Genomic DNA, 288,358 nt, shown 5'->3' on the forward strand with positions numbered 1-288,358 from the left:
TCCACCCAACCCTACCCTTAATTGTTTGCAAATAGGATCCTGGCTACAAGGACTAGAATTGCATACAGAACTGAAGAGCGGTTCAATTCCTTCCTGTGTGAATTCTAAAGAACTGCACATTTCTGAGAATATCCTACTGGGAAAAATACCCTAGAAAATCCTAAGCTAAAAAAATACTCAGTCTTTACAGATTTAGACGACGTTTAGGGTGGCACAAAGAAACTGGAGAGATGCTGGCAATAAAACACCCTTCCCATGGTCTCCCACAAAGAACAAGTGCCATATGCTAAAACTAGTAATAGATGAACCACAAGACATGGAAAAAGTCATGGGAATTAAAACCAAGCATTTAGGCCTTTTAAATGGAGGTCTCTTTGAGCTGTCTAGCATGTGTGGGCCTCTCTACTGGTGGAACATAATAGAAGTCTACTGTACCAAAGGGCAGGTTACAGGCTGTAGTGCTGTGTTGCAACATCCAAATCCTTTTATGAACCTAGACCTGTGTGTGTATGTGGTGATTAGATGCTGATCTTGATGGTGGGAGGAAAGGTAGGGAGTTTAGATACTACTATGATAGAAACAATAAGTAGTAGCCACCAGTCCTTTTTGGTTCCAATGGAAGTAAATGGTTTAACCATTTATAACTTTCTTAACTAAAGCAAGGGTGTAGGTTGTAGCCGTGTTGATCTAAGGACATAGGCAGACAAGGTTTTGTGGGTGAATCTGAAATCTTTTATTAGACCAACTTAAGCAAGCTTTCTTAACTAAAGCCAGTGCATCATTTTTCTTCTGAGCATTTGAGAGCAGTGCAGATCTAGAACATTGTTTTAAGACCAGTGGAGCAGTAGGGACTGGAAGACATCTATTATGCTGAAATGAATGGTTAGCTGAAGTGCTGTGGGAGAATGCCAACATGTTTTCTAGTATTGAAAGGTGGGGAAAAGAACAAAACTTACTCTGCCATAGTCTCCAAAAGCATGGCCAAGAGGGAAAAAAAGCCACGGGCAGTTTCCATAAAAAGGGGAGGAATCTTCTGCCTTATTGCAACAGAAGTATAAGCCCTAAACCTCTGATTGTTAAGTGAAGTTCTCTGGCTAAATTAACTGTTAGCATGGCTAATTAATCAGTAGTACATTTGATTTACTAATAAGGAGCAGTGTGTTGCAGTTTGGCTTGCTTGGGTTTGATTGAAGAACCTGGTTTTTGGTAACTCAAGAAAATATGGCAGCATTTGTAAACAACCTGTGTTTGGTTCAGAAACAAACCCATGCTGGAACACATAAAAAACCTAAATGCTGACCCTCCTGGTTTAAAAGGCAGGATTGTTTACTGTTACGCACAGCCACCTGTTGTCACATATGTGCCAGCACAAGCCAGATATGCGGTAAGCTAACACAGGCAATTTAACTCAAAAGGGTTTGGGTGAGAACAACTGAGTCATCCCATTTACCAGAGGAAGTGTGGTGTTCTGTTTGAAAGCGCAGACCCAGGAGCTCTGGGTGCTTTTCTTGGCTCTGCAACAGCTTTGTGAGTGTGATCCTGGGCACATCACTCTACATTTCTGAGCCCTGAGACATCTATAAAACAGAATGCAGGACAGGGTAGGGAGGGTGGAGTTTTGAAGTTTATAAAGCTCTTTGCTACCAAAAGCATTACAGGTTTGTTTTTGTAGAGAAAATAAGTACAGTCACCTCCATGACAAAGAGGTTGAAGTTCAGCCAAAGGCAGAAGGTTAGCAGAAGACCTGAGGGTTTAAACACACTGTACTGGGTTGGTCAGTTCAACTTCAACCTGAGGACCAATGCACTGAAAAATGTTAGGAATAGGAGGGGAGGAGGAAGGAGAATAAAAGCAGTCAAGGCAGGACTGATTACTTTGGAAAGTAGTGCAATACAGGTACTTTCACTAGTAAATTTCTCTCCAAATCTGGAATAGTCCAGGGAGAGAGGGAGTCATGACTCCTGGATTACCTTTGCAAGCAGTTATTGGTATAGTATTTCTACCAATAAATACTTTGTTTCAGTAAAGAGGCCAAAAATGCATAGCTATCTGTCACCCCTTACCGACAACCCCCCTGAAACTGGATTGAGACACCATTCTAAACAAAGGACTTCTGTCTCCAGGGCCACCAGTTTGCTGCTTTCCCAATGTACTTCAGTCCCTTGATCAACCAGTAACAGAGGAAGAGTAACACAGGGCTGCACTAAATCTGGAGACTATTGGCATCCTCTGAAAGTCAGAACCAAATGGAAAGGTGCTGTGCTGTGAAACAAAAGGTCTTACACATTTTTTGGGAAGTTGATAGTCAGGTTAAGTCAACCTGAAGGCTTTTAGTCAGCTTCCTTGGGCTGTGACAGATTAGGTTGCTGATTAGATACAATATATATTAAAAAAAACCAAAAGTAATACAAACATGAAGGAGATTTCTGAGATTTTTTATAAGCACACAAAGTTTACACCATTTCTTCAAATTAATCTTCTGCGTTCACCACACATGTATTTACAGTATCCCAATTTTAACTTGCCTGAGACATGTCATGTCTTGTGCATTTGGAAATGGTTTCTGTGACAAGCATTTATGTTATACATTTATAAACATTGCTGCATACTTTATTGTCTCTAATTTTCTTCTTTTTTCTGGTTTGTGTGCATTTGACAAATGCAAAATGCTGGGGCACCAGAGCATAAACTGAACTTCTAAGGTTCTTAGTATCCGTGACACGCATAGATGGCAATAGTCCAGCACTTGTAAACACGTTGCCTATCAAAAAACTAGATAAATAAATGCATTAAATAATATCCAAGAGACATTTAAGGTACCTGGCTTCACCTTTCACCTAGGGAGAGTAAAGGCCCAGTGCTCACTCTCAAGACTCCTTCCAGGAGACCAGGAAGACTGAGAGGAGCTTGTTGGACAAGTTCTTCTCTGCCTGGGTCTGGTTCTACAACCCATCCCTACCTTGAGAGTCCCTTACTCACAGGAGCAGTACCACTGAACTTGCTTGAATAAAGTGAGTAAAGGTTACCTAACCAAGCTATCTGTGGGCTTTAATTTCTTTTAAAATAGATTTAGCATGGAGCAAACGCTGCTTTTTAGGCACACTGGCTGTTGTTAAGACAATGACAGTTTGCCCCAGTGACAGTTTGGGGCAGGGATGGAAGGAAATACAGATAAAATATTTCCTGGTGAGCGTGCCATAGAATGGTGCACCCTGTTTCCATCACTGCACCTGGCCTGCTGCACAGGCTGATATGGATTGTATGTGGCGACATCTTTAAAGCACAGCATTCCCCGGAGTGCACTCAAGTAGTAGGCCCTGCAGTCCCTGCTTGTGTCCTCTGCCCGGATACCCCATACAAAGGCCAGGAACAGCCTTGTATGTAAAACCTTCCCTGGAATGTTCCTCACAGAGGAGCTTTTCCTAGCAAGGTTGTGAGGGTTGGATCCAGATTTGGATCTCAACATGAATTTCCCAGAATTCACAGGCAATTGGATTTGGGGTTCTCATGCTGCCTGTTAAAAACGGAAATCCAAAATGCTCCCCATGCCCCCTTTCACCTCTCCCCCCTCCAACCCTCTTCATATGCAGAAGGAATATTTTGGAGAAGGATCTGGATTTCTTGTTTGGGGCCTGCACTTGCTGTTCATCTCCAAGAAGCTACACTACTCAGATTCAGTCTGTGGTTCAGAGGAGTGAAGTGAGGAAGTAATAGAAGCAAGCTTGAACAGACTTCAGCAAATTGGTTGCCTCAAGTGCCAGCTCTTATAGTTTAATGCCCATCCTGCAATGGTTAGAGTTTTTCCTGAAGCCACAGCATAAGGAATCACGTGATTTACATGAGGACTGCCGCTTTCATTTGAAAAAAAATAAAAGCTTGAGTCCATCTGGCTGCAGAGGACAGCTTGAACATGTGGCTGCTAGTGATTCAGAAACCAGAGGCATAGAACATGTTTGAATCTCATGATCCTGGGGAGTTTGGGGTGCCCAGGTGTCAGTGGAGTAATCACAAGGTCCTGATCCTCCACACCCACTAGCACGGGCCACTGGTGCATCCCGAGTCTTGGAGGGCACCAGATTGCCAACTGGGGTGGGGTGGGTCCCCCAGCGGCCGATTGCCAAGCCAGCGCTGAAATCAGAAGTGCACTTCCAGTTCGGCAGCTGGTGCTTCCAGGGGGGGCACAGCCAATCTCAGGGGGTGCACATGCACCTGCGTGCACCCCCTATGCATTGCCAATGCAGAGGACGACAAGCCTGTATTATGGGGACATGAATAAGGATTGCAGAGCTCCTTCAGGGGAAACAGTTTACATCACACACAATGACTGCATGGGTTGTTTTTTTCCTTCCCCTTACCTTCCACTCCACACAGTGCAGCAGAGGACTTTTTTGGCATGCCCATGCATCTGTTGCTCATGATCCTAAGGATCCAGTAGCTGGAGCCACATGAACTGCTGACAGGCACTGCACGAGTACCTGGCTGCTGAATCTTTGCAGCACCCACTGTGCAGGCTCTTCCCAGCTCTTCCAATTCTGCCCTGCAACACATCTGCTATTCTAGGTTCAAGCCTGGTCCCATGTGAGCCACCAGCCAGTTGTGCAGAACTGTTAGAAATGTGCTAGCACAGCAGGACAAGTTAGGATCTGCCAGATGCTCCATTATCTGTTGAAACAACTTCCTCTGTTGCTATGGTACATTTAACCAGCGGTAGCTTTGGGTTGCAATTCTTTTTCTGGATCAGTTTTGCGATGGGAGCGGCCAAGCTATCGTTTTGCACTTTGCCACAGCCTGCGGTTAAAGCAGATTCCCCAAAGTGGTTAGAGCACATGGAAGTTATGGGTGAACTGTGATATTGTGCCTTTATTGCAAAAGGACTGGGCTGTACAGTGCAAAGGCTAACGCACGTGCAGATATTCTGTCAGCTCAGGCTTAGAGAGGTGGAGTGGTGTCTACGCCCTTTAGGGAGGACATGAGGCAAAGCACTATTCTACTTTAATAACAGGGCACCCCTTTCATCCTAGATGTGTAGCCCATCTACAAACAAAGCAATGACTCAGAAATAAAAGCCACATTTATTTTCTTACTTTAGGCACTCATTGGTAATGACGGGAAGAAAGAAATCTAGATATCGTTCCTTGTCAAAGAAAACAATGGGCTTTTTAACCCGCATTTTACATCACTCCCATTTCCAAGGATGTTTGGCCTCCCGCTGGAGATCTACAGTGCTGTAGGGGAGGTGGAAGAGGGCTCCCTGGTTCTTTAACACAAGAGCAAGAGTACAGGGAGAAATGGGGTGAGATGTACCAGGTGTGACAAAAACCATGTGTCCTTTTGAGCAGGTTTCTAACTTCAGAAAGCATGAGGGAATGGAAAAGGCCCTAGCCTAGAGAAAATCCTCTTCACCTCAGGAGAGCTTCTCCAGGGGAGGACTGGGGTGTCTTAAATGAGGACAGCTGCTCTTTGCAAGTTGTTGGTACTTGAGAAAAAGCCTCCTGGTCTCAAATTTAAACAAAGATGCCCTGTAAAAAAGAAGATCTCTAGTAACTTCCTATAGATTAAGGGCAAAAGAGACACCTCTGACCTCCTGCATAACCAGTGTTTATTGTGCTAAACACACTACTTTTGACTGAACTAAAGCAACACTCTTTTTTTGCAAGACCTCTAGTCTTCACTTGAAGATTTCAACTGCTAGAAGTCTTCCTCAGTAAGCTGTTGCTGCCTTCACACCATTCTTCTTGCTGTCTTAGGAGCACTGAGAGCAGTGGTCCACAAAGTCTTTGCTCTGGGACAACCTGGCAGAGCTCATGTGCATCTTGTTTTTCTTGTAGCTTGGTTGTGCAGAGTCAAGGTGATGCAACAGCAGAGGCATGAATGAAAGGGCTGAGGTTTGCCCTTGGCAATAACTAACATTCTTCCCTATTACCACAGAGGAACCCAAGCATGTTTGAACTACACACCTCTCCATGTTTCTTGAGGCCTGTAGAAACAAGGCACGACAATTTTATTTAACTGCTTCGTAAAAAACAGAAGCTGTGGGTCACAGAGAACAAACTGTTTACAAAAGCTGGTCATAAATGGAGCTCCTGAAGGCACGGGTCAGGATTATGGATGGTGGCTTAGAAGCCTCCCCCTTGCTCAGCCCTGTCCTTGCTGCAACTCCCCCTACTCTGAGGGAGTGAACAGTCTGCCTCCTTTTAGTCTCTTTTTCATATGCTGTGGCCCTACTAGCCCTTCCTCCTTTCCATATTGCTTTTGAAATAGGTGGAAAGCAAGTCTCAGCTTCAGTCTGCTAGGTATATTATTGGCCTCTGGCTCTGCATGGACCTGAAAAAAGAAACATGCACCCTCCTCTCCCTGCCCCAGGACAATGTGCCGGGGAGAGTTTCCCTCTAAGTAAGGGCAAGACCACGTCCAAACAAAGCCACGAGCCTACATCTGCAAGGCCTGGCTTTCCAAGCCACTTGAACCCAGCCTCCACTCGAGTATGTGCATCATTGTACAGATGCAGCTGCCTGCACATGTGCTTCTGACACTAGCACCTGAATAACCAATGAATAGGAGCACGCACTTACATGCACATGAGAACTCCTTGTGCACAGTTCACAAATGCAACATATTCCCTATGCAGTGTGGAGGTTCACAGCCCATGGAAGAACACCTGAGGCTCCATTCTTAAGCTTCTGTTTTGACATTATCAAGGGTCTACTTGGTAATGAGCAGGGACCCTGCTTTTCTCCAATTTAAAGAACACCCAATTTTCAGATAAAAAAGTAACCCCAAATCCACATTTTTTCTATGATTTAAATGAAACACCACTAATATATAGATAGACATATAGTGGTGTTTCATTTTAAATCACAGAAAAATGTGGATTTGGGGTTACAGACAACCCCTGCTTAATGCAGTTTTGGTTAGCGCTATTTCACTATAGCGCTTATTTAAAATCGATACCAGATTTCACCAAGTGTTCAGCCAGTTTTGCTATAGCTCTCAGTGGACTCTGTGAGAAGGCGGTGGGGCAGACAGGAAGAAGCAGCGGTGGCAGCGAGTGGGAGGGTGGGCATGAGCACGGGGGGGAGGGGGGGGAGTGGTGGTGGCAAATGCGGGGTCCACGCCTGGGGCCAGGGCAGGGCCAATGGGGGCTTGCACCCAGGGCGGGGCAGTAGGAGCAGCTGTGCCCAGGACCATGCCAGCAGGGGCCCACGACCAGAGCGGGGCAGCAGAAGCGCCAGTGCCTGGGCTGGCGTGTAGGGCTGGGGCAGGCAGGGGTGGGGAGAGGCAGCAGTGGTAAGAAGCAGGGGGGTGGGGAAACATGAGCACAGGGCCTGGGCTAGCAGGGCCCAGGGTAGGGCAGCAGCACGGGTCTGGACTGGCATGTGGGGCTGGAGAGGCGGCGGCAGCGAGGAGCAGTGGCAACCAATTATTTACATTCTATTTACGTTCATTCCTAGGAGGCGATGGGTTTTGCTTAGTGCAGTTCCACTTAACGCTCGTTTTTTCTGGAACCAAGTAAGAGCACTAAGCGGGGATTGCCTGTACTTTTTCTTTTTTTTTAACCGAAAATTGTGTCATAACCAAATGAGTTGAGGGCCCCTGTCACAATAGAACTGCCCTGAATAACTGCAGTTACTTTCATATTTGGTCACGTTCCGCCTCGTTAGTTATTCCTACCTAGCAGTCTGTTATTGGCCACTCCAGACATATAAAAGTTCATGCAGCTTCCGCGCAAGTCGAAGACCTCTGAGCACACGGCAGAGTAACTACGGAGAACTCTGTAGTGCGATCAAGGAAACTTGGCGGACTGATCACCCACCAATATCTCCCCATCACCGGGTCCTCCTGACGTACCCTTGTTATGCTGCAGGTTCCTTTTCATTCATAAATTCGTTAACTCGTAACTCGTTTTGCTATCTGTGACAACGCAAGCAAGCTACCTCGAGGCCTGCGCTGCCATTCCACGTGGCATAAGTAAAAGCAATCTTTTAAAACCAATAAGCTGTCTCACCTCTCCATCGCCGGCCTGCCTGATGTCCCATTAAATTAGCAATCCTCTGGTCGGCTCCGGCCACCCGAGACAAATTGGACTTTTATTTTTTTTTTAAATCAGAGAAAACCAGGATCCCTGGTAATGAGATGAGTTATATGTTTTTTTCCTTCTACTCCTTCAAATTTTGGAGGCTCCTGTGAGGCTCTAGCTTGAGAGCATACAAAACCAATGAGAAGGACTATGCTTTGCCATTACACCACTTTCATTTCCTGAATGGGAGACATTGCATTTTGAGCATAAACTCCTAATCAGACAGACTTTTCCATGGACTGTTTAGCTGAAGGAAAGGTATCCTGAGCAGAGGACCCTCAGGCACTGCTTAGTTCTACAAAGCCCAAGGTACTGAATATCAAATTTGTGCGCCAAGCTCTATTTTTCTAGGCACTTTTTTTTTTTTTTTTTTTTTTTTGAGGCAGAGGGCTGCAATAGGCAGATCCCCTACTTTGGAAAGTTACAAGAAACAAAATTGCACCCATTTTAACTCAGAGCTGGTCTTTAAAATGATGTAGGTAAACCATTGCAAAAGCTGCCTGGACACTTCCTAATCAAACTAAGCTATGGTTAGCACATCCACACATGAAATGAATGGGATGCGATAAACTCCAGCACATAGGTGCCGACTTTTATTTTTGCCCGGGGAGGGACCCCGATATGATGGACACATGGAAAAAGTTTTACATATTTCAGGTGACAGCCCTCTTGCCAAGAGGGGCCAGGGCCAGGGCCAGGGCCAGGGCCAGGGCCAGCCCCCCCCCCCCCCCATGTACTTGGCTCCTCTGCTCTGGCACATATCACACCAGAGTTTATTGCTCCCTGGTCCCATACTTACACATGCACCTGGGACCACAGCATGCTGGGCCAGGTTGGATTAGTCCCAACTAACAGGGCACCTGGGGGTCCAGCTTGCCAGCCTGGGGTGCTCCAACCTGGCTCAAAGTGCTGCGGAGGGGCTGGCTGAGGCACAAGGGTACAAGCCTAAATTTAATCTATTTTAATTTTAGGCTAAACAAAAAAGGGTCCATCTTAAAATGCCAAACAAATGCCCAGTAGCTTTTAGCACTGGTTTACAAAGTGGTTTATATCAAATCAGTACATTTTTTCTCTTTTTGAAGAGACCTAGTAGTGATACTGGGATAACTTGGATTAACTTTTTTTATTTTCTCTCTTTTTTTTTCTTCTTCTTTTTCCCCTTTCTTTTTAGAAGTTTTAAAATTTTGGGCCCAAGATTTTAAAGAGGGACTAATGATTGTATATGCTTAACTTGACACTCCATAAGGGATCCAATCTGTTTTCAGAATGTAAGTGCTGCAGTTTCACAAATAATAGTGTCTCTGTTATGTCATTAGCAACACTGCAAATCACTAGTCATCATAGTCTTGGCTTCCATGGCATAAGTATACACAGAAGCTTATTAGACATGTAAATCAAGCTCTTACAGCTAGGTCAGAGAATACCTTCCACAGAACTGATCTGGTACGTCAGGGCACAAGGAAAGGAGCAACTGATCCAAGCAAAAACAGTGACCTTTATACATAGTCTGGAAAATTAAATTTTTCATGATTAAGCCCCTGCTACCATATAAAACTAGAAGGGATCTCCTGGGTCACAGAGTACAGTCTCCTACTGGATGACATAGTGTCTACAGTAATCCCGCCTAAACTTATCATGACTTCACAATGCCTGACTTATCTCCGTCTCCATTTAGCTGATGCACCTTATTATGAAAGACTGCACAGAAAACAAATTTATGAGTATGTAGCTTTATGTTAAATGAGAAGCCGATACATTTGCATTAATTTGGTCTGAAGGAATGTACTGACAAGGTGGTGCTCGATTTTAATCAGTGTACTTTTCTCTCCAGCACAGTACATCTGGCATTTACCAGCCTCAGGTGGAGTCTTCCAAGCTTTTTGTGCTATATAGCTCAAACGGAGAAGGCTTACAGACCATTCTTTTCCTTTTCAGTGAAAAGTGGGGGTAGGAGGGGAACATAGGTCAGGAGCAGATTGCAGAAGGCATTAAAATAAGACTATTTCCAAAGGAAAGCTCTTTGCCAACTGCAATATACAGTTATGTTACTGGTAGGTCCTAGATTACAGAGTAGGTCAGTATTTAACCTTTCAATGCTTTTAGCTTGAATTCAAATTCAAAATTCAGACTTTAGGGAAAAGGTGAGCTTGAACAAAACATAATATAATTTCAAAAGGTGTAGTACTTGGACAGTGTACCGGTCATGGTTTAGGGTCAAGCTGAGTTTTCATGAAGAAACTACATATAATTATGGGACCATATTGGGAAGATACAGAACAACATATCAGTGGGTGCATCAGTATTGAGAATTGGAGTAAAATGGAGTTAGATGAGCTGGTAAAGCTTTTGCTGATGTTGCTATTCTGCTCTAGTTAGCTTATGCCTAAACACAGCAGGATTTAAAAGCCAGGCATTTCCCTACGTGATGACAACCTTAATTATTCACACATTGCCCTCGTGTTAGGAAAAGGTGATGTGCATCTCCTGGGCCCTCTGTTGCTAAATAAGTATTTCAACTTTTCTTTTTGAAATAAAACCCTCCTCCCATTTCATTTGAAACTAGAAGGAGGGAACATTATAAAAATTGCAAAGTACAATTGACAAAACATGCTTAAGTTTTACGTGTAACAATGCACATTGTCACCACAGCCAAGAGGCGAAGGGCACTGACAGATGTGCAGCTGCCATTGTAATGCATGGTGCTTCAAAGGAAGCACCATGAGTTACAGCAACCCCCCCCTCCCCCCGACCCAACAGATCCCCACTGCCCCAACTCAGCCTGCACTGGAGCTCAGCCACCTCACAGCTGTGTGGGATCCCCAGTCTACCTGCCCCCACCTCCAGCATGGGCTGGGCAAACCCTGGACCAAGCTCCCTCCCTTCCCTTCCCTCATATTCTGAAGACAGCACCAGGGGCTGGGCTGATGCTCCTGGCACAAACTAACAGAAGTTAAACGAAGGTGCTCCATTTTTGAAGCGCCTTCATTTGAACCCTTGGGTAATGAGGGTTTGTTCGTCATGCAATAGGGCATTTTTAAAGCACTCTACTACATCTGTGCACTTCTGTCAGGGCATGGCTATAGAGTGCTTTCAGGGGGACAATCACAAGACAAAACATCACTTTTGTCAGCACCCATAATGATCAGGACCCTCTGATGAACAAGATTTGAGCATCAGTCTTGCCTACAGGCTAGTTTAAGCAGTTTTCCAATCAGCATGCTGCCTTCTGCTAATCCCTTTCAAAGCCATCTAACTGTTCATGTGTTGTACAGGCAAGTCAAGCCACTTAACCCAGGTTGTAGATTCCGCTATGCAGGCAGCACATTTAAATGTTACAAACACAACTCTTTTGCAGCTAGCCCTACAATGACTTGCCTTTACTGCACAGAGTACCTTTTTCTGCGTATGCTGTAGTGAAAAAAATATCCTGTGCATACAACCATACTTACAGCAGGTATATACAACAATTATTTTATTGATAACAGATCACATATGAACTTTGAGAAAAGAGTGAATATTAAAACATACCCAGCTCTAAAGTCTATTTTCTTTAGTAGAAAAATGTGAGCAACAGATAGAAAAAACTATATACACAGTATATTATATCAATCACACAGTTCATTCATTTAGGATATGTACTGTGGCACTGTACATGTGGTTCTATAAAACACACGCCATCTAAACAAACTGCTTTGAAAATGTTCCATAATGTTATCAGAATATAACATTTGATTATTGCAAAGAAAAATTCATAATGAACTATTCAAACTTATGCCATTTTCACATTAAAACCATTTACAGGTACCAAGTCATATGGCTGATCTTGCATTATACACGTTGGTATGGCATATAAATTTGTATTTTCACATGCTTCACTTAGAGACAAAATTAGGATTTGTTTCAGTTCTTACAGCCTATGACCTAGCTGAGAATAGTTTCTTGGTACTGTTCAGTACATGGAAATGTGTGGTCTTGTAATCAATATTTCTGTATAGAAGAATGAACAGTACAGTATTTCCATATAGTCCATCTTGCACATTCTGAAAGTGAAATGACACTTAAGCATAGAGTCCAGGATCAAATGCATCTGTTCCAGGATTGAACGCATTTTCCTAAAAAAAAACCAACTTCTTAATAAGCCGCCTTCTTCAACAGTGCTCGTTTTAAGTTGAACATTAGAGGTTTTTAGACAACTTCTTACCACAGAGGCTTTAAAAAGGGTGTAATCCCGGTAGTCTGAAACAAGATGTTTGTCCCACTGCATCTGAAGAGATCAGAAGGCAGAACAACACTTAAAAACTTGATATAGCATACTGAAAGATTCAGGTACCACTTAACTGCTGTCGAATTTTACAACATGCCTGGGAGGCAGGTTAAATGTATTTATATCCATTATCAAGGTGGAAAGACACACAAAAAGACTGCCGAAAACCAGAGTGGTAGACTTGATACTGCTATTCAGGAGTCCCTGGCACTTGCTCCTGCACCCAGTCTGAGATTAGGCATGGTACCTTTTGTAAAAGGTAACTTTTAAATTGCTGGAATTAAAGTTTATCTGCAGATTTTGCAGGCAAGCAGCTTACTGTACAAATTCCAGGACAATCTCCAAAGTTCAGCAGCCTCCCAACACTTAGTAGAAAGGTAAAGATACAGAATTTGCTATTTTAAGTCTCACTTAGCAACATGACAGTTGAGCTATTCCCACTTTGCTTAGCCAGCTGCAGTACAGTCTGAAACTGGAGGCACTGCACATCAACAAGGGCCCCATGTTTTAGTAGGATCTCAACTGTTTTCGCATGCCCACCTCTTGCTGCCAGGTGAAGAGCTGTCAACCCTTCTTCATCAGAATCATTTATGTTTCCTAAGCTGACAAGCTCCTCTACTACTTCAGAGTGTCCATTTTCAGCAGCAAGGTGTAGTGCTGCTCTGTTTGCAGGGCCTTTGGCCAGAACATTAGCCTTTTCATCTATCAGCAGTCTAGTTGTGGCTAGATGTCCACTGCGGGCTGCTAAATGAAATGCAGTATATCCTTCTGCTGTAACAGCCTCAATTTCTGCACCACGATTGAGAAGCAGCCTGGAAGTGCTGGTATGGCCCGTTTCAGCAGCTACATGGAGAGCAGTTTGCAGAAGCGTGTTCTGGATGTTAACATCTGACTGCAGTTCGATAAGAATGCGGGCCACTCTGTAGTGCCCTCTTTGAGCTGCCAGGTGCAGGGGAGTCCTTCCGTCCACTGTCTGTGCATTCACATCTGCATCTGAATGTTTTGCCAAAAGCTTGACAATGGAGAGATGACCTTGCCAAGCAGCATAGTGCAATGGCAACCAGCCATCCTTTCCCTTGATATCTACATTCACACCTCTTCTCAAGAGGATACGCACTATGTTTTCTTGGCCATGCTGGCAGGCTATGTGAATGGGGGCTCTGCCTTCAAAATCTACTTCATTCGGCAGGGCATTCTTATCAAGCAGCATTCTGGTGCTGAAGTCATCCCCGTTCTGTGCTGCAAAGTGAAGAGCTGTCCACTGATCCTCATCTTTGGCATTCACATTGATTTTCCTTGCCAGAATAAGCTCCACGATGCTTCGAACCTTCTTCTCTATAGCCACGTGCAGGGGGGTAGACCCTTTCTTATTGGTGAGATTAGGGTTAGCATTATAAAGGAGCAGCCACTTGACACACTCTTCTTGACCTGCCTCAACAGCCAAGTGCAAGAGGCTGGAGTTTCCATCTAAAACAAGATCAACATCTTGAGGCTGGAGAATCTTCATTAGCTTGCCTGTGTCTCCAGCTAGAATTGCCTCAGCCAATTTTCTCTTTTGAATATCTGTCGTGTCAATATCTGGATGGAGAAAGACAGTATAAAAATCCTGTTAGAGCCAAGAACTATATTTACTATACTTAGGTGTTTCAGTTATTAATACAGAGGTGCAATTTTCCCTTCAATTAACACTTATGCTTTAAACCTCACTTCCCTATAGTATGTGGCTGACAGTTTAAAAATCAGACTTGAAAAATGTTGTTCCTAGCTTCTCCCTCGTGAAAACAGGAATGGAAGCATGGTGGGATAATAAAATGCAGCCTCTGATCTTCCCCTGATGCTGCAATGAACATCACTTCATTTAATCCAATACTGAAATACCAATCTTGGTAGCACCAAGTAGAAGTGGGAGGCTACTAACCATTAACCACAAAAATAAAACTCAGATTTTCAGAAACAGTGCTTACAGTTGGGTTCTTAAACACCCCAAAAAGATTAATTTAAGCTGGAACAGGTACAGTAAGGGGCTACAAGGATGTTTAGTAGGGCTGTGTGAAGCTTCAGTTGCTGATTCAATTGGGCAGAGATTCAGCCCAATTTGGAGGCCGAATCTCCAAATCCGAATAGAATCAGGAGACCCTTTAATCTCTCCGAATAGAATCAGAACCCTCTGAATTGATTCAGAGAGATTCAGAAAAATTCAGAGTTTCAGACATAGATACAGCTTTAAATGTTTTTTCTACGTACCTCAAGGTACCAGGTGGCTTGTGAATGCTGAGGCGGATTGAGTGTCACAAGGAAGCGTGGGGGGCCTTCAGTGCGCTTGGCGGCAGACCCGGAACTAGACCAGAAGCACTTCCAGTATACTTCCAGGTCTGCCACCAAGCATGTGGGGGGGCCGCCGTGCTCCTGTGGGACACTCCATCTGTCCCAGCATCACAGCATTCACAAGCCACGCTTGGTACCTCAAGATATGCAGAAAAAACGTTTAAAGCTGTGTCTACGGCCAAATTGCTGATTCTTGGAATCAGCATTGAATATTTGGATTTGGCTGAACTGAATTGAGACAGTGATCCGAATCAACGAATCGAATCGCTGTCCCTCAATTCAGGCCAAATCTGAATCCAAACTGAATACGGCCCGTTTTGCACACCCCTAATGTTTAGGAGAGTGGAAAACTTACTTAATGGCTGGAGACTGACTTGCTTATTTTGCAAAACAAAGGCTGGCACGGGATACAGTTACAAATTTGTGAGGTCAATGTCAGAAATATTGTTCTTTAACTTAAATAAAAGAACAATGCTGGCACAAGATCTAGATACAAACAATGCAGGCTACAAACTGGTCACAAAAACTCAGACTGGAAGAGTAAAGTTTTGGTCTTCTAAATGAAACAGTTGAAAGCAATTAAAGTTCCTTGACAAGACAGAAGGGACAGTATGACAGGATAGAGGCACTGCTGCCAAAATAAATCAAGAGTGGTATGTAGAACTGAATTTAATATCATGAGGAAGGGTTGAAATCTCCATCTCCATGAAGACGGGCTTCTGCTGGTCATCTGTAGTGGCCAGGAAGAATTTTCCTCTTTCCCCACTAAGAATGCATTATTGAAAACAGAAGCTAAACACCAGCATTCACATTAGGACCACCGCCTTCCTTTGAAGCACTGGACATTGACCACAGCCAGGGTACGGGAGTGCATCTCCTCATGCAATTAGGATCAAACCAACTGCCAGGTGTGGGGTCACCAAGAAATTTTTCCTTTGCCAAATCTGATTTGGGAGACTTTTTTATTGCCTTTTGTAGGAGGCAGCCATGGTCTGTTTCCTGTCACTGTAGTAGTAAAAGAGTTGGTGGTACCCTTGCTCTTTACCTGCAGCTTTTAGGTTTCTGAAAAAGGGTGCAATAGGAACTGGAAGGGATGTAGATGTTCTTGTGGAATCTCTCCATCAAAGTTCCTTCTGAATACAGGGAGTGGACTTTAGGGTCTGGGAGGCCTTTCCTGGTGTCACTTGATTTTATTTTCCAATGATAAGTAATAACCCCAAATCTATTAAATTCTATTTAAGTACCCAAATGTAGGCATCTATTTTAGAAAATGGTCACCTTTGTTTCAAAGTTCCATGCTGCTTTCCAATTTCAGATTTAGGATTTCCCAAGCATTTAGGTGAATAAAATAACAGTGCTAAGACTATGACAGAGCTGGTGCAAGGACTTGGGGACTGATTTGTAAAACAGTATTCCCCAACCTTTCTCCATGAATACAGTTGCCAAGGCTCACCATTTCCAGAGTTCTCTCTCTCGAAGGACAAAGACAGGGAACCTCGAGATGAAAAGGCCGAATCCACAGAAGAAACTCCTGAAAGTCTCTTGTCACTGGAAGCAAGTTTGGACTCAGAAGAGCTACGGCTCAGCTCCTCAGGGCCTTCAACTGTCTGTGAAATCCCCGAATCCAGCTGGGACAACAATTCCGAGAGGCTGTAATCCTTAGCTGACACTGGAGCGGATGCTCGTTTCGCCTGGGATACCGCATGCCTTCCCTTAAAAAACAACCACACACTGACTTTTGAAACGTTTGGCTCCCCATTTGGGGGTGGGAGAAGGGGGAGGACTAGCAGAATGAAATCCAGATTTAAGCTCTATGCTTAAATAATAATAATAATTTAAAAAAAGATTGTACCCGGAAGAGGACAGATACAGGAATGCAGTATGTGTAGGAAGCTCTCAATTCAGTTGCTTCCTCCCTTCCTGTCACTTTTAATATCAGACCTTTCCCACTTCAGGGAGTTCACTCTCACAACCTGGACCTCCTCAGCACCTACTGTGTTTTGGTTGCTGTAACCACCTGTTCTCTGTCCTGCATGACACAGACTGCAGGAAAGGCCAACACAGAGAAGATACCCACTGAGAGTTTTTCTTTCCTATGGCCTTCTAACATCTTTCTGAAGCAATTCTAGTATTTGCTTCTCCCCTATTCCAACTCCATCACATTCAGAGTTTTTAGCCTTCACTGCAGTGCATAATTTTGCCCTTTCCAAACCAACCCACCCTTCCTTACTTCTAATCATAGAAACACCTAACTCCAAACCCCCGTGGCTGTTCTCTCCCCATAGCAATTGTTTGAAAATAAAATTTGAAATACACTCATTGAAAAACACTTTTGCCTGAAAGAGTGCTGAGACAACAGCTTGGAAGAGTGATTAGTAATTACAATAGGGTATGTAAATCAAGAGATCCTTGTACATAAAGGATTTATGCATAAAGAATTTCCCTTGTGCATGCAAGGGAAAAGTAAATTACCTCTGAACGTAGTTCTCGGGAACGTTTGGTGTCCAGGTCCTGGGTTACAGTTTCCTTTGTTTCATCTTCTGGTTTTTCATACAAGTCCTCTGTTTCTGAAGTGATTTCTTTAAAGATGCAAAAAAGCCTTTTAATAGCAGTTTGAAATTAACATAGCATCATAACAGCAGGAGCAGAGATGAGGTTTTATTCTACCCAAAGAACACACACATCCTGAGATCTTTTCCATGTTGTCCACCATCAGATATTCTGTCCCCTCCTGTGTAGATGTGAGAGCATAACTAAGCCTTCATAGACACAAAATCATGTATTTGTCTGAATGCCAATGACCAACTATGGACACCCTTTTGCAAGAAAGTGAAATAGGTCAAACAAGATGCTGGACCCCAAGCCAACAAGATGGATGATGGTAACAAGTTTGTCACTACTGCTTGATCAGATTTAAGTATGACTAAGAGATGGAATACTCCTTGGCTTCAGTTATCCAGTCCCCTATAGCACAGGTAGGTGCATGTGTGTGGAAGGGTGGGGAAAGGAGGAAAATTAATTCACTCATTCAAACAATTAGCATTAAACAATCTGAGGACAGTTATGATATTTTTTTGTGCATCTACTATTTGGAGCACTTTCATATTTTGTTTTGGATAAGCTGAAGACTAAGATCAGGGTTGTGTCATTACTGCCAGAAAGATGAATCAGTTGTATTAAAAAAAACCAAACACAAAACAATCTCTTTGTTGAACAGCAGCATGCAACAGGAAAGCAGGGTGTCCAACACTCCCCTTCACCATGCCAAATCCCGCCTTGGCCAGGATGTTTTTTCGGAAGTGAACCTACTCGCACTCTTCCTAGACAACACATCTGGGGATTAGCCAGTTCAGTACAGCTCTGACTTCTAAAATGTTTACATGACATTTTATCGTGGTCAGACTTGCCTCCATATAATCCCTTCCTCCACATGTGAATATTGCTTTATAGCTTCTTTACTACACAACATACTATTTTCTCACTATTGCCTGTGAGATTTAACCCAGGTATTAATATAGTCCTGAGCAATGAAGTGACTCACAAGAGAAATGGGCAGTTGGATTACCAGAAAATCTTACCTTGAAATGTTGGCCGCTTACTAGGATCATCTTGCCAACACTTTTGCATCAGTCTAATCAAGTTATTACATGAGCGAGGTCTGGATTTGGAAATGGAAGGTAGTTCTGGGCGGTGGCCTTGAACTACTTTGACCATAATATGCAAGATGTTATTTTCTTCTGCAGATTAAAAGGATATAAATGGACACATCTTAATAAAATGACAGAATTAAAAATTTTCTTTTCTTTAGTACAAGTTTAATTTATTCACTGGAAATTTGGCTTCCATGCCATTGTAAGTTCTAGAACAAAATTTTTTGACCTTGGGGTAGTGAACCAGTGGAGTGGGTTGCCTACAGAAGCAGGACAATTTCCATCATTAGAAGATTTTAAGAACAAGCTAGATCTGCCAGGAATGGCTTAGGTATAGTTGATCTTGTGTTACAGCCAAGGGATGGATTAGATCTCCTGAGATCCCTTGCAGCCCTGTTTTCTATGATTCTCCAGGTTTGGAACATATTTCTAACACAGTATGAAAAACGTATATTATAACTTCAGGAATGGCAAAAAAAACTAACGTCGCTGGGTATTTTATATAACACCAGTTAAATGTCAGGGGATAAGGGCACTTTACAAAACTTGAGTTGGAGAGAAATACAGCTCTGGGTTACTGTTGCTGGGACTCTTATCTGTTCCTCACACTGGGTCCATCTATACACGCATTAATGCACCATTGCTACAGCACATTAAGTTTAATACCCCTAATATGAGGTACTAACTAAATGAGTAGTAACCAGCGCTACTGTTCAGTAGCAAAGGTGCATGGTCTTTTTGTGAAGATTAATGCACAGTAGAATAATTCTACTGCATATTAGTGTGGCTTTTGCTCCAACATGCTAATGCACAATAGAACTAGTCTACTGCGCATTAGGCATCTCATGTAGACATGCCCACAGTCTACATAAAATTTTTATATAAGCAAAAGCAGTGCTAGAGAATAGCCATAGAACAACAAACTCGAGAGCCGTGGTAACAAAGGGGGACAGGATCTTGCACTTCATAAAAACAGATGCTTGGTGGAGAGTAAATTACATAAGATGATTTTTTTTAGACATTTGAGGGGAAAGCCATGAGTAAGCTGATCTTATTTATAATGTAGTACATTCATCATGTGCTAGACAGACAACTTCTTAAAAACAGATCTACATCCAAGGTCTACAACTGCAGAGAGGCTTTTTAGTATACAGTTTCTGCAGATACAGTTTGACAGGTGGCTCTGCAGTTTGCCATTTTTTAGGGGCTACCAGAGGATGCATTTTGAATTCTCACTGAGCTATGCAATGACTTTAGATAGGCATGGAAAACTTGCATCAATGCCAAATCCTCCATAGATAGGGGATAGTTAACAGTCTTATAGGTTACATTTCCAAAATATGCAAAGATATGGGACTACTTTCGAAGCATGCCTGAAATATATGAAGTCCAAACTATAATAAAAGGGCCCACCAGCACACATACTCTAGAAACTGAGAAGGCAGAAGTTTCCCGGGACAATCACTTTTGAGTATGGGTAATGCACCTGGAAGTGGGTTTAAGAATTATGTTTTTGTTGCACACATCCAAAATCTGAACCTTTTGAATAAAACCACATTGGCTTACCTGCAAAAGGCTTCTTTTGTGTGAGGACTCCCCAAACCACGATGGAAAAACTGTCAAAAAACAACATGTGCATCTTTAAATAAAGATTTTAAAAGAAAACACCTCCCCCACAAAAAATATCAATCAAAACTATTGAAAATAAACCAAGATGCAAATCATTGAAGTAGAGTACAGGTAATAGGCAAATAACTATATATAATGAGATGGTTTTGGGCCTAGCCTATGGATACACGTTTTAATAGCAGTTAATGTGAACACAGGTTTTACAGGAAGGTATTTAACTGTTCATACAGAATGTTAGAATTGTTTTAATTGAAAACTCAGTCACTAACTCAGAGTACAGCATGGAATTATTGGACAAATTTTGTAAAATTCAAAAATCAAAACAGAAGTCAGCTCACAGTTTAGTCTCATTTGTTTAGAGCTTAATAATTTTCCTAATAAGAGTAAACAGAAGCTGGTAATAAAAGATGAAATCCAGGCACCAGTGGAGTCAGTGGCAAAATGCTCACTCACTTGTAATAAGCTCAAGATATGGCTTTGACAGAAAGTCTAAAAAGCATATAGAAAGGCACTCCAAGTCTTGTTCCTTTAAAAAAAATAAAAAAAAATAAGTGCAATTAAAGAAACCTGTTAAATCACAGGTTCTAAAGGGGTTTCCACAAAACCTAAAATAATAAAGGTGTTAGATCCTGTGTTTTTAGTAATCTTGACTTATAATGATACACATTCATGTAAAATGTGCAATTTGTTAACAATACTACCCAAAAGGAAAAGAATCTTAAAAATAAGTAAAGTACCAAAGCTTCAATTCTGCACAGGCTTCATTTAAATTGGAGCACATTCATAAGGCTGTCTGTATCAAGGCCTAGACCACTCTCCCCACCATTCTCTTTGAAATTGAACAAGACACCAAAGAGCTAACCTCTACCATTCTGTATCCTTTAAATAAGCTTTCAGATCTATGCACAGATGACTGACCTGTACACATCGTGTTTGGTGTCAAAGCATCGGTTCTTCTCCTTTATACGCTCTGGAGGCAGATATGCTATAGTGCCACATAAACCATCTACGCTGAGATCATGGGAATGTGAGAGGCCATTGCATTTTGCTAGTCCAAAATCAGAAATCTGCAGGAGTAGAACACAAACATGCCCAACAATGAGATTCCCGATTATTTTACCTAAAAAAGCTAATCTCTCCTCCCCTCTCTTTCAACTACAGTATGAGTTTTCTTGTCACAGCCTTTAAATTAAAGCAAATTGCCATTTGGAAATACTCTGCTAGTAAAACCTCTAAAAACAATGATGCGGGAGAGTTATATTTTTTCTTTTCTAGGTAGGCTATTAAAAAAGCTAGTAGTTGCTTCATGAAGATGAAATGAAACTTATTAACTCAAAAAAGAGACACAATTAGCATGTATTTATGACATGTTGGGACAATTTTACATGATTAGCCACATTTGGACAATGCAGTCCGCATATTAATGCAACGGTCACCCTTTTCCCCTTCAAGTAGTAACCAACTGGAAAGCGTTCTGCATGCTTCAGAGTCCTGTTTCTCAGCTTGGAGCAAGCAAGCTAAGTCACAAAAGCTGTGCGGAGAATGCAGACACCCCTCCCTCCCCCACAAAAACCCTCTACGCCTTATCACATATAGTACAAATTCCAGTAACCACGTCTCTATGGGTCAAACATTAATGGCATCTGGAGACAGGCAAGAAACATTAAAAATAGCAGGGAACTCTTTTTGGCAACCAACGCATACAGCAAGTTGGTGCAGCAATGCAGTGAATCCAGCCGAAAGGAACAAAAACAAGTGATGGCAAGTTCTCTTTTAAAAGGAAACGCCTCCAGTTTAATCTGAAGTGTCAAACAAATATGCTTTTATTTGCCCTCTAAGGCACAGCACATTCAGAAAGCAAACACACAGAGAGAAACCATGTTTCTTGTGGTACTTTAATATTTTCCCAGCTGTTCTAGAAAGCTCAAAAATGTAGGTCCCCACTGTTTTTAGGTAGACACACTACAAGGTGAGCCCCACATCTTCTCTAAGCATCATTCTGATCCCCTTCCTCGACCAAATCTGTGGCTCTGCTTTCTGATCCCTGCTCCAATGCTGTGATCCCTGTTCCCTCCCTGATCTGCCACATGCCACATACATGGAGCCTGTGCCACTTATGGCACACGTGCCATGAGTTGACCACCCCTGTTCTAAAATATGGAGGACAGGGAACAGGAGGAGATTTTAAGAGACCCTAAGTGATTTTCATTGGTGCTTTGGAAACATTTTGTCCACCTACACAATATCCCCCTTCATGCAAAAGGCACCACATCTTCTGGTGACTCTTTCATCTAGCACCTTTTGTTCTTTGTAGCATCTCCCCTGGAAAAAGTTTCAGGTGTACGTCAAATCAATAGGTCATATTATATTTATAAAAATTCTTTGTGATTCTGACTTTACAGCAGGTTTTATGGTTTCTCCCCAGTAAAAGTCTCAGAAGTCTAACAAAGTCTTTTAGACTTTAAACAGAAATTTCCTTCTGGACACAAGGAATCAAACAGACACTCTCACTCCAAAACTGTCTGGAGGCATCGTTGCTAGAGTGAACAACTGCCATCATAATCCACCAGAAGATCTAGCACAGCAGTGGAGTGTTCCAGGAAGGCAAGAAGAATCGCAGGATTCGGAGATGCTCAGTGCTTCCGAGCATGCTAGCAAAATAAATACACCCTCAATTCTTCTTTAAAGCAATCCAGCTATCGCAAGTCTGAACAGAACACCCTTGGCAGAGCTCTGGTATTGGGTGACATATTGAAAAGTAGTTAACTGTTCATGTCTGAAGTGAGCTATATGGCAGATAAGCATTTTAAATGCTGTAAAAGCAGAGGTGTAAAACTCATCCGGACTCATGGACTAGATAAGCCCTGCAGACCAGCCCCAAGCAGCAGAGCCAGCACACAGGGCTGGGCTGGTGCATGCACTTCATGCAGTGCATGCCCTAGAAAAGCCCCATGTCATATATGGTGCACGCCAACCCCCATCCAGCGCTGGAGCATGGAGCTGGCATGGGATACATGCAACACCCATCCCGGACTGGCCTTATGCACTGGATCCAGTACGCAGGGCTGGTCTGTGAGCCCAATCTGGACCAGCCCCGAGGCCAGCAGTGTGCTCCCCGGACCAGCCCCCTGTGCTGAGTACATCACCCACAGTGCCGGGTCTAGTTCGGCACACTGCATGTAGTGTGCCCCAGACTGGCTCCATGAATAGTATGCAGTGCAGGGGACCAGAGCCAGTGCATGCCCCATGCAGCGTTTAGGGGTGGTCCAAGACTGGCAAGCCAGATTGTAAAGCTCCACAGACCAGATCTGGCCCATAGGCATATCTTTGACACCCTGCTGTAAAGTAATGAACTGGCTAAACAAGTGAAAGACTTTGTATCATTTAGTTTTAGTTCAGTTAAAGGGGAAAATACAAAACAGCACTCATGCATGAACTTCAGTGCTCAGAAGAGGAGCTTGCTAAAAAAGGCGATGCTTCACCCTTTCTGTACAGATCCTTAGGACAGCTAAGGCAGAGGGAGTGACTCAAAAATCTACAAGCAAGATTATTCTTTGAACTTACAAAAGCAAAGAAACAGCCAACACTGGAACAGGACAGTGTACTCTGGTGCATGTGTTGTAAACACACTGGCATACCTTACAGAGACAATACAGAAGATCAGATGTGTGTGGACTAAGAAGGGAATTTAACTGCAAAGTTGCCTGGTGTGTGCCAACATATCACATATGGCACTGAAAATTAAGGTACTGTACTTAAGCAGTATATTCTGGAGTGAGCTTTTTTCAGGTTCAAATCAAACCTTCAAAGTAAATCAGACTATTTTGTTTAATAATAGGAGTCATACAAGTGGGAAAATGTAGCCCTTTAAAGCTTTTTGACTTTTATTAACTGTTTCCACACACATTTTGTAATCTAGCATTTGTTTTGTACACATTGAGGCAAGTTTGCGTGTGTTCTTAGAAAGGATCTCTTCTAAATAACAAATGCACAGAGACATTTGAAGACTCTCAAAAGTATTTGCAGATTGTGTCATTGTTAGAGGAATTCTTATTCCTCCTAAGTTATTTCACCAGGCTTTCATCCCCAAGTGATTCATAAGAAGTCCATAACATAAGCACAGGTAAAATGTAGCTACAACTGAAGCAGAGAGGATAGCTTCCTGCATAGTGAGAGGTGATGATGTGAGAAAAACAAACAAACAAACAAACAAACAAAAAACCATGGCCCAGTTCCTGTATGGAGGCCCAGGATTCTTTTTATTTAGATGGCTAATAAGATCTTGGCTTTTAAGTTTCATGTCGGAAGAGCTATATGAACCATTATGCATACAGTATTTATAAATGCTGTTTTGCACCAATAGAACAACAGCATTTACTCCTGAAGTTGAGAGCATCACATTATTTCTTTCCACCCAGGATTCGATTTCTTCACAGACCTTAGACAGAATTTCTTTGCTGCTTCATCTTGCAGATACTTCCATGCCAATGACCAGTACGTAGTGAGCTCATTTGTAGGGTTCAGCATCTCAGCTCGGTCACGCACAACTTCAAAATCTACTGTCACAAGGACGTGTCGAAGACAGCAGTCCCCAAGAAAAGTAAGATGTGTGGCATATTCATTTTCGTCTACTCATTGCATTTGCCCATAAAGCTCTTTTTGCTCCCAGCTACTTCAGACCCCAGCACTAAGTCTGCAAAGTAACAACCAGCTTTAACTGTGTTTCTCTGCAGTCATATGCTACACAAAGCACACTGGGGATTGAGAGCACAAAATGCTCTCCAACTGAACTTGTGCATTACTTTTCTGTGAACAATACTGAAGGGCATCTAGGCACCAGTTAGGTTCACTGCATCAGTCAGGCACAGGGTGCATAAGAAGTTTGTTTTTTTCAGTTACATAATACAAGCAGACAAGATTAATTATTAATTTGTGCTGGCATGTTTGGTGTTTCTGTCACTGGCAGATGTTGTCACATACCTGGGCAGGTGGAACACTGCCATGTTGTTCTTTGTTGACTCTTTGGAAATGAAAAGGTATTTTTAAAATCCTGTACTGTATTGTAAGGGTGTGGTGAGCTGCAGTTTGGAAGTAAGAAAACTCCAAAGTTCATCCTTTTGAATTTCTTGGTAGTGTCATACTTGACAGAGTTGAAGCAAACTGCTACATCAACTAGCATAGTCTGAAAGTGTTAAAAATTGCTGGCTTAGCCTTTGAGGACACAAGATGGAAAATTTCTGGGGGAAATTAAACAAAACGTTTATTCAAAGATGGTGTTAGAACTCCCTTTTACGTTTTTCCTTCATATTCCTTCTAAAGACTAGTAGCACCATCATTTTAAACAAACACGATTAGGAGCAAGTTAGGCAATATAATAATGTAAGGGCCTCTGTTTTTTCAAGAGTCAGTTGCAATTGTCTGTAATGTTACAGAGAAGCACAGATTGGATAAAACTGGTCAGTTACAGCTCAAACAGTGAATGACACTAGCTCCTCCCAAGATGCACTACTGCACCAAGATGTTAGAAACACAGATTTTATAGAAGGGACTCATATTTACAATTCCCCTTTCTAAAAAGGTGATTTTTAAGTAACATACCTTGAAATATTAAATATTAACAATGGAACAGAAAAATGTTCACGTTTAATAGACCCTAGAAAGAGTGACCATGCCCAAAGTAAACAAAGAGAAAATGGGTCTAACTTCTTTCAGTCCTAATGAAATACTCATAGTAGTAATTTTAAGACAAAAATTGCTTTCAAACCAACTGTGTTCTTCTAAAGTTCTAACCTGCATTTGTCAGTGATAAAAAGCAAAACTGAGTTGAAGGGGGAGCTTAGGGCAATGAATGTACTGCTGTTAGTCTTATTTGAAACCCTTTGTAAAGGGTTCTGGGAGAGTTTTGTTTTTTTACAAAATCGGCAGGTTATAATGGCTGAATCACAACTACCAATTAGGATAGGAAGGAGAATCCAGAAACAGATTGGAAACAGAAGCAGAATGTAACAAAATGAAATTAGCCTGGAAAAATACAAACTAATAATACAGGGAAAAGTGATCTGAAACACGGATATGTCATGGGAAGAGAACTCTTTAGAGATAGTGGCTGCCAACAAGTTAGACATGGGTATTGCAGCACATGAGGCTAGCTGGCTTCATGGAAGATGAAAAATGAAAATTACCAGAAAGCAGCTTGCAATTTATTGGGAAATCAGAGAGAAGCTTAAAACAGCTAATTGCATGTAGTTCAATTAATGGAGGAACTGTGAGAAACAGTCTATAAATATTTGAAGGATGCAAATAAGAGAGATTGGAGGATTATTTTAGTGGGTACAAGCCGGCAGAACTGGGATCAACGAGTTGACATTAAGAAAAGGATAGTGCAGATTGATACCCAATGACAAAGCCCATGCAAACAAGAAATTGTCTTCTAAAGGAAGTTACAACAAGACTTTCATCTGAAAGTGAACCAATGCCATTAAGAAAAAGTCGTGGGAGTAATCTTGTGATTGCAGAGAACAGGGTTAACAGAACTATTATGCCTTTCCAACTATCTCCGTTGACACTATTTAGAGAAGTAGCATAAATTGTAAAAATGCTTAGCAAGGACTTAACAAATTTTGACAGTAAAAAGGTGACAAGACATCACCTTGATGTGTCTGAAATATGTACATTTATTCCCTGTAGTTATCACCACCCTTTTAATGATTCCCCTCCCCACAAATAATAAAAAAAAAAAAAAATCAGCAAAACTATTGCGTAAATGCCCAAGAGACAACTTTGTGGAATGGAGGCAGAAGCTTGATGACTAATGCAACAGCATTGCCATGTAGTTACTATCATCACCAGCTGGAATTTTCAAAGTAAATCTTATGCTTGTTAAAAAGAGAAGGATGCATTTGCATTTTAAGTGGTGGTGGGACACAGCAGCACTTCCAACTCACTCTGCTTAGAAGCTGCTTGCTTTATGGCTCCAGGGCAAATACTTGGTAGAGAACCTCCCCTCCACTGAGATGTTAGTCCACTGTTCTTCAGCCTGTTCACTTATTTTCAGATTCCATTAGGAGCAGGTCACCTGCTAATTAAACTGCCATTTAAAAGTAAGAACATGCGACTCACAAGCTTTTGGCAATCAAAAATATAGACCAAATGAAGCTGCAGGATCTGAGGTTCAATAATGGGTTTGGCTCAACATGAAAGGGAGCTTTGAGGCCATATTTTTAGAGTAAAGGAACTCCAAAAAAAACATGCCCCCCCTTCACCCCATGCGTGCAGAGATGCATCACCATGTATTGGCACTGCAAATGCCTGGAAGATGCAACATTTAGCCCTTTTATGTCCCATTACAGAAGGGTGTGATCTAACTGCCCCCAAAGGCCTTGGGAGCTGGCCAGGGTATTCAGTGTGCCAATTCACTGAGCAGGAACAAAAGTATATTAGGAACATCAAACCCTGACCACAGTGAAAAGTGCAGTCTTCACACATGCCTCCCTTCTCATTCCATCACCACCCAAAATATATGCCAATACCAATTTACCATACAGCCTCTTAGTAGCCTTAGACAGCAAGAAAAATATAAATAGGGATAGAATCAAGCTGTATGAGGGAAAGCTGAAGGAACCGGGTACATGTGGTGGGGAGGGGGGATGGGAGAGAGGACACATGATGGCAGTTTTCAAATATTTGAAGACTGCAATAAACAACATGGAGAAAAACTGTTCTCCCTTGCCAGGGAGGATGGGGTATGAGACAATGGGCTTAGAACTATAGCAACACAGATTAAAATCTCAAGAAAATCTTCATAACTGGAAGAGCAGCAGGACAATGGATGAAGCTGCCCAAGGAAGCTGTAGAACCTCTTTCATTAAGGGTTTTTAAAGAAGAGCCTGGAACAGCATTCATCTGGCACAGTATAGGGCATAGGCGACATGTAGGGAGGGACACAGGGGGGCACGTGCCCCCCCCGAGATTGGCCCTCACCAGCCAGAGAGTGAGGGCGCCAAGTGAAGCGCCGTCTGATGCCCCCCTGAGATTGACACCAGCCGATGAGCAGCCGATCACCGACCCTGTAAGCGCCAGCAGCAAAACCGGAAGTGCTGGCGACCACCACCCCAGTCGGGAATCAGCCACTGGTGCCCCCCACCCAGATTCTGGAGGCACCAGTCGCCCATGGTTTAGGGACAGGATATTTTGCATCTGTATGGAGTGTTGCAACCCCTGTACATCCCGTCCAACTCTTTGTATGCTGTGAACCTCCAGGCAAACCAAAAATTTGGAATTAAAAAAAATAATTAAGTTATGCAAAAATAAATTATCAAATCAATTCTTAACAATAACCACCAAGCATTTTGTAGGCACAAGGCACACTTTGAATAGCAGAAATTGTCACTTTCACAACACCATCAAGCCACTATACTGCAATCTGTTTTTCATAAGGAAAATCCCCCCCACCAGAGAGCCAACAAGTTGCTTAGCTATAATAGAGATCTGAACTCTTGCTTCAAGTTTGATTTACCTAAAAATAAGTCTGTTATAATTCTGACTCTCCAGCCACTAGGAGTTCTCCCCTGCCCTGAATTTAAACAAATCTGATAATTCTGTTGTAAACAGAATTCAAGCCTGGCTTCTTGTAGCACAGCAGTATGATTTTCAGAAGACCAGAATTACCACAACTCTCCTGGAAAGTTACTGATGACTATGAGAAGTTCTCATCACTTAGAACCTAAACAAAAAAAGTCATCCCAGCTCACTGCTCACATTCCAGGCATACACATTAGGCTCTCCCGGTATTAGGAACAAAACGCAGCTATGCACACGCTTGTCTGCCTTGTAGTTCTTCTCTCCAAGAGTTGTGCTCAACCCAGAACAAAGCAATTCAGGAGCTGATGGATTAGAATAAGCTATTTAGTTCTGGAGGGGGATAGATGAGCACTTAAATATTTCTTACACATCACCCAATAACCACCAGTAAGCCAACCAGTTCATTGACTTCTGCAGATCAGACTTTGAGAGTTTTATCATGAGCTTCAACATTGCCAGGATCAGGCCCAGAAGTTATATAACAAACATAAACCACACGTGCCAAATAAAAGAAAAGCTCACATTTTTACAGAGTGGATGAAATAGCTAGGAAGACTTCCACAAAAGAACAACATTTTAGTTTGTGTCACACTGAGCTCAAGAAGAATTTTTTTTTTTTTTTAAACTACGGAGCCCATGAAAACCTCTAAACATGAACTTCTTTGGATGTGGGTGGCAAGAAGAGATTTATTGTTTCAGAGCATCAACTTCCAACCAAGCCCAGGGAGAAAATTAGTTCTCTACAAGCCTGAGTTAATTTTTACCTCATATTCTAGCTTCAAGCCCACGAGCATGGACTAGAGTACGGGTAGGCAATGGTTTTTTCAGCACTCCGGTCAAAAAAACCACCACATCTATCTTGGAAGGTGCAGGAGTGCCGGTATGCCAGAAAAACAAAACGAGGGCAGGGGATACATTTCAGGATGCACTATATATTAGCATAGTTAATAATCATAAATGTTGCCCTGCTGCCCTCCCCCGGGCCCTCTGGAGTGCAGCGTGTGACCCAGAGTGGCATTGCACAGAGGAGCCACACAGATAAGCTGCCTGCCGCTGCAATCTCTGCACTGCCCTGGCCACACTTCCCCTGTGTGCACAGGGGCAGCAGCACATGGTTGTGCCCCCACCTGCAGGGGAAGTGTGGCCAGGGCAGCGGGGAGCTCAGTGCAGCAGACGGCTTTTGTACGCCTCCCTACCGTGCCCCGCCATGCCGGGTTCCACATGCTGCTCTGCAGAAGTGGCAGGGGAGGGCAGCACAGTGGGAAGCATCACCAGCACTTGCTGCTTCCCAGAGCCCGGGGCGCAGCTGGGTCCAGGGCGGGGAGTCAGGAGCTCTTTGCAGCCTCCTGGCTGCAGCTGGCCTAGGCTCTGGTGTAGCAAGGCTTCCAGCCGCCTTCTGGGAGCAGCCCAGGCTCCAGGGCTGGTAGTAGCTGCCCAGGCTGGCAGTGGCATGCTAAGCAAAATGGCCTCGTGTGCCATGTTTGGCACGCGTGCCGCAGGTTGCCGACCCCTGGACTAGAGTACATGAAGAGTAACAGGATCCCAAATGGAAAACCTGCTAAACATGTGCTGGGAAAGGTTTTGGAATCTGAACTAAGAGGTCCACATTCCACATCCCTCTTCCCTCCATCTGCTCTTATCCTGCTTCTCCCCCAATTTCTGCCACTCCCTGCCAAATCACAGGAAATAGAGATTTGACAGACTCTCCCTCAGACTTCAAGAACAGAGTTTTTTTGTTGAATCAGCCTTTAGAGGCTGATTTTCTCTCTTTCTACTTCAAAGCAAGATGTTAAGTATTGTGGAGTTGGCTAGATACAATTAAGTGAGAGGAAGAAGGTTACTCACTGAAGCCAAAAGACAAGCTCATTTTGCAAATGTGTAGGTAAGCATTTATTTTGAATGCTGAAATCATGGTTGTGCCTTCGCGTTAAGCTTGTTCACCCGCCTTGAACTCGAGTAATGCAAAAAATTCCCAGTGACAGAAACAGGTCCTAACAGTTGCATGAATCCCAAGACATACCTTGACGTGATAGTGGGCATCAAGCAGAATGTTTGCTGGCTTGAGATCCAGATGGAGCAGTGGCGGTGACATGCAGTGCAGGAAGTTCATACCCACAGCCGTCTCATGGATGATTCGGAAGCGCAGTTCCCATGGCAGTGGTTCTGAGGCCAGAAGCTTTTCCAGTGATCCTGTCTCCATATATTCCATAACCAAGCCAACTGGTTCCTTACAGATGCCATAAACAGGAAGGATATAGCGAAATTTTGCCATTTCCATCTTCTTTGCTTCTTCCAGCAGCTCCATCCGCTCCCTAGGCCAAAGAGAATAACGTTATCAAAGGCATGGGCTATTCCTACCCACAAACATGACATTTACTTTAACACAGGGCAATCCAACTTCCAAGCCACTGGGAACTTCACAGGCTTCCCTGCTACCCAGCATAGCAGGCACCTCCTGCTGGGCTGGATTCCATGGGCACCCCCACATTGTGCCAAGACCGTAGGCCATGCTGTGCTGCCTTGATCCTAGGAGTGGGAGCATGAAAGAGAAGCTGAAGGAGAGAGGGAGAGCCTGAAGACCCCTGTGGCAGTAGCACCTAGACCTCAAGTCCAGGGCCTTTGCATTAACTCCTCGCTGGCTGCATGTGGCCTGTGGGCCACCAACCTGGGAGTCATGCTCTAACAATTAGCCTACAGTACTAAGTGATACATTTCAGAATCTCCACTTGGAGATCAGTACTTATCCAATCTCTGCAGCTAGCATTAAATTCATTTGTTCATTCTGTTCTTGCTTTAACAAAACAATTTTAAACACAGATTTACCTCTGCTAGCTCCCCAGGCTACAAATGCTAACTTTTTGCGATTCACAAGACAAAAGTTAAACAGAAGCAAATTTAGACAGCATTGCTCCAATTGCCTTGCTACGCACAGGTCCCCAAAGTCATCTGGGGAACTGGAACTAATCTGAAAAAACACTCCCATAGAGAAGGAACAGATTCCAGTTATAAATTACATGGACACATTATAAGCTCTTTTCCACCATGGACTATGCTCAGTTAGTTCACCGAGATAGACCCAACTCAGGCAGCACTGAAAAACAAAGCAAAACAAAACTTAAAACACAACTAAATGCCTATATTGTGTTTCCAGAATAATCCCAAGTAAGGAGATCAATAAATTATTTACAAGTCATGTGGAAGCCTGATCTGTGAGGTGCTAAGTACTGGCCTGTAAGAAATTAGGATTTTCCTTGACTCCCAGATCAAGACCCTGATTGCTTACAGTAGGAGAGGACAACAGTGCCCTCACTTAACAATAATCAAATCGAATAATTCATATTTGTTTATTTGGAGTCAACACTAAATTGGAAGGAAAAAGTCTCCCATGGCTGCCTACAAGTATAGAAAAGCAGTCAATCCTGGGGGAAGGATAATAATTTGATCCAAAAAAAAGATTAATAAAAGTAAGACAGCATACTATACAGATTTCACTCATGGGTAAGAACAAATCAGTAAGTCTCTGACCAGTAAAACAAAGAAGTATGGAAGTCAGAACCACATGCTCCGAGAACATTATTTTACAAAGACCCTTATAACATCTACAACAAAATTCTACCAGCTCTACTAACTGCTATCTTGTTCATCACATTTGTCAGCAAGGTCCAACAGTTTAAAAAATAAAAATAAAAAACAAACAAACCAAGGGCCAATGCCAACATGGTGGTTCACTAATTTAAGCACGGACTTGAATAGAACAATATGCCAATTCACACCAAAGGAACTACCCTAAGTGTATTTAAAGCAGCATTAAAAAGAGTGAATCTCATACCTTTATTCAGCTGCTGTTCTGAAAGATTAAGGGTCAGATTCTACTCTACTGATTAGATATCTAAGTGTGATTCAGCCCTGCCTGAATCTGTGGAAAACAAAAAACCATTAACTCAAGAAGGAAGTGGGTCCTCCATCATCATTAGTTTTTGTGATTTAAGAATAAGATGAAAGCGCTTTACAAAAAAAAAAAAACAACTGTGAAGTGAAGTTCTTTAGTAGCTCTAAATCCTGTTTTAGTTTTACTATGCTGGGGCTGAGCTGAAAATCCAAGGAGCTAGACTTCTCTGGCTAGTGCTACTGCACAATGACTAATTCAATGTTGCAGAATTCAGAAGCCAGTTGAATTGAGCAAGATCTCCTACAGCAAAATTTTAAATTCAGCACTCATAGATCTAGCACAGAAAAATGAAAAACATTCTTCCTGGGAGATGAACAGCTATATTCTGAAGACAATTTAGTACATCAGAAGGACAGGTCAACCACTCTTAAACATGCCCAAGGTATTTATTGTTACATTGTTATAAAGCATCATGTAGGCAAAAATAAAAAATAAAAAAGTGATGTTGACACTGCAGTATGTCTCAACAAGGTTGGTGAGTCTAGGATTTGACTAAATTATCAAATTATAATTCTTTTTAAACTATTTCCAGTACAAATGAGTGCTCATGATCACAGCTTTAAAAATCCAGATTACATGGATTGTAGAATACAAAACTCAAAACAGATGATCTCCGACCACAAAATTAGATACGGTCAATGATTCCAATAAACAAATTTTAAATGCCAGCCACCAATCTTCAAACCAGGATTTAGATATTACAACTTTTCTTTTGATTTAAAACTTGGTTCAAATGCTTTTCCCATGTAAAGGGACTGGAAAGAATTCCCTGCAGTCCCAGTGGAAAAGGTAAGTGATTCAACATTAGTCAGTCAAAGAGAAGAATGGAATCAGTAAGAACCCTGATTTACCAATCCGGTGCAGTGAGTGAAATGAGTGAATCACATTTACCAGGAAGAAGAAAAACAACTTCATAGCCAAGGAGTCTAGTTCTTGTAAAGACTTATCTGAAGAATTCTCCACACCCCCCCCCCCCTCAAAAGGAGGGGGGAGGAAAAAAGTGTTTCTTTGTGAGGAAGAGGAAGGAGAAGGCAGTGGGGGAGGGACCTTTTCTCTACTCTCCAGGTTGGCTCCTGTTGCTACTGCTTACAGCAATTTTCCTCTGAAATAATTGCCTTTGTAGACAAGCACCCCGGTTGGTCTTTGGCATGCTAGAAGGGAGTGCCCATGAATAGAAAAACCAACTCCTTGCCCCCAAGCCACATGCATAGCCAGCATAATTCACCAGCCTTCATCTGGCTTTGGAGACAGGCACAAGATCTGTCTGAATACTATGGGGCAGAGTTAGTAAGAACCCAACAATTACTGAAACATGCACACTAGAGCCACGGTTTGAGCTATGGGGTTCCTTGGTTAACAGAGGAGTGAGAAAGTATACCAAGTTCATAAAGGTCAAAGACACAGGATAGAAAACTAACACTAAGCTGCAAAAGAGAGAGGGAAGAGGACAATAGATAGGCCACCTTCAACGACTGAATTAACACACTATGTGAAGGGCTTCTCTCTAGTTAACTGGGACCTTTGACATTCCTTAAAGTGGTATTTGATCTGCTTAACTGTCTTTTTCTAAGATAGTTGATCTCTCCGATCCAACATGGTCCCATTCTTCCAGTTTCTCTGAGGAGAGAATGGCATCCCCATTCCTTGCTCCTCTCCAGGAGAGTAGCAGAAGCCAACTCCTATCACAACATAGGCTCACACTCAAAAAAACCTCAAAAGCCAACTGTCCTATGTACCAGCCATGTCACAAGACAAAGAAAGAAGCTTCAGAGACTGACAGTCCACTGTTCTGTTTATATACAGAGATCTCTATACATCTTATACAAACTATATGGTCAATCCGATAAAAAGATATGACCTAGAAAACACAAAAACCACTTGCTTCTCACATAGTTCCTGGACCAACACTCCAACCCGACTAAAATGATCATTGCAATTTTGCATCCATTTCTCTTTAATGCTCCTTGAAAGGAGAGATCTAAAAAAAAAGTTAGTAATTATTTTGCATGCTGATCTAGAGAGAAATTGGAAAAATTAAAGATCCCAACTGGTTAACTCTACACCAACTACACATCAGCCAACTACATAGTAGAACAGTTGGGGTGCTTTCATACTAGACGAGACCCACTTATTTGGGACCCCACCCTCCAAACTTTGCAGCAAGGAATACAAGTTACCTCATCAGAGCAAACCGGTCCTTTGCTGCCCAGTGATTCAACAGCAGAATATTCAGAAGCAACTTTTCTCATATCTGCACTTTGTATATTAACCCTTTGCCCTGCGTCATGCAAAAACACCCACTGCTGAAATAGGTCTTTTTCCTCTACCTGCTTAAAGGTTTCTATATAGATTTTCAACAAGGGAACAGTCTGAAAGGTTTGGACATGTAGAATATGTTGCATTAGTGTCCTCAGCAAGGAGGACAAACAAGATAATGCAGTTGGGTTAGTGCATGTGTTTGGGGTAAAAAGCATCCCCTTATTTAGGCTAATGCTGTTCAGTGTCACGTACAGCAGTAGACATAAAGGTCTCAGACGTCACAGGTTCAATGCTGTGTTGTAACCGCATCCCCTGGGCTGCCAGGTGAACATTAGTCAATCTCTGGATGTGTGAATGGAAACTAAAGGGATACCATCATTCACCTTTAAGATCCAAACAGCACAATACTTCTTAATTACCCATGTGCAGTTTCCCAAAGAAGGGGGCGAATTTTATTTTCCCCAAAAATCACCACAGCTACCAACAGCTTCAAAAACAAGCCTGTTCCAATGGATGACCTTTTCATTCCCATTAAAAGGTGTTTGTTATATTTGCATTCATTTCTAAGTACACAAAGACATCTTAGCTTTCTCCCAAGGATCTCTCAAAGTCCACAGAGCCAGAATTCTAGCCATAAGGCTAAAAGAACTTGTTTAATCCACCGTTCCCCCTTCAGGCCACCCTATTCTGCTTTCGTTTGGCCCGTATACACTTCTGAAGTTTTTGCTTGGGCTTCCATCAATTATCACATCTTTGCAGAAATGGAATGGCATTTGGCTCAGTCCTCCTTTCACTTGGGACTGTCTAGCTCAACAGTTAAAGAAAACTACCTAAGTACCTCCCCAGAGACAGAAGTACAAGAGAGACCCATTACAGTCCACTGCTACACAGCCAAGTTTTAGTTTGGTACCAAGCTAGTGAAAAGTATTCTACATTTCTGATGTTAACCTGGAATTTTTAATACCAACTATTACTAAAATAATCTGAGAAATAGATTGGCTCAGTTAAAAGGTTGCTAAACTGTGGATTATTCCAACTAATTCAAGATAGTACTCAATCTGTGAATTGAAGAGATAGTGGCTAGGTGCAGACATTAAAAAAGCTGGAGGCAGAATCAGTCTAAGTTAGAGTTGTCCTTAAGCAAGGTAGGTTAGATCAGTAGCAAACAAGACACACATTCACCCTTTGGTGGGGGGAGCAAATCTAAGTCTAGGCTCTGCCATTTTTAAACTAGTCTGTGCGACGAACTTCTGTTCTGGGTACAGACTGGTTTCTGATTACTTATACCAGTAAAAGAATAACATTTGTACCTGGCCAGCATTATATTTTTTTGCCTCCCTTCACATTTTTAACAGTGCAACAGCTTTAAAAAGCCAGGGAGGGAGGGGAAACAAACATCCCTTTATGGCAGAATTAGCAACCAAAGTATGGTAAGGTAATTACAGAGACAGCAAACTTATACATTTATAACAGCCTTTTTCAAAGCCCAAGGCGAACAATGTATGGTTATAATTTCTTTAAAAAAAAAAAAAAAAACTGCAATGCAAAAGTAGTTTAAAAATTAAGGCATTGCCTTGCAGCAGCTGAGACAAAGCCTTACAGCAGAGAATCTGAAAATGAAACTCAAATGATTTTCTCTGTACAATGACAAAAACAGTATAAATGGCCTAAAAAAAGGACTGGATTTTCAAAACCAGCTTTCAATCAACTTTGAAAGTCTCAGTGAACATAGTTATTGTTCACAGCCTTCTTTCAAGTTCACAGTGTTCCTTTAACATTGATTTCAAAGCCTTTAAAAGTTATCCCTTTCAATGGATAAAAGATGCTGTTAAACTGGAATAAAGAAAAACTCATGCAAAATTAAGAACTTGCTTCCCAACATCAAACTGGGAGACAATTTAATTTAAACGGTAGATTCTAAAATTTAAGATGTATTTGCATATAAAAGTAAGAATATTTGAATAGTGAATTCTGCCCAATTTCCTAACTGGGAACAAAGTAGTAACTCAAATAAACAGAAGTACCAACTCTTTAGAGTTTCTCCACAATTAAAAAGTTAACTCAGATTAAGGTAGATTTCAAATTTAAGGAGCAACAGCTAACCTAGAAGGGGAGGGGGGACCCAACCAACCAAATCAAACACTGAAAGCAAGAGAGGTTTAGAGAGTTGTTTTCACTTCAACTGAAAACACTTAATTGTTTGACTGGACCTCATTACGGATTAGGACAGAAATGTACTCTCTTTGAAGTTTACCCTCTTTAATAGGTTGGGGATTTCGCTCTCCTTTTGAAAGCAAGGTTAATCCAATAAAAGTTACTATCTACAACATTTTGCCCTTTTGTATGTTGTTCGCTATTTATTGACCCAAGATGATTATCGTGTGTAGATCATGTTAACCCCACCCTTTGAGCAGTGGATTTTGTAATTCACCTACACTATTTAAAAATATTGGTCTTGCAGACAAGAAAGCCAGCTGTCCCATGCACACTTCAGGCACATTTACACTACAAATGGGAACTTAAGCACATTAGGAAACTACAAGCCATACTAATGGACATCCCCAGCATAATAGTTTTGCGGCATAGGGCAGGCTATTGAAAATGATTATTTTCAATCCTGGGCCCAACCAGTCTCTCCTGTGGCAGGAAGCCTTTTTAGAGAGAGCATTTTCCCTGTTTCTAGGTAAATCACAAAGCCTGTCCCAGAACTGGCAGAATGCCCAGAGATCAATGAAGTCATAAAATGATGAGCCTCACCCAGTATAAGCCCTGCCCACCTCCTGTGCCCTGCCTCAACACAGATCCCAGCTTGCAGTCTTCTCTGCTTCCTGAGAAAGGGAAGATCATACTCTACACATCTGTCACAAGAGAAGTGATTCTTACATAGTGGGCCACTACCACACATAGAACTTGATTACACTGTACATTGATTGCCTTGTTACAGCCTACCACTGCTAAGAACAATACATCCCACCTAAATGCCCCAAACCATATTACAACCATGCCATTGACTACTTTGCATGAGGAGGAGAGGCAACAAACACACACACAGAGGATTTTTTTTAAACAATCTTGACAAAAGAAAACAAGGTTCATCCATTTCTCATACACTCTGCCTGTCTTCTCCTGCATAGGAAAGATCCTCCTCTTCTCTTTGCTCAGGGCAAATGGCCCCTGGCAGATGTTACACTTAAGGTGTAATTAATGGCTAAACCCCCCAACCCGCATCTTAAGTACACATGTTTATGTAATTAATGGTGTGGAAAAACAGGGAATAATGCACAAGTTATTACACAAATATGTTGTTACACAAAAGCAGATACTTTGTAATAACTTTGTGGCTGGTTCCCATTGTGCCTTTAATTGAATGTATGTCCAGGCCATCCACTGATTTGGGAAGCTCCTTACCTCAGGGGTGCATCAGAGCCCCCAACTCCAATACAGCCCTGAGGCTGGGAGCAGCAATCTACTGACTGGCTTGTTACTTTCTGGTGCAGGGGGAGCCCAGGCTCATGATCCCAGGCTCCCCCTTGTACTGGCAATATGGTACGATTGGGATCTGATCCCTGATCCCATAGCTACACCATGCATGTGTAGTATGGCAGGAGGCATGATTGCTAGGATCATGGATCTGGTCCCATCACACTTTTAACCAAACATCTGCCCAGGGCCTAAAAGTGGGGTCATTACAGTCAAACCATTTTAAGCAGAGTTAAGGCTTAACAGCAGCTCTGACACAGATGTACTTAGCAGCTGGTAGTTACACCAAGAAACACCAGAAATATCCCAGACACACTGGGAAATAAGGCACCTTGTCATAGGCAGCTATCTATCCCTACGACAAGGCTTTGTCTTTAAGTATATTTCTATCCTACCCTTCCATCAACATGATCAGTTCTTACAGGACAGGCAGGACAAGCATCTCTATCTATCATCCTGGTCCTTCTTCATTTGGTACTTGCCATTCATAGTGCAAAGTACTTTCAGTTCAGTGCTGCCTTTTCTGATCTAATGGGTAAAATATGTAGCACTGCTGTAGAGCTCCCAATATCCCTAACTTGCCTCAGTGGCAAAGCAACACAGCTGGCACTTCCTAGAGACTGGCCAGGTCTTCCCTTAAGTGCAACAAGGGCCACATCTACTTACGGAACATTTAATTGTCAGTATGTGTTCACTGAGCTTAATCACTATCCATCTAAGTTGCTGGGTTACAACATAGGCCTTGACCACCAGAGTCAACAGGTTAAAGCCTAGCTTTGTGTTGTTTAAAATAACAGTGCTAACTTCCAACTCTGGGTTGTCATTTTGTTTAATTGTTTAAAACTAGGTCACAATAGCAGGGCACAAATATAATCCAGTTTGGCCACAGTGATGTTTAAAGCAATGCTTAACCACGGGTATTCCATACAGCTCTTTATCCTAAATAGGGGGAGGTGGCATATCTGTTCTTCCCCCAGAACTAAAGGAAGAATCACATAGGGTCCTGCTAATTCACCTTTTAGTTCACTTTTAAATTGCATGCTCTACCTGCCAAGGCACAAGTCTCACATAGCAAACAGTTTCCTGATACAGAACAGAAGTCCTTGCTACTCACAAGAGCTCTGCAAAAGCTACTGTACTTGGCCTTAAACTGGAAGGTGACCATTCTCAGACCTGTATTTGTGTACAGAAGTGCTCTGTGCACATTTTACAGCAATGTAATTTACAGTAGTTTTTTACAGCACTACAAAGTTACAGTGCTCTCAAACATGGCAAAAGTGCAGTGTTGGTGGGACGAGGGGTGCTCTGAGCCTCCCTGCATTTCCCAGACCAGGAGGCTCTGCAGCCTCCTGGGGCTTCTCCACTGGTCAATTTGACCAGCATCTAAAAGTTATTTAAAGCGCTGTGGGTTGCTAAAGTGCGGTGAAATCCAGCACTTCAAATTTAATATCACATTTAACAAGGGTTAATTTAAAATGCCATATACATTTTAAAGTTCTATAAAGCTGTGCACTTCTGTTAAATCAGGGCATTAAAGTACTTTAAATGGCAAATAAAGCAACTTCTGCACACACAAGACATTTCTGCAGTGCTAAGGATCCAGAGCTGCCCTTCATTCTCAGGAAAGTCAGTGGCTTCAGGAAGAATTTTAAGTCAGGAGGTACAGGACTTGGTCTCTAGCACACAATAAGAAGAGCATGCTAAGCATTCTGCACAGATAAGGTGCAATCAGTTAGCAATGTCTGTGAACCTTGTATCTTACTGCTAAGACCCACAAGTGCGTGGGCACATTTGAAATGCTTTTAAAATAAAGATAAAGGGACAAAGTCCATTCTTTCTGTGATTCCAGTCAGGGAGCGAAAGGAAGTCTCCTGTGGATGCTGAAGTATACAGCATGTAGGATAGTTCAGAAAGCCCCAAAAGAAATGGACATTACCAAATTATGTCAGCTAATTTCACTCCTCTACTATCTCAGAAATCTCTGTAGTTTTAAGGGGACTTTTAATCCCCCAATACAGAAGAACCTTGCTAATCAGCAATAAGCTGCTCATGAGGTCAGGCATTAATGCAAACAAAATTTCAGCTTCCATTTTTTAAAAAAAGTTTCCAGTTCTCATGCCCCCCAAAGAGCTTAACAAATATGACCCAAGCATAAACTAAGGAATCAAAGACCAGAAGGCAAATAAAGAAAGCTCCAATTTTCTTAGTCTCATAATTTTCAAATCAGTTTTTTTATTACTATTTTTAAGGGGTAGGGAATGTCCTGGTATGATTCTGAAACACACAGGGCTGTTTCATTGGGGCAAACCACTAGCAAGTCCTCTCCAGTGTAGCTGTCAACAATAAGGAGGTCCTAGTAATGAGACTTTTCACTTACCAATTCACGCCACATTGAAATTAAAAAAGTATACAATCAATCACTTTCCAAACAGCATTTTCACATGCAGCTACCAACATTTACAAGACAGACTAATAATCAGAGGGCTCACTTTGTGACTTTTTGGAAAGCGGTGAACACCTAACCCTGAAAACACCTCCCGCCCCCAAAAAATACTGAGATGTTTGCCAGCCTCCAAAAGAATGAACATTAACTCGGTGTTACTCATGCATTCAAATGAAAAAGTGAACTCTCACTCACAAAAGCTTCTCTATTTCAGCATCTTTAGTTCAGCTAGTTGAGTGCATCTCTACCCTGCCTTCATACATTTAACAGCCCAAGGACTGCAGAATTTCATCAACAGCCTTTTTACTCCTTGTAGTACTTTAGCTTTTTGGTGGGATTAAAAAAAATGACAAAACACAGAAACCTTTTCCTAGGAACCAGACAAGGGTATTTTTAGAATCTGTCCAAATTTCAACAATCAAAATCTGAACAAGTGTAAACTGCTAGCAAATGCCACCTGAGAGCAAGGCCCCCACACACACATACAGGATTTGGTCTTCAGGTCCCTTCAGACAGAGCTGTTGAAAGAGCCCTCCTACTAAACAAAAGCCATCACCTTCTTCCAAGGCAGAGGTGTGTGTGTGCATGTGTATACACATACACAATTCTTCACAAAGATACATAAAGCATGTGTGCATACATGCGCATAATAGTTACATGTATGTATGTGTGTATTATGTGCATGCATATATACACACACACAAATAGTGCACACCACCACATGCGCATGTTTATACAAATGCATGCACATACATGTGTGTCTCCTGTGAATACACACACACACACACACTTATATCTCCATCTCCAGTGAATATAAATAATATAGGGGGGGCGGGATATATATAATATACACTGGTTGAAAATTGCTGTGTGTACATACAGGTATAGATACATACACATGTATATGCATGCGAGTATAATAGCATTGTGTGTGTATATACATATATATTTATACACATACACACACGTATGTGATGTGTATGTGTATGAATCTGTGAAATTGTACGGTGTATGTACATAGATCACAGAGAAGTAAGACTGGAAGAGACCTCAAGAGATTATCTACTCCACCTGGGGATCAAGCCTGCCACCTTGGTGATATATATAGATATAGTGATCTATAGATATATACACACACACACATACCACAAGACACATACATGTATTTATACGCACATACACATTGCAAATCGTGTGCACGTACATACATACAGATAGAGCTGTGCATACACACACCGACACTGTGATTCCCAACCAGGGGTGCCCCGAGGAGACCTTGAGAGAGCGCCTTTCAGGGATGCCACACAACACACACACATACTGACACGTGTGTACATGTGTGTCCCCCCCCCAGGGGGGCAGGCGCCCGAGTTGCTCCCAGCCAGCCCCCCGGCCCCGCGCACCTTTCGTCCACGTGCAGGCTGGGCGAGCACTTAATGGCGAGCCAAGTCCTCCAGTGCACGTGGCGCACCTTGTACACCTGGCCGAAGCCGCCCGAGCCGACCTTCTCCCAGGCCGCCAGCTCGCCCGCCTCGAAGGTCTTGAGCAGCCCCATACCCCACGCCGCGCTGCTCGCCTGCTCCATGGCCGGCGCGCCCGGCCACCGGCCCTGCCCTACCCCGTCTGCGCCGCGCCGAGCCCCGCGCCCGGCCCAGGTGACTCAGGTGCGGGCGCGGCCCGGCCAATGGCAGCGCTCCCCCGCTGCGCCGCCTCAGCTCCCGCTCCCGCCTCCCGCGCGAGGGCCCCCAGCCCCGGCCGGTGCCAGCCGCCGCCCTCCCCTCGCTGCCCGGCCCCACACAGCCGGGAGCAGCGCCCCCCTGGCACGCCTGCTGCACACCTCTGCCGTGCAGCGTCCCACACCACCGTCTGCCAGGCCATCAAAAAATAGTAATAATAACAACAACAACCCAATCAGGACATCGTCTCAACTCAGCCTTGCCTTTCACTATTGCTGCTTTTTTCCGCCTTACAAAATCATAGAAAAATCATAGAAAGTGAAGGTTGGAAGGGACCTCAGGAGGTGACCTAGCCCAACCCCCTGCTCAAAGCAGGACCATCCCCAACTAGATCATCCCAGCCAAGGCTTGGTCTACCTGGGTCTTAACAACTTCCAAAGATGGAGAGTCCACCACCTCTCTGGGTAACCTGTGCCAGTGCTTTACTGCCCTCCTGGTGAGAAAATTCTTCCCAATATCTAACCTAAACTTCCCTTGCTGCAACTTGTTTTTTTCCAATGGCAAATCCAATGCTCCATCTCAAATGGCAGCTTCTAAACAAAATCTGCCTTTAGGCGGGGAGGGGGGAGATTTGTGATGGTCCAGGAAGAAAGCAAGAAGGAGTGTTTATTTATTTAAATTGACTTTTTATTTATATTATTTATTTATATGTTATCTATTTGGACCAACTGGACAGTTATCCCCTTGATATCAACAGGACTATTCCTTTTTAAAATTGAGCAAGTCACTCTGCAGCAAACAAAACAGATTTCTTTGCCTACAGTTTACACCTTGAGTTATTCAGCACTTAAAATATGTTAGCACACTTGATTTCACCCTTCCTGCTGCATGTTTTAGTGAAGGCAGCTGGTCAAGTTAACTTGTATTTATCGTCAATCTCTAGAAAAATGGGTATTTTTTCTAGCTTTTGGGCATTGACACAATGCTGAAATGTTTGGACTCCAGCTGTTGCAAGGGACAGCTCTCTTTCAGAATGTTACGGCCAGAAAGGACCACTATGAACGATGATCTGCAGTGGTACAAAGCACTCTCACTGGTGTCTATTTCTGTGATTTTTTTTGCTACTTTGTGATCTGCTACTTCTCTTAAATCCCCAGGTCCTGGAGTCAGGTGTTTACAGAACAACCTCAGCTTTCATTTGAAAGAAATAAGGTTCTGGAGGAAAGTTAGAAAAATGTGATCTCAAAACAAACCAAAAACAGAGGACATGAAAACCCCAACGTTTTAAAATCTTTTTATTTTTAAAACAATCTCATTATATGAGAGACATGAGTCTATAATTCTTTGCACCCTTCCTGCAATTCCTGCAACCTTTACTCAGTCTGAGTTTGGGATCTGTCTGAGTAAGAACTAAGGGCTAGATCTACAAAAGGACCAAGGAGCTGACTATATCACAAGCTCTCTGCCACTACTCCTGTTAGCCTGCAGCTGCCCCCACAGGGAATTCACCAGATCACCTACACACCTACACAATTTCTGGCAGCTCCACGGCAGCTATACGACCTAGGCCCACAGTGCATCCTAAGACATGATGGGCACAGACAGAAGTTATGTTTGTCATGTGATCAGCCCCTTGAAAGTGCTACACAGCTGTGCCTTAACAGAAGTACACAGCTACAGAGCACTTTAAAAGTCCCAAAATTTTGCAACAAATTCAAATGAAGGCACTCCAAAGTGGGGTGCCTTCATTAATTTCTGTCTGCTCTGGCAGCTGGGCTGATGCAGCCCCACCCGTGATGCTGTCTGCACACTGGGAGGGGGTTAAAAAGGATGAGAGAAGCTCTGGTTGGGCTCTGCCCAGCCTGTGCTGGAGTGGGGGTCAGTGACTACCACCCCCACTCCAGCACAGGCTGGACAAACCCAAGCCTGAGCTCCCTTCCCTCCCATGGTGTAGACAGCACTAGAGTTGGGAGTGGGGAGGCAGGGCTACAGGAAAGAAGCTGCAGACATGTAACTCCTCATAGCTGGATTGGTTCCAAAGCGGCCCACCCTCCTGACCCAACAGTGAACGTCTGTTGGGTCAGGGAGGGTCAGTCTAATGCATGGAGCTTTCTGTGAAGTACCATGAGTTAGACCAGGGAACTGTTAGCAACCCAGTTGCTAAAGGGGCTACAGCAGCTGGCAGAAAGCATAGTTGCCTCTGCACATACTTTCTATATCCGTCAGCTTCCAGGTGGCAACAGAAGTCTTCTGTGACTCATTGGGCTGGTGTTACTCTACCACAGGAAAACAAGGCTCTACCATCACAGAGAAGCAAGGAGTGTGGACACATTCACAGCTTTCTGGCTGAACTCTATGAGCAGATAAGCTTTTAGCCAGCCTGTGTAATCAGACAATCTTATTAATGTTTGTCTAACTTTGCTTCTCACTTCCTTTCTGTTGTTCATTGCACTAACTCTTTGTTCCCTCTTGGTTTGGGCCCCTGTCTGCAATCAGATCAGCACAGATGAACTTATGTATCCTTGCATAGGCGCCAACTCCATAGGTGCTGTGGGGCTCGAGCACCTGCTGAAAAAAATTAGTGGGTACTCAGCACCCATGGAGTCACAATTGCAGACATTTAAAAAACCCCCAAAAAACAGCACGCTTTACTGAAAGAAGCAGCGCATTACTTCAACTGGGCTCTGCAGTGTCTGTAAAGACTGGGCGCTTCAGTGGGCCTTTTGGGTGTGTCACAACCCAAAGGTGTGATTTTTGTTTTTGTGTGTGCTTTGGCACCACTGAATTATTTTCCCGCCGTTTGAAGCTTTCTTTGCAGGGTGCATTTCTTCTTTGCAGCATAGAAATGCACGTTGCAAGGAGTTCCCGCCATTTGTATTTAAATTCAAGCCCCATTATTGGTTGTTTTTAAATTATTCCCACGTGGCGGCTAGCGATTGGCTTGCTAGCCATATAAGAGGCTTGAGTGGTTTCTGCCCAAGTTGGAGGACTCCACGAACATCAGGAGGAGGAGACTTCACGTCTCGTGAAGATCTCTAAGCGCTGCGGAGCCTATTGGACCCAGCGTGAATATCAAGAAGGCAACAGGGGTCTGATCAGCCTCTCGCCTCTCCCCGTCGCCGAGCACAATCCTCGACGTATCCCTCTTCCCTGCGCGCAAACAAGGATCCACGGAGCCTCGACAACTCTGTGAGAGTGAGAGTTTTGTCCGAGTCCTCAAACGGGGATTTAAGCGGAGCTTTACCTGGGAAACTGTCCAGCCTACACCGCGACCATCTACAGTGTAAGTAAACAATCTTGAATCAACCACTAAGCGTCTGTGCCTAATTCTAGCGTGTCGCCTGCTTTCTTTGACCCAGCGTGTCCGGGCTGCTGGCCACAGCCCGTGGCGTGAAAAAAGGGCCCCGGATTGCTCCCAGCCCGCACATGGCGACGAGGATGGGATCAGGAGAAAGCACGCTAGAGCTAGAATTAGTTAAGAACTGCCCTTGGCGTGGTGAAAAACGCCAAGTGAAAAGTTTTATGGAGCTGGAGGCGCATATCGCTTACCACCAGGCGGGTGGAACGGGTGAGAGATGTATCAGCAGACGTCTTTCGCTGAAGGGAGAAGAGGGACCTTCCGAGGACGGAGCCCCGAGAGAGAGGGAAGTGTATCTGCACCCTGCGGCATTTGGGTGTATGATGAGCAACGAGTGGGTCCTGTTTAGGCCCCTCGATACTGTGTCCCTCGCTAGAGTCAACCTGGTGGGCGCAGTGAACCCGACCTTCACCCGGGAGTGTGCCCGTTGCCTACGATATGCTCGGGAGAGTGAAGAACCCGTGCCAATCGGCTGGTTCTCCCCTTTCATGGTGGCGTCTAGATTAAGGGGTCGCAAGCTTCCATCCGAGCTCCGCGAAGATCTAGAGACGGAGGAACGCGCCACAGATGAGAGGGTGGCCCTACAGTACGACAAGGGGGGATAGTTAAGTGCAACTTTCCGTACAATAACTGATTTAATGAACAAAAATTTAAGTTTAAAGGCCCAGCTGCGTATGGCTGTTCAGGCGGTCAAAGAAGCAGCTGAGAGAAGGGATCCTGAAACGCCAGTCCAAGATGGCGCCGAGCAAGAGGGAGACCGCGTGGAAGAACCGGAAAAGAAAGGTGGAGCTTCGGAGGAACCCGCGAGAGTTCGGTCAGCCCATTGACGCAGCGTCATCTCCGGCAACCCCGCCCAGCAACACAGTGCCGCCTCTGACAACCGTGCCTTCTTGCTGACGGAAGGGAGAATCGAGTGGAGAAGTGCATCCGCCCCTCCTGCCTGAAGCAGTAACAGCAGCAGTAACTCCTACAGCAGCAGTTCAGCCTACAACAATGACTAACCGAATTGTTACTGCCTACTATGCTCGCACCAGAACTGAACTACAGGATTTATGTAGAAAATCAAGAATCCATCCTGAAGAAACTCTGGCTGTATGGTTGGGACGTTTGGTCGTGGAACTTGGATCCGACTTGCTGAACCAGGAAGAAGCAAGCTTCTTGGTCAGACAATCTTCGTGGAGTAGAGGACATGTCACTGACATCGACATGATAGTGGTCAACGTTCACTGGCCTATTCCACTGCCAGTGCTTGTTGCAGGACTGATCGGTCAAAAAGCCTACGTATGGCATGACAGACGGCCAGAATATACCTGCGCAGAGCAACTCATGCTAGCGATCATCGGAGTCTCGTACTGTGCCTGGAACCCCAGAGCATGTGCGCTGGGACTGACATCACTCCAGCGAATAAGACCATGGCCTCATCGTCATCTACGAGACCCTGGAACCGTTCCAGTAACCGTTCACAGCCTAGATAGTTGTCTTGAGGTTTATGGGCGAAAGAACATCATCGTCCTCCGGATTCTGCTCAACCCAATGGTGAACCAACCCGTAAGCAACCTCCTTCGTCAGTTGTCACAACTGCGTATCCTGATGGAGCCAAGATTATCTAGTGATCGGGACTGTCGACACCCGACCGAGATTCAAGGCATGAAACATCATGAATTCGACCTTCCATCACTGCCACAGAGAACACCAGAAGAGCGATACATGTTTGGATTTCTCCTACAGCGTTCTGGACTCAATAAGCGGCAACTTCGGATTTTAGGGGACGCAGGCCAATGGCAACTGGTCTATGAGTTACGTTTCCGTTACCTAGAAGAGTTAGACGACGGCTCCTCAATGATTTCATCTAATTGAGTGTATAAGAAAGGATAGTTTAGAGTAGCAACCACTTGTACCATATAGAAATAACAGTAAAGTTCCATGAATATGTTGAGATGCGTTAACTTTTTTTTTTTTTGAGAGTTTTTGTTTACAGATCCAGAATTCAAAGTGCGTGGTGAAGAGAAGCCCCGAGAAGGATAACATCACCGAAAAGTGAGGGCCTGACGCGTGACTTCGCCATAATGCCCACTGAATCCCTGATCGTGCAGTTTTTGTTATGAATCTGATTATGTGTGTGTATTTGTGTTGGTTATTGTTTGGTTCAATCCCTGAAGGACGAACTTTTCATGTTGATAAATGTTGTGTTTGTTTGTTTTGTTTGGTGACTCGTGATAAAACTCTTGATCACTCGAATAATGAGCGTGCAGCATAATTCAGCTGTGCCTTCAGCAAGGGGGGATGTCACAACCCAAAGGTGTGATTTTTGTTTTTGTGTGTGCTTTGGCACCATTGAATTATTTTCCTGCCGTTTGAAGCTTTCTTTGCAGGGTGCATTTCTTCTTTGCAGCATAGAAATGCACGTTGCAAGGAGTTCCCACCATTTGTATTTAAATTCGAGCCCCATTATTGGTTGTTTTTAAATTATTCCCACGTGGCGGCTAGCAATTGGCTTGCTAGCCGTATAAGAGGCTTGAGTGGTTTCCGCCCAAGTTGGAGGACTCCACGAACATCAGGAGGAGGAGACTTCACGTCTCGTGAAGATCTCTAAGCGCTGCGGAGCCTATTGGACCCAGCGTGAATATCAAGAAGGCAACAGGGGTCTGATCAGCCTCTCGCCTCTCCCCGTCGCCGAGCGCAATCCTCGACATATCCCTCTTCCCTGCGCGCAAACAAGGATCCACGGAGCCTCGACAACTCTGTGAGAGTGAGAGTTTTGTCCGAGTCCTCAAACGGGGATTTAAGCGGAGCTTTACCTGGGAAACTGTCCAGCCTACACCGCGACCATCTACAGTGTAAGTAAACAATCTTGAATCAACCACTAAGCGTCTGTGCCTAATTCTAGCGTGTCGCCTGCTTTCTCCGACCCAGTGTGTCCGGGCTGCTGGCCACAGCCCGCGGTCCGAAAAAAGGGCCCCGGATCACTCTCAGCCCACACAGGGTGCTTTTAGCTAAAAGTTGATTCAATCAGCTATTAGATTAAATTGCCAAAAAAGCCCCATGAAAGCGCCCAGTCTTTACAGACATTGCAGAGCCAGGTTGAAGTAATGCACTTCTTCTTCTGGAGCTCGGCATGGGAATGCACTGAGTTAAAAGTAAAGCTCTGTTTTCTGGAGTTTATTTTTAATCTGCAAGCACCCACTGGCAAAAAACAAAGTTGGCACCTATATATCCTTGCAGAGAAGTAAGCAGAATTAGGGCCTTAAATTGTAAAATCTCAGGGAAGGAAGTGCAGTACCTCACCTCAAGTGGGGTCCTTTGGGATTTATTCTAACAACAATGATAATAATAATTTACTTCACAGCTACGTTTGAGACAGTCGTAAAAACTAAGTTCAGAAAAAATGAGTGGACTGGAAAATCCATCCAGATGTATTTAATTGAGAATGGCATAATACAGAAAAAAGAACAATAAAAATGGCATAATCTAGTAGTGCAGGATCAAAGTCTAAAAAAACAACTGTATAAAATGAGGCCAACCCCTTCTGGGACCAGGTGCCTACTAGCAATGCTTCTGATAAAACATGATTAGACCTAACTGGGTTCTGTCTGACCAGCACTGACAAAAGAGATTTATGCTAAGGCAGGGATAGGCAACCCCCAGCACAGGTGCCAGAGTGTGGCACTCGAAGGCATTTTGCTCGGCATACACGCCTCAGGGCAGATGGCAGGGAAGGGACAGGGCTGCACTGCCTCAGCAAGGATTGGCTTCCCCACCATCCGCCCCCAACATGCCAACAATTTACAAGTCGAGGTTGCGGGTGTTTTTGGCACGCTGCCCAAAAACATTGAGGACCCCTGTGCTAAGAACTGTGTTAAAACTGACTGCATAGGCAGTAATGTGACTTCTGCTGCCCTTTCTGGTCAAGGAAACAATGCTAGAACCCACATAGCATTCTACTAAACCCAATGGAACCAAAGCCCCAGATCAATGGTGCCCAACCTTTTTGCCCTGTGGGCTGGGTGGATGGTGCCAGATCTGGGTGGATGGTGCAGGGCAGATCTGGCTGATGGGTCCAGTCTGGCTGTGGGGGGTGTTGTGTAGCCTGACCTTGATCCATCTGCCTGGGGCAGGGGCAGTGTGCAGCAGCCCCAATCCAAATGTGCTGGGATGGCGGGGGAGCCCTGTGAGTAGTTATGCCAGAATAGGAGGTGCCTTGATGCTCAGGAGGCCTTCTCCCTGGTTGGGCCTCACTCCAGGTCGTAAAACGGGGCATACAAAGTGGCTTGCTCATGGGATATTTCCCCTCAACCTGCTCATCATGCCATGATCTTACATAAGAAGGAGGGTCCTAGGATGTTACTGGCAGCCCTCGTGGGCGTGCACGTGTTATGGATGTTCCTGGAGCTCCTCCTTCCCTTCACCCTGTCCATATGCCAACTGAGGCCTGAGCTGTGTTGATAATTCTGCCCTCAGGCCACAAAGGGCCAGTGCCTCAGATACACTTCTGAGTTCAGAGATGCCTGGGCTTGGATTAATTCAGGACCACTAAATTTACTGCTGCCATGGCTTAATGTGCTTATTCACTAATCACACTTCAACAATCAATTCATTCATGGGTTCTCTTAAAGCAACAGAGTCCATAATTAATTCATGGGTGTCCAACTCAAGTCCCAGCCCCCAATTAATTCAAGGGCTTTCAAAATCAAGGCTTCAATTAATTTACACTGTTCAACTCAAATCACACGCCATTAATCAATTCATGGCAGAGTCCTTATGCAAGTGGTTCTTACAACAATGAGGACTACCCCTTTAAGAAAAAAACTGGAAACCAAAATAACAGTCTCTTCACCATGCCCAGCTCTTGGACCACAATAACTGCCACACTCACATGTCCCTCTCTCTGGGCCTGGGTACTGGGATTCAAGAGGAGTCTTCCTCGGAGCAATTCTGTGTCACTGGGTGGCTGGAAATCCCTCCAGATTTCCAGGCTGGGATCTGGCTAAGCTCCTTACCGGGTCCAGCGTGACAGGGTCTGTTGCAGCTGTGGCATTCTGCCCTCCTGCTCTGCATGGCCCTGCTCCAGGTACAGGCCTTTGACATCACTCCCTGAGTGATGCCCTAACCACAGTGAATAGATGCTTATAAAGCGCCGCTGTGGTGTCACTCGCCACTCCACTTCCTTTGGCTCCACACCTGCTGGTAAGAATTGACCATTTCCTGTCCTTCCCAGGCATTTAGCCGAACTCTGGTGGCTTGCTATACCTCCCGAGGTCCTTCCACGCCAAGAAAAATACATGTCCCACATGTCCCCAGCCCCAAATCTGGATGTACAGGGCAGGGTAGTGGCAGAATGGTCCCAATCCGGACACATGGTTGGGAAGGAGGTGGGAAGCAGCCTGAGCCCGATCCTAATCTGGACATGCCTGTAAGGGGTGGGGGCATGCAACACTCAAGGGCACAGAGATTTATGCATATGCTTAACTCCAGAATTCTACTGAAGTCAGTGCACAAAGTTCAGCATGTATGAAGAACAAAGTCTGAGTTGCAAAGTGTACTGAGCTCAGTATCAAGTTCTAATCATTCAACATTATACCACAAAAGTTTGCTATTTAAACTGATACCTCTCTAATTACTAAGTTCCAATTACAAAAGGGTTATTCTTGAGGAAGATGCATCAGAATGGGTATACAGAGCTGGTCGTAAGACCTGAAATGTATATTTAACTTGCACAAACAGAACTTATTCAGCAAGTTATCCTAAATTCCACTAATCTGGATAAGCCTCATTTATTTTCATAAGGACAAATGGATTCTGAAAAGTTACTTTGTTAAAAAAAATTGCAGGGGTTAATGCAGAAAAACGTAGTCCTTTCATTCAGTTCCATTATCTCCTATTTGTAACATTTCCAATTACATCAGAAAAAAAGATTGTATATTGCACTTTGACATTTTTCTCTTGGAACAACTTCCCTTTAATACTTATTCAGTACACATGGAATAAAATAGCCTGAAATTGATGATTTATAGCTATCTTTAAAGGAGCTATGATGTTTGGTTGCCATATTACATAAGAAAGCAACAGGTTTGAAATAACCTAATCTCTTTATAGTCCTATCCAATATGTTGTTAAAACAGGTTGACATTTTCAAAGGTAGGCACTGATTCTGAGTTCCCAACTTGTCACATGTTGAGCCTTATTTTCACAAATGCACCCACTTCTTTGATTTAGGGTCTCAGTCCTGCAAACTTTTATGTATGCGATTAAGATTCAACACATTGAATAGTCTCATTAAATTGAAGTCAGCTACAATTCTAATTAAGATGCTCACTGTGTGTTAAGCAACATGTGCAAATTTTTTGTAGGTTCAGGGGCTTAAGTTAATGGACACTCTGCATGCTCATCAGCACCCCAAAAAATCAAGTTCATGATGTATCAGATTTGAGCACCAAGAAACTGAGACATTAGTTCAGAAATCTTTATATGAGAAGCAGGATGTGTTTGGCAATATTTTGTATTGGACCAACTGTAGAGTTGTGAGAGATGTCAGGCAAGCCTTTAGGCACAAAGGACCAGTCACCTCAGGTGAAATTTTTTCAAGATATTACCAAACACGTCCTGCTTCTTGCATATTTCCTGACCCATCGTGGCTACAACACAGAAGGCCTGTATAGGCATATTTCTGAAGGTTGTTATTGTATTATCTGCACAAATCAAAATGTTAATTAATTTGATTTTAAACCTTCCTGTGAAGTTGGGAAATCTTTTAAAAGTGGAGGAACTCTTCCGCGGTCTCTTCCATCCTACCAGTGACCGGACGAGGAAGACGGCAGGAGAACTGCATCCGAGAGACCAACTGGCGGCTTCGGCAGTGGTGTCTCGAGGCAGGCTTCGGCTTCCTGGACCATGACCCGCACATCACGACGAGGGACATGCTCAGCTGGGATGGGCTTCACCTGTCCCCCAAAGGTAAGCGTGTGTTTTCTTCTAGGTTGGCGGATCTCCTCCGGCGGGCTTTAAACTAGGCTCGTCGGGGGGAGGGGAGTACGAGGGCAGGGGAAGCTGTGGACCACCAAACCATGTGGCACCCACAAGGACAGCCCAGCCTGAAGAAGGAGAACATTGGGAACCTGAAAGCCATGGGGAGGCCAGCACAACAGAACAGGTAAGGAACAAGAAGGTAAGAAACAATGGGCCCCATGGGACTGGGAGCGGGGGGGCAGCAAAGGCGCCAGTCGCAGGGCTCAAGTGCCTATATACTAATGCTAGGAGCATGGGGAACAAGCAGGATGAACTAGCGCTCCTGCTTGCACTAAACACCTATGACTTAGTGGGGCTAACAGAGACCTGGTGGGATTCATCCCATGACTGGGCGGTACATATTGAGGGCTATAGATTGTACAGAAAGGACAGGTCGGGGAAGAAAGGGGGGGGGGTTGCACTTTATGTCAGTGAGCAATATACATCAACCCTCATCAAGACAGAATCCGAGGCTGAGGAAGTAGAAGGATTGTGGGTTAGGCTACATGGGGGGCAAGGAGAAAGGGATTTGGTGGTAGGGGTCTGCTACAGACCCCCACATCAAGGGGAAGAAATAGATGCGGGGCTCCTGAGGCAACTCTCGGAGACCATAAAAGCTAAAGAGGCGGTAGTCATGGGGGACCTAAACTACCCGGACATCTGCTGGGAGACGCAGACAGCAAGGTCCCATCGCTCATGCAGGTTTCTAACTTGTGTACAGGACCTCCACCTGACACAGGAGGTGTATGGTCCCACTAGGGGGAATGCCATACTGGATCTGGTATTGGCAACGGGAGATGACATGATAGGGGACCTCCAAATCGGTAGCTATCTGGGAGACAGTGATCACCTTATGATAGAATTCAACATAAGACGGCGAGTGGGTAAGGTAACTAGTAGGGTGAAAGTGCTAGACTTTAGGAAAGCTGATCTCATTGCACTCAGGCGATTAGTCAAGGAAGCACTGCAGAGTAGGAGTTTTGATGGGATGGGTGCCCAAGAAGGGTGGCTGTGCCTAAAGGAAACAATCCTTTGGGCACAAAGCAAGACGATCCCCGAGCGAGGCAAAAGAGGGAAAGGGGCCAGGAGGCCTCCATGGCTGACCAGAGAAATCCAGGGCAGCCTAAGGGCCAAAAGGGGAGCACATAAAAAGTGGAAACAGGGTGAGATCACTAAAGATGAATATACCTCCTCTGCTCGTGCTTGTAGGGAGGCAGTTAGGCGGGCCAAAGCTACCATGGAGCTGAGGATGGCAACCCAAGTAAAGGACAACAAGAAATTGTTTTTTAGATATATTGGGAGTAAAAGGAAGGCCCAGGGAGGAATAGGACCCCTGCTAAATGGGCAGAAGCAATTGGTGACAGATAGACGGGACAAGGCTGAACTCCTCAACGAGTTCTTTGCCTCAGTGTTCCTAAGCGAGGGGCACGACAAGTCTCTCACTGGGGTTGTAGAGAGGCAGCAGCAAGGCGCCAGACTTCCATGCGTAGATCCTGAGGTGGTGCAGAGTCATTTGGAAGAACTGGATGCCTTTAAGTCGGCAGGCCCGGATGGGCTCCATCCGAGGGTGCTGAAGGCACTGGCCGACATCATTGCAGAGCCACTGGCGGGAATATTCGAATGCTCGTGGCGCACGGGCCAAGTCCCGGAGGACTGGAAAAGGGCTAACGTGGTCCCCATTTTCAAAAAGGGGAGGAAGGAGGACCCGGGCAACTATAGGCCGGTCAGTCTCACCTCCATCCTTGGTAAAGTATTTGAAAAAATTATCAAGGCTCACATTTGTGAGAGCCCGGCAGGGCAAATTATGCTGAGGGGAAACCAGCCTGGGTTTGTGGCGGGCAGATCGTGCCTGACCAACCTAGTCTCTTTCTATGACCAGGTTACGAAACGCCTGGACACAGGAGGAGGGGTGGATGTCGTATACCTGGACTTCAGGAAGGCCTTCGATATGGTATCCCACCCCATACTGGTGAACAAATTAAGAGGCTGTGATGTGGATGACTGCACAGTCCGGTGGGTGGCGAATTGGCTAGAGGGTCGCACCCAAAGAGTCGTGGTAGATGGGTCGGTCTCGACCTGGAAGGGTGTGGGCAGTGGGGTCCCGCAGGGTTCGGTCCTTGGACCGATACTCTTTAATGTCTTCATCAGCGACTTGGACGTGGGAGTGAAATGTACTCTGTCCAAGTTTGCAGATGACACAAAGCTATGGGGAGAAGTGGACACGCCGGAGGGCAGGGAACAGCTGCAGGCAGACCTGGATAGGCTGGACAAGTGGGCAGAAAACAACAGGATGCAGTTCAACAAGGAGAAATGCAAAGTGCTGCACCTAGGGAGGAAAAATGTCCAGCACACCTACAGCCTAGGGAATGACCTGCTGGGTGGCACGGAGGTGGAAAGGGATCTTGGAGTCCTAGTGGACTCCAAGTTGAACATGAGTCGGCAGTGTGACGAAGCCATCAGAAAAGCCAATGGCACTTTATCGTGCATCAGCAGATGCATGACGAATAGGTCCAAGGAGGTGATACTTCCCCTCTATCGGGCGTTGGTCAGACCGCAGTTGGAGTACTGCGTGCAATTCTGGGCGCCACACTTCAAGAAGGATGCGGATAACCTGGAGAGGGTACAGTGAAGGGCAACTCGTATGGTCAAGGGCCTGCAGACCAAGCCCTACGAGGAGAGACTAGAGAAACTGGACCTTTTCAGCCTCCGCAAGAGAAGGTTGAGAGGCGACCTTGTGGCTGCCTATAAGTTCATCACGGGGGCACAGAAGGGAATTGGTGAGGATTTATTCACCAAGGCGCCCCCGGGGGTTACAAGAAACAATGGCCACAAGCTAGCAGAGAGCAGATTTAGACTGGACATTAGGAAGAACTTCTTCACAGTTCGAGTGGCCAAGGTCTGGAACGGGCTCCCAAGGGAGGTGGTGCTCTCCCCTACCCTGGGGGTCTTCAAGAGGAGGTTAGACGAGTATCTAGCTGGGGTCATTTAGACCCAGCACTCTTTCCTGCTTATGCAGGGGGTCGGACTTGATGATCTATTGAGGTCCCTTCCGACCCTAACATCTATGAATCTATGAATCTATGAACTGAGGCTCAGAACAATTTGCTCCAGGTCACCTAGGAAGCCTGTCCCAGAGATAGGAATAGAGAATACTCCTGACTCACATTCTTGTACTTGAATCACTAACCTATCCTTTCCAGCGCAAAAATGACAGCTTTGCAGCCTAATGCCCTGGTAGTTTATTAAAATGACTACTGTGGCACTAAGATAACATGAGCCACCAAAGGGAGAGCTCATAAAAATATCTCCACTACTGTGAAATACTGTAATACTTTAACACAGAGAAGGGATGTGACCTACAGTTCTGAACAAGATCAGCATTATAAAAAGGAAACAAATAGTCCAATTCCTCACACCCCCCACCCCAGGTGACCTGTCTACAGCTGACATTTTGTAGTAAGGGAGTAAATGTTGCTATGCTTCATAAAAAGTTAAAAGCAGCCTTCACACTCTGTTCATCAAATTTTACAGAATTACATTGAAATTCCTGTATTAGAAGCATTATAAATAATGCTCCAAAAGCAAAGGAATGTCAGAATTAGTGCCCTGAATGAGATCCAGATCCTGTGGAAAAAAATAATACAGGATCTTAACATTAAAGACTACATAATACTCCATATGCAAAAGGGAGACAAGTTAAGGTCAGCACCTCTTAGTTTGTGAGTGCTTTGGAGCCTTAATAGCTGTAATTTTTTTAAATGTCCTTTCCTATTTTTTAAAAACAAATTGAATGAATTTTACTGTCATATGGAACCGTGACCCCAGCACTGCTTATCAGCAAACTGGATTCATAGAACAAGTCTCTCAGATGAGCTGGTTAACAGTGGTGGGTTTTTATCTTTTAGGTGGATCAGCCCTAAATGAAGATATGTTTTACCAGGGATTTCACACCTACCAGTATTTACTAACAGCATTAGAAATCCAGGTCTTAGAGCTGAGTAGTGAGTACACACTAGTGGCTATCAAAAATATTCTTCTGTCCTCATTTCCCTCTTACCTTGTCCCTGTCCTCCCCACCCAGCTTCTTTCTTCCTGTCACCCTCTCTTCATTAAAAATTCTCATCTTGGTATTCCCTTCCCAGGCTTATTTTGCTTCCCCTGCACCTCAAAAAAGAAAGAAAAACTTTGCTCCTTCTTATTCTTCAGCATTCTACTCCAGCTCTTTCCTGTGCCTCCATCCTCCTCCACCACCAAAGCAGGTCTTGAGAACACAGGAGAAATCCTTTTCCTATTCTTGGTTTTGGGGCCAGGCAGGCACCAAAAACAGCAACCTCAGCCATCAGAAGCAGCTGCAAGGCAAGTTCTACAAAGCTCTGTGGCCTTGACATGAAGCATGGTTCAGTACTGATAGCATCTGCAGAACCTCTAGCTGTCAAAGGCCCCTCGGAAATTAATTTAAATGTGTGATAGGAGCTGAAGAATTTTATCCCGGATCCCCCAAATCATGCATCTTGCCATACCAGGTTATCAAGATCCAGCATGACACATCAGGACACATGATTTTTGAGATCTGGGATAAAATTTCTCAGATCCATCACATGCAGGGATCTCTAAAACCATGCCCTCATTGAAGACTGATACCTGCATACTGGCCAGCGTGGCTTTAAACTTGTCCAAGGATGCCAGCATTGGAGATTGGCTCCCTGGCATTAGGTTCCCCATGAGCCAGAAAATGTAAACTGGTTAGCAGGCAGCCCAGCACCAGAGGCTGGCTCCTGTGTTGAGCTTTCCAGGTGCTCTTTAGTGTGTCATATGCTTAAATTAGAGCATGATTGCCATTTTATAGCATGATACATTGGTTGAATGTGTGGCAAGTTACAATATATTGTGGGATTTACACTTTATGCAATAAATGAAATGTCTGCCAGGAATCAAACTCTAACATATCTCCCTTCAGTACGTGTGAACTGTGATTTTTAAGAGGCTGGATTACCAGGATTTGGCTGGAGTGGTGAGGTTTTCACAGGGATGGCAAAAGGTGCACAAGATTGATCCTCTGCCAAATTTAAAGCACAGAAGTGTTACAGGTTCTTAATGGAACAGCTGTAAGCATTTCATAATATGAACAACATGTATTTTTCCATTCCAGGAACAGTTGAATCATTTTTGCTAATACCTTTCCCCCCACAAAAAAATTAGCCCGAGGCAGACACCTGGCATGGGAACCATCAGCCAGAATAATTAACAACTGGCAAAGTTATAAACAACTAAAATCAGGATCTTATAATGGAAAGTCTTAGGCAACCTTAATTATATGTGACACTACCTGCTCCACCTATAATAATAAGATCTTTAGATGGAGGGGGGAAGGGACACTATAAAGTATAAAATGTGAATAAATAAGAATAATGCTAAAATAAGGGTAAATATCTTTTTAAAGAGCTGTCTATATAGTGTTAGGAAAAAGCACATTTTAAAAATATTTATTGCCTCAACTCTTTAAGCACAAATACCTACTTTTTATGACCTCCTCAAGCTCAGACTTGCTGTGCTTCCTGTCAGGCATAATCACTTTTTATGGTACATTTCCTCCTGCTGCTAGGTGAGCTGTAGGACATCATCTGATTTCACTATCAAAGGTACTCTTTGTAATGTTTGTCAGCTAGTACTGCAAGACTGGTGAGCTCTCTCTCCAATCCTATTCCACTGAAGTCTGTGAAAGTCAATGAAGTGGCTTCTTAAACTTAAATGGAGCTACACCAAAGTACATTTCCTGAGGATCTGACTACTGGACTGTGTCCAAATGAGCGTGGACATTTGGCTCCCCAGGGACAACTAGCGGCAGTGTACCTTGTGCTGCCGGTAGTTGTTCCCAGGAAACACCTGTGTCACGCACCCTCTGGAGTGCGGCAGGTTACCCCGGGTGGGTTGGGGAAGGCTAAGACAAGCACTGGGCTGGCCCCAGCAGCCTTACCTGGGGCCCTGGGGGCCTCCTGGGGCTGCAACAGCAGCGATCCTGCTGCTTGGAGCCTGGCTGGCCAGCTCCTGTTTTGAGCAGCACACTCTACCCCCGTGTGCACCACTCTGCTTTTTTTTTTGCACAGGTTTTTTAACCCCTGGATATCCCTTGCAGAGCAGAAAACAGCTGAATGTGTGGTATGTGGTGCCACATACCACACAGCTGCACTCGTCTGGACGTGGCCCAGGAGAACAGAAGCAAGATCAAGTGAATCATGTCTACCTCATACCTGATGTATTTAAATAAAGAAGCTGTTTCAAATTGGGTCTCTTGTAAAGCCTGATTTTATATTTCTTTTTTTTAAAAAAAGTATTTACTCACTAAGCATTAGCTTGCTAAAATAAATGAGATTATTTGTTTAGGACAGTGCTTTTCAACCTTTTTAGACTCAAGCCACCCCTCAATAGACTCGAGATACCTCCTTGGAAAATGTCAGTTCTTAAGTTTTAACTCAATTTTTGACTACAGAAAAATAATAGAGCATTTCTTCAGTTGAAAAGAACTCAGTCCACAGCAAGTCAGAGTGGTTTGAACACTATGGATTCCTATTTGAAATCTCTGGGTTTATCTTGTGAATCATGCTTGCACATCTAACAGTGCTAACACTGAGTGGCACCCTGCATCACTACTGAAAGCATCTCAAGGCACTCCAGGGTATCACGGAGTGCCCTGGTTGAGAATCACTGGCTTAGGATATACACACATTTCACAATACACTGTGTGCATCTACACGTGTGCTTTATTGTGGAGTAGACTAATTAACTCCACAGTAAAGCGTCATAGTCTACATATGCACCGGTATTAAAGCATGGTAAACTAATTAACTCCTCCGTAAGGTGCTATGGCGGAGTAAGTAACTGCAATGAAACACACGTGTAGACAGTGACAGGGCTGGATGAGGAACAAGGGTGCTAAAGCACCTGCTGGCTGCCTGCTGGTTAGCCACATGGCTCCACAGGTTCTTCACCCTTGTGTCCCAGCCAGCCCCTCCACTGTCTGATGCCGCCACTCAGAGCCTAGAGCTGACTCCCCATGCCACCTGCCATTCCAGGGCAGCTCTGCGCTGGCTCAAAGTGCTGTTGTCCTGGGCACGTGTAGATGCCATGCCCAGGAGCAGTGTACTCCAACTCAAAGTGCTATGGAGTTTATCACGTTGCATCAATTGCACATGTAGGTGTACCCGCTGTGTGACACAGAGCTAATAGCAAGATTTGAGTTACTACCAGCATTCCCTTACACCCTCTACAGACAATTAAGTGACATGGCAGTCTCATTATTCACTCTAAACAACACCCACTTCAAGAAGAAAACACCTTCAAAATAAGGTTAAAGATTAAACTGGAGCCAGTTACAAAAACAAGAGCAATTCCTAGGGAATTACTCTTCAGTTATTTTGAGACTGGCTGATCAGCACAAAAGCAGTGCTGTCTGGAATAAGACAACAGCTGGGAAATCCTAAATAAAACCATTTTTTGCTGAAGGACTTCTTTTTAGAACAGATGAACATTCCAATTAGTTCTGCAAATTCAATGATCCTGGGCCCTAATCCTGCAAGTGACTTTCTGCAAAGGATCCCGCATCCCAAGTAAAGTCAATGGATTTCAGTGTATGCACTGGGGTCTGCCTACAAAGGAATGTCCTGCAGGGTAGTGGGGTAGAGACTCCTAGTGGTAATTATAGAGGAAACAGGTATAAATCCTCATAGCTAGGTTGCCTAATACTTTCCATTATAAAAGATTCTTTTCTCTGAGAAACATTAGCACCTGTTGTTTGCAGCTTTTGATATTCAGCCTGGAAAAAATCCCTCAGGCTATAAAAGTGCCTCTTCTTTACTTAGGCAGGTAAGGTTCTATGTTCGTAAACCAACAAGGCTATAACCAACACCCCCTCCTCTTTACTCAGAGATATTCCAGACTTCAGTGTGTTGTGAAGTATTAAAAATCATGATTTCCTTTCTCTCCCTCCCTTGCCAAAATATTCTAGAGCAGCAGTCATCAACACTTCCCAGCAGTGGGCCTGAATGATCCAGCTCAGGTCCCAGGAAACCAGCACTGGGACCTGGCTACTACCAACACCACTGCTTCTCCCTGTTACTTGCCTCTCCCTGGCCACCAAATTTCCTCCTTGTGGGAACACGGCCAACAACCCCACTGCTGGACTGGTCCAACCCCCTTCCCCCCAGCTTAGCAGACTAGATCCAATGGCTCTGAGCCATAGATTGCTGACCCCTGTTCTAGACCAGCTGATCCAGTCTGCCATGCCAGAGCAGCAGCAGATGTTGCATCGGGCATGGCAGACTGGATCAGCTGGTCTGAGAGTTACTAAAGCAAGTTGTAGGTGCGAGGGCCAGGCAGGGCTTTTTCCTCAGAAAATCCTTTTCACACACTTACCTATCCCCTTTCATGAATTTCCAAGACAGACACAAAGCATGGCCCCAGTGACCTAATCATCCCCACCCTCTTTAGACTTCCACACAGAGCGAGCAGGGACTTCCCCTACTCTCTGGATGGAAGGGTACAAAGCCAGGATATGCCCCCCATAATCGTTCCTGGACTCAACACATATCCCTATTATCTTAGCCCCTTTTGAAGGAAGCACATGGATCAGCCACTCCCTGGCATTTCATAATTTTTAAGTGTTTGATTTTTCCACCTAACCAACATCCTTTTAATTTAGTTCTTGCTTGTAATATATAATTAAATATAAAAAAATATGTTAATACAATGTACAGGGTGGGATTTAAATTTCACAGATGCCAAGAAAATTATGGTTAATGTGCCTCCAAGTTTCTCAAATCTCTGCACCTGATATATGTCCAGCATAATGTAAGACTCAAGCAGGATTTTTTTTTGAGAAAAAAATCTAAAAAAAAAAAAAAAAAGGGGGGGGGGGGCATTCTTCTGTTTTTCACAGAAGGATTCCTCCCCCCCCCCCCCCCCCCCAAGGCCATGGCTTTCAATCAAAATGAACATTTTATAGGAGCATTTTTGGTTTGAGTTATATTTTTTTTTTTTGAGTAAAATAACGTTCAAAATCCATAAATGATTCTATATTTTGTAAACACCTATTTGGAAGTACAATATCCTGTAGCAGGTAAAACACTTTGATCATAAGGAACTAATTCACTTATGACTGGAAAGGGAACAAAGAAGGGCGGTTTACTGTGAAATTTCTTCCCAATAAAGCTTTTCCAGAATCCCTCTTTTGCTGTCTTTGGGTATGCAACAAGTTCTCTTTTTTTTAAATGGATATTTTGGGCCATGCTTGGGCTTTTACTCTTGTTACTTCCTTCTTACAGTTTGGGACTGAGAAACTGCAAATTGGATAATTTAATAGGGATCAAATTTATGCTTCTACAGGGAGTGTGATCATGTTCCATTTTTGAGAACTCTCTGAGCCTCTCTACATGGGGAAATTTGCAGGCAATAAACTAGGCAGGGTATGAATTTACAGCATGCTAACTACTGAATGCAACCTTTCTATGTACTCAGTAAAAACGGCTTTCAAGATGGAGTGAGCCATGCCAAGCAGAACTGCTCTAATTGCACATTAAGAGATTAGCATGCAGTGACTCGTGCACTATACATTCACACTTTAGCTTATGAAATATTACTTTTCTCGTGTACATTTTTGCTGGAGAGTGCATTTTTTCTATACGTTTTAAAAGATTTTTTTTTTAATTGCATGGTTGTCTCATTATTGTTATCTTTGCAAGTTAATAAAATAAATAAATAAATATTATAAAATAAATAAAATAAATAATGCCAGTATCTTAGCCTTTAATTGAACAGGTTGTAATAACCAGGCATATGTGGGATTATTTCTGAAAGCATACTAGTGGGCACATTTAACTAATTACACAGTCACTATACTTCTAATACCCAAATGATTATTGTGAAATGCTTTAAAATGTCTCAACAATTAATACTACATAGAACAAAGTTTGGTTTAATGATTTTTTTGTACTACTCTATTTCTAAACTATTATTGAATTGTAAACAGCTATAAACAATAATCTTTTAACAAAACACTATAGCTTAACATCAAATTAAGAAAATACACTAGTATATATCTTAAATCACTAACTACAAGCAAAGTAACTTGTGAAAACATGACACTATATATAGCACATTTATGTAAATAATAAATACAAAGATTAGTCTAATAAAAAACAGTAAGATACATTAGTGAGCAGCTTAGTTTGTCTAATGTACTGGCTTAGCTTTGTCTCCCAGGGATATAGTCATTCATCTTCTAAATGCAAATGTGTGTGCACGCATGCACACACACACACTATATCATACAGATTATGAAATCCCATTTTTTTTTGTTCAAAGTTACTCATCTGAGTATGACACATATATCATATATCTCCATGCTTATAATAAATGTTTCTGCTATACTGTATGTTAAGGTAAAATAATTCAGTATGAAAAGACCTAAATAAGCATAACATTGTGTGACAAGGGATAACAGAACACTCTTAATAAATCTCTTATTTAGTTAAAATAATTAACTTTTCTTAAATGAGTACTAAAGTCCTATGGTAACTCCAAAAATAAAGCCAGTTTCCCCACCCCTAAACAGTAATCTGAATTCCCAAGCACAGTGCAATTTCAAATAAATTTTCAGTAATGCTCAAAGATGTTGTTCCATCAAGCTCAACAGGAGTAACAGACTCTTCGGAAGTCAGGGAAGCAGTCTGAAGTTCAGAATAGACTGACTTCTTTATAGAGGTTTCTGTTTCTACAATGACATTTTCCGCAGTATTATGTGGCCAGGGCTGACACCTTGTGAGAGGTACTTCTATTGATGAACTGCCTCTTCTGTAAGAGGCATCTCTCTCTCTTTTAACATTATTATGATCTAATGAAGATGACGTGTTGTTCACAAGACCCTGATCTAAACCTGCAACAGTATTATAAACTCCTACATTCAGCTTCAAATATCCATCATCCACGTCTCTGTATCTAAAGAAATAAAATTAAAAGTAATGAAAATAAATGCTAATGTATACAAACAAAATTTACAGTATAAGATGCAAATAACATCTAATTAAATGGTTTAAACATTGAAGGTTAGCATTTAAAGATGAATCATAAAAAGCAACTTAAAATGGTAGTTAAAATATATTAAAATATATAACAAATGCAATGGCTGCCTACACACATACTCAGAGGCGTTTTGGGGGGGGATGTTGGGGCATTTTAATTTGAATGGTTTCCAGCAGCCGTTCTAATTAAAATGCTGCCACATCACATGTAATAAGTCCCCGCATGTTTAAAAACAGCTGAGAGACACTAGCTACACCTCCTTCCGTGAAGTTTAGTTAAGGTGCCCCACAGACATTTTTAAACACTCTGGGGCTTATTACATGTGAAATTGCGGTGCTGCTGCAGCTTTCTAATCAGAGTACATGGGAGCATTTGTATAGGCAGCCAATGATACTATACTTGAAATGTGCACAAGAAGTGATGTATACAAATATTACACGTTATTACAAAAGCTTCCCATTCTCTAAATTAAGAACCTGAACTTCTCTGCAGGTGCCCATGGGTATTTTTATTTTGGCCATCCTTGTCCTTACAGATGTAACTTATACTTTCAAACAGATACTTTTTGTGGTCTGTGTCTACATGAGGGATTCTGCCAACATAATTATGTTTAAGGGTGTAATTTTTCATCACTACATAGTGATGCCAGCAAAACCTTTTCTGACTAAGACTAAATTAAGTCTACAACAATCATCAGTTAGCTAACTGTACCCAGAACAAGAAAAATTTTCACTTTTTGCTTTTTGGTAAGAATAAATTGATAACGTACCTGAAGTGAGAAGGACAGCTGAGTTTATGTGTTTTGCAAAGGTGGAGGGTTAATGTGTAACACCAAGAAAAACACTTCTGGCAGATGTGACATTTGTATTTTTGAGTGCCATTCTGAGGGGAAGAAGGTGTAAGAGTTGATAATCAAGGCTGATGATAAATATATAAATAAAGATTAAACTGTACCATATATTACTCTAAATGGAAAAAAGTAAAATTATTTTAACTGCACATTTTATTTCTATAAACCTTACAATGTCTTCTCTAAGTATACATTTCTGATAGGCGATCTCCAGTAAATACTGCTGCTCTCTGAACAGCCTAGTTATACTCAGACTTTAAAGGCAGGCAGGTCTCTGGCTTCTACTGAAACAACTGGAGCTTACACAAGCAAGAAATGGAAAACATGCTGGATTACAATACAACAACTACCATAACTCAGAAAAATCCAAGTGTGTACACCTAATCTAGACAATGAAAATGTTTATAGGTACATATAAGGCAGATATCTGCACATATGCATTCAAGCCTCCTGAATGTTTGTGCACTTAAACGCCTGAATTGCACACACATTTTGGATATCTCCAAGTGTAAATGACTTATGTGCGACTGTACATACTACATTTTGAAAAACTGATTTTTACCATCTCTTAAAAGATATTTCAGTCTACCCACCACATGTGCTCTCTTGTAATGGTGTCTTAAAGTCTGTAAAGTCCGGGCAGTAAAAATGCATCCTTCCATGTCACAGCTGTAGGCATCTGACTCATGGTGTGTTTCAACATGTTTCTGCAGATCATATGCATTCTTAGAACTGTGAAACATTGAGATTAAACAAATTATATTTAGGGTTAAAAACAACAGAAGGGGGAGAGGTTGAAGCTCAGGCCTGGGAGCCATGAAATCTTGAGCTCTTTTCTTGGCTCCAACAAGGAAAAGTAAAGAACTTGCGCCAATCATTATCCTCTCCACTTAATTTTTTCCCTTTGTGAAATGTGGATAATTCTGCCAACATTCCCATGATTGTGATTTGCAGCTCATCTTTTCACTTTCTTTGTACACATATAGCCATATTCAAATCCAGTTGAAATGTGTAAGCAGATCTTGTGGCAGGAGGACAACTCAGAAGAGGAGCTTGCAACTCCCATAAAATATCCAGTAACCATTGTCAATGGTAAAGCCCATAGTTGGAGAGCTACCCAATTTAAGAAAAAACATTAATACTAAGCATGACTTGAATATACCAGTGATGAGTTTTCTGATAGTTTGCACAGTCCTGCCTTGAAAACTCACCTTTTAACATTAAGAAGAAAAGCATCGATCCTATTGGCACCACAAATTAAGGAAGTGCCTATAAAAGTATGTATTCCAAGAGGGTAGGGTCTTGGTCTATTTAATTTCTAAAAGGATGGCTATTTTAAGGTTTGAAAGTTTCCTATTGTGGGTGTCTCTTACACTGAACACTAAATTCTTTTCAGACTTCTGCTGATGAGATAAGGCCTTGTACAGACATTCAATTTCCTCTAGGAGAGTTGCTGCTCCCCCACGGGAAACCATTAGTGTACAGATGTTCAGGCTTTTTCTCCCAAAGTAAAAATGGCCACTCCAAGAGAAAAACAACCTGAGAACAACCAGGGCTAAATCACTCCCTCTAGAGTTTCTCCTGGGAGAAGAAATGCCTGTACATGCTGTGGCTTAGAGGATCCTTCCTCCCCTCCTAGGGAGACACTGTGTTGCTCACTGGACTCCACTGCTCCAGTGCAGAGCAAAACACATCCCCTTCAAAATCACTACATTGTACTGCAGTCTGAGTCAGCTAATCAGGGCTGCCCTGTGTACTTCTGCAATTTGCTGCCAGGCCAACTAAGGGATGCTGCCAGGCCAACTAAGGGAGCCTGCTGAGCATGCTGAGATGTTGCACAGGGCACCTCTATGGCTGCACAGTTTCAACACTGCAAGCTCTCCACTCTCTTCAGGGCCTCACTCAGTATTTGCATGTCTGTATACATAGCTCTGGTTGTTTCTTTGCCAAAACAAACCCGGGAAAATTCTGGGTGAATGTGTAGATGCAGTCTAGGACCCTCATATCTTCTTACCTGCTTTCACAGTGATCACAATGGAAAGGGCATTCATCGCAGTGTCGGAATCTGATGTGCACTTTCACAGAGGAAACGCTGGTACATACCAGGTCACAAAGTGGACAAGTAACGTAGGTGACTGAAGAAGTAATTATACTTTTAGTTGTATGTCATGCCTTTGCCAAAACCCTAAAGATCTGCACAATACGATAAAACATTTAAAAAGCCACTCTCAGTCAAGTTAACAAAACAAATTTGTAGTATGATGCACAAAAGGAAAAGAGGACTATGACAGAGTAAGTCGGGGGGGGGGGGGGGGGGGGGGAACGACACCCTTGCCTTGGATTTAAGTACCAGCCCAAGGCAGGCAGCTACTGTTCCAGTCCTGGCTCAGGAGCTGGAAATTATACTTGCCCCAGGCTGGGATGGTTGATGCAGCTGGAGGAACACAGAGAAGACAACATAGTGTTGTGGGGGGAGGTGCAGGGGAAACAGTGCAGTACGAGGCAGCTTAAAGGTAGGTTTGTTTATACCCTTAGTTTTATTAAACTAATAAAAATAATTTTAAAGTACTATTAACACGATTTTAATTGAATTTCAATTTCCATCCAAAGGAAGTTTGATACAAATTGCAAGAAATAATCATTTAATAAACAGAAAATTTCAGTACCCATTTTCTAACATAATAAAACATAAGAATTAAGAACATGAATTACATATATGATAAGCTGTATAATTGCTTAAATGTGGATATAATGTATTCTGCCAGCTGGCACAACAGGCAAAATTTAATACAAAAGCTCTCTTTAGTCACAAATCACCACACTGTAATGGTTACCACCCAATGGGACAACCTTTGTTTTGGGAAATAACTAAAAATACAAATGAGTTAAATTAAAAGTGTCTCGGTACTTTAAATTACTCATTTAAATCAATATATTTTAGCAAAATTAAACCACAGAAAAGCACTCACAGAGTACGCCTACACTGCACAATTTACCCCCATAATCAGCACTCTGTGGTTAGCTAGCCCAAGGATGTGTGTTTTCACAGCAAAACCATACTGACATACTGCACACTTATTGCTGTTCTACACATAATGTGTGCTTGAGTGAATTCTCACAATTCTCTCTGCTAAGAAGCTCTAGGATTTGTTTCCAGACAACTGAATCAATTGTAAAATAACTTGTCTGTACCTCAAGAGCACTGAAAGACTAACAGCAGTTTGTGTCCTCGCTACAAAGTGTGTATCCTGTATCTGAAACTGAAATACACCTTGAGCTTTAATCCATATCAGAAACCATGCAAGCAAACATGGATCAAAGCATAAATAATAGGGGTATGCAAAACAGGCCATATTCATTTTGGATTTGGTCCAAATCAGGGAACAGCGATTCGATTAATTGATTTGGATCAGTGTCCCAATTCGATTCAGCTGAATCCAAATCTGAAGATTCGATGCAGATTCAGAGAATCAGTGACTAAGCCATAGACACAGCTTTAAATGTTTTTTCTACATACCTCGAGGTATTAGGCACAGCTCGTGAACATTGAGACGGTGGGACAGATGGAGCGTCCCACAGGAATGCGGGAGGAGCGGGGGATTTCACCGCTGAATGTGTGGGAGACCTCCCCCACCCCCCCAAGTCTCCCTGGCTCAAAGATCTGCTTCAGGGGAACCCCGGGTACCCCCCAGAACCAGGAGACACCAGTCGTCTCCCACACTCCTGTGGGATGCTCCATCCACACTGGCATCTCAGCATTCACGAGTCGCCTGGTGCCTTGAGGTATGTGGGGGAAAAAATTTAAAGCTGCGTCTATGTCTGAATCGTTGAATCTTTCTGAATTGATATGGAGGGTTCTGATTCAATTCAGAGAGATTAAAGGGACTCTTGATTCGATTCAGATATTTGACCACCAAACTTGGCTGAATCTCCGCTAAATTGAATCAGTAACCAAAGCTTTGCACAGCCCTCATAAATTAGTGCATCTTGACTATTTTGTGTATAGTTGGTAGGGGAACTGAGCAAAAATATATGTAGGAGGAGCACAGATTAAATGAGTAGGTATAAACTGTAAACATACCCCAAGTGTATTATAAACTGTCCACATTGGCTCATGAAAAACAGGTATTTCAGACTATATCATGATGGAGAAAAGGTCTAAAACTCAAGTTTTGGGTCTAATAGGAATAAGAAGGGAAGGAAAAACACCTCAAATGGATGATGTGACAGGTAGATTTCAGTTCCTCCACAGCTGAACACAGTTGCCTTGATTCTCTATACTAATTCTTTCAGATGGCATATGTAAAAATATCTAAAATTGTTCCATATCATATAGTGGAAAATCTGTTTTATTTTATAAGCTCTGACTCACCATGTCCCCTCCTATGATCTCGCAGTAACCTCTCATTTGCAAAGTGTTTGTTACAGTTCTGACAAGCAAATATTTGTTCTGAAATATAAGCACATGAATTAGTGATCAAACAGATTTTAACTGCGATGTTTTTAAAACAAATGTTTTAGAGCTGTCAACTTAATAGTTAAACTAATACAGGAATGAGTAAAATTTAATATTCTTTTGTATTATGAATATTTTTCTGATATTTATGCTGATTGTAGAATTTTCTTTAGCAATAAGTTAATTTCATCCCTAATAAAATGTCGATCTAATCAGAAACATTAATAATCTGAAACCTGCTAAATTTTTGCCATTGTACCACTTATCTGAATAAGGTTACCATAATACCTGAGCACTTTCCAAGTATTTAAAAATTGAAAGAACAATATTTTTCCTGAGCTGGAGGAAAACTATCCCAATTGGTTTACAGGTTTTTGAGAAAGAGGATGTCCTGAAAGTTTTTCATTTTATTTTGAAAGCAGTTAGCTCAATAAGCATTGCAATGACTTGTAGAAGCGAGTTCCACAATCTAAATCCTGCTCCATTAAATGTTGTCTCCTGTACTTGAGAGCTTTTGTCATTCATGTACTATTTCTGACGTCTAAGGCCCAAACACTTTGGGCACAGACAGAAGTTACATTTATCACACAATGAGCCCCCTGAAAGCACTCTATAACTGTACCGTGACACACACACATGGCTGCAAAGTGTTTTTAAAGTGGCCAATCATGCAAAAAATTAACCCTCCTCAGATGAGGGATCGGATGAAGTCATTCCACTTTAGAGCACCTTAAGGAACTTGTGTTCTCTAGGGTTAATTTGTGACATGATCAGGGAGCTGAGGGAGAGAGGTGGCTTCTCTGTTGCAGATAGGCTCCTTGAGCTCCTGCAGGGAGGTTCAATCCCACCCACCCTGACCCAATAGGTGAACGCCTGTTGGAGCGGGGGGAACCGCTCTAACTCATGGCATTTTAAGTAAAGGGACTAGTAAAGCCTTATTTTTACTATGTAATGGCATAGCAGTGAGATGGATATGCACTATGTTCAAACATGGATTTGTGAGCATTCTCTCTCTTTAGCTTATTTTCTAATTCGACAGTTAAGTGTGGGCATCGCTATTCAGCCAAAAGTGCTTCCATGCTAAACATGTGAAAATAAATGTGTGTGTATAATACAAAAATAAATATATGTGTATAATACTATAAACCAGCCCCAATGAAAATTCTTTCAATTAAAAAACCCAAAATAATAGATCAAATTCACTTACTATCCTTTGAAACCTGCCACTTGACATGATCAAAAAACTTGGTGTTATTGGAGAACATTCCTCCACAAGAAGGACAGGCCACAACTCTTTCTTGAGTGTGGGTTCTTAAGTGATCCCTTAACTTGTGCTTTCCTTTAAATATTCCTAAACAGTCTAAAAACAGAATAGTTTTTAGTATTTTATTCTCTTCATGAGTACAAACAGGGAAAATGCTATTATACACTAATACTCTAGCACAGGGGTTTTCAACCTTTTTTAAGTATACCCCTCCTGGATACACTTCTGGCAGAGCGGGGAGGGTGGGGACAGGTGGATGCGGAGCGCGGGGGAATTGCACATGGCAGCAGCATGGGGTGGTGAATGGCAGCAGCAGTTGCTGAATGCAAGCTCCTGCAGCTAGAACCAGAATACCTGGTTCTAGTCATTGGTGGAGGAGCTAATTAAATGGATCCTTTAGAGGGGTATCTGGAGTACACACACATACTGAGCAATGCTGAGCTCTGGGATCACCATGGCTTGAAATGCTGTTGACTCTGGTGGAGCCCAGCCCAATGAACTATAGGGCAAATCATGAACCTTTTGGCTTTGGGCTAACATATAGTTTGTACTATATCTAAATAGGTATAAAAGTATTGCTTAAATGTGTGTTTACTAACTTGCAGCAGTTTCAAAAAAGGTGAAATGCATCAATTGTGGATGAACTAAGTCTATGGGTATTATTTTCACATTACTACAACTATGTTTATTTCAATGTGAGTGTTTTCAAATTTGCCCCTCACTTCCATGTACTCAGGGAGAACAGGTCCTGATGTTAAGGAAGAAGGAGGCAGAGAAGAGGCCACAGGGGGAAGACGTTGGAGGAGATGGAGGGCAAAGGAACTAATTGAACCCACTGATTTATTTTCCCTGTTGTAGCAGTGGGAGCAGGACTAATTCAAGGCAAACCTCCAATAATTAGATTCTAGATCTGGAAAACGATAATGAATTTATAAATTTTCCATATACAGAATCAAATTATTGGTGGGCTGTCTTATACTCAAGGGTCATCTTCTATTTGAGTAAATATGGTATCTGAGATTGCTGGGGAAAGGTTCATTGCAGTTATATTCCTGTGCTTCATGGAACACTAGGCATATGTTATAGTGAAAGTGAAATGATTAGGACAAAATATAATATTTAGTATTTTATACCTTTCCAATGACAACAAACAGCATTCTTGTTACTGGGAACGGTTTCTTTTTCAGTACAGTAGGTATGCATGGCAACATGATGATAAAACTACTCTGGATTACTGAAGGTAACCTGAAAACAAAATGGAACTATGATAATGACTCAATGTTGGCAAAAAGTCAAATGACAGGAACATATGCAATAAAAAAGTAACTTTTGGAAAGCAAACAGAGAAGCTAATTATTGCAGTGAACATTTGGGAGAAATAACTCACTCCACAGAGAGAGGGGGTCATTAGCTATTATGGAAAAATGAAACACACTCGAGTTAATTCTACATATATGAAATCCTGAGTAAGACCCCTTTATATACCAGCAGATACAGTCAATTTTAACCTAGTTACTCCCAACTCCTTCTTTTGATAGACCCCTTTACTCTTCATGGTGCTGCAAACAGAAGCTGCATCACAGCACATTCTGGAAAAACTGTCTCCATCTTTTTTACCTTCTCTACACTTATTTTCCTTACATTTATCTGTGTATTTTTCTTATTTTCTTTTTTATTTATATTTTTTGCTCCCCGCAACTGTCCTCCCACTTACCCGAAAATTCTTAGTATAGGTTAGTTAGAGTGTAAATGGGTGGCATGTTGTATCTCATTGTCAGTAACTTTGAGGGATCAAAAGGCTTCTCTGTGTGGCCCCAGGTGTGTCTACACGTGTTTTAATGCACAGAACTATGTTACTGTGCATTAAAGCATCATGTAAAAATCTGTGACATTATGCTAATACACAGTAAAATAGTCTACTGTGCGTTAAGCATCACTAAAAAATGTGCAAATGCACTACTGTGCATTAGCACAACCTAATGCGCATTAATGCATGTGTAGACATGCCCATCCACATGAAAGTTAAAGCAAATTCACTAAAGGTGTTAAACTACAGTGATCTAAAAGCTAAAGCCATTTTACTCCAGAATGAAAGTGCCCACATGGGAGTTTAACATACAGAGAAGTTTCTGTGAAAAATAAACTAAGGTCTGAAGTTACAGCTTATCTGCTGTAACTGCCCATATGCACATCTTATCCTACATAGTTTACATCATTTTTACTGAGGGGTAAGCTACCTCGCATTAACTGCATGATGCATAGCTATGGGAACACATTTGCAATGAAGATAGGAAAAAAGAAGCTTGCTAGCTTCTATGTATCCTACCCCATATTTCTAAAGTAGTCTGGACTGATTACCAAGTTGGGAAACACTGTTTTCAAATTCATAACACGTTACGGACTAAAACGAACATGGATAAATATTCTAAACATATCCATTTTAGTCCAAAAGGTATTATTAATTTGAAAACAGTGTTTCCCAACTTGGTAATCAGTCCGGACTAGTTCAGAAAGATGGGGTAGGATATGTTTCTCTTACTTAGGTGTGGATAATACTAAACAGAATACTTTCTCTTAATAAGTGAGAGAAACATATTCAAGTAGAAAAAAAATACATGAACACCCATAAAAATACTCCCCCATCAGAACAAGTCTTAAAAATATTAAGCGCTTCTTTTTACATGCTCTACACAAGAGACCTTGGTTACTGGCCTAAAAAAAGTTCTCTTTTATTTAATTGATCTACCTCTTTCAAATAAAAAGGGTCTTGCAACATGTAAGATCAGTTTTTGCCAGTGTACATATACTAAAAAAATAGGTGTATGTGTATCATTTTCTTTTTAAACAATTTCAGAAAGGTAATCCCTTATGTTAGAGCTGAACGGAAATTATGCGTGCAGATGAAACTGGACAACCAATTAAAACATATGATAGAACACTTTTATGTCGATTTGGGGCATTACTTTGACAGCCCTGGTTTAGAATAAATCTGACTACTTTCAATTTGTAGGATATATTCTTTAAACATAGGAAAAACATTGCTTTAGTCAGAAAAGGTCCAACAAAAAGAATACTAGGATTTCATAGACATTAGGGTTGGAAGGAACCTTGCAAGATCATCAGATCCAGCCCCCAGCCCAAGGGGCAGGAAAAATAAAATAAATAAATCACATGGGGTTTAAGACAAAAGGGGTTGCCTTAAGGGTTTAAGACAAAATTGATTTAAAATAAACAAGTTGTAGGTGTTGTAGTAAACTGTTTTTTCATACACTTTGACAGATGATAGAAGGCATTGTTAAAAGTAAACCGTAAAAAATTGAGCAGTGGGATTTCTGTAATTTTCAAAAGATGGTGGAGGAAAGATTACAGTGGAATTAGAGGGGAGGAACAAAATAACATTAGCACATGCTTCACTTACGTCACACTGCTCCCAATGGCAAATAAACACCTCTGAAATCTTTGGTATCTGATTCTGGTTATGGATATTCTGGGAACATACTGGCAAATCTTGATGTGAGGACTTAAGCTGAGAACCTAAGAATTTCAACTTGGTGTGGTAACCATGAAAATTTACATGAGTTACCAGTTCCCTGGGACCTGCAGCCAAAAATTCACAACTTCTCCACCAACACTGGTACTGCTCTAAACATAAGAAAGAAATAATAGTTCACTGAATGCTGTATAGTAGCTGGGACTGTGCGCAACAAAGTCATAATGCATAATAATTGCATGTATTTTTGGTAATGATTTAGTGACTTCTAAGTCTATCTAGAACAGTGAATAAGTGCTATACGCAAATAATGAAATATCTAAATTATTTAAATCTAAAAATTTTGCATTCTCTTAAAACTCAGACAATTCTAGTATAATAAAGTTTTAGCGAGTGAAAGTTCCCCCAAAAAGACAGATCTGGGGGAACTTCCATTTGCTAAAGTTTTGGTATACTAGAATTGTCTGAGTTTGCCTACAGTGCTAGAAAATGTCCATCCTATTTAATAGTTCCCCAGTGCTAAACATGTTACTGAGTGGTATAATGTTATATCATAATAATGTTCGGAAGCTTGGGTCTTAAACCCTGAATATACAATAAATGACTTGCCCTCAAAATCTTGTATTTTCAACTTAGCAAAACAAGAGACCTATATTCACTACAGCCACCGACCTTTTTACAGCCAAGTGAAGTTTTAAGCATCCAATTCTTCTGAGCTATATCTGAGTAATTAATAACTAGCACAATACAGATTATTCAAATATCCTGGGCACAACAAATACATTTGGAAATGCCAAGGGAAATCCCAAGTATTTAACAGCAAAAAAAAAGGATTGTCTGTTTCAGGTTTTTGGTCTGGACACTGAGGGCATTTTTACACATGCAAGTGCCGCAAAGTGCCCGGTGCTGCATCACTTACAGTTGTATAAGCAGTAAAATGCGTGTCAGCATGCCTAAAATGGTGACGGCATGCTTTTGAACTAAAACACACAGAAGGCGTTTTAGTTCAAAAGTGCACTGCTGCCATGTGCACTGATGTGCATTTTGCCAATTATACAACTGCAAGTGCCGTGAGTATCAGCTTGTGTGTGGAACAGACTTGGTTAATCAAGTCTATTACAGCGTGCCAATTCTCCGGCATGTCTGGGCACGTAAATGTATGTGTATAAAATGCCCTGATTGTTGAATGGTTCCTGACTTGATAGGGCAAAACTTGAAGTCAAAAGGATAGAATGAAAATAGACAACAGATACTTTTTGTGAATGCTAATGTGGTATCATTAATTCATAGCTATTCACAACATTAGTCTATTCCTCCTGCCTGTCCTAATTTCAGCCAGTTTTCAGATTTCTGAAATTTGTAAAGGATTCCATACGGGTGTGAAAATCTGCCCACACAGGTCCAATTTCAGAATAATGATCCATGCAATATACAAAAATATGTAATAAAACTTCTCCATCAGGGTAGTGAAGGGCTCATTTCATTGTGCCGAGTTTTCCTTTTCCTTTAAATAAACTTAGTCTAGTATCTATACCAGCAATCAAAATCGTGGTATTAGTGTTTGGAAGAAAGGTTAGGATTCATAAGATCCACAATAGTTATATTAAACATCTAGTAAATTAGTGCTACTTATCACCGACCGAGACTACTTACATTTTTCAGTGGTATCAGACTCTGAATTTTTCTTGCAAGTTATAGCACCAAAAACTAAATACTGTTTGTTTAGCCACAGAATTTAGAAAGCTTGCTCTCTTGCCACGTGTGCTCTGCATTGATTCCTTCAAACTCCATCTTAAATTTATAAATCTTAAATAGGGTTACCATATTTCCAGTTCCAAAAAACAGGACACCTGTCAGGACGACACCTCACTACCAACCCACAGAATCCTGGCCCTGCCAGTGCCCCTCACTCCCAACCTGTAGCCCCCTGTCCCTGCTGCTGGCCCTCACTCCCAATACACAGACCCCTGGTCCTGCTGGTACCCCTCATTCCCAATCCACAGTCCCTCGCCTCTCCCTGGGCCATGCTAATGCCCTTCACTCAACCCACAGCCCCCGGGCACTGCCAGGGCCCTGCACTCTCAACCCACAGGCCCCCACCTCCCTTGTGCCCCTCAGTCCCAAGACACAGCCCCTTGAGCCTTGCCGGTGCTGCTCCCAACCTGCAGCCCCCTGTTCCCCCCAGACCTGCCAGAAGGGGCCCCTGTCCCAACTGGTCCAGAGCGCAGTGACTCCAACTCATGCAGGCAGTGGCAGAGCAAGTCCAGCACAGGATGAATGAAAGAAGGGACACCTGTGGTAAACCCCACCTCCTCTCCCCCGGGCTGGGGCTCCAACGCCATGCCAGGGGACCCAGCCACACACCCCTCCGCCCGGGCAACATGTCCTGGCCACTCTGCCCCTGCAAGCATGGACTCAGGCCCCTGTGTTGCTGACCCAGCCATGGAGCAGCCTGATGGTCTCAAAGGACCTGCCCTACCACCTTCCACTTCCAGACTGGAGGAGCACGTGCCTTCCTCCCTGCACTGCCACAGCCCTGGCACCCAGTTTCCCACAGCGTCGGCAGGCACCTGCCCCCCCCCAATGCCTCCCCCACAACTCACCCACCCCCTGGACAGTCCCCGAGCTCTGGCCCTTCAATCCCCACTCCCCATAGACTTACCAGCATCCAGCTGCTCTCACCACCCTGCCTGGCTGCATGCCGGCCACATGTGCACACACACATGCACATGGTGCCCCGTTGCCTCTAATCGCCCACCCCTTGCTCCCAACAGTGGAGCAGAGCAAAATCCTGGTCACTTGTTCAGATTTAAAAAAAAATGCCTGGATGGAGATCAGAGGACCCAAGAAGAGGACATGCCAGGAAAACTGGACCTATGGTAACCCTACTTAATATACGAACTCCAGAACACTACATTTTATTAATGTTTTTCTTTGAGACTCCTAATTTAAATAGTTTAATCCAAGGTGGCTCAAGAAAAAACTTCAAGTTAAAACTTTTAATTCATGGCCAGACCTATTTTATTTCTATTTTAGTATTATATCCACATGAAAATAAAAGAAAATACAGTATAATCAGATGCAACAAAAAATGTCTCAATGCTGCAGTTGACTACACCGATCTTTCTGATTTCAGCTTATCTGCTCATCACCCTCCAGATCAGAACCATAGAGTACAAAATCCTCAAAATATTAATATTGTCTGTAAAGTGACTTGAGACATTATTACCTGCTCTTTCTAATTGTAGATATTTACTCAAGTGCTCTGCAATGTGGCTAAAAAGTTCCTCCATACCTTTTCCTACAAAGAGACATCCTTGCCATTCACATGGTAAGAGGAGTTTGGAGTTCTTCAGCTCATTTCCGGGGGCCATTGCTTAAAATCCATATTAGTGCAGAATTATACGTCTTATATTTGCATGTCCGTATCTTATAAAAGCAACTGTCGTGTAAGTTAGTTCGCAAACAATAAGTACTTGAACATTTTAATAAGTGGGCTGGGGGAGGGCAATATGTTTCCAAATTGAACATGTCACCTTGTGAATGCATAAGCCTTGGGGTTTACAGACACTGTAGTTTTAATGGCACTGGCATAATTAGAGCAGTATAACCACCTGTACATCTAAATCAAGGGTGCTCAATCGCTGGCCCATGGGCCAAATCTGGCTCACTGGGTTGGAAAACTTGGCAGCAGGGGGTATTAGACTTGCGCAGCCAGCACCAGCCTTACCCAGGTCATTGCAATGAAAGGGGAATCAGGGCTGGGCCCAAAACCCACTTGTCTAGATCAGGATGGGTTGCTCCCAAGTCCTGTGTCCGGACCCCACAATGTGCCAGGATCAAGTCTGCTCCCCCACTCTCCACCCACGTCTGACTGGGGGCCGCTCTGCCACGCCCCCGTCTGACAGACGGATGAGTCAGATCAGGCCCATCCCCCGCAGAGACCTGGCACCGCCCAGCCAGCCCCGGGGGTAAAATGGTTGGGCACCCCTGGTCCCGGAGTAAATCAACGTATAAAGCTTGCTGCGTCGCCCAGGTGGGACCAACCCAGCGCTTCTCAACCTCAGCCGACTCGGGGCCCCTCAGCAAGTGCCAGCTCTTCCTTCTCACTCCTGGTTTAGCTTTTTTTTGACTACGCAAACTCTCCAGAGCAGCCCTCCCGGTGCCAAGCCCTCAGACAGGCCGCAGCGGGTTTTAAGCATGCAGACTCCCACTGGCCTTGGCGCCCCGAGCAGGCGCGGCTCCCCGCAGCACCCCGGCTAAGAGCCGCCGGGCCTGCAGGGGGAGGGGCGCACCCCCCTCCAGTCTATGAAGGCGACCTCACCGCGGGGTGACAGCCCTCCGCCAACCGGCGCCAAGCCCCGCCCCCCGAGCAGCGGCGACGTAAGGAGCCAGTCGGGTAGCTGCCAAGCGCGAGACCAGAGCGCCTCCCGTCCCCACCCCCGATTACGTCACGCGCCAACAGGCGTCAGGGCACAGCCGCGAATGGGCGGGGTTGAAGCGGCGGAGGGCGCCTATGCACGCCGACCTCCGCCGCTTCCTCACGCAGCCTGGGGTCGGGGCTAAAACCTCCCCGCACCGCGCGAGGGCGGGGCCAGACGGCTTGGCCTGCCTCACCACCCACGTGCTGTTGCCTGCTGAGGCAGGGCTCGGGCACGTGGCTGAGCGGAGCAGTGTTGCTTCTCAGTCCCCGCTTTCTGCAGGGTGTTCTGGCTGTACTGCACCTGCAAGCACAGCCCTGGTGCCACCAAAGGGCTTCCGTTCCCCTGCTGCATGCTGCCCCTAGGGTTAGCAGGCACCAGCCCCTAGGTTGGTCGTCATAGAGGACAGTCCAGTTGTCCTCTGTCGATACGAAACCGGACGCCTTGTCAAGAGAAAAATAGAGGACATAAAGGTGTTGGGTTTCGTATCGATGAAGGACAGAGGAGCAGAAAAGTGGGTATCCTCTACGATGGCCACCCTACCTACCTGCCTCACACTCCAACCCCTACACACACACCCACACCCTCCTCACCACAATGCCCAAGCCCTGGCCCTCCAATCCCCATACCTATATGCTTACCTGCCAGGGCTGCTCCCACTGCCCTGCTTGGCTGCCTTCCCACAGGCTCCCCCAACCCCAAGCAGCTCCCCGCTAGGGCAAGCCAGGGAAAATGTGCATGTTGAGCAGAGCAAAATCCAGGATGTTTGTTGATATTTAAAAAAAAACCAAATGCCCAGATGGAAATGAGAGGACCCCAAAAGAGGATGTGTTCAGAAAAACCTGGACATATGATAACCCTAAGCAAGGCACCAGCCCCTGGCCCTGACCAGGAGCAGGGCCCTCCTGGGGGCTTGGCTGCAGCAAGGGCCGGCCTGCCATGGCTGGGCAGGGCAGTGCCACCCCCAGCGGTGCATCTGGGCCAAAGGTGGGGCCATTAAGTGAAGCCAGAGAAATAGTGCTTCTGCCCACCCTTTGCCAAGGCAGGCACAGCTCTGCACCCCTATGTTGTGTGTGAGGGGAGCAGGAGAGGACAAACGGTGCCAGGGTCAGCTCCGAGAGAGCCTGGCCCTGAGGCAGCTGCTGCCAGAGCAGAGCAAACTCTGCTCTGGCAGTGGCAGCAGTTGCCCAGGCAGATAAGCCTCCTCCCTATGTCCCACTCACTCCACAGCGAACCTTCACGTGTCCCCTTTGCTGTGTTTCTCCTGCACTCAATGAGCTCTTTATGCCCCTGAGCACTTGTGTAAGGCTTTGCAGTGCAGAGGTGTCAGATGCTGACATAAAGGTGTCATTCAGTGGGCAGGCACTTACTGTGTCTCCATGCAGCTGGGCTAATTTAGGAATGAATGCCCCCTCCTGCCTGGGACCAAATTGCTCAGGGATGGCACATGTGATACAGACTACCTGCACATTCACTATGGCAGGAAGAGGATAGTGCAACTGTTCTGCATTGAATTCATTTTGCCTTTCCAGATCTTTACTCCGCCTGTTTTCATGTGTGCTTGGATTTCCCTCCCTCTCCCCCCCAATCAAATACACTATTTTATGGAACAAAAGAGTGGGGAAATGACAGAAGTCACTTAGGTATTAATGCTTTTCCCATTATTATGTGCTTTATAATTATGTTCAAGACAATCTAAAATTCTCATAACATCCAAAGGAATTGTTTATTTCTGACGGATAATGTTTTGGCTGTCAAAGCCAGCGTTCTAAACCAGGGGTGGTCAACCTGTGGGACACATGCCACAAGTGGTCCTGGTAGCCTGCATGTGGCACATGGCAAATTGGGCGGGGGGGGGCAGAACGGACAACAGGACAGGCAGCATAGTGGCATTTAGGGAAGGAAGCACAAAACAGAGCATCAGATTGGGTAGGGGAAAGGGATCAGTGGCACTCATTTAAAGGTGCATTAACAAGCTTTTGTTAACACAAATTAAATCTAATACCTCCAGGCACGTACACACATGCAGGGATGCTGCTCCGACACACTGTAAATCCAGCTTAATCGAGTCTGCTGGAGTGCAGAAATTAACATGATGCAGCAGCCTCCAATGTCACGAACTAAACCTCATGTGACTCTCGGGTGCTTTTAATTACTACAGCTTGCTAATTAAAGTGCTCCTCCCCCCACGACCTCTGGGAGCACAGCTATAAACACCCTCCATTGTGAGGTAATAGGAAAATGCACATTAACCTCAGTGCACATTAACTTAATCGCACAGGGCATTTATAGACGTGCTCTGGGAGACCTGAGGGGAGTGGGCACTTTAATTAGCTAGCCGTGCTAATTAAAAGCACCTGAGTGTCATGTGTATCAGCATGTGTTTTGAACTACAGATCATTAGACAAGCTTTAGTTCAAAGTGCCCTGCCACCATTTTTTGGTGTGGGGACACTGATACACGTGACACTGGAGGTTGCTGGAGCACCTTAATTACTGTGCTCCACTAGACTCAATTAATCAAGTCTGCTCAGACGCACTGGATCTACAGCGCCTTGGACCAGCATCCCTGCGTGTGTGTATGTGTCTGTGGTTTTTAAGTGATGCTTAATGTGCATGATTTATTTTAAAGTGCATTAACTAAATAGCAGGTTTTTTAGTGATGCTTTAATGCATATTAAAACAGGCTGATGTGCATTAAAGCACATGTAGACAGGCCTAGGGAGGGTATGGGGCCTCTTTGTGGTATACCTGCTAAAAAGTTTGGCCCCCCACTGCTCTAAACTGTCACGGTGTTATTGCTACTTTTGATTGGCATCACACTGATATTGCAGGGCACTCTCTTCTGGGCACTGTGCATTTCATTAACTATCCAGATAAACATGAGCCGGCTTTTGCTAATTTAAAAGGATGGTACAAAATGGCACATCCCAAACTAGCTAGAGAACTAGCTAGCCACATTCTCCTGGTTTTTAATTTCCTATTGTCTTCACTAGTCTGAGCAAAGGCTTCAGCTGCTAACCCATTGTGGGGAGCTTGAAACTGGCAGGAGTGTCCAGCAGACAAGGGATGCATCCATCCTGTCATTCAGACAATCTAGTATATGCACTTCATTTAATTATATGTACATGATACATATTTTCATACTATTACTCTTCTATGTAATTGTTCAGCTACCAAGATGCTGGATGGGTGGTTATCCATTCACAGTCTTAAGAATGGACACAACCTCCTGTTACCTGACTGAGTACACAGGGCCATCTCTCTTGCAGTTACCCCTAACCACAGACAGCCTGGGGGCCTATTATAAAATACCCCGGCTTGGCTCTTGGCCAGAGATAGGTGGGAAGTAAAGTTTGCTGTAATCAGCTTTCCCCGAGACACAGATGAGTTTTCTACCAGCTCAGTCTCTAACATAAGCAAGGATCCTAACCTTTCTGGAGTCCAGACTCTTCCCTTTCCTGCCACTGGAATAAGCAAAAACAACCAACCAACCAAAAAAAGATGGACACTTGCAGTCCTCCTTTTCTTTTTTCATGCTTACTTACTTTCTTTCCAATCTAAGTTACTTGACATTGCTTCCTTGGGGCATGTCCAATACTTGGTAATCTTGTATTTATACTCATGTTATTATGCTCAATGGTAGCAATGAAAATGCAGCTTTTGTGGTAGTCTTGTGCTAGTTCCAACTGAATTCCTTTAAAACACATTTTAAATGGCAACACTCTTTCAGATCAGCCCTTTCAACGCTTGTGCGTGTCTTTAAAGTTCAGGAGGTGTGTAAGTGTTTGAAAGATCTGTGTCTATTTGCAGTAATGTGGCAAGTACATGGTGATAGTTAGGTGCACAGCAAGGCAGAATGTACAATTATCAAACATGACTGGAATTCCTAGGATGTTACAAACACTGGTTGGACACAGCTATTCTGTGCTCAGTTCAGATTAATAGTTAGATCATGGTTCATTTTAATAAAATACTTGCACTTAACTCATGTGCTTTTCTAGTTTGGCTTACTAACCCCACTGAACAAAAAGGGAGTGGTAAAGGAGAAGGTAATGCATATGGTTTGGAAAGAGAATAATAGCTGTCCATTTGCCAACCAGAAATGTTTTTAGGAATGACTGGATTCCTCAACCACACTAACAATGAGTACCGTATGACTGGGTAAGACTTTTCTCCCTGGAGCACATTATATATCTCTTTGTAAATGAAGATGTGCACCTGTTTCAACCATTTTTCCCATGTAAATAACCACACAAATTCTGGCTTGAGGGGGAGAAAAATTAGTGTGTGTTGAGTTCTGCGTGTCTTCCATGGGAGAAAACAGTGAACAAAAGGAAGGAAAGTAAATGAAGGTAAGATGCATTTGCCCTCAGGGCAAGTTCCTCATTCTTCCCTGTGATTATACCAGTTAAGTAATTTTAACTTGCATGTGTTCAAAGGGACTCAGATCTATTATTGATTCCACTGTCTTCTCCACAGACAGCTTCTGATCTTGCCTGAATAAGGCCTGCAGGTTCAGGGCAAAAATTGGCTAAAATTTGACTTTTCCCCCACACAGCACTAAAACAAGATAAATCTGTTAACATAAACCACCTCACATAGTTTTATTTACTCTGAAAATTAACTTTTTACACTACTGGACAAACTAGGCCCTCAGACACAAGCAGTCCTTTTGTATCAGTCAAATAGGCATTAATTCCTTTGACAGGTCAGAATAGGGTTGGTCCTAAATCTTTAGGTGTGGAGTTAAAAGAGGAAAAACAAAAACCCTCCTTTTTTTTAGACTGTCCACAAAAACATTCAACAGCTCTGGAGCAAGTTGTTCTATGATCTCTCCCAGAAAATTATATGCAGATCTGCTTTATTCCATTATCACTGTAACACCTCAAAAATTGGTCTCTACATGACTACACATATTATTCACATGGAAAATTTTTATCAGTATAATTGCATATACTGAACTAAGCATATAATAAAAATATCACTCCTTCCTGGTAGCACAGCAATAGCTTTTCCAGGAAAGTGTGTTTGAAAAATGATAATCTGCCTAAGACATGGTATTGTCAAGCCAATGTTACTATGACAGCCCAACAGAAAGGGGTGCTGTCCTGTGACGGGCCCTAACTGTTGCTTATGCCAGTAATGTATCATTTTGTTGATTTACCTCTTGTTATCTTTAGGTTATTTTTATTAAAACAAGAAACACTGGCATCAAATCTATAACAGCAGTTTCTGGATAAAGTAATAACATTTGCAAAGATGTACAAGTTATAGAAGCAGCATCCACCTTATATGTCTTCATTTGGGCATAAGACATACCAGTTTAAGCATTTCCATGCCAATGTAATTGCATCCTGGTATTCAGAGGTAAGTTACTGACCGTGTGCCTCCTTTAAAAAAAAAATTATTGGATTGATCAATACTCGCTAACAGGTTCTCTCTCAAAATGTATGAGTGCTTCTTCTCAGGACTTGTGTCTGTATTTGCCTTAAAGTACTCACCCCCCAATTAGCATGTACCCTGCTGAAAAGTATCATTGGTATTTGCTCTTTCTGTGTCCAAACATATTTTTACTCCATCATCAGAATGAGGTCAGCAAAGATACCGTTCCATTCATTATAACAAGGTCTGTATTCACATAAAAAAGGCAAAAACAATGAAAAATTCATGCAGTACACGACTTAAAAAATTAAACCACTCTTTCAAATGCTAACTTTAAGTATGAAGAGTAAGTCACCTGTTTTAGATATTACGGCTAGGTACAGACATTCAAAAATCCCAAAGTGGAATTGATCTAAGTTCCACGGTTTTCTGTGAACAGTGTTGTTTAGACAAGTAGCAGACAGAACGCATATTTGCCCTTTGGTTGGTCGGGGCGGGGGGTAAATCGTGCACTGTGTTCTACGATGTTTAAACCAGGCTACACATGATAAACTTCTGTTCTGTTATGGATACAGACTGGTCTTGTGTGCCAAATTTCTGTTCTTTTACAGGTATATACCGGTTTCTGATAACTTACATCGGTAAAAGCATAATGTTTGTACCTGACCCACATTTTCAAATTCAAAGTGATCTGTAGTTTCCCCAACAAAACATATAAACAAAGGTCATTGATAAAGACAATGGATTTAACCTACCGCAATGCAGATTAGGCTAAGTGTCAGAAAAATTTTCTTAACTACAGGAACAGTGGTTGCCTATACAAATGCAGAGGCTGCTCCAATGCATTGTAACTACAAAACATTGGAGCAGACTCTATTAAACTTCTGGGCGTTCATAGATGTGCTCCAGGAGGTGGGGGGTGCTTTAATTATAGCAGTTCTAAGAGCCGCTCTAATTAAAGTGTCCCTGCCTCCGGAGCACATGTATAAATGCCCAGTAGGACCAAGCTGCTTAAACATGGTGTAGAATCTCCTCAGCAGGATAGACATTCGTCTAAGATATTTTAGGAACAGTGGATCCTTCCCTCAAGGAATAGAGGACTAAGTTCCTTCTAACCCAGTGATTTTAGGAACAGTGGATCCTTCCCTCAAGGAATAGGTGACTAAGTTCCTTCTAACCCAGTGATTCTATAATTTAAAATAGCTGATATTATGACTCGCACAAACCCTATTTCCTTGCATATTTTAAAGGTAAGGGGTAGTGTAGTTTCTAAGCCTAGTCCCAAGAGTTAACAAAAGCTATCTTTTGTCACGTACACACAACCCCAACATGGCTTCCCATGGCTTGCCTAGATTAGGAAAATTGCAGTCATTTAACCACATCACAGTAGTGAAGCTTATGCAGCCCTTGCAATGTAGACAGAGAACAATATTTGCGGCATGTTAACATGATATTTTGCACCAGTACATCACATCTATGGTGGAAGTTTCCTGTGCTGTACTTTATGCTGACAAACCCCAAGAGATGGCAACCATCAATCTCTCTGGAACATGGTGTATACGTGAAAGGTCACCCAGACCTTCAATGCATATGTCTAGGCAGAAGTATGGAGGAGTGGAGGCTGCCCAGACTTTCCACCCCACCTTTAGGCCACTGAGACAGAATCTAAAGGCCAGACCAAGTCCAGATATTTGGTGCCTCCATGACTGTAGTTGTATAAGCGTCTGAGAATCTAACCTAGGTCTCCTGCACAGCAGACGAGGATTCTACCACTGAACCATAGGGGACTCCATACAAGCCCTGACTAGCTAACTTAATTGAATGGTCAGGTGCAAGTCATTTGGTTGGGTAGTCTCTTTCCATGCAGCAATAAAACACAGTTAAAGTAGGACCTCACTGACTGCCTTTTTTCCACCTTTGCTACATTTCCTTTTTCTTTCACACAGGTTCAGCCAATGCATTGAGCAACTAGAGAGAAGGGATGTAGCAAATTATTAGTTAGAATAAGTGCAGTGATCTCATCAATGCTATATAAACATAAGATAAATGCTAAAATCTCAGTGAGAAACTACATTTACATTTTTCATAGCTGCACAGAAAAGGAAATTTTATTATTGAAAAGAAAAAAAAATCACTAAATGCAAATATACCAAAACTACTGCTTCTAAACTGCACTTCATAGAATCTATATTGGGTGCATCTACACATGGGCTTAATGCAACACAATAAACTCTGGAGCACTTTGAGCCACAGTACACTGCTCCCAGTGAAGCATTTATACATGTGCCCGGGACAGCAGCACTTTTGAGTCAAAGCAGGGCAGACCTGGGCTGGCAGCTGGCTTGGGAGGTCAGACCCGGGCCCCAGGTAGTGGCATTGGGCAGTGGAAGGCTGAATGGGGTGTGAGAGTGCCCAACGTGCAGAACTATGACTAGGCCGCAGGCAGGGGCCTGGCCCCCTGCCTGCCATAGCTAACTGGGCATAATTTTTGCCTGTGGTCCCTGCCTACACAAGTGTTTGATTGCAATTATTTACTCTGCTGTCAGACACTGTTCCCGACAGTACTATCCTACAGTGGAGTTAATTAGTTTACTGTGCCCCAATACCACTGCATGTGTATAGACTGTGACGCTTTACTGTGGAGCTAATTATTCAACTCCGCAGTAAAGTGCACGTGTAAGTGCAACCATTGTATATAAGTGGTTGGCACTGATATTTGGTGGGTTTGTTTTTTTCAGTTCTAATAGTTTTCAGGATGGAAAATTCAGGCATCGTTAAATACACGCGCACACACCCCACTTTCCTCCCGTTTATTATATTGCAAATGGGAAAACAAGTCTCTGAAAGTGAACTAATTTACCCAAGTGTTAACTCCAAATAATTTCTGGAACAGTAAAACGTCCAGAAACTTGATTGTTTAGACAACTGAAAAAGTTGTATGTAGGTTTCTGCATAAAATATACACTTTCCATATGGAGTGGGCTCAAAAAATTTAATATTAGACAGTAATGGCACTTGATACATTATGTGTTCCTGAGAGAAATCACAGACCATCACTGAGGACTTAGCCTCTTGTTCTTCCAGCTTCTTTACAACAGTGATATTGCAATGATTTTTTTTCAAATTATACCCTGAATTTTGTGCAATATATTTTTTGGCTGTACCCTGTAACTGTATTTTGTTGATTAAATAATCTTTCTGTCTTTAACACAATTTCTGTGCTACTTGAATGCAAAATCCTATTATGTATTCAAAACCAAAAAAGAACTACACCACCCTTAGAAAGGTAGTTTGCGTCTAGCTACTCCTTTGCTTTAGAATCCAGGTACCCTAAACAGCTTTCAATTAGATAAAAGGTTTGTCGAGAAGCCATCACACATGCAAGGAACAACACTGCTATTATGTTGGCTCAAAATAATTCTAGGTTTGCTGCTAATGAACTGATACACAAATCCACAAATCATTATTGGGAAAATGTCATAACTACAGTAAATAATCTAAAAGCTAGTAATGAACTGGCAAACACAACATAGCTGAAACAGATCTCAGCTGCATTGTACATCCCTCACCATTTGAAAGAAGTGCAGTATAATTTTGGCATTCATTTGAATGAGAACTTACTTCGTCTAAAAATGTAGGTTTTAAGAAGCTCTCCTGCTATGCAAAGATAAGCATAGGCAAAGCAGAAATTGCTCATATAAACAGATGCTTCTAGTGGTTCAAATTAACAAAGAAAAAAAATTGACAAAAGTTAAAAGGCAGACCAATCGGGGGGAATTCCCCAACTGCAGGAGACACAAAGGAAAATGACTAGGAAGCTATCGCTAGCTCTCTAAATTAGGCTCAACCTGAAAACTACCCACCCCAGCTTCTTCAGATAGATTGTTTCACAGGATTGCATGTTGCTCATTGCCTAGGATCCCTTTTTTCCCTAGGAAGTTTAGTTAAACTAAGACCAACAGATGCTCAAATACCAGTGACGGCTGCACTAAAGAATGCCAGAGTCACTTTTAAAGTTGTGACGATCTAAAAATTAAGCTTATATTCATTCTGGCAGAAAAAGATCCTTCTCATCCCCATACATGCAAACTTCCTAAATTTTTTTGACTTTTATTCTATTCAAAATGTCCTGATCAAGGAGCTTCCACATTTATGCCATCTTGCTGCAAAGTGCCCTTTAAATATTGTAGGGTGGGAGGAGGGCTATCAAAGGACTAAACAAAGACATTCCTTGTGATACAACTACAATAGAACAATTGACAATGAACCATTCATTATGGGAGTCTATATACATGGGGGGGGAAGAGTGTTGTAATTAGAGTGGCTGCTGGACAGCTGCTCTCATTAAAATGCTGCAGCATCATGTGTTTTTAGTGTCCCATGTTTTAAAATGGCTGCAGGGATGCTTTAAACTAAAGCTCGTTTGTCAAGTTTTAGTTGAAGTGCCCCCACTGCCAGTTTGAAATGCAGATGCTGAATACATGACACTGCAGCACGCTGGAACGTTCAAATTAGAACACTCCAGCAGACTTGATGAATCAATTAGAATGCCTTGGAGCACGTTTATAGGCACATGTATTAAAGAAGGGGTAGCCAGGCGTGCCACGGGTGGTGTGGGCAGCATCTGCATGTGACATGAAGCAGACTGGGGAGAGAACAGGCAGTACAATGGCAGATATGGAAGGGAGCAGAAAGCAGAGCGGATCAAGCAAGGAGCACAGGACAGGAATCATAGAGAAGTAGGGCTCCAGAGGTCATCATTTCAGACCAGCCCCACCCCGCACAAGGCAGGATCATCCCTATCCAAACCATCCCATACAAACCATAATTTAAACTCTACATAAGACTACCATCATCCTTGACCTAACACCCCAACCTGTGACAGGCAAAGCAAGGGAGAAGAAAGCAGAGCAGCACGCTGGGTAACAAAATACAGGGCAGGGAGCAGATTGGGGAGGAGAAAGGGTTCAATCAAAGCAGTACTTTGGGAGAGTGCAGGACTAATTTGTAGCCTGCCTTCCAAAAAGGTTGCCCCCAACTATTTTAAATTATCATAGTTGAAAATTGCTGATCAGTCTAGATCGGTGGTGCTCAAAGTATAGCCCATGGGCTGGATCTGGACTGTGGAGGGGAGTCATCTGGTCCATGTGGTCCCTGTGGGTCCGGAAATTAGGCAGCAGGGGAGAAGTGGCAGTATTAACTGCCACATTTCTGGGAGCCCCATGGCACCATTGCACATCACTCTCTGTTGCTAAATTTGTGGACCCACGAGGAGCCTCAAAGGCTGGATAACAGCCTTGCATGCATCCACTGGTCACCACATGGGGCCTGTCTGTGACCGGACCCAACACACAGGACCAGTCCATACACCGGAAAGGTTGTGCAACATTGGTCTAGAAAAATGGCTTGAAGTGCCCATGCTGCTAGTTTATCTCTAGCCTATAGATGGATACTAGATAACTTGGTGGTAGAATTTAGGAAGGGGAAGAATCATAAGGTTCAAGGTTTTGAGAGAGAATTAAAATGAAAGATTTCCTTCTTGGGTCACTACTACTGTTTGACCTCCTGCATTAAACAGTCATCATATTATTGCGTCTGTTAAAACTTACTCCTAATGTGATCTATCACATTATGAATGTTTTAACTGATGCCATATGAAGCAGCTGTAGTCATTCTGTAGCAAAGGCAAAAACTCTTCCCCTACTTATAAGCAGTTTTCAACACTGTCTACTAAAAGTTCCTCAATGAAAGTCATTTCCTTCAAATTTTACATGTAGCGTTACCAAGCACACAGCATTTCTATGCAAGTATGAATCATTAACCATTTTTGGCTCATTTTTGGCTTACAACACCTCTATATTAGTCTAATTTTATTGACCTTGCTGCAAGAAGCACCTTTTAATACCATTTTGCATTTTACTTGTCTGCCTATGTCTTTAGACAAACACAGCTACAACCTATACCTTTAATACCATTTTGGCATAGAATGAAGAGCAAGGTTAAAATGAAAGTGTAGAAATACAACCAAACATCCCTCACTAGGCTGATTCTGAAAGGCGGGGGGGGGGGGGGGGGGGTGGTATCTTCAGGATAGGCGAATGGTAAAAAGCTAAAAGGGAAAGGGAGCTAGGAGTGGACATGGAGAGACAGGGACCAGAGACAGAAGGGCACCATGAAGCCATGCTTCCCATTGTCAGAGGAGTGCCCAGACTTTCCATGCAAAGAAGGCAAGGAATCCCATGAGAGTGTTCACAGATATGCATAGTGGATTTTGAGAGAGAGCAGCAGATGAAGGATGGCAAGGCAGGGTAAGTTTTCCACATGAATAAATGCCTTTCCTTCTTTTCCACTGTGACCTTCCTTATGTGGCCCATATGTCCCAGGCACATAAAATGAAAGCTCTGAAGGAAAGGAGCACTGTTTTGTTGGTCCTCCAAATCTGTCTCTTCAGGGGTCTCCACATCCTGCAAATATCATCCATCCACCCTACTTCAGCTTTTAGTGCTTACTAAAACAGAAAAACAAGCATGATCTTCAAATGACAAATACAGAGTGAGCCTGTTAATCCACAAAATAATTCTACCTCAAAAAACCTTCAAAATATAGAAATCTGGTAACAAAAAGCCTATTGAAGTCATGATTATTTATGATGCAAAAAGCACCCATGCCCCTAGTCTGCTAGAATTTGTACAAACTTAGAATGAGACACAAATTAAAACTCATTCCATATATTCCCTTTGCTTATTGCCGTCTAAAAATCACACCACCCATCTAGACAGGCTTCAGTTTGGATAAACACACAAAGTTAAGAGCATATTACTAGAATTAAAAAAAAAATTCCATGACAAGAGATCTACCTTTGCTATGTTAAAGCTATGTTAAAGCTCTACCATGTATAACATTATTACCTTTTCTTTTTGTTTTTTAAAGCTGTACAAAGGTAACAACCATTGCAGGTAGTTGTAATGGTTAACAAGGTCTCGCACATTAAGACACCTGATATGAACTTATTCCATAATCCCATGTTTCTTCTTGTTAACATGCCTTCTGCCCATGTTTCAGAGATAAAAATAAATAGTTCCAGTCAACAACACACACCTGCAGAAAATTTAAGAGTTCTGACATATGTTAACTTACCCTTGGACACGGTTAGTTGAAATCTTTACCTCCAATTAAACAGAGTATTTCTTCTGTATATACAGAATACTTTGTTTTTATTTCAGAACACAGCAAGGGTGCATAGTTTAGATTGAACAAAGAAATGGAATTTGTCAGGAGTGATAATAATTGAAGGAAGAATACATGGTATGACTTTTATTTGGTTGGTTCTAGAGGTACAACCGTCTTCGTGGTATGTTTTTTACCACGGTATGCCAAGCAGGTTAAGGCCTCAGTCCTGGTTAAGGCCCCTGGACAGCATAAGGACCAAGTAATGATGAGTGAAGTGACTGCATCCCTTTACTGTTTGTTTCTAGACATTCGTATTTTGAGGTGTTTGTTTTTGTAGAATTATTCTTTGGGAGTTATAATACATTCGCCTGGGGTTAAATGGATCCTGTTGATACATGCTTTTAATTTTAACTCATTCCTAATCAATGTTTATGAACTGAACATTTTAATCAAGATATTAGGCACAGATGAGCCTTTCATTAACACCAGTCTATTTGCATTGATCAACTGCTTTATTGTCCGTCTTATCATATTGGAGCGCCTCTGTCTGTAGCAATCATTGTAAAGGAATCTGTTCTTCATCCACTGATGGTTTGGAAGATACTACATAACTTTTGTTATTTCAGTGACAAAGAGCAACTTTTAGCATTTGTTGCTCTTTGCCAACAACAATGCTGCTTTCTTTATATGGGAGATGATCTTCATCTTGACATACAACAATCCAGACTGCTCAGTAGCATAAGGAAATGCAAAAGTTACAATTTACCAGGTAGTGAATATTTACCAGGTAGTATCAGCTATGATAAATGGCTGAAGCAATCCTTAATTTCCCCCTATAGCCAGGCAGGGCTTGTCTATTATCCACAGGCTCAAGCTGCCTCCTTGTGGCAGAGTATCACATATGCCAGACATTGCACTTTGACTTTTTTGTATCCACACATAACCAGTGTGTGGTGATGGGTTCTGGAAGTTTTACAAGCAGACTTCACACACCAGTTCTGTGTTGCAGAAGAACAAAGGGAGAAAATGAAACAAAACAAAACAAAAAAGGACCAAAATCATAGCAGGGTCCTTAATACATAAACATTCACCAAGAACACACATGAAAGTACAAAGGCTAAATATATATATATATATATATATATATATATATACATACACACATATACACATATATATATATTTATATGTAAAAATTACTCTCTCAAATGTTTATTACACAATGAAAGACTAATTGGTAAATTCACATCTTGAACATGATCAAAGGGGACTGATCATTTCTTTTTCAAGCCTGTTAGGGCCTTGTTACATAGTAATTTTGGGCAGCTCCTAGAGCTCTTAACCCCTGCACACATTAACACCTTATATGGTTTTAAGCAGTTGTTATGTGGCTCAAAGTTATGCCACTGCAGGGCAGGATTATCTCTGATCTGTACCACCCAGCTCCTGTTCCATTAAGGTGTGGCCAGTTCTCGTAGATGTGCCGCCCAAGCCGAAATCCTCCACTATCCCAGGATCTCTCATACCCCTGCCAATAAAGCAGGGATAGAAGCCTGTCCTGGCTCACTAGCCCCCTAGTGGTAACTCACAGCTACAGCTCCTAGTCCTACCCCTGCCTCTACTTGCAAGTCAAAGCTGCGCGGGTGGGGGACAATCAGAGATGATTTCTAGACTAAGGATATGATTGCTCCACACTCCAAGCTAGCACTAACACCAGTCAATATTTGTGTGGTTCACAGCATAAGGTATAACAAGGCCCCTAGCTAAAAGCCATATTAAAGCAGCTTTGAAAAAAATTACATAAAATTTCACAACATGGTTTCAGTTCATTGCTGGTTTGCTTCAGACTTATCTTTACTAGAAGACTGTAAAAGTCTCCTTAACATTTGATTGGCTATTTGATTCAAGTAACACTGACACTGTTGTTAAAGGCCAAGGATTTTCCATCACCAGAATGGAAATACTTTGTGAAATTAAGGTACATTTTCTTCCACATCATACCTTCCCCCTAACCCAGCCCCAAACCCCACCTACTTTATCAAATGCTCTGGTACATACATGATTTAAAGAAGAATAAAACAAGACAATTATCACTTTGTTCATTCATGTCTTAACATTACAGTCTCTACAAGGTGACTACCAGTGAATCCCAGCACACTGTCAATATCATCTCCATACCCTCCAGACTGGAAAGAAATGTATGTTTTATGGCTGAAGGGGTTTTGTAAGCTTTAGAGTCACGTTAGCCATTTGTGATTTCTCCACATTTTTGTGTCAGGTCCATTGTGATGCTCCTGCTGAATCCAGAAGCATTACTACATTAAACATACCATCACAATGGAGTGCAGAATTTAGGGCAAGACTCACTGCAATGTTTAGAAAATGTGCAGGGATCTCAGGACTCGATTGCTGCAAGGGTGCTCTGCCAATTTTAGTTTACATTTCATTGTATAAACATTTCCCCACTTCTATTTGGTATCCACAGAAGAATTCTGTTAAAAGTTCCCCAGAGATTTTGCTTGCTCTCCCAGTCCTATTCATTTCCAAGTATAAATTAGTAGCTGTACATCTGTTGCTGCTGTTCTGTTTGAACTTGCTGTTGTCCTGACTGCTGTTGTGTTTGCTGTGACTGGGGCTGCAGGACATCAGACTGAGGTACTGCCCTCCACGTCAAGGGATGCTGCTCTGTTATCTGGTTCCCTAGAGGAGCAATGGAGTTCACCAGGGTGGTTAAGTTTATAAAATGGGCCACAGACTGAGGATTGGCTGCCTCTGTCTGTGGCTGGATTTGAATATCGTTTTGGCGATTGTGAAGCATGGCAGAACCACTGACAGTATCAAATGTCACAGTAAGAATTGAATTGTCAAGCTGTAACTGTCGTTCAGGTGCAGTCAGGTGGCCAACAGCCACTGGTTGAAGGTTTGTAAACTGGGTTCCAGCTGCTGTGGTAATGGGAGTGACAGTGATATTTGTCAACCCAACAGAGCTGGAAGGGGCTGTGACGGTTGGGTCGCCAAGGGTCACCACCACCTAAGGAAGAAAAACAGAAAATAAAACCTAACCCTTATGATTTCAGACTATCTGTAAAATAACTAGCAACAGGAAGGACTGGGTGGATGCTGCCCATTTTGATGCTTTTACTGCTAATTATAGAGGGAGATCTGACTGCTGCTACAAATGGAAGATGGCAACGAAAAAGACAGACATATAATATTCAAAAAGGTTTCCTTAATTAATTTCAAGTTTGCAGTTCCAACAAATTGGTGGCATGCAGCAGACTAAGTAGTGGCAGCAGAGGGGAGGGATTAAACAGACTCTTCATTCTTCTGAACTTTCTATACTTCTTTTTATTGCAGTTTCCTACCATCATCTTTAAATGCTCAGCTCAGGCACGTTTGTCAGGATTCCAGGAGCCCAGACGCGTGGAGCAATGTCTCCAGTCTATAAGCTTTCCAGTGGAACTCACCTGCTGAATGCTTTGTACAGCTGAGTTGGTCTCATCTCCAACGTTCCCTGCAAATTCTGCTTCTTTTTCTGTGTATTCACTGAAGGCAGGGTCCTCAGGCACTTGTGTTTCCTCCTCTTCGCCTGCTTTTTGCTTTCGCTTTGGGCCACGTTTAGGAGCTTTCATATGCTGCTTACCTTCTGGTAACTCTCCCTGTTCCAGGGCTAGCTCTGGCTGCAGGTATAGAGAGTTTTCAGCATGACAAAAAAGCCCTTGCTCAAGTAGTTTAGCTATGCAAAGATCTGAATGAGAGACTATCCCCAAATGCAGGTTTACTGTCTACCCTCAGATGAAGACATCAATATATTAAAAAGGCCAGATTTGAAAGAATGGTCTCACAACCTAGAATTAACTGTTATACAGCACTACTCACACTAAACAGCCTAGTATTGCCTTTGTTTTAGGCATGGGATTTGGTTTCTATTAGAATTCCTCTTTCTTCCTGCCCTGACTTTTACATTCATTCTGCATTTGTTTTTCACTCTTGTCCACTCCCTCCCTGAGTATTCTCTTTTGCTCTCTCCTTTGCCACTCCATTTTTTGGATTCTATAATATTTATCTCCACAGCCTCTCTGTTCGCTTATCACCAATGTAAGGCTTTTAGGGCAGGTCCTTTGTTTCTAATCCTCCATGCAGACAACCAAAATGCAGTGAAATGAATAACTGATAAATAATAACACTTGGTGAACTCTGCCTACTTCTGCTCCATTTTCACCTGGATTTCTTTCCTGATCTTTTTTTCCCCCAAGCCTCTCTACACAAAGCACAAACTAATTTTAGAGATGCTAGACACTACCCTTAGAATAACATACAACATTTAAAACTGGACTTCCAAGCCTATTACTCCAGTTTCAGGAAAAAAAGTTTTTTCCAGCTTGTTATAATCATGCTTGTGAGCAAATGCCAAACAACCAAAGTGTGTACAGGATCCTGAATCCAAACCACTGTGCTGGTGAGAATATTCATATTTTGGAGTTTTTAAGCAACAATGGTAAGTCCTAAACATCAATGGGAAAAAAACTGGTACAAGATGAGGCTGCAGAGCTACAGAAGATTCAGGATTCTGCTGTCGTTAGTTTACCTGAACAATTCCAATAGAGGAGGCATCAATAGTGGTAGTTTCTGGGAGCTGCTCTAAATCATCAATTCGAACCGAAAGGACCTAGCAATGAACAGAGAACACCAAATAAGTTACAGCTAGAGAAGCGCACAAACAGTGGCAGTGTTGCATTAATGAGAAGTCACAGGACAAGAACATACAGCTGAACATGTTAATTGGTGCAGTTTACTGATTTAAAGGATTTAACGCATAGCATTAATAATTTTGTGGCATTCTTTCCTTTCTTGTTAAAAGCCCAGCAGTTAAGCCATAACTTTTTTTTTTTGGTAATCAAATCACTGGCATCAAGCTCTTTGGGGAAAGCATAATGTAAATAAACGTAACATGCCACAGGACCAGAGCAACTATGCAGTTTGAAATTAAGCTTAAACAGAAGAGCAGCAATAGCACCATTTTCTTCCCACTCCCTAGACAGATCAGCATTCACTAAAACTAATATATTTTAGGGATAACAAACTACTGTTTACCTGTCCTGTGGCCTCAAGAAGCAACAAAAATTACAGTGTTCCTGAGCCATAAATCTCTTAAAGTGTGTTGTGGTTCACTGTATACAACAGGAGTTATAAATCTGTTTACTGAAGAATGGAAACCACTGGCTGTTCATACTGCAAGAACTTTATTACTCAGGTTTGTTTTTAATGCAAAAGATTAAAACGTTGTACCATTTATTTAGTTTCTCAGCCTAGAGAACAGTTAGGAGTTTGAGGCAAGGCCATAACAATGACAGGCTATTTGTAAATGTGACCAATAATGGAAAGGTTAAGGAAGCAGGCCAATTTTTAATACAGACTGAAGAAGTTCTGAAGGCAAACTTGATGGCTGTCAACAAATACATAAAAGGGATGCCATGAACAGAATAAAAATATCTACTCTGGACACGAGTGAATGAACACTCTCTGTCCCCAATAAATATGGATTTAAGATTTAGCAGAAATAGTTTTAAAACTAGGAAAGAAGGAATTTAGCCTTTAGAAATCAGCAGAAAATGGTAAGTATAAAAATAGTCAAACAACAGAACCAAGCGACATGTTGGTTTAGATCAGTGGTGCTCAAGCTTTTGGCCCCATGTGCCAGATGAGTGACACGCATTGGTGTGCAGGCCATATTGAGCCTGGCATGCCAGGATCAGGCTGTGGGGCCCAGCATTGTCTCTGCATGCTGGGATCAAGCCCCAGAAGCCTGGCATTGCCTTCTCCTGAACCTCCAGACTGGGCTAGGGCCCTGTAGCCCAGCACTGCCCCCTTCTAACCCTCCACATGCCTGGATTGGACCCTGGCTCTGCCCTCACTCAGCCCCACACACTGGGATCAGGTGCCTGATCCAGCACACAGGGCCCACGGATCTGGAAATTTGGCAGCAGGGGAGTGGTGCCACCGCTCTCCCATCACCACATTTTCAGACCAGTGCGGAGCACAAGGGCTGGATGACATGGCGTGGTGCGCCAGATCTGTTCCCCAAACTGGAGGTTAAGCACTCTGGTATAAATTAAGGATAGTTTAAATGAGAATCAGAGCTGCCAAAACAGAAAAAAGATGAACTATATGGCATACCTGAAGTAACAAGGTAGCCAAATAAATATATAATAGGCAATAATTTGTATGCTATGTTACCCACCTCTGGGTGTTTGCGCCTCATGTGTCGGCTCATTGAAGCTCTTGTAGAAACCTTTGTCCCACAAAGCTGACAACTCTGAGCTTCTACCTTATCATGAGTTAGTTGGATGTGTTTCTGAAGCATGTAATCAGTGACATATTTCTTATCACAGACTGAGCATGTCCACTGTTTCCCTACTGACAGCAAACGAAAAACACCATTAGTATCTAGCTCTCAAAGTGAATACTGTAAAGCTGATTTCCAGTATTTCAGAAACTAGGTCAGTTCCTTTAATAACATAGTGAAAAAGCTAATCCAGTACACCAAGGACAGACTGGCAAATTGTTGTCTTTGAAACTATTATTGGAGAAGATTTACCTGTATGAATCAGTTTATGAGTCTCCATTGTGTTTCTTTCGCTAAATGTTTTCCCACAAAGCTCACACATGAAATCTTTGATCCCTGCATGAAAAGAGAATATTTAATCAGAACAATAACAATTAAAAGTATTGGGACAAGTGGGAATCTTTACTAAAACAAATCATTCTCACTGGTCATTTTTATTCCCCAGTTGTGCCACTGTTTGCAAAAGCACTGCAGGAAATACAACCTGTGAAGAAGTGCCCTGAGTAAGATTTAGCATTGCAGATTAAAGTTCAAAACTTAATTCAAGACAAAAAGAGTACTCAACACTTATCCTATAGTCAGTGGTCCATTTAGAAAGAAAAAAAAATCACACAGCATGAGGCCAAGGTGTTCCTACTTTTGGAAACCTAGTATCCATATTCCTTTAAACTGTGCTCTTTATGGTCTCACTGCTTTGAGTAGAATTCTTCCTGAAATGTCCAAATAAAGTTTTAAACCGCCCCCGCCCCATTTAGCTAATTCAGTAAAACATCCACAAGATAATGGGTCCTTGGAGAAGCTCTCACCTGTGTGCCTTTTGTAGTGCTTTAGCATATTGACTTTCTGTGCAAATTTCCGATGGCATTCCTTGCATTCGTATTCTTTAATCCCCTTGTGGAGCTTCATGTGATGACGTAGAGCATGTTTTGTCTTCATTCCTGTGAGAGAGAAAGATCTTGCTAAAGGCCTGATACAAAAATAAGGCCACATTCTCCACATGTATCCCTCCTCCAATGGGCAGCAAGACAACTCGGGACAAGCATGTTTCAAGATGGTCCCCGTTTGGTCTCTAGTAGAATGTATCACCAAATGCTTGTTTTTAATAATTTAGCTAGAGGTACACTTTTATGGGTACTTTTGTTTCAAATTCTCCACAAAACCAATGGAAATCATTTGAACAGATATTCAAGTTTGCTCAAGTTATAAAGAAACATACATGTATTCCAATTTAATAATTATAGCAATAATTATGCTTATTAATTTTAATAAGTGTACTTATTCTAATTGCTAACACTGAAAAATCACCCTAGAATGTAAGTTAAGCTGTGATCTTTTTGGCTCTTTCTTGATCTGAAAGTGGGATGGGGACAAACACTCCTCAAATAGCAGAATGACAGATACAAATCTTTAAAAATCAGACTGAAGACCAAAGAACTGAGGAACAGAAAATTAAGGGAGAGCTTATGTGCCCCTTTATCCTGAGCAAAGTGTTCAAAGTGCAGGACTCCTTCCCCCTTGAGTATCTCCTATCTCAGCATTCAGTTTTGGTGTATTCTTTATTATGATAAAAGGACATGCATGAAGTCTCAGAGAAATGGAAAAAAAGGGAATGGTTATACCTTTACCACATTCTGCACACAGGTATTCTCGGATGTTATCATGGACTCTCATATGCTCTTTTAACATGTCCTTTCTGGCAAATGATTTACCACACTGCTCACAGGCATGGCTTTTTACACCTTAAATAAAAAAAAAACCCCATCAATATAAAACAAGATCTCTGGTGGAAAATATATGTATTCCTAAAAGCTGACAAATCTCTGGCAATAGATTCACTGCGGAATAACCCAACTACTGAACAGCTTTTTGTATATATACTGTGTCCCAAAATGAATTATGAGATATAGGCAAGGGAGGTAAGATAGGTTTTTATAAGATCCAAAGCAAGAATGAGGCCAAAATATACAAGTAAACTGTACAGCAGGCTCTGACAATAAACTGTAAGTAATACTTTTTTATCAATAATGCTGAGATTTTTTTTTAAGTACAGAAGAGTGGTTTTGAGGGAAAGGAGTAGAAGAAGTAGGAGGATGAAGATAAAGAGTTAGAATAAGCCCAAAGAAATTTTTAAAAAGCAAGGACCGTATTTGAACTGGATCCAGAAATGAGAAATGGGGACGGAATAAAGTGGATTACGGATGACATAATGCAAGAAATCGGCTATGGCATTCTGCTTGTGCTGGAAAAAGGAACTGGCACTTTGGGACATCAGCATGGATAGAAGAAACTGCAGTTCTCCAGGTGACAAAGAAATGAAGGCACGGATGAAGATTTCAGTAGTGATGGACTACAAAGTCAATATTTTACTGGATAAAGACTTTATTATAACATCAGGGCTCTGCTATTATTTACTTTCTTCAAAACTGTTTGGTGGAGAAAACTGGCTTGCCATGAAGCATAAATGTTGCAATGTTAATAAAGGGTTTTTTTTGTAATTGTATTTATTAATTAATCGAACTAATCAAATAACAGATTTGACATATAAAGATATACCCATTTCTCCTAAAAATATATATGAAGACATTTATCTTCCACCAACAGTGCTCCCTTAACCCAAGTCAATGTCCACAAGCATCTTGCATTGTGTTCTTCTCTTCGTTTCAGTTTCTGACAGTTCCTTTATATTTCCATTAACATTAAGCCTTCATGTTTTTATTATATAATAATTCACACCCTCTTTTCCCCTAGAACGCTACATAATACAAATGTCATTATCTTCTGCTCATCTGATTTTAAATTTATTCAAAATTCGTTCTTAAGTGCTAGCTCACAGATCCCTCTACTTTTCTTCAGTATTCAAAACAGTTTCTTACATTTTCTGGTTTACATGCCAGAGATATTTCTTTTTCTTTTTTCTTTAAGCAAATTCCAAAAATGCCTATCCAATTTCCAAGTATCTTTTTCTTCTCTCCTACAAAATACTGATTTGATAGGACAACTTTTCCATTATAAAACTTCCCAATCTTTTTTAAACTAGGCAGCTATTTTAGGGGTGTCACTTCTCTTCCAAGTTTTTGCAATGTTGATTCTTTCAGCCACTAGAAGATAAGTGATCAATTCCTTAGGACTTTTACATGTAACTTTATGTTGTTCTGTCAGGATGAATCAATAGGAACACTAAGGAGTTATCCGAGTGTAGGCATTCTTTCCTCATTATACCTCCATCCTTCTTCCAGAACAGTTTCATTCTAGGACACATCCACCATAGGTGGAAGAATCTTCACAAATAACTGCACTCCCTACAACATTTTCCTGCTCCTGTACCAAAAATGTTTAATTGTAAGTGGGGTGAGGTAGATTTCATAGATGTTAGGACTGGAAGGGACCTTGCAAAATCATCAGGTCCAGCCCCCTGCCCAAAAGGCAGGAAGTCAGCCAGGGTCAGATGACCCCAGCAAGGTGAGCATCCAAATGTTTCTTGAACTTATCCAGAGTAGGTAATTGCACCACTTCTGGGGAAGTCTATTCCAGACTCTGGAGACTTGGACAGTATAGAAGTTTTTCCTTATGTCCAGTCTAAAATGGTTTTCCAGCAGTTTGTGACCGTTAGACCTTGTCATCCCTTGGGGTGCCCTGGTGAACAGATATTCTCCAACCCCTTATGTACTTATAAGCTGCCACCAAGTACCCCCCGAGTCTTCTCTTTTCCAGGCTGAAGAGTCCCATGCCTCTCAGCCTCTCCTCATAAGGCCTGCACTCTTGACCTCTAATGATGTGCATGGCTCTCCTCTGGACTCTCTCAAGCTTCTCCATGTCCTTTCTAAAGTGTGAAGCCCAGAATTGGATGCTATTACTGATATAGGATTTTAAAATAATTTTCTTCTATTATTGTGCAGATGGATCTGAGGACCATTGTTGCAAATGGTCTCTCATTCTTCAATACTAATTTCTGATCCAATGTCATTAACCCACTTTGTCATAAACAGAGTTTTTTCTTTTGTATGACTATTTAAAATTACTTTATATAATACAGACAATATGGGTTTCATAGGTGTGACCAATTTTTTTTCAGTTCTGTCAGATTTATACTGAGTTTTACACAGTACCATAGTAAGGAGGGGGCGGTGAGCAGGGCGACTGCCTCAGGTGCTGAAGCGAAGGGGTGCCAACAGGCACTGTCCAGCCAGGGCGGGGAATGGGGTGGAGCTGTAAGTGGCTCATTTTGGGGGGAGGGGAGAGAGGGGGGAGACGGGGGAAGAGTGGCTCCCGCCACTGCACGCACTCCCAGGCAAGCATGGGGCGTGGGGAGTGCCCCCTGGATCTGTGCACAAGGTGAGGGCGGGCTGCCACTGCAGGCTTGCCTCAGGTGCCAAATTTCCTTGCTATGGTACTGGTTTTACCTTTCTTTGGGAATGTGTTGAAAAGTCTCTCAATTGCAGGTATTGGAAAAATGGGATTTTAATGTCACCTGCAGTACACTACATTTTGTCAAAAGCTCCATTTCCTTTGAATGATTGTCCAGAATCTTTTATTCCCATGTGTTCCCAAATGTTAACGCTTCCTAATAAATTACTAGGATTAAATTCTATATTGTTATGTACAGGTGCTAAAGGTGATGGATATGAACTTAATTTTATATGTTATCCCAGGTTATCATTGTTGTCATAAAGGGGAGATTATATATTGAATGGGCCTGCAATATTTATTTAGTCATGGTAATATAGTAAGCTTGACTGTTGGACAGTATGTTCCCTCTATCTTTACCCAGTGCTTACTGTGAATCAGTTTAGGGGGTAGTTCTTACTGTGGGCTATCATACATATTTTTTTCCTGACAAGAAAAGGTAGGGATTCTGAAAGCTAAATGGACAGGATTTTTTTTTTTATATTAATAATTTACAAGGGAAAAAAGAAAACAGAATTTTTACCTGTGTGAATAAGCTTATGTCGTTCCAAATTCCCTATGCTATTAAATATCCTTCCACAAATTTCACATGGATGGATATATCTGAAAAAAACAAAAAAATAAAACAATATTTACATTCTCTTTTGACAGGCCTACGGTCTTCTGCAATCTCAATCTGTACCTGTAAATTGTCTGAAGAGACTTACTAGAAAACTTCCTTGGGGGGGAAAAAAAGAAGCATAAACCACATCAAAAGTTAAGCACAGCCAGCTAGTACCATGCCTTCACTCTTACATTTATTAGATTAAAATTCTTTACTTTATAAATCCAGGACTTTAGTCTTTCCTTTTGTTTCCTACTATAAATGAGGATGTAATTGTACAGTCATGAATGAAACAAATAGTTCCAATGGCACCACTCACATAATGACAAGGAGACAATATGAGCCCAAACAATGTCAATGAATACTGTATTTAAATCAAAAAGAAATTAAGGGATGAATTTTTTCCTGGTATATTAAAGCTGCACAAATAAAGTTTTGGGTATTCCAATACTTCTTTCTCTCCTTCCTACTAATGCCATTACCAAATGCTAATACTTGAAACAGCCACTGTAATCTCAAAAAGTAGTCTTCACATATGATTAGTTAAACATATCTTACTTTTGCACATTGGGATCAGGCAGGTTCTCTCGATGAATGACCATGTGAGCATGGTAAGTTGCCTTCAAAGCAAATCGTCGATTACAGATACTACAGCCATAGCCTTTCTCTTTGTGAACATCCATTATGTGTTTCAGGTACTCCTTCCCTCTGCCAAAGGTTAACTGTGGAATTGAACAATAGTGAATACATGGGGGGGGGGGGGGGAATCTCAGAAAAAAGGTGACTAGTTAGCTCGCTATTGAGATCAACAGCACAAATAGCCAATAATCAGCAATTCTGCACACATGGAAGTAGGTACCTGTAACAGGGACCCCTAGCCCTGTTACTAGAAGGCAGATCCACCCCTTTAAGGCCAGGACTTTCTGGGCACAGAATGCTGGTAAGGAAGGGGTTAAAGGCTGAATGTGGCCCGCTAGTCAGCTGACTGGAAGGGGCAGGCCAGGACTATAAAAACCCTGGGGAGAGTACAGTCAGTCTTGCCAGCCAAAGGGGAAGGAGTGCAACCTAGAGCTCTATAAGAGGCTTGGTAAGCAGTTGAAAGGCTGGAAGAAGGGACTACAGAAGCCCTGAGAGATGGCAGCCACCCTAGAAACCTACAGTGAGGAGCTGAAGCATGAACCCAGTGTAAATGTAAGCTGGTATGTGGCTTTCTTTGATTTTTTTTTTTTTTTTTTTTTTTTTAGTGGCTGTTATTGCCCGTAGACAGCACTGTCCATATTTCTTTTGGTTATTGACTACCCAGTGGTTTGGGTGAGGTTATCAGGGGAAGGAGGAGGCCTCATTGTGGGGAGCCTGGTGCCAGCAAAGGTGTGACTTTTGGGGGTGCATATACCTTGGTGCCAGTGGGGGTGCAGGATTTTGGGGTGCACTGACCCAGTGCCTGAAAGCACAATCTTAAAAGACCAGGAAGGTCTGGTGCACCTGCAGTGCAAGTTTATTTTGGTTTTTGTTTGTTTGGGGTTTTTTTGTTTTGTGGAACTAAGCAAGTCTGTCCCCTGGCCTTGTGCTACTCTAGCTATAGGGCTGGTAGCTAGACCTCTAGGCCAGGGAGACCAGACTCCAGATTAAAGCAGGAAAGAGGGATAGAGTCTCAGAGTCCAACCCTGTTTGGTGGGTTTAAATGGGGAGGTCTAGCTAGAGAAAGACCAGGTCAAGGCCTGTGGAGGCAAAAGACCCCAACATATGAAACATAATTGGCAGTCTCCCACTTTCAAGAACCAACATATTAATTTTCATCAAGATGTGACGGGAGAATAAAGAGCGGGACACAAGAAACCTTAGAGGGGACTCCAAGGGTGCCCCACATAGGGCATGGATAACAGGGAAGATGGTGCTGGGGAAAGCAACCTGTTACAGTACCCAATTCCTGATATTAAACAGGCCTATGAAGGACAACCAAAATTAGCTTTTCACTTAAACTTCTTTGAAATGGTAGCTCAGGCTGTTGCTTCCTTGTTGGTGGTACCACAGAGCCATAGGAGAGGTAAAGAAGTGCTGCACACCACTCTGTTAGGAGGCCTTGAGTTATTTGAGATGGGATGACTAGAGAGCTACAGCTAACCTCAGTTTGCTGTCAGTGAAAGATTCTTGTAGCTGGAGAGCATCTTTTACACTCATCTTTTCACTCTCTAAGGGGAAGAGGGAAGGATAAACAGAAAATGTTTCTTAATAAAGGGATTATTATTTTGCTACAATTTACTTTTGTGGTGCTCTCCCATAGACATTCAAGAGGGCAACATTTTCAGCCAGAAAGAGCCTTTTTAGGCTGTGGATGCATCCTGGCTGCCTTTAAAGAGGGAGCTGCTGCTTGGGAGCACATATCGGCTGTTACATGTCTACATAATCCTGCAGTGATACAAAATGAGCCTAGTTGCCTGAAAGTTGACCTGAATGAAACAGTGTTAGGGATGGAGTGATTTTTTTTTTTTTTTTTTTTACCACATAATATTACAGGATCTTTCAGAGGTAAGAGTTGAATTACAGCAGCTTGTATCCGCTTGACAGCGATGCAGTTGTTAGTCTGTCTAAACCCCTAACATTGCCAACATGTGTCTTCCACTGCTGTGACCTCCAACACTATTCATGGATTGTTCCATTTGCACAACTGCAGTTATGCTCCATCACTACAGTTCACAGGTAACTTCTTAACATGAATTCTGTTTTTATTTGCAAACACAAATAATTACATTAACTACCCATAAATGTATGTGGCATAGGCAATCAGAGTTACTCAGAACACAGCTTCAGGTGTTGCAGTTTCCAGTTGTTGTTTAAACAACTGGATTCAAATGAGGCAGGAAGTTTAAATGCAAGGTCAAACGTTTGTAATCACAGATATTAGACTAGCATCTAGAAGCACCAGTTAAGGCTAAAGCCCAATTTTGCTAAGTACCATGAACATGCAAGTAAAGAAATGGCTGCTGTCCAAAAGACCTTAAAGTCTAAACAGAAAAGGCATGCAAGGGCTAAGAGAATTATCCCTATTTTACAGGCGAGGAATTGGGGTTCTTAGCTCCATAAAGGGACTAAATTCACAATTCATGGATATCTGGCTCCCAGAACATAATACACACCACTAAATTTGACACCTAACATCTCCATACTGTGCATGGAATTAATTATGTAAGGAATGGGCATCCCAATAGTCAACAAGCTATAAGGGGAATGATTGTAAGAAATGCTGATAACAAGAGTTGTGCTTGAAATCCTAGCTTTCTCCAGAGTCTAGGCATCTATGAGACTGAGATTCACAAGCTAACCTTTCTGCAGCTATGCACTTAATTTGTCCACTAGCCTACTGTCTCTCTCTCTTTTTTTTTTTTTTTTTTTTTAAACGGTGGTGGCACCCACTGCTTATAGATTAGTTTAGAGCAGTGGTTTTCAACCTGTGGTCCGCAGACCATGTTTAAGGGGTCCACAGAAGATGAATATGATCAGTCATAAATACATATGTGATTACCCACACTTGCAATTTAAAGGGGCCTCCCACATCCATTCAAAAATTTCTAGGGGTCCACAAATGAAAAAAAGTTGAAAACCACTTGTCTAGAGGCTAGAGCAATCACCAAGTAAGAGGGAACCTAGGTTTAATGTCTGAGGCCTTTCAAACACGCATTTCACGCTTCTGAGGAGTGTCCACACTACCAGATGTTCTCCACCCTTCTTGGCAAAGCCAGTACTCTTAGACTATTGATATACTTGGCATTACATTGTAAACAGATAAAATACACATGGGGTGCATCTACACCTGTGTTTTACTGCAGACCAAAATACTGGCCCCCCCTTTGTTAACTCAACATTTTTAAAATTCTGCTCAGCATATTTTTTCTTTTTAAAAGACAAATAAAGAAATAAGCACACATTAGTTTGAAAGGAGTATTTAAATCTACCTGGCACCTTTTGCAGCTATACTTGTGAGGCTCAGAATCTGCACTTTCATCAGAGTTGTCGTCATTTTCCTCTGAAGAGATTCCAATTTTACCGATGAACTCTTCCCTCTGGTGGTCATCCATTAATGCAATGTCCTGTTTTAAGGTAGGGAAGGAGACTCTATTTTACTAAATCTAATAGCTTTTTCAGAGCTTAATATATCCTTTGCCCTTGTATACAAATTTGTTTCATAACCAGCTATAATAACATAATATAAAATACTTCTGCATCCAATACAATCCCTGTAAAGTCAAAATTCCCCAGTTCATGATAAGACATGCTTATTAAGTGACAGCTGTGCATATATATATAAAAGAAATTACTATTAGTATCAACAAGAGTTAAACTGGCTCACAGTTAAAATTGTACATCATTTTAATGGCATCACTGAACAACACAGCACCTTTCAAGCTCATATTAGATCAAAGAAATTGCATTCTTTCAAGTGGCTTAGTGAAACTTAATTGCACTAACAGGTGGGTCAAACAAATAAAACATTTCCCCACAAGGATATTTATTATTTTAGGAATTCTCACACATGGTACCCAAGAGACTATTTCAGGAACCTCCCTCATCTCATTCACAGTTACTTAACTGCCATATAACAACTGTGGCAATAGCTTTCTTGAGGAGGCAAGATTAAGCGCATATTCAGTGTATTTTTCCAGATGCCTCTTTAATGTAGATAACAGCACAAAACCGAAGGAAGAGCAGCAGCAGTTGACCAACTAGCTCTTTGCACACCAACAGGAGGTACTCTGTGGATTAGTACAAGAATGTCTATACTAACTAATACTCACTCTATATAGCACCTTTTACACTTTTGAAAGCTGTAGTCCCTGTGATGTAGGCAAGCTTTTTTTGCTTCAGATGAGTAAAATGAGGGACTGTGGGTTAAGTGGCATGTCAAAGTTCTTGCAAGGTATGTCTATATTAGAGGTCAGCAGCACTTTTGGGGCAGGGTGCCAAAACACCTGCAACCTTGACTTGTAAGATGGTGGGGGAGCCATGAGAAGTCAATCCTTCTTGTGGCAGTGCAGCCCCAGTCCCTTCTCTACCATCCACCTGAGAAGCACATGCCAAGCAAAACCTCTTTGCACACCACTTTCTGGCAACTGTGCTGGGGGTTGCTTACCTATGGTCTATAGTGCAGTCCCAGAAGCAACTGCAGGGCACTGCAAGCATACCTGAGCTAGTTTAATAGTCCAGCTGCTGCAATGCAGCATGGAGCTAAGAAGCAAGGTAAATTAGATTATGCTGATACCACAAGTTACACTGTTACCTGTACCCAAGCCAGCTAGCTTAAAACTAGCAGGGACATCCAACAACACTGCAGTCACTTCCATAAGTGCACTGCAGACCTGCAGCGTGTCAGTGGCCAATCTAGATTTGAACTAAGGCATCCTCCTGACTTCCAGGGGGACGGAGGGAGGCAGGGCTCTGTAACCATACATTTATTTATTTATTTATTTATTTATTTATTTATTTTTCTAACAATTAGATGGCACTCCCCACTCCATGTAATCTACCCTTTGATACTTAAAGGGATGGCCTCTTTGATTCTCCTGCTTCAGTTCCCTCCCCCAGCATAAGAATCACAGAAAATTTAGGGTTGGAAGGGAGCTCAGGAAGTCATCTAGTCCAACCCCCTGCTCAAAGCAGGACTAACCTGAACTATATCATCCCACCCAAAGTTTGTCTAGCTGTGTCTTAAAGCCCCAAGCATGGAGATTCCACAAACTCTCTGCAGATACACATGGTTAAATGCAGTTTTGCATGAAGGTGTGCTGCAAAGGCTTCAATTTAAAGGGAAAGCCCCTTCAATCAATCAATGCACTGTTTGAGATTCCAAAGGGAAATTTTGGCTTGGATCCAGAACGCATACCAGCTCCCACCATAAACACAAATGCACCTACCCTCTTACCCTTCTAGAACAGGTTTCCAATAACATGCAATATAGCTTATGTTCTTTATCAAAATATTAACAACCTACCTTAAAATGAACATGAATATGGTCTCTAAGCACGTCTACCCTGAAAAATTTACGTCCACAGATTTCACAGGTATACTTCTTGTCTCCATGTGTCAGAAGGTGTTTATTCATATTGCTCCTACATGAAAAGACCTAGAATGGAAGAAAACATAGAAGGAATTTTTCACATCTAAAGGAACACTGGAGCTATTCTTGATTTATTTTGCAGTTGGCAAAGGGCATATTTAATACTGCTTTCCTACAGATACTGCTTCTGGGCTGGGTGACATGTATGTCTGTATTCAACAGCAGAGTTCTCATTATCTAGTCAATACTGGACTGATGCAAAATTCTATTAACACTACAAAATATGCATATATAGGTACCCAAAGCATTCACAGATATTTTTGCTTACCAGGTGAAACAGAATGATATAGACTATGTTAGGAGAAATAAGGGAGGGCTCTTCTGTCTGTTACTGACTCTTAAGTAGAGTTGGAGTTAACAAAAAATAAAATGACTATTAACTTGAAGTGATCTCTTACACACAAACTCTGATTCAGCTGGTCTATAACAGTGGTTCTCAACATTTTTAGTCAAGGCACCCCCAAATAGACTCAAGGGAACCCTAGGAAAATGCCAATTTTTAGCTTTTACTTTTTTATTTTCCTGTAGTCAAAAACAAGCAATTTTGCAATTGCAAACAACTCAAAAATAACACAACAGGTCAGAATGTTTTTAACATTATGGATTCCTATTTGAAATATCTGGGCCTGTGAATCATGTGCATATACACCCAACAGTGACATTGTACAGTGCCCCACAACACCCACGAAAGGATCTCTGGCACCCCAGGGTGCAGCAGCACCCTGCTTAAGAATTACTGGTCTATACATTTATCTCTACCCTGCCTTCTGTCTGACTCCAGTCTAACATAGCCAACTACTATATTTACTTGAATCCAAGATAAGGTCCGTTTTCCACCCCCCCGCCCGCCATTCAGCATGGAGGTAGAAAAGCCTTATCCTGGATTCAAGTACAAGAGCCAGAGATCAGAAGCCAGGGTCACAGCTGTTCCTGCTGCTGCTGCCTGGCTGGAGCCAAGATGGATTACACAGTGGGGGAGAATGGGGAGTGTGAGGGAGACTATGTGGTGCAGGGAGGGAGCAAAGAGGTGCACATGGGGCAGACCCCGCAGTGTGAGTGGATGGGGAGGGGTTGGACCTGAGAGGAGGAAGGGGGAGACTACAGCAGCAGGGAAGCTGCAGTGTCTATGACTCCAGCTCTGACCCAGGGCAGAGGCCTGGGCCAAAGCAAGAGCTGCTGCTCCTGCTGTTCCTGACTAGTTGGGGTCAGGGCTACCACGTGATCTGTGCCCTACGCTGGAGCCAGAGCTACTGCATATAGTAAATTTAACTTAATCCAGACTAAGAGAGGTAATGGACAGACAGACATCTCTGCAGAATTAGAGTTCATGATACTTGTCCATCAGGCTTTGTTTAACACAACTTTAAATGCTCAGTAAAACCAGCTACAGAGGCTGTGCTGGAATCCCATACCTGCCACTGATAGATTTTTGGTACTTGAATGCAAAGCTTCACTGCATGCACTGGCAAAGAAGCCTACCTTTCCACACACTGGGCATCCTGATGGTTCCTTCTTGTAGCGGACCAGGTTCTCTGTGCTGTGCTCAAAATCTTCTCTTTTCACGCGCCTCACCCCTTAATGGAACAGTCCCCATCAAAAAAAATACAAATAAAATAAACCATGGTTTCCAGTCTAAACTGTATGACACTTTGACTAAACACTATGCAGAACAGTGATACACAGAAGTGGTGCTGTCTGCATGATTTGGACTCCTAATGAAAGGATCAGTGCTTACTTACAATGGTGAGAGGTGGCTTAAAAGTACAAGAGATTTGTTGAAGATACATTTCGTTTTCCTATTGGTTGCTGTGCCAAATAAGTACTCAAAATTAGGATTTCCTAGGCCTGTAAACACTGGGAACTTTGTAGGAGAGGAACAGGAGATGGATCAGTCTGGACAGGTCCTGCATAAATTCTCTGCCTTGACATGCACTCTGTCACTGTGAGAGAGAAAGAAAGGATACTGGGCTACAGGGACCTTCACCTGACTCGGCATGGCATTTTTCATGTTCTTGCCATACCAAATGCCTATTGTAAAAACTCCTCCAACCAATCAAAGGCCCACTGGGAGCTGCTAGTGCTCAGCAACCCAATAGTTGGCCTCTTCATGTTCAGTGAGGATACCTATTACCCCTGAAGCAACTTTCAAGAGGAAAATAAGGGCTCTTGCTTCTATACCCAAGGAGAGAAGAGGTTCTATGACAGTGTCTCTGAACCCTCTGTCATCAACACACAAAGTGGGGGATGAGGCTATTGGCATGGAGAACAGAACTATGCCCAATTCCATGGTGGGGCTAGGACCCCAGACTACCTTAACCATGTCCTGTTCTAAATTACTAATAGTACCATCCCCAAAATGCAGAGCATTAAGAGGCAGAAATTTTGTTGCATATTTTTTTTTTTTTTTTAATCTTTTCTCTGTGGCTGTCAGCTTCAAGGATTAATGGCCTAATTTTCTAAATGTGCTGAACACCTGCTGTTCCTGTGGACTTCAATGGAGATTTGGGGTTCTCAGTTCTTATGGTCTTATTTTCTGACCTGGAATCAAGCATGAAGTGTTCATCTGTTGTGTTGGTCTTAAAACCATTTGTATTCTTCCAAATGGATTTGTACTTAGTTGCTGTTGTCTTATTCACAATGGAAAACAGCAGCTCATTGAACAAACTTTCCAGGTGCCACAGACATTTCAAAAGGCCCATAGATTTTTAAGGCCAGAAGAGGTCATTATGATCACCTAAGGCTGACACAGAATCACAAAAAACTAGGGTTGGAAGGGACCTCAGGAGGTCATCTAGTCCAACTCTCTGCTAAAAGCAGGACCACCCCCGCCCCAGCCAGATCATTCCAGCCAGGCTTTGTCAAGTTTCATAGTAGCTAGGGTCAGGAGGGACCTGAACAGATCATCTAGCCTGACCCCCTGCCACAGGCAGGAATGAATGCTGGGTTCACAAGACCCCAGACAGGTGATCGTCCAACCTTCTCTTGGATATGCCCAAGGTAGGGGCGAGGACCACTTCCCTGGGAAGTTGGTTCCAGATTTTGGCCACCCTAACTGTAAAATATTGCCTTCTGATCTCCAACCTAAACATATTCTCTATCAGCTTATGACCATTGTTCCTCATCACCCCAGGTGGTGCTGGGGAGAAAAGAGCTCTGCCTATTTGCTGTTGATCCCCCTTGATGAGCTTGTAGGCAGCCACCAGGTTCCCCCTCAGCCTCCTCTTGCTAAGACTGAACAGGTTTAGGTCCTTCAGTCTCTCCTCGTAGGGCCTGTCCTGCTGCCCTCTCACCAAGCGGGTGGCCCTCCTCTGAACCCTCTCTAGGCTGGCCACATCCCTTTTGAAGTGTGGCGTCCAGTACTGGATTCAGTACTCCAACTGCGGCCTGACCAAAGTTGCATAGAGGGGGAGTATCGCCTCTCTGGACCGGCTGGAGATGCACCTTTGGATGCATGACAAGGTATGGCTGGCCTTGCTGGCTGCGGTTTGGCATTGGCGGCTCATGTTCATCTTGGAGTCAGTAATGACTCCAAGATCCCTTTCCGCCTCTGTGCTTTCAAGAAGGGAACTCCCCAGCCTGTACGTATGCTGTGGATTCCTTCTCCCAAGGTGCAGCACCCTGCATTTGTCATGTTGAACCACATCCTATTCTCGTCTGCTCACTTTTGTAGTCTGTCTAAAGCTAGTTGCAGCCTCTCTCTCCCTTCAAGTGTGCCCACCTCACCCCACATATTAGTATTATGTTAAGTCAGGCCTTAAAAAGCTTTAAGAATGGAGATACCATCACCTCTCTAGGTAAACCTGTTCCAGTGCTTCACTACCCTCCCAGAAAGAAAGTTTTCCCTAATATTTAATCTAAACTTCCCTTACTGCAACTTGAGACCACTGCTCCTTCTGATGTCTGCCACCACTGAAAACAAACTAGCTCCATCCTCTTTGGAACCAGCCTTCAGGTAGTTAAAGGCTGCTATTGAATCCTGCTCTCAACTCCCCCCCCTCTCTTTTGCAGACTAAAGATAAGTCTGCTGTCCCAGTTCCCTCATACTCTCCTTGCAAGTCATATGCCCCAGCCTCCTAACCATTTTCATTGCCCTCTACTGGACTCTCTCCAACTGTCCACATCCTTTCTGTAGCGGGGAACCCAGAACTGGACACAGTACTCCAGATGTGGCCTCACCAATACAGAATAGAGTGGAATAACTGCTTCCTTCAATCTGCTGGCACACACCTACTAATGCAGCCCAGAATGCTGTTAGCCTTCGTGGCAGCAGAGGCACGCTGTTGACTCATATTCAGCTTACTGTCCACTGTAACCCCCAGGTCCTTTTCTGCAAAGCTGCTGCTTAGCCACTTGGTCCCAAGTCTGTAGCGATGCATGGGATTCTTCTGTCCTAAGTGCAGGACGTTGCACTTATCCTTATTGAACCGCATGAGATTTCTTTTGGCCCAATCCTCCAATTTCTCAAAGTCACTGAATCCTATCCCTATCCTCTAGCACATGTACTACTCCCCACAGCTTGGTGTCATTTGCAAACTTGCTGAGGGTGCAATCCATCCCATCTTCCAGATGGTTACTAAGGATATTGAACAAAACTGGCCCTCAGACCACCCCCTGGGTCACTCCACTTGATACGAGCTGCTAACTAGATAGTGATCCACTGATTGCTTTGAGTCCAACAATCCAGCCAGCTCTCTATCCACCTTACAGTCCATTCACCCAACCCATACTTCCTCAGCTTGCTTGCAAGAAATCTGTGGGACTCTGTATCAAAAGCCCTGCTAAAGTCAAGGTATATCATGTTCACTACTTTCCCTGCATCCACAGAGCCGGTCATCTCGTTATAGAAGGCAATCAGGTTGGTCAGGCATGACTTGCCCTTAGTGAATCCATGCTGTTTTTTGATCACCTTCTTCTCCTCCCAAGTACTTAGAAATGGATTCCTTAAGGACCTGCTCCATGATTTTTCCAGGGACTGAAGTGAGGCTGACTGGTCTGTAGTTCCCTGGTTCGCCCTCCTTCTCTTTCTTGAAGACTGACACTATTTTTGCACTTTTCCAACGATCCACAGCCTCCCACAATAGCCATAAGTTTTCAAAGATAATGGCCAGCAGCTCTGCAATTACATAGGCCAACTCCCCTAAGCAACCTTGGCTGCACTGCATCCAGCCCCACGGACTTGTAGACATCCAGCTTTTCTAAACAGTCCCTGATGGCTGCTCACCTTCTCCCCAAGCTGTGCTGCCCGGTCCAGTAGCCTAGGAGCTGACACTGCCTGTGAAGACCGAGGTAAAAAAGGCATTGTGTACTTCAGCCTTTTCATCATCTGTCACTAAGCTGCCTACCCCATTCAGTAAGAGGCCCACACTTTCTGACTTCTCTCTTGTTGTTAACATACTTATAAAAACTAGGGCTGTGCGAAGCTTTGGTCACTGATTTGATTTGGCCCGATTCGGTGGCCGAATCTCCAAATCCAAATTGAATCAGGAGGCCCTTTAAACCTTCTGAATAGAATTGGAACCCTTCGAATCAATTTGGAGAGATTCAATGATTTGGACATAGACACAGCTTTGAATGTTTTTTCTATATCACCTCAAGGTACCAGATGGCTTGTAAATGGTGAGATCGTGACAGATGGAACATCCCATGGGAGCGCAGGGGGGAGGGTCCCCAGTGCACTTGGCGGTGGACCCAGGAGCGGACCAGAACTACTTCCAGTCCAGTTCCGGGTCTGCTGAGGAGCACGTGGGGGACACACCCACTAGCTTGGGGGGGAGGGGCATCCAGGGTCACAGGGCCAGGGAGGAGCGGGGGGGCACCTGCGAGCTCAGTGGCAGATCCGGAAGCAGACCAGAAGTACTTCCGGTCTACTTCTGGGTTTGCCACCGAGTACGCATGGGGGCCCCCCTGGTTCCTGTGGGACGCTCCATCCACCCCACCACTGCAGCGTTTACAACCCGTGCCTGGTACCTCGATGTATGTAGAAAAAACATTTAAAACTGTGTCTATGGCTGAATCGCTGATTCTCCGAATCAGCATCAAATCTTCAGATTCGGCCAAATCAAATTGAGACAGCGATCTGAATCAACAAATTGAATGTGTTCCCGATTTGGGCCGAATCCAAATCAAATACGGCCCATTTCACACACCCCTAATAGAAACCCTTCTCGTTACCCTTCATGTCTGTGCGGGGGGCTCGGTGGGGTCCTGTGGGGGGTGGGGCCTGGTGGTCCCCTTGCCTGTCCCTCCTGTGCTCGACTTGGGGCCCTGGAGGAGCAGGTGAGGGAGCTCCAGGCTGAGGGGGATCAGGGATGCAGAGGATGAAATTGATGCCTATCTCTGTTCTCTGCAGGCCCGGTCGCCCACTGTACAGCCCCCACAGGAGACGCGTCCAACGCAGGAGCGGCAGAAGGTGTCCAGATCCAGAGCTGCTCGGCCTAGAGTGGTGGAAGCTCCCCAGGTACACCTGGGGAACAGGTTTGAGGCCCTGGCAGCTGTGACAGAGAAAGACAGAGCAAATGCCTCTGGTGGGGACGATGCCACTCCCCACACGACATGGAATGGGCAGAGAACGAACACCAGCAGGAAGAAAAGCCGGGTCCTCGTCATTGGTGACTCCATCCTAAGAGGCCGGCAGATGAGACCTTCCAGTCCTGACCCCATGACACGGGAGGTCTGCTTCATGCCTGGGGCTCGGGTTCGGGACATCACTGAGAGGATCCTGGTCTACAACCAACCTGCAGACCAGTACCCCATGGATGTCATCCACGTGGGAACAAATGACGCGGCCAGGGGCAACCCAAACCACATTATGAAGGACTTTGAGGCTCTGGGGGCCAAGCTTAAGGAGACGGGGGCACAGGTGGTATTCTCCTCTCTTCTTCCGGTGAGTAGGTGGGGACGGCGACATGAGGCCTGCATTGGCAAGGTCAACCAGTGCTTACGGAGTTGATGCTGCCAGGCAGGCCTTGGGTTCCTAGATAATGACCCATGCTTTTGGGCGAGGGACTTGCTGGGGCAGGATGGGCTTCACCTCTCTCCTAAAGGCAAGCGTGTCTTCTCTTCCAGGTTGGCTGATCTCGTATGGTGAACTTTAAACTAGCCTTGCCAGGGGCGGGGGCCACAAGAAGACATAGAGACACCACCCAAGTAAGACAGGTGACACATGCAAGGAGTGCCCAGGTAGTCTTCCTAATCGGGGGGTGGCATGCGCAGCTATGCAAGGTCTTAAATGCCTATATACCAATGCTTACAGTATGGGGAACAAACTGGAGGAACTCGCCCTCAGAATAGCCAGTTCAAACCCAGACATAGTAGGGCTTACAGAAACGTGGTGGGATTCATCCCACAACTGGGCAGTTAGCATTAGGGGCTATAGTCTCTACAAGCGGGATGGAGAAAGGAGGAAGGGAGGGGGTGTGGCGCTCTATGTCAGAGCAATACACGTCCTTTGCCAGCAAAATGGGGTCAGAGGAGGGGCAAGCTGAAGTGCTCTGGGTCAAGATACAAGGGGGTCGTGGGGAGAGGGATTTAACGGTGGGGGTCTACTACAGACCCCCCAACCAAGGGGAGGAGCTGGACCGGGAATTTTTGGGCCAGCTTGCAGAGGCACTTAAGGCAAGGGATGTAGTTGTCATGGGCGATCTAAATTACCCAGACACCTGCTGGGAGGAGCAGTCAGCCAGGTCGGACCGTTCCAGGAGGTTCCTGGCCGAGATACAAGACCTCCACTTAACCCAGGAGGTGCACAGTCCCACCAGAGGAAATGCCCTGTTGGACCTGGTCCTAGCCACAGGCGATGATCTGGTAAGGGGGCTCCAGGTCCTTGACCACCTGGGTGATAGCGATCATCGCTTGCTGGAATTCATCATCCAGCACAGGGTAACAAGGGCCTGCAGCAAGGCGGTAGCCCTAGACTTCAAGAGGGCCAACTTCAAAGAGTTGAGGAGATTGGTGGGAGAGGTGCTGGGATTCTCGAGGGCAGGGGAACTCAGTGCCCAAGATGAGTGGTCGTTCCTTAAGGAGACGATACTTAGGGCCCAAGGGGTGACGATCCCAACAAGAAGCAAGGGGGGCAAGAGTGCCCAAAAGCCCCCCTGGCTCACCAAGGACGTCTGGGAATGCCTGGTTGCCAAAAAGACGGCGTACACCTGGTGGAAGGGGAGGGCTATCTCCAAAGAGGAGTATACTTCCACTGCTCGGGCCTGTAGGGGGGCTGTTAGGAAAGCTAAGGAGGATATAGAGCTAGGACTAGCGTCCAAGATCAAAGATGATAAAAAGTCCTTTTTCAAATATATAAGGAGGATGAAAAAGGCACCAGGAAACGTGGGGCCCTTGCAAGACACGCTGGGCAATCTGCTGGTTGTGCCAGAGAAGAAGGCAGACCTCTTTAACAAATTCATCATCTCCATTTTGTTGTGCAGGGACCGGGACTCCCCCACTGTGATTCAAGACTGACTCGAGGGGAACACCTCCAGACCCAAGGTTGAGGAGGACCCGGTTAGAGTGCTTCTGGAGGGGCTGGACGTGTTCAAATCAGCAGGTCCAGGTGCGCTCCACTCCAGGGTGTTGAGGGAGCTAGCAGGGGTTATTGCAGGGCCCTTGGCATGGCTTTACGAGTGCTCGTGGTGCTTGGGCCAGGTGCCAGATGATTGGAAGATGGCCAATGTGGTCCCCATCTTTAAAAAAGGGAGGAGGGAGGACCTGGGCAACTATAGGCCCATCAGTCTTACCTCAGTCCTGGGGAAACTCTTTGAGAAGATCATAAAAGAGCACATCTGTGATGGGCCAGCAACAGGGATGATGCTCAAGGGCAACCAGCACGGTTTCATTAGGGGCAGGTCATGTCAAACCAGCCTGACTGCCTTTTACGATCAGGTCACAAAAGCATTGGATGCAGGTGTCGCCATGGATGTAATCTTTCTGGACTTCAGCAAGGCCTTTGACACTGTTGACCACCCCATCCTCATTAAAAAACTAGGTGACTGTGGCATTGATGCCTACACGGTCAAATGGATTGCAAAGTGGCTGAAGGGTCGTACTCAGAGGGTGGTGGTGGACAGATCATATTCAACCTGGGGGGAAGTGGGCAGCGGTGTCCCCCAAGGCTCGGTCCTTGGGCCCACACCGTTCAATATCTTTATCAGCGATTTGGACGACAAGGTGAAAAGCAACCTGTTTAAATTTGCTGATGATACCAAAATTTGGGGTGAGGTGGGCACACTAGTAGGGAGGGAAAGACTGCAGCAAGACCTGGATAGGTTGCAAGGGTGGGCTAACAAAAACAGGATCTGTTTCAATAGTGACAAGTGCAGGGCGCTGCACTTGGGCATTAGTAACCAGCAGCACACTTATAAGATGGGAAACTCCCTTCTTGAGAGCACAGAGGCAGAAAGGGATCTTGGAGTCATTATTGGTGAACATGGGCCAACAGTGCGAGGTCACGGTCGGCAGGGCTAACCGGACCTTATCATGCATCCACAGGTGCATCTCAAGTAGGGCCAAGGAGGTGATCCTCCCCCTCTACGTGACACTGGTCAGGCCGCAGCTGGAGTACTGTGTCCAGTTCTGGGCACCTCACTTCAAGAGGGATGTGGACAACATTGAGAGGGTCCAGAGGAGGGCCACCCGCATGATCCGGGGACAGCAGGGCAGACCCTACAATGAGAGGCTACGGGACCTAAACCTGTTCAGCTTTCGCAAGAGAAGGCTGAGGGGGGACCTGGTGACCATCTATAAACTCACTAGGGGGGACCAGATGGGTTTGGGAGAGACCTTGTTTCCCCTAGCGCCCCCTGGGATAACAAGGAATAACAGCCACAAGTTGTTGGAGAGTAGGTTTAGATTAGACATCCGTAGGAACTACTTCACAGTTAGGGCGGCTAGGATCTGGAACCAACTTCCAAGGGAAGTGGTGCTGGCTCCTACCCTGGGGGTCTTTAAGAAGCGGCTCGATGCCTACCTGGCTGGGGTCATTTGAGCCCAGTTTTCCTCCTGCCCAAGCAGGGGGTCGGACTTGAAGATCTACAAGGTCCCTTCCGACCCTACTTCTATGATTCTATGTCCCTTGACAATCATAACTCCAATTACACTTCGGCCTTCCTAATTTCATCCCTGCGTGCTCAAGCAATATTCTTATACTCCTCCCTAGCCATCTGTCCAGGTTTCCACTTCTTGTAAGCTTCCTTTTTGTGTTTAAGTTCACTGAAGAGTTCGCTGCTAAACCAAGCTGGTTGCCTGCCATATTTGCTATTCTTCCTACACATCAAGAGTTTGTTCCTGCACCCTCAGTTAAGTTTCTTTAAAATACAATCTATGTAATGCATCCTATGTAACAGACCACAATATTTTCATCTGAAAACTAAAGAATTGAATGTAGCCATTCATAGCTAGAGTACAGAATCTCTCTCTTTTTCTTTTTTTAAAAGGTCTTCAAATATGATCTCAGTACTCAAAGGGATGAAGTAGTTACTTCCACGATTCACTACACTTGGGATACAGGCAGACAGATAATTATACTGTTCTAAAAGGATGTGGGTGACATAGCGCTTATCAGCAAACCTCTTGAAACTATTTTGTCTGTCTACCCCTATCTGAGAGTAAGTAAAACTAAACCATGGTTGTTTAACCCCCTTTCATTAAGGGGTAAAGCTGTCTCAGTTCAAAGTTCCACTTGCCGTGGGACAGGAATGAACAAACAAAATGGCTGAAATGCGGTAAGCTCCTATGTCCCTTTTAAAAAGGGCATAACTATTGTGTGCCTATATCCTTATTTGTTAGCAACTGGTTACACCAGCTACATAAGATTAAGTTGATTTTGAGACAAAAGCTAATATCCAGAGGAGAGTGAGGCACAAGCACTGACTAAGCCTTCCTTAGTCAAGTAACTCTACCAGGGTGGTGGGTGGCTTTATCCTGAGTATACTTACCTTCCAAGTGTCTCCGCTGATGATCCAACATGACATCTTTACGGTAGAACATTTTATTGCAGATTTCACATGAAAATTTCTTATCCCCATGCTTCTTCTTGTGTTTTGAGAGGTTACTGTTCGTAGAAAAGAATCTGAAACACATCTCACACTGGAACGTCTTGTCGTCTGTTGGCAAAGCAAAGAAAGCAATCCTTCTCAGATGAAAACATCAGAAAAGAAGTCACTTCTACAATTAGGTGTAGAATTGCTCTTTCCAGGCTACACCTATGCCATTTTTCTAGTACTTCTGAAGGTGCTGTTCTTGAGCCCGTACCTGCCTACCCACTCCAGTTCTGCACATGCCACACCTGAAAAACAAGGCAGTGAAGCCACTCTGGCAGCATTACCCACCACTGCTGACAAGGGCACTGAAAATAGAGTAGCAGTTGGGGGTAGAGTGGCTTGGGGCAGGGAACAATTTCACTACTGTAGTATTGGGTTTGGAACAAGCATATCAGGAGCAGGACATGCTTGAGAACAGCATCCCTAGGACACTGTTTAGATATATCTATAATCAGTGCATTTTTGGATCAAGGAGAATGCAGGCAAGAAACAGGCTGCTAGTTGTAAGATGATCTTGTAAGTTTTTCTTTCTACTAAAAAATAAAACTACCAGCCCACCTGACATCACAAAGTCAGGTCTCCCCCTAAGAACCAATGGAAGGCAGCTCTACTGAAATCCCCTTCTCTTATCGCATAAAAGGCAAGAATTCACAAAACCACTCCAAAGAGAAACAAACAGTAAATCTTTAAGGTAACTTGAACACTGATTCTGGTAGGGTAAGCTTTTCATGTGAAGCCTCATTTCTACTACCTGAAATATATAACCATTCTGCCTAGAGTGGGTCCTGCCTTTCCCCAAAACAATGTTCTATTTGGAAGCGAAAGAAGAACTGCTGCATCTGAACAGAAGCACACCAAGTCCAGCATTTGGTTAAGGGCAGATGACAGGACCAGAAGCCTCAATTGAAGGTACAAAGCCCTTATAACAAATTTTATATCTTCATGGCAAGTTTATGCCTAATCCAGTAGTTGAGGAAGTATAAAGGAGTATGACATTTTCACTAGGGCAAGAGAGCAAAAAGAATTAAGTCTTTTAAGAGTAGCTTCAAAATTGATGTTAGTTTTGGAAATAAACAACCTTGTATTGCTTCCATTTGATGAAGGCAGATTTCCGGGCTGCAGCTGGGACAGCAGGGGCATTGAGGCCAGAGAGAAAAAGTGGCAATGCAGATGCTGCTTCCAGCTGCCTGGATCCAGCATAGCTCCACACTGATCACTGTACTATAGAATTAAATTAATTTTGCTCTGCAGTAAAAGTGGAGCAGATATATGACACATCAGCTTATACCAGTGTAAGTTAGGCCACCCTGGGGTAAAGATTCCCCTCAAAAAATGAAGAGCAATTATACAGTGGTGTAAAGTATACTAACATAGGCCACATACAAATATTCAGTTAGTAGATATTGTTCAGAATTTCAGATGTTTAGAATTTTTCTCCCAGAGTAAAAATGGCTATTCAAGGAAAAAATAACCTGCGATCAACCAGGGTTAAATCACTCTTAAGAGAGTTTCTTCTCAGAGTGAATGCCTGTACACATTCTCTTCTGAGAGAGACTACAGCACAGAGTATAGCTCCAGCATCCCAGGGTGCTCTGCTCCCCACTTCTCCCCATGAGAAAGTATGTTGCTTGATGAACTCTGCTTCTGCATGCAAGAAGGGAACGAAACATGCCCCCTTCATGACCCCTATAATGTGCTGCAGGGAGACTGAGCAGTCTGGGTCGGTCAGTCAGGGCTGCCCTGTGTACTCCTCCCATTCTGTCTCCAGGCAGACATAGAGCCTGCAGAGTATGTAGAGATGTGCATAGGGTCCCCCTGATTGTGCAGTCAGCCCTGCAAACTCTGCTCTTTGGGGGCTCACCATTCACACATCTTTGGGTAAGTTTTTCTGTCAGGAGAACAACTCTGGGAGAATTCTCCAAGATTATTTGAATGTATGTATGCAGCCATAATGGTATGTGTCCAGTCCCCTAGTCAATTGCTCCCTGCCACCTGGTGGCCAAATTCTGTAACAGTATCTACTGTAGGCAGACCAGGTTGGCGGAGCTAATTGTTCATCCACTCCTTACTACGGATTAAATTAATTACACTAAAATCAGGGATATGTTACTAGCTGGGTATCTGAACTCCTAATGCTTAGTTTTAGAAAAAGTAAATTGGAAGTTGTGACCGGATACTTGAGAGAGAGCTGTTTCCTTATGAAACAGTATTTCAGGCAAGTTGTTTATTTTAATCTTTTGTGCTGTGATAACATGATAAATATTAAGCCCAAGAGACTACCTTTCCCTCCTGGTTGCTACGGTGATGCACTATAGGACATACCCCTGAAAGAGCTAAGATTAGATAACTTTGAGGGTAAGTGGTTCTTATCACCTGTTCTGCAATTGTGGAATTCCAATGCACTCTCTATCCGAAAGGCCTTTTCACACGTAGCACACTTGAATCTGTACTCACTGTCAACCTGAGAATTGCCAATGTTTAAGAGAGGAAGAGAAAAAAAACAAGTCATTTCACAATGGAGAAAGAGAAAATCTGCAAAGAAATCCAGATGGCTTTTCAATACTTTCAGTCTTCTGATTTTATTCAAATGGGAATTTTTTTCCCTTTCAAAACATTAAAAAACCATCTCAATGGAGGATTCTTATTTCTGAACCCTGTGCAAAAAAGCCCCATTGTTCTTACTGATTGATAAAAAGAGACGTTAGGTGTGTGTGGTTAGCAATCTCTGGCTGTTTTCAAGCTTATATGGAGGTATTTGATTTAGGAAAAAATCAAGACGTCACCAAACTCATCATCAGGCTCCAACAACATTCTTGGCATCAGATGCCAACACTTGGAATACTTGGCATTGGATGCAAAGCCCTCTGAAGTCAATAGAAAGACTCTTGGGCTGCTTGCAGATGTTAAAACAAACAAACAAACAAACAAATGCGCTTTACAGAAGATGCAGTGCACTACTTCAATCCAGCTCCGCAGCATCTGTATAGATGGAGCACTTTAGCAGGGCTTTTTGGCTCTTAGCTAAAGCTGATTCAATCAGCTATTAGATAAAAGCACCAAAAAAGCCCCACTAAAGCACCTATCACGATGTCAGGCGAGCCAAGTCCAACTAATGTGCTGCCTCTTTTGGGCATGCACTAGGCTCGGCATGAGAGTGCATGGAGTTTTAAAGTAAAGTAAAGCGCTAGTTTTTTGGGTTTTTTATTTTTTTTAACATCTGCAAGCAGCCTTGGTGCTCTCAGTGTTTTATTATATTATCTGTATTGCATTAGCACTAAGACACCCTGGTCAAGGATTGGGGCTCCACTGCAAGCGTGTACATACTCAAACACACGTGTGTGTATGTACACACATACATATGTCTTTTATAGATTTAGATTACAATAGGGTAGAAGTGGTTTTACTTCTGTTATGTTGCTATCCACGCATGTATGTATGCATGTTTATGTACACGTGTGGAAGCCTGATATAACAGTAGGACAGTTTCTGTTGTAATCTAAATCTACAAAAGACAGAGACAGAAATGGGACTGGTGGGCAAGACAATAGTGAAAGAATTCTATTTGGTGTAAGCAGCAGTCAGAGCTTACCTCTGGATACAGCCCTCAGCCTAGAGCTATCTCCAGTTCAGTGACCCTCTTTCCTGCAGATTCTTGCATGTTAGGCAACCACTCTGCACACAGCTGAACCACACTCCCCAAATAGCATCCTACATTTCTTCATACATTTCCACCCTTACTCATGAAAAATCAGCTAGTCATTTCCACTCACTTCATTCCTGCTGTGTTTGTATGAAACATGCTGCTTCAAGCTCTCTTTACGGCTGAATAGTTTGGCACATTCTTCACATTTAAACAGTTTGTCACCTAAGGGATCAATCAATATAGAACAGAGTCAGAGGCTGATGTAATCAACTCCACATGGAACACCTAAAAAAAAAAATTGTGAGATGGCAAGCTAACAGCTTAGCTATCAGACACAACAGGAGCCTGTAACAATTAAAAGGACTCACTGATTTTAAGAACAAGAGGAATCATTATGATCAGTTAGCATGACTTCTTGCATGTAACTTTAACCACCTTTAAAGAATTTTTAGCTAGCCATGTTAATAACTTGAAGTCAGGCAGAAGGTAAGGGAGGGTGGCACCACAAGAGTAACTGGTTTAGATATGAGCTTTTACAGAGAACAACCTACTTCATCAGATGTATGAATGAGCAGTCCATTCATGGTCCAAGTTGCCACACTACCCTACTGTGTGCCTAAAAATTATTGCATTTAACTCAATAGCCTTTGAATTAACCACAGCACCTCTCCAGGGAGAGAGAAGCAATCTTTAAAGACTGATCACATTGTCTCACTGTTAAAAATTTGCAAGCTTATTTCTAGCTGGAACTTATCTACTTGGACTTCAAACCAGTGTCTTATGATGCTTTTGTCAACTTGATTCAAAAAGCCATTAAGTAATTACTAAGAGAACTGATCAAAGTTAGCAGTATCTAAGATTCTCTCAAGCCCTGACACTGAATGGAGATGCTATCTGATGGCAGAGAGATGCATGCAAACCCACCGTGAGAGCGGATGTGTCTGCTGAGGTTGCTGCTGTTCTGGAAGACCTTACTGCAGATGCTGCACTGGTACACTCGCTTGTGATCCCCAAGTTGCTTCATCAACTTGCGCCGTATTCCATGTCTACTGGAGAGAATTAAACTTCTTTTGAGGGACATGGTGTTTTGGTGATGAGTAAACCTACTGGATTAGAGAAAGAAAGGCAGGGACTGAAAGGTATCCCACAGAGGAAAAGAAAGTGTGCTAGAAGATGGCAAAAACTTAGTCTTATGCTCAGCCTCTAGGGGGAAGTCAGAGCCTGGCTATTGTGCTCAGGGGTGACTCCTCCCAGCCATGTATAGAAAGCAGTCAAGGCTGCCTGAAAAGCATTTAGTCCAGTCATCCTCAGCCAGAAAAATAAAATGTGTCTAACTTGAATCAAAGATTAGATCTCCAGTGCTCTCAAATGAAGACAAAGGAATTTCTCTCATTATCCCTTAAAATCACTTTTCACTTCAAAAGCTTTGCAATTTTCATGTGAAAAGCATATAAAAGCAGCATGTAGAGAACCATCTAGCAATACCATTCTGCTTCTTTTTCTAACTGCTGTTTGTGACAAGTTTTTGAATCCTACTTTTATATGGCTATGTACTTGCTGGGGGCTTCAATTTATGTTACTAACTGTAATCTTGAAATAGAAATCAATCAAACACACCCACAGATCTTTCAGGCAGCTATTTTCACTCAGACAAAATATCTTTTACAAGAAATACATGCAATTACCATATTTACTCAATTACAAGATGAGGTCCCCCCACCACTTAACATAGAGGAAAAACTCCTTATCTTACAATTGAGTATGAGGCAGGCAGCTGCTATGGCTCTGGCCCCATCCCTGGGTCAGAGCCACAGCCCCAGCTGCTGCTTGCACCCCCCCCACTGCTGCCTGTTCCGTAGCCCCTACCGTTCCTCCCCTGCAGCCTCCGTGCCTCCCCCACCCCCTTCTTTGCTCTGGTGCTTGCAGGTTCTAGCTCTGCTGCAGCCTAGAGCTTGGTGCATGGTCCAGCCCTGTAGCAGCAGTGCCAGCTCTATGCAGTGCTACGGAGCAGAGCTGGAGCTACGCTCCATGCTCCAAGGCTGCAGTGGAGACAGAGCCTGCTGGTGCCGAGACAAAGGTAAGGAAGAGGTTGATGGGCAGGTAGAGGAGAGTGGGGGATGGGATGGGTATGACAGGGGCAGGGACCCAAGGCTGCAGGGTGGCAGAAGCAGCACAAAGAGGAGGAAGTTGGGGGGGAAGAGGAAAGTGGGGGGCAGGGGCATGAGAGGCAGAAGTGGTACAGTGAGGGTAAGCTGGGGGGGAGGGGGAAGGGTAGGAGCCTGCAGCTGCAGAGGGCAGGCACAAAGGGAGGTAAAGGGGGGTGAGGACAGGACAGGACAGGAGGCAAGATGCATGCCTGCCTCACCACCTGCCCTACCACGTACTTCCCCACTGCTTTCCTCTACTGCCTGCTCCATTACTACCCCACTCATCGCCTGTCCCTGCCACTGTCTATGGCAGTAAGGGGGATAAATTTAAGATGATCTTCCAATAATTAGATTCTATACATGGAAAATTCTAACAAAGATATAATTTTTCCATGAATAGAATCTAATTATTGGGGGGGGGTTCATTTATATCTGGGTAAATACAGGAATCAAATTCCTGAGATTCTGCAAACTCCACAGGTATCCTCTCCTTGCCCCCTTCATGCTAGATGAGACAGGAGTGGTTGACAAGTTCTACTAGCAGCAGGACTGCCCAACATGTTTGGGAGAAATTGTAGCATGTTGGAACTTTTATTACTGTCACTCTGGGAGTAATATTAAAAACTGTGCAGCTGTGCCTGAATTTCATAAATCACTTTGTATAACATGATGAAGACACAGTTCTATTGCAGTACACTCTGCAAGGGAAACTCATATTACCAGCACCCCACCACTAACTTATAACGCTTCCAGCCTGCACGAATCTCCCACTGTGGCATACAGGAGCACAAGCTCCATTAGCAGCTGCTCCACCACCAGCAGTCTGTACATCCACACATGGAGCTGAGTGATGAAGAAGACTTTGACAGAACCCACTTTACCACGGATCCCATTAATAAAAAAGAGAGTCAGAGTTGGGCCAGGTTCTGATTGCTCCAAATTAATCCCTCAGCCAATACCCTCCCGCAAGAAAAACTACAACGGTGTTGTAGAGATGACCTGAGGAAAGGTTTCACTGCTATAAGACGCTGCATCCCTTGTGACTTACTTTGTTACTGAACTAATATTATTTGTGGTGCTTGGCATCTTTCCTAAAACCAGTTCCATAATCCTTTCTTCGGCTGCAGAGGGAATGGCTACCTCATCGGGTGGAATCTCTGTTATAATTTCAGCCACACGATCCACTGTGAACACATTAAACACAAAAATACAGAATTTCTGTGGAGGGCTTTAAATGCATACAGGCACAAATGCAATTAAACTCAGAATATACGTTTTCTGAGATGGAACGAAGCCTTATACTTTCTTTATATCCTTTTGTTCTAGAAATACACTGAACCAGAGTTTCCATTCTTGGCATCTAACTGAAATCAAAATAGGCAGGTAATTTAAAAGTATGAATTAAAACAAAGATAAATAATGAGATATGGCTGCTGAACTGGGTTCCAAGACCAAGAAAATAGGGCTGTGTAAAGCTTCAGTTGCTGATTTGATTTGGTGGGGGTTTGGCCCGATTTGGTGGCCGAATCTCTGAATCCGAATCGAATCAGGAGACCCTTTAATCTCTCTGAATTGAACTGGAACCCTCCGAATGGATTCAGAGAGATTCGGAAAGATGTGACGATTCAGACAGACACAGCTTTAAATGTTTTTTCTACATACCTCAAGGTACCAAGTGGCTCATGAATGCTGAGATGGTGGGGAGGATGGATGCCACAGGAGTGCAGGGGAGTCCCCAGCATGCTTGGCAGCAAACCTAGAAGTGGACCAGAAGCACTTCCAGTCCACTTCCAGGTCCGCCTATCTATTTCTGCCTAGTAACTCCAAGATAGAGGTTGACTTACCATCCCTGAAATTTGAGGTTCTCTCCTTTTCAAACCTCCTTTGCTTTTACCCTATTGAATGTAATTGTGCTTGTTATACATGATTGTCCAACATATTTTTCAGGTCAAGCTCTTGGTCTCAATGGTATCTTGGGAACAAACAAATTTTATATCTGTACAGTAACAGTGCAAAAGAGGAAGGCACAAGCTGCTTCTGCTCAGTCAGATTTGCAAACCAATGGTCCAATGGATCCCATGCTAAAGGAAGGCTCCTATCTCAGTCTCAGGAAAACATGCGTTGAGATAAGGTCTTGAAAGAAGTCCCTCCAGATAAGAAAGCTTAAAGGAACAGCCAGGAAGGAGGGAATATATTGGGGACAGAAAGTGTCCTTTCCCTTTCTAGCTAGCACAAAGAAGGACAGGACTCTGTCACTCACTCTTCTGGGTTACCTTAAACTTTTTTGTATTTTCTGCTTATTAATAAAACTAGACCTGAAGAAAAGGACATAATACATAAGAAAACCTGAAAAACTGAGCTTTGTCTACCTCATCTGGTGAATCTGCCCAAAAACTTGCATGCAGATGCTATGATGTTTATTACTGAGGCATTAATCTTAGAAAAGACACTGTCATTACAGGAGATAATTTTCAAAGGTTACCTACATAAACTAAAAACCACCTACCCCAAATCTAGGCACTGGATTTGCAAGCCTTTTTATATTAAGACACAACCAATAAGACAGAAGCCGATCTGGCAGCTACTTGTATAAGCCTCACCTGTCTCATTTGCAGGGTCTTTGTCTTCAACAACAACAAGAGGTGTTTCTGTTTTTGCTGTTTTGGACTTCCTTCCCCTTCGCGGCTTCCTCCTCGTATCTAAGTTGGGGCTGGCCCCTTCACTGATTACAGGCTGATCTGCAGCAGGAGCCTCTACAACCTTTTCTGGAACTCCTTCACTTTGGCTAGTCTGGGGGACTCCTTTCGCTTCCTCCAAGTGACTCAACAGATGCTCTGCAAGGGTGAGAGGAGAAACAGGGTCGTGACTGAAACACATGGATAGCTAAGCCACTAAAGCAGAGGCAGGCAATTATCTTGGCTGGAGAGCTGCTTAAAGTTTGGTGAGCCTGAGAGCCACATAGGTAGCCCCACCCCTTGGCAGTTGCCCTGCCTGCTGGTTGTCATCTTGGGACTGGAAATCTCCCCCCCATTCCCTGACCTTTGCCACCATAAATCCCTCCCCTTGCTCTCTGGAAATGCTCCTTTGGGGTGGGGAGGGGGGTGGCCATCTTAGAACGAGAAAAAAAAACCAAATCATACATTAAAAATCAAACACCTACTATAACTGATTTTATTACAAAAAATATTTTCATCATGATTTGTGTTTGCATAGTGTATATAGAGATGATTGCACAATAACTCAAAGATAAAGTCTTAGTCTTGTATATTGTATGGGGGTGTGTGTATGGTGGGGTGTGGGGAGTGTGCAGGGGGTGTGGCTGTGTGTGGGGAGGCAATAGGGCATGTTGGGGCAGTGTGTGTGTGTGTATGTGGGGAGGCTGCAGGGGCACGGTTTGGGTGTGTGGAGTTTGCTGCGTGTGAGGGAGGGGGTGGCGACTCCCCCCATGCTCCTGCCATGATGCTTAGCCCCCCCCACAGGCAGCAGCAGCAGCAGGCAGGGCCGCTCAGTGCTGGCACCCAGTGGCACGTGGCTTCAGCTAGCACTGCACACAGGGGCAAGGAGAGCAGTCCAGTTGGGCCACCTTTATCACTGGGGCTCCCCACTGTGCATGCACAGCACCTGCTCTTGCACGCCACTGGAAGGAAGCTCCAAGTGCTGGAGCTGCCTGCCTTCACCGCTCCCTGCCATGCAGGCCCTGGGACTCCATGGGGAAGCAGAGGGAAGGGCTCCCCTCTACTTCCGGTGGAGTCCTGGGACCTGCATAACACAGAACAGCAAAGGCAACCAGCTCCAGCACATGGAGCTTCCCTCTGGTGGCGTGCGAGTGCAGAAGCTGCACGTGGGTGGCAGGGAGACCCAGTGATAGAGGCAGCTTGGCCAAGCTGCAGTCCTAGCCCTCCATGTGCAGTGCTGGCTGGAGCCATGTGCTGCCACGTGCCAGCACTGGGCATAAGCACCTCAAGCACCCCAGCTCTATGCTGCTGCCAACCCCAGCCCCACACTCCTGCCCAGCTCTGCAGCTCCCCGCTATCCCCACCACTTCCCTACCCATTACCCAGAGCAAGTAGGACACCAGGGAAGCCAAGCAGGTCTCCCAGGAGCTGCAGCAGTGGCAGCACAGCCTTCCCCAGAAGCTGTGTGCTGGCTGGTCTGGGCCCTTCTGCCCATGACCGCAGGAGTGAGGCACAAGAGGGTATGTTGGGGGGTGGGGGGGGGGTGTATATGAGGGAACCTCACTCCCACCCTTATAGACGGAAGGGCTGGGTGGGGTATAATTATTTGTTGGTTGCCACAAGCTGGATGAAAGTACCTGGCAGGCCAGATTTGGCTTGCGGTCTGTATTTTGCCCACCCCTACATAAAAGCCTATCGTTAGGTTAACTGAACCCTGCCAAGTTCAAGTATTTCATGGGCAGTGAAAAACACCCAACATATATATGAACATTTCATTTACAATGGAGGACTTACCACTGACCTAGACTGAAATATACAAAAGGCTGTATTTATTTGGACAAGTTTATAGATTAGCAATAAAGGGTACAGTGTTCAGAGGTGCCTAAGTGATTTAACAACTTAAGCTGTTCTTCAATGATGACTTAAGAGGCCTGAGAGAATGTCTATACCACTCCCCTAGCATACCACTCTCAAGCAAGAACCAGCATCCACAACCAGAAATGAGATGGTATGGACACACTGAGGACATCTCCTGCCTTTGCTCAAGAACTCACTGGAAACTGAGAACTCAGGAGTGGCAGTGGCGGGCATGCCCAGCATGGCTGCACCGCCTCATTTCTAGGTTTGGCATGTGCAAAGCATGGTATGCTCAAAAAGAGTTTGCCCAGGAGTATAGGGGAAATGGTGTGGACATATCTGAATTCCCATTGGAAACCAGTAAGAATTAGTCTCCTACATCTTTTAATCTCTTAACAGAAACCTTATTCAATACCTATAAAACACAACATAAGAAAATGACATGTTTCAGTACCCTATAACAATGCCTTTGTGCTGCTATAACCGAATTGATGACAATACGGAGCATCCCTAAATCTGCACCCTCTTTTATATGTAACTCCATTTATTCTGATGTTAATATTCATCTGCCATCTACTAGACAATTTTTCTTTCTAGATACAATATCATAACATTTGATCAGACAGAAGCCTGCACTCATCATCAGTTGCAACCTTAGTTTTACTCTTTCTTAGGATCTTAAACAACAACAAGCAAACAAATCATAACACCCTATAACTTATGGCACAGCAAAACCACCACCCTGATTATAAAATGTCTTGCTTTGAAAGGATGGAACTGCCCAAACATTTTCTGGGTGTTCTGAACAGGAATTCCAAATTTCCCTCATACCTGTCAGCAGCTGAGGTTCCTGGAAAATGGAGGAACACACTTTACACGTCCACTGGTTAGACTCCAGTTCAGGAGGCCCAATGCCCTCTGGCGTACTCGCTACATCACAAAAAGAAAAAAATTACAAACATTTTAAATATAAACATAGCCCACTGCTCAGCAGCTCAGAGGGATTTACAATAATGTTTACCCTGCTATGAAGCTTTAGAACAACTTGTTTCATTGATTAAACAAGGAATAAGACTGACCCAAGGAAACAGCTGCTGCAATCTCACCAGTCTGGTAGAGTTTAAGATAATATCCAAGTAGGTGTTTTTACGTAAGAAGCATCAGAAGATGTTTATGCTCGAGACTAACACAGAATTCACTGGAAGGCCAATAGATCATTTTAAGAACTAAAACAGGAATGGAATTAAAAAAGAAAGGAAAGGAGATTTCAATCTTCCTAATATCTCACTTGAGCTTGAGGTAGATTTTCCCTTTCTTCTTTCTAAATTAAGTAACAATCAAAGGTAATTTTCAAAGAATATTTGGTATGACCAATCTTGACCGCCTTAAGAAATCAGACTTACTCATTCTGGGCAAACTGGGAATATGGACTGAACAAAATGTTTTCACAAAAGGGAATGTGAAGGGGAGTGAAAAAGCCCCTACACTTATTTGAACAGCTTAATGAACTGGATATTTTGCCAAGTCTAATATTATAAAAGTGTGATGGGCTGGCTGGCAGTAACTTAGCTCAGGGGTTTTGAAAGGGCAAAAGATGATTGGAGGACTTGGGATTCCCTTTCCTCACCAATCAGGCCCCAGAGACTCACCCTCCATGTCCCCTGATTGGCCCCTTGGGTCACCTGGAGGGGGATAAAAGGGGCAGTGCAGCTGACTCAGGGAAGACCAGCAAGGGACCACAAGGAAGGAGATTCAAAGAACTGGCAAAGAGCTGGGCCAGCAGGGCGGGAGCAGTTGTCCCAGAAGCACCTGAAGGAGTCGGTCGGACTTGCACGCAGCACTTGGACTCTCAGCAGCACAGCATGCGGCCGGCAGGAGAGCCTCCCCGCTGGGCTCCAGGATCCCCTACGAGAGCGTACGGCCAGCAGGAGAGGCTCCCCACTGGGCTCGAGGACCCCTATGAGAGGCTGTGGCCAGCAGGAGAGGCTCCCCAGCTCCAGCAACAATCTGAGTAGTGACCTGAGAGGTTCCCAGCTCTGCTTCCAGCTCCTCCAATAGGAAGCCAGGCAGCTTGACGTCAGGCAGGGGCTCCGGGAAAGTCAAGACCCCTAGCAGCTTAGCCCAGGACCAGCACTGGTGGCTGTGTGGTAGAGTTTCTGCCTACCACATGGGAGATCTAAGTTCAAGTCCCAACTGGGGTGAGTGGGTTAACAGGAAGAAATTCTTGTTGCTGTGGAGAGGGGCTATTGTGTTTTCCCCTTTTCTCCCCCTCCAGCTACCTAGGCCCTATATTCCTCGTCATTTGACATTTCGTATTTTGTGCCTTTTATATTTCCCCAACCAGTATTGTCTGTTCTGCTGTTTGTGTTTTATATTTTGGTTAACCCTGTCTTTTGCCAACTGGATGAATATGAACTTGTGAACCCAGCATTCATTCCTGCCTGTGGCAGGGGGTCAGGCTAGATGATCTGTTCAGGTCCCTCCTGACCCTAGCTACTATGAAACTATGTCTACGATTGTAAGTGTCTAACCCTTGTTGAATCCTGCCACCTCGGGGCATTGTAGTGTCCCCTATACCCCCTGCTTTATGCCTGTTATGTTCCCAGCACTGTTCTGTCATTAAAAGGTATATGGTTAAGTCCCCATTGGTGGTCTGATCTGCTCTATAGGGGGAGGAGAGTCCCTACACCTCCCACAGCACTTCTGCACCTGCTTTGATCCCTTCAATTGGAGAGGGGGTACCTCTTGGAGTATTGCCCAGGTTACATAAGCCTTAGTGTGTCTATAATATTTTATTTGCACTCTGATTGGCTGACAAAAACAACCAATTAGAGTGCTAATACAGTGTTCGGACAGGAGGTGGTGGTACAGTGGAGCACCACCGTGATGGTGGGGGCACAGGGGATGGAGCAGGGGTGGCAAGGCCAGCACAGCTGGCCTTGACCCTCCTGCCCTGCTCCCTGGAGGCAGTAGCAAAGGAGCAAACAGAATGGGGAGAGCAAGGCCAGCACAACTGGCCTTGCCCCCCCCCCCCCCGGCTCCTTGGAGGTGGCAGCAGCAGTGTGGGGGTGGGGGATGAGTGGGGAGGGGGGCTGAGGCCAGCAGTGTGCTGGCCTTGCCCCCACCCCCTGTATTCCCTGCAGGTGGCACATACGGAAGAGGGGGACCAAGGCCAGTGCTGTTGACCTCGACCCTTCTCTCTCTCCTGCACTGCTCCCTCCCGACATGGCGGGGTGGTAGGAAACAGCAAGCCTGGACCAATGCAGGAAGGGGGATGGGAGCACTTTAATAAGAGGTACTAACCGAAGGCACAGTAACTAGTTACTGCGTAGTAGCGCCAGCACATGTTTTTTTAGCGATGCTTACTGCACATCAGTCTAATAACACTATGCAATAGGCTATCAGTACGGTTAATAACTGCTATGTTACTGCGCAATATTAGGCTAATGCGCAGTAAGCATCTTGTGTAGATGTGCCCAGTATTTCTTAAATAAAACATGCAGAATTTCAGTTCTGCAAAGATTTTTCTTTTCTTTTTCTTTTTTTTGGTGGGGAAAGGGGATATGGCAGGGATCAGGTAGGAAGGAAGGTCCCAAAATGAAAACCTATAAAACCCCTCTGAAATATCTGTTTTTTTCTAAACACAGTTTTTCAGTGACCATTATATTATAATAGCAGCAGCATCTGGGTTAATTAGATGAGCTTCTCTGGTGGAATATTTTAAACACGTCTGTAACAGAAAAAGAAAGTGCCATGTTTAATGTCAATGCATAATGTCTAAGCAGAGCAGCTTCCCAATGAACTGCCTCTGATGACCCCTTTTGAATAGAATTTAGATAAAGTAATTTACAAATGTTTAATGCCTCTTAATTTCATTGTCCCAGTTACTGGACGTGACAAAAAAGACTAAGTTCTAGCATACCGTTCTTGTGGGGAACTTTCTGGGGGACTCGGTGTGAACATATTTTCCTATAAATAGTTCCAGTAAATAGTTTTATAAGCAGAACACCTTTATGCCCTTTTCACCTCAGGGACAGATGGCCTGACAGCAGGCTGTAGACTGCTCTTTGACTGATTTCCTGTGATTTTATGCTTCGTCTTATTGGGTCAGTGTTGACCCCAGGTTAATCTTATAGTTTTGTAACTTTTCTGTTGCAAGCATGGCTAACTGTCAAAGGACAGAGTGAGGCTCTGAGAGAACTGGGTAGAAAAAAAGGCAGTTCCAGGGAGGACACAGTAAAGAGAAAGTCCCAGAGTGTAGAGAAAGGAATAGTCCCAGGGAGGAGAGAGTAGAACCTGAAGAAAAGAGGCACAATAAGATGGTTTTTTTGGAAGCAGTCTGCTGTGCTGTTTGGGACATCAGCACTCCGATCCCCTCCACTTATAAGAAGAAAACACCCCCATTCCTGGAAGATGCCCAAAAAGGAGCTCTTTGAGGAAGGAGTGCTGCAGATCACTGGGAAAGCCATGCCAGGGCTGGAAAAGCCAAGCCATGCTGGCTTCCAGGGGCCCTTCAGGAGAGGGAGACCAAATAAAGGTTCTCCTTGGGGAGTCACGAGGCAGAGCCTCCCTTCGGAAGTGGCATGATCTGTGATACTGAATACTCTTTGTACTCATGTAACATTAAGCATGTTTTTTAAAACAATCGTTCCTTTGTCAACGTTAACCACCTTGCTCACAAGGTTATCTAATTTTGAGCCACTGTAATCAAGCATAGCTTGATGTCTATCAGATTTCTAAATTCTCTTTTAACTAATAAAATGTTTAGGAATAACCACTGGTCTTAACATATCCAAATGCCATTTTTCCCCATGCTGCCACTATCTTTTTGGTTTCCTGATTATAGTTTATATTTCAGGTACTACACCGTGAACAAAAGAAAAGTAAAGATTCCCTTCAGGCTTCAGAGTACCAAAAAAAGAGTTAAAAGCAGTTAGTAGAGATTGGGAGAAACATCTGCCTGCAAGTTTCTAATCCCTCTCAGTTACTGTTCTTGATCACAGCAGGTTATTAAACACCCATGAAGACGATTAATGAAAATACATATATTTGAATACTACCTTCATTAAGCGTCAAGGATACATTACATGACATACAGTCAGTAGCAAAGTTAGGGGTAGCTGAATGGAAAACCAGCCCTGGGAGCCAACTTAAAGGAGGTGCCATCACTGCTGTCGCAGAAGCACCTGCAACTGGGGAGGTCGTAATACCACAGAAGTGGCTACAGGAACCCCTGGGCAAACAAATAAGCACTTGATCCCCTCTCCTCCACCCAGGGCACCACAATTCCTAGTTATGCCTCTGCATACAAATAAACCTAATCAAAAATATGATTTTATTTATAATGTTTGACACATTGCGCATATAAACACACATGCACATTATGTGCTGAATGACTCCTTTGCTCCAGGTGACCCTTAACCTGGTACTGTTAGCTACATGAAGTATAGGAATGAACACAGGATAAAGTATTTTTGTTTACCTGAAATATCAGCTTCAGGCACACTGGACTTCTTGGGCTTTTTATGTGAGAAAACAGCACTGGGAGACTTTGAAGAGAGTCTGTTCCCTTCTTTGTCATATTCCATCACAACTAAACACATATCTGTAGTGGGAGAAAAACAGTTTCTTTTTGTCCTTTTCAGTACCTGATAGTGTCAAGGGCAACACCTACAGATGCTGCCAGCTATACTAACATAGCAGGTCTTCAACAAATACTTTCCCAAAAGTTCCTAACAAAGGAGAAACTCTATTTATGGCAGAATGCCTACCATTGTAAAATTGAGAAATACACAAGTGAGAATGCACTTAAAAACAATGAGTATGGATACTTGTATCACTGTATACATATATATTTCTTTACAGAAGTATGCAAATCCTTCAAATCTTGATTAGGCAACAGACCACTGACTATCAATTCCTGATGACCTGAGATTATTTGCATGAGAATAATTTGCAGGCTCATTATATTAAATCTGATATTTAGCAGAGTTGTAGCTTCAGCCAAATATCTAAAAACCTGGAGAGAGGGTATTCAGTTTCAGCTCAACATAACGCATATACAAAATTAACCTACTCTGGTGCTTTTTTTACTTAGGAAAAGAAAAAGGAAGCCTTTCTTTGCACCCCATGTGGAAACAGCTTGTGACAAATAAAAAATACTGGCCAAATGACCTAAGCATCTCTTCAGCCTTATAATACTTCAGGCTGCACTCTCAAAGAAAGGTCACAAAGCGTACTGATGACACTTGCATATCACCAAGCCATTCACTACTCTGTAAATTATACTCAACCTAGCAACTGCACAACAATCAAAAATGCTCTGTAATGCTAAAAGGTCTTTGTTTAAGATACAGAAATGTACAGGTAAAAGAAAATTGAGGAAAGACATAAAAGCTTTTGTGCCAGTTTAAATCACTCTATTAAAGCAGTCTGCCTTTCTCTGCAAATAACTCAAGTAATCATGTGGAATAAAAGCCTTGTTTGAACTCATCATTTTGTTTCAGAGGGCACAATCGTTGAAGGTAGATGTATTTGCCTGCAATTATACAGCATCCTATGGAAAGGAAAGGATGCCTTCACTGCAATTAGAAGGGGATCACTTCTTTAGTGATTCATTTATGTTTGAGTTATATTGGCATTTGGACTTTTTAGTGAAGAGCCTGCAGCTAAAGATCATCTTTTCCTGTCTGTTGGATCCTAAGAGCCTGGAACTACTAATTAGGACATGTATTTTTTCTTTTACTTAAAGATACTGCTACTACATGATGCTGAACCTGAGCGTTTGTCTTTTAAGATGAAACCTGCATGTGAGATGGTCTGATTTTCACATCTTATCCATGCAGGGTCAGGGCCAGCACTTGAGATACTCAGCAATTCTCAATTGTCACAGCACTTATAAAAGTGATCACATGTAGCAGGATTTGACACTTGGGGGGGGAAAAAAGAATTAAAGATGCACCAAAACATACCATTGGCAATAGTAGTAACCTGCTTTAGCACTGGCTTTTCCATTTTTTTGGCATAGAAAGCTGCATACCACACTCGCAACTCTGTCCCCGGTGGGATGTCCCGGGAGGTAGTGAAATAAATATCACTGTCATGCTGGAAGGCAGTCAAGTTCTGGTGTTCATATTCAGTGGCTGGCCTCACCATCATCATCCAATTGCAGTCATCTTCATTAGAGGTATCAAAATAAACCAGAGGCCCATCCTTCTGGAAAACCTGTGACAGCAATGGAAATAGAATGCACACTGTAACAGAGACCCTTTAGTCCCCATAATAAGGAAGAAGGGGAAGGGCCCTTGAAGGAGAATGAGAACAGGCTGAGGCACCACCACTTGGAGAAATATAAAAGGGCCATGGCAGTATTTATTTATTTGATGTATAAGGAGCAGAAGCACTCCAACAGCTAAAGAGAACAGACCTCCTGCCAAAGAAGGCCTGAGCAAAGAAGCTGGAATACTACAAGGAGGACTAGGTACAAGTAAGCCAGTAGGAAGGCTAGGCCTATGCAGGACCCAGCTGAAGGACATTGCAGAAAGGAAGACCAGCCGAAAAGAGATCTTGCACCAGGAGATGGTGATGGGTCTCAGCTGCAAGCAGCAGTATACCAAGCCAGAAATGGCCCGTCACCCCAGGACAGAAGGTAAGAGCATGGAAAGCAGGCAGGAAAACAACAAAAGACAGATCTGCTGGATATGGACACAATGAGGCCTGCGTTGTGTTTGGGCAAGGAGGATAGTAGTTGTAAGTCGCGCATACTATAAAGGTTACGAAAAATAATGGCTAATAAATTAGAATGTATTTTGTGCTTTTAGGATAAAAACTTAGAATACTTCAAGCACAAATTAAATGTCAGCACCCAGATATTTAACCCAGCACGTGTGACAAATATTACCTACATTTTACAGTTAAGTAAACTGAGGCGAAGTCATACAGCAAGTCAGAGACAGAATGGAAATAAACAAAAGCTTTAACTCAAAGGAACCTACTTCAGTTAACTCAATCAAAATTACTCACTGAAGAATGGAATGCCAATTAACCTTTTTATTCATGAATGATGGGAAGCAGGGAGAAAAGCCAGAACACTAAATAACAATCAACCCTTGATTTGGGTTTCTACTTATTTCTAAACCTTTATTTCTGATGAGATATTACTGCAGAGGGAAGACTGGACTGAAACACCCAAAACAGGTTTTTACTGAGACTTTTAAAAGGTGTGAGAATGAAACAAAAATGAGAACACACTTTTGTTGTGGTTGTTGTATGAGCATAACTTAAGTAACTGGAAAGGCAAAAGGATTATCTGCTTTTCTGATTGTGTATTGGGAAAACAGAATTAAATTGAACTGCCACACCAAAAAAAAAAAGAATTTGCATCATCATCCTTCTCCATCCTCCACCACCAAGTGTGTAAAGAAGAAGTCAAATGGCACCTATCATCCCTATCTTTCACTTGCTCTTGTAGATCTTCTCTGTTCAAATGGAACAAAGCTGTTTTAGCAATGGCTATACTAGACAGGATGCCTCACTAGGTTGAGCCACTGTCTGCTCCCTCGGGAATGCCACAGAAATACTAATTTAGGTGGCTTAATGTTAGATATTATCGAAAACTCTCTCAAATCTATCCATGTCTTTCCATAATGCTTGTACTATATTGCAGGTGTGCTCATGATGACCTTAGAACTAACTTCACATCAGTATCATTGTGCATGCATTATATTGTACCTTCAATGGAAAGGCTGACTCCTTTTCCAGTTTGGCAACTCGCTTAGATTCAAATGGGCCAAACTGGGTACGTTTGACCAACTGAGTCAGTGCAAATACACCTTCAGTCCCATCTTCAAGTTGTCTTATCTCCAGGTTGGAAGGCAGAGATGACCTAAAAATTGAAGGAAAAAAAACCCCCAAGAGAATAAAAATATCAGGAAAATTATCCATACATAAGAACAATTATCTCAGTGTCCAAGGGGAAGAGAAATAAATCACCACCCAGTTTCTCAATGCTGCAATGTCAGGTTGTCATTACTCCAGTTTCCAATAGAATTTTTAAAGTCCACAATGAAAACACTTCTACTGCTCTCAATTTTTTCAAAAGCTTTGTTTCAATATGAGTTGCCAGTGCCCTTTTATAATTCACTGCTTTCAAGATATTTTCCTTTTCAATCAGAATCTTTCTTATTGCCAAGGTCAAACTTGCAAACCCTGCTGTTTCCACTCTTCTTCCCAATTCCCTTCCTAACACGTCAGCAGTAGCTAGCCTTCCTTCAGATCATCAGTGCTTTTGTCATGGACACCTTCCCATTTTAGCAAATTGGGCCTGTGAGAGGAACCATATTCAAGAAACATTTCTTACTACTTAAAAAATGTGGCCCACCTCTGAAAAATAATTTCTTGTGACAGAAGTCATCATACTACCTTGACAAAGCTGTATAGGTGACAGACATAGATTCTTATGAACCAATTTAATTTTTAGTGACTTAATCTTAGCCTCCCTCATGAGCATCCTCAATAACACAAGCTCTGCGGTGACAGGGAAAGAGCAGAAGGGATGCTCTCTATAGCACCAGTCCCTCTATCTGGGGGCTAGATTTCTGCATGAGAAAGTAGGCAGCTGGTAACACAACTACTGCTGTAATTACTGCCTACTGCATCCCCTCTTCAGCTGCAGGGGGAGTGAGTCAATTCTGACTCAGTTTCAGTAACAACTGCATTACTAGAGACAGAAGTCAACAAGTTCTTTCTCTTTCTGTTCCCTAGATATTTGGGGTTACTACATTTCCAAAATCCCAGGACCCCAATTCCCACAACTCTTATCAGAAGTACTGATGCCTGGAGTACCTCAAAAGGTTTCCATCCCCTAGGCTTCTTTCCGAGGATACTTCCCAGATGAGAAACAATTTGGCCCTTTTATCTACAGAACTTCAGTTTTCAAAAAGTTATGCTTTCAATTGAAAGTCTACCCTGGAGTAAAATTGATAAGGCCAACTGATTATAACGGCTATGCCCCCCCAAAATATTTCCAAACATGTTTAAAAGTACACTTGAGCTGGCTTTAGAAATAGCCCCTACAGTAACTGCAACCCCAGCTTCTCATTACTGTGCATGAGAACATTAAAATGAAACCAGTTATAAACTACAGTAACAGGAAAAGGGTGAGACTGACTAATCTATTTTCCTTGTCCAGGCTGAGAAGATTACCAAAAACAAACAAAGTGTATAAGGCTTTTATTGACAAACAAATAAGATTAGTTTAAAAAAACAAAACAACAACCCTTCAGTTTTAGTAACAAAAGGTGTTACTTTATTATAATATAGTAAAGGACACTTGCTTGGACTTTAACACTTCTTCTCCCCTTGTCCCCTCCTTTTTCTCTTTTTTTAAAAACAAGACAGCCTCACTTAATCCTTTCAGCAGGATACATTTCTCAGTTGTACTACAGCCTTCACACTTGACCTTGGACAAGTTACTCCCTTTCAGCCCAAGTTCCCAAAGATAACCCAGAGATGGTAATAAAATTTTTCCCACATTTCATCCATTTTGCCTTGATTGCAAGCACTCCAGGATAGGGACTCCCACTTATTAATAAATATTGACCCAATAATGCCAGCTGGGATATGTTTGTGAAACAGTAATCCCTGGCAGTATGAATAACAGGTGTTCACCCTTCCCTCTACAGAGAGGCCACAAAGAAAAAGGCAAGAGACAGTTTAGCTGTCATCAAGCCTCTCTGGTTCTGATCAAAGATTCACTGCCGTGTCTTCGAGACCAGTCTTCTTCACTGAGTTTCTATGTTTCTAGAATATTTCAAAGATACCTTAAAACTGAAGCATCTTTTCCAGAGGAAAAAAAAATATTTCTCTTTAAGATATACAGTTTGGTGACATTTAATGATTCTATGTAATACTGTTTTATCCTAACTGAATTTAAGTGGGTAGTTTCTTTTGGGAAACATAAATAATTCTGCTATTTTGTTATAGGTTGACAAAATCAGGATTTAAGATCACTCTTAAAAACCTATAAAAATGGGAAGAATCAGTGGCTTTGCTTCTTGTGGTGGATAAATGACAGATGGTGAATGAAGTACTGTAGCACCCACATTATCACCACTGGAAAATGCTGTACCATGCTGAATATGTCAAAATGCGGTGTGATGTGCTTAAGATGGGAAAAACAAGAAAATGTGAAAGGTATCACTGTTTTTAAGAAACCAACCATTTTAAGAAACCATCCCAATTAACAAACTCACCACAACTGCCAAGGTATGAATAAGCAGGGAGACACTTGTTTCAAAGCAAAAAAGTGCTTAAACACATGCTTCAGTTTTTTGTTTCATCATGGTCTGTCTGTTTGGTAGATGGAGATCCTCATTTTTAGGTGTCAGTCTGGCATATGCCAAACAGTAAATTAATTTTAAACAAAGGAACCGCAGAGCCATGCTAAAGTTACTTACCTTGCCCTGCTCAACACAAAGGAGTCTTTGACTGTCACCACTGGGCCCAACTCGGGACATTCTGAATCATGATACTGACCACAGTCCTCACACCCTGTAAGGAAAAAGACAGCATACACAGCTTCAAGGAAATGCTATCCTAGGAATATTGCCTTTTACTTAGGAAAGCCAGATACAAAATTCAAGCATCAAACTAAGTAAATTAAATAAGCTCATCATTTCTACTGCCTCAGAGGATATGCACAATTGAATCAAAAGCACTGTCCAACACATATGCAGGACTGGCAAAGAAATGTCATAGGTGACAATGCACTTAAAAAAATTAAAATATCTTCCCAAAGAAAATATTTTCAAATCAACCCCCAGTAAATACTTGGTACAAAAATAGTTGAACAACGTTTTAGCCAACAAAAGCTAGGAAAATCATTATTCTATTCAAAGGATCCATGTTTTTAAAGCACACATGCAGAATCTCATATATTCTCAGACACTGAAAACATCCTGGCCCTACTGAAGTCAATGACAAACACCTCATCAATTTCAACAAAGCCAGGAATTCTCTGGGTGTAACAGATTTTCCCAAGTTTCTGCATAGTACCTAATGAGAAGATCCTTAGCTTTTATTACATGGCTACAACATCACTCTTACACTGCCTTTTATTATTTGGAAGTCTTATCCTCAGTGTTCACAAAAGTGAACACTAACTTAAGGATTTCTTTTAAGGTTATGCTCTAACAAAAACTTTCAATGTTTAGCATGCAAATTCTCAGTATCTAAAATTTCTGCAAAGATATTCAACATCTAACACCACAACATGTGGCTTTCTTTAATTCTTAGTGTCCACCACTACTCTACTAGGGAACATAAGCAGCACATGGACATGTGAACTCTCCTTTGTGGACGGACAATTAAAGTGGGGTTTAAATAATAACACTACCACGCAACATCTATCTCTGAAATCTACAGGATGCCATCTGGCAAACCTTCCTTGATCAACAGTGTTCACTATGTGTGGTACTTAAGGGTGCAAAGGCTACAGAAGCATTACAAAACCAGAGACAGTGAGACAGATGTGAATTACCTGGAGGAGAGTGCAAGAAAATTCAGGTTTAGCAGTGATGATGGTTTTTAGAAGCAAGTTTATGGTCAGAAGAAAGACTCTAATCAGCAAATATTTTTACAATACTCATAGAAATCAAGGGCTGGAAGAGACCTCAAAAGATCATTGAGTCCAACCCCCCTGCTCTGGGCAGGAAAACTGCTGAGATCAAATGATCCCAGTAAGGTTTCTGTCCAGTCTTTGCCTAAAGACTCCCTGTACCACCTATTCCACTATTTGTAGAGTGCACTCTTCCCTCTCATCCTGATCTTATACAGGCTCATAATTACTAATAGTAACTATTATTATTATTAAATTGTTAAATTCTATTAGTAACTTATCATTAACCCTCGATTCCTTGCAAAACAGATAATTTACCCAGCTCTTAAATGGATATACTGAGGCACAAAGTGAGTGTTAGCATCAGAAACCAAATATATGAGTTCCAGTGCCCAGCTTTAATTACTAGGCTACAACTCCCTTCAAAACATACTTGTATTCTGTAATGATGTCCCATTTTTGTTCCAATTGGAATCAAAGAAATGGACCTTTTGTGCATTTTCTCAGCTACATCTGCGTAGTTTTCTGCCAGAAAAGGGGGAAAACATCATTGTAGAGTCACCATACCCGCTGAAGAGCACAGTGTGTTCTATTCTGTTTCATGCTTATCAACAAAACTGTCAGCTGAGTTCTGATTCTACTATGTTTACTTCTGATGAGGCAGCATGAAACAGAAAGACAACAGCACAATTTTCAAGCACCAGGCTGAGCATGTAGTCCTTCTGGCATTTTAGAAGCATGTTATTTAGTTGTGAACTGAGCTTAATGCAACATGAAGCTCAACAACAGTGAGCAACTTTGGAAGCCCAGAACATCAGATACAAAAATCAATTTTTATTTCAGAAAACTCGCATAGAAATCAAGAAATGCCACAAATTCAACTCCCATGTCTCATTTGGGTATGGGGAGAGCAGGTTACTTAATGCACACTATTTGTGCAATTGGCAAGGGCCTGCCCCCTTGCTAACCTAACCCACAGAGGTAAAGATCATTTGCAAGACTTCCTGGTCTGCTCTGGCTTCTACAGCACTGAGGCTCTTTTTGTGGTAGGGCAAATAGAGAAGCTTCATCATGGAGACTAACAGTTCAAGTAATAAAATGTTAGGGCAGCACTGCCTTAGGAGAGAAACCCCAGCAAACTTTTGCAACTGAGATGATGCCACAGAGTCAGTGATTAGAGACCATTCCCTTTTGTCCTGTGGAGCAAAAATCCTGAACAGCAACAAATGGGCTGCAAGGTGAAGGGACCATCAAGGCCACACTCTTTGCTTTTGCTTTCCCCAGCCTGGATCAGAATCAGGACTCCTTTGGTTATATAAGTATAACCCCCTGATCATCATGGTCTACAGGTTCTTTTCTGTATCAGATCCTCGAAGGACATGAGGACGTTGCAGCTCCAAAACACAGGACAACAGGTTTCTAACCAAAACTGAATTTTCTCATTTTCCTAGCTCTGAAGATCCATGGGACAATGCCTGATGCATTGCCCAATAAGGCAACCACCACCACATAAGCAAAAGGCTCAAATTAACCACTGACAGTTCTAGGGGTTTTCAGTCTCCCCATAGCCGGTTATGAAAAATACTGTGCTATTAATTCATGTCTAGAGCCATTTCAGTATATTCTTCCTCTCCCTTTCCAATAAAGTATGCATGTTCTTAAAAACTGGAAGTTTCCTTCTATACCTGGGATTCACTTATATAATTGACTTTACAAATAAATAAATACCTTTACAAAAGGTAAGTTTGTTTTAGGTTCAAATTTAACATAGGGTACAGACAAGTCCCATCCTGATAACTACATCACATTCTTCTTCTAATACTTACAAATAAACATGGTTTCATCACTGCCATCTTCTGCCATATCTGCAACCTGTCAAAAAACAAGAGGAAGCTGAGCATAATGAAACTCCTTACTTTTATTACACTAATAAAACACCCACCTATTAACCTATAATGTTAACTGAGCTACATTAATATAGAGGCTGCTGAACCCTAACAAAGAAGGATGCATATGAAAGGTAAAACGCAAATTAAAGATACTATTGATTCAAGTACTGACTATTAGTAGTGATGACAGGACAAAGTGGCGCTCCCTTCTCAATCACGGAGTCCAACATCGTGATGAGAAATGGTCGCTCGAATTACAACAGAAATGTGACCAAAGGAAACAGCCTGTCAAGTACAGTAGCCCCTAATGCCATGTATACCTGTGACCACTGTGGCAGGACCTGCAAGTCTAACATCAGTTTTTACAGCCACAATAGAAAATGCACCACCCTCAGTAGAATAGCTGCAATATCCATCATCATTCTCTGATGAACAGATGCCATATATTAGTAACATTCTTTCTACAAGTTTCAGGCCTTTTCCTAACCACTTTGGTTTATGAAGCATTTTAATAAAGGAAACTGAAATTTATTATTTTAATCCATACAAGCATTTGTGAAAAACATGCTCGTATCAGCTTACATCACAGTTTTATAAGTACTGCTGGCACATAAATACAATGGAATTATTAGTTTTACAGCAAAGTCATTTTTCTTCCCAACACTTACTTCAGATAGTTTTAGTGGACATGTGGGACTTTTAGTCTATTCCACTTTAAAATGACTTTTGTGTTAACTGCATTCCACTATAAATTATAATAGTAAAATGAGTTCTAGTGATGGGTTAACAAAGGCAATGTAAAAAAATAAATATAGGAGATGCACCTAGGAAATATTCTAAATGTGCATTGACTCTTCTATGAAGCATTCCTAAATATTACACAATTGAAATTCCAGTGATCAGAATGCAAAGGGTTTTTTTTACATATAAAGAGATCATTACATCTTTAAATCTTATATCTTTAAAAAGTCCACTGAAACATGTGCGGACCCAAAAATATATCCAAAGCCTCAGGCTTTGGATTAGGCTGACTCTTCTTTAAAGACAGTCAGCCTAATTTGTTTTTTTAAGATACAAGCATGCAGAAAATATGAATAACATTTGCAATTTTAGACACTTTATGAACTCTGTTCATAACCTTATGATATGTTCAATTTGAACAAATATTTTCATTGGTCAGGAGGGGTTCCCACTGACTTAAATGGATTTTTAATCAGTCCCTTACTGCCCCAAACCAAAACACATCAAGTAGTAAAGATCTGTATTAAATTCAAAGAAGCTAGGATTTTCAGAGCTAGGGCTTCTGTTCTGTATCAAACACATAATTTACACTTGTATCTTATCATGTGGTATGTAACTTCACACATCTCTCCCCCACAATTCTCAGCCAGAAGCTCAGGCATGAAGTAAAAGCTTTATTTCTCCATTGCTTTTGCTTCATGGGCCTGGAATGAGAACTGTCAACTTTAGTGTGGCCCCAAGGTCACCTCATATCATTCTTCCCTTCTACCTGGTCCTCTCCAGTTCTATTATGAGCCAGGAGGGAGCTGAAGATCCATACTGTCAGCCCCATACTCACTCTTACAACTGGAGAGGGCAAGCTTAGAGGCCCACTCATGTCAGGTTTGTCAGCCGTGAGTCACACAGATGAGAAGCTGAGCTTCTAAGAACTGCAACCCCAGCTACAGAGAAATTAATGTATTTTTTTCATATGATGACACCAGAGAATAAAAAGGCTATGTAAAAGGAGTGATATTTTGGTAAGTACAACCACTAACTTTGGGGCAGTGGATCATGAATGCTTTTGCAAATGTGGTGCAGGGAAAAAGTAAGCTTTGGTGAATGGAACACAGGACAGGGAGTGAGCAGAAACAGGATTAAGAGCCAGGTCTCCTATGGATTTGTACAACTGCACTTAATTAAGTCACATCATCTCTGTGCTACCCTATTTTTACTTATCTGTGAAATGAGGCTCATGACTTGTGCCCTCATTCATAAAACATTTTGAGATTTACAAATATAAAAGTAGTAGGTATCTTTTGTCACTATTGCTTAAATAACTTACTGTGTGGTGGCAGCTGTTCGTTATTATCAAGGCATTGCATAAAAATGGGCAAAGATAAGCAAAGTCTGGCAGATCTTTCCTTTCTCTCCTAACATACAATAAAAGGACATGTTCTTCCATACTGGGGATGCAATTCTGCAGTGGTGGCTTTAACCCCAATGGCTTCCAGAGCCACTGCATGGGTAAGACCAACATCCAGGGTGTTAATATCGCCACCAAAGATGGGTGGTCTGGCCTGCAAGAAGCCCCACAGTCCAGATCCAGCCCATGGTGCTAAATGAGTTTGATATCCTTGCTGTACACGATCACAAAGAATAGCAATTCAACCAGTTATATTAAAGAGACTGCATCTTTGCAGCGGTTTCCATACTTGGGAGGTTTAATTTTGTCCGTGTAGATTTGGTTGAGGCATGCTGGTAAGCCAAGTCAGCACTGCCACTGTCTGCATCAAACCTGTTGCGCAAGGCAATTGGTTCCCAGGTCTGACATTACCAGAAAATTAAATTCAACAAATGTTTCTGGTAATTATAATTATTATGTACAACATTATGGGAGAGCAACAATTGCTACAGTTTTAGGAATGAAGAGAAAACGAGACGTAACAGCATACAGGGAGAGCACAATGGTGTAATGCTACCGTTTAAGGAGATGGAGATAGCAAATAGAGGTCACTCAAATACACCTCATTAAACTGATGAGAGAGAGGTGCTAAATCTCAGTTAATGTTTTACATTATCTTAATTTTCACCTCTCTATACAAGTCATTTTTCATTTCCTACATAGCACACTGATTTCTGATGCACCAGAGGTCTTTTCATTAGTTCAGCACAATGACCTACTATGTTCTGCAAAAGAAAGAACAGATAATGCATTATGTATCAAGTAGACCCAAAAACTGCAGTGTAAACATATCCATTGGAACAGAGCTAATAAATACACCAAAGGGAACACCTGAATGTGCAGGTATAGTAAGAGGACTGCTCAAGGACTCCTGTACATTTGTACATTCATATATTCATATTTGCTGTACAGGTTGACTACAGGTCTCTGTAACTTTGCTTATGCAAAAGACAAGGAAGAAAGAAGATCCTGAAAATTAGTTTTATAATTCTATTTTGACTTCATATGTCACTTTTCACCCAGGGATCTCAAAGCTCCTTATAAACCACAATTATATTTTCACAATACTCTTCTAAAATAGGCATTATGACAACCCATTTTATAGATGATGAGTCTGCAGAGTCACACTGCAAGTGGCAGAGCCTGATAGAACCCAAAACCTCTTACTCTTCATTCTTGCTTGGGACCAGATTTGTTTCCTTCGCTGGATGCTAACATTTAATCTAGCAAAGGAACCCACCCTACCGCACACAATTAACTTCCTGCTTTGCAGAGATGATACAGATCTTCTGGGCATTCCAGTAATTTCTGTATGTTATTGATAGCACTAATTAAGTGCCAACTACACTAATAAAGAACTAGTTACCTCTGTACACGAGGAGTTGCACAAAAATACATTTTAGCTAAGGGAGTGAGGATCAGATCAGAAGTAAAAAGTGCACTTTTGACAACATGAGGGCACCATATGCTTTAAGTAGAAACAGTAAGGAAAACATATCAGCTGAATGAATGACCTGGACTCACTGAGCCATGCTTGTTTTGGGGATCAAGAACTGAAGAAATGATGTATGAATAGCTCAAGTTTCTTTAATAAATTATCTACACTGGTGCATCGAGACATTGTGTCAGGTCACAGCCCACACAATTTTATCAGCTGGAGGTTTTCATGTAAGAGTTAGCAAAGAGAATTTGTCAGTTTGCATTTTCATCCCCAATGTAAGTAACTGTAACTAGCTGACTGAAAACCACTTTATAAATAGCCACAGGTTATCTTGCCACAGCGTGGCAAAGAGCAGATACTGAAACTGGGAGCGAACTGGGTATTTTTAACACTGTTCCTCTCTGGCATGCAGCCTCCAGTATTTAAGGCCCTGGAAGTTCAGATTCAGAGGCTGTGCCCCTAACCCCCGTGGCAGACTGTCAATACCTGTATTACGTAGATAACATCTATGGATAATAAGATAACACCTGGCCCGCAACCAAGCTGCTCATCTTGCCAGTTTAAACAAAATGAAAGAACATAGCTGAAGGCAGTGCAGACCGAGGGTGGTTTGACTTATTCGCTTCTGGGATTTGCTGGATGCCACACGGCCAGGAAGGGACGTTTCCCCTTCTGCTGCTGCAAGTGTCGGGGGTGTCTGTTCACCTTCAGCATTGGGCCTTGGCTGCAGCCAGGACAGGGGATTTTGACTGGGCTTTGCCAATACAACTGCTGAAACTAAAAAAAACAAAACCCCAATACCTGAGGTTTCTGGCTAGAGACTTTTGCTTCTGCTAAGGGTCACACCAATCACCATATCAGGGGTTAGGAAGAAGCTTTTTATCCCCCGGTCACTGCCTGGACTGTGTGCATGAGATAGAGAGGAGGTTGGTCAGCAAAGAGTCTGACCCCACAGTCAGACCAGCATGTGTGAGATGCTGGAGGGAGGCGTTTAGGAAGGAATTCTACCCCACAGTTATGTCAGATCAGCATGGCCTATGCCTATGAGATGGGGTTGGTCAGGATGGCATTTTACCCCACAATCAAATTGGCATGGCCTGCGTATGGTGTAGGCGGGGGTTGCCTTCCTCTACAGGCACCCCCTTCTCCTTGCACTGTCTCTGGCATGGTTTTAACAAGCCAGCCCCGGTGCCAGCACACCACCTGGCACAGCAGGCCCCACCGCCTTGCTCCTGCCCCACGAAGACAAGGCCAAGCAAGCAGCAGAAGCATGGCTGGAGCAGAGCAGCCGGCTGGGCTGGGCTGGCCTGTCCCGTCCCGTCCCGTCCCGTCCCTTCCGTTCTCCTGCGCTTGCATGCGACCCGTTGGGCGTGGGTGGGGGGAGAAGCCCTGGTGCTGGGTGCAGGGGGGGACAAACCCGTCTGGGGCACAGGAGGATGAAGACGAGGAGGAGGAAGGTGGGTGGGGGTTCAGCACCCACTTCTCCACTGGGGGCCGAGCTGCTCTGAGATGCTTTGTCACCTGCCCCCAGGGCAGGGCACCCCCAGGGGTGGGATCCCACCCCCCAGGGGTGGGATCCATCCTGGGGGCGGGATCCAGCCCCTGCAGAGAGGGACATCGCAGAGGGCGTCGGAGCCGCCTGGGGCACGGCGGGAGGTGCAGCCGAGGCGCGGCTCCTTCGCCTCCACTCCTCTCCGCGCCTGGCGGCGGTTGGAGGCCGGGGCCGGGATCCGGGAGCGGCTCCGCCGGGTTTTGCCTCGGACCCGCCCGGGCGGCGGGCGCTGAAACAAAGACCAGGCAGGCCGGAGACAAGGAGGCGGCGGCGGGAGCGGGGCCCGCGCGCCACGGGGCAGCCCCGGCGGGGGCGGGGCCGGCGCGAGGCTCGGGCCGCGCGGCGGGGGGAGGGGCGGGGCGGCGGGGGGGGGCCGGGGCGCGGCGCGCGGGGGCGGGCAGGGGCGGCGGGGGGGCGCTTATTGGCCTTACCTGCCGTTGGAATGTTCGGCCCCGGCTGGAATCCGGACTCCGGGTTCCGATCCGCTCCGGAAGCCGCACACCAGCGGAAGCCCGTCCCGGCGCGTGGGGCAGCCTGGGAATCGTAGTCCGCCGCGGGGGCGGGGACTACAGCTGGGGGTGGGGGGGTAGGGAGTGGTGTTCCTTTTGTGGGTCGAGTTGCAGGCCCGCCAGGGTTGCCCTGGCATCTCCAGGAATGAGAGAGACGCCTCCAGGAGGAGACTGCTGGGAGTCACCCGGGACATCAAGGATAGGGCGTTCATTAAAATAAAGATGAAGTGTTAAATCCCTGTTTGTACAGCAGTCCAGTGGGTTTTTAAAATTAAACAGGCACGGGCATTTGCTTTCCCGGCTTGCAGTTTGCGCACCATAATCCGTAACTGATACAGGTTTCCCTCGCCGACCGCTGGTTGGCAAGACAAAAGGCTTACAGAGAAAATGGGAGGTGGCGGGCTCATGTGCGGCCACTGAAAACCACGGTTACTCAAAACTGTGTACCGTGCTAGCTAAATAGGGTGGCCATCATAGAGGACATTCCCGTTTTCTGCTACTCTGTCCTCTCTCCTCTGTTGATACAAAACCCCGCACCTTTATTTCCTCCATTTTTCTTCTATGATGGCCACCCTATAGCCAAAATGCTATATAGACTATCATGAACGACTGGTGCCTCCCACAACTGTGGGGGGCACCATGGCGGCGAGTGGGGACTGCCCGCAGACGCCGCTGGCTGCATTGGCAGCAAGGGGGGATGGGTGCAAGTGGCGACCACCCACAGAAGCCAGCGGCAGCTTCAGCAGTGGCCAACCTCAGGGTGGGCATGTGCTCGCCCTACACGTCACCTATGTAGAACATTAAGCATAGATACTCAAAACAACACTTGGCAAAACCATGGTTGGCGAGGGAAACCTGTAAACACAGGCACGTTCGCATTGTGTGTTGCTGGCTTTTTGGAAACTTCCAGGAATAGATTCAACCTAAGTTGGCAACCCTAGTTGTGTGCAGGGGGAAGACTATGGCACACACCTGCCTGGAGTGCGCCAGGCGCCCCTGCACCTCCTCGCAAGCTTCTTATTGAGGTTCTGGCTGCCCTGTTCCCTGCACCCAGGGTCCAAATTACGGGGGAGCTCAGGGGCTGAGCCCACCTCCATAAGAGATGAGAGCCCCCTGTAAGATCTGAAAATCATAACCTAAGGGGGGGTCTCCAGTTTTATTAGGGCAGCCCAATTTTTTTGCAACCCCCCCCAAGAATCAAAGTGTAGTTTGAACCCTGTCTGCACCGTTTTATTTATGCACTCCCAGTTAACAACCCCACCAAGTCTCGGGAACTCCTGGGCAACCTCCTCCTAGCCCTGGCCCTGGCCGAGCTGGCCATGTGCCTGACCAGGAAGGACGATCTGGCCAGGATGGTCCCCAGGAGCTGCAGGGCCGCTTTCCTTTCCCTGCTTCACTCTCAAGTCCCAACTCCTTACAGAGTCCCTGGGGACCCTCCCAGCCACAGCCTCCTTCCTGGTCAGGCACACAGCTAGGAGGAGGTTTCTGAAAAGCCAAAGTACCAGTGACACACAATGAGAATGTGCCTTCTTTGTCATGTCTCCAATCCAAGCTTTCTAAGCGACCTGCTCCCAATATTCTGCAAAGGCCGTTGCTTCTGGTGTTGGTGTTGCCAGATCTTGTGGGGTGCATTGTAGTGCTATAGGGCATGGTGTGCCCTATAGCACCACAACAATAATCCATGGTGTGTTTCTGACAAACACATTGGTCAGTTGTGTGGAGACCACATGCTTTCATGAAAAAGTTGCATCTTCCAAGACCCACTCTCAGTCTGTTCAGGCTCTGCCATGTATGCCATTTGTAGTTGGAGCCAAATGCTAACTCCTCACTGGGGGTAAAATTCCTTGCCAGCTCCCTTCGACAGCTTTGTTGCCTAATTTCTCCCATTCTTTTTGCCAGAGGTAGTTCTGGCTGATTCTGGTGATGTGGTCAATGGCGTGGTAGAGGACAAAAAGCTATTTCTTGATGAGAGGCGACTTTTTTTACTGAATACATAGTTAATTTGTGGGATTAATTGCCACAGGAGGTGGCAGAGGCAGATGGTATAGCCAGGGTCAACAAGGGACCAGATAAGTTCATGGATGATAGATAGCTCTATTAATGGCTACTGAACAGAATGGTTGGAGATATTTTCTTCCAATAGCAGAAAGGGTATTGAATAGGGAATACATCACTGTGGGGCAGGGGTTGGCAACATTTTTGGTCGGAGTGCCAAAAATACTCCCAACCTTGACTTGTAAGATGTTGGCATATCAGGAGTGGACAGTGGGGGACCTGCAAGTGGCCCGATCCTTGTTGTGGCAGTAGAGCCCTAGCTCCTTCCCTGCCACCTGCCCCAAGGCCCGTGTGCCAAGCAAAATGCCTTTATGTGCCACATTCTGGCACATGGACCTGGGGTTGCCTACCCCTGCTGTAGGGAGACCTGGCTCAGTGCTCTCCCTGTATAGCATCCCCGTCTATCACTGTCAGAGACAGGATCCTGGGCTAGATGGACCATTAGTCTTAAGAAGTGTTAGTGTAGCCAGTATGGCACTTCTTAGGTTCTTAACCCTTTCAGACTCGAGACCCCCTTGGACACTGCCAGCTCGTAGTTTTCACTTGTTTCCTGACAACAGAAAAGTGCAAGAGCACAAAGCTCAAAAGACCCCAGTAGAGCAGATTGGCTTTAACACTGGATTGCTATTGGAATCCTTTGGGTTTATCTTGCGAATCACATTTGTACTGACATTGGGTGGCACCCCACAGCACCCTGGAAAGAGTCTCAAGGCACCCTGGGGTGCTGTGGCAGCTTAGCTGAGAATCATTGCTCTATACACTTGGCAGTGACAATTCAATCCAGGGAGGTGAGCAGGAATGCCACAGCAGGCCGTGGTGGCCTGCTCCCACAGCACTGTTATTTGTGGGGGCAGGAACCACCCCAGCAGCGTACCTGCCTGAGTGAGTTACTTTGGCTCTTGTGCCCCTTCTGCACTGGCAATGTGTAGGGGGTACACGTGGGTGCATGTGCACCCCCTTAGATTGGCGGTGCACCCCCTGAAAGAAGTGCCACTGACACTGCTGGCAGCATCTACGGGTGGTCACTGATCACTGCTGGCTGCCATTGACACTGCTGGTGGCATCTGCAGGTGGTCACCAACCACTGGTTGACATGCCCCCCCCCCACCCCACCCCACCGCCAACACCACCACAGCTGCTTGCAGGAGCTCCCTGCTCATCATCGCCGCCCGCAGGCAGTCGCCATGCCCCCCCAGCCTCCGGAGGCACGCGTTGTTCATGCCCTTCTGTGATGCTGAGTGTTAGAAAACATGTTTGCTGAGGGATGGTATGGCTCCTGTGCCTCAACAGGTGAACCAGCATGGTTTAGTGAATGGAGTCTGGGTGACTCATTCATCTCCACAAATTCTGCTTGTGGCAGGGCTGGTAGGTCCACCTATACTTAAGGTTGCCCACATGTACCAGTCAGGCTTTCTGGTTTCAGGTTCTTTTATATGTTATCAAACCTAAATCATCCAGCATCAATGGTTCTACATTGGTATCTGCTTCCCGCTGAACTGTTTTGAAAGTGTCAACAATAACAATGCCCCATTTGCATTAGAGCATGAAGCTGAGGAAAATGCACTGTGTTGCCCAGGTGGAAAACACTCTTTACAACTGCATGATCAAGACACTGTGCTTTGAGCGGGGATTGAAATCTGGCAGACAACTCATCCTGGTTTCAGGGATGCGCCAGTGGCTGTTTCAATTAGGAAACCACCCAAAGCTGATTAAGCTCCAGCCCCTCACAACCCTGTAGGTTGACTGGCCTAGCCTGTGCAGCCACCACCCTGACAAAAAAAATTCCCATTGTGTGTGCTTCAGCCCCAGGCTGTAAGGGCTGAGTAGGAGTAATTGCTGCTCCTTACTGCTGTAGGCTTTTTTTGTCCCAAGCACAGGCATCAAGAGATGTAAGACTTAGCGTGCTCCTTGCTGACAGCCAGGTGGCCTGAAGAAGGAAGGATTCACACACAAAACAGTTGTCACCTTGGGGTGTGGAGGTACATTGGTGCAAGTTTCTGCAGGAGGACTGGGAGTGGGTGGACAAATAGCTGGGCTGTGACCCTGGGAGTAGGGCTAGTATAGAGATCAGAGAAGGTGGGATAGGTAGAAGCCTGGGATTAGTTTGGTATGAAGGCCAGGACACAGAGCCTGAAAAATAAATGGGTTCAGGAGCCCAGAGAATAAGGCAATGATTTGGACAGAAAGCACAAAAGATGAGACAATGGATGGGAAACTAAGACTGGCTTGGCAAAGAAACTGGAAATGGAAGGGGTAGCAAAGGTGTGGTAGACACTTGGTGGGAGAATGAAGGGAGACAGCGCTTAGGTTTGAGGCAGAGGACAGAAAGAGCTAACTAAGGGTGGCATAGGAATTGGCTGAGGGAGTCAGGCAGAGGAAGGAGCAGATATGGGGTACAGGAGTCTGTGTCTACTGAAATATAGTCCTCTACAGAACCTGGAATGAAACCCAAGGTTCTCAAGTCTCACTGTCCTGTAACAATTTGCAGGGGTTTCATGAACATTTGCTGAGAGTGTCTCGTTCTCCTCTGCAGGTTCACATAATGAGATCACAATCTACATTTGCTCTCAGTTACTGCATGAGCTCCAGGGTGCTTTAGTTGGTGGATTTCAAGGTACTAACCCCGCTTGCCACATCATGACACAATAATACATGATGGAGTCGGTATTTTCATATTGCTTTTTAAAAACCTAGGAAGTTACACATAAGCACAACCCATACGCTTACAGAATGTTCATAATATTATATTCAAAATGGATCTTGATTCTTCCGCAGGGACTCCTACTTGTCCGTCCTGTGCACTGAATGAGGCAGGGGCCCAGTAGGGAAAAAAAAAGTAATATATTATCATGTAATATCCAGAGTGCATCATCAGTTGATGCACTAAGAGGCTCCATTAAGGTTCTATGTTGAAACTTAATTCTGCCATTTCCTAACTTTTGAGTACTTGACTCGCAGTGTTAATGTTATTTTAAAGTAGTTTTCTCTATGTAATTGATTTATAGTTCCATGTGGCCAAGCCCCTGGAGACCCTCAGCTGAAACAGACTGAGGCAATTTCCATATTGCCTTTTAGCAGTGTACAGGGGAGAAAATGATCTCTGGAGGAATGCTCAGGGAAAAAAAATAATTCTCCATGCGTAGGTTATTTCATAATTGCAAATTGCAGGATTCCTTGAACCTTTCCCTGAAGTTCTGGCTCTCATCAGTCAGACAGTATGCTGGATTGGGTCACTCACTAGTTTTATCCGCTGTGGCAATTCCTCTCTTTAGAACTCAGATTCTTCCAGATCCGCTGAGCACAGGCTTGCAAGGCAATAGACCTTGCCACTTGGTACCATGTTGTACCAATTTTGCACTGAGTCTGCAAGTATTTAAACATATTGGGAACAGGGAATTTTTTTTATAGTCACAAATCTGTATAGCAACTGGATGTAGGCAGTCTGACCTAGTGGGTAGGCCACCAGAGGAGGGCCAGAGGCAGGAGGCAAGGTCCGAAGTACCCAAACTGAGGCGAAATTCCAGAAGCAGAGTCCAAGTCACAGGCTGAATCAGGGTCCTGGAGTTAAGTTATCAAAGCCAAGGGGAATTTCTGAAAAGCTGAAGTCCAGATAATGGCCATGATACCTCTAGGGCTCTTTGACCATGCCAATCTTGCCCAATGGGCACCCACTTTCTCGCCTGCCACATCTTGTTGGTAATTATTATGAATAGGGAGGCTGTCCTCGAGACTGTTTGGACACGGTCCTGATGGACCCCACTGAACCTGGAACACATTTTCCCTCTAACGCCTTAGTTAGCTTGGTTTCCAGTCATCGCTGGGGTCTCTGTAGCCCTAGCTCTGTGCCCCCTGGTGCTGGGGTCCGTTCACCCCCTTAGTCTCTGCACCCATGGCGCTGGGGTCTGCTCACCCCCTTTGTCTGTGCACCCCCTGGCACTGGGGTCTGCTCACCCCCTTTGTCTCCATGCCCCCGGCGCTGGGTTTCCCACACTGTAGTGCCCACCCCCACCAATGAGACCTCCTCCTTCCCCAGTAGTCTCAGCCTGATCCACTGGTCTTTAAACAGCAACTAAAATATGAACCCCTGGGCTATAACATAACATAAGCAGTTTAGGGTGTGCTCTGACCCTTTAAATAAGTCAAACTTCCCCCCCCAGCACTAAGTGCCTTACAGGCCAGGGTACCTGGTGAGCTCCTGGAGCCCCATTAGCCCTGAGTGCCGCATATCAAGCAGCCGCGTCTCTGGGTGATTCCTCCCTGGAGGCTCCTTCCCCTGGCTGCTGCCAGAGAACTAACCCTTCCTGGTCTCAGCCCTAGGGTTTATATATGCCCAAGCCCTGCCTTCTTCCAGTCAGCTGACCAGGTGCAGGTGCAGGCTAATTCCCTTGTTAGCCTGCTGCCATAGTAACCTGCACCTGTGGGGAAGGTTTCTGTCTGACTCTTAGGGCCCTCTCCCTAGGTAGTTTCTGCTCTTAAAGGAGCAGGCACCTTAGTGCCCAGCAACACACACAATCCACATTTTATTGACTCCTAGTCTTTCACCTTCTGATAGCTATGTAACCAGTTTTTTCCAAGTCTATACCCATGGAATCACATTTTATAAAACTACTTTAAATTAAGTCCTGCCTCTTTTGCCTCGCCTCCAAAATACTTAAAAAATTATTTGAAGTTACAGCACCCAGACAGGAATAAACCACTCACTTACGGACTGGGTGATTAAATGTTTCTGAACCCAATTAAAAATACTGTGTCCTAGTCACAATTCAGTAAACATTTACTTTTGTGCTTACTGTTCCACAGGATAGAAGATGTGTTTGCCTCAACTCTGCTGAAAAAGGCATCATTCAATGGCAGTGCAACTAGCTACTATTCACTCCATTCCTTCTGCTACACACCACCAGAACCTGTCTAGAGGAATCACTAGCAGAGGTTTCAAAGTGTATGGGAGACACAGAGGATCTCCTTTGATTAGCCCTGTGGTTCTCAACATTTTTTAGATTCAGGCACCCCTCCATAACTTTTCTGAATTCAGTACTACTTCATTTAAAAATGCCCTCTCTCAGCTTTCATTTATTTTTTGACTACTGAAAAATAATATAGCAATTTTTCAGTGGCAAAGAATTCAAAAAGACAGCAACAGGTCAGACTGTGTTTGATCCCTATTTGAAATCATCACACACAAGAGAAAGCATTACAAATTGCTTTCACGGAACATAGCTCAGGGGAAAAATGTTATGAAGTATTCATTTTACAGAATTCCCCACTAGTGATAATGAAGCATCTAGATTTTCTTCTAAATAGTTCTGTCCTACTCCAAGATTGTAATATTTTTTTTAAAACAAAAACAAAACATAAAGAACCTGGAGGACAGAGAGTGGGAAGAATACTGCATTGTTACAATCCATAAGCAGAAGAGCACTTGTGGAATCTCCTTTTGAACGATGTAGCAAGTTGATGTTCATATTAAGAAATGGACCATAATTAAAATGACACCACAAAAATAGATATGGCCATTACTATTATATAACGTACCCATATCATACTTTACACTTCCATAGCATTTTCAATCTTTAGAAATCTAAGACATTTACAAAAGGTGGAAAAGTAAATTTGACCTCACCTGATCAGATTTTCACCTGATCTCAACACTGAGCAGTACATCAAGTTCATCTACCTCTAATGAAGGGATACCTTCCTTATTTTATATCCCCTACTATGTCATGATTTCAGTGCAGCTTCTGGGATTCAGGTCCCAGATCTAACCTTTTGATCTAACCCCACCATTCACAGGCAGACAAGGTTCTTTGGGTAGATGTGATATCTTTTATTAGACCAACTAATTGGAAAAAATGCTCTTTGTACGCTTTCGGGTACAAACACCCTTCTTCAGGCATACAGAGAGTCTTAATAACATACACACGCACCCACCCCCCAATCATACTCCCCAACACACACCTCCTACACAATATACAAGAGTAAGACTTTATTTTTGAACTGTTATACAATCACCTCTATATATGCTATGCAAACACACATAAATCAGGACAAAAATATTTTTTAAATAAAATTAAAATACGTTACAGCATGTGGGAAAGACTTACCTCAGCCGGATGAGGAGCGGAGCCGGCAGGACGCCGTGCCGGAACTGGAGCATGGCACAAATGAAACCGTAGTGGACGGGAACACAGTGGCGAAAAAAAAAGGAAAAAAAACTGCCGAGCCAGGAGAAGCTGGGACAGGCTCCCATGTCGGCGTGGGCACACTTTGTAGCTGGGGCCAATTTGCTGCCTAGATACCTGAAGCCAGGATAAAAAGCCTGGTGGGAACTCAGCAAGGGGGACCGGAAGTAAGGTCCCCGACCAGCCTGTAGGGGTCAGATCTAGAACACAGTCCCAGTGCAGGGACATGGTGGCTGCCCCAGGAAGGGGCTTTCTTAAATAGTCAGAGCCAGAGACAGCTCCATAACTTCCGTGAGGAGACTCCATGGATATCAGATATCTACAGCACAGACTGGATCCCGGCAGGACCAAAAAGGACAAGGACCAATGAACAACTGACCCATGGCAAGTATAAAGCCTGAATTGGGAGTGGGACGCCAGGGGACAGGACAGCCCGGGATCTGCAAGACGCATAAATAAGGCAAGGTGCAGTAGGGAATACTCAGATCGAACAACATTCCGATCCCACTGTCATAAATTTAAAGGGCCAAGACACCCAAAATGCACGTGGTACCAACTCTGGTGGCCCAGGGAATGATTTCCTTGGTTGGTGCTAGGCAGGGTGTAGGGGGGCAGAGCCCCGAGCAGGAAGGACAACCAGGGCGACTGAAGGAAGGTACAAGAAGGGACGGGACAGACCATCTTCCTCCCCATTGTAATAATTTTCCAGCAAAGATGTGGCAGGCAAGACCCCCTGGGACACCAACCAAGGTACAACCCATTAACAAGCCTGTTTCTTCCTTAAAGTGACGGTGAAGCCGGAAAAGACCACACAAACTCGATGCACAGGTGAACAGCATGGGAGACTACATAGTAGATGTTTGACTTTTGGTGTACGATTTGGGTTTTTTTCTGGTACCAAGATGGCAATTTCCACCCCTCCCCCCACAAGAATACTTCTGGGGGCAAGGGGAGGGACTTCTGGTGGCAAAGATCAGGGGTTAGGGGGTGGGACTTCAGGTCCCAAGATGGTAACCAGGGGGCAGGGTAACTGTCAAGGGGCAGGGCTACTATTACAGCTCTTGACAGCTCACCAAAACTCATTAAGGGGCCCTCCAGCCAAAATATTTGCCCACCCCGATCTAACTCCACAGTAGATTAAATATTTGTGTCTTGGTTTAACTCTGGAGACGGTAAGCTTGCAGAAACAGCAGCTGGTGCATGAGAGAAAATGAAACAGGAAATTGTGTATTTTATTAAACTTTTCAAAATAAATTGTTATTTTTGTTTTGTGGAAATACCATGTTTTAAAAATAAACTTTTAGAGGTTTTGCATTTTATACACATTTTTTTCAGTTTTTCTGCAAATACCCTGAAATTTTTGAATGAGAATACTTTAGGGGGAAAAAAACGCATTTTTTTCCCAAAAAGTTTTGATCAGAATATTTAGCCATCTTCATCCCTTTGAAAGGATCTGATGATATATAGTTTACTTCCTTTTTCAGTAAGGAGTAAAAATTATTTAGTCTTTCATTTTGTATACCATTGCCTTTTACAAGCTATTTTCACATATACATATATATGCATCACGTTCACAGTATGAGTTTTGACTGCAAAATCCACAAGCTTTGTATGTGCATATTGTGTCCCTCACAAAGGAACTCTGATCTTGTTTGGCATCCCTGTGCTATACTGTAATAAATATTAAACAATAAGCAGTATTTGGTATGTCAAAGCAACAGGTCACATTAGTATAGTCTTCTTAGGGTGCAGAAGATAATTATAAAAAAAAACCTCCTGCTAAACTTAGTAAGAAGTCAGCAGTGGCAATGATTCCAGCCAAATTTATTTCTGGTGTGGATTACTGATTTTTAGTCATGGAACTCTTGCCAGTACCCACTAATAGAAGAACTGGGGCATAATGAACAGATTGAAGGTGAGAGGAGAAAAATAGAAAGGAGACAATTTACTTGTTTTATTTCTTTTTGCTGTTGACAGGAGTTCAAGTTTGGAGCGCTAATAACATAAAACAAACAAACAGTTTGGCAGTAAGGTACAACAAGTCAGTGTACTCTCCTTTTCAGTGGCGGGATATAAACTTTTTTGCAGATTTCAGAAACAAGCTCTGTTTATCTTGAGGGAAGAGGAAGAAGAATATATGAGTTATCTGTGAAATCTATGTTCAAACTAGCTAGGGTTTGGCAGGTTTATCTGGAAGTAGTCACTGAGGCCCTAATCCTCCAATGAGTTTTACCCTTTCCCCCACCCAGAACACATCCCAGGATTGCCATCTTGAACACACTCCAAGTAAGCTGCTCACTTCACTTCATTAAGACTCACTGCATCTGGACATATTTGTCTAATAATGACCCCTTCTGATCCCTAAAGTATTGAGAATTGTTTTTTTAGGATGCAGTGACTTGTCCATTAACAACTGGACATGTTTCTAAATCTGAATAAGTCACGCAATCCGCAACTATTAGATTTATTGGTCCCTCAATTTAGTCTTCTGAACAGGTTCCCTAATAACACAATTTTCAAGTGCTTCTCCTTGGAGTAGCAAAGCATCCTTCCTTGATAGTTACGGTGTACATACAATTTTGAAGGACATCTGAGATGGACACACATGTGCACACCCCTACCCTCTCTCCATGGATGAGCTGGGGCTGGCACCAGAGCAGCAACAGGAGTGTGAGCATGAGCTTGCTGCAACCCTTCCCCTCCCCCCGCCCCACACAGAGCCCAGAGCCAGCATCTGCCAGCCACATCTGCAGCTGGAGCAGACAGCTGGGCTGGGCCAAGTCGGTAAGTATGGGGTTCCTCCCCCTGGCACCAACTATAGCTCAGAGGTCTCCATTCCTCAGCAACGATTGACACTGCTGTGATCCGGGCACCATGAGGACCCATCAAGGCACACCCCCCTATACACATGCCCCCCCATACACACATAAGTATGCCCCTCCCCTTGCACATGCATACACACACACACAAGCACAACCTTGCAGCTCCCAGGAACTCTGATGGCAGGGTGGGATGGGACACCATGAAGCCCTGTGGACACAGAGAGCTTCCCCTCCCACTTCTGGCAGCCACCCAGGTCCACTATATGCAGCCCATGCCTCGGTAGTGGTCCCAGTAGCAGGGTATGAGGTTGCTGGCAGCAGGTGGCCATATTGGCTCACCTTACACAGCTGCCTGAGCCCTGGCCCTAGACTCTTCCCCTGGGCCAATCCTCACCCCAGGCAGTCCGCTTTCACCAGCCGCTGCTCAGAAGCTGGGATGGACAGGTGTGGGCAGGGTGGCACCAATCCTGGACTTTTGCTTCAATTTGCACTCACTGGTTGGTACAACTGGAGGGTCTGTGGAATCCAGGACTGTCCCAGGCAAACCAGGACATATTGACACCCTATGGATAGGGGATCTAACAACTATCCAAAACATCAAGCACAGCTAGAAGAAGGAATGTGCTGCTACATAAATAGGTATATAGGCAACCATTGATCCTCTGAATCATGGAGTACGTATTAAGAGGTCTAGTCAGGTGCCTGATGAATCCGCTTGTGGCTGAAAAGCCCAGTTCAAGAGTGACACAGCTTGTTACAAGTTTCACAAATATGTGTGTTGTCCGAGCGCGAGTCCAAGTTTACAGCACAGTGCTTCTTTCTCTCTTGATTTGCTTCCATCCACTGGATCAAAGCAGCTTCATATTGTTCTGCACCTAGCTCCAGGTGCTCCCTCCAGATCACATAGGAAGAGGCTATGTAAACACAAGGCCCTGTTGTTAATGTAGATATGCAGATTAAATTGGTTAGGACATTCATGACAGCACTGTACACAGAGACAATTTGTGTTTAATGTACAGTAGTAGTTATTTATTTAAAAATTTCTCTTTTCATGCTTTGTCTTGATATTCCAATAAATCGGTGTGGTACAGATGTCTTCACTGCACCAAGTTACTTCAGTGTACAAATAAAAAAAAAGCTACCACAGCTGAGTGCTAAGAATAAATGCTTTTCTCCCCACCTCCTCATCTGGAGTATGAGAGCATATTCTACAGTCAAGAAATGGTTATGCTTCTTCTACAGGTTTATTTAAGTTTCAAGATTGGCAAAATAACCTGTTTCACATATTCCTGATGATTTTTTGCATTATGCTCAGCAGCCTGCTCACCCTAAGGGAAACAACAACATTGTTCACCCTTAATTGAATAACAAGATTACTTTACCTTAATCTGGGTTAATTTCTGATTAAGGCGCTGATTCAGCAAGGTGCTTAAACACATGAATAGTTCAACTGAAGTCTGTGTGAATATCAAAAAGTAAACACGAGGTTTCTATTACCATTCACAGTTTCATTTACAACCCTGATATTTAGATGATAATTTATAGTGTTGGGCAATCAGCTGTAAATTGTACTGTATTATCAGGATCCAGGCACATCCTGTAATCATTTTCTCCTAGCACTATGGTGCATATAGCGGTTTACATAAGCACTTATCCTAAAGTTCAGCTTTACAGAGAAACACAGTTAACCTCAAAAAGGTCATGTTTATGTGATCCCTACCCCTCAGTCACATCGTTCCAAGTGACACCTTAAATTACATATGGGAGAGTCTAGTTTTATTGACTTTGCACACATTTGATAGCACTTTATGTAGCCTGTTGTACTGTTTCCCTTGTGAATTTTCACATATACATAAAGAGAAAAATATTGTTTAAAAACCGCACAGGAAAGCATGAGTGTGAAAGCCACAAGATCGCCAGCAAGATGCTGTACCAGATGCTATTTTTATTTAAAAAAGCCAAATAACTTTGGATAGATAGTATAGGGCTAATGAACTTGCAACATCAGAGGCAGAAATCTTCTCTTCCATTAGATAGTTACTACAGATTGTATCATAATCTAGCAGGGATAAAGCGATGGCAGGCAGGGAGAAGGGTTTGGGAGGAATTGCGTAGAAATGTAAGAAAACATCTTGGTATCCCTGCTCCCACAATCTTTGGCTTCTTTACCAAGTCAAACAAGTTTGGTAGTGGTAGCTTCTCTGATGCAGACCCCTGCTCGTTAAGACAACAACCACCCTCAATTTAAAAAAAAATCTGGGTGGTGGCATCTTTCATTCATTCATGTGGACTGGATATGAAATCCTAGTGACCCAGACAGAAGTCACCCCATATCCCAATCACTTCAGCCACTCTTGTCTTTGAATTGGTAGGCTAACAAGAGTTGGCTGGAATGATGTTGAACGTAAATTCTGTAGTTAAAAAAAGTCAGTGCTGGCAGATCTCATTGGGCACAAATCCAATTAAAGCTTACAGAAACCTTGCCTGAATGATGACTGAAGATTGGCCCCATAAATGTAAATGGGGAATTAAAAAAAAAGAAAAACCAAACTAAGCAAATAACCCCAACCCAAACATATGTAAACATATGTAAAACCAGATCAAAATGTTTCATCAGGTAAAAAAATTCTTTAAAGGCAGCTAACACTAGAGTGTTACCTTCAAAAATAAGACATACAAAATGCCTTCAAGTATTTGAAACAAGTACACATTAGGTAGTCTACCTCCTTAGCACTATGGGAGCACTTGGGCATACAAAACATTTAGGAACTATATAAGCTCAGCTAAAAGTTTTTGGCAGTTAGAATAATAGAAAATTAGGGTTGGAAGGGACCTCAGGAGGTCATCTAGTTCAACCCCATGCTCAAACCACAATCATCCCCCAACTAGATCATCTCAGCCATCCCAGTTCATGCTTTGAAAAGTTTATGCTTTTGCTGAAGATTCTCCTTATTTTATACCCTTTAAAAACATATTTTCTAAGCAATTCAGAGCCTAGGACAAAAATGCTAAAATCTGATCATTCAATTTTTCAATCATTTTCATTTTGGTCCTTACCCATAAAAGCATCCGCCAAAATACTGCTCCACCTCCACTCAGAGCACGTGCAGACACACACATACACCCACATACCCACACCCACATATGTTTAATAGCCAAATTTTCCAAATGGACTTGCAGTAGTTCAGCCAGTAGTAATTTTGATAAAGTCAGAGTTCTGCCTGAGAAAGACAGTGGGATTTGGTCTTATATAGTAGCATAAATAAGGGCGGGGGGATGGGGGGGAAGAAGCAACTGGGGAAGCAGTCTTGGTGTTGCCTCTGTGTGTTTGGGGAATGGGAACACAAAAAAGCTGTGACCAGAGTACTGTTCTGGGTATCACATGGCTGCCCAGGGTACAGAACTGGCCAGCTATGCCTGTAGTCTTATGCTCTTAATAAGGAATGTATATCACATTAGAAATGTGTGTAGGCATACATGAGAAAAGGTGTGCCCCTCAATGAATTTAAGTGAATGCTAAAACTTCCCTTTTGCCTTTTTTAGAGAAACAATATCATTAAAAAAAACCCTTGCACTAAGACAAAAATCTATAATTATAACACGGAACAACTAAGGGCAGCAAAATACCTCCTCAAATGTGTTTCCTAGATTATGCTTTAGTATTTGAAAAGTGAAGAAAACGGGCTATTAAAAATGTACATGGGTTAAACACGTTCTATTCAGCATTTATTGCTCCTAGCGCTGTTCTTGATATGATTGCTAGTATACTTGTCTAACAAGTACTTTACATAAGGGCGTAGAGTCCCCAAAGAAAGTTTTTGCATTGGCAATATAGCTTCTCGCATAACGGGAGAAATACATACATAGGAACAGTACAAGTTTTTAAATATCCTGTTTACAAGTAGGCTTAAAGTAAACTTAGAAAAAGTTTTTTAGCATAATATATGCACAAAATAAGTATTTGCATAATTTAATTACTTATGGCTAATATCAAAGGCCTCTCTCTACCTACACTGAGTTAGCAGTTCTTATGGAAGGTGGTCTTAACCAGCATTTTATTTCCGCTTCCAGAAACATACCTGTTTCCAATTAATACAGATTGGACCAGGGTTTCTCTCCTTCCACTTTCAGCCTAAGTAGGCACTCAAGTTGAGACCTATGCTGCCATTATTCAGTGTTTACTAAAGAAGCATTAACCACAGTGGTATGTCACATTTTTACAGTGATCCAGTCATCTAATCAATATAACTTCTTGGTATCTAGCTAGAAGTTAAATGTAAATTAGATGTTTAGCCTAAATAAAAGCTTCCCAGTTGTACCACTTTCCTGTCCCATCCACACAAGTCAAAACTCTATGGATATTAGCAAACAGGAACAGAAAGTGAACAACAAGTTATCTGTACTACTTCTACCTGGGAAAACATTTTGCTACAAGGCTTTAAAAATTAGAGGTGTCTTGGGAAACAAGAAGCCAAGCTTTGCCATTTTTATTCCTGGACCACTGTCTTAGCAAATATCATTTTATGCATGTCATTACCTGTGTTTACATCTTCTAGCACTGTTTTGTAAACAACTGATCATTTGATGTGCAAGTATCATAAGACAGCATAAAGTTTTATACACATGGTTCCACTTGGGTGCCATTCAGTTTGCTTTTGCTTTTGTTCTTAGAAAGAATTTTCTTGTTAAAGATGCGTGTTAGCGTTGCTCCCTTCTTTCGTGTTTCATCAGACACTGGCTGCTGTAAGTAAACAAGATCATTGTGCGATTGGCTCATTCCTGGATCCTTCTGATGGTGTCGGCGGCGGAAAAAGAGTTTTGCACTTTTTTTCAGAATTCCACCTGCATAAGTGAATGACAGAAAAAAAAAAGAAAAAAAAAATCGGGGAGATTTTAGGTAACCTTTGTTTTGGACCAAGGCCCAATTGTGTTTTTAAATAGAGTAGCGCAGCTCCAGTTTAAAAACACAAACTGATCTTTAGTGTTTGCATTTAACCTGCATCCTCTTGCACATTTGGTGCGCAAGATAGCTAGGAAACAAAGAATGTTGTGAGCTAATGTAAAAAATATTAAAAGTTCTACATGTTAGAGATCAATGCTACATCTGTTTTTGATTTTAGAAATATTTTTTCCATAATACTTAACTATTTGACAATGCAGGTAATGTACAGGCAAATTTAGCTAGATGCAAACTTTTTCAGTCCATACAAGGTGCATGCTACTGTATTTCCCCCCCTTCACCCATCTCATCCTTCCCAAGGAGTACACTGGGGAGTTCTAGCCTCTTAATTAGTGGAAATATATTTATTTGCTTCCCTGCACTCCATGCAAATGTTGTCATGCAAACAAACACTCTGACTGAGATTACAGTTATTATACACTTGCATAATAATTATAGTAAACAGTAAAGTCATAGAAGAAACAGTTAATCTACTGTAAGAGCAAAGAAGGATTCACTGATACTGTTGGGAGTACTAAAGAAAATGCCAGTTTGCTCTTGGTCCTCAAAGAAGGTGGGTGAATGAAAGGAAGAAAAGCTACTGTAAAGAAATGGATTTAGGAAAAAATATTCTTATTTGTGACCTTCTGAATTCACCCACTTTTTTGAGCTAATCTGCAAGTTTTATAGGATTCTCTTCCCTACTTGCTTAGTGCCAGTTGCTCTTTCAAGGTCAGAAACACCACTTATGAATGTGCAACATTAACTGTGTGCTGCAGCAATTCAGGAGTTTTGGGTCCTCTCATTTAATTTAGGTCCCAGTCTTTTAATACAGTTAAGTACAACAGGAAGCACAGCATGCGATGAGGAAGAGATAAGCAATGACCGGGAGAACACGTTCAAAAAGAGGGCAGTGGGGGAGGGCAGAGAGAGGAAACATATTCCACAAGCCACACCCAAGAGGTGTTTGCTATATTAGTGTTGATTTCTGCTGAAATAATAAGGGTATAACCAGTTATGCACAAAATAAAGGTGGCATTTTAATTCCAAATACAGGCTCGCAATGGCATCTGCAAATAATGCCTTTTGATCAATGCTATGTTCAACATACATATACAAGTCAAATAATGTATTCCATGTCAGGGGTCGGCTACCTTTTCAGTCTGCGGGACAGAATGACTCAGTTTGGGTTAGAGGCAGGTAACACATGAATGGCAGGCACTAGGAACCAATTGGCACCGGCACTGCTTTTCCCTGCAGTGGCAGAGGGGCCTTGGCAGCAGTTGCTTACCCCTGCCACCACATTGACACATGTCATCTGTGGACATTCCCCTCATGCCCCCTGTGGGGGATAAGTGGCAGCAGTGGGTGCTTTCCCTGTGCATCCACTGGGAAAAGCAGTGGTAGCAGCTTGGTTCTAGTGCCCACCCACACCGCACACAGCCTGCATCTGACCTGAACTGAATCAATCCGACTGCTAAAGCCCCACGTCTGTGGAAAGGGTCAAATGGTTCTTCAGGCTACATCCAACCTGTGGTCTGTAGGTTGCCAAACCCTGTTCTAGATGTATCTGTCACCTTAGCCAGCTACAGATAATGTTGCCCAGCAGTTGCCACAATAAAAAGACCCATCTTCAGTCTGGGCTTACCCTTTTCCACGTTTGGGATCTGTCTCAGATTCCCTCCCCCAACAAAGAGCCGAGCCATTCTGCTCTGCTGTTAAAGTTCTTAATTCTTTGAAGTGCTTCATGCATGGAAGTAAGAGCTTGACATCTGCCAGGGGACAGATTTCATGGTGGAATCAGGGACATGGCTGTTACAGTTCCCTGCAAAAACCACCTGAATTTGGCAAAAACTGAAAGTTTTGCAGTTGGCAAGTGGTGTTTCATTTTGCATATGCTCAGTACATACTCTTTAGAGTTCGGCAGCTCACTCCAACCCCACTAAAAACTCTTGTCAAGATGGGTTATTGAAGTGACAGGTAATGTTTTTATGTCCCAATCCTGTAAATCTTCCCCTCCCCACCCCCCTTTTTTTTGTGCATTTTTAATAAGGTAGCTTGAGTTGCTTATTAGTTTGAAACTTTTCCCTGGTAGCTATATCAAACCTGTTACATAGTCATTCCAAATATAACCAGAACCTCAAAGTAACTTCCTGTTCACAACACAGGTTATCAGTAAGCCTTTCATTACAAGAGCGTGGATTGTTTCTGGGAGACGTTTAACAACAAAAATGTTAGAATTCTGTCTTCAATAAATGAATGTTACTAGCACAACTGAAACTGTGACGTGAAGTACTAGCATGGAGTTAGCTGGTTCTGATATAGACCAGCACCAGCTGAATTGGTCTGAAGGTGAAGGTCTAGCAATCTAATTTTCAAATGACAACTATTTTGTGCAGAACTGATTAGTGACCTTTTCATCTATTCCTTCTTGGCAGACTTCCAGCAGATAGAAAACTGGTTCTCAAAATGAAGAAAACTTAGCATAACTTACTGGGGTCCCAGAAATCATGACATCCATCTAATGGAGCTCAGACTAGTACAAGAACAAAGTATGGTCTACACTGACAACTTTCCAATGCTTTTCAGTCACAACAGCTTGCATCCACGTCTCTAGCACTGGAACCCATCACTATAGGATCTTCATGCCATTTGTTGTTGTTACTTACTGTGAATGTATAAACCAAAAAAGCCCAGAGAAGCCTTTGCATGATGCTGTACTGGAAATTAGCTGTGGCTGCTCCTACTGTTAACGGAATGTCTTTGTCTACAGACTTGTCCACATAGGAGCTTTTACACATAACTGTTGTGGAAAAAGATATCCCCCCCCAACCACTGCATCCACACAGCAAGCTGTTCCCTATGTCAGTCAGAGCAACTGCTTACATATGGCAGGGATATACATGTGAAACACTACTTTGCTCTGCTACTGGGCATTGTGGGACTTGTCTTGTTTCCTTCAGGTATCCCACAGAGCACCACAACAGGAATTCTGGGACTTGGGGTCTAACACAGATTCTCAGGCTCCCTTTCCTGCCATCCTGAAACTCATCTGTTTGGCAAACTACTGCCACTCAAGCTGTTGTCAGCCAGTTTAAATAGGCTCCTGCTCTACTCTGTGATGCTAACTTGTTAACAAGCAGAACCTGACGGAGTTGTATGAGAATCATGCTACTGGGTGGCTTCAGCTCTGGAAGCCAGCTGCCACTCCACAAAGCAGTTTTGACCCCAGGAGTGGTGGGGCTATGACAGTGCAGGGCTGTGACCAGCCCCAGCAATGCTGGTAGGGCACACAGCTGGGAGGGGAGCTGCTCCAGGGCTGGGATCTTGTGGCGGTGACTGTGTGGTCCTGAGCCGGGGCAGAGCTGCAATTCACTGCCCGCACACCTCTAAAGGGGTCTCCGTATAAACCTGCCACAGTGATGCGGGCGGGGGCTGCTGGGAAATGGAGTCCGGCCACTGGCCAGATCTGCCATTTTGCTCACCCCTGCCATAAGCACTCCTCTAGCAGGTTCAGAAAGCATGTGGCCAACTGCCAACTGGAGCCTCGCCACCCAACCAAGATCAGTCTGCAGATAAATTAAATTTAGCATGATCAGATCAACTGTTGGAGCTGTTGCCAGATGCATGCAGTGCTCTTAAAGTTTTATGGGGCAGATCACAAAGCTTCACAAGCTCAGGAGGTTACTGCTGGGTTTCCATACTTGGGAGTTACTGAATTGTATTAGGGCAACTGCTGAGAACCAGGCATGCCTTGCTTCCAGAAAGACAGACAAATAGATACACTTTGTGTAAGAAGTGAGCAGCGTGCTTTTAACATCTTATGAGTGAAAAGGCGATTTTTGTAGCTTTTGTAATTGACACTTAGATTAGTCATGGCTTCCAAGAGCTTTTGTTTAAAAGTAAGCAACACAAAGAGTCAAGTAATTTGCTGTTATGAGATCATATTCCCTCAAATCACAGACAGATTTTTGGTCGGTTCCTAGATGCTACAGGGATGGGTGCTACAGAAATGTAAAGAGATGTCAGGAAATAGCAAGAACCACTCACATCTCTGCATTTGTTATTTTGAATCCAATAATCACAACCGGAGAGGGGCAGAGAGCTCTTCCTGTCTTTATATCTCCATGGTATTTGTACAGGCAATGGATTTACAGTTAAAATGATTTGCCATTATGGTCTACTCTGATAAGAGGTCTCAACGTAAAATACAAAATAAAAACATTTTTTTGAAGGGCAGGGGGACACAGGGAAGAAGAGAACAGGACACAAAGTTTTGCTTAACTTCTACAATAAGCATCTCAGTAAAGCTACGTTTTCTTTAAAAATATTAATATATTAAAGACAAGGCAAGAAGAACTTACTGTGTAGGCAATTAATTCTGGTTGGCATAGTAGTCCTCTTAAGTTTACAAAGGGAATGGGCAAGAAAGATGAAGTCAGAAAGGTAAGAAGTAAAAAAACTGAAATATGCAAGAGTAAAATAATAGTATGACTTTTTAACCATTAACACTATGTGATGTCTAAAAAAATAGAAAAAAATACATTTGGCAAATGCTCTCTCTCAAAATGACTGAAGAGTTTAAAGACCAAAAATCACGCAAAAGCCAAACTTTTCTTGAATTATCAAAACTAAAAATGAAAGCAGGTAGGGAGGGGAATCATGTTTCTGTTTTACTTCACAGAAATAATTATGCTGTCAGACAGCAAACATACAAGAGTATGAATCTGTAATGAACCATTTGCTTTGCTTTTCTGCTGAGCACGATACTGACATCCATGCACTATTGAAGAATGTGACACTTCACCTCAGTGATGCACTGTACCTTTTAGCCTCTGTATTGCATCATGACGCTGCAATGCTTTTCCTTCGTAAGAGAGGGTGAAATGCTGAGAACTATTATTTTAAATAGACTTCAAAAAAAATTCTTTACATTGGATTGTACAAAGATGAGAGTATTTCTGCATTTAAAGAAAACAAAGCTAAGCTACAATTGTTTGTTTGGGTTTATTAATTAATTAATTCATTTTCAGATAAGTTTTGCAAGAGTTCAGATGTTTAGTGAAATCGCAGATACAGTAATTTCTAAATTACTAGGTCTCATCATGGTACAACTAAAGCACATGCAAAACACCATCTTCCTTTCTTCCACTAAGCTCTTCCTAGCCATTAGTATGTCAAATTACTCACTCAGCATGAGAGATTCAGGTCAGTGGAAAAAAAAAGGCATGGTGTGGTGGGGGTGGGGAGAAACAAGACAGGAAAACCATGACTGAGTTGGAAAAACTCTAAGGCCCCTGGCAGACGTTCACGATCCCAGGCTCCCCCTGTACCAGGAAGTTGAAAGCATGGTACCTGGCAATCAGCTGATTGTCAGCTCGGCCAGGGACCAAACTGGAGACTGGGACCAGCCCAGGTGTCTCCACGGGTATGACAATCAGCTGATTTTTGTCTGGGTCCAGTGACTGCACTGGGGTCTGGAACATTTTTATGGCTCATTCCTCATTTTATGGCACCTTAAATCAGGTGTATGCATAGTCATCCTTCTTATTTATGCTGTGATTAACACCTTAATTGCAGAAGGAATATAACATGTAGAGGAAGCCTAAGATACACAGGAGATCTCTTTCAGATATCTCTCTGTTTGGGGCAGACTTTTTAAATGGTATCTGTAAAAGCCAGGAAAAGAAGGCTTAACATGGGTGGGCTGCACAAGAATTGTGTTAGCTCCTAACGTGCAGCTGTTAGACTTGTTTGTCATTAGTTAAGGGGTAGCAAGTGAGAAGGAGTCAATTGAACCAAATGCCCCCAGCACACCTTGTCTTTATTAGTCTCCATTTGACTATCCGTATACTCAGAACACAAGCAGTGAAACTGCTGCATTTCAGACATCAGTGGTAAGGAGAGGGAAGTGGGCTCACAGGGGAAGAAAGGGTGTTGAGCCATAGGACCTCCTGGGTCACTTGCAGCCCATAGATACTCAATGTGCGTATCTACATGTGCATGTTAATGTGCTGCAATAAACTCCGGTGCTTATTGCACTACACTATATTGCTCCTGGGCACACATTTGCATGTGCACATGGGATCACAGCACGTTGAGCTGGGTTGGAGCAGCCCTGGCTGGCAAGAGGTCTGGTAGGGGGTCAGCCTGCCAGCCTGGGGCTGCTCCCCCCAGCTCAATGTGCTGTGGAGGGGCTGGCTGGGGCATGAGGGTACTTCAGCATGGGTCAAGCTGGCAGACAGCCTCCACACTGAAGCACTCTCATGCCCCAGCCTATCTGCATGTGAGCAGCAGCAGAGTAAATTAGTTTACTCCAGCCTAATAGAGGTGCATGTGTAAACGCATGATGTTAACTGTGTAGCAAATTAGTTTACTGCACAGTAAATATCTAGTGTAGACATGCCCATTTAAGAAGAAACTATAACAGTTTGTCCCTTATTTAGAAAAAATAATCACAGCCTATGTTTCAATGTTTTAGTAGTCCTAATGCTTTAGAAAAGGATTAGAAGAAAATAAAAAAGCTAAAAAGGGAGAGAGGGAGAAACTGTTCAAATAGGTAATTTAATGTGTACAAGCAGCACTAAATGACTCAGGGATATGAGTATGCCTTTTGGGGGAGGGGTGTAGAATGGAGAAGTTACATACTTAGGAAAGATGGAGAGAGAGAGAGGAAGAAATAAGTAGTAACTGTCGATTTGTGCCATTGTCACCATCATACACATGGGCTTCCATTACTATAGGTCTAAATGGATAAGGATCAATTTGCATCAAGAAACTGGCAGTTTGGTCAGCAGCCTGATCAGACAAACCAGCTGGCTAGACTGGACTGAGAGGGAAATACCCTATTACTCCTGGTGTGTGTCTTTTCAATCCTTAAAAGAGGCAAAGTGCAGGGCACCTGCATTGTTCATGTTGTGGTTAAGTAGAGGACTCTAGTAATCAGGGCTATCATTTTGGTGCCTTTAATCAGAACCAAATCCACTCTGAGAAAAAAGGGAAGGAGGCATTGACTAGTACTGCTTGACACAGACCAGCTACAGGAGTCAGTTGTCTGATACCATACTAAGCATCTGTCAGAAGATGTCACCTACCTTTAGGTTTTTTCACACTCCCTGATTCAGAGACGCTTAATGAACTCCCAGACGTCTCTTCACAGTTCTGGTCTAACAGTGCATCGCTGTTCCATAGCTGGCTGCCATCATCCAAGCCCCAGGTGCTATGGTTACTTTCCTGTGGGTCAGTGGCAGGTAGTATTTGTGAAGCAGTCAGCGATAGCTTTTCATCTGAGGGGACTTCTGTGGTAGAGTCCTCCACAGTGAAAGGGTCTTCTTTACACGAGCCATCCATGGCTGCTGCATAGTCCATCATCAGCGCAGCTTCACTGTCCTGAGATAAGGAGGTCTGTCATGGAGTGGGGGGAAATACGAGAAAGAAATACATAGAATGTTTTCTGGAGAAACAGTTTTCATCCCAAACTCTCATTATATTTTTATGTTTCTATTTGCATTGCCCAGAGGCTGCTAGAAATCTAGCATTGTACTCTTTGCTCCTTCTTCCCAGCATGGAACTATATTAACTTTATCTTTAACAAATGAACTAGGCTTCGATTAGATTGGTAGTATTTACTTGAATCTAAATCAACCCTGAATTTAAGATGACCTCCCTTTCCAGGTACAGAATCCACAGCACGGAAAGCAGTGGCTGGAGGGGTCAGGTGACTAGGGGAGGCAGGAAGCCCCTTTGCCCTCTGTTCCCCCTGTCTTCCCCCTGCAGCCTTCCTGTCTCCACCTCCTGCCCCCGCCACCTGCACTCCCCATCTCCAGCTCCCCAGAGCCTCTGCCCCTCCCCACAGTATCTGCCTCTCCTCCCTGCCTTATTGTCAGACACTGATCAGGCTACAGTCCCTCCCCAGAGCACAGCACGTAGAAGCACAGCCCTTGCTAGCCGCATAGTAGTTGGTGCTGTTGATTGGCTCGGCAGGCAATGCAGCAGTGTCTGGGCAGGAGATGGAGTTTCCATGTGCTCTGTGCCAGGGAGGGAATCCAGCCCAAGTTGGAGCTGAGCTGCACCTGATAGTAAGCGGTGGGGGAGCTAGAAGTGCAAAGGGGAAACAGTTGTGTGTGTGGTGGGGGAGGATGCTGCTATGGTCTGACTCAGGCTGTGACTTTGTATGCAAAATCTAAGTTGAGGGGCTTTCCTCCCCGTATTATGACTGAAGGAAAAACCTTGTCTTAGATTCGAGTAAACATGGTATATTTTATTTATACATGCACACACACATACACATGCCTAGTCACCACTAGTCAGTACGGCTGCCTATACATGTGCTCACTGGCATTCTAATTAGAACAATTAATCGAGTCTGCTCCACATTCTAATTAGAATGCTTTAGCATTTCTAGCAGACACAGGGCTGGAAGGGATCTTGGAAGATCATCGAGTTCAGCCCCCTGCCCCAGGGGTAGGAAGTCAGCAGGTATCATGGGATCCCAGCAAGATAAACATCCTGATGTCTTTTGAAGGTGTTCAGTGTAGATGCTCGAACCACCTCCGGCAGCAGTCTATTCCAAACCTTGGGGGCTTGGACAGTAAAGAAGTTCTTCCTTATGTCCAGCCTGAAACAATCATGGAGGAGTTTGTGACCATTCAACCTTGTCATCCGTTGGGGCACTCTGGTGAACAGATGTTCCCCCAGGTCCTGATGAGCACCCCTGATAAACTTATAGGCGGCCACCAGATCACCCCTGAGCCTGCGCTTTTCCAGGCTGAAGAGTCCCATGGCTCTCAGCCTCTCTTCATAAGGTCTGCTTTCCTGACCTCTGATCGTGCGCGTGGCTCTTCTCTGCACCCTCTCAAGCTTCTCCACATCCTTTTTGAACTGTGGAGCCCAAAACTGGATGTAGTACTCCAGCTGCGGCCTCACCAAGGCTGAGTACAATGGGAGAATGACATCCTGGGATTTACTTGAGAAGCATCTGTGGATGCAAGCAAGCATTTTGCTTGCTTTACTAGCAGCTGTATCACACTGCAGGCTCATGTTCATCTTGTAGTCAATGATGACCCCCAAGTCCCTTCTGTCCATAGTGCTAGCCAGCGTAGCACTGCTGAGCCTATAAGGATGCTGCAGGTTTTTCTTCCCAAGGTGGAGAACCTTCCATTTTTCAGTGTTAAACACCATCAGGTTCTCATCTGCCCATTTCCTGAGCCTGTCAAGGTCAGCCTGGATTGCCCTCCTGTCCGCGGGTGTGGACGCTTTACCCCAGAGTTTGGTGTCGTTGGCAAACTTGGCCAGCCCGCTTCTGATACCAATGTCCACATCATTAATGAAGATGTTAAATAGTATAGGCCCAAGGACAGAGCCTTGGGGGACCCCACTGGTCACAGGGCACCATGACGATTGGCTTCCATCAATCACCACACTCTGGGCCCTACCGCGGAGCCAATTCCCCAGCCAGTGGATTGTGGTGAGGCCGAGGCCTCAGTTAGCCAGTTTTACTAAGAGGTGATCATGGGATACCAGATCGAAGGCTTTTTTAAAGTCAAGATATACGATATCAATCTCCTCTCCTTTGTCCAGGTGATAGGTCACCTGGTTGTAGAAGGAAATGAGATTGGTCAAGCAAGACCTACCCGCAACAAACCCGTGCTGGCTATCCCTCAGAATGTTGCCATTGGCCAGTCTGTTAAGAATGGCCTCTTTGATAATCTTTTCTAAGATCTTCCCTGGGATAGAGGGCAGGCTGATGGGCCTATAGTTTGCCAGATCCACTTTCCCCCCTTTCTTGAAGACAGGCACCACATTGGCCTTCTTCCAATCATTGGGCACCTCACCAGAGCACCAGGAGTTCTCGAAAATCTGTGCCAGGGGCTGAGCTATGATGCTAGCCAGCTCCTTGAGTAGCCTGGGGTGTAAACTGTCAGGGCCAGCTGACTTGAAGGTGTCCAGCCTCTCAAGGTATTCCTTCACAAGGTCAGCATTGATGTGGGGTAAGGAGTCTCCTTCACCCAGGCCTCCCGGTCCCGTAATGGGCAAGGGTGTCCCATAGGACTGGTGAAAGACCGCCGCAAAGTACCCATTTAACAAGTTGGCTTTTTTCTGGGTGTCAGTTGTCCCATCTGATTTAGCAGGGGGTCCAATATTGCCCTTGCTTTTCCTCCAGCTCCCCACATATCTAAAAAAGAACTTTTTATTATCCTTCATACTTGTAGCTAGTTGGAGTTCCCTTGCAGCCTTGGCTTTCCTGCTGCAACATCATGTGTATTAAGCCCCCACACGTTTTAAAATGGCCGTGGGACACTTTATCTAAACCTCCTCAAATGAAGTTTAGATAAAGCATCCCACAGCCATTTTTAAATGTGCGGAGGCTTAATACACAGGACAGTGAGGGTGAATTAGATACTACCCTCCCCCTACCACCTCTGAACACGTATATAGGCAGAATGAAACTTGCATAGCTGCAAATCCAAAGGAAGAAGTGAGAATAATTAATTATTAGTGGCTTCAAGAGCTGCTCTAATTAAAGCATTTGTAGCATCACGTGTATCAGCATCACCATGCTGAAAAATAAATGAGCTTTAGTTAAGGCGCCCCTGCTGCAATTTTTCAGCACAGGGATGCTGATACACGTGACACTGGAGTCTGCTGGAGCATGGTAATTACCACGTTCCAGGACTCGATTAATCAAGTCTGCTCTGATGCACTGTAATTATAGCACATTGGAGCAGCCTCCCTGCATGTGTATAGGCACCCACTGAGACGATAAGCCTTTTTGGGGGCGGAGAGGAAAACATACCACAAGGTTGAATGGTGGAGATGAGAACATGCATTAAAGGGCACAAGTCTTTTCAGTACACAACATTAAACAAGACCATGATGTTCAACTCTACCTTGGACACTCCTGATATAATAATGGTGCTTTTCTTTCTAGGTGATTTCAGTTTCTGCTTTGCAGACTCACTTAACTGTCGAATGGCTGCTTCAGCAACTGGATCACTGCCATTCAACACCAGCAGCTCTGAAAAGAAAGGAAAGTGTTTATGGTGGGGGGAAAAAAAAAAGAAGGCAAGAACTGAAGAACTGAGTTCAAAAGCAGGAAGAGGGGAGGTTGAATTGAATTTTAAGAAAAAAAATACAGAAGTTGTTTATACAAATTGCATGTACCCCAGTGCAATCCAATGGATCATTTTGCTGGTAAGTTTCATTATTCTCACTCCTTCCTTTAGATCTGGGGCTATGCACATTTAATTCTTCAGCTTCACATACAACTATTTGCAAAATGCCTGAAGTGGCCTTAAAGGTCTATGGAAACTCTAATTTTAAGTGTTTAATGTGCACATACCAGGCACAGCAGTGCAGGGACTGAATCTACTCCTCCTTCCTACCCTGATTTTGTCCTCAGGCCAACAGTTTCTTATCTTCCAGCAACTTCTTTGACTGCTGAAAGAGCTAGCTATGCTGATTGCAGGCTGTCCTACATGCACTCTTGGCTACTCTGAGAGGAGGAAAATGCCACTGCATGTCTCATTTCAAGCTAGATATGATGATCTCATGAATCTTTCCAATTAGCAACTTCCATGACTCTTCTGAAGGATGTGATGGTTGTTGTGATGAGAAGTGACAATTTACTTTAAACGGAAGGAGCTACAAAATAGAATCCAAACTAAAGATCCCACAACCCACACCATGAATTTTAACATTTTTTATCTTGTATTAATCATGTGATTTATAAAGGTAGAAAAGCAGGCACAGCAAGGATACACAACTTGCCCAAGGTAATTCAACTTGGAAAAGAATCCAGCCTTTTGATTTTCATGTGCTACCTTCCATCAAGTTAAGCCCAAAGCATCCCTTCTGGTTGGCAGGCTCGGTACTAGCCCAGGTGGCAATTTCTGAAGTTTTCCCTCCCAGTTTCATGTATTGTAGCCTATGGTGAAAGGGGTTTAGCAGATGTGGACTAGATGGTTTTGCCCCTTTTAAATTCCACAGCCTGACTGCTGCTCTTTTCCCTTCTCTCATAGCAGATTGTTTCTGAAAAACGAATTCCTGTCTTGACAGACGTCTGCTGTAACCCACTGTTCTTCCTCTCTCTGTGACCTCTGCTAACACAAACACTGCAGTACGTGATCAAAGGCAACAGCCTATGGGTGTGCTGTTTAATGGATTAGGTTAATCCAATACACAGCAGAGACATAGGTACACTAGTTGCAAGCTTCAGATGTTTTCCTTTTACCTGTATCTGAAGATGATAAAGTTTTGCTGACTGGAGCACCATGACAGCTAATTGCTTGAATAGAAAAATCCTTCTCAATCACCTTCACCTTCACAGGAGTTTTCACAGGAGACTCTGAAGAAAAAAAAAAGTTTCCCTATTATTTTTCTCTGTACACTTTAGCAGTAGTTATTTGTTATACGTGTCTGGAAAAAAAAGTTCTTCTCCCAATGTAAACTTAGCTTTTAGAAGAAGCCTAATGAATTTGCAATAGAAGTCACTAATAATATAAAAAGAACTCTCATGACATTTTAAAATGAATGAATTCTGTTTAGAAGATTATTTAAGTATTATTAAAACATTCCAGACAGAATACAGGTGCCTTAAAACTGACACAATAGATTTAGGAAAACAGGGCATGTATACAGGTGCTCCGGGAGTTGGGGGGGAGGAAGGGGGCGGAAGAATGGTACTTAAATTAGAGCCACTTTAATTAAAGCACCGGGAACATCACATGTACCAGCATCCCCATGCTGATAAAAAGGTGGTGGGGTGCTGAGTGAGCTTTAGTTAAAGTGCTCCCACCACCATTTTTCAGCGCACATGATGTTGCAATCTGCTGGAACATGGTAATTACAACACTTCAGCAGACTCGATTAACTGAGTCTGCTCCAACACGCTGTAATTATTAGTTGACTCACTGTCCGTAGTTTCTACCCTCCTCACTATTTTGGTGTTTTAGGTTTTGTGCCTATTGCAGAAGGGCTAACATCACCAGACACATAGTCAAACCAGACACTGCAAGCTTCTTCACACAACACTGCTGATCCACTTTAAAAATAGTTGTGTAGTTGAGGATTAAGGAGAGGCACAGCCTAGTCCGTAATAAACTCTGCATCTCTGGGCAGTCTCTGCAAGACTCTGCAAGACTTGAGCAGTTTTACTCATTTCTCTGGTAGTTCTGTCATGCAGACAAGCATCTGCCAGATACCAAAAAAATTGTTTTGATTGTGATTCTGATCCTGAAATCTTAAGGTCTGCTTTGTTCAAAATTCTACTGAATACCCTAACTCTTTAATGGCTGTGGAGTTATCAGATTGTTCTGTAGTACGGATTCCTGACTCATATACAAGCTACATGCTAGCATAGATTGGCATTATAGTGTTGGGGAAGAAGAACAAAAAAATTATTAAAACTAAGTTTAAAACGGTACACAGTACTATGGCTCAGTTTGCATCTTCTCTCATCTGTACATACATGGAGGGGACAAGCTGCAGAATCAAAGAAAGAAAATAATAGTCTAAAATAGGGCTTGGAAGCACACTCACCACTTTCTGCCACCCTCACCTTCCATGAGTACCTGAGACAAACAGCTATATCTTGTACGAGAGCATTGAAGATAGTCAGTGTCACCTTTTTGCAGGGACAGACTGATTTAAGTCAACTTAACAATTGTACAAGAAAAGATACAAATCTACTGCATATGGGATATCTGTAGTAGCATCATATTGTCCACAATCCCCCCCCATTTAGATATTCACACATATATACATAAAACCCAAACTTCACAAGACAGAAACCTCAGATATTCAAAATATCCACTGAGAGAAACCTCAGACAATCCTCTCTCACCTGATTTGTCAGGAACCTAACTCTGTTTCCACTAAAGAATCCTTTTGGTTGAGCTCAGTGGCATTACAGCAAACATCATGCAGAAGAAATTTTTTTACTTCCCGTCACAAAAAACCCAGATAGATCTGGACAGCATTACTATTTCTGCACCTGTCCCTCCACAAGTAACAAGCAGCATGCAAACATGTGCACACATACTCTCTTCAGAAACAAACCTAGATTTACATTTTAAGCTTTAACAGTCTCCTCACCTGAGCTTAGAGGAGAAGATCTTCCTTCTAGACGAGGTTTGGTTTTTACAGCAGTGACAGTAGTGACTACAGTGCCACAGGGCATCACAGTTCGATCCTTCTCTACCTTAGTAGCAGGGAGTTGAACAGGAACTTGCCAGGACCTTAACTCACTGGGTTCAATGTAGGAGAACTAGAAAGAAAAAGAAAAAAAAAAAAAAAGAAAGATCTGTATTTAGAAATAAGAACTGAAGCTTAAGAGAAATGGGCATGGTTTCCATAATTCCAGCTGCTGTCCCTTTCTTCAGTTAAAATACCCAAATTATTCCTTAAAAACTTTTCCCTTTAGCAATCACAGCTTTTATTTGGAAGACAGGTAGGGTCAGATTCAGTGTTACTCTGCAGCTGCATACACTAGTGTTAAAGCAGCACACAGCTATTCTGATTTAGTAGCAGTTCACATCCACTTTGAGCTGGTGTGAATATACACAAGGCAGGACCTGCACTCTTCTGACCCTGAAAGCCCAAAATACAAGCATGTTGATACCTCTGCCGTGACAGATCCTAACACAGGGCTACCACAGCTGGGTCTGCTGTTCAGCGTAAAGCTCTGCTGTCCGGAAGGCTGCTTCTTGAACAAGTCTAAAGGTACTGTTGCCCATGCTGAAAAGGTACCTAAAATAAATGGGGAAAAAACACCACTATAAAGCCACATCTCAGCTTTCAAAATGACCATATCAATAAAGATATTGATAAGGTTCGAGGGAGAAAAGTAAAAGACCACTGCTACTTCAGACTGTTGCGGCACCTAATAGTGTAAGGAATAGTGCCCTTGGCCATAGGGATGGGTCTTGAGCACACCTTGTCTACCTACTCCTACTTGAACATGCCAAACCCAGGAAGTGTAAAAGAGTACCTATGTACATGTGTGCATACAAAAGGGAGGATGATATCCCAGAGCACCTTCAATGGCATATTTCTGAGCTGGAGTGCATGAGTGAGAGGGGTGTATTCAGGAGTCCTTGACCTTTCACAATAGAGATACAGTGCAGACGTTCTGTATTGTGCTACAGAAGGTATGGGGGCGGTGGGGGTGGTGTTAATCTGAAAATAGCTCTAAAGAGGGAATTGAAGAAAAGCATTTGAATTCTTAAGTTTCTTCAGCTGCCTTTGTTTTATATTTTAAAGAAGGCCCTCTGGATTCCCATTAGATGGGCATAATGCATTAAGAATGCTCGTCTACTGGTCTTTGAGTGGGGAGTTCAGATTCTCTCTCTCAAGTCACCACATATTTGTACCTCAGGGCTGTCCAACTCACTTGGCCCCATGGGCCAGATCTAGGCCTGCATGCTGCCTCTGGGCTGTCAGCTGGATAGTCCTGCTATACCTTTGTACCCATGAATGTTGGCAAGGTAACAAGTATGGGACAATTTATGGGAAGAGGCTAGGTTGGCGAGATCACTGGAGCATCACAAAGACACAATGTACCAAAACTGAACCAAAAAATCCCGCCTCAATAAATAACATGAGCACAGTGTCTATCAGTACTGTGCACAAGTATTGTACGTGCCAATTTGAGCATGATGGTATAGGCAATGAAATGAAGAAATGTACATTACATCATGATTTGGGCTGCTACTCATACACGCTGATCGTACAGCAAACGGTTACCACAATGTTTTTCCGGCTGAATGCACACGGCTTGGCTAGTTAATGGAGGAGAATTACACAAGCAATATAATGGAATGTCTGAACAGCTACTGTAATTAACCCAGCAGGAAATTCATTCCCAAGTGGCTACTGGTGAGAAGTGAGTTTGGCAAGGCAACAAGCACAGATTAAAGTTATGTTAATTTTGCTAACAGCACTGTTACAATCTAAGATGACACATTCTCCTTTACATTTATCCAGGTGTTACTCTTGGAAGACACAAAAATTCTACAGTGGCAAAACTACCAATTTCAACTAGTATCTTTAAGCAATAAAGCCAAGACCTCCATATTTAAAAAAGCAGACATTTCTGTCTTTTTACTGCCATATTGCAGTTTAGTGTCTGCAGATGAAAAGGTTAATCTTAAAAAAAATGCCGTTTTACCAAAAAGAATCTGATAACAAACATCCCATATACTCTATAAATCCCTATCAACAATTAAAAACCTAAAATAATCAAAACATAAGCCCTTTCTTGAAGCAGAGTTCTGACTCTGGAAACTGAGAAGGCCAAAGACACTGTGAAATCCTTAGAAGATTTTATTACTGCTATCAATTTTCACATAAAAGGCACTCATACTTTAAACAGGCAGGAGCATGATGATCCAAAACAAACACAGGTTTGCACTAAAAGATGGTAAGAACATGATGCAGCAAACATTTGCAATAACTGGAAGAGTCTAGCAACAAATTTTGGTAAGCAACGATACAAACTTAGTATCTAGAATTAAAACTTACACCCTTAATAATTGTTTTGAGGAAATTATTCTACAATTCAGGCAATTTCTGAGCTTTTCTTTCCCTCTAGACACACACATAAATTCTTTAAAAAAATGCTTCTTTGCATCCCAACACACGTACACAAAGCCCCCTACATTAACTTGCTGAAAAAAAACTTTTTCCATCTTTTTGCTACATCATTATTTCTCCTCCAAAAACTCACTTATTTCCATTGAAAAGGAAATCTACAAACCAAGGGAATTTTTAGAGTCCTAATTTCCAAAAGTGGGGGAAGTAACTCAATATGAAATATGCTAGCTATCCATACCATACTTGGTGTGGGCTACAGGGGATGACCTGGGGGGAAGGATCTGAAGATACAAGGTAACCTACGGGTTAGTGACCATCAATTGATTGGATTTCCAATCCGGCGAAGGGTGGAAAGATAACCGTAGGGCAGAAGTGATAGACTTCAGAAAGGCCAACTTCAATATGCTCTGGAGATTAGTTAATAAGGCACTGATGATCAGGAGCATTGGTGAGATGGGAGTCCAGGAAGGGTGGTCGTTTCTAAAGGGAGCGATCCTTCGGGAGCAGGAAGAGACAATCCCATTGTGCGTGAAAGGAGGCAAAGGGGACAAAAACCCCTCTTGGCTGAACAGGGAAATCCAGGAAAGCCTAGGGGAGCAAAAACAGGCATACAGGCTGTGGAAGCAGGGGGTAGCTACCAAGGAGGAATATACCTACTTGGCTCACACTTGCAGGGAGTCAGTTAGAAAGGCCAAAGCTACAATGGAACTTAGGCTGGTGATGAAAATTAAAGACAACAAAAAGTCCTTCTACAGGTATATAGGGAGCAAAAAGAAGGCACAGGCATAGGACCCCTACAGGGAAGACTAAGGCAATTGGTGACAGATAGGAGGGACAAAGCTGAGCTTTTCAGTGAGTTTTTTGCTTCCGTATTCCTCAACATGGATCAGGACAAATCTCCCAATTGGATTAAAGATGAGCACAGGAGGGAAACCAGGCCACCAACTGTTAGTGCCGACTTAGCAAAGGGACACTTGGAGGGGCTGGATGTGTTTAAGTCAGCAGGCCCAAATGATCATCATCCAAGGGTGATGAAGGAACTGGCCAATGTCATAGCAGAACCACTGGCCAGGTTGTTTGAATACTCATAGTGCTCAGATCAGGTCCCAGAGGATTGGAAAAAGGCCAATGTGGTCTCTATTTTCAAGAAGTGGAGGAAACAGGATCTGGGTAACTATAGGCCAGCCAGCCTCACCTCTGTCCTTGGGAAAACCTTTGAAAAAATTATTAAGATTATTAATATTTGTGGGAGAGTCCAGCAGGAAAAACAATGCTGAAGGGCAACCATCATGGGGTCATAGCAGGTAGATCCTGCCTGACTAACCTCATTTCGTTTTATGACCAGGTCACAAAATGCTTAGATGCAGGGAACAAGGTAGATGTTATCTACCTGCATTTTAAGAAGGCCTTCAATATGGTATCTCATCCTATTCTCACAGATGAACTGAGCAGCTGTGACAGACATGATAACACAGTCTGGTGGATGGCAAATTGGCTAATACAGGCTTGTCCAACATATGGGCCATGGGCCACCATGCAGCCTGCCAAGCCATTTTCTGAGGCCCAAGGTCCCTCACTTGGGACAGGCGGGTGGGGGAGGGGAGGGGAGCTGCTCACCCCCGCGGGGCCGGGCTCATCACGTGAGCCGGGTCCTGCCACCGCCGCCCCGAGGGCTGCATGGTGCGGGGCTGCCCCAGCCACGCCTGACAGGATGAGCTGGGGACAGCACCGGCTTTTACTTCTTTCCGGCTCGGCCTCTTGCCCCCAGCATCCCACCCACCTCCGGGGATCCACCGGGCTCGGTGGCCGCGGGGTGTCAATGGGGCATGGTGCCTGGCGCAGGCAGTTGGCAGGGCAGCCCCGGGCGGGCCTCGGCAGGCAGGGTCCTGGTGTGACCTCTGCGGGGCAAGGCGGTGGGAGCTGGTGTCTGCTGGACCCCGCGCTCCAGGCTCGCAGCGCTGAGGCCGCCAGGGCTGCATGCGCGGGCGGCCAGGCACCACAGTAAGCGGGGCTGTGCGGGTGAGGGGCTGCGGTGCAGCGGCCACCTCACTCCAGCCCCCCTCAGGCAGCGCCGGCTCGTGGGGCTGTGCTGCTCGGGGGATGGGGATGTGGAGCTATTTATTTCTCCCCTTCTCTGGGGCAGTAGCTGGCTGGATGCAGAATGGGTCCCTCCTGCCCCTGCCAACCAGCAGCTACCGTGAACCTTGCAGTAACAGGCAGGTGCAGTAGGGCTGCACAGGCAGGGTTTCTCTGGCCCAGGACAGAGGGTGTTTGAATATGGCTCACCAGCCCACTGGGTGATAAAAAGTTCATGATCCGGCTCCACATTCAAAAAGGTTGGATACCTCTGGGCTAATATGATGCACCCAGCAAGTGGTCGTGGATGGATCACCATCGACCTGGAAAGATGTGAGCAGTGGAGTTCCCCAAGGTTTGGTCCTTGAACCAGTGCTGTTCAATGTCTTCATCAGTTACTTGGATGAAGGTGTGAAGAGCACTCTGTCTAAATTTGCAGATGACACCAAATTATGGGGTAACATAAACACACTAGGGGTCAGGAAATGAATCCAGGCAGATCTGGACAGGTTGGAGAAGTGAGCAGAGTAGAATGGGATGCAATTCAACAAGGACAAATGCAAAGGGCTGCACCTAGGGAAAAGGAATCACCAACACACTTACAGGCTGGGGGGTGACCCTCTCATCAGCACTGTAGCAGAAAGGGATCTCTGAGTCATAGTTGACTCCAAGATAAACATGAGCTGCCAATGTGATGAAGTGATTAGTAAAGCTAACTGCACTTTATAGTGCATTAGCAGGTGCATTACAAACAGGTCCAGGGAGGTGATACTTCCCCTCTATGCAGCACTGGTGAGGCCGCAGCTGGAGTACTGTGTCCAGTTTTGGGTGCCGCACTTCAAGAGAGATGTGGATAACCTTGAGAGAGTCCAAAGGAGGGTCACTCATATGGTTGGGAGCCTGAAGGTAAGGCCCTACAAGGAGAGATTGAGGGACCTGAATCTCTTCAGCCTCTGCAAGAGAAGGCTGAGAGGGGATCTTGTGGTCACCTACAAATTCACCATGGGGGGACAGGAAAGGATAGGAGATGCTCTGCTTACCAGGGCACCCATAGGAGTAACTAGAAATAATGGCCACTTAACTAGAAATAATGGACAATTAAGACAGAGAGCAGATTCAGGTTAGACATCAGGAAGAACTTCTTTATGGTAAGAGTTGCCAAAAATCTGGAATGGGCTTCCAAGGGAGGTGGTGCTCTCCCCACCTTAGGGGTCTTTAAGAGGAGACTGGACAATCACCTGGCTGGGGTCATATGACCTCAGCGCTCTTTACTGCCTGGGGCAGGAGTCGGACTCAATGATCTGCTGAGGTCCCTTCCGAAATATTATAATATTTCAAAGATTTCATAGACACTAGGGCTGGAAGGGACCTTGGAAGATCATTGAGTCCAGCCCCCTGCCCCAAGGGCAGGAAGTCAGCTAGGGTCAAAGGATCTCAGCAACATAAGTGTCCAAATGCTTCTTAAAGAAGTCCAGAGTAAGTGCTTGCACTACCTCTGGAGGGAGTCTATTCCAGGCCTTGGGGACTTGGACAGTAAAGAAGTTTTTCCTTATGTCCAGCCTAAAACAGTCTTGGAGGAGTTTGTGACCGTAAATATCTATGAATCTATACCGCTCTACCTGATGACGTGTGATAGTCTGATGTTTTATAATGCTTTACCAATATTTTTACATACTCTGAACACAACATGTACCAGTCCATGTAACTAATATATCATTCATTAAACATGGCTTCAAAACAAGATGTTATCCTAAGCCACATTTAATGAATTATCAACCAAGCCCTTCTCTATCATAACAGAGGGATTGAAAGGGACATAGTCTTCATCTTGTAGGCATGGAAAGTTTAGCTCAGTACTTTCAGATTTAATAAATCATTACAAACAAAAACTGCAAAAAGTTTAACAATACTTTAAAAACAAACAAACAACCTCTTCCCTCCAATCTCCTCAAGTAAATGGAGAGGATTAGTTAGTATTCAGAAAGGGTTCTTCCATGTTACAAATTAACTGGATACATTTGCCTAAGGTGTAAAGAGGTGGAACATGACCGTACATCCAGCTTATGAGAAGTTCTGGCCCAGAGAAAAGATATTAAAAGCCAGGTGTCTGATCACCTTTGGGATGCATCTACACAAGATGCTAAATGTGCAGTAAACTAATTCTACTGCACATTGCTTGGCAGGCAAAAACTGTGCTAATGTAGAGTAGAATTAGTCTACTATGCATTAGTGTCATACAAAAGCGTGCACTGGCACTACTGCACAACTGCACAGTAGCACCAATTATGGTGCATTAAGATGGTACTTGTTTTTACAGGTACTAAGCATAATGCGCCATAGTTACAGTGCATTAATGAACATGTAGACACACCCATTATACCAGTATTAAAAACAAAATCATTAGGATATATTGACTGGACCAGGACTTCTTAATAATGGTTCTGTTCAGCTGCAGTAAAAAGAGAAAGGAGGTTCAAAAGGTTATATAAGTTTGGAATGTTGTGGAGACAACTACTGAAAAACACAAGCAATACAGAAGCTTAACGCAACATAAGATCTCCTGTGATCCGACTTGTGAAAGCAAACACTCACTTTGGTTTTGAAGCCTGAAGAGTGAAATGCATCTCTTTCTGTGTCAAAATAAATTAGACACACTTCAATTTGTAAGAAATATCTTATAATTAGAGGGTAAAATTAGAGGGTAACAAGTTTCAAGTGGGGGTGGCAGAATCATACAATAGCAGCAGACCATTTCCTTAGTCAGAGTTTGATTATACACAAGTGGGATTAGTGAATTTCATACTTGGAAACAGCCTTTGGGAATGCAGCAGAGGTTTTCCTGCCACCCAAACGAGCATCAAGTGTGTTTTCTCCTCTCTAGAATAAGGTTTGCTTGCTCCGAGTTTTAGAAATATGAGACCATTCATTCTCCTGTACAGTAAACAGTCAGGCTTCTAAATGGAAGTTTAGTGTTCATTTTGTTAACACATGAAACAGTAAGTGGACCTCATAATCACTACTCAGGAACATAAAAAGATGAAAATCCAAGGCAAGAATATATTAAGAAGGTGGTACCATGAAAATACCAACCAGCTTAGAAGCACATGGCAAAAGGCTTGCTTGGAAGTGCCATCCTGCCTGAGGGCTCTCCTTAGGTAACTTCAAGATGAAAAACAAACAAACAATCTCAGGGAAAGGGCACTGAATTTACACAATATCATCTCTAGCACCAGTGTCTGGGGATAGAGTAAACTGTGAAGAATCCCCAGGCTCCATTTGCAGTAGGATGTCATCCACAAGCTTCCTCCGGAGTTTGCTTTTGATTTCTAATATGAATACTCATGTCCTAAAGCAGGAGTGGATTTACAAACGTTAGGCCCAGTTTTGAGAGCCTCTCCAAGCTGGCTGCTGGGCTTGTTCAGTTGGTTACTTTTAAATGATTCCTCTCTGCACAAGAATGTGTTCCTCCCTCTATGACTGTTCTGCCCCAGAGACTTTCCGATGTCTTAGCTAAATTGGCTATACTTCAATAGGGACAACCAGGTAAGTCAGTAGAGCAGTTCTACATTACATACAGGTTTATGAAATCTGAATCTCTCACATGACCCTATATAAATATATAGGACAAAGAGGGATTAATTTTGAAATCTTAGTAATTCCCATTAAATAACCATGCAAAAACTCAGTTACCATACTTACTGTCCAACTTTCCATCTTCTAAGATCTGTAATTGTAACTCTTTTGATCTGGCATTTAATTCACTGTGAAACAAACAAAACTGTGTTAAGCCTTCATGGGCCTTATTTTATTTATCTTTTATTTATATGTTTTATTGTACATTCATTTTGAATTATCTGTCCCCCTCTGCTTCACACTAGACTACAGTATGTCTCACTAGTACAACTCAAACCAGTCTCTGGGAAAGCTGAACAACAACATGTCAAGGACCTTACTGAGAACTTGCATCTAGCACCACCTGATCTTAATTAGCTTGAGGAAAAGGGGGAAAAGTGAAGGAAGACTGAACTGGAAGACTGAAATTGGATCTCTTTAGCATTATCACTAGAGTTGGATTGCCTGAATGTTTCCATTAAAAATGGCCTTTATATAAACACTGCCTCAAGTGTTATTATACATGAACAAGAATCAGCAACCTGTAGGTATGACATGATCAGCATGACAAATTTTTGCTTCCTTACTGAAATGTATATTCCTTTATTCATTACTCTGCCTCCCCTCACAGTCAGTTAATGGACGTGAGGCATAATGGACATGTGTTGTGAAACTCCCTCTAAAGTTCATTCTATTCCTCCTGTGGTAAGTCCAAGTGCTCAAAAACATATATTTACATTATGCCTCTGTTTCAGCAGCACAAGATGTTCAGTTGCAGCTGTATCACCTCCACGTGAAGGCATTACTGACTTAAGCTCAGCGGGGTGGGGGTTGAACCACAGAGACTTCCAAGGAAGTCAAAGGGTGCAGCAGAAAGTCAAGTGGTGTTGGCTTGAAAAGTGCCACCAATATGATCCTGGGGCACCATCCCTGAAAGGGAGGAAAGAAGGCATACAACCAAATCCTAACCATTAAGGATCCATAACAACCTGGCTTGGGTCCAAAGTGAGATGGTGCTCTGGCCCAATTGCTACAGTGGTGGCTTTTCCTTCACATAGCTTCTCCTTACTTGGCCTGCTGCTGCTGCTGCTACCCATTTCCTCCCCCAAAAATGGAGGCCCTGGCACCACTCCTTGCCGCTGACCCCCAACCCTAGTAAAAGTCCTGACCAGGGCTGGACCTGAGGCTCTGTGGGCTGGATGGTGCTAACCCCTGCACCAGAACTTTCTTGCAAGCCTGTCTATCTTAGGCACTTCTAAAAGCACCCGTTACTATAAAGAGACCAATATCCCTAGTGTCACAGTCAAATTCCAGTTACATTAATCACATCCTGCTTGCTTGACCTTCCCCTGCACTTTCAATAGGAAAGGGTATTCTTTGAAACTTCCTGTCCTAAAATACTGGGTGATACAGCTGCTATGCTATGTTGAACAGACACCTCTGTTCCACCAACAGGTGGTAGAAGTGGTTTGCAAAAGCAGTAGATCTATTCTGGAGCTTTTCAGAATGTTTTATGAACTAGAGGGTTATACAAGTATTGCCCACCACCTCTGTGCTATATCCAGCAGTGTGGTTGCAAAGAATCTTGTTGTTAAGCAAGAGGGTTGAGCCTGGGGCTTTACAAAAAGGCTGCAGTCTTAAGGCTTCTCATCACTTAATCAGAAAACAGAACTATAAACTAACACAGGACTGAGGTGTCTGAAAAAGGGTGCTTCCTGGTTAATGAACTTTTATTAGACCTAACAGCAGGATGAGGGACAATCAGCTTGCACTGGACAAAGCTTCCATTTGAGCACATGGTAGAATAAGAGAGCTTTCAGAATTGCTTTATGATGCATGTTCAAAGGGCCAGATCCAAAACGATAAATATATACCTCCAACTTCAAATTCCTCTCTGCTGTTAAATCATAGGCTTTCCTGCACATTTTAATGGGACCAGCTTTTTGCAAGTCCCATGCTACCTCAGACTATATGTCCTACCACTTCTCTTTCAAAAGAAACAACTTATTGATAACTGCTGCTCTCTCTCTCAGCCCTATTGCCTCTTCTGTATGAACTCTGCAAATGGAGCTCAGGCAGGCAACCCTCACAACTATAGACCTGTGCTCTTCTATGGTCCTTTCCCCTTTACACTGCAGAACAGATCGTTGCAGATTTCATTCCACACCACAAGCTGGGAGTGAAGCAGTCACTAATCCTCTTTTGCTAGATCTGTTCTTTGTACACTAGTCTCTTTTCCTTGGATAAGAGAAGAGTTAAACAACAAAGGTTGTGCACACTTCCTATAGCGCACACTTTTAGATAGTTTAATATTCTTACTTTCTTATGCACCTATATTAGAAGCTATATTTCTATGCTCCCGGGTCCTGAAAATAAAAGTGATTTAGAAATCCACGTCAACAGTTGCCATAAGACAGTACCAGCACAACACTTTGTCACTTGCTATTGTCCTATCAAATTTTTAGAAGACTTGGACAGAATATTTTAAAGACATTATTCCTTCCCCTAAGTAGAAGGTCACTGCAGGATGTGAAAACATTTAATAGAAGCCATTATCTCAGTGCAAACTCACAAGATGAACTCCTCCTTCCAAGACAGGTTTGTGGCATTTTTGGTTACAGAACTGGAGAATTTCTGTGGAGGATCATTCAACTGACTTACACATATGAGGTTCAGGCTGCCTGTAATAGGGAAAGAGAAACACACAATAGTTGACTTCACCAGGAAGTATATTTGCTTAAAAGGTGTGCAAGACAGGCATCTTATATACTGTGCATTTTTATCGACCACTGGGAAAATGCTGCCTCCCCATGAAACTCTCCTTTCCTCCATTTATTTGCATTACGCTAATATCCAGACACTCCAGTCGAAACAGGGGCCTTACTATTCTACATGCAATACGAACATAATAGGAAACAATTCATGCCCTGATGAGCTTACATTAATTTTAGACAAGAAGTGAAAAATGTGGGTGAAGCAAAGCCTGGAGGGATGGGGAGAGGCTGCGGGTAACAATAACAGGAAGTGCTATTATAAAGAGCATCTAAGTGGTTTGAGATATGCATTTTTAAGTGACCTGGAGTCCCTACTGGCCATGTGCCAAGCAGAACTGCCAATGAATAATTGATGCGGACAATTTTTAAAAAATTAATCAGGCCAGTCGAGGGAATTGGTCTACTAATGCACAAATGTGTATGGGGGTTGTAGGAAAAAAGGTGTTTACTAGGTAAACTAGTGAATTTCCATGCAGGAATTGTTTGTATCAACAATGAATATTTGTATTTTTCAGAAACTATACAAGATAATGATTTTTTTGCATTCAGGTTCAGAAGTCACTGCTTTTCATCTTGGGATTCTGGAATATCCAGAAGAGTGGCAAGAAAACACATGCACATCTGCATTAAGATTTGTAGGCAGAAATAAAGTTACATGCTACTCTAGTTCTTCTGCCAATTATTTACATCAAATTGTTTAAGATGTGCATTACTTGAACCCTGTATATGAGAGATGATCCACGTAAACACAAAGAGTCTACTAGTGAACGTTAGCTTTTAAAATAATCCGTAGCATCTGACAAAGTAGGAGGTTGCCTATGAAAGCTCATACCTCTTTGAGCCAATTAGTGTCTAAGGCACCACCCTACCAACAAATCCTTATTAAGCCATTGTTATGGGTAGGTTAAAGTTCCTTTAAGGTTAAATTGGTTTAATTGAAGTAGAAAACAGAGAGGTAATTAGCTGTGTTAGTCTAAAGTCAGGGAGAAAGCAGGATACATTTGCACCTTACAGTCTAACTATAAAGCATATCAGAGATGTACTTTTGACTTAAGCAAATAAATTTAAATTAAAAAAAATTAAAAAATACATTTTAAATGTAGATATATCAATCTATAAGGTAGAAATCTACCCTTCCTTAAGACTCCTAGAGCATTTAGCACTCCAAATACTACCTTGAAAAACTTCTTTGCAATAGGTTATCTAGGGCTTTCTCGCATCCTTCCCACCTCCAGAACAGAAGGATTACACAAACAACATGAAGCAGAAAATTAAAGCTATTATACCCCACTGCAAGAGGAGGATAAACATAGGTAGGGAGAGAGTGTAATTGTAATTAACCAAACTGTAATTTGGCAAGACTTAACAACCATGAGCATACAAAATGCTCTAGGATCACTAGTGACAAGAGATGACAGGACCTCAGTTTATCTCTCTCACAAAAACATTTAAGCAGGCAGGCTTGAGCTTGAAGAAGTTTAAATACTTGCAAGACAGGCTGAAAGCCTCCTCCTCAAACATACGCGGCACAACTGGTTTCAGAGGACAGTGACCTAGTTTTTGGTTTCACTCTACATTTGGCCCAAACCAATGACTCAGCCACTCTCACAGCATGTCTTTATTCAGACAGGACATTTTACCGATGATTTTGCTCCTGAAGGGATCTCTCAGGATTTCTCAGTGTATAATAAAGCAGCTTCAGATCAAGCAACATGCAATTCAAGATCAGTGCTGTTTGGGTGAATCACAATATGATATAATAGTGTTTGTTGGTCTCTCCCTTTTTTATATAGCTAAACTGTCATCTTTCTAGAACTAGAAAGTCAAACTCACTGACCATGTTTACAGGTTCATTTCATTGTTCTGCAGAGAAGAAAACAAGAATGATGGATTTGTTTACAAGAGAGTGGATGTATGAAGGTTAAACAAGAACCATATCTAATAATCATCTCAGTGTAATACCAAGTCACTTAATCATATACCAGAATGCAACAGCTTATGTTGGGTCAGTTTTTAAAACAGGATTGGCAACTGATTTAAGTAGTAAGTTTGAGAACTGCTTAGCAACGATGCATATGAAATGGCTCAAAAGGCTTCCTTTAAACTTTTTATTAAGATTTAGCTTTGCAGATTTTTAGAGCTGAAATAGGTCCACAGATTTCCATGAAAATTAGTTATTTCTGCTGGACCACTTCCAACCACTTCCCAGAAAATCTGCCTCCCTCAGTTGAGGTTCTCTGAGGGTTTTCCTTAGTTTTCCTACATGCCCAAATGGAAATATCACACCCACCCAACACATACTTAGAACTGCACACAAGTAGTCTATGTCCTTCTCTTCTCAGGCTGCCCTTGATAAATATGCTTAAGAACAGCCTCTGTATTCTCACATTAGCAACAGGGTCTTCTGCTCCTCCTTCCTGGTCTCAGGCAACGCAACTCTTGTTAAAGTCTCGTCATAAAGGAACCACTGCTGTCTCAGAACACCCCCTTAATTGGGAGGGAACGGGGGGCAATTTACCATGGTTTGCCAGGGTTATGGAAGGAGCCCACCACAATTTGCACAGTGTATAATACCCACTATTCTGGTCCCCAGGGCTGCTTATACATGTCCCAGGGGTTTACTTCGGTTTAATTCTCCCTAAATTGAAGCGGTAGGTGTTTAAAAACACCGCTTTGGTGAGCTGCCAATGGGTGGAGCGGTCCCTGAGCTGCGGGGAGAGGCTAGTGCTGCTTTCTGCAGCAGCGGTGGTGTCTCCCAGGCTGTACCCACCCACAGGCACCTGGCCTAGGTGCTCCTGGGAAGCACCAGCCAGGCCCCCACCCCCGCAGCCATGGAGGGAAGCACCAGGGCCCCACACAGCTCAGGCAGGCTCTGGAGAGAGAAAAAAAAAAGATCAGGCTCACAGCTTTTTTTTTCTCCCCCTTCAGTGGGTCCTGCCTGGACGGGCTGCCTGCACAGCCCCTGAGCTGCACAGGGCCTGGTGCTTCCCTCTGCAGCTGTAAGGTAGCAAACCAAAGCAAGTTGGACATGTTTTATTTTGCTGTGTCCCAAAGTCATTTAATGCACAAGACGCTGCTGACAGCGTAAACAGCTGTATCATTAAAGCGGTGCAAAAGGGCATTTAAGCCACTTTAAAGGTTAATTTTGTGGTATGTACAAAGGCCTCTGGAGCCCAAATATGGCATACCACAGAAGTCATCTGCTCAGTATGGCTTTGGGAAACAGTTAAAGGGATACTTCCCATAATGGCATTAGGGTATTGAAGAAGAAGTTTTCTTGTGGTGGAGACTGGCTGCTAAAATCCTTTTTGGAATAATTATTTAATGCTGCTTGCATGTTGTTGTGTGCCAAGGTGCCTTGAGCTTTGCAAAAGAGTCTCAATTATTTAAATGAAAATAGAATTATCCATCCCATGTACTCATTCTAGGAAGTAGAGAGGACAGAGGAGAGAGAACACATTCTGCTTGACATGGGGGCAGCTGATGGGAAAGGGAAATCCACATCCTGGGAGAAAATAAATTAACTTATCTGATCCACCCAATTGCAATACATTCCATCCAAAAGCGTGATCATTAAGACTTTTTTGTTAATAGTGCTCTCCTTGTAGCTTTGAAGCAGAACACCTGCTGCATTAAAGTAACTGTTTCACCTGCAGCACTGGGATCCATCAGGGTAGCCATGATATCCTTTACTAGCAGTTTCAGTTCATGAGCCCTTGGAGGTTTAGGGGGACTGGTGCCCTGAGGAAGAGTTCCTACGTTCTGTACATTCTGTGAAAATGAAGCAAGACAAGAGATGATGTAAAATGCTACTGGATGTGTCACATGCTCACAACCACCATGTTAAATTATTAAAAAAACAAACAAAAATCCTGGAGTGTAGCATTAGCTATTCATATGAGTTGTGTATTCCAAAATCTTCTGTGCCAATGGTTATGCAATTTTATACGTTTCCCATGTTAGACTTATTCACCGAGTCATGAATGCCTTTTTTCTTGAGATCAAAATATTAACAAAAAAAGGAGCTGGAAAAATGCCTGTACTCACCTGTACCTCCTTTATGTCTGTAGGCTTTGTACTCAAAACTACTGATGGAGAAACTGAAATAAACAGATTCTCCAAAATATCTCTGAGAACAGATATTGCACATGTCCCAGGCATCTGACCCTAGTAAGGAAGAAAACAATTCATGCTTCTAATTAATCAGGAGAAGCAATATTAAATACAGAAATTCATTTGACAGCTGAGCATGCAGTCTACTCTAATATCAGAGTATGCTTTGTCAGAAGAAGGTCTACTGCCAACAACCAGACATGGTGAGCAATTATTTAGTCACTTGATAAATAAAAAACAACACATGAGAGACAGAGACCAAAAATATGCGGTATAAAAATCAAATGCAGTACTGACATACAGAAAGGGTAGAGTCCTTACCAACATCAAAATGGAATCTCAATGATTTCACACACTATAACACTGGACCATCTCACTGGTACATATTAAACAGACAGAAGAAAAAAGATGAAGCATATTATCAGATAGTGTCAATCAGCACAGCTCCACAGACTTAAATGAAATGGTGCTGATTTACAATAGCTGGGAAGCAGTGCCTCGCAGTCAACACAGACCAATCAGTAGGGTGAAACTTAAGACTCTCTCAATCTTAACCGTGTAATCACATCTTGAGTTTTTACCTGGCGACATGTTAATGCAATTAATGGTGAGATAAAACAAAGAACAATCCACAAAGTTACTACACAAAAAGTGTGGCCAGGCTGGGGCTCCCAGCCCTGAAGTATACCCCCATGGCTGGGAGCCCTGAGAGCTGATCTGGGCTCCCAGCCTGGGGACACACCATGTGCTCCTCTGGCTGGGAGTCCCAAGCTGGGCTGGATAAACTAAGCCCAGATCAGCTGACAGAGGTTCCAGCCCTGGAAGCTTACCTGGGATTGTGATCCCAGACTCCCTCTTCACTAGCAATAAGCTGTATTGAGATCTGATGCTGGATCCCACAATCATGTCTCCTGCCATGCACATGTGGCATAGCAGGAAGCATGACTGTGAGGATCTCACCTCACATCCTATCAGGCCTTCAGCTGCACATCTGACAGGCCTTATAAATATAGGCTGCTCAAGTCAGGAAACTGAGGCTATTATTCTTATTCAAATTTGTTTATCCACAAAATTCTTTCTAAATGCATTTCACAGCAACATCCATTTATCCTTGATCCTTAATGTTACAGGCATCAAAGTTCATTGCCAAATGTTGTTTATGGAGGTAGCTTTACCAGATTGGTGCATTTTTATATAAAAATAAATTGCAGCAAGTTGTTTTCTGTTGGTCTGGTATAAAGTTTACTGCTGGAGCTGATCAGTGACAACATGCTATTCAAAATTTATTTTTCTTTGATATTTGCAATTGGACAGGGCTTTTAAAATTAAATTATTGCATAGAAGTAAAAATTGGAGGGAAAATGTTCCAGGCAGAATTTAGGTAAGGCTCAACTTCCATTCCTTCGAGATGGACAGCAAAATATACGGACAGGCTGGTGCAGTGCTTCCACAACAGAGAACTCTTCTATGTATTTCTAATAAGCCCCCAATATCCTAAATATCGTATCCCAAGAAACAGATACTGGGCTATATGGAGCTGTGGACTGCCAGTATAGCATTTCTTATGTTCTAAAAGAAGAGCATGCCGTTACTGTCCAAAACTTCTAAAGAAAGGGAGCCATTTTACAGGATCTTATACAACAGAGCTGTCCAACTGGTGGCCCACGGACCACATGTAGCCCCCAAAGGGTTAGCATGTGACCTCCCGGCTCCTGGCCAGCCACCACCCCTTTCCTCCCCCTACCTCACTATTGCTCCTGCTGTGGAAACTGGGTTCTACAGGCTTACCCTCCCTCCTCCAGTTTTTACATCCTGCTCCAGCTCCTGGGGACAAGGTAGCAGAGCAGGAGAGGGCAGGGTGCCAAAGCTGCATGCAAGTGGGAGAGGACCAGGGGCTGCTGGGACTGCACATACAGCAGTCAGGTAGCTCATAGTGCATACAATAAAGGAAGAGATTAGGGCTTCTTGTACTGCAGGTGGGTGGCATGTGTGGTCAGGAGAGAAAGGGGAAGGAGGGTTTGCTCAGGCAGCAAGGGGGAGCCAGGCTTCCTGTACTATGCTTGTTTGGGGGGGGGGAAGAGTGCATGCTAGGCTGCCTTCACAATTAGGGACAAGGGGAGGGGGGGAGGCTGTCCACACCTTAAGTGACCCCCAGGTCTATGGACTGCATCTTGTGCAGCCCCCAGATGACAGCCTGCATGGCATGTGGGCCACAGGTGCCCAGAAGTTGGACAGCCCTCTTATACAATATAAACATATGCATAAATATATATATGCGTTCAGTACACCCAATTTTAGTCACTGGAAGCCATACTCTAAACCACTGGGGGCCAAACTTTTTGGCAAGCATGCCATAAGTTAGTCCTGAACCTTCTCCGCGTATCACTCCAATCCCTTCCTTCTGCCCAAACTGCTGCTCTGCTTTCTGCTTCCTGCCTCGTACTCCCTGCCTGACTTCCCACTCTGCCCTATATACTGCTGTGCTGCCTGTCTCTTCCTTGATCCACCACATGCTACACACAGAGGTCGCCCATGCCATTTGTGGCACAGGTTGTCCTTCCTGCCCTAAAACATTTATTTCTACCAGAGCACAGCATATGCCATGTACTCAATTCAGATGAACCACATTATTTAGGTGGTTAAACAGACCCTGTTGTAAAACCCAAGCTATTTTACAGGTTATTGGAAGAATCAGTCCCCATACTTTGGGCATCCAAATGGCATTAAAATGAACACCCAACTTTGGGAGACCCTGAGCTCCTGCTGCAACACAGTGACCACATGCTGTTAACTCTAAGAACTTGGGAAAGGAATGCCCTATGCATCACAAACCTGAGCTCTTCCCTGTTCTAGAAAGTGAGGCAAATAAATCACCATTACAGGTCTACCTGAATTCAAAGTCAGAGTGCTTTCCTAACCTTTGAACTCTGACGGTTTATTAGGTAAGCCTGAAAAATTCCAACTGGAAATGTCCATAAATCCTATTTTGCTACCCATTGTACAGGGCTGTCCCTTGAATACATGCAGGCATTGTTGACAGAATTAACTAACTGTATGTCACACATACAGACGTGCCTCCTATAACAAGTTTAGGCATCAGGAAAATGAGAAAAAAATAAGGTGGGCAAGTTGCATGACACTGTGCTCCAAAATATCCAAAGGACTATTACAACTCAATTTCCATATTGTCCATTTGGGCATTGTCACCATCCTTTGCACAACAGGGAGGTGTATAGTTAAGTCTTGGTTACAGCCTGTTGAAAACTTCCACTGGGTTTTCAGTTTTGTTTTTTAACAAGACTTTTCTGGGAAAGGGGGTATAAAAAGCAATTTGCTTTGAAGAAAAATAAATATATTTGAAATCTGGAGAATTCCAGGAAACACTAATTTTGGTAACAAGTAAGCTTGCCAACTATCATTAGCTTATTTTTCAAATATTTTTCTCATGCCTGGTTGAAGCAGTTTGCTTAAAGCTTAAACAAAAACCTCACCACATAAGAAATGCCAGCCAGGTAGAGTATTCCATCTTTTTATTCTTCTAGGAAATATGACACATCATAACCAGAAGGAGATATGACTACATCCTCCTTACCACCAAACAACTACAAAGTAAACAGACTATTCCAACTTTTCTCTCAGCCTAATCTGCATAAAATGAACTGTTTCAAACAGGAGATTTTACCACACCTTCAACTCTCCTATGAAATATGAACTTTCATTTCTACCTAGGAAAACTTTTACAATTTTTTCTTCTATGCCTGAAAAAGGGAGCTTGTGCCTGAAAGTTTGCAAATAACGATTTTTTGTTGTTGTTGCAAAAATCTAGTTGGTCTAATAAAACATATCACCTCCACCTTAAGTTCTGATTCCTTAAACAAAAACCTGCACACACATTAACATTTAGAGCTGAATTTTGAATGTGAAACACATACTAATCATGAGGAAAAAAGTAAAAAAAAATTAAAAATCTATAAACAGAGGTGTCTCAAAGATTATATTCCACTTGCTTGTTGACTTCTTCCACTTATTGTTACCAAGTTATGAATACAAGCAATAGAGAAACCATATTATAGGAAAGACCTGGTCATCAGCCAGAATTAAAACCTTGCCTACCTACCCTCCTGATCCAATAAAAGAATATTGGAAAGCACCTAAGAATTTTACAAGGAAGTCTATTTTAACAGCTTTTCAAGACAAGCTGCTACTCAACAGCCAATCGAGAACAGCTCCCAGGGTAGATTCCACTTCAGATTAATTAGGGTATTTCCAAAGTGAAGCAACTATTCAAGAATGAAGCGATTTATTCTAAAATACCAACCAGGCTGGGAATTCTTCTGGAATATCCTAACAATGAATTATTCTGCAACAACAGCTCCTCTACCCCATTTTCTTGTGGAAAATTCTCCCTATGTAGACAAGTTCTCTTTCTTGCCTTCTGCATTTTTCAGACTTCCCTCCTATTCTTGCCTGTGATAAAATACTCTCTCTTTGATAACTCAAGGGTTTTTCTCTGCTCAAGTCTCCTCCTTACTACAGCTCTAAATCCAAAACAAGTTAACATGCAACCTCCACCCCAAATCTCTCTCCCTCTGCCCACACACACGTGCATACACCACATATTAGTCCCTATCTCCATTTAAATATGAGCTTTCATTCAATCCTCCAAACACACGAAATATTAAAACCATAGCCAAGTTACTTCCAAAAATCCATAGATTTCATCTTGGGAATGCAAGACTTGTATGCAAGCAAGATCTTCAGTTCTTCAGAGTCAGACTGGAAAGTACTTTCTTTAAAGAAAAGAAAGTGAGGGGGGGAGGGTATGGAAATAAAGCATCCTTAAAATACAGGACGCTGAAACAATTTCCAAGTGTACACAGTTTACAGGTTTCAACATATTGGTATTTCCCTTCCAACATTAATACAAATCAAATATACACCATCAGAGTATATAACTATAAAACCTATAGTTACTCTAATTAAGGTTTTGTCTGTTTGTTTTCTAAACCCAAGCACAGCACAGCAGATTCTGATGGCTCTCAATACCTGGTAGTCAGTCTTCTAAAAAAACCCAGAGTTTTGAATACTACTGGCCACAATTACTGTGTCAGAACCATTATGATCTGTCAATATGCACTTAGCAACCATTTTATACATGGATAACTGACCATAACTGCTTGGAATGGTATCATTTAGGCTGCTGCACATACACAGTAAATCTACATTTAAAGAAGTCTTCTGAAGTGTGTTTTGTTTTACATTTATGTAAAAATCTATGAAAAAACTGGGTTTTCCCTAGGTCACTAGTCAGTCAGTACATCTCCTCAGAAACAGTTTGGAACTGGACTAAAGCTTAAACACATAAGACACTGCACGCCATACAGGCACCCCCTTAGTGAAACAGGTGTAACAGGCCATAAAAAGGTACAACTCCCTAGTCTGGGAAGAATGAGGGTGAGGATTAATGAATGGTTCCAAATATGTTCACAAATCAGAAAGCGTGAACCAACTGCACACATAAAGGGAACTGCAGAAGGCCAAGGTATTTAGATTCTTTCGTACAAACAAAAATATGCCAAAGTCAACACTGTTTCAAAACAACACTGCCATCCTCTAGTACCAGCCTAGATGGTGCAGGGCCTTACATTTTTCAAATGAACTTGGGAAGCTGTAGTAATATCTTAAATCAAAGTCATTTTATATAAAATTAAGAAAAATCAAAGTATGTCAGAATGAATCCAAAGATACAGCAAAAGGTTTCTTTCTCAGACTGTGTCTAATTTATCTCAACCAAGCTTTAATGCTTAGGCATCTTTGCAGGGGGCTAGGTGCATAGAAAATTCATAATGTAACCTAAAAGATTTTGTTGAAGAAACCAACAGAAACTTATTGACTGACCTCCTGCACTGCTTTTGGGTGGATTTCAATATTCGTTTCTGGAGCATTAATGAAAGACCACACAACTTCAATGTCTTCTCCTTTCTCTTTCATGCAGAGTTCCAGCTGTTGAAATGACATAGGTTATTTTTATTTTTAAAAAGTCTTACAAATAGTTTGCCTTCCACAGAAAAGCACTAGGTCAACCTCATCACTGATGTAAGCAGCTACAGTTCCACAGTGGTCAGTGATGCCAACTTTACATTTAACTCTTAAGTTATAGTATTCTGAGAAAATAGAAAGCGTTATTTCAGCTTTTAGAGTGTAATCTGGTTATGGATCAAAAATATAAGATTTATATACCAAAATGTTTAGTATCAGTCTACAAATATATAAATACAATGTTCTTTACCTACATCACTCTCCCTGGAAGTTTATACAACTAGCTGGGACACATGAATCTTTTTAAGAATATAAATGTCTTTGTGACAATGAGGTTCAAATTCACTATCTTGCTGGACCACACTATGACAAGTAAAATAAATGAAAAAAAGAGGTCCAATTACTTTCAAATCTTAGAGGGGAGGAGAGAGGGGGGAAAGACAAAGATTTAAAACAAAGCACTTTACCTGCAAATGAAGTGGAGACAGTTTCACACTGTACAACTGACATTCTGTGGTAGCGTGTGAACTCTGAGACACGCTGACAAAAAATTGAATAGAATCTCCCACTACATCACAAGAAATCACCTGGGAAAAAAAGAAAAAGAAATATGGCCTTCTTCAGATGGTTTCTTGAAAGTAAGGGTAAAATGGTTTAAAAATAGTCTACTCTGTGTAGGCAGAGCAATTAAAGAGTTCAGGAATTCCTAACCTTGGTACATAGCACTTAGAAAAGCCTTAATTTTAGCATATTCATTTAATAAGCCCTAATTAATTGAGAAATACCCCTCATTGTATATGAAGGCAGACTTAAGTGCCTGAATGTCACATCTACACTCTTAGCATGAGCACGAGCACGAGCACGAGCATGCATGTGCTTCTTGCAGTGTTTCAAACCCCTTTGAGATGCCGCAAGATACATGTGCGGGAACAAAAAAACATTCCCCGTGCTGCAAATATGCAGCGTGGGGGCAAAATTTGACACCTGGATATCCAGGTATCTAAACATAACAAAAAAGCAGGGCAGGGCACAGTCCCAGACCGTGCCCTGAGGCAACCAAAAGCTTGGTCCTCCACAGAGTGCCAGAGTGTCTCTATGGCTGCCTCTTTCCCCAGTACTGCTGCAGTGACCTGGACCTGGGCCCTGTGCCAGGTAAGTAGGGGGTGGAGAGGGGGCTGGAGGAGGGGATAGGGGAGTATGGAGGGGCCCTGCCTGGCCCCAGCCCCCCACTTCCCCAACTCCCCAATCTCTCCCCCGGCTTCTCCCTCCTTCCCCCAGCTCCCCACTTGCTTTCCTGCCTGGCCCCACCCCCGCGCACATCCCACACTCACCTGCATTCCCCCACATCTCTCCACACCCACCCCCACACACATACCCTGTCCCACCCCACTTCTGCAAACTCCACATCCCCCCCATAACACACCCATTGTATGACACAAAATCCAAAAGCAAACATCAAAACATATAGATATTTAGAATTTATTTTATTACGTTGACAGGGACACTGGTAGGCTTCCAAACTGCTTTAATATTGAAAATACAGCAATAAAACATTGCCCAACTGATATTTCTCTCCCTCATTATATATGTAAATATATATATATAGTGGTCTTTTATTCTACTTGTGGAAGAGCATGGATTTGGGGGAATTTAAAAAGTGATTTTGGGGATGCTGCTTCAGCAGTCTATCTGGCACAAGGGGTAGTGTCCCCAGATACCAAGTGGCTGGGCCTCAGAAGCTCCTCAGGGCATGAAGCCTTGAGCTGCTGGCCAGGGCAGTTTTTTATACTGCTGGGGCCAGTACAGGTGCTGGCCCCAGCCTCTAGCTCAGGAGTGGGAGGCCATTCTATCTGGCCCACGGGGCCCCTAAAAAAATGTAGAAAATTAATATTTCTCTGCCCTTGGTTCCTGTCAAATATGTAGTAGGATCCAGGGGAAGCCCTGCAGGCTCCAACAACAGCGGGTCCGCCCGGCCCCACCCCCCAGCCAGAAGCCCCAGCCCTGGCTTCTGGGCTGGGAGCACATGGCTGCCCCAGCGCGGAAAGCTCAAGTAAGCGGGGGGGGACCTCGGGCAAGGAAGGAGCACAGTGGGGGGAAAGCGGCCCCTGCCCGCCCACACCCGGTGCCCCGCGCTGCAGCTGCTTGCAACCCACGTGGGGCTGTCCGGAGCAGGTACAGGCAGCCCCAGGCAAGCTGCAAGCAGCTGCAGCGTGGGGTGCCGGGCATGGGGCAGGGAGGGGCTGCTTTCTCCACCCCGACCCCCCACCCCTGCGCTCAGCACCACTTTGTAACCTGGCCCCACTGCCAGGCTGGCAGTGGGGCAGGTTACAAGCTGGTGCTGAGCATGGGGAAAAGTGGCCCCTTGCCCACCCCATGGCCAGCACCCTGTGCTGCAGCCACTTGCAGCCCACATGAGGATGCTTGTGCCTGCACCAGACAGCCCCGCATGGGCTACAAGCGCCTGCAGTGCGGGGCGCCGGCCATGGGGCAGGCAAGGGGCCACTTTTCCCCATGCTCAGAATCAGCTTCTTCCCTGCTGGCAAGCTGTGTGCTGCCCCCCACCTGTACTATGGGGCTGGGAGGCACTGAGTGTGAGCGTGCAGGGAGCCAGTGGGAGCACAAGGCCTGCACCGGTGTCCCGGGGCCAGTGCCGGTGGGGACCAGAGAAGGGTGGCAGGAGTGCGGGGTCCCAGCCGGCAGGGGCTCTATGGAGCCGGGCCAACTCCCCCCTCCCTGCTGGTGCAGCCCAGCCCGGCTCCACAGACCCCTGCTGGCCTGTGCCCTGCTCTGGGCCCCACCAGTGCTGACCCTGGGACACTGGTCCCAAGACATTGGGATTTTGGTCCCAAGATGGTGACCAGGGGGTGGGGCACCTGTCAAGGGGCGGGGCTACCCATGCAGCCCTTGACAGCCTGCCAAAACTGGGTAAGTGGCCCTCTGCTCAAAATAATTGCCCACCCCTGCTTTAGCTCCCCCTGGCAGCAGATCCGGGAGGAGCTGGGCAGGGTTATTTTGCCCCAAGTGGCACAATTTGCCCCACAGCAAAGTGTATGTCTGGGCATTTGCACTGAGGCAAAAAGCCCCAGCTCAAATTTGTGCCACTTCTATTTGAGCTGCTGAAAGCGCATGTACCTGCATGTGCGGACATGCCCTTAAACTGCAAAAGATTAAGAATTTGAGATTGAAATTTTAAATCAGTATGTCCTCTGAAAGCTTGGGGTGAGCGGGTAAGGGGAGCTCATTTCCTGAGCATTGAATTTAATCTCTCTCATTTCTTACTTCCATTATTTTCACATAACTGATTATTTGTACAAGGTAATACACATAATTCTATAATAAAAAACACAGTTTAAAATGAAGACTCCAAAACCCCAATCTGGTGCTCATTTTCTTTTTCTCTTTCAGCTTCAGCCCACACAGCACCTTTCTTTCCTTTGATTTGAAAACCTGTTAGTAGTATTATTCTTAAAGTCTAATAATATTAAGACACCCCTTTCAAAATCTAAGAACTTTTTTTTAATTAAAAAGGTCCTCCCTTCTTTAGGGTACTTTATCTGCATGTGAACACACACACATAACCCAGCCAAGCCCATTTAATCTTGAGCCAACAGAAGTAACACCTACCCCAGTGCCTGCTCCATCTTTTCCTTTTACCTTGTCTCAAAGAGAACTATACCATAATAGCCAATATTTGTACAACTAGTTTAGAAACACAAAATATAGCATGCTAATGTGGTTATTTCCCAGTGACAATCCGCTAGCAATCCTATCCCCTGCTACCAGTTGAAAGAGTGAAAGAGAGTAACAAAATAAGTTAATTACAAGCTCCATCAGAAAAAAAGAGAGACACTCCAGGTTTGCTAGTGGAAAGTGATATAATATCCTTGCTCACCAAGGGGCACCTTATTTCAGAAGTATTCCAGTTGAAGTCAATGGATGACTCATGAAAGTAAAGCACCCCTGAGCAACATAACATGTAAAGCATTCTGGCATAAAATTAGCCAAATGTGTTTTCATTTAAGAGAAAGTAAGAAATAAAGGAAAATTAAAGCCCGAATGCCCCCTCATTTGTTTTTTGGGTTTTTTTGAGCTGTTTCTTTCAGATGCCTAGCAGAAATTTCTCCTTATTTTAAATAGACCATTATAATTCTACTCACTTTTAAACAGACCAAGTCCTGCTCCCTGCCATCCTGTGAGTTCATAAATAGGCAGTAGGGCTGTGTGAAGCTTCGGTCCCTGATTTGATTCAGCAGAGATTTGGCCCATTTCAGTGGCCGAATCTCCGAATCAAATCAGAGGGACCGAAGCTTCACACAGCCCTACTGCCTATTTATGAACTCACAGGATGGCAGGGAGCAGGACTTGGCTAAGCAAAATCTTTGATGGATAGGTAGAAGGTGGCTGCTTGCATAAAGAATCCATATTTCGCTAACAAAACTGAACAAAAAGTTTGTGCATCTCAATGTTAGCGACATACAAAAATTCCCTTTCTTTAACTCCCCGACTCATTCACTGGTCCTGAAGTAAGAAGCACATAAAAATATACACTTTCTGTAATAGTGAAAGGAAACTCTTAATGATAGTTGTAAGTCTAACAATTTGAGCGGTTATTTATGGAATTTTTTCCATATAAAACAAGTCCAAAATTTCAGAAACTTACAATTATTTTACTTTCCTTCTCCACTTACTAGCTGGTTTCCACTAGCTACCTCAGCTTCTCTTTCCTTCCTTGTACCTCCCAAGAGAGCTACAATATTGCAGTTATTTTTTCTCCCTGCACAAATGGCAACACGCAGTTAACTGCAAATGCAATTAAAAGTATTTGTTTCCTTTCACATTTCATATGTTGGTTTCCCTCAAATTACATTTTACGTACACGTACTGTAAAAAAAAAATCACTCATTTCACATGTTAATTTAAACATTTTCTTACCACTCAAGATCCTAATACTGCCTAAATAAGTGGGTGCCTTCCCATAATTTTAGTAGGAGGAGAGTTTTTAAGAATGATTTCAGGGTGAGTAACTTGACTTAGCATATTACAAGCACTAGTTGATTTCTTTGAAAGTGCCACCATATAGCAGACTTTCAAGCCCACATTCACCCTTGATTAAGCTGTCTAACAGTCTAAGCAGGGCTGCCTAACTCGTGGCTCATGGGCTGCATGTGGACCCAGAAGGGCTTGCATGGAACCCATGGTTCTTGCCCAGCTGCCACTCCTTCCCCCTACCCCACCATGGCTCCTGCCACAGCATCCAGATTCGTCAGACTCCCCCTCCCTCCTCCAGCTTGTATTTCCTGACCTGCTCCTGGTAGCCAGCACAGCACAGCAATAGGGGTGGGGTGCCCAAGCTGCATATGGGCAGGGCTGCAGCAGGGTTGCCCATGCTGTGTGTGCAGTGGAAAAGGGGGTTGAGCTATTCACTCAGCATGCAACAATGGAAGAAGCAGGGCTGCCTGCATTACAAGTGGCACATGTGGCCCTGAGGGGAAAGGATGCTACACTGCCAAAGCCAAGCTGCTATTGCTGTGTGCACTGTGGGCGGTGTGGGGGTGACAGCTGCATAGTGAAGGAGAGCCCAGTGCAGGGGGGGCACCGACAACTCCAGGGACTGTAGTCTGTATGGTGTATAGCTCCCAGCTGCCCAGAAGTTGGACAGCTCTGATATAAACAGTAAGTTAAAAGTAAAAATTCCTTTCAAGATACAGTCCACAAAAGGAAAAAGAAAAGAACATGATGTTGAAAAGCCAGAAAATTAAAGCCAAGGTTAAATTTAAAATAAACCCAAACATCTGACAATGTTAATTCATAGTCTGGGTGCCTGAAATATCTTTACTCTGTTTCTGGAGGACTGAGAGAGAGAGAACACTCTTAATTCTCCAGAGCAGTTTCAGTAACTAGACAGTTTTACCCCTGACTCATGGATTTAGCCTAAAACTTTACTGTAGAAAAGTCTGTTTGGGGAAAATGTAATTCATATCTTAAAATAGTAAAAACAATAATAAACAAAAATGCCATGGGACCTACAAGAAGCTGTGTACAACTGTAGGCCTCTGCCTTGGTTAGAAATGTCTAGGCAGTAACTTCTTGGCAAACTGCAGGAGGCTCCTGTCCATGCCCCTGCCTTTATTACAAAAACTGCTGAAAAATCTCTTCCAATAAATTCCCTCCTGATATTCCCCAGCCACAGGGGAGGCAAACCCCACTTACCAATGAGGATCCACATCCTGCACACCGGCTTATTGAATAATTTCATAGATTTCATAGACATTAGGGCTGGAAGGGACCTCGGAAGATCATTGAGTCCAGCCCCCTGCCCGAAAGGCAGGAAGTCAGCTGGGGTCATAGGATCCCAGCAAGATAAGCATACAATTTACTCTTAAAGGTGTTCAATGTAGGTGCTTGAACCACCTCCGGTGGCAGGCTGTTCCAGACCTTGGGGGCTCGGGCAGTAAAGAAATTCTTCCTTATGTCCAGCCTGAAACAGTCTTGCAGTAGTTTATAACCGTTTGACCTCGTCATCCCTTGGGGCGCTCTGGTGAACAGACGTTCCCCCAGATACTGGTGGTCACCCCTGATAAACTTATAGGTGGCCATCAGATCACCCCTGAGCCTGCGCTTTTCCAGGCTAAAGAGCCCCATGGCTCTCAGCCTCTCTTCATAAGGTCTACTTTCCTGACCTCTGATCATGCGCATTGGCTCTTCTCTGGACTCTCTCAAGTTTCTCACAAGTTTGGGGCAAAGCATCCACACCAGAAGACAGGAGGGTGATCCAGGCTGACCTGGACATTTGGGCATTGTGGAGCCCCAAACTGGACGCAGTACTCCAGCTGCGGCCTCACCAAGGCCGAGTACAAGGGGAGAATGATGTCCTGGGATTTGCTTGAAAAGCATCTATGGATGCAAGCCAGTGTTTTGGTCACTTTACTAGCTGCAGCATCGCATTGCAGGCTCATGCTCATCTTGTGGTCAATGATGACCCCCAAGTCTCTTTCTTCCGTAGTGCTAGCCAGTGTAGCACTGCTGAGCCTATATGGATGCTGCAGGTTTTTCCTCCCAAGGTGGAGAACCTTGCATTTTTCAGTGTTAAACACCATCAGGTTCTCGTCCACCCATTTGCTGAGCCTGTCCAGGTCAGCCTGGATCGCCCTGTCTTCTGGTGTGGATGCTTTGCCCCAAAGTTTGGTGTCATCAGCGAACTTGGCCAGTCCGCTTCTGACTCCAATGTCCACATCATTAACAAAGATGTTGAACAATATGGGTCCAAGGACAGAGCCTTGGGGGACCCCACTGGTCACAGGGCACCATGACGATTGACTTCTGTCAATTACCACCCTCTGGATCTGACCACGGAGCCAATTTCCCAGCCAGCGGATCGTGGTGGACCCAAGGCCACAATTGGCCAGTTTCGCTAAGAGGTGATCATGGGATACCAGATCAAAGGCTTTTTTGAAGTCAAGATATATGATGTCAGTCTCTTCTCCCTTGTCCAGGTGATAGGTCACAAAGGAATGACACAAAGGTAACCAGAGAAAACTGTCCTCTCTCCCTTCCCCCCTCAGTTACCCAGACATAGCTCTTCTACCCTCAAGGCTGATTTTAGTCTAAGCAAGAACAAATAAATTAGATGCCATCAGAATGATATAGTCAACCTGCATGAGTGGAGACACAGATTGATTGGGCTGTTCATTGCTCAAAACTGTTCTGTTCCTCATGACTTATTGGTTAAAACATGAAAGTTCAAAAGCGTTCATGTCACAACCAGTCAGATTTGAAATAAACCCAACTACTTTTGTCTGCATTCCCTTCCTGCAGGCAAATTATGGAAACTACAGGAGCTCACACAGTAAGCTGAAGTTAGCCAACACGGGTACCTACAGGCATGCTGGGATACTCCAAGTGGGTCACTTCCTAATCCAGAAACACTATAGCCCAGAGTTTCGCAATCTAGCGCTGGGGTCTGGATTCAGCCCTCAGAGTCTCTGGATCCAGTGGTAAGGGGTTCTAACCACACCAAGCTGCAGTTGGTACCCAGGGCTTTGCTCATGCTGTGCCATGGTCAAGTGAAATGGGCTCTGGCCAAAGGAAGAAGCAGTGATGGCAGTCAGGACCCCATGCCCTCCTGTCTCTGACCCAAGCTGGGACTTTTCATTCCCACCCATCAGAAAACCTTTCCACCTCCTGCTATAGCCACATCCACACAGCACCACAGGTAGGGTCATGAGGGCTGCTGAGTGAAATGGCTCATCATCTCCTTCCGTAGTAATTACCAAGCTTGCAACACAAGATACACAGAATAGTCTATAGAACAAAGCCATTGACCATCACAGACAATGAATCGTAAGATATAATCAAGAGATATGAAAAAAAAATGTTTCCTGTGGTCTTCCAAAGCAGAAAAGATCTTATTCTCACACTTGCATTGAGAAATGGAAGTAGCTACATTTCTTCACAAGTGTTATCAATTTCGCTTTGCTGTATTTGACACGTTAGCAAATCTGCTAGCAAGAAATGTAATATGAAGTGGCACTTTCTGACACTGCATAAATAGTCTAATAATTTTCATGAAGAGTGCCACTTTGGAAAGGATACACCTTTCAATTAGGTGCATGCTTCACGTCCACATTTCTAAGTTGGACTGTATACAGTAAAAATACTGAACTCCAAATTTAGGTCATCTTAGATTCATTACACACTGGACTAAAAAAAAAAAAAAAGTTTAAGAATATGTAATGACAGAGTTCATACAAGAGATGGCCAGAAAGCAAACAAATAAAGGGGGAAAAATACCCAACCTGTTTTTGTAATTCAAGTTACAATAATGTAGTCTATGTAACATCATAGAAAGTTATGTTAGTATGAAAAACACTAGCATAGTTAAACTCCTAATTATTGGTATTATAAAGGCTTCATCCTAAACTGAAATTAAAACTTGCTCATGCTCAAGCAAATGTTTATGGGTAATTATCGTTGAGCATTCATTAAGTCCTACCAAAACAGAATGCTCTGTTGACTGGATAACATGAGCACTATGCGCAAGCGAGGTTGGAGTGACATGTGGGGTTGAACCAGCAGACTAGACTGCAAACCAGATTCCGTGAGGATGGATAAGTTGAACACCGCTGGACTATAATTTTAAAAATAATGTATTCATTCTGTTAAGAATATGCTTTCTAGCTGCCTCTGGAAATATGTGAGGTTTCTATAGTGTTCAGGGCTTTGCTGCCTTTCTTCTCCATGTTTCAGGTAAGTTTTTTGGTTTTTAAAAACTTTTTGCCCCTGGCCCTCCATCTTCTTCATGTTTTCAGGCAATTTCTAGCCAAATCACAGTTTTCCGGGGCTTTGTGGGAGATGCTACATTTTGGGCTTTCCCCCAAAATCCCCTGAAGTCCGAATTACAGTGGTCCCCAAGAATAAGGAACTGGCTGAAGAGAGACAGCAAAGGGTAGTGTTGGAAGGAGAACCCACTGGGTTGAAGGCAAGTTATTAGCAAGTTCCTCAAGAAGTCTTAGGACAAATCTTATTTAATGTTTTCATAACTTTAATTTGCACAAAAGTTAGGACTTGCCAATGAAGCTGAGGACACAAAGTTAAGAAGTATCATTAAGAGAAGGGTAAAAGTATTCTACAGGAGAAACTGGATGCCTGAATAGAAATAGGATGAAAAATCAGCAGCACAGAGTACAAGGTTAAATACCTGAGTATGGATAAGGATTTCTGCTATAAAGAGGTAGGTGCCTATCATTTAGAATTGACAGAAGAGGAAAATGACTAGCACCTAGGTCTCCTATGAAAAAAAACACAAATTCTGTTCTAGAAATGTCTCCCAGATGCATCCTACAATTGAGAGGAAAGCATTAATGCTGTTTTGGAAGTCACTGAATACAGCTCTGATCATGTTATTCAATGATTAACTGAGATTGGAACAAGTGAGCAGAGAAGGGCTGCTATTAATAAAGATCAAGAGAAAAGAGAGCCTCTCTTACATGATAAGTCAAAAAAGAACAGAGCTTATTTAGGCAAAGCTAGGAAGGGATAAAATTGTTCTCTAGCTCTCTCCCTCCTTGGTGTTTATCTGCTTAGTGTATTGACAGGGAGTAATGTCACAAAAACAAATGGGTATAAAATTACTAAGTTTAAGTCTCAGGAGACACTATTGAGGCAGGGACGGCCCTAACTAACAAGCTCCAAGAAGAAAGGTGATGGAAATAAAAAAACTGTTTGAAGGTAGAGACTACTAGCAAAAAAGCATGGTTAACCATTTGCGAGCTGAGTAATAACCTGAACAAAGCAAGTAATACCACAACACTGCAGCCAATCAAGGGGCTCACCGGCTTCTGCTCAACAGTAAATTTATTTGCACAAACAGGGTAAAATATGGATGAGATGGCATACTGATCTGGAGAAAAATAATTTTAGCACACTATCTATACACAACAGATGAACTTGATGCCAGAACAAGTCACTTGAAGAATGGCAAAGCAGCTGGACTTGATGACATATGCACGGAGCGGAGCAAGCACTCTAGTTCCACTACCAAGTTATAGATATTACACCTTTTTAACAATTGCTCATTAACCCTTAGGATACCTAAGTTATAGCAACAAGCCTGTGTAATAGATGTGTTAAAGCAAGGGAAGGATGTCTCTGGCCCAGAGAACTTTAGGCCAGTGTCACTTCTGTGCCATTTTTATAAACTTTACAAACGCCTTATTCTCAATCTCCTTTCACTTAATATTGAACAACATCTAATACCAGAACAAGCCAGATTTAGACCAGGCATTGGCCAAATACTAAACATCATCCAGCATACAGAAGATGGATTCAAGAAAGAGATGGTAACAGGTGCTCTGTTTGTAGACATATCAATAGCATATAACACAGTCAGCCACTGAAACCTGCTTGCCAGAGTCCACAAATTGACACACAACTACCACCTAGTGCAGCTCATTCAATCTCTTTTGAAGAGTAAACTTTTTTACGTAGAACTGTGCAGGAAATGGAGCTGCTGGAGACAACAATGAAATGGCCTCCCACAGGGCGGCCTGCTAGCACCAATCCTTTTTAACATATATACCAATGACCAACCCATACTGAATAATACATGGAGCTTCATATATGCTGATGATCTATACATCATGTCACAGGAGAAGGACTGTGTCACTGTTAAGAACACACCAACATATGCACTAACCTCTCAGATTACTACAATAAGAATCAGCTTTGCACCAACTCAACCAAGATGTAAGCCACAGCTCACCTATGTCACAGAAAAGCCAAGCAGAAATTAAACATCATCTGGGATGGAATCCCACTGACTAAACACTCATACCCTGTGTACTTGGGAGGTTACACTGGAATGAACACTTATCTTCAAAGCACATGTAGAGAAAACAAAAGGGAAAGTCAGCACCTGACCTGCAGCAATGTTTTGAAAGTTGGTCACCTCAATGCGGGAGTGAAGCTAGCTACATTACAAACCACTACTTTTGCCTTGTGTTACTCGACTGCAGAGTATGCATGTCCAGTATGGGAAAGATCAGTTCAGGCCCAGAAACTAGACACAGTTCTAATTGACAGCTGCCATGAAAAAACAGGATGTTTAAAGCCAAGACCAAAGGATAGCCTGTACTTAGCAGCTGGCATTGCACCACCTGATATCAGAAAAAAGGTAGTGAGCAGAAAAGAAAGATCAGGGCAGATGGAAGACCCCAGGCATCCACTCTATGGTCACACAGAAGTAACTAAATGATTAAAGTGTGGAAGAGTTTTGTTAACACTGTTGTACTATTGGACACAACTGCTGACAGGACTTGACTGAGGTTATGGAAAGGAAGATTACACACAATCTAGTGCTCTGAATTGGGCCCAGAACCCCATAATGGCTTTCCCAAAGGGGCTGATGTAGACTGGCCAACATGGCGATGCCTGAATTGTCCCTTCCACACCTTTATTCTTATGTTTGCATGAATCTGACAACAGGTGAAATTTTTCTCAATAATGAACTCTTGAGGAGACTACAGGTTAAGATGATGGGACTGATATAAATGGCCTCAAACCTATCTTAAGCCTGATCAAAAAGAGATTGAAAGAGCTGAATCCCTATATTAGTGCTAGCTCAAGCGCCCAACTCTTGGTGGCTTTTGGCTCTTCAAAGAACTGCCAGAGCCAACTGGTTCAATTAGGCCTTTCTAGGCAGACTGCATAGCTTATCTGATAACACCTCTCTCCTACTGCTGCCCATAATAAAGCCTCTCTTTCTCTCTGCCACTTCCCTTTGGAAGATTCATAATGCAAACTGTTCAATAGTCCTTTGATATATATTTTATCTAGCATTACAACATGGTCACTCTTAGAAAACCATTAGCTGTTGTATAATTAATGAACTCAGAACAGCTGATTATTTGAGGATATTTTTTAAAAGTATACAAAGTTAAAGTTTTGGAGAAAAAAATGGGAGAATTGTATTTTAAGGTTGTATTTTAAAGGTTGTTGTATGCTGTATTTTAAAAGTTACTAGAAAGATTCTGAAAGTTTGCTCTTGCCAAATTTGTGTGCCAGTTTCTAGACCACCGGATTACTTTACAGAATGGATGATCTTAATGGAGCTACAGCCAAAATGAAATAAAACAATGCAAATAAATACTTACTACTTACAAGCAGAACAGCTGTATTCTATATATGTAGATCCTATCCGAACTATAATTAGTAACTGGCCTGAGTATTGTCATCTTAGCTATTTAGAAATGAAATGATCCAATCTTTACCCATCCTGGGAAATGCACCAGTTTCTTAGATTTTAAGCTCTTCAAAGCTGGTGAAGTATGTTGGTATACATTTACACTGAGCATGATACAGTGGGGCTCACAGCCCAAATGGGTCCTCAAAGAACTACTATAGCACTGTTACTCTGGCTAGTTCTCAGATAGCACTTCAGAAGGAAATAGGATACTTTGGAAGACTTGTATGCTGCTTGTTCTATGCTGCTTAAGTAGTACATCCTACTGCACAAAGATCTAAGGCAGGGGTTGTCAACTGGGGGGTACATGTACCCCCCAGGGATACTTAGAAAGGTTGTAGGGGGTACATGTGGACAGGTGCGCAGTGACGGTGTCTCCCTCGATGCATTCCCACTATTTGGCTCTTACCCAGGGGAGGGGGAGGAGTGTGCTGGGTGCCGCCAAACCCACATAGCACACCGCAGAGCTTCCCCCCAACCTCAGCTCGCTCTCCTCCATCACCCTCCTGGAGAGCAGCGAGGGTCTGAATGACAGGGAGGGGAGAAAGATAGGGAGTGTGCTTCTGTGCCTGATCCCAGGAGCAAGTGGCACCTCTCTGTGGGCTGCACGGGTGCTGCCCAGCTGGCACCCACTGCCCTGCGCTGCTGCCACCACTTTCCCATGACTGGTCACATGGGCTGCTGATGGGTGGCACATGACTGGCCAGGCACGAGGCCTGTCAGCAGCCTGCAGAGTGGGGCTGGCCATGGGAAAGCAGCGTGGGAGCGACAGCAGCACCACAAGATGGTGCGTGGTGGTCACAGTGGTGACGGCAGCAGTTGGGCTGTGCTGAGCTCGGGCCAGGCGGTGGCTGAGCTGGGTGGACATTGTGGGGGCTACAGTGAATTCTGGAGTGACTGCAGCCCCTCCCATAGCTCCGCTCCCAGCTCTGCCACTGCCACCGCCTGCCCTGAGCACAGCCTGGTCTGGCCTCCCAGTGGAAAGAGCTCGGCACTGCCCCGGCCCCAGCCCGCCCCACGAGCAGATCCGGGGACACGTGCCCCCCCGCGCCCTCCAGACGAGCCACTTGCACATCCATCATGAGACCGTCCCACCCCAGCTGTGCAACACCTGCCCCAGTCCCACTCCCTCCCTCACCGCGGGGGCCTCAATCTGCAGCCACACCCTCTTAAAAACAAGAAAAAAATATAAGTGGGTACAGGAGTTGAAACTCTGTGTCATCTTTCTTGGCCAATACCGATAGCCAATTATTAACCAGCCATATTGGCTGATACCGGTCCAATAGCCAATTTACAGGAATGCAGCTGGGCAGCATGGAGAGCAGCACCCTGCAGTTAAGTCTGTGGAGGGGAAGGGGTGGGGGGGAGGGAAGGGGCTGGCGGGAAGCAGATCGCAGTCCCCACAGTGAGGGAGGGAGTGGGGTAGGGGCAGGTGCTACCCAACCAAGGCAGTGAATGGGACCAGGGGCCAGGAGCGGGACAAAGCCATGGGCGATTCATATAGGGGGTGCAAGGCAGGTGGGGGGAGGGGGTGTGGCTCCCTGCTGCTGCGTGCACCACTGGGGGTGGTATACTGGGGCATGTGCCCATCTGGATTTGTGCGCAGAGTGGATGCAGGTAGTGGGCTCAGGGCCAGGGGCAGCCCCAGCCTCTTCCCAATGTGGGGGGTGGGCCAGGGCAGGGCTCAGAGCAGGTTGGGCGTGGCTGCACAGGGCGGGTAGATAGCAACAGTGCTGAGAGACGTGGCTAAGGCAAATTTTGGGGTAGCTATAGTTCCTCCAAGCCCACCTTTAAAGTACCCCAAGCGAGGGGCCTTAGCCCCCCCATAGCCACACTCCCAGCACTGCTGCCGCCTGCCTACCCCACACAGCTGAGCCTGCCTTGCTCATGCTTGCACTGAACCCAGCCCTGGCTCAGCCACTCCACCAGGGAGATGCTTCCGCCACCCCTGACCCTGAGCCCACAGTTGGCAGTCCACATCCACCCCGCGCACAAATCCAGGGGAACACATGCCCCCCCCACCAAGGCTGACGATGCCCATGCCTCCCCTGGGGGTGCGCGGAGCCATGGGGAGCCACCTCCTTTCCCTACCCACCGCCCCCGTCCGGACAAGCCACTCATGGCTTCACCCTGCTCCCAGCCCCGGGGTCCCATTCACTGCCTTCATTGGGCAGTGCCTGCCCCTGCCCCACTCCCTCCCTCACCATGGGGGCCTTGGTCTGCCCCCCCACATCCCTTCCCTACCCCATGCCCCTTCCCCTCCACAGACTTACCTGCAGGGTGCTACTCTCCACACTACCCAGCCACATTCCTGGCCACGTGCATGGAGGCTGTGTGCATGCACAAGGTGTCCAGGGGCCCTGGCCAGAAGGCATATTATATTTAGCAGTGACATTAGCAGCTACACTGGCCAAAAAAAGCCAGTAGCTGATAAAGTTAATTTTCCTTTTATCAGTGCTGGTCCGATACGTGACCAATATATCAGTGCACCTCTACTAAGGATACACATACAGGTGTGCAGCATGCTTCAGAAGATTTATTCATAGCTTTGTCATGTGCTGCATGCTTACTGTCCTCCCATCCTCAATCTTCTGTTGTATCCACTTGTTACATTTTGTTATAATCCCAAATTGTGAGCTCTCTGGTGCAAGAAATGTATTTTAAGAAACTTGTAAAGCACATGGCATAAGGAAGGCCGTAAATATAAATAATTTAATAATTTATTTAAATTATAAATAATTAAAGCATGCTAAAACAGATACAGAAAGATAGCCATGTGCTAGCTGAAGCCATGAGCAAGGGCAAAGTGCTCTTAGTTGCCTGGGTGTTGATAAACATGTAGTGTGTAGTTACAAAGCAAGGTTTAGAACCCGCAGACCAGTAACACATTATAGACTTCAATTAGAAGTTGCAGTATGAATGGGCCTGAAATTTCAGTTATGTAGCACTTCCAGTAATATATTTACAGAGGCAAACCAGTTCCATGTGTATAAAAGTACATGGGGGCTAGTCATTAGTCCATGAATTTGTGATAGATACTCCTTGGCTTGGCAAGTCACATGCAACAGAGGAACGCCCAGAAATGGTGAGAGAAAACAAACAAAGAAAAGAAAGCATTTAGGACAGGGGTAGGCAATGTTTTTTGGCTGGAGAGCCGAAAAACCCCACAATGCCTACCTTGCAAGGTCCCGGAGTGCTGGCATACCAGAAAAACAGAAAAAGGGAAGGGGATACATGGCAGGATGCCCTGCTTCTGCTCTTTGCCCCTTACCCAAAGCCCCTGCCCCACAGCACTGCTGACCCTTGCCCCCCACCCAAAGCCCCTGCCCCCAAGCCCTGCTCATGCCCCTCGCCTCCCACCCAAAGCCCCTGCCCCCCAGCCCTGCTCATGCCCCTTGCCCCCCACCCAAAGCCCCTGCCCCCCATCCTGAGCCCCGTGGCTATCAGCAGCTACCCAGAACCTGGGCCAGCTGCAAACATCTGCTGCCTCTCGGCCCCAGCCCTGGCCCTCTCCAGGCTCTGGGGAGGCAGCAGCGGATACCGAGAACGCTCCCCACTGTGCCTCCCTCACCGCTGCTTCTACAGAGCAGTGTTGGAACCTGGTGAGGCAGGGCACAACGGGGTGCACACAAAGCTGCCTGCTCCAAGCTTCCCGCTGCCCTGGCCACGCTTCTCCTGCAGGCAGGGGCAGCAGCGAGGGGCACATCCCTGTGTGCTGCCTACGCTGCTCCCATGCTCACAGGGGAAGTGTGAACTGGGCAGCGTGGGGCTTGCAGCAGCAGGCAGCTTCCCTGTTCTGGGAAGGCAGCAGGTGCCAGTACTGTGCCCGTTGGGCCCGGGCTGGGGCAAGGGAGGCAGCAGCTGTTTGTAGCCTCCTGGCTGCAGCTGGCCCAGGCTCTGGGTAGCTGCTGATAGCCAAGGAGCCTGGGCTGCTCACAGCCGGGCTTGCAGCCTCCCACCTGGGAGCAGCCCGGGCTTTAGGCTGACAGCAGCTACCCAGACCTGAGGCTGGCTGCAGCTGGAAGTCTGCAAACAGCTGCTGCCTGCCCACCCCCGGCTCCAACGCATGGCGAGGAAAATGGCCTCGCATGCCACGGTTGGCACGCGTGCTGGGGGTTGTCGACCCCTGATTTAGGAAAAGAGTGAAAGTACTTCTCAGAGGACCACTCCCTTGTGTAAAGACATTACACTGAAATTCAAATAATACTGTTCTTCCTCTACAGGGTGTACCCTAAACTAGTGATCAACCTAGAGCCCTGATCTGAAATATGGGGCTCCTCACGGGTCCAGAAATTTGGCAGCAGGGGAGCTGTGGCAATAGTAATTATTATCTCCTACCACCAAACTTCCAGACTTGTGAGGAGTGCTGCAAGCTGGATCACACTACTACATGAGTCATTCAGTAGCCGGATCCAGCATGAGGGGCAGGGCTGGTGCACAGGATCACTGACCTTGCAGGCTGACCCCACACTGGATCCAGCCTGCAGACTGGCCCTGCCTGTGGCACTTGGCCTATGGGACCAGAAGGTTGAATTGCCCCAAACTAAGAGTAAGGAAATTCAGAGACTGAGTCTGATCTTCCGTTAGGTTCATGGCCTACAAAATTATAGAGTCCAACAAAAACCTGTTTATACAGGCAAAAGCATTTTGATTTTTAAGATATGTTGAACCACTTCTGAATTCTGACACCATCCCACAGTTCCCTTAGCCTTCAGTGCTAATTACACAGGCAACACCCAAGCAGGTTTTAACCTCTAAGGAGACACTACTATTTGGTAAGCATGTCACCCAGTAGTGTAGTTACAGTGCTTAGGTATTGAAGCTCACTTGAAAGGCAAGACCACCTATTAAAATAAAACCTTGCTATTCACTGTCTCTGTCTCTACCATTCTTAGCCAAGTTGTAATGGTATAGCACTATACTAGAGCAACACGATGCAACAGAAGAAATTAAAATTAGACTACAGTTGTCAAACTAAACAAGAAAAACTAGATGTTGCAAGATTTATATGCATTTTCAATTGTTTGTTCACTTGCTAGTTTTTTTAATTTAAAAATCCCGTAGCTAGTTTCAAATAATTACAAGTACACACATACATGTAGTTTAAGAGTTGTGCTAAAATGCACAGACTACTATACCAGAGGTAGGCAACCCCCAGCACGCATGCTAGAGTGTGGCATACGAAAGCATTTTGTTTGGCTTGAGGGCGGATGGCAGGAGAGCTGTGAGGTGCCCCAATCCTTGCGGCAGTGCAGCCCCAGCCCCTTCCCTGCCATCAATTATGATCCAGGCTGAGGTTCTGTGGACCCGGGTGCAGCTGCTTGCAGCCTCCCTGCCACCTGCTGCAAGCAGTACAGGCTCTACAACGGGCAGCAAGGGCCTCCCCAGAGCCTGGGTCAGCTGTGGCAGACAGCCACAACGCTAGAAGTGGCTGTGCCAGGATCCAAGGAGCACCACTTGGCTAGTTGCTGGTGGTTGGTGCACATATGCCTTGGGGCAGATGGTGGAGAAGGGGCCAGGGCTGTGCTACAACAACAAGGATCAGGCCCCTCACGTTTCCCCAGCCATCTGCTCCTAGCATGCCAACATCTTACAAGTCAAGGTTGTGGGTGTTTTTGGCATTCTGCCCAAAAACGTTGCCGACTTTTGTACTATACTATATTTTTGCAAGAGATCCATGTTACAGCTGATATGGTAACCATAACTTTATGTTACCAGGAGACATTAGGCCAAGTTCTGAACCCTGCTTGCAACAGAAAGCAGCCCTAATAATCCTGGCCAACCCAGATTCTTTGGATTCTACAATGCCAGGAAAATCCCTTTAGTGGTATTAAGCCACCAAAACAGCAACTGCTAGGACACAAGATGGAGTTGGAGAAGAGCAATATGATGTGGTATTGCTAAATCCTTGTTAATCTCAGTTGCCTGACAACCAACCGGGGAAGGGGGTGCTGTCAGTTAAGGGTGGATGACCTGTCAAAGACATCTGAGCACTGTGGATACTTAGCCCTTCTCCCCCCCCAGAAAAAAATGAAGTCAAGTCACTCTGCTTCAGATGCCTAAAATTAACCACTCAAATTCTAAACTTAGTAATTTATGTCTACAGTTTTGTCCATATTATAACTCTAAATTCAATCATCATTTGAAGTCAGTAGATTTGGCCATATATACCTTAAAGAAAGAGTGTACATTTTACCATATTTTGAAGTATTTGTATGCCATACAACACATACTTAAGAGAAGATTCTGGCCTTACTGAAGCCAATAGTAGAATTTAACATTTCCAGAATTCCCTCCTTAGACTTTGTACCTATTTATTTAGCATAGTCTTTATGATGTACAAAGTACACCTTTTGATCTGCAGAAAGAGAACAAGAAAGAGACAATGAGAAATATTTTTGCTCACCAGAAACAGAAACATACCCTTCTTTCTCCTCCTTTCGCCACTCTACACATGCTTTAAAAACAGTTATGTGAGCAGGAGAAAGAGTCTAAAAAATAATATTTACCGTGTGATCTTTATAAATGCACACATAACCTTGGAATAAACGTGTTAAGCATTTAGCAGCACTGAAGCACATTCTCCCCAGACTTGCAAATGGCTTAATAAGCATGCATAGAGCTTAACACATTCCATGATGCAGTCTTTCACCAGCCCTGACAAGAGCTTAAGCCCATATGCTCAAAGGTATTTAGGCACCTCACTTACTGAAGTCAGTGGGAATAGAGACTGTTTTAATAGACTGAAGGCCTGAATTTTACCTTTTCTTGGACTGATTTTACAACGCTTATGACTCTTCTAACTGCTAGCTCCAGTGGTTCAGGAGTTGTCTCCTCTTCAAATGTAAGCAGCAATGAATCCTGAAAAGCAAAAAAGGCATATTTGAACAAAATAATATCATTTTCACTTTCGTAGAACCACAGAAAATGAGGGTTGGAAGGGACCTCAGGCGGTCTTTCCAATCCCCTGCTCAAGGCTGGACTGCCCCCAACTAGATCATCCCAGCTAAGGCTTTGTCTACCCAGGTCTTAAAAACCACTAAGGGTAGAGAGTCTACAACCTCTCTGGGTAACCTGTTCCAGTGCTTTACTACCCTTCTAGCAAGAAAATGTTTTCCTAATATTTAACTTAAACTTCCCTTCCTGCAACTTGAGACCATTGCTCTTAATTCTGTTAAAAAAGGAGGATGATATACCTTGTCCTTGAGTTCTTAAAACAGAGAAAACAGAAATGCAAGATCCAATATACAAAACTGTAATTCTTTATCCCCTCTGCTGCATTTGACTTCATAATGCAAGGCACTACCTAGAAAACATATACTTAATTTCAGTCTCACAAGGCCTGATCATGACTCATCCTGTCAGGGTACTCAACACTGCAGAATAAAGCCCATATGTAGTCCAGCTGAAGGTATTCTTGTGAACAAGGATTATTCAGAATTATTATAGTATAAACAGGTGTTTTCTGCATTTAGTCTGATAACTGAAACACTACTTTATGGACAGTTATACAACAGCATAATCTACTGCAAAATTAAGAGCCCCTTTAAATACTAAGAATTGCTTATCTTTGAACACACAAGTCACTCACAACACACACAACCAAAAAGTCTGATGGAAATGTTATATGGATTGGGGGAGGGGAAGGAGGAGGGGAAGAGAAACAGAGTAGAGAACCTGTTTTGGTGGTGAAGTCATGTTTTCAGAAACAACAAATAATTGAATTTCACACAGGCTGTGCATTTCCAGCAAGCGAGTGCTGCTGCATTAGCAGTCTCTCTAGGTTGAGTTCTGCTTTGGTCCAACAGCACATGCACAGAGGAATGTCATTAGCTTTGTGATGATGACATTGTTTTGGGAGTTTGGGAAGCCTGGCTGGAGGGAGTAACACCATATTGCAGTGCCAGGCAGTGAACTCAGAAAAAAAAGCTACAGCTGTTTTCTTGGGGAGAGCCAGCACATCGGAGACAATGTTACTTTCTGTATTTATTTGTCTTCCCTAGGTTTTAAATTTTTGTTTCCTAACACTTGTTCCCAATCCACCTTAAACAACTGGACTGGGGGGGTGTGGGGATCATTCAAATCTTTTCTCACAAGAAACCCATAGTTTTTATTGACACTGCAGCAAATATTTTAAGACACAAGACATTCCTTTTTCACCTTCTCAGTTTACTGTAAGGCTTGGAAAGTGTACCCTCTCCCCACTTTTCTCTCTCTATTCCCTCACCTTGCTCCCTGCCCTCTTCTCTAATGCACATAAACAGGCACTAAAGGATTGCTTGGGAAAGCCAACAAGCCAGTACGGTCTTGAAGGAATGGAAGAATCCACAGAAGTTTTCAAATTCAGAAGGTTAAACTTTTCCCAGATGGTTCAGAACTTGGCTTTTTCCATTGACACAGCAAGGATTCAATTCACGTCCAGGAAATTAGACTGACATGACCTGACCTAGCCTCGCATCCTCCTCCTCCAGTCAGAGTTCTATTTTGTGTTTTCAGAATTGTACCTAACTGCAAGCCTTTCCAAACAGGAGGGAAGGAAGGGGAAGGGAAAGGCAGCTCAGTCACATTTGGTGCTTTCCAAAATACAGGCCTATATAATGAAGTTAAAACAGCACAAGGCATCAAAAGTCTTGGAAAGAAAAAGAGCCCTTGGATATAAGCAGAGGAACAAGGCAACCTAGAACTGACTAATTTTCAGAGTTTTTTTATTAGAAGAAAATTCTGGCTCTCTAGTAAACTAAGAGTCATGTGACAAGTCAGGAAGTTTCTATTGTTTATCTCCTCTGAGGCCCTAAACAATGTTATCAATGACATAAGCAAACAGACCACCTTGATTGTAGCAGGAATGCTATTGACCCTTGCAGCTACCCATACACTCCCAGCCACCTCCTGTAAAATAAAAATTTAAAAACAAGAAAAAAAAAAGACAAAAAGAAAAAAGATAGCAGCTAGAGAGGGAAATTTGTAAATTTTGTTGGTTAAAGACATTCTGAAGTCGTATGTTTTGAACTGCAATCTTCTTGCCCCTTAAGCTAAACAATGATAAAAAAAACCAGGAAAAGTAAATGCCAAGATTTGATTTAAGTGCACATAACTATGTTTACCTAATCTGACTATTTTATTAACAACATGTGGATAATTTTTTTCTGAAGTTTGAAAAACTAGATGTGTGTCTCACATATTAAAGCATGACTCCAGAAAATGACTGCGAGAAAACACTTTTAGTCCAAACTTATGACAGATTCCACCACCACCACAAAAAAACAAGTGATCCAAAAAGGGGGTGTCGGTCTTTGGGTCAGAGTCCACTCAACCACCCCAGCACACAACACGTTCACTTAATCTTACAGAAAGATGGCTATACACAACAGGAGCAACTGAGACCAGAAATGTTCCCTTTTTATTTCAAATAGATGACTGTTTGACAAAATGGTCCAAAAAAGAAAAAATTCCTATTTATTTGGCAGGAGACAGATTTTAGTCTAAACCTTCCAAAAGATAATGGTATGAAACACAAGGGAACTGGAAAACACCTGAAGGAAAAGAAAAATGCCAGTTTACTTTATGATACAGCCTTAAAACTATATGGTATATGTGTGTATATATAGTATGACTCTCTTTCTCCCCCTCCTTCTCCATATATATATATATATATATATATATATTAAGTGTGCCTCTAGATGTGCCACTATATAGATATAGATCTATCTGTTCATCTATATATATATAGTATGCCTCCTATATATGCACATGTGTGTGTGCCTCTGCAAAGGTTAGAGTACACACACACAAATATAGGCATGATATAAAGAGAGAGGTTATATATAGAGTCTATGGCCCATATATAAGCAAAGGACTCCCTGGATGTCTAGCCTCTTCTAGATAGGTACGTATCTGTATAGATGTACTTATATATCTCTCTACATAGAAGAGACTGGATACTAGTATAGTATAGTATAGTATAGTATAGTATAGTATAGTATAGTATAGTATAGTATAGTAATGCACACACATAATTGCTAATTAAACTATTATATAATTCTCTTACATTATCCAGTCTCTCTCTCACTATGAATTATACTAGCATACATAGTAATGTATATATGGCGTGCCTCTGCGTAGGTTAGAGCCCTGAGGGCTCCTTGGAAACCCGGCCTCTTCTATATCTACCTATCATTATATCCATCTATCAATTAGGTATACAAAAAGATACAGAAAATCCACATCAGCAGCTGTCTCTGCCTCTGTCTAGAAGCGGCTGAATTCCCAAGGAGTGTTCGGGGCCCTAACCTATGCAGAGGACTACACTGCACGCTATGACCCCGTCTCTTCCACACACAGATACACAGCAACATCTGTGAAGAGCCCTGTGTAGAAGAGGCTGCATCCAGGGAGTCCGTGGGGCTCTCACCTAGGCTAGAGGCGTGCAGCCTTATCCCGCACGATGACACTGCGCACCCCGGTGAGGCTGCCGAGACCCCCCGGGGGCAGGAGCCCGCCCCGCCCCGCCCCGCCCCGCCCCCGGGCTGCTCCCTCACCGTTCGGGCTCTGGCGGCCGCGTTGAGCGCGCTGGTCCAGGCTCCCCGCCACTGGCTCCTCCAGCTGCCCCGCGCCAGCACCCAGGCCAGAAGCGGGTCGCTGTCCGCGGGCGGCGGGGGCCGCGGCGAGCCGGCTCGGCGCCGCCAGGCGATGCGCACGTACTGCACCAGGTAGACGGCCAGCGTGGCCAGGGCGGCCGCGAACAGCGCGACCAGGGCGAGCCACTGCAGCCGCCCCCCCTGCCCGCGGCCGCCCGGGACATGGCTGCACATGCCGCAGGGAGGAGGCGGCGGCGCGGGGCACCCGGCTCTGCCCGGCCTGGCTACGGCCCGCGCCGCTCCCTCATAGCGCGCCGCCGCCGCCGCCTCCAGCTGCAGCCTCTGCCGCCAGCTCCTCCCCGCGCCCGCCCACCCGCCCTCCCGGCCGCAGCCTGGAGCCGCCCCCTGCTTCCCCGCCGCCCCGTACAGCCTCCCCCCGCTGGGGAGAGGGGGCAGTGAGGCGCTCTCCTCCCGCACCGCAGCCCCCTCCCTGCCTGCCTGCGGAGTAGCCCGCCCTCGCTCGCCCCGGCAGCTCCCCTTGCCGCCGCCTGCCCAGTCAGGCCCGCTGGACCCCTACTGGGAAGGCTGGTTGAATCGGGCGTACGTCGCCTGGAGAAGAGAAGGCGCAGGGGGGATTTCCTAGCAGCCTTCGGGCACGTGAAGGAGGGCCCCGAAGAGCACGGAGCTGGACTGGTCTCAGTGCGGGCAGATGCCAGAGCAACGGGCGCAAGTTTCAGCAAAGGGAGGTTTTCGGTCAGAGCAGCGGTTCCCGATCTGTGGTATGCCTACTCCCACCGCAGGCAACCTGTCAGTGGTGCATGCTACCGGATTTATTATAATGACTTCATCTGACAAAAATTTGCTGGTGGTACTTAACGTTGAACTGGAAAAAAAAATGCTGGTACTTCAGGTTGTATCATTTCAAATTGGTGGTGCGCCATCTGTCAGAGTTTGGGATAGATATTAAGAAAAACTCTCTGGCTAGGAGGGTGGTGAAGCACTGGAGCAGGTTACACAGAGAGTTTGTGGATTCTCCATCCTTGGAGGTTTTTAAGGCTCTGGTAGACTAAGCCATGGCTGGGATGATCTTGCTGGAGATGGTCCTGCTTTGAGCATAGGGTTGCACTAGACCAGTGGTTCTCAACCTTTTTTGTACCAGGACAGTCCGGTTGTCCTCTGTCCTCTATTGATATGAAACCAGACACCTCTGTCCTCTATTTTTCTCTTGAAGAGAAAATAGAGGACATAAAGGCATTGGGGTTTGTATCAATACAGGACAGAGGAGCAGAAAACCGGACTGTCCTCGATGATGGCCACCCTAACCAAGATCCATTTGTAAACGTTGATGGCCAGTCCCAGCCCAGTGCCCCTCACTCCTGACCTGCTGTCCCCCACTCCCAGGTCCTAGCCCCCCAGTGTGTCGGGCAGGGGGCCCCAAGCAGCCCTTTACAGGCGGAGCTGTCAGCCTACAAGGGAAAACCCATGGTTTCGCACATTTTTCTCCTTTAAAGGAGAATCCATTTTTAAAGTTTGCTTGCGACCCTTTCATATATTCTTGCAACCCACTTTTGGGTCACAACCCATGAGTTAAGAAATGCTGGACTAGATGACCTCCTGGAGTTACCTTCCAGCCCTGTTTCTCTATGATGTGGGGCTTAAGCCCACAGAGCCTTTCTTTCTAGTCAGGCAGTGCTGAAAGAGTCACTTCACTTCATGGCTCATTTCTCATCTCCCTCATTCCCTGTAAAACACTGGGGTGCCTTTGTGATTCTGCCAAGGCTGCCAAACAACATTAGCCCTGTAAACATGTTTCATAAGGTTCAACCTAGAAATTTCAAATAGGAATCTGTAGTCCTGGACAATAGATATAGCATCCTGAAAAGGAGGGTGCACAGGGTGAGGTGCATCAGCTCATGTAAAATCAACACCTAGTTTTTGCCAGTTCATAAAAAACAGAAGCTTTACTAGGATGCCTGGGGCCTAGGGATGTATTATTCAGTTTAAGATCAAAGCCAAAACAAATATCACTTCATTGGAATGAGTTAAAAACAGCCTGCAGCATTGTGAAATAGAAGGTTCATGACTAGGAGCAGCTAATAAACTGCAGAATAAAGGCTAGACTGATGGGTGAAACATCAGGCTCATTAAAAAGAAGAGAGGATGGTTAATCCCTGTGGAATGAAGAGTTTAGAAGTGTCAGGTAGATTATAATGAACCATGTCTTCTAGAGATGCATCAATACATTGGTCCATATTGTATCAGCACTGATAAAAGGAAAATTGACATTATCAGCTTTTCGGACTGATGTGGCTGATAATGTTGCTGATAACTGCCACATGCATGTGCACAGCTGCAGCATGCATGGGGCCAGGAGTGCAGCCCTTGGAGAGCAGTGTCCGGCTGGTAAGTCTGTGGGGGTATGGGGCATGTGGGGGGGGGCGATCGAGGACCCCACAGTAAGGGAGAGAATGGGGCTGGGGCAGGCACTACCCAGTTGGGGCAGAGCAGGGCACAGAGTGGAGCTGGTGGCTCGTCCAGAGGCCGCAGGGGGACAGGGAGGAGCAGCTCCTGCCTCTGCATACACCCCCAGGGGAGGCATGGGGGGGGAACATATGCCCCCTGGATCTGTGCACATGGTGAGAGTAAGCTGCCTGCTGTGTGCTCAGGGCCGGAGCTGTTCCAGCTTCTTCCTGGAGGCTGCGCTTGGGGCAGGTGGTGGCAGTGGTACTGGGAGGGGAACTGTGGGGGGGCTAAAGCCACCTCAAAATTTGCCGTAGGTCCTCCTCCCAGCGCCACCACTGGCCACCCTGCCCCCCCCACCAGACCCAAGTGCAGCTGCCAGGAAGAGGCTGGAGCAGCCCTGGCCACAAGTGTGCGGCAGGCAGCCTGCCCTTGCACCATGCACAGATCCAGGGGGGCACATGCGCCCCGTGCCTCTCTTGGAGCTGCGCGCAGCAGTGGAAGCCGCCCCCCGCACGAGCCAACCAGGCTCTGTCCCACTCCCTGCCCTGCCCCAGCTAGGCAGCGCCTGCCCCAGCCCCACTCCCTCCCTTACCACAGGGGCCTTGATGGTGCCTTCCCCCCACACCCCTTCTTCCCAAGTGACTTACCAACTGGACACTGCTCTCCAAGGTGCATATCGGCAATCAAATCAGTATCGGCTGATATTGCTGGTTAATAATCGGCCATTGATATTGGCCCAAAAAGTCTTTATCAACTAATGAATTCAAGTGGGTACGTTCTGACAAGTGCACAGATGCAGTTTGCGGTGCCTCAAAACTATTTGAGGTGCTGCAAACCACATGTGCACTCATTTGCCGCACTAATTTGCAGCATGACAGGTTTTTTTGACACCGGGAGATCCCAATATAAAAAAAAGAAAAAAGCTGATTAAAAAAAAGGAGCATGGTGCATGCAGCAGCAGCATACACCTCCAGAAACAGATCCTGGCTGGCCAGAGCCATACTCTGGATGCCAGCCAGGCTCTGAGAGGTTGGCTCAGTGCCACTACCGCCCTGGGAGGCTCCCAGTACCCCGGACAAGGTTGTTGGGGCCAGCACAGGTGCTAGCCCCAGCCTTCCCTAACTTGCCTGAGTCAATTTGCCACACGGCAGAGCACATGTGCAGGGGCATGCCTGGGGACAAATAGCACTGGCACAAATATTTGCTGCTGCTGTATGTGCCACTGCTATTTGTCCCGTGGGAAACACATGCCTCTGCACATGTGCGCTCGTTGGGACGCACCCAAGTGACTCCCTCAGAATAGCCTGACTAGAAAAGCTGCTGCTACAGCCAGGCAATTATTTTTAAACTTTGGGTGGAGCAAGAATCAAAGCAGGGTGCAAGTGCACCACTGCATCCTCCCCCAGATGCACCCCAGGAAGAGACTGTGATCCTGTGGCAGCCTCAGTCCTGCAGAGCCTCTCCCAGGCCATAACACAACCAGAAGGCAGAGTAGATTTGTACCCTACAGACTAATCAAAGTAGACACGAGTGGATCTAGCATTTTGAAAAGGGGGGTGCAGATGGTGTGGTGCATCACCACATAGAACATACTGCACATTTTTCTCCAGGTAAAATGGAATTAGATGCATTACTATTATGTTAGGGGCCCTGGGGCTATGTTATTCCATTCAAGAAAGAAGCAAAAGAAAAAACTGTATTGGAACATGCATTAATTTGCTACATCGTATATTACGTATAACAAAAGTAGGCAAAAATAATCAAAGATGTGGTTTCATTAGTCCTGGAGCCACTAAAATTAAAGGTACATCTCTTTCTCCATAAAACAAAAACTAAGCCTTCTTGAGCGTCTTGACAGTGCTTCCAAAGCCTCACTGAAAGCTTTTTCCACACCTGAGTTAATTTTTTTAGCTAGAGTTAAAAACAGCCTGCAGGGCTGTGAGGTAGGAGCTACATTACCAAAAGCAGCAGCGGACAGCAGAACTGAAGAAGAAAAGATAGCTTGATTAGTGGATGGAATGAAGAGTATAGAAAAAAAAATCAGAGATATGATAATGAGCCACAAAGTCAATTGACTCAGCACTGCCTGAATAGAAATACTGCCACCACTCCCAAGGCAGCTGGTTTTAAACTTTGGGTGGGGCAGGAATCAAAGGGGAATGGGGAGGGGTGCAACTGCATCTCCTCCCTCCCGATCAACCCCCTTAAGAGAGTGTGTGTGTGTGTGTGTGTGTGTGTGTGTGACCCCATGCCCTTGTACACAAACTGTCACTCCACAAACAGTTTTGTTTGTTTTAAGTTGACATTTTGACAATACAGTTTTTGAGGATGAACAAAATAAACTGGGCAGAATTGTTCCTAATTTTGAGCTTTGCTTGTTTTGGTCTTCTGCTGACAACATCAGATGAAAGAGCTTGAAAGCTTGTATGATCTATCTATCTATCTATCTATCTATCTATCTATCTATCTATCTATCTATCTATCTATCTTCATCAAGTGAGCTTGAAAGCATGTATGATTATATATATACACATCATATATATCATATATATGAGGTGTGTGTGTGTGTGTGTATATATATATATATATATATATATGTATATATATAGATAGATAGATAGATAGATAGATAGATGTAGATATAGATATTATACATGCTTTCAAGCACATTTCATCAGATGTTGTCAGCACAACACCAGAAGGAGCAGAGTGCAAAATCAGGAACAGTTCTGCCCATTTTTTTTGGTTCGTCCTCAAAAACTGTATTGGCAAAATGTCAACTTAAAAAAAAAACCCAACCTGTTTGTGGAGTGCCGGTTTGCGTACAAGGGCATGGGGTTCTCAAATGAGCTGCCTCACTACTCTGTGCTACAGTTCTGTAAGGTGGTTGTAAAAAGAAAAGCAACAGCAAAACAGAGCTCCCCCCAATTGACATTTTGACCAGCCCCACTCAGAAGGAAGGAGTAAAATCATCTCTATGGATGTGCTGAGGGATAGGGAGTGTGGCGTCTCTTATTGGAGCTCTGTAGTCCTTAAGAACCATCAGCTTTGCAGGAGCACAGGGCTGCAGGTCCAGGAAGTGTACAGGTCATAACTGGCATGATCACAGTAAACACAAATCCCTATGATTATTATTTATTATTTGTATTCCAGTAGCACATACAGGTCCCAAGGCAAGCTTAGGGCTCCGTTGTGCTACAAAAGTATACAAGCTCATAACAAGAGATGGTCTCTGCCCTGAAAAGCTTACAGTCTAAATAGACCAGAAAGGTTAGGAGGGAAAACAGAGAGGCAAAGTGGCTTGTCACTGGTTACACAGCAGGTCAATGGCAGCTCCAGGAATAGAACTCTGTCCTCTTGGTCATGAATCCTGTTTGGGGAGTGAGAGTATGTGTGTAAGGGCATCTGTTTCCCAGAGGAGTTGCCTCTGCAATGCAGCTTTGAGTCACAGTTCTTAGAGAAGCATTTAATTCCTCCCCAGGCTTAGATAGATTCCCTCAAAAGGAAATTTCTTGTTAAGTTGAATTTGTGATTCCCTAATTTTACAATTTATTTTTCTGTTCTAATTCCTTTACAATTTAGAAAGAGTTATTGCCACATCATACTGCTTACACTGGTGACTTCACTGGAAGCTAATATGTGTATCATCACATTATCAACTGAGCTGATGAAACACCCAATTTAAGCACAAATGGCACAGTATGTCCACTTTAGCTGTGCTGATTCCTTTTCTGGACCACAACAGCTCAGCTCCATATCCTCACTAGTATTCTTCAGTTACACAGCTTTTCAGATACCTGCCCAACAATTTCAAGCACATCCTCCAAAAGCAATGGATTTTGAGAGAATTGAAATGCTGGGCTGCAGTGGGAGAACCACTTGAACCATCCCTTCACTTGCAGCTAACAGTGCAAATTGAACTGCTACTTATAGATCCATAGATTCATAGATTCTAGGGTCGGAAGGGACCTCAATAGATCATCGAGTCCGACCCCCTGCATAGGCAGAAAAGAGTGCTGGGTCTAGATGACCCCAGCTAGATGCCCATCTAACCTCCTCTTGAAGACCCCCAGGGTAGGGGAGAGCACCACCTCCCTTGGGAACCCATTCCAGACCTTGGCCACTCGAACTGTGAAGAAGTTCTTCCTAATGTCCAGTCTAAATATGCGCTCTGCTAGCTTGTGGCCATTATTTCTTGCAACCCCCGGGGGCGCCTTGGTGAATAAAACCTCACCAATTCCCTTCTGTGCCCCCGTGATGAACTTATAGGCAGCCACAAGGTCGCCTCTCAACCTTCTCTTGCGGAGGCTGAAGAGGTCCAGGTGCCCCAGTTTCTCCTCGTAGGGCTTGGCCTGCAAGCCCTTAACCATACGAGTGGCCCTTCTCTGGACCCTCTCCAGGTTATCCACATCTCTCCTGAAGTGTGGCGCCCAAAATTGAACGCAGTATTCCAACTGTGGTCTGACCAGCGCCCGATAGAGGGGAAGTATCACTTCCTTGGATCTGTTCGTCATGCATCTGCTGATGCACGATAAAGTGCCATTAGCTTTTCTGACGGCTTCGTCACACTGACGACTCATGTTCATCTTGGAGTCCGCTAGGACTCCAAGATCCCTTTCCACTTCCATTCCACCAAGCAGGTCATTTCCTAGGCAGTAGGTATGCTAGACATTTTTCCTTCCTAGGTGCAGCACTTTGCATTTCTCCTTGTTGAGTGCAAATTGAACTGCTACTTAGACTAATTCAAACAAGATTTTGCACACAGATCATGCAAATAGACTGTTTGGATCAATACTCCAAAGTGTTCTACATACAGGCTCAGAAGACAAAACAGTTTCTAGTACAGTGAATTATGGTAGTGTAGACAAGTGCAAAAGCCAGAATGTATGATAAGAACAATAATAGCTCCAATTTGTGTTTAAAAAGTAGGAATATAAATAAAGATATTGGGATAGAAAAGATTTTCAAATGCAAACATAGGAGTCAGATGCCCAAATGCTATTGATTTTCATTGTCCTTTATGCCTCTGAAAATCTCCCCTTAGCATGTGCCATCTCTGTTAAATAGGGATCTACTCAATTCATGGTTTTGTGGATTTTGCAGAAACCAAATTTTCTGCGAAATCAGGCATGGTCTGTGAAATAATAATAAAAAAAACTTACTAAGAATAAAATGCTGGCTCCCCAGTAGGAGCCAGCAGTCCTCATGGCCACTGCAGCCCAGCCTGGTCTGCCAGGGAAGGTAGCTGCCAGCATCAAGGGCAACAGCCAAGATGGCAGCCATCCCCTCACCACCGATTGGCTGAGAGGGCTGATTGGCCCTCTCAGCCAATCAGTGAGAAGCCAGCAAGAGAACAGGGCCACACAACAGATAGCCCTTTTGGCCAATCGGTGGCGAGGAATGGGGTCACATAATGAACAGCCCTATTGGCCAGTCAGTGGCAAGGGTGGGGCCCTGCCATGATAAGCCTGCAAAAATGGTGGCCGACCCCATGGTCGGCCCACAAAGTCAGCTGCCTGCCTTCTTGACTCCAATAGGTCCCTATAAATAGCACATGAGAACTGATCTCTCAGTAGGAGATGAGCATTTTGGAAAGACACCCTTCGAAACAGCATTTTAGAGGGGGTAATGCTCTCTGTTACAATTTTTAGGAAGACTAGATTACAACAGGTCTTCAATCACCTTCTTGCCCCTCTCACAGGATTTTGGGGGAGGAGATGAATGGGGTGGAAGTGCAGTAGTTTACTATACATTTTCTCTTTTCCCACAATCTCCATGACATAGGGAATCCAGACTTATCTATTCCTTCCTCTAACCTCAACATCTCCTTCTACTCTATGTCAGGGTTGTCAAATTTATTGGTGGTCAGAAATATAAGTGCAAAAGTAAATGCTTCCAGTATCAAATAGGGAAATTACCAGGGGGTAACATCAGCAGGTTTGGAAAAAATAAAGGGAAGAACATGGCTTGTATGTACTAACTGAATGATTTTGATTTGCTCAGTAACTTATTGTTGCATTTGCTTTTAGCATGCTCCCTTTTAGTTTTCAATGTAGTCTCTTGTAAGCCTACTGTTATTTCTGCCCTTTGTTTTCCTTCCTTATTCATCTTTATCCCTTTCTTTACCATTTCCTTGTCTTTGTGGGGCTCCTTTTATTTGCATTTCCTTACTGGCTGAACCTTCCAGTTCTTAACCAGTGGAGTTCACTCAGACTCAATTTCCCAACTGTCCACATATTGATTAAATAACTGATGTGCATACTGAAGTGGCATTTCAAATCAATACCCCAGTCAGATTTAGAATATTAGCATTGTAGCTATGAGTGCTAGAAAGATTTTATTTTAAATGAAAGCTGAAACTATGAAGAATTTGAGTATGTTATGTGGACCTAATTGCCTGAGGTCTCACATTTTATCTCTGATTTTTCCACAAGTAGCTGTTCTTTGTCTTTTGGAGGAAGCCCTGTAGATGGCAGCAACTCAACTTTTAGATATTTGGCCAAGGCAATTGTTTAGCACCAGGTTTTGGGATGCTTATCTCCTAATACTACATGCTTTCATGCAAATGAAAAGTTAAAAATAGAGACAGAAAAACTGTTTATGGGATGGCAATACATTATATTAACACATTGTTTAATACTTTATTTTTAAACCACAACATTAAGACGCCAGTGTCCTTCCAGCTCATGGAAATTTTGCCTGAGAAAAGACTGGGGGATTTGTGGTTCTCAACCTTTCTAAACTCAAGGCACACCTTGGAAAGTGTCAGCTTTTAGTTTTCACTCATTTTTGATGACAGAAGAACAATTCTTAAATAATTCTGGCAAAGAACTCAGAGCACAAGTCAGAATCTCAGTTTGTCTTGTGAATCATGTTTGCACACTTAACAGTGCTAACATTGCTTGACACCCCACAGTACCCTTGAAAGGATCTCAAGGACCCCAAGGTGCTACAGCACCCTGGTTGAAAATCAGGGTGTAGAACATGGTTTCTAGAAGAATCACATTTTATATAGCAATACAGGTGGCATAGATCAAACACTGCCACTGTTACTCCCTCAAACAAGAGTGTTGAATCAAGGAGCTGTTTCATTTCTCCTGTCTTTTTGTGAGCTGGGAATCACTCAGTTATGAAAAGCTAAATTCTCAGAATCTTGCTTCTTATCATGTTACAGCAGCAGCAAGCAGCACCAGTCAATAGGATAGCAGCTGTGTACCTTATCTACCATCCTGTTTTAATTTTCAATAATGATAACTCATTAATGCCTACTGTCATTTCTGGGTAACAGTCACTACCAGTTATACAGGTTTCCATTTCAAAGCAAACATTTCAATATTTGTATTTTTTTCTGAGCATTTCAGCATTTGTTTTATCATGCTTGTGTGCATATGGAATATCAAGTTATAAGCCAGTGTGTCTACAAGAGACGCTTTACTGCACAGTAGACTAATCTACTGCACTGTAAGGCATCACTGTCTACACGTGTGCATGTTTACTGCACAGTAAATTAGTCTACTGGGCAGTAATAAACTACCTGTAGTGCATGTGTAGGCGCTAGAGTGCTCCATGCAGCCCGGGGCTGGCCGGGACCTCCCCCAGACTGGGACAGCTCCCAGACAGCCACGGGCTGTACAGGGAACCCCCACCGGACACAGATCTTGTCCCATGCACACGGGGCAGGAGCAGCAGCAGCTGTCTCCCAGCCCTGTGTACATCAGGACTCTTCCCAATGTGTACTGGACCAAGAAACAGCTGCTACTGCAGCTGGCAGAGCATTTCTGGCCCTGTGCACATGGGGACCGGCTCGTGTTCCCTGCCAGCCCCCAGGCTAGAACCCAGGGGGAGCTTGGAGCTCCCACTGGCTGCTGCAGGGGGGCAGAGTGTGGCAGGAACAGCCCTGTACTAGGCTGCTCCCACTGGGAGCAAATCTGCTCCCAAGAAGGAGCACGTGTAGTAAGCCTACTTTTAATTAGTAGAATATATAAACGTGCTCAGGAAGATCATTCATTGAAGAGCAGCAATGGGAACAGTGTCTGCATGGAGCATGGTGTGTCTGAAGGCAATGGGGATAGTATCCATGGTGTATCTGAAGGCAAACACTCCTCAGCATGCCCTGCCCACCACCTCCTGCTTGTGCACACCAAAGGTACACCAGGGGCATCCCTTGGTTCCTGTAGTTGCTCTCAAGACCTCTGCTCCAGCATGCTCTAGAGTGACTCTGTGGGGCACCTCTGAAGCAAGTTTAACATTTGGAGGTTTGGTGCAGAGCAAGTTTCGGAGGGTCATTCCTTGGATATGCTAGGGATGTAATATGCACCTGAAGGAATATGCATCATGAGGGCTAGATCCTATTTCACTTTACATGCCCAAATGGTACTTCCCAACTGCACAAGTGCCATGTTTAACATTTACACACAGTTTGTGATTTGTTTTCACTTTCTGGCAAAATAGTATCATCCTGGATGGCTGCACGTGTAACAACATGGAGATGGAGGGGGACTTTTCCCATATTTTAACCTTCTAGCCTAGTAGTTAAGGCGTTCACCTAGCAAGAGGCCCTTGTTCAAGGTCCCCTACCTCATACAGAGGGAATTTACAGTAACATCTCCTGCTTCCCAGCACAGTGCTTTAACCATGACTACATAGGTTAGACATTAAGCAGTCCCTTCTCCAGTCTTCCTCTTGCAGTTAAAACACTGTACCTCACATCCAGCAATCATTGGATAAAATAGATGGAGCGCACTTGAGAAGTTTCTGCCCCATTAGAAGCAATAGTCTAGGCTAAAACCTGTGAATACCCTTCTTTTCAGGGTAGCAACAGCCACCTCAGTGCATCATATACCCTCTAACTTCATAGTTTCATAGTAGGTAGGGTCAGAAGGGACCTGAGCAGATGATCAAGTCTGACCCCCTGCCATGGGCAGGAAAGAATGCTGAGGTCAAATGACCCCAGCTAGGTGATTAACTAGCCTCCTTTTGAAGACCCCCAGGGTAGGAGTGAGCACCACTTCTCTTGGAAGTTGGTTCCAGATCCTAGCTGCCCTGACTGAAGTAGTGCCTCCTAATATCTAGCCTGAATCTACTCTTGGTCAACTTATGGCCATTATTCCTTGCTACTCCCGGTAGTGCTCGGGGGAACAAGGGACTCCCCCAATGCCTGCTGGTCCCCCTTGGCCAGTTTGTAGATGGCCACCAGATCTTCTCTCAGCCTTCTCTTGTGGAGGTTGAACAGGTTCAGATCCTATAGCCTCCGCTCGTAGGACCTGCCTTGCTGCCCCCGACAATGCAAGTGGCCCTCCTCTGGACCCTCTTGATGCTGTCCACATCCCTCCTGAAGTGCGGCGCCCAGAACTGGATGTAGTACTCCAACTGCAGCCTGACCAGTGTTGCATAGATGGGGAGGATCACCTCCTTGGACCTGCTCGTGATGCATCTGTGGATGCATGACAAGGTGTGGTTAGCCTTCCTGACCACATCCCCACATTGGTGGCCCATGTTCATTTTGGAATCAATAATGACACCAACTTGTTCTCTTCCTCCTGGCCCCAGCTTTAAGGGGAGGGTTCTGGCTGAAGCCTAACCCAGGGCCTGGTGGTTAGACACTGTACTGGGAAGCAGGACATGTAGATTCAACCCCACCATTTAGCACTCTATAATTTGAGGCTAGACATCGTGTTTCAGATTCTACGAGTTCTTGGCTATGCCAGACCTGGTGTTCTCTCCAGCACATATATTGTCTTCCAAAATCTCAACTTTATTATTCATATTTTTCTAATGTCTCTTAGCTATCATGGTTGTGAAGAAAATCTCAAAAATGTGAGCAGAGTGTAATTACTGCAGTCTGCAAAGAATCTGGAACAATAGCTCAGAGCTGTGAACTGCTCCATGCCTCTCAGTGAAGGTTAAGTCTGAAACTGATAATTTCAATATTAATGTTGTTAATACTGTACAATAAAACCTCATTATAACAGACACTGTTTATAGCAACTCCTTGCTTTTAACAATTCCAACAGTGGAAACTGATTTTTGCACTATTATGATACAGCAAATGACTAACACTATTATTGCAGACAGCCTCTTTAATGACAGTATCTCCCAGTCTTGTGGGTGTTCATTATAATGAGGTCATACTACAGCTTAATTGCTCATGTAGGAAAGGGAAGAGGAAGATCACAAACCTACACAACTTACTGTGGTCTGATCTATACTAGAATATTTTACCAGAAAAGCTATGTTGCTTAGGGACATGGAAAAAAAACAATGTAGCATTGATATGTCAGCGAACACCTACATATAGTTGCAATTATTACAAGAAAAAACTTATTTTTCCAGCTACATTTATACTTTTTGAGGAGCTGGTTTAAGTTATATCAGAAAAATAACTCTTGCCAATAAGCTCCATCTCCATTTAGGCTGTTTTCAAGTATAACTCACTAGGTATAGCTTCTTTCTAGCTTAAAAACAGCCTGTGAGTAACACAACTGTGGCATTTGGGAGAGACTGCCACTTATTTTTTCCCCCTGAAATCAAGCCCAAGGGGCAGAAATGGGGTCATCAGAGGGACCCAGTAAGTCCAGTGCAAGGGGCTCAGGAGAGCTTGGAGAACTGCAGGATCATATTTTGGACAACTGCACAGCTCACTGCAAGTCATGCCTTATTTTGATAATTTACATGGGGAGCGCTCGGAGTAGTATAATTTTTTCCCCTCCAATTTCACACTTGTTAGACTCTATTTATTGGAACAATGGGACTCCTTTATGAAACAATGATTATCTAGGCCACACACATTCCCAATTATTTTGGTGGGGTGGGGGAAGGGAGTGAAACCAAGCATTATAGGGATTTGAATGAAGTATGATTAACTCTTTTTATACTAGTCAATTTTATCCTCTGGCTGCCCTGAATCTACTACTGTTAAAATCAATGGCAAATGTCCCATTGAATTCAAAGCAGGGAGAGGGTCAGGGTCATAATTACTTAACTAATTACATTGTTATAGCTACCAGGAAGATAAAAAGAAACACTAAATTTGATTAAAAATCATTTATATAATTACAATGCTGGGTGAAAAAAAAATAATTTAAATCAATTCTCCATGTTTATACCATAAAGCTCTAACTTACTAATATGAGAGAGAGAGGACACAGGAGAGAAAACAAAAAAAACCTTTTGAAGGTGCCATGCTGTGCTAGTGGAATTCAATCTTAACACAGAGCCTACACTAGGAAAGCTTGTATGGTAGCATGGGATGGTATTTGGTAGCCCTGTTGGTCTGAGACAAAAATTTCTTAATAGTAGCATGATATTCATGTTTAATACCAGTCAAGTGTTTGCAATGTGCATGCTGCTTACACTGCATTGGAAGATTGCACTTTGGACAGGAGAGCTTATTTCAGCACATCCCACATTTCAGCACATGGGTTTAGTTTAAGCCTATCTCTATTTGTAGTTTGGGCCACAGAGCTTTTACCTGCTTGGGAGACCTGTCTGTTAGCTTAGAGAAATAGCATCTTACCTCCTCAATCTACTCCATCCCCTTCAGTTTGGAGCGGGGGATTCCTTTTCCTTTCTTCCATATATTCAATCAGCTAGTAGGAAGCAAATTGTCTGACCACATCGTTTTGCATGCATAACTAAAAACAAAAGTGGGCTTCATAAAGATGACTAGACCATAGGGGATAACTGCATGACTAACATGATATGACACTGATTTTCAATAATGCTTTCAGATTCGTATTTTCTTGCCCTAAACCATCCTATTTTCAATATACTTAGGTATTTCATGAAAATCTACGAAATGTGGTTGCATGTTGAAGACATCTGTCATAAATTTTCAAAAATGTCTGCTAAGTTTGGGTGCCCAATTTGGGATAACATTTTGGATTTGTTTGGGTTTTTTGATAAACTGGGCTTTTTAAATTTTTATTTATTTGTTTATTTTTTAAAGAGCGTGATAGATAAATATCACATTATCATTGGCTGTCTACCCCCATGACCTATGAACCTCCTGCAGGTTATCATAATACAGGTTTGGCAGTATTATCTGAACCAGGTGACCTGTTTGCCGTCAACCAATGCAAAATTAAATTCTTGAGCACTTCTGGGCACTGATCAGCAGCAAACATGTCTACAGTCTTATCATTTTGTACAGCAAATATCCAAGTGCCCTGGTTTACTAGCTGTTCTTCTCTTAACCAGTTTATAGTAATTACTTTCTAATTGATGTTATGAAAGATCCACAAACTTTTTGTTTACAGCTGCCCCCAGATGCTCTAGGTAACGTGAAGGTCCCTAGTGATTTGTCAACGTTCTGTTGTTCTCTGACAGTGTAGGAATAAGGATGTTTCCATTCTTAACAGCTGTAATATTCAAAAAGTATATATTCTTGGCTTTAAGATCATCAAGCTACTGAATTCCAGTCTAAAGGCAGATATCTTTTTCATACAAGCCATATGCAACCACAGCTCAACTAATGACATCCTAGAAATAATCTACCCCTGTCTTTATGGAGGCCTCTCCTTCTCTCCCACGCTGTCCTGGCTCATACCATCCTGGAATTTTAGAGTTTCCCCATTCTTCTCCCATTATTGTCACTGCCAAGACACTCCTTCCCTATCCCCATTATTTTCCTTCTCTAGAACAGCCCTGCATTCTTCCTGTTCTCTCCTTTTCCATAGTGATGTCATCTACTTTCCACTCAAGTCCACTCCATCATCTTCCTCAGTTATTTCAACTCCTGGTTCTCTTTCTCTTCCCCTCCTACCAGTCTTCCACACTTATCTTTGGTACTACAGCTTCTACACTGATGACCCATTCACCTCCTCATTCACAGGGACTGAAAGAGGCCTTTTGGACTATCAAATCCAGTCTCCTGCATTTGCAGGCAACCATTTACCTCAGGTCCCTAAAAACTTTTCCCTCCAAACCTTCTCACACAATTACTAGGCAGAAAAATCGACTAAGCACACCACGACAACCCTACGGGTTGCCACAGGTAAAAGCAGGGGAGATGAAGGTGCTGCCAATGTCTGGATACTGTAATGACAACGAAATTGGTTAATAAATGCTCAGATGGTTTTGATAGAAGATGATGTGCTGCATGGCAGAGGAAGGTAACCCCCCCTATAGTCTTTGCTAATCTGACCTAGGGGAAAAATATTTCCTGATCACATCTGATTTGTAGCTTTGGACCAGCTCTCCTAAAGGGCCATTCATTTGACTTGGACTTCACAAAGAACAGCTCTCCTTTTGTCATTTCTCTACTGCTCAGTCCATCCTCTCTCACCATGACCTGATCCCTAGTTATTGAAATCTGCCCCTCTCATCCTGTCACCCAGCCCTTCTACAACCTCAGATTAATAGATTCTGATGACTTCTCATATCCTCTCTCCTCCCTTTCTTTTATTGTAATAGTCCTGTTCCAAACACTAGGAGAGCCCCTTTCTCCTCTGGTCCCAGCACAGCAGTCTAGCCCTTCCCTGAAGCCAGTTGCTCCATTCACAGATTGCTTCCTTTTCCTTTGGCTTCCTCTTTTGGGAAACTCCCAGTTGGACACTCCCCATTAACACCTGCTTTACTCTCCTCCATCTGTAGCAGGGGCCCTTAACCCCTGCTACTTGAGGTATGGGGAGCCAACACCAAAGAGCTGCAGTTAAGTAGGCAGGGGCCAGCTGCAGAGCTACATGCAGCCAAGGAAGAGCAACAAGGGATTAAAGAACAGCAGGGGGGAAGGCAGTGACTGTGGCTCAGGGCTTAAGATGCAACACCTGAGAACAGGCTGAGGGCTGAGCCATGTGACAGGAGTAGACAGAGCCAAAGCCCAGTGATTTTCAACCTTTTTTCATTTGTGAACACCTAAAACATTTCAAATGGAAGTGTGGACCCCTGGGATGGTAAGTGTGGGTATTTACCTACTTTTGATTGATCATAAGAGGACCCCTTAGACACAGTCTGCAGATCCCCCAGGGTCCAGGGACCATAGGTGAAAAGCCATTGCCTTAGCCCATTAAAGCCAGCATCCAGAGCCAGAGGGGTGAGTCTGGTTCCACTGCAAGCAGAACTCCTACTGGCTGGAGAGATGACAGAAGGGAACTCAACCAACTAGGTATGGGAGGAACTGCTACAAACCCAGCAGCCAAAGGGTAGGGGATAGCTGGGAACCCAGGGAGACCCAGAAGGCATAGAGTAACACTGGAGGACCGCTGTGGCTGTAGGGGTGGAAAGAGGCCACAGCGGTAGCTGAAAGGCATGTCAGGTTTTGAGCATAAAACTGAAGCAGGCTGAAACTCAGGCTAGAACCTGAGCCCAGAGAGGGTGACTGAGGCCCAGAAGGCCAGAGGAGGTAATGAGATGCTACCAGTCCGTAGCCAGAGTAACCTGTAGGCTAGGGCTAAAAAGGACCAAGCTTCTACAGGAAGGTAAACAGTGACAGAGTGACTTCTGCAAGGCATGGACATGGCTATGGCTGTAGGGGTGGAAAGAGGGCATGAATTCAGCCTTTAAGGAAATTAGGGCCTCAGCCACTAAGAAAGACTGTATGCAGTAGGGTTGGAGCCCCAGGCTGAGAGAGAGAAACTGTGTGTCAGGGTCTGATCCCCAAGTCAAGCAAGCCAAGTCAAGCCCATGGAGGACTAGGAAGAGCACCTGGAGCTCCCCAGCCTCTAAGGCAGGGGTTGGTAACCTTTTTGGCTGGAGTGCCAAAAATATCCCAACCTCAACCTATGACTTGACTTTGTGCGCCGGGGTGGGGAGGAGGGGGAGCTGTGAGAAGTCTGATTCTCATTGCTGGTGGCAGGTGGTTGGACACCTCCAGGAGGATGGCGGAGTAGGGGCTGGTGTTGTGCTGCCCCTGCCCTTTCCCTGCCATGTGCCCTGAGGTACATGTGCAGCTGCCACTGGCCATAGAGCCTGGGCTCCCAGCAGGCAGCAGATAGGCTGCAAACAGCTGCACTGGGGTCTGGAGCCCTGGCCCTGTTCCATGGCTGGTGGCAGCTGCACGTGCGCCTCTGTGTATGGCAGGGAAGGGGCTGGGGCAGAACAAACCTGACTCCACCCCTGCCAGCAATGAGCCAGACAGGGGCTCTGCAGACCTCCAGTGCAGTGGCTTGCAGCCTCCCAGCCATGTGCCATAGCTGGCCTGGGCTCTGGACAGGCCCCTGCCACCCTCTATGGAACCTGGGCTGCTCGCAGCAGGTGTCAGGGAGGCTGCACACAGCTGCACCAAGGTTGGCTGAGCCCTGGCCCAACTTGCTGCTGGTGGAAGCTGCATGTGCATCTCCAGGTGGACAGTGGAGGAGGGACCGGGGTTACACTGCCCTGGCCTCTTCCCTGCCATGTGCCCTTAGGTATGCGTGCATCTGCTGCCGGTGCCGGGGCTCCAGAGCCTGGTGCAGCTGTTTGCAACCTCTTGGCTGCCTGCCACATCTGACCAGAGCTCTGGGCAGTTGCTGCCTGCCACAGAGTCCAGGCTGCTTGCTGCAGGGCGTGCACCCTCCCAGCCACCTACTGCGAGTGGCCTGGGCTCCATGGCCAGCAGCAGTTGCCCAGAGCCTGGGCTGGCTCTGGTGTGCCAAGCAAAATGGTTTTGCATGCCATACTCTGGTACATATGCCAGGGGTTGGTGATCCCTGCTCTAAGGGCAATCTCCCCTCTTCATTAATACCATGAAGGTGTGGCAAGTAAGGCACCAGGATGAGACCCTGAGAGGCTGGAGAGAAAGCTGAGCAGGACCAAGACAACTACCAGGGAGCATCATGGCTACACTCTGGGCGCATCCTGTTACAGCATCCTTGTCTCTTTTGTCCCTTTGCAAGGCTCTCTGTCAGCTCCTAGTCCTGACCTACCTCCACCCTCTTTTTCCTTTGCTTCTTTTGCTACAGGCCTTCTGATGGGAATTCTGTGACCAGCTTGACATTCTTACCTATAAATTCATTCTTTCTTCCTTCAAAATCTGTACTCCCTCATCCTCCTTGATTTGTTAGCTGCTGTCAATACACTTAGGATGCTCTTCTTCATACCTTGTTCTCCTCTGGCTCCCATGACTCCATCCTGTCACCTCCTGCTCCTCTAATCATGCTTCTCCATATTCTTTATAGGATCCACCTCATCCCTTTCCACCTGTGTGAGGGAATCACAGATTTTGCCTTTGATTCCCATCTCTTCTCCCTCTATGCATTATCCTTGGTAATTTGCATCTGCAAATTCAACTACCAAATCCAGGTTGACATATCAGAGATCTCTCTCTCTCTCTCTGTGTGTTCCAGATCTGTCATCTTTTGTCCAAACTTAGGTATTGTCCATGACTGAAAACCTTGGAGTTGTCTAGCCATCTTAACATGGCTGAAGTCTAACTCTTAATTTACCTCCCACAACAAGCCCTCCTTCCCCTGTACTTTCTTGGTCACTGTGGACATCACCACGGTCTTGTCACTTAGGCCTGTAATCTGGAGGTCATCTTTGACCTGTCCGTCTGTGTAATTCCTCAGAACCAGATTCTGTCCAAATCTTGCTAATTCTTCCTGCATCAAATCTCTAATTGTGGTGTCCACCTACACAGTTAAAATTCTCATTCCATACTCTCATAATCTCTCACCTTAATTACTGCAGTCATCTTCTCTTTTGCTCTGACAAGTTCAGTCTTGCTCCACTAGTATCTGTACAAAGCATCAGTGCAAACTGAATATCCCCTGGTCACATTTGGGCACATAACCTCTCTCTCAAAACAAACAACAGTAGGTATCTGATCCACCCTATCTCCAATTTCTGCTTAGATAAAAATTGGGAAGTATTACCTCAGTAAAATTTTCACATTAATATCCGTCAGGGTTCCTTTGGCACTTGCTCTCAAATACCCACATTTCAAATGCTTAAATAGGTTCAGCAGCAGCAGCTCCTGGAGTTTTCATTAGTTCAAAAGTATAATGCTTTTTATTTTTGCTACAGTATCAGATTTGTAACTGGCATGGTCTAGATCTAGAATGATACCCTGGGGGCAGGGAAACCCCATAAAGATCACAGTTGACGACCTAGATGAGTTTTCAAGACAAAACCATCATCATCATTAACTTTGGCAAATCATAATTCCAAATTATATGTTAAGCAAAGCTATAACTTAAAGCTCACAGATAATAGCACTAAAACCAAACATGCAGCCCTTAGGTGCTTATCACGCCCTTGGATTCTACGTATGCACAAGGAGTAGAGGATGGGCTGTAAGCAGGTCCCTTAGCCTGCTGGCTTTTGTAGGAAAATTCACTCCCCTAAAAGCATCTTGGCCAGTGCTCCAAAGCAAAGTTCAGTCTTTAAACCAACAAATAAAACAAAGTCCTTCTGTTGTGTCCTGTTCCAGACACTATGAGAGGAGCCCTTCCTGCTCTGGCCCTTCCCTGCAGCAAACTCCTCCCTTCCCAGCTTGCTTTATCTTCCTTTTGCCTCACTTCTGGGAGGTTTAAAGCTCCAGTGGGACACAAACTGCTTACCCAAGTTTCCAACAGCTGGGCTTTCTTAACAAGGCAGCCTGTTCCTCCTTAAGGGGCAGACTGCCCTGCTACATGGGCCCATCATAATTAGATATAAATAAAATGAGCAGGTATATAATTACAGGAACAATAATGCGTTGATTTTCATAGTTAGTTTCATAGTTTCTAGGGTTGGAAGGGACCTGAACAGATCAAGTCCGACCTCCTGTCCTGGGCAGGAACAAGTGCTGGTATAGTACCCCAGCCAGATATCTATCCAACCACCTCCCTTGGGAGCCCATTCCAGAGCCTGGCAGCCCTAACCATAAAGTAATGTCTCAATATCAAGCCTGAATCTGTTCTCAATCAATTTGTGGCCGTTATTCCTTGTTATCCGAGGTGGTGCCCGGGGGAACAAAGCCTCACCTATTTTCCACTGGTCCCCCCTGGTGAGTTTATAGATGGCCACCAGATCCCCTCTCAGCCTTCTCTTGTGGAGGTTGAATAGATTCAGGCCCTTTAGTCTATCTTTGTAGGGCCTGACCTGCTGCCCCCTGGCCATGTGAAGGCCCTCCTCTGGACTCTCTCAAGTTTAACCATATCTCTCTTGAAGTGGGTGCAGTATTGGACTCAGTAATCCAACTGTATGCAATATTCCAACCCAGAACTGGATGCAGTACTCCAACTGCAGCCTGACCAGCGCCCCATAGAGGGGACGGATCACCTCCCTGTACCTGCTTGTGATGCATCTGTAGATGCATGACAAAGTGCAGTTAGCCTTACTGACTGCTTCCTCGCATTGGCGGCTCATGTCCATCCTGAAGTCAACAATGCCTCCAAGATCCCTTTCAGCCACTGTGTTGAGAAGGGTGTTCCCCAGCCTATAGGTATGTTGCAGGTTCCTTCTCCTTAGATGCAGCACCTTGCACTTGTCTGCATTGAATTCCATCCTATTCTCATCCACCCACCTCTGTAACCTGTCTAGATCTAGTTGGATTCTGTCCCTCTCCTCCAATGTGCCTACTTCTCCCCACATCTTAGTATCATCAGTGAATTTGGACAGTGCTTTCCACGCCCACCTCCAAGTTGCTGATAAAGATGTTGAATAGTACAGGACCGAGGACGGAGCCCTGGGGAACTCCACTGCCCACATCCCTTTAGGTCAAAAACGACCTGCCCACCACCACTCTCTGGGTGCGACCATTGAGCCAGCTTGCCACCCATGTGACTGTGTAGGCATCAATGACACAGTCACCTAGTTTTGGTGGGGGAATGGGGTGAGAAACAGTGTCAAAGGCCTTCTCAAAATCCAGGTAGACGACACCCACCTCAATGCCTGCATCCAAGGACTTTGTGACCTGGTTGTAAAAGGAAACAAGGTTAGTCAGGCAGGATCTGCCCGCAATGAACCCGTGTTGGTTGCCTCCGAGCATTACCTCCCATGCTGGGCCCCCACAGATGTGCTCCTTGATAATTTTCTCAAAGGTCTTCCCAAGGACCGAGGTGAGACTGACTGGCCTATAGTTAGCTGGGTCCTCCTTTCTCCCCTTCTTGTAAATGGGGACCACATTGGCCCTTTTCCAGTCCTCTGGAACCTGGCCTGAGCACCACGAGCACGCAAACAGCCATGCCAGAGGCCCTGCTATGACTTCCGCCAATTCCCTCAGTACCCTCAGATGAAGAGCATCCGGACATGCTGATTTAAACACGTCCAGCCCCTCCAAGAGTTCTCTAACTAGATTGTCCCTGTGGATCATACATATTCATCCAAAAACACAGCTGTCTCACTAGTTAGTTTCAAATGCCTCTTATTTCACTGCATAGCTATTTCAGAAGCCTTTTATTTTACCACATTTGCTTCATGAATGTGAAGTCACTTACATTGATAAAATATAGCCAACAAGGAACAAGTAAAAGCTGTAACATAGAAGAGACCCTGCTCTTTTTTGATCTTACATTTTCTTCTGACTCCTCAACAAGGGCTGACTAGACCCCCCTGATCTATGGGAGAACTGGATATAAGTAGTTTCTGAGGATTCTGAGTACAAACTGCATTAATAACCTTATTTATTATAACCTTACTTAGGACTTCTGGGTTTTTCTTGTAGTATATTTGAATTTTAAGAAAACATTTTATAAAATGTCTCACAATTTACTCCTAAAATCACATAGATTGGCTTGGACAGGAATATTTTTAAGTGGATCAGGAAGTAGATGAAAGGTTGTAACTAAAGGGTGATTACACATATCAATACAAGTTGGACAAAATATCTGGGGGATAGAAATCTACAGGGATAGGTATTAATGCAATTCTTATTACATGTCTTCTGTAATGACCAGAAATAAGGAATAACAGCACAGTACTTAAACTGGTGAATTGAGAGGAATTCTGTATGCCATAGAGAGAAAAAATAAAAGGAAGATAAGGGAGATGGACATAATGAAGTGATTTATCTTTACAAAATACAACCATGAACAGAAACAATCCCAAAAGCAAATAGCCAATGAAAGGAGAACTCTGGAAAGCATTAACTTTCAAATAAATTTGTCTAATTTGTATTGTTATCACCACTAATTTTGCTGTGTGTTTTCTCAAGAGGCAGCTGGCAGTAGTGCAGATTCTACAGAGCATGTCCTCCCAATCAGAAAACCAGATATAACTTTATAAAAGGAAACACATGACACTAGATTGGAAAATTGCTTTCCTTTCCCTTTTACATAAGTACTTGTTGCTGAGGTACCACAGTTCCAAGGCAGAAAGTCTTCTGTACACCTGTATTGTTGTAGGTATTTCTCTCACAATTCTGTCTTTTGTCCCCCACTCCTACAACCTTCCAAATTAAATACAGTAAAATCTCATGAATCCTGCATGCTCGGGACCAAGTGCCTGCTGGAAATGTGAAAATTCCGGATTTTTGAAACCAGAGTGGTGGCCAGTCCTGGAGCAGCGGGTGGGGATAGCAGTGGCCAGTCCCAGAGCAGTGGCCACATGTGGAGTGGCAATGCAGGGTGGTGGATCGCGGCAGCAGTTGCTGCATGCAAGCTTCCCCCTCTGCTGCTCCGGGATCGGCCACTACTACTCCCTGATGGACTGTAGTTTTAAAAAGTGTTGCGTTTTCAGTAATTCTAGATTTTTCAATATCCGGATTTATGAGGTTATGCTGTATTCACCAAGAGGAGAACTGAATGTTCTGGGAAATAAGAAGTTGGATACAAAGCTTTTGGATACAAACTTAAATTATGACCACGTGAGTGGTGTAAAAGTTATGCCAATCTCATGACTGTTCAGTCTGGGGTGTTGAGTTAACTGGTGTCTATTTCTCTTGTTGGGCAATGTCCACACCTCAAATATTGCTATGATAGTTGGTCCCTGTCTTAACAGGGTGGCCAAGGACTCTTTCAATCAAACACCACTATCCTTCCTCTGCCAGCTGAATTTACTCCAGAAGGTATATTGATAGTGGTGGGGTAGTGAGTAAAATTAAACTGATAGCAGAAGGCAGTGAGGATCCAGGTAAGATATTTTTGGAGAAATTCCTACAGGTCAACAGGGAATTTCCTCTGATGTTATGAAACTGCACAAAACAAAATTCATTGTTAGGAGCTCCCAGATATCTGATATTCTATTTTAGAAGGAAATTTGTTTAGAATATAAAACACACTTAAAATACATACTCTTAAGAATGTACATATACTAACCTTCATTAGATGCCTTCATTGCTTGCTAACAGCAGGTATATCAAGCTGTTTTAGGAGATGAAAGATTGAAGCCTATTGCCTCTACCTCTTCTAACTTTGTGCTCATGCACAAAGCATGGAAGATGAGATGAGATGTGTCCATTTCAACCGCAGAGGGGGTATTTTAGGAGGCTAGGGGGATCCATTATGGAAAAATGAAGGAACTCCAAGGCCAAGTAAGAAGTAAGATGAAATTATTAGTCATATACGTCACACAAGAAGGTTAGTGTAGCTCCATCAGAACCACACTCCTGCTAGGGTGGTGAGAACTGGGGTTGAAGTGAATTCTTGGGAATTTGTGGAGTTTCTGGGTGGGTTTCAAACACTGTTCTCTAAGGAATAATCCCTGTCCCTCCAGGAGAAACCATGTGGGGAAAACTTCCTTAACAAACCCTTACAGGACTCCCTTCTTCAGCTCCCTCACAAATTTTACAACAGGAGGGAGTGTGCCAATTCATTATTAGCAGCAATGCAGGGAGGATCGCACTGTGTGAAACTAACAAATGAAAGACAAAAAAACAACAACTTGTGCATTAGAGAAGCAAGGAAAAGACCAGAAGAACCAGTGTTTGGAACTCACTACAAATGATACCCTAGAATATCAACCCAAAATGATGACTATTATTACATAATGGAACTTTATCTAAAGCAGTGGTTCTCAATCAGAATGCCTTGAGATCCTTTCAAGGGTGCTGTGGAGTGCCACACAATTTTAGCAGTTGGGTGCATAAACATGGTTCACAAGATAAACCCAGAGATTTCAAATAGGAATCCAAAATAGTGTAAAAAATATTCTGATCAGTTGTGGTCTCCCTGAGCTCTTTGCAAAAGAAAAACTGCTCTTATTATATTTCTGGAGTCAAGAAACAAGTGAAAACTAAGATTTGGCATTTTCTGATGGTTGCCTCGAATCCAACAATGGGTGACTTGCATCTAAAGCTACATAGGAGCCAGTGAACAGGCCAGAAAATAGGGGAGTTTGAGTGGGAGTTCTGCGTGGGAAAGAAAGCTGTGGCTGTCTCAGCAGAGGCCTTGTAAGTAATGGTGAATAAGAAGGCCTGCCTGGGTTGGGCTTGGTGGTACAGCTTTAGTCTGGGAGATATATGGTAAGCTTGTTTGGAGGTGGGACTTGACTGTGGCCAATTGTGGATGATAGTGGTTGACTGGGGCTGATTGCAGGATGAGCAAGAAGGTGGGGTTTGCTGAAGCAGAAAGCCTAGTCTTGCCAGATCACAGTGACAAAGGAGTAAGCAACACCAGGGCCAGCAAACAGGTCAGCAAACAGGTGAGTCTGAGTGGGAATTCTGCCTGGAGAACCACAGACCAGTGTGTCTAACATCTACACTTGGAAAGATCATGGAGCAGTTCCTCAAGGAATCTACTGTGAAACATCCAGAGAACAAAGGGATCAGGAACAGCCAGCATGAATTTACCAAGAGCAAATCATGCCTGACCAGCCTGATTTCCTTCTATGATTAAGTGACAGGCTCTGTGGCTGAGGGGAGAGCAGTGGATATGGTATACTTTGACTTTAGCAAGGCTTTTGACACTGACTCTCACAACATTCTTATTAGCAAGCTAAAGACATTTAGACTAGACAAAAGTACCATAAGGTGAATACATTGCTTGGATCATTGTACTGGGCAAGTAGTCTTCAATGGATCAATGTCTGCTTGGGAGGAGGCATCAAGTGGGGCTCACCAAGGGTCAGTTCTGGGTCCGGTATTGTTTAATATTTTCACCAATGATGTGGATGAGGGCACCAAGTACATGGCTCAGCAAATCTGTGGATGACGATAAGTTGGGTGAAGTTGTAGACACTCCTAGAGAGTAGGGCTAGGATCCAGAATGACTTGGGTAGAATGGAGAAATGGTTCACAGTCAATCAAATGGGACTCAACAAGAACAAGTGTAAAGTCCTACACTCAGGACAGAAAAATTGCATGCACAAATACAGACCTGGGAATGAGTAGCTAGCCTGCAGTAGGACCTGAAGGTTACTGTAGACAATAAGCTAAATATGAGCCAACAGTGCTCTCTCTTTTTTTTTTTTTTTGCAACAAGGACAACAGCATACTGGGCTATATTAATAGAAGTGTCACTTGCAAATCAAGGTAAGTGATTCTTCCACTTAATTCAGCACCGGTGAGACCTCATCTGAAATACTGTGTCCAGTTTTGGGCCCCACAATTCAAGAAAGATGTGAACAATTTGGAGAGTTCAGTACAGAGCAACAAAAATGACTGGCGGCCTAGAAGACGAAACTTATGAGGAAAGGCTAAAAGAACTAGAGTTATTTAGTCTGAAGAAAAGACTTGAGATGTGATTTGATAAAGGTCTTCAAATAACCCGAAGGGCAATTATAGAGACGAAAAAGATCGGCTTTTCTCTGTGGCTACAGGGGACAGAACTTTAGAATAGCCTCAAGCTGTAGCAGGGGAAATTGAGGTTGGAGATTAGGAGGAACTTTTTGACTATGAGGGTGGACAAGCATTGGAATGGGCTGCCTAGAGGAACTGTGGAATCTCTATCCTTGGAAGTTTTCAAGAACTGGTTAGACGCTTTGGCTGGGATGTTTTAGGCGGAGGTGATCCTGCCTTCAGCAGGGGGCTGGACTAGATGACACTGAGGTCCCTTCCAGCCTTTATTTCCTATAATTCCTAAAACAATCGAGAACCTCTGGTCTAAGGTATTCTCTGACTTTCCCTTTCAATCCCAAATACTTAAGCAGAGATCATAGGAATCTAGAGCTGGAAGGGACTACATGAAGCCATTTAGTTAAACTACCAGCTCAAGGCAGGATCATCCTTGACTAAACCATTCCACCCAAGTGTCCGTCTAACCTGCTCTTGAAAATATGGATTTGTTGTTGCAAAACTAGGTGCTGGGGATTGTATTGCATATGTATCACAATACAAAGTGATAGTGCCCACAGAGGATAACCCAAACATTTACTGTTTCCCCCAGAAGCACTTGCAGATGACAAATAATTGTTGACAAATGCCCTGGAAATGGAAAAATAAGTGAATTATTGTGCATTGTCTATGGAGCAGCACTGTCTTGCTCAAAAGTGAGGCACTGGAAAAATGTCACAACATGGACCATTAAAACAAACATTTCCCTCACTGAGCAACCATGTGATCTTATGCTTTTACTTCCATTTTAATCTGATTCTTGACTCTCAGTTTGCACTGTAGGGCATTTTTTCTTATTTTTGTGAACTGTCTAAAGAGCTTCAAGTTCCCCAAAATGATGGCTAAAAATAGACTTCAGTGGACTATCTGTAGATCCTAAAGCAGCCTGCAAGAGAGGCAGCTATTACAAGAGGAAACTGAGGTAGGAAGAAGTACTGCATTTACTCAATTCTACAATGTGGCTCCCCACCTCCCATTTAACATGGCGGGGAAAAAGCCCCTTGTCTTAGAATCGAGTATGAGGGAAGTGGGAAGGGAGTCTGGGAAGGCACCTACTGTGGCTCAGGCTTCCGCCCCTATCCAGGGTCAGAGCCATAGCTGCAGCTGCTACCTGGCCCCCTTCCCTGCTACCATTGCCTCTGCACCCCACCCTCTTCTGCCCATCCCCACAGCCTCTGCTCCCTCACTTGCCCCTCCACCTCTACCACTTACCCTTGCTCTGTGCTGGCAGGCTTCATGCACATGGCAGCCTGGGGAACTGAGCAGTCTCAGCCCAGAACTAGCAGTAGTGCACAGCTGCTATGGGGGCTGGGCTTGGGTTGGGCTCCTTGTTCGGTGTTCCAGGCTAGAATGGGAATGGAACCTGCCAGCATGGAGCAAGAGTAAGGGCAGGGTGGGGGTGGGGAGCAGAGGCTAGGGGAGATGGAGCATGAGGGGGAATAGAGGCAGAGGGGGAAGTGCCCCTCCAGAGGCTGCGTGGCAGGGGACAGGTACAAGCAGGGGGCAAGCTGCTTGACTTCCTCCCTTTGCCCCACCTGCAGTGGTTGGGGGCGGGTGGGAGGGAAAGGGGACATAATTTAAGATGCCCCTCCAATAATTATATATAATCATAGATAGATCGATCATAACAAACTTATACATTTTCCATCTCTAGAACCTAATTATTGGGGGGGTCACCTTGAATTTAAGATGACCCTTAATTTAAGTAAATATGTTAAAAGCATTTGCTCAAAGGCAACCAATATACTCGTGGCAGATCAGGAGTACGTTCTGGCCATCTTGAGGTACAGTTTAATATTCTTTCCACTAGACCACACTATTTTAATTCACCATACTCACTCTTAATATTACATTGTCTTTGCCTCACAGAATCAGGCCTTTATAAATACATGCTCTTCAGTTCAGGCAATAAATGCTATGACTAATTCTTTCCCTCCCTGTGCTCACTGGGAATAAAAAAACTTTTCTTTGAGAGACCCAGTAACAAACAGTCAACCCAGCCCAACAAGAGAAGAGAGCAGAGGGCTAATACAAGCTTCAGTATAGTCACACTTCTACCCAGTTGTCCCACAATAGCTATGCACTCAGAACTGGGATGAGGACTAGAAACAGGATACAGGGATCTTTAAAATCCTCAGCAATGCAAGTAATTCACTTAACTGGTACCTTGCTCTATGGAAACATACTATCCAGCTTTTTTAAAAATATTGATGGGTCTCTTCCAACAAATACATACCAGCCTCCCATTTGTATTGCATGCATGTCCAGAGGTGGCAACATTTTTGTTTTTTGTTTTTAAATTCAGTAAACAAGGTTTGGGGGTTTATTGAAATTAGTCATTAACAGAAACTGAAAGACCTCATTAAACCCGTAATTTATATCCTTCTCCTTGCTTACAAAGTTGTTTTAGTCCTGTAATCCCAGTACAACAGGCCTCTGAAAAACAAAAAATAACAGACACCTTTAAACTGGCACAGGACTTTTCCTATATACCATTTTCCAATTTACTAGGACTAGGAACAAGTCATCAATGGCTCAATGTCTACTTGGGAGGAGGTATCAAGTGGAGTCTGTCCTGGATCTGTTTATATTTAATATCTTCACTAGTGGCTTGGAATATGACATCAAGTGCACAGTCAGCAAGTCTGTGGATGACACCAAGTTGGCTGGAATTGCAGACACTCTGGAGGGCAGGGCTAGGTTCCAGAATGACCTTGGTAGATTGGAGAAATGGTCTGGAATTGACCAGATGAGCCTCAACAAGGACAACACTTGGGACAGAATAACCACATGCACAAATACAAACTGGGGGATGAGTGGCGAGGCTACGGGACTGCAGAGAAAGACCTGGTGGTTACATAAGCTGAATATGAACCAACAGTGTGCTCTTTTCGACTTTATTCAGCACTGGTGAGGCCTCACCTTGGCCCTGTGTCCAGTTTCGGGCCCCACACTTCAAGAAGGATGTGGAGAGGTTGGAAAGAGTCCAGCACAGAGCAACAAAACATGATAAGGGAACTGGAAGGCAAGACTTATTTGGGGGTTGGACTTGATCTCTTCAGGTCCCTTCCGACCCTAGAAACTAAACTATGAAACTATGAAAGGGTGAAAGAAAGATTATTTAGTCTGGAGAAGAGAAGACTGAGGAGGTGAGGGTGGGATTTGATAACAGTCTTCAAATACCTTAAGGGCAATTATGGAGAGGATGGAAATGGGCTTTTCTCTGTGGCTATAGGGGACAGGACTAGGAGCAATGACCTAAGCTGCAGCACGGGAAATTTAGGTTGGAGATTAGAAGGAACTCTCTTACTATAAGAGTGGTCCAGTATTGGAATAAGCTACCTAGAGATGTTGTAGAATCTCCATGCTTGGAAGTTTTCAAGAGTAGGTTAGACATTTGGCTGGGATGGTTTAGTCAGGGATGATCCTGCCCTGAGCAGGTGGATGGACTAGGTGTGGTCCCTTCCAGTGCTACTGTCCTATGATCACATGGCCCTGTTTAAAGAAGGGGTATTCTCAGCATTCTGTGGTATAAAGCCTCTATTCTAGGACCAATGGTTCCCAAGATACTGGGTCATGACTCTCTCCAAGATGAAAGTATCTTTTCCAAAAATAAACATCCATGTTGGAGAACTGCCTTTAACAAGGAGCTTCGGAGTAGTCACAGCCACCACTAGTTCCTAATGGGATAGTTCTAATGGAAGCAAGTAAGAGAGTGAGAATGTATGCATGCACATGTACATGCACACACACAATAATGAGTGCATGATTAATGGGAAAATGCAAATACAGAGGCCACACAGTCATAGGAATTCCACTGAGTTCCAAAGGATAGACCCCCCCCACCCAACAACTTATTCCAAGAGAGGGGAATGGGAAAATATCAATTCTAAACAGAATGAGAGACAAGTAGTTGTGTGGGGAGACTCTCCTTCTACCTTTCATCCCAGTAGGCTTTATTGTGAGAAGCAGGAATAGTAAAACCACTAGTGCTCCCATGAGAGTTAGTATCAGGCACCACAACTGCTCCTTGTGGTGTATTTTCAAGTATCTGTCTCAGTCCAGTTTCAGATGATAAACAGTAGTATTTGCAGAAGACCTCAGATTTGATTTAATACTGATTTCATTAAATTTACCATTGACTTTAGAGCCGGTATTTGGTCAATGCTGCAGTTTTTGAACACCTTACCTCCAAGGCAGAGATTTTAAGAAGTATTTTAAATGCCACTTTGCTTTCTTCATTATTCCTTGTATCTGCATAATAAAAGTTTCAATTATGCACTCACTAAAAAGAAAATAATGGCCTTTTAAGCTTAAGTCCTCATTGCTACAGCTAAAAAATGTCAGGCTGTATTTACAAAGCAGACAAATTTGCTTTTCTGAGGAAAATTTTCACCAAACAAAGGTGATGGTATGCAAAATAATGGAACATGAATTTACTAAGATTCCACCACGAGACGCAATATTTCATAAGAAAACAAGTGTAAGTTTATTGGACACCAACATCTCTTAGTCAAGTTCTAAGTAAAGAAAACACACAGTAGAAAAAAGTCATACAAAGCAGCAATGGGTTTACATTACATTAAAGGAAGAGTTAACCTATCCTATTAATTCTCAGTCCTAAAAAAAGTAAAAACCTATTCATAATTAAAATTCAACACTGATGTACTGAACCAATATACAATGGCTACAAGATATACAGTATTATAAAAAGTTTATTTTGTCTTCTATAATCCTTTAAAATGACAAGTGATTTTATGTAACTTTAATAGGAAAATTCTACAGCTTGCATGTTGACATTGGACAACTCCAACTTCCAGAAACTGCAGGAAATTTTTTCCAAGCATTACAAGTGATTTCATTTTTTTCTTGTTATTTTTAAAAAGGGACACTGTCAAGGTGAAGCCTTAAAATTTGCATTTGATCGTTTTTATATGTTCATGCATATTTACAGTATTATAATTTTAAAAAGGTTTTTTAAAATTTAACATTCTATTGTAGTGGTAGAAATGTAAACACAAAACTGAAGAAGGAAATTGATTTGTCTGTTTTAACAGCTCTAGAATAGTGAAAAGCAAAACAAATGTAAGAGTCCAAGCCACAAAACTCAGATCCATATTTCAGACATCAAGCCAAGTTTGAAGATGCCTTTATATGGAATTTTCGTGTCTACACAGCTTAAATGCTAAAAACATTTTTGTTTTTTTTTAATTATTTCACTTTTATTAAACTATCAAATAATGTTAGTAACACAGGTAATGACTTTTATATTATGATTTTATCTTGATAGTGTCCCTTAACGTACAACAGTTATAGTACATTTTTTCACAAGTCATTTTAAACAAACAAGAATCAATAAGACATTTTAAACCCCAAATACTATCAAGGCTGCTTTCAACAAAAGGTTTTTAACACTGATTCACTAACAGCAACGTTTGAAAAAAAACAAAAAAACCCCAAACAAACCAAAACTTGCTTTGATTTTCATTTAGATCTTCTGGTAGGAAAATGTAAACAGTTTTACTGAACAGCATAGGCACATGCCAGATTTTATAGGCACATGCCAGATATTTGCACCATAACTTCTAGTGCCAGGAAGTCAGGGCTATAGTCTATCCTTGTCCCACGTGAGGAACTTCCAGTTGTGAAAGTGGAAGGTGGGGCAAAAACAGTACAAACACAGCTCAGGACCAAACCTGCATTCCCTGCTTGAGAGGGAGGAATTTTCATGAATATCCATGTCCAAGTGGGAAATGCAGGATCAGGTCTCTTACAGCTCTGTATTTTGGTTCCCTGGAGGTTTATAAGGCTATAATTGTGTTCTGAATAAGATAGACAAGTTACCTGTCATCCATTGCTTCAGCAGATTACAACCTCTGAAGTTAAATTGTTAGTCTTCTTTCATGTAAAGAAAGTACAAAAGCAGAGACAGCAGCACTACTGTTACATGTCCTCTGTATATTTTGGTAACATTGCATACGTAACCTCTCTTCAAAGGAACATTAAATTTAAAAACATTTGTTTCTACCATTCTAAAGATCATACGTAATTTTTTTCCATTGCTTACTTTAAAAGATTGGTCACGGCCTCAATTCAACACAGCATTTAAGAACATGCTTAAAGTTAAATGTGTTTAAGGCCTTTTGGCTTCAATGGAACATGAGCATGTGCCTAAAGTGCTTTGGCGAATCAGTGCCTAAAATAAACTGTAAGTTTAGTTCATGGCCTAATCCTGTTCCCAGTAAAATAAATAGGAGTTTTATCACAGGATTTCAGTTGGAACAGGATGGGGCACTGCCTGTTAAATTATACTGACAGATGATAAAACTAATCAAGCTGATAAAACCGATAGAGAATTAAAACTCTAATTTATATATTAAAAAATCTGCATATTTGTCATGATGCCATACAAAAAAGAACAAGAAATCTCAAAGTCTGAAAGAAGTCAAATTAACTTATATTAAATAATCAGGCAAAAACCCAAGGCTTTTCTAACCTTTTAAATGTGTGCTTTAGTATCCAAGTCACACAGTTGCAAAATTATAATATGAAGACAGGTTTTTTTGCATCAATATGTTACTTTTTATTCTGGTTATGGCCAACTAGGCATATTCTTTAAAAGACTTTTATTTATAATAAGCAACTAACATTTTATTTCATAATTTAACTTTTCTAATATATATTACAGTTACATGAGTGGAAGCATATCTATTCCATATCTTCCAAAATAAACATATCTGTCCCAGGGTTTTTTAAGGTACTGTATAAAAGCTAATAGAAAACCAGAACTGCTATATAAACATCTCATATTTAAAACTTTATTTAGAGATCCTGTATTCCTTTACTGAAGAACAAACAGGAATTTAAAAACCAGAGAACACGTTCAAAATTAGAAAGAGAGTTTAAAAAAATAATCTAACACAAACTTTAAAGGAGACTATTTAGATCATCAAAATCTTTTTACTGATTTTTACTGATTTTTACAATTTGTATTATATTTGAGGGAAAAACCCCAAGGTTTCTTCAAAAACATAGCACAAATTGTTTTAAGTGTGTTGTATTTATTATTATGTTATGCTAAAATGCATTAGAATTACATTCCAGATGAAAATTATATAAATATTTCAGAGTTGAACTGGTCATCATATTGTCTTAGAAGGGTATATTCAGGGAACTAGGCAGACTGTCAACAAACTAATTAGGAAATACGCTATTTTAGAGTAATCACCAGTGAAAACTTAGGCACCATTTTAGAAACTGTGTTTTCACATTTTGTCCACACAGATTTCTCTTTCTAAAAGATGTTTCATGTACTTAACATGGCTTTATTTCATCCTGATATTGTTAAATGAGCAAGGTTAAGCATAATTACTATTTTATGATGAAGCTATTTAAATAGTTTATTTTTATGAGATGGAATAAGTCACAAGAAGAAATGTCACTTTTAAAAGACAAAAGTAAGACTTGTTTTGATCGCATATCTTCATCTAAGATGCTGACATACTCTATCAGATTAGTATGATCACATTTTCACAAAAGATGCTTGTTTAAGGACAAAACACACTACAAGCAGGTGCAAATATAGGCATTTGCATTTAATAATAGTTTTAAATTTTCACCCACTGCATCACAGTGAAAGACTCTGTAGCTAATTATTGAAAATTGTTGGTAGTTGAAAGTATGAATGCCATATTGTACCACTTTGCAATGAAATTAAAACAAAACTTAAAGGATGACAAAAGCTGGTTTTGATTGAGCAAGCCATTTCAGCCAAAGGGCGTGCTCAGATGCTTAGAGCTTAGCCTGTGCTTAACCTTGCTCAGGTTCAGATCCTGAACTTTCAAAATTTTCACTGTAGTCCAAACTTTTTCTATTAGCACTTCAACCTGCATTCCCTGGGACTTCTCAAAGAGTTCTAGAAGCTGAAGGAGTGCATGAGCTGAATTTGACAGGATTAAAGGCTCGATCCTGCTCCCACTGAAGTCAGTTACAAAACTCTGATTTGACCTCACTGAATGCAGGACTGGGTCCTCATCACATAGGGCTAAATGCAATACTTTCTCTTTTGTTTTCCCAGGTGAAGTTGGCCAGATCCAAAGTGGATCCTTGTAAATACTGTTTACAGCATTTACATTCCTACAGTTCATTTTAATCCATTTTCACTGTACTAGATTTAAAATTCCAACAGCAGGAAAACCATTTGCACTGAGCTCCCAAATGAGAGAAACCTATCACCAAAAGTGGGCTGTAAAATAACTTTGGACCCTTGACAAGGTTTCTGGCAAATATCTCTAGTACCAAGGATGCCAACTCTTGCAGTTGCAACTTCAAGCAACTGAATGGTACCACACTTATTAACCATTATTACCATGATCTTGAACAAGCTAAAAAAAATCCAACAGAAAAGTATCACAAAGAATAGAAAGCGGCAGAAAAAAAACGTTCTATACACTGTAGTTATAAAAATGCAACAATTGTAGTGTGGTGCTTTTTTCCTCTGCTTTGAACTGGATATGCATGTTTCATACAAATTTCAAATACATACTTCATTCATTTATACAGGTGACTATGTAAATATTTACATTTGAATTTTCCTCAAAACCATGTTTTTGTACTCACAGCCAAACCTACTGCTGCCACACATGACAATTTTGTTCATATCCTGTGCCCCCAACAAGTTTCCACTTTTTAAATCTATATATTCATACATCCTATGTAGTTAGAATTACACAACTATACAAACCAGTGGAAACAAAATTGTGAAACTGCCTGACATCCATTCATTGTTAGTCCATATTTATAAACAGTGCTGTTGTTTGCATTTTGAGACTGCTTTAACACTAGAGTTACCAAAATGCCTACAGTAGATTACCTTTGGGGTGTTTTACAGACAGTGTACTTTTACCCAGTCTTCCTTATAAACTTACAATTAAATGGCTGAAACCAGGTTTGCTGCTACTTTTTTTGTTTTATAAAATCTAAGTATTGATATTGCTGATCTTATACTCCATTTTATTTTGCACAAGTTCCATATAATAATAAAACAATTCCACACTACCATAAAATACCAAACATTCATTTCCAATAAGTGTCAGGGAAACTCAAACTTGAGGTTTATTAGTTATTGCTAAAGATTACTAAGATCTAAGTCAAAACAGCAAAATACTCCATCCACTTCTTCCCTGTCTTCAAGGGCATGGCTAATCTTTATATGGAGCTCATGAGTTAGTTATACTCAAAACAAGAAGTTTCTTACAGTATTTCACTACTATAAACTCAGTTAGAATCGAAGTTGTTGCTTTTTTTGTTTTTAATATACATTTATATATACTGACACCACAGGATAAGGATCCATGCATACAATCAAGATGTGATCATATTTCAGTATTAATGAAATTAAATTATTCTGTTACTATAAGATCCCAGACCACAATATTTAAATTATTTAGATTTCTATCTACTAACATCAAAGTTAGTTTACCTTAATCTTCAAATCCAAGCAGCAACACAAATTCCAACTTTACTCTTTTGATGTTTCTTGTCCCCTTAGATTTCTAGTTTACATGGCATACTTCTGAAATAGCCTGGAAATGGTCTCCATTTAACCAGCTTTTTAAGCTACCTGTTGAAGGTCTCTAGCTTTCTAATTGTGTGTCTGTTCATGGCTCCAAAGACTAAAAGCTGTCTTGAATGTCCTGTGACAAAGTTTACACATATATTGTCTTTTGAATGTGATGGCTGAAAGCGGTGGAGCATGATAAAAGAGTGTGTCTGATTCTTGTGGAACAAATAGTTTCTCAGTAGTAGTGGAGCTTTCAGACAAACCTGTTGGACTATCGGGCTCCAAGGGCTGGATTTTGGGTAGAGGTGGAGGCGGTGGCAAAGGTGGTGGTGATGGAGAATTAGCTGGTTGACAGATCTCAGTCTCTTTGTTAACAGATTCTTCTGAGGCCTGCGACATATGGGACTGGAAATGACTCCACAGGCGGAAGTTGGTCCGAAAGGCCTTGTTGCACACGTGACAAATAAATGGTTTCACAGAGCATAAAAGCTCTTGGTGACGTTCCAGCTGCTTGTGTACAGTAAATATTTTCCCACATTTTTCACAGGGCCACAAGCCACTATCTTTGTTAGAGACAACCTCTTTAGTATCCCTGTTCATTTCAGTGACCTCATCTTCTATGTCATCTGCAGGTTCTTCTTTGATTTGAATTTTAAACTGTTTGGAAACACTTAGGTCTTCAGGGAGGCACGATGAATCCTCTGAATCAAAATTAATTTGTTCTGAAGAATCACTGAATACTCCATCTTCCTTTGCAGTAACAAAATTGTTTGCTTTGTTAGATTCTGACTGAGAATGCAATCTTGAAGCACTAGTTATTTCACCATTGTGATCAAGAATAGGTAAAGAAAAATTCTCTGTTGGGGCCATTGTATTTTGATTGTGAACTTCAACTTGATGACGCCAAATACTAAAAGATGATTTAAAAGTGCGCATACATTCAAGACAAGTGAGCTTCTTATACTCACACTTGCTTTCATGTTCATGCTTCAGCTCTGCAGAAGAAAACCTAAGACTGCAATAAGGACAAACTGTTGCATTTCTACAGAGTCGCTCATGATTTCCCTGTTCAATAAGGGAGGAGAGCTTTGCATTGCAAAGACGGCATTGGTACATTTCTTTGTTTTCCACTGGGCTTTCAATGTGAATATGCTCTTTCTGTTTAGGAGCCTTACTCCCTCCTATTGGTTTTTCTCCTGGATGCATCTTTATGTGCTGTTTAAATTGTGAGAGAAAACGATAAGCTTTCCCACAGTAGGTGCAAATGTAGGCTCCTTTGGCTCTTGATCTTAAGTTCCTTTTGATGACTTGTTGTGCTTGCGAAGTGGACTGTCCCTGAAAACCTTGTTTGCTGCGTCTTAGTTTAACAATCAGAGCTTTTTTAATTTCCCTCTCTCTCACTATGTCAATTAATTTTCTTTGGAATTTTTCATCCAAGACAGCATGTGAACTGGAAGCTGGTGAGGGGTTCTTCACAATTCCATGCTGGGTCTGGCAATGTGTCCACACTTTGAAGTTTGTGTGAAATCTCTTGTGGCATATATCACAAGCGTATGGTTTCTCTGGGTTGTGGTACATATTAACATGACGATGAAGGCCTGCTGTAGATCTGAAAATCTTAAGGCAGTGCTTGCATTTAAATTTTTTATTTGGTCTTGCTTCTTCCAGCTCACTGTACTCATCTTTACTGACATCAGAATCTGGAAAATCAGCATCAAGGTGTGTGGGACTTGAGCCTTCTTCAAAATTTTCCTCTGACCCAGGTGAACCATGCTCATTCATTTTCAATTTTTTAAGTGGTAATCTTCTGTCTGCTTGACATCTCCTTTTGGCTGGAAGTTGATTCACATCCCTGTGGTCATCTTCAGTTTTAAAAGGGAAGTTTTTATTAGCAGAAGCTGAAGCATCCCCCACTGTAACTCTTATTATTTCAGAAGGATCTGAAAGTGGACTGCTAGGTTCAGTTTTTATTTGTACCTCAGGAACAGGAGAAGCAACCTCCCTATCAATGGACTGAGAGGCACTAAAGGATCTAAGGCGATGTGGGTGTATTACCTGTGTCTTATCATCTAGGACTGCTTTTTCTGGAGCCTCTTTCAGGGATGAGTTTTGAGATACAATGTTGAATGTTTTCCCTTGTGGGTCATTAGTTACTGATGATGATGATGCCTGGGAAGGTTTTAAATCAACAGCAGGTGAATAAATAGGAACCTGACTATCCATAGACAGTGACCTGCGAAGGAGACTTTTTACAAGTGGGCCACTCCTATCAATTCGTTGATTCTCAGGACCAGATCCACTAGATGGAACCACTAGTCCTAACTTCGAGTAGTATAGCAAGTTCCTATCTTCTCCTTGACCATTTCCTTTTCCTGTCTCCCGCAACAAAAACGTAGATTCTGATGGGCCATGGAGTGATAAAACTGGAGGACGAGGCCTTTTTAAGGACATTTCTGCAGGTTTTCCTCTTAAAAGCTGACTGCTCCCTCCTAGATCATCAGCTGTAGTTTCTTTCTCAGCTAAAGGCTTTTGTGGCAGTACTGCATTCCTTTTCACTAAGCTACTTCTGCTTTGATCATCTATAATTCCAGAAGGTTCATGAAGCTTGGGGTAGCTCACAGGACTATCTTTTAACCACATTCTTTCACCTAATGATAAATTGTGAACTGCTTCAGTTGGTTTTGAAATTTGTTGTCTATTAGTTTTAACAGAAAAGGAGGAGGAAGGCTTAGAGGTATGGCTTAAATCATGGTGTGTTTGACTAACACTTTTCCCTTGTGCTTCATTTCTGCTCTGGCAAACAATGACACTTCTCTTCTGAGAATTGTTTTCATCTTCTTCTTGAAACAATATTTTCTTAATGGGACATGTTGGAAAAGGAGCTTGAGGAGTCTTAGAAACAATGTTAGTAAGAAAGGAAATTCCAAGACTGTAGCCCAATTCTTGCACAGCTGCAAGACTGCTTTTCTCAACAAACAAGGATGAAGAGTAAATATAGTTTAATACATTATCAAAAGCATCTGGTTCACAGAAGTCAAGCTGAAACACTGATTGGGACTCATTCTCCTTATTTGTGAACAGTGTCTGGAAGTACTCACTGCTGGCAGCCAGAACATTTTTGTGAGCTCGAAATTTTTGGTCTCCCACAATAAGAAGAACATCACAAAGCTGTCCTTTTAGACGCTCCTCATTCAAAGCACTTAAGAGTGAAATGGCATGTGCTGGATTTATGTAATGCAAGAGCCCCTCCATGATTTTGATGTACCTGAAAACAAAAAATAAGTGTTATGGTCTGTTTTACATGCAGTTTTTAGCATAAAATGAACTTATCATTCCTTAGTTTTAGAATGCCAACCAAAGCAGCCATTTTTATTTCTTTAGTATTATGTAATCTTAGCCTTTGAGAACAGGCATGAATTACAGGAACAAAGCAAACAGTATTCACAGTTCTGGCAGGTGCACAATCATGAAAGGAAGCAGCTTGTGATTCTGCTTTACCAGCGCACTTTAAATAATCACACTGTTCATTCAGATTATTAGAGCTAACCAACAAGAGCTATGTTTTCTAATTGTAGCATATGCTTACTCCTTTTCATACAAGGACCCATAGTAAATTAAATGATGGTAAAGGAGGTTCCCTGCCCCACCGATCACTACCCCTGTAGAAAGACAATTTTAAAAATATATTGCTGAATCTGGGTCATATGATTTTATAGAAAATCACTTTTGAGGATAAAACCATCTTGCATTTTGATTAAGCAAACTTTAGTTGCTTTGGTTTTTTTCCTTATTGTTCAAAATAATGATAAAAAGGCAGTTCATGTTCGGGGGGGGGGGAGACAATAGTTTTAATTGTCTCTGGTACAGATTATTAAATTATCATTTTTACTTACATTTAAATAACAAGGCAAAAGTATAATTCACAATTTAGGAAGTGTATTACTTCCTAAAGTGTAAAGAAAAAGAAATTCACCCCCTGTAACTGAGAGGCCAAATATTCCATCTTCCTGGGAATTTCATAGTTTCAGAGGTGCCCTAGTGGTGTTTTTCCATGGCTCAGTATAGTCAACTGACTCTTAACTGAACACTCATTCTTGACTCCACCACCAGATGACTTGCTGGGTGCCCTATTGTATGAGAAACAGCCACTCTAGGACTCTGATGATTGTAGTGGAGCATTACAACTTCACTGCATGCAACAATCCCCAGGTAAAATCTGTCTCCTACTGCAGAATGTCTGATAATTCGATAGAAAGCTTCTTGCTACGTCATAGGAGAGAATTAGTTAGATCTAATGTGCATCTTTAAAAACAGGAAAAAGATACCTTAGTACACAGATCATCAGTGGCACCAACTCTATCTTCTGTTTTCTTAATAGAAATTGGAGTCCTGCCAGCTTTTAAATGGAATTTTAATTTAATTCTGGTAGTAAAAAGTCTTAGCACCAACATTATGGATGGCACTGTAAAACAAATCAACAATAGGTCTTGCACATTTAATAAAAAAACCGTTTTGTTTGTATTAAAGTAGTTGATTGAAAGTGAAATTACTTTTTAGATATGACAAAGGGCTGGCAGACATAATTGCAACGGAAAGGTTTCACCTTTCACTGACTTATATGTGAGTCTGAATAACTCAAATAAATAATATGTTATAAAGTTATAACCCTATAATTAGAAAAAGTAGAGGGAAGAGGTAAAATCCATTAGCTAACAATTACCAATGAGTAATGCTCAAACCCAGTGTTCTAGATTGCCTTTGTTAAGGGTGTAAGTCTAAAAGGTATTGAGAGCACCATGGAAAGATCTACTCATAGATATGATTAGGCCAGAAACTGTAATTCAAGCATACAATACATTTTACTTAATATATAACCACAACAACAGAAGAGTTATTTCTTTGACTCCACTGAAACCAGTGCAAAGGCAGCATCTGTTTAAAATATTAGAACTATCTCCCAGAGATTAACTCTGATAAATTATGTAGGGCAGGGTTGTACATTGCAGCCCCCAGCTCCTGCTTGCCTGCTTCTCCCCTTCACTAGGGCTTCAACAACAGCCAGGAGCTCTGGGCTTCTCTCTCCCTCTCTGACAGCCGCTTCCTACTCCAACCCCAGGGGGCAGAGCAGTATGGGAAGTGGAAGCCAAGTCAGGCCATACAAGTAGGAGGAGGGTGATACACAGGCACACAGTGTTGCATCAGAGGCATCCATGTGGTCTAGGGGCCTGTGGCTTACTCTAGTACGGGCTCCAAAGCATGTAGCTCCCAGTCACTCAGAAATTGGACCCTCTTGATCTAGGGGGCAAGGTTAAAACTAATGGTACTAGACCATGAAAATGGAAATTTAACAGAATTTTGCTTTAATAGTTTTGGGTTGATGCATCTTTAGCCAAATTATTTATTCCTAATTTTTCCATTAATATTCCATCTTCTCCGTAAGGAAATAACATCATGCAAAAACTCCTCTGTAACAAAGCACATTCAAGGAAAAAAAATGGTAGGTATAGAGTATATTTTTTATATAAATAAGTTAATTATCTGTCACAGTATACCCTGCCCAGGCAGTTCAGATAATCAACATTATAGTACATCGTTTACTTGCTTGACAGCACACTATTTTTCCCACAGGACCTCTGCCTCATTGACTATACAAAATAGATAGTGCTTAGTGAATGGGTTACTCAATATTTCTTTTTATCCTCCTCATCTAATACATGTTCACTGTCTTATTTACTGCTTATCTTCCAAACGCTGCACAGTATCCAGTGCAACTTTTCATGAGGTTTTTTTCTGGTGCTGAACCTCTCAGCAAGTGAATGCTTCACAAATCATAAAGCTTCTCCAACTATTTGGGTTGGTCTAATAAAAGATATCAGATTCACCCAAGGAACCTTGTCTCACTAATCATAATGAATCCATCTTTAAAATACCCTGTGAAGTATTATCTGAATTACAGAGTTGAACTTTAAAGAAAAGGACAAAAACCCACTAACTGGGGTGTCCAAACTGAAAAACCTAATACTTGGTGTGACACACCACTTATTTTTTATAGCACCTCACCTTTTCAAAAGACAGTTCCTAATGACTCAGGTTGCAGTTATGGGCTCTGAATTTCTAAAAGTTAGGACACAGATTTCTCACACAGTAAATAAAGATCACACAACCAGAGGCCCAGTATTCATTTTCATAGATTCATAGATGCTAGGCTCAGGAAGGACCTCAACTGATCATCGAGTCCGACATCCTGCCTAGGCAGGAAAGAGTGCTGGGGGGTCAGATGATCACAGCCAGATGCCTATCCAGCCTTCTCTTAAACACCCCCAAGGTAGGGGAGAGCACCACCTCCCTTGGAAGCCCATTCCAAATTTTGGCCACCCTTACCGTGAAGAAGTTTTTCCTGATATCTAGCCTAAATCTGCTCTCTGTCAGTTTGTGACCATTGTTCCTTGTTACTCCAAGAGGCGCCCTGGTGAACAGAGCATCTCCGATCCCTTGCTGCTTCCCCTAATGAATTTGTAGGCAGCCACAAGATCACCTCTCCACCTTCTCTTATGGAGGCTGAAGAGGTCCAGATCCCTCAGTCTCTCCTCATAGGGCTTGTCCTGTAAGACCCTAACCATATGAGCGGCCCTCCTCTGGACCCTCTCGAGTCTATCAACATCCTTCTTGAAGTATGGCGCCCAAAACTGGACGCAGTACACCAAATGTGGTCTGACCAATGCTGCATAGAGAGGAAGTATCATCTCCTTGGATTTACTTGTCATGCATCTGCTGATGCATGATAAAGTGAGGTTAGCTTTGCTGATGATTTCATCACATTGACGACTGACGTTCATCTTGGAGTCCACTATGACTCCAAGATCCCTTTCTTCTTCTGTGCTGCTGAGAGGGTCACTTCCTAGCCAGTAGATGTGCTGGATATTTTTGCACCCTAGGTGCAGCACTCTGCACTTGTCCTGGTTGTACTGCACTCTACTGTGTACTACCCACTTTTCTAACCTGTCCAGGTCTGCCTGCAATTGTTCCCTACCTTCCAGAGTGTGCACTTCACCCCACAATTTAGTATCATCCGCAAACTTGGAAAGTACACTTCACACCTACATCCAAGTCACTGATGAAGATATTGAAGAGTACAGGTCCAAAGACCGAAACAAATTTTGATTTATATTAGTTGCTCCACACTACACAAGAATTTTGTGGCAGATTTAGGAGTAGAATTCAATTATTAAAAGTAGCATTCAACTCCTTTATGTAGAAGACCATCGTTCCCTTTCCTGCAATCCTATCTCATTTACTATAACATGCCATCCCATTACTTCAGCTACTAAGCCAGGGATCGTGTTACAACCCAATTCATTACACCAGTCTAATTTATTCCTAGAGCAGTCTATTCCTGTGTTGTAGATGACACAAGAAAGACCCACAACCCCCACCTCCCCAGGATACAGTCTTAACAACATGAACATACCAGGACATATAATGGGGCAAAATTAAGGATGCATGTGTAGCCTTTATTCTGAAATGTCCTGACTTTTGAATGCTTGACTTTTCAATCACACATTTTAAGTTTTAAAATTTTATTTTTAAATACAATTTCCTAGGTTTTTAAAAGGCAAAATGTAAAGAACCCAGAAATTCCTTCAAGTGAAACTATGTGTCTTCTGAACTCATATGGGTTAACAGCACAACTGGACTTTTTAGCTTTTATAAAAGCAGAAGTTTCGGTGACTTGAACTCACAGGCTAAGTTCAGACATTTAAAATGCCTAAGCCTGAATTGATTCAATCTTTGCAGGTTAGTCTAACCTGTGTAGATGGAACCGAGAACAAGTGAATAGACATTCACTTTTCATTCCAGAAATGCAGCCACATGCCTGCAATGGCTTAGGCTAGAAGCCAGGGGGTGCTAGAGTGAGCTGTCCCTTCCCTTCTGCAGCAACTGCAAGGCTGGAAGGAAGCTGAGCTGGGGGTGGGGGGTGGCCAGGCCCCTGCAGGCCACTGAGTATGACTGGGGAGGGATTTAAAGCCCCACTCTGGCCTGCAGGGACCCCACCTGGGCTGTGCCTAGAGGGGGAAGCAGCCCCTGCCAGGTTTGTCCCCAAGCAGCAGGGGGTGTGGCCAGCTAAGGGTTTGAGTAGTGCCTCAGGCTCAGGGAAGGAAGGGAAATTAAACCCCCTTGTCCCCCTCACTTTTACCAGTATAGGACCCCAGCCAGGGTCTGCGAGCTTCCCCTCCACTCTGCTGGCTGCTCAAGCAGTGGGGGGCATGGCCAGATGGCAGCTGGGGCAGTGCCTCAGGCTTGTGGAGGTGAGGGGGGTGGACTGAATCCCCTTGCCTCCCCTCTTCCACTGGCACAGGACCCAGCCAGGGTCTGCCGGCTGGGGTCCCATGCTGGGTTTAATCCCCCTTCCTTCCCTCTACCTGAGCCTGAGGCATTGCCTGGGCCACTGGGTGGCCATGGTCCCCACCACTTGAGCAGCCAGCAGGGGCGAAAAGTCAGCAGACCCTGGCTGGGATCCCATGCCAGTGGGAGAGGGGAGGAAGGGGGGTTTATTCCTCACCCCCACTGCCTAAGCCTGCTGTCCCATGCCCCCGTCCCCTCCACTCCAGCAGGGAGAAGTCTGGCAGGGGCTGCTCTGCCCCCGCTAGGCAGACCAGGCTACGTCCCCAGCTGGGTTTCCCACCCTCACCCCTTTGTCAGCCAGTTGTAACTGCTCCAGCTGGAGAGCAGAGAAACAGGGCCAACCCTGCTCTGCTTGAGCAGACAGCACAGCCCAGGCCAGGGCTACAAAGCATCCTGGGATGCTAGGGGACTGTGATTTAACTTGAACCAGGAAGGGACAGAAGTTCCATAAACTGGTTTGACCCAAATCAGTTAAGCCTGATTACTACATTCAACCAGGTTTGTCTTAAACTAGTTTTGGCCATTTTGAAATTAGTTTGTGCGCACTGAGCTTCTGTTCTGTTACAGGTTTAAACCGGCTTCCGATCACTGAAACCGGTTTGTGTGTAACATCTGTCCCTAGCTGCAGACTAACTAGAAATGGTACGCTGTTATCCTCTATACAGGAGATCCATTAAGTTACATATTTGTCTTTGGGTTTAAGAGGCATTTGCTTATTAGCAAAATTATGCTTGGACTTAGCGACTCTGACTCCAAGTTCTTGAGGAAAGCATGCTCTGGTGGCTATAAATCACCTTGTCCCATTGATCCCTAGCCTGTCCTCTCCATCCCTGTACTGTTTGCTTCTATCCCCTCCAAGCAGTAATTTTGTCTATGCCCTTGCAATGCCACCTTTACTTTTCTACCCTGACTGGAATCTAGGCCACTTTCTATTTTCTTTCACACTGCTTATGTGCCAGCATTGGAAGCGTATCATGTGCTCAGTGCCAAAGCAGGTACTGGCAATCAGAAGGAACAACTGCAGAAAGAGTCTGCTTTGAGGAGCAACAGCAGTAAGGGTCCTGCACAGCCTCTGTGGTCCTGGGTTGAAACTCGCTCAATGCAGAGCAGAACCATCAGGGAACTTTGGGACCAGCCTCTAGCAAGTCTCTGTCAATTGTCTGCAAACAGTAATGTGCAGCCTTATAACTGTGAAATCTGGGCAGATTGTTACAGAATGGCTTCTTGCCACATTTCATATTTCTGCTCCAAAGAAAGAAGACATAAGTGCATCTCAGTGAATGGTCTATCAGAACTCATCATCAGAAAAAAATCAGTTAGTGTTTCTGAATCTTAAAAAGAGACAGGCACTCTGCATGGAAAAAATTGGTCCAAACAATCAAATCTGATAAATTTATAAGCAACTAAAATAGGATTAATAATGGAAATTATTAGGCAGCCTTAAGTACACTGCTGCCATTTCTACCAATTACCATTAATAATGCTTTAATGGAGATGGGATAGTATGCTGAAACCAGACAGTTCCATGGCCATTAGGAATTACACTTAGAAGCAGAAAAATGAAAGGAAGAAAGATGATGAGAAATGAACACAAAGAAGACAGGCACCCGGGGAGTGCACAGAGAAAAAAAAATGGCCAAAACTTCAGAAAAAAAAAGAATGGACTGTAGAAACTGACTTGGGAACACAAGTGTTCTACTGGGCATCAGCTCTCACTACCTTGAGAGTGTGAGAAAGAGGTACTGCTTGTGTTTTACTTAAGGTGTGGACAGAGAAATGCTTACAGCATGACATACATGTAAAAAAAGAAGAGATTTAAATGGAGTAAATTTGATTAATCTGGTAAACAACTGTCCCTGAAGGAATTGGGGCAAAACTCTTAGCAGTGTATGTCACACTAGGTTAAGTTTCATCAGTCCCCCCATATCTCAGGCAAGCCAATTGCTAAATGTGAATAGACCGTTTTTTGCTCCCCTGCCATCTAGTGGCAGATCCTTATAACAGTGTCTGTTATAGCAGGACAGCTGCATGTCCTTTGTCTTTCTGATCTTGTCAGAAGGCAGGGAAGAAATACACCTTAAGTTGATGCCCCCGAACTCCTACCTAGGCATGACTTCCCCTATTGCAACAGCAGTTGGAGTCTCTGGGCTTCCCCTCCCATCTCCAGCTTCCACTTCTGTGGACACCCCAGGGGGCAGCACAGCATAATAAGGGGTGCTTAAGTGAGGCTGGGGCTGTGTGGCACATGGTGCAGTGGTGGGAGGGGATTGGAGCATCCATGGGGGAATTGTTGCAGTAGTGTTGGTGGGGAAGGGATGCCCACATGAGCACACACTGCAATGGGGTGAGGTGTTCATGCAGTGTGTGGTGTAGGGGCAATGACCCCCCAATGGTGTTACTCATGGTAACACCAACGGTGCATGCCACTAGTGTGGCATGCAGTCCCTGGGTGCTTACAAGCTGGACAGCCTTGGACAAGTTGAAGAGCTGCATAAGTCTTCCTGAGACACAGTTCACTTCTGATTCCATTATTGTATGATGTGCACTTTAGTTTATAAAGTGAGTTACTTTATAGACTAAAGTAAGTTACTCCATAAAGGTGAACTTACTGCATAAAGGTGAACTCTCTTCACTGTGCATGCACCACACAGCCAAGGAGGTTGTGGCCATACCCACTTTATTATGATCATGGATTTCCCATGGATTTCCCTGTTATCTGTCAGGAGACTCCAGTTGCACAAGAAACACGCTCTGCTTTATTGTCTAAATAAGCACACAGTGTTAGACACCATTCTTATAAAGTTGCAACATGGGTCAAAGAAAATCTGACTCAACTGGGGACAAAAAGGCATCAAGGTGTTTTAACAAAAGTTGTCCTCAGGATGTTTGGAATAAATCTAAACCTACGTAGCAAGTTTCAGTTTTGGCTTCAAGCTTTCAGATGTCATTAAGGGAAAAATTTTGAGAGACCTGAAGCACATTTAATTTTATTATTTATTCTGTTTAAGGATTCGGTCCTCCTAAATTTAATGAAATGGCGTTTCAGCTGTTATTATGTGAGGTATTAATTAAACTGTCATTGAAAAGCAAATTTATGAAGCACTGGTATGCTGTCAAGAAGGAAACCTGCTAAACTGATAAAGTTAAGTAAAAAGGTGTCAATTATAGATTAGATAAGCTATTTATTACTATTACAATTAAGAAGTGCTGCATATAAAACATAGGGCCTTTCATCATCTGCATGTAGCAGACAGATTTTACTTTTCCCTTCCTGTTACTGTTCATATAAGAGTCCACACAATCTGGAATGTTACATCTTTACTCTCGTCAGGTATGGACCACACATTCAGTTTAAGTTATATTACAGACAATTACTCCTTTCTTACACTAACACACAAATGCCTGGAAACATATCTATAAAATCCCTTTTTCAATGTGTCTAGTGCATTCTTTATTTACAAATAAGAGAGAAGTGAAGGTGAGCTAAACGGAAGTCCAGCTAACATGACAGGTCAATATTACGTTAAATACAAAGGCAAGGATTTTTTAGTGTGATATCTTTTAATGGACCAACTGTATAGCTGGGATAGTTGGACAAACCTTCCAACACAAGACGTTCTTCTTAAGGTCTGACCAGAACAAGCACAGCGCGGTACAACTCAAGTGCAGCATGCTGTGCTTGGCTTGTTCTGGTCAGACCTGAAAAAATGTCTTACATTTGAAAGCTGGTTTAACTCTATCCCAACTATACAATTGGTTCAATAGAAGATATCTTCTTAACAAAACCTTGCCTCTCAATTTCTGGACCATCATGGCTTATTACTCTTATGCTACTGTTAAACACAAAAAGTATTAATCTTTTTAAAAGGATTAAACCCAGACTTTTAAGAAATCCAGCCCATGTCCATCTGCAAGACAGTAAGAAATCTCACCCCAACTGATTTCCACTACCTACTCGCATTTAATTTTTCAGTTTAGAATAGCAAAGCTACATAAAAAATGACAAACACAATGCATTATTAGGTTGGCAGTCCTCAAACCTTTTGGACTGCTCAGCCCTTTTTTGGTTTTGTTCTCCTGCCATTCAACCCATTGATTAGATGTTAGAGACACTAGTAAGTAGGGATCCAGGTTCTCTCTGATAAAAGAAAACCAACCCAATTTTTGAATTTAAAGAGGTAACCCAAAATCCACATTTTTCAGTGTTTCATTTTAATCACAGAAAAATGTGGATTTTGGGTTAATTTTTTTAAACCTCAAAATTGGGAATTTTTTTTTAAATCAGAGAAAACCAGGATCCCCACTAATAAGGCCACCCCAACCACTGAAATAAAAACAAGATTTTATGATCTTGTGGAAGAATGAGGATTGTTCTTCTCTCTTCTAGAATATAGCAATGATGTTCCAACGACAAAGTTCCCAATAAAGGGTTTCCGTTACATATGAACTATTCTTTCAGTAACCTTGAGATTGCCTATTATATTCTTCACTGCCAAGCTGATTTACATAATTGTCTCTTTGCACTTGCTACTTCTGTTTCCAGCCTGATGTCCTTCATCTCTCAAGTATCTGTGATCTCTCCCCAGCATACCTGTTAATTGCTGAGAAAATTACATCCTCCCAGACTACTTCATCCACCAGGCTGTCTCCCAGGCATCTAAACCTTCACATACGTCCCACATCTACTCACCTGCATCCTCCAATCCAACTCTGAAGTATCAAGTCATTTTGTATTTACAAACATAATAGTTTTATGCAGGGTATGATTTAAAAGTATGTGCAAGGATGCATTAGGTTAAAGTCTTGGACAATAATGGAATGAAAAAGATTTCCAGCTACTATCTCCTGATATCTTAAGGTGCACACGCATCTGTGGAAGGCACTTCTCCACTCCAGTTTAATGAACAAGACATTTTTTTTTCTTTTCAGCAATTTTTTTAAGTGCAAGCTACTGAGCAACAAGTAGTTTAACAGCAACCTACAAAGAGTATCAAAAGGTATTAGGCTTTTAAATGTTTTGGCTTCTTTACAATGAGTTAAATAGAGGTCAAAAGGGTTCAAAATTAACTTCTCTCTACCTGTTAAATATATCAGAAAATGTTTATTCTGACCTCTGACACTCCTACTAAGAGTGTAGTTAATCATCATGGAAAAGAACAAAGGGGTTTAAGTAAACTAAATATTCCTACCCTTTTCAGTTATTTCTTTGCTTCACTTCTGTGATATCATTTCTTTAGTTCTCCAGTCACCACTGAACCTAAAAGACTGAGTAGGACCCGAAACTCTAGTATAAAAACCACCCACCCACCAGCCAAATTTAGGGGAAAAGAACTTCTTAAGCCTACTTGACTCAGCAAGAATCTGCAAACAAAAGCAGGAAGCCTGTCTTTTACTACTTTTGCAGATAGAAGTGGCATCCTACTAGGGCTCCTTAATAAAATCTTCTGCAATACAGCAAAGGCACAGAGTGCAGTACTCACTCTCCTTAAGGGGCACAACTACACAACAGCTTGTGTCGATATGTAGAAGTTGTACTGATGTAATTACAATGGTATAGTGAAAATAGTACCAACCCCCAAGTTGACAGTACTGATATAAAGGCATCTTTCACTGGTATTTTTCATTATTTTATGGGAAGGAAAATAAGCTACACTCATATTCTCATCTCTGTATTAACACAACTGCATCCACACTTGGGTTTGTGTAACTAGTTCGTTACAGAAGAGTTAAAAAAAGAAAGCCCTCAACTGAATGCTATACTGGTACAAAATCAATAATGGAGACCAAGGATCAGGAACTGCAATCTGAGGGCTGTAGTAGTCAGGGAAGAGCATCTTGTATACAACCCTCTTATGATACAGAGCAGATAGATAGTTTCCTTTCAATTCCACCAAAACTGTCCTAAAATAATCATAGCTCTAACCAAACACAGTGATGGTGGCAGGGGCAGAGTTGGGTTTCATGATGGAGTAAACTGGGAAAAACATGGGGTTATGAAAATCATATGGAGGACCTCCTACTCATGTCCTTTTCTATAGCTGTTAATAAATATTTTTCCTGCACCTGAAACAATACGAAAAAAAGGATAAACAAAGGATCTAATATTCTGCCCCGGCCACAGGACTGTGCCCAAACCCAGTTCCTGTTTTCTATAAATATCAGTTGGTACTTTTTATTAAGGTTATGAGACTTGTACACAGACATGAAACAAAAATTAGCCCCACCCATTAATAAACACCTCTATCTCATAGAAGTTTTATATTTCAAATAAAAGTATCCATGATTAGAGAAACAAAAAGATGCATATGAATCCTTAAAGATTTTCGTGTAAGAGATTTTTAAAGATTGCTTAATGTAATTGTTTTTGAAGGACATGGAAAGATTTTCACAAAACATCTGACATCTCACTAAAATGTGAAAGGACTTATTCATTAATGAGAACTAGAATAAATAATTATCTAAGCATTCTTATCACATCGTTACAAAGAACACAGGACAAGTGGAGGAGGGTGAAGCAAGTGCCCAAAAGAAAAAAGAAAGATTTTTGCCTCTCTTAAAGAATTCAGTTTAGGAAGTATGTAAGCAATGACAAACCTCATGCCAATATATTTAAAAAACCTCCATTCATTCAAAAAACTCTAAAAAAGTCTTACACAGGGTAAATTCTCTAGCTGTGACACTTTGAACAAAAGGACATTTTAATTCATAGAGCAAGATTTTAATGTTTCCAAGAAGCACAAAACAAAAATTATTATAAATGGGAAATATTTAGTTCTTTTAATCATTAATTCTAATATTATGAAAAAATGAAGAAGCCTGGGAAGGTGGAACCCAACATAAGGTCTCTCTCACTTCTCAAATGATTCAATTTATAAACTGTGCACAGAGTAGTTTATAATGACATGACACATGATGCTTTCATTTATGGAAGGCTGCAGAAAATATACTTCTCTTCAATCAGTTGTGAGAAAGTAGACCTGCTTGCCCCACATTTCATCACAACTGCAGAAGGGATAAAAAGATGGCATCACAGAGACTAGTCTTGCACCGAATGGAAGGATACAGTCGGGGAAGATTTATTTGCACTGAGGAAAGATGTTAGAGCATCTCCATCTGTGATGCAGGGTTTTGCTGCATCTTTAGATGTTTCATAAACATAATACTGCTTAGCTGTTTCCACTCAGAGACAACTCATTCATGTGAAGGTCTTAATTTACAGTTAATGTTGATATCTGACAGATACAGGAAGTTGACATATTTCATTTGCTTACTTAAAAAAAAGATTATTATAAATCAGTATTAGCAAGTACTAGAGTTAAGTTTCAAAATAACTTTAGTTATATTGTGACTCATATGAGGGTTCATAATTTTCTGAGAAATTCTTTGGGTTGAAATTTTTCTGTTTATACCCAAAGATGATTCATGTAAAACAAATTATGGTCAGCCCTCGGTCTGAAGGTAGAAAAAGCAATTATTTTCTCATTCTGACCATCAGTAGCTTACAGTCTCATGTAATTAAATCAAAGACTCAAAATCTGGAAATTCATATTCAGTATCAAGCTGTTGTCAGTGATGTGAAGCATCTTCAGCAAGTTAAAAAACTAGATTGAGTCAAAATAGGTGTAAGGTTCTTAGAACACAACTTGGAACACACACAGTAGGCAGGGGAAGCATACTGGCCAGTGGCATAACTAGGGTGAGGTGACAGGGTGAGCCCCTCAGGGTGCCAACTTGCAGGGTAGGGAGGAGAGGAGGTGGTGTGCAGAAAAAAAGGCTGCTGCTGCTACATCTGTACAATTGCACCAGCGATGCAGCAGCAACCAGAAAGGAAGGTGGGGGGTGTCAGTGCCCCAGGCACCTGGCTAAGTCACTACACCTCTGGTACTGGGGCTCATTTACAATATTCACATGCACATAATTAAGTGCCCAGTAAAGTTACTTTTCCTTCCTCTGTTTATTACACCCTCTGGTTGCTTCTTATCTTAAACTGGACAGTTAAGTGCTACAGGGCAGGCCCTATTTCCTGCAACAAAACTATAAGGCCCTACTATCCCAAGAGGCATCAATCCTAAGCAGGCCCATAGGACGCTACTGTTTAGCAGTGTGGGGTAGACGAAGCAAGCCTTTGAGAAAGTACAAAAGGAACAAGCTCCTTAATGTTATCTCAGGTGCTCAGACCTGAAATGGACTTCAAAAGGCCTGTGCTACACTTTTGGAGGGAATCCTGCTAAATTCCAAGCTGGGACAGAGTCAATGCAGGTAGAATCATTGGAGCTTTCAATTGCAATGCTCTAATGAAATCTCAACTTTGTATGAGAGCACTGCAGTTCTTCAAAATTCCACAGCTTGGCCAAACTGGGATGGATTTTTGTGGACTTGGCAAAAGGTACATCCCTGCAATATTTCAGTTGATTGCTCCCAAGCATAGGGATCGGTACAATTTCTTGATGAGAAGGTCACTAGAATTTTAAACTTATTTTCCTCTGGCTTCGTTCTCAGAAAAGCTGAACTTCCCCCATATTTCCCCTTCTCTTCCTCCCCCTCCCACAAACTCATTCTCAGGCAGATAATCAGCATAAACATTTTCAATGTAGTTTAGAAAAGTTGTCAGGAAATGGAAACAGATTCTTCAAGCTGGTAAATGCCAGGTCCCACATACTAAGCTGTGCTTTCAGATTCTCCTATAATGGAGCATTTGGTGCATCTACACATGCAATTAATTCAAACAATAAACTCTGAGAGATGGAGTAAACTACTCCTGGACACAGTGCCTACATGTGCGCTCAGGACAGCAGCAACTTGTGTCAGGGCAGATGAGTTTATGCCAGGGCCTCTCCTGCGCTGGGCTCCAGAGGGGCTGGCTGGTGCATGAAGGTGCTGAAAGTGCAGAGCCATGTGGCTAGGCAGAAGTCTGGCCCCTGCTGGCTGGGCTAACTGGGTGCAATTTATACCCAATGTCAGCATCTACATGTGCATTTAATTGCAGTTAATTACTCCGCTGTGAGACAGTACTGTCCCCAATGACAGTACTACCTTACTGCAGCATAAATTAGTTTACTGCAGCCTAGTACCATCGTAAGTGTAGATGGTGATGCTTTACTCTACAGTTAATTAGTCTACTCCGTAATACAGTGCAGGTGTAGATGTGGCCTTTGTGTGTCACTTAAATTCACTTTATGTACAATTCATGCATATATAACGATACAGCAAGTTTAATTCTGTCATTTTTGTAAGATCCTTATTTTTTTATTTCTTGACTTTATTATTTTAAATACAATCTTAAAATATATAACATTACACACATAACTGTACATCTATTTTCTGTTTGAGAAATTACATAACCAGCTGAAAAACTGTATTCTGCCCTTTTTCTCTGCAATCCGCATAGCCCATTCGTTCTTCCGTTCTACCAAAATTAAAAAAAAAAAAAATTGGATAGCTTTTAAACAGATAAAAAAGAAAAGAAAAAAACTCCACTTGTAACAAAATACTAGATTAAAAAGTGCAATCTCTTGCCCCTCAGAAAGCCAATTTATATAATTTTAAATGTTTTAAACGTTTTTAACAGTTGATTCTGCTTTATCATTTATTGGTTGTTGGCATATTCTGGTTATTTGTATTTCTCCATAGGACAAAAAGATTATTATTTTTGCCTTACATTTAACCTAGTTATTTGCAAATTGACTTTTGTCATATTTAATTCTATTGCATAAACCAAAACTAGAAAAAGAAAATTTAGGAGTGGTTAATTAAACAACTCAGATGAAGTAGGGAGCAGAAAGAGATTTCTGCTCACAACAGACAATCTACCATAATGTTTCACATATTGAAACATTTTTGTAATCTGTTGAATGATTACATATGGCTTTTTGTTGTTTAAAATTGTTAAGCACGTCACTTCTTTGAAGGATAAACAGCATTTTTCCTGTCATCAACCACTGCATTAGCTATCCTAGACCGCTAAGAGAAGGAAAACTGATCTGTTAAGTGTGGAATTTTGTTGTCATTATTCACAGAACGTGGTCAAGCATAAGGACATAATGAAACATGAGATGCGACTGAGAAGCAATTGGCATAATTATTTTTTTTATTAATTTGCTTGCCAGTCTTGAAGAGCTGACAAAAATGAGTAGAACAAGCTGCAGTCTAGTACCACATTATAAATGGAAAGCACACCACTGGGCTTTGGGTCTGTATTTTCTCTTATCTATTAGCATAATCTATTTATTTGTATAATTGAGCTGGTAAAAAAGCTATGCACACAACAGGAATCTATTCTACTTTTCATAGATTTCAGAGTTGGAAGGGACCTCAGGAAATCATTGATTCTGACCCTGTGCCCTGGGCAGGAAAGAGTGCTGGGGGCAGATGACCCCAGCCAGGTGTTTGTCCAGTCTCTTCTTAAAGACCCCCAAGGAAGGGGAGAGCACTACCTCTGTGAGAAGCCCATTCCAGATTCTGGTAACTTATTCTGTAAATAAGTTCTTCCTAATGTCTAGTCTAAACCTGCTCTCTGTCAGTTTGTGGTTGTTGTTTCTAGTTACTTCAAGGGGCGCTCTGGTAAACAGAGTATCTCCTATTCCTAGCACCCCACGCCCCAACAAATTTGTACATGGCCACCAAATCCCCTCTCATCCTTCTCTTACAGAGGCTGAAGAGATCTAGGTCCCTCAACCTATGCTCATAGGACCTATCCTGCAGGCCCCTAAGCATATGAGTGGCCTTCCTCTAGACCAGGGGTGGGCAATTATTTTGGTTAGAGGGCCGCTTACTGAGTTTTGGCAAGCCATTGAGGGCCACATGACAGGCAGCCCAGGGGAGATAAATATTAATTTTCTAAATTTTTTAGGGATCCCATGGGCCGGATACAATGGCCTGGTGGGCCGCATCCGGCCCCCGGGCCGCATTTTGCCCACCCCTGCTCTAGACCCTCTTAACGTTATCCACATCCCTCTGGATGCGGTACTCCAGCTGCGGCCTGACCAGTGCCACATAAAGGGAAATTATCACCTCCCTAGACCTGTTCGTGATGCACCTATTAATGTATGATAGGGTGTGGTTAGCTCTATTGATCATTTTGTCACATTGTCAACTCATGTTCAACTCTGAATCAACTACCACTCCAAGATCCCTTTCTGTTGCTGTGCGGCTTACAAAGTCCTCCCCCAATCTGTATGTATTGGTGATTTCTTCTCCTTAGGTGCAGTATTTTGCACTTATCTTTGTTAAACTGCATCCTATTTTGTTCTGCCCACTTTTCCAGCTTGTCCAAATCCACCTGAATCCGTTCCCTGCCCTCCAGTGTGTCTGCTTTGCCCCATAATTTAGTGTCATCCACGAATTTGGACAGTGTGTTCACTACGCCCTTGTCCAAATCACTGATGATGTTGAACAGCACTGGCCTGAGGACCAAGCTCTGGGGGACTCCACTACCCACATCCTTCCAGGTCGATACTGACCCGTCCACCACTCTGGGTGCGTACTTTGATTATTTGTGCATTTTCCCATAAAACAAAAACATACCCTACTTGATTAATTAAACTGCACCCCGTTAATTGCATGTCAGGAAAGGCAGCACATATATCAAATAAATAAGTAAATAGCACATTTTGGCTTAATGATTGAGCCAAAACTAGAAACTAAAGAAAGCCAAGAATTGGTTAACAGAATAACACAAAGACTGGACATTATTCTGACAGAAATTTCCATTAAATATATACATATAGGGTTACAGTAATGTTGCAAAAATGCTTCAGGATTTGAAATGTGGCAAATTACATTTTGGCCTCTGGCACATGTTCATTTAAAGGTGTCATGGGATCCGATCCCTGATCCCAACAATGGAGCTTTCTGCCAAATAACATGTGCATGGCAGGAAACATGATTTTGGGATCAAAGATCAGATCCCTCTGTACCTGCCAGTGTAGGGGATTAGGATCCCTCTGCACCTGACAGCCCAGGATTAGGACCACAGGCTCCCCCTACACTGACAAGGTGAAAGCCAGGTGCCTGCAACGCCACATGACCCAGGGCTGTAGACCAACAAATCAACTTATTTGTAAGCACCAGCCCTGGGGTAGCCCTGGACATGCCACACATTCAATTTAAGGTGCCATACAAACTGGTTTGCTGGTTTATGGTGCTTTTAAATTGGGTGCTCGCATAGTACGCCTCCCATTTATGCCACAATTAACCCATCAATCATGGCACAAATGTGATGTAAAGGGGCCCTTATTGTTCTAAATTAATTGGCACATTTCAGGGTGTTTGAAGGTATCCAGGTTGTAGCCATACTGTTTTAGAGGAAAAAGCAATCAGGGCTCATGGTAAAGGTGTTAGCTTTTATTAGACCAACAAGATTTTTGCAAAAAAAATTTTAATTGTTTGAATTTTGGAGTTGTTTGAAGGACACTCAACATGCCCCTGGTCATTAGCTACTGTATCATTGGCCACAGTGGATCCTCCATTCCAGTCTCGCACGACAGGCTGCTGTCGTGCTGGATCTCCTTATACACACACACTGGGTCCAATGTAGCAGCGTGATGGTGGCAGGGGGAGACAGACATGACCAAATGCCAATGTCCAAAATCATTGCCATCAAGTCTTTTGAGACAGGGTGGCCAAGCTGGGACCAGCCCTGAGACCGGGGTGGCCAATTAGCTTATGTGAGTGGCACCCAGCAGATCAAAGAGGTGGTAGGCCGCACAGCAGCAGGGAGCAGAAATGAGAGCAGCGGATGAAGAAGGGGCTGGAGGTGGCACAGAGAGAAGCAGGGGTTGGGGATAATCCGGGTTTGTCAAAAAGGTTGGTTTAAGAGTAGAGGCGATAGGTGCATCTCTGGGAAGGAATCACTCCGAAGGGGAGTTAAAATGCAGGACTTATTCCAGCCCCCTCCCTGTCCCGTCCTGCCCTGCTCAGCACAGCCGGGGGCGCCCGGCTGAACGCTGGGGGGGGGGGGGGAAAACCACCCATAGTGACGTCACCAGGAGCCTGGCCCCGCCCACAGCCACACGTTCTACTGCGCCTGCGCGCCACAACTCACTTTTTTCCCCCTCCCACCCCCGCATGCGCAGTCAGAACTGCGGGCACCAGTCGCGTGCTCTCCACAGTACGAACCGCCACACAGCACCCGCCCCACTCCCTACGCACGCGCACCAAGGCCGGAGCAAGGGTTCCGCGGCCCGCGCGCAAGCGCCGTAGGAACGTGTGAAGTCACGGGCAGGCGCAGGGCATGCGCACTCCGAGCTCCCAGGGGCGGGCTATGTGGCGGGCGTGGACGAGCGCCAGGGGAACGGAGCATGCGCGCTGAAGGGGGGGAGGGGACTAGTTTCGTAACCGGCGCAGGCGCAGTGCGGTGCTCGGGGACCGCAGCCCCGCTCGGTGGGGGAAGGAGGAAAAGGAGAGAGCGAGAGAAAAAAAAAAAAAAAAACCACCTCAGAGTTACGTCAGGAAAAGACGCCTTTGTGCACAGCCAGACCCGCACGGCCCGGGCAGCCCCGGAACGGGCGCGAGACGCGGCCGTTACTCACCCGCTCCGCCGCCGGCCGCGCCCCCCCCTGCTGCCCCCCTCGGTGCCTCCCTTCACGAATCGCCCGCGCGCGCTGCTGCCACCGCCGTGATTCCATCCATCTTGAATTTGACGTCATCCCACACCAGGGATGAGGTCATCGCAGGGAACGCTCGTCACGTGCGCAGCGTTCCGATTGGCCGGCGCGGGCGCCGGGGGTGAGGCGCTCGCGCCGCTGGGCGGGTGGCGGTTGGGGACGGTTATGGGGGATCCCCCGGCCGATAAACTGCCCGCTCGCTTCCCCCCCCTCCCTTAGCGCGGCAGACCCGGCGCGCTCCCCGGGGAGCCCGCCACTAGGTATGGCTCTTGTGAGAGGGGCCGGGGGACACGCTCCCACCCGTCCACGGCGGGGCAGTAGCGGAGCTCTCACAGCACCACCCGAGTCACTGGGCGGCGTGACAGCCCCTAGCCCAGGGGGACGGACACGTGACCCTTCGCCTCAAACGTTGCCCGGGGCACGTGGGAGGGGGCGCTGATGTGAGAGTCGGGGCACGTGATCCCTCGCCCCGTAGTGCCCTTCCCCCTGCCTACGTTTTGGCTCCTCCCCCTACTGGGGGGGGGGAGTGGGGTGGGGGCTGACACTGCCTGAGCAGGGGGTATCCTCTGGAGGCTTGGGCTCTTGTGGTGGGGTCCCAGGGGAGCCAGAGTGGAGTTTGTGTCCCTCCAATGCCACTGTCTGTTTGTCTCCCAGCCTCACTGAGGGGTGCCCTGGCCCCCTGAAGCCTTCTTTGCACCTTTGTCCCAGTCCCAGGGGTGTCCTGCCTCCCCCACCCGCTGTGGGTGCATTTGTAGGCAACCTTTAAGCAGGTTTCATTCTGCTTTTGCCCAGCTGTGCTCAGGGTTTTGGCCCTGCCAGCCAGCTGCATGATGCCGAGCTGGTGGGTCAACTGGATCTGGACCCGTACCACCCCTGTCCAGCCCCACGTGCCCGGGTTGGGTGTGCCTGAGCTGGCACGCAGGGCCACAGCCCACGGGGCTCCCCACGTAGCCATGGGCCGGATGACACAGTGCCAGATTTGACCCACGGGCCAAGGGCTGAGTACTCCTGCCTTAACACACAGACGTGTGAGCGTGCTCTGGGCTATGCTGCCTAGTGGCAGAGGGGGACACCTCAGTTCCCCATACTGGGTGTCCTTGAGCACCCTTGAAACGCAGTTGGAAACCCCCTACAATAAATGGAAAGGCTCCCCCAGGCTTTGCTGGTCTTCGGATGAGGCCTTTAAGCATGTGCTAAGAAAAAGTGGTAGTTACTCCTCGTGTTCAACTTTAAGCCTAGGAAATTTAAGTGAATGAAATGGGCATTTGCACTATTTCAGTCTCTGTAATGCAGAACAGACCCATTTTGAGTTAAACAGAATACGGTTCTTCTATGCCAGAAAGAATGATCTGGGCCTTTATCAAACTAGAGAGAGATGTTTTGTCCTTTTTTGGATTAAAATCTACATATAGGGCAGCAGGTTTTTTTCTTAATAGAGTTTAGGATCTTTAATAAGTGGGCGGGAGCTGTTGTGATAAAAGTAGTTATCTTTAAAAAGCTATAATAATTTACACATAGTATACCATGCAATTGTTACCATGTCACTATTTCTGGATCAACTTCATGGTAACCATTTCTAGCAGTGAGACCGTGATTAAATATAGATCCTCTGTTACTGATACATGTGGAACTTAGTAAATTTATCTGCATTTTTTTTAGTCTTAGGAGGATTAAATATTTCATTGCAACAGCAATTTGGAATATAGTACTTAATGATTATATTGTTTAATAAAGAGAGGACATATAGGTCTCAGTTTAAATAAGTCTTTTGGGGCATATGTAATCTCATTGCCTTAGTTGCAATTGCTCACAAATTGAGATTCCACAGATGCTTAAAGCAGCTTGCTAAATCAGAGCCATCAAGTTAATTAAGTAATTTATAATGTAGACTTCTTTTGATTTAAAAAAAATGCAAAATATTGCCTCTGAGCAAATTAGGAGTAGTTTCCTCAAATTTATTTGCTGAAACGTACTTGACAAACTTCTTTTAATATTTTTTGCTTTGCAGTTGTTTGAAAAAATTGCTACAAGTGTTTGACATTTGAATATTCTGATAGAACTTATTTCTGGTCTTTGAGAAGCACAACTGTTACAATCTGATAGTTATATTCATGTTGACAAATGAAAAACTTGTTTTTCATGTACAATATCAAACATCTGCTTATATTTTATTACATCTGAATATTCCTCTCAGTAATTTGACTGGAATACTGTAAAAAAAAAATCAAATCAAAATAGATCACAAGCATATTCAAAGTAAATAATTAAAAATTTTGGAGGGAGTATATGCTTTTTCTTTTTTTTTTGTAAGATACACCTGCATGAGTGAACTCATAATTCATTTGCGTCATTCATACGCACACTTAAAAAAGTAAATCTGCCGTACTTGTATATCATGTGCTTCATTTTTAGGCCTTTTTCTGTACGGGGTGTGATTTATTTATTTTTAATGTGAATATTTAATTGTTTTAATATTTATAGTGAAAATTAAAATTGCAGATCCTGGAGTGAAATTGCCTTTCTGCATTGGGAACTAAGTGTAAATATGAAAATTCAGCAAGCCGGATCTTTCTCAATCTACTTTTGCTCTTGTGAGGAGCTTGGTGGATCATGGGTAATAAAGTTTTCTCATCCTCTTAATAGGTTTCTTATGGAAACCGGACATTTTTCAGGAAGAGAGGTCCTTTCTGCCCATACATGGAAGTAAGGCTTCAGGGATATTTTCTGCTGCTCTATTGTATCCCCTGCCCCTAGGTAGCACAGCACTTCCATAAATGGAAAGGGAGTATACAAAGGTTTAGAGATGTGAGAGCAGACTGTTTCACACTGAAATAAGGGAATGCTGGGTTATCAAAGAGATCAGAAAAAGATTGCAGAGGGACATAAGATATGTTGTTTTGCATCTGCACTGTCACTCAGAAATTAAGTTGAGCAAATGATGGTGCTGCAGGGCACAGCGCCTCTGCTAATACAGTTCCTCAGGTCAGAGCTATCCCGCTGGGACCTGAACCCACCAGTGGGCCACACACACCTGTGGGTCACATCAGGGTAAATCATGCAGCCCCAGTGCTGCTCACTCTGCAGATGCCCCACCATGTCACTGCACTTGTCTTCCCTTCCCTCACTGCTGTATGTACCATGTGTGTGCCCACTGCATTACACTGCATGTACCTCCCACCCCTAACTGAATGGTGCCTCCCCCCCTGCCCCGACTCACTCTCAGCGCTCCTAGCCCTGCTGCACTACACTGCCCTACCTCCTGTGGTGGTGACAGGCTGACAGGCAGTGAAAATTGGAGGAGAGAGGGGGAAGCTGGACACTGGCTGCTGTTGCTGAAGTGATAGGGGAATCAGCAGCTGGGCAGGAAGCAGGTGGCTGAATTGGGCTGTCCTGTCTTGGATGTTTAGTTCCACTCCTGAATGCCAGACGCACGTGAAACTGAATGCTGTTATCATCAATAAAGATAGTTGAATGAATCTGTTTCTTGGTCTCTCTGAACTAAGGGGCAGAAGTAAACAGCTCATTAAATACTCAGATATAAGCTGTGGTAATTCCCAGTGGAGTATTGGAATTCACTCCTTGCCAAAATTTATGTAGGTTATAACTTACCAAAATATGTGGAAATAATTCTTGAGAGGCCCATTGCTGACAACTATATATGAAGAACGAAGCCAGGTTTTTTGATACAAGTTGTTGTGCAGTCTGGGCAAAAGAAAAATCTCATAATGACTGTTGCTAAATGACATAGGTGGGTTCGAATTCATTCTTGATGGCATAATCACTTTTATAATAAACAGACTATAATGATTAATGGTACAGAGAGTGACATTTTGACCAAACTAAAGTACACAAATAAAATATTTTGAATTTGCGCTTTCCCAAAAGGATTATGAAACAGTCCCTAGCTTTATTAACAAAGAAATTAACCACTCATAGGATAAAGTGTGGGTAAAGTATTCACTCCAAGTTTGACAGCTTGTATTTCCAGTCAGCTTAACTCATGCCCTAGATCCTTTGAGAACCATTTCCACTTGATACTTGTGTAAGGTAATGAGCACTTCCAGTGAGTCAGCAAAGCCTTCTTAACTGTTTGTATTCAGAATCCATATCTGCTTAACAGGTTAGAGTGCTTCAGGCAGATATTGCCTCCAGTAGATCACAATGCTACAACAGTTGGCTAAACGGCATGTGCAAACCTGTGTTGTGAAAATGTAAAGTTAATGTACAAGACAAAAATATGGTGATATGAAAGGACAAAAATACCAAAGGTACATATGCCATGAGCACATACTACTAGACATTTCTGTTATGGTAAAAGTTATCTTCACACCATGTACCTAGAACTCTAATGTCTTCAGAGATGCTTTAAAAAAAGTCTATGGCCTTAAAAAAAGAACACAAACAACTCATACCATTTGTCTTGCCATAATAAGGTATATAAGGTGTGATTTTTATTAAGTGTTAGTTCTCTCTACTCCCATTAACTTATGTTAGAGTTGTCAGTTTTTGGACTCTTCTGATGAGGTCCAAAGTAAGTTGTTCATAGAATAAGAGTAAGATAACTTGGCACTGAGTTTCTAGACACAAATGTATACATCCTGACACTTTGTCATAAAGTAATGAAATGCAGTGCATTGAAATACAGAGAAACAAGATGAACAGATGAAAATGAATGATTAGTCTGGCAGGCATACTTAGCAAGTATGCTTATAACCATAAGTCTGAGTGGGAAGAAGCAAAAAAAGATAGGTTGTGATAACACTGGAATTTCGTTTACAGTTTATATTGATTACAAAAAGAGCTCTCTTGCTTTTGCTGATGTGCAGGTAAATTTATTTTCAAGAAAAATGAATTGTTCATCTGAATCTTTGCTTAGTACAGTAATTATGTTTATCTTCCTATTTTCCTGTAAACAGGACTTTAGGGAGCAAATTTTTTTGGCAGAAACTACTGTTGCTAGAGCAGCAATTCTCTAGGTTCATAGAAATGGATCTGATAAAATAATGAGGAGCTGTTACTGTTGTGGAATATTTAAAGTCAGATGTTTTAATAATTCCTCAGTATTATGTAACGTTTTAAGGACAGAGGTGACACACAAGTAGATCATTTTCAGAAACATAGCAAATGCAGTTATGTGTTGTTGAAGTTTATATACTGAGAGGCTGTGTCTACATGACCGGCAGACTGCACAGTTGTTAGTACTTGCATGAGTTGCAAAATAACTGTGCTGTAACTAGTTGCTGTGCAGTAGCAGTGAGATACTGTGCAGTAGCATCTCGTGTAGATGCGTCCTGAGTAGTGTAGTATATGATAAAGTGATTTGCCAAAAAAAGTTAAGATTGCTCCTCTTTTAGGAAGACTGAATATTTAGACACAAAAATGGTTATGATAACTTCATCAAATACATGTACTTTTTGAAAAATCTCCAATCAGTAATTCTCTTAATATATGTCCTGGGTTTTTGTTCATTTTTATCAGATAGTGTCAGAAGCGTTCTGTAATTTTTTCATAATGTTTTACAACTTGAATAATGTAACAATGTTACATGTTTACTTTGTTTAATGGAAGGTTATTACACCTTACACTTACATCTAAGTAAGGAAGAACACAACAAAATGATTATTTTAAGGAGACTGAAATTATCTTAGATTTAATTCAGTATTTCCTTGTGTTAGGTAAAATCAGTGACATGACATCAGGAAACTTGCTGTAATGCCACAGCTGTGAAAACATTGTCTTGTAACAACAATGGGCCACTCTGCAATTTTACAGCCTGTGCGATCTTAACATCAAGTCAGATTTTAATCTCCTGCATTTATTATGAAGTGGAAAATTCAAACAACATTGTAGAAATAATTGATGCCAAAGTAGATGATTTTCTGTTCGTGGTGCTGATCAAATTATTTTGGTGACTGGATTTACACTAGGAAATAGAATGCAAAGTGTAAATGTTTTGTTCTAATTCGAAGTCCCTAAAATACTGTAAAAAAAGACTGTATTGCAGGCTCTCTCCCAATGGAGTGCTGAATGGATACTTGGGAGATGACTTGTGACATGATCTGTGTGTTTGTGAATTTAACACCCTTCCAATTCATTACAGATGCAGTCACATAGTTTATTTCAGCTTCCAAGATAAACAATCAATATAGAACCTAAAGGATGCTATCAGTTGAACATATTTATGATTTTGCTGCTTGTATACATATGGATACCAGTCACTGTATGTAAGCAGCAAGATGTGTTTGGTAATACCTTTTATTTGACTAACTACATTGTTGAGAGATGTTAAGTTGCCAGACAAAAAAAAAACACTCTTCCTCATCCATGGAAAAGAAGCAGATAGAGCAGGGACAATTTGGTATTGTGTGTATATGTCACCCTTTTCCTTAGATG

General features: G+C 43.5%; 4 protein-coding genes and 1 pseudogene across 7 annotated transcripts; all 5 read right to left on the reverse strand.

Annotated features, from left to right (window-relative positions):
* Positions 1-11,534: 11,534 nt before the first annotated feature.
* Positions 11,535-42,290, reverse strand: RIPK4 (receptor interacting serine/threonine kinase 4). Its single transcript, XM_019476422.2, has 8 exons — positions 42,060-42,290; positions 30,546-30,837; positions 20,864-21,012; positions 19,883-19,932; positions 18,245-18,403; positions 17,139-17,245; positions 16,120-16,378; positions 11,535-13,919 (listed from the first exon to the last, which is right to left on the reverse strand). The coding sequence occupies exons 1-8, from the start codon at positions 42,239-42,241 to the stop codon at positions 12,742-12,744; spliced, it is 2,376 nt and encodes a 791-aa protein (XP_019331967.1). The 5' UTR covers positions 42,242-42,290; the 3' UTR covers positions 11,535-12,741.
* Positions 42,291-62,461: 20,171 nt separating this feature from the next.
* On the reverse strand, positions 62,462-78,344 carry LOC102568420 (histone H4 transcription factor-like; annotated as a pseudogene).
* Positions 78,345-90,827: 12,483 nt separating this feature from the next.
* Positions 90,828-149,846, reverse strand: PRDM15 (PR/SET domain 15). Of its 3 annotated transcripts, none has more exons than XM_014599195.3 (25): positions 149,730-149,846; positions 144,058-144,103; positions 141,072-141,165; positions 138,346-138,499; positions 136,587-136,839; positions 135,098-135,220; positions 130,447-130,545; positions 127,684-127,917; positions 126,132-126,267; positions 123,861-124,042; positions 123,064-123,158; positions 121,667-121,754; positions 119,189-119,356; positions 109,743-109,837; positions 108,138-108,269; positions 106,105-106,239; positions 102,713-102,876; positions 102,074-102,153; positions 98,766-98,885; positions 97,953-98,084; positions 97,399-97,482; positions 97,042-97,217; positions 95,389-95,469; positions 94,268-94,480; positions 90,828-93,831 (listed from the first exon to the last, which is right to left on the reverse strand). In XM_014599195.3, the coding sequence occupies exons 2-25, from the start codon at positions 144,092-144,094 to the stop codon at positions 93,355-93,357; spliced, it is 3,552 nt and encodes a 1,183-aa protein (XP_014454681.1). In that variant the 5' UTR covers positions 144,095-144,103; positions 149,730-149,846; the 3' UTR covers positions 90,828-93,354. The 3 variants fall into 3 exon arrangements, with proteins under 3 accessions (XP_014454681.1, XP_019331966.1, XP_059576740.1); XM_019476421.2 differs by having other exon boundaries at positions 123,861-124,039; positions 149,730-149,787; XM_059720757.1 differs by having other exon boundaries at positions 97,042-97,214; positions 149,730-149,787.
* A 10,127-nt stretch (positions 149,847-159,973) lies between these two features.
* On the reverse strand, positions 159,974-224,677 carry C2CD2 (C2 calcium dependent domain containing 2). Its single transcript, XM_006274587.4, has 14 exons — positions 224,287-224,677; positions 220,511-220,609; positions 201,477-201,596; positions 200,869-200,973; positions 194,905-195,024; positions 194,508-194,628; positions 190,656-190,764; positions 188,171-188,232; positions 180,423-180,550; positions 179,897-180,068; positions 178,035-178,148; positions 176,692-176,819; positions 172,897-173,206; positions 159,974-165,705 (listed from the first exon to the last, which is right to left on the reverse strand). Exons 1-14 carry the CDS (start codon positions 224,557-224,559, stop codon positions 165,479-165,481), a joined length of 2,088 nt encoding a protein of 695 aa, XP_006274649.1. The 5' UTR covers positions 224,560-224,677; the 3' UTR covers positions 159,974-165,478.
* A 30,184-nt stretch (positions 224,678-254,861) lies between these two features.
* On the reverse strand, positions 254,862-282,270 carry ZBTB21 (zinc finger and BTB domain containing 21). Of its 2 annotated transcripts, none has more exons than XM_006274582.3 (2): positions 281,891-282,270; positions 254,862-263,223 (listed from the first exon to the last, which is right to left on the reverse strand). In XM_006274582.3, the coding sequence occupies exon 2, from the start codon at positions 263,208-263,210 to the stop codon at positions 260,040-260,042; it is 3,171 nt and encodes a 1,056-aa protein (XP_006274644.1). In that variant the 5' UTR covers positions 263,211-263,223; positions 281,891-282,270; the 3' UTR covers positions 254,862-260,039. The 2 variants fall into 2 exon arrangements, with proteins under 2 accessions (XP_006274644.1, XP_019331977.1); XM_019476432.2 differs by lacking the exon at positions 281,891-282,270 and adding an exon at positions 264,284-272,574.
* Positions 282,271-288,358: the final 6,088 nt, after the last annotated feature.

This window comes from Alligator mississippiensis, chromosome 1 (genome assembly GCF_030867095.1).
Source record: "Alligator mississippiensis isolate rAllMis1 chromosome 1, rAllMis1, whole genome shotgun sequence".
Classification (NCBI taxonomy): Eukaryota; Metazoa; Chordata; order Crocodylia; family Alligatoridae; genus Alligator; species Alligator mississippiensis.

Excerpts from the sequence above, each read along its gene's own strand:
- RIPK4 (XM_019476422.2), bottom strand. The coding sequence starts at position 42,241 with ATGGAGCAGGCGAGCAGCGCGGCGTGGGGTATGGGGCTGCTCAAGACC. Across the intron at positions 21,013-30,545 it reads ATGCCCACTATCACGTCAAG|ATTTCTGATTTTGGACTAGC; the intron begins GTATGTCTTGGG and ends CTACTCCTGCAG. Across the intron at positions 16,379-17,138 it reads CCCGAGAACTACGTTCAGAG|GGAAGGCATGCGGTATCCCA; the intron begins GTAATTTACTTT and ends TTGTTTTTTAAG.
- PRDM15 (XM_014599195.3), bottom strand. The coding sequence starts at position 144,094 with ATGGCAGAAGATGGCAGTGATGAAACCATGTTTATTT. Across the intron at positions 106,240-108,137 it reads ATATTCATGTTCATTTTAAG|GACATTGCATTAATGGATGA; the intron begins GTAGGTTGTTAA and ends ACCTTAAAACAG. Across the intron at positions 93,832-94,267 it reads CTGTACAAAGCATTCAGCAG|GTGGTGGTGACCCTTGGCGA; the intron begins GTGAGTTCCACT and ends TTTCTTCCTTAG.
- C2CD2 (XM_006274587.4), bottom strand. The coding sequence starts at position 224,559 with ATGTGCAGCCATGTCCCGGGCGGCCGCGGGCAGGGGGGGCGGCTGCAG. Across the intron at positions 176,820-178,034 it reads TTTATCATCTTCAGATACAG|AGCTGCTGGTGTTGAATGGC; the intron begins GTAAAAGGAAAA and ends CTTTCTTTTCAG. Across the intron at positions 173,207-176,691 it reads TTATATCAGGAGTGTCCAAG|ACCTCCTTATCTCAGGACAG; the intron begins GTAGAGTTGAAC and ends ACTCCATGACAG.